The following is a 266974-nucleotide window of genomic DNA, read 5'->3' as shown; positions in this document are numbered from 1 at the left end:
TAATAACTAATGAGAATCTACTTCCATCAATTTAATGGATTAATAGTTTGCTAAATTACTATGTACCCAAATATATATATGCTTGAACTTAGAAGATATATCATATCATGGTAAATTCTAGGCTAATGCTACGGTGGACCACCTTCATAAGTGGTCCATTGTGGATAAGTGATCTATCGAATATGAATTTCTTGAAATTCACTATTGGATTGAAAGTTTATATCGTATAGATCATCCATAAATTTTTTAAAATTTTTTGAAAATAATTTAATATGTTATTGAGACCCATCAAGATTTACGTTATTTAATAAACCATTAATCTTAACGTGTCTCAATAACATATCAAATGATTTTCAATTTTTCTAAATTTTTCTATGAATGATCTTTATGATATAAACTTTCAATTCAACGGTGAATTTTGTAAAATTCGTATTCGTTATAATGTTATTCATGACTGGTCCACCATGAACCACTTGATGAAATTGTCTAATATGGACCAATTACACCAGTGTAATTTTAAAATAGTTACACTCATTAATATCCTTTGATTTTATTTTGATCCCATGACTATTTTTTTTAAGACAACAAGTTTATAGCATTTCATTAATCAATAAGTGTTCAATACAATTTGGTATTTCAACCAATATTTGGGGACTAGCTACACACGTGGCCTCCTTAGATAAACTATGAGCAACATCATTTGTTTGCCTCCTAATAAACTCAACACTAGAGTTAACATAAAAAGAGTTGTAAAGTCTTCTACAATGTGAGACGATTTCTCCAAACTCGGTAACATCATGATTATTGAATGGAAACCATCTATCACTAACTTTGAGTCAAGTTCAAAATCCACCGGTCCTAAATTTAATTCATGAACCCAAGATAGTGCTGACAAGAAGACAAGAGCTTCGCCGACACAAACATCACAAATTGGTGAGAATTGATCAAGCTTCGCTACCACAAAAGCACCTTTCTCATCTTGAATACAAACACCTATCCCAACTCTATTATTAAGCGATGAAAAAGATGCATCAATATTACATTTCACTCGCCCATTAGCCGGCTTCTTCCATTTAATCTCAGTAGTTGTATGTTGCCTCATCACATCAAGTCTAGCCTGCTGCACAGCACACCAATCATTAATCAAAGCAGCTGCTCGTGAAAAGACAAAGTTTTGTGTGTCAATCACATTGTTTCAAATACGGTTATTCCTTTGCTTCCAAATACTCCAAATAACACAAGCCATGAGTGAAGCATCCTCATTAGAGAGTCACTTATAGACTCACAAAATTCCATTAATAAATTAAAGAATCTCTTTCTTTTTTTGTTACCTTCCTTTTTTTTTTAGTTATTACACCTTACCTTCCTTATTCAGTAATTTACCACCTTCAAGGAATCAAAACTGGTGCATCCCACAAATCCCACAAATTTCTTCCAAGAAAACAAGCATCGTGCTGGAAAATCCAAAATTGGTGCATCCCAATCGTATTTCTAGTAAATAAAGAGCCATAGCCTTAATCACAAAATCGTGACTCTTCTTTCTTGAAAGAAATAAATACTTATTTACTAGAAATTAGTTTTAAAAATGGGTGAATGAAGGGAAGAAAAATGGGGTTTGCAAAGTGTTGTTTAACCTGTAAACTATGGGAACACAGTTGGAAGACGTCATTGGATGAATTTGGAGGAAAAAAAAAAAAATCTTCAATTTATTAATGGAATTAAAAGAAAGATTTTCTTTAATTTATTAATAGAATTTTGTGGGAGCCTATAAATGACTTAACAATATATATATATATATATATTGTGTGTATAAAAATGTGTAGTGGAACTGGAAGGTGAAATATGAAATCCTTCTCTATTTTTCTTGTTAAATTTATAGATGAGAGTGTTTATTTTTTTTTTAATAATAATATAGTATGAAATCCTTCTAGTTTAAACTTTAATTGGCTTCATCATTTACAGTAACATTCCCAATAAAGAAAGTAGAAACACGGTGTTCTCCGGGAAATTGTACTTTGTTCGAACCATGCATCGGTTGTTGCAACACCCATTGTTATTGTGTTGGAGTTCCCACCGGTATCTGCCTCCCTGATTCATATAAAGATGCTGTGAAGATAGTTGGGGAAAATCTTATATGTCAGAACGATGTTGAATGTAAGAACAAGGGAGCTGAGAACTTTTGTGTTCGTTCTCCTAAACCTGATCTGGAGTATGGTGTATGTGCTAATTTTACATCTGAGGCAGAAAATTTAATCTTCAAGACTTTCTCTAAATTTAAATTCACAAAAGATTTCGCTAAATTTAAATTAACCGCTTAATATTTATATGCTCACAAAAATATATCATCCGTCATATATGCATGCATCTACGTAACTTAAATAAAAATTCTTTGTTTCCAATCAATTAGTTGGATATCTTAGATATATGTTTGAATTTTATTGGAACAAAGAGTATGATTATGTGTCAATTAAAAATAAAACTTTTTGAGTCCCACATCCGATAATAGTAAAGCATGTTAGTATAGTATGTATATCATATTAATGTGTATTTTGAGAATAAAATTATAATTTATATATAGGATTTCAATCACTAAAAAATCCAAAGCATATCCAAAATATCCTCTTTTGTTTTACTAATTTTCTTTCTAATCCATATATATATATATATATATATATATATATATATATATATATATATATATATATATATATATATATATATATATATATTTATTATTTCACTTTATTTCTTCTTAGTTCTTATGGATCGATACTTTTTTAATTACCCCAATAATCTCGTGTATTTGTGAGATTATAAAAATTTTGGCACTTCTAATTTCTCAATTTTGCAATTTTAACCCCCTAAAATTTTTTGAACAATTTTATTTTGGCCACCTAATTAGCAAAAGGTGCTATTTTTTTTTTCTTTCTGTCAGCATGGTAATATATATGTGTTACCCAAAATTCATGTATAAAGGAATTATTGAACTTTTTCATGATAGAGAAGGAAAAAGAAACCCAATCATACTAAATTCCACCTTGGCCAGTGACAATGATTCCACATCAGTAAAAATTTCAATCTAAGCAAAAAATTGAGTGGATGTGGCTGTAAAATAAAAAAAGGGATATAAAAAATAAGATGGTCAAAAGTGCTATTAAGTTTTTCAATAAATACATCAATAATCGTTTCAACTTAATTATAAAGCAAACTACTACCATAATATAGTTTTGCACTTATAATAAACTATTATCAAACTAAGTAAATTATCCCATCTAATAAAAAAAAATTACGAATGACCGGTGAATATTGAAGAGTCAAAGAGACATCATTTTGTTTTGCTTACATTTGTTTCACTTGTGTTAGTTGCAAGGTTGTCAGAACCGGACCGGTCATCGAACCGGCAAGCAAACAAGAAAAAGATAAAATATCAAAGGTCAAAATAAAATAAAATTTATAATTCAAACCAAATTAGAAATTATATAATAAACTAAGTTCAATAAAACAAAATAGCACCATAACATCAATTGACAACATACTGCTTTAAAAAAAAATCAATTGGCAACATACTACCAAAACCAATAATATCAACATTAACCCTAGAAAAAGCAAGTAAATTAAATCTAGAAAAAAAAAAAAACTAATAATAATAACAACTAGATAGAAGCAAACAAGAACAACAACAAAGATCAAAACAAGAATAGAAAGAAGAAAAAAATAACGCAAAAAGAAAAAAGAATTTAATAAATAAACACTCACTTGAGGAATAGAAGACATTGATGGACTTGGAAGAAGAAACTGGCAGCAAAAGAGGTAGTAGTAGTACCGCCGGCGCCGGAGCAAGAGGAGGAAGGGGAAGGGTTTGTGGCAAGGTTGAAGAGGGTGGAGGAGATGTTAAGCGTTTTTACTTGATAACTGATGAGAGAAGAGAAAAAAGATGAAAAACAATTTTTCCTATTCCTACGTTGTTTCAGATTTTTTTTTTTTAAAAAAAAAAAAATTGCCTTGTTTTTAAAAAAAAAAATAAAAAAATTGCAAAACCGTTTGGACCGGCCGGCCGATTCGCCGGTTCGCCACTTTTTTTTTCCGATTGGTTTCCTGTCCGGTTTTTTATCATAACCGAGCCGGTTTCATGGCCGGTTCACGGTCCGACCGGTCGGTCCGGTCCGGTTCTGACAACCTTGGTCAGTTGTGTGTTAAAGACTGAATATTAAAAAAACGACGTTTTGTTTTCTCTAAGCGAGAAAAGGAAGGAAAAGTTTAAACACTGTTTTTTTGTTTGCAAATCGGTCCAAAATTTTAAATTAGGTTAAAAATGTAGATTCATACGAATGTATCCGAATTTAAAGTATATTCATGATCTCACATGAGTTGGGTTTGTTATATCGCCACATCTCGCACTCAATGTGAAATTTTTAATGTACTAGTTCACATTCAGTACTATTGATCGAGTTTGGTACGTATTTTGTTATATCACGTCATCTAATGTGGAATATCTTAACACACAACTCCACGCTTAGTATTATTAAACTTAATGTATGAATATAAATAATGTCTAATCCAAATCAAAAATTTCTATATTTCCAAGGAAATTACTATATCTTTATCTTTTTAAAAAAATAAAAACTTAACTTTTTGCAAGAGAGTTATACAATGTAGGGTTAAATATGTTTTTGGTCCCTGTAGTTTCACAAAATGTTCGTTTTAGTCCCTGAAATTTGTTTTCACACTTTTTAGTCCCTGAAGTTTCTTCACTCAAGGTTTTTAGTCACTACTTTTCATTCAACTCGTGCATATCATTCGAAATTTTAATTTTTTTTCTTCTGCGATCATGTTTAGTACATTATATGAATCTCTTTTACAAAAATTTAATTTTTTTTAACAAGAGATTAATTAAATATGAATTTTTTTAGTTTTTTGCACATAAAAATTAATAAATAATTCATCTTAAGTTAAAAAAATAAAAAATTTTATCGGAGATGTTCTTATAATATTATAAACATGAATATAAAAGATCATTCAAAAATGTGAAAGTATACAATAGTTTGATTAAAAATAGAGACTAAAAACTTTGAGTGAAGAAACTTCAGGGACGAAAAAGTGTGAAAACAAACTTCAGTGACTAAAATGAAAATTATGTGAAATTATAGGGACCAAAAACATATTTCACCCTACAATGTATTAAACACGAGTGCAAAAAAAACACTAGAAGAAAAACTGAATTCGTTAACAAAACTTATTGAGGGTCAAAAACCCTTAACAATTGGAGCTTTTGGCCGTCAATCAAGGCCGGCCCAATGTTTGTTGAGGCCTAAAGCGAAAATTTAATCGAGGCCTTTTAAAATAATAATTTTTTGGCTTAATTGTACATTTGGTTCATTTTCTTTATTTTAGGTTTCAAGTTGGTCCCTTATCTTTTAAAAGTTTCAAATTTGTCCCTTATCTTTTCTTCCGTTTAATAAGTTAGTCCCTCGCGTCAATTTTTTGACTAACGCCGTTAGATGTGGACACGTGGCAAACGGTGATGCACACTTGGACTAACACTTGAATTTTTTGCCATAAAATTTGCCACGTCATTTCCTTTTAAATTTTAAATAAAAAATAAAACAAAAACAAAACTGATTTTTTTTTATTTGGGATTAAAACTGAATCTTTTAATTAAAATAAAAAACAACAAAATCTTTTAAATTTTTTTTTTGGTGTGCGGCGGCGGAAGTAGTGTGCGGTTCCAGCCGGATTCAGCGGTGGCGGCAGCAAAACTTTCTTTCTCCTTTCTTGTTTCTCGTTCTGTTTGTGATTCTTCTTCCTCTTCTTTTCTGTTCTTGTTATTTATTTGTTGTTTTTGGCTATGGATATATGGTGATGATGGATTTTGGAAGGTTGTTGGGGATGAAAGGCGAATATGGTGATTTGGTATGGTTATTAGTCCTTTTATTTGATGATAAATGTCGCATTGTAAATATAAAAAAAATTAAAAAGTGGCACTTCTTGTTTCTAATATAATTTAAATTTATTTTTCTTAATCATGTCATATAATTTTGCGCTTTCTATCTATATCTATACTATATATAAAGATAATACATGAGTTTTGTTGTGGACTTTTCATAATACTAACAATACCCTTAATTTTTTTTAGTAACAACAAAAATATTTTATTAACAAACTCACCATAATTATCATACTTATTCATATATATTTTATTTTGTTATCTTAAAATAGCAAGGACTGAACAGAACAGTACAATACATAATACAAGACAGGACAAAATTGTACCGGAGAGATATGAGACGATAATATTTTTATACTACAAAATTAAATAAGTATTTTCGTATTTTTTATATTAGTATTGTGGACAAAAAATTGTCATGTGGTTCAGTGAGGAACAAAAAATCTTGTTTTTATCCTGTCCCTTGCTACCTAATTTGTTCAGTCTCATAACCAGTTTCAAATCAAGCAGGGTACAACAAAAGTTGTTCAATCCCCTGTTTTTTAGCAAATCAAATGCACGTCATAGACTATAATAGAGTTTGACAAATTTCTTTAAGGGATAAAAGAATTAAAATAAAGTGATGCGCTCATATCAAAGATATAAATAATTTTACAAAGAAATGGTTAAAATATATAAAAATACAAATTTAATGATGAAAAAATGGAGAAAATGCAAAACTGAATTTTAATTCCAGAACCACCCACAGGGTCCTTTAGCGGTTTAGCCACTAGGCTATACAGCACTTCATGTTAAATTGTTCAAACTAAACGTACATATTATTATATTTCGAGGCCTTTATTAATAAATTTTGAGGTCTTTATAAGAGCCCAAAGCTTTAGCGCTTAAAGCCCTAGCTTCACTTGCTTTGGGCTTGAACCGGCCTTGCCGCCAATAACTGTTAACGATGAAAAATTGTTTAGGGGTTTTGGCCCTCAAATAAAGCTTCCAATTAAGAAAAGTCGTCAATAAGTATATTACAAATAAAAATTAAATGAAAAAACACTTCTTGGCGTCCTTATATATGGAGAGTTTAGTTGAGGATGGTTCACATAGTGATAGAGAAGAATTGGGTAAACATGGTCATGAAAAGTACCCGAGTGAATGAATAAATTAATTAATTAGTGATTCTATTTTGTTTGTTGCCTTATTTTATGTAAAATAAAGTGATGTACTTAATGGCCTTACTAACTGAATTAGTGATTTTGATATTGGAGTGAATGAATTAGTGATTCTGAAACAAATCATACCAAATTTTTTTTTTTTTAAATAATAAACTTTACATGCGAGACAAAAATAATTTTGTCTCAGAATTAATTTTTGGATTTGAAAAATTTTGAGACAAAATTTTTATCCGATTTGAAACAATTTTGAGAATCACTAATAATTTTTTACCCAATTTGAAACAATTTTGAGACAAAAATTTTATCCGATTTAAAAAATCAATCCAAAAATTCGATCTGATCCAACAGTTTTTACAAAAGGATCATGCAAATACATCCAAAAGTATTAATTTGGATCGATTTGGATTTAAACACCTCTGAGTGAGAGAGAGTACATGAGAAAGAGAGAGAGAGAGAGAGAGAGAGAGAGAGAGAGAGAGAGAGAGAGAGAGAGAGAGAGAGAGAGAGAGAGAGAGTCAGGGGAGGGGGGTTGTGAGAATTTGGAAGTGAGAATTTGGAAGTGAGTGATTGAGGGTAAGGGTGGTCGCAGTTTGGTTTGGAATGATTTTGAGATAAAAAATTTATCCAATTTGAAAAATTAATCCAAAAATTCGATCTGATCCAGCAGTTTTTACAAATGGAAATGCAAATACATTCGAAAGTATTAATTTGGACTTAAACACCTGTGAATGAGGGAGAGTACATGAGAGAGAGAGAGAGTTGTGGAATTGAGAGAGACACTTATCCATTAGTCTTTCTCATGTGAAGTTTATTTGACAAATCTCAAATTATCAACAGCCCTAAAACCTCAAATCCAAATAAACTTAGATCTTGAATTTAATGTCCCAAATAAACTCAGAAACTATTAGATTTGAGTTTTGCCTGAACTACCATACAATGATTTTCTTCTTTCTCTTGGCATTGTAATGTGCTGAAATAGTAAAAGAAGCAAAGATTCAATGTTTTGTGATATTTCGAGTTATAATTCTCTCCATTTCGTATTTTTTTAATTTCCATTATTATTTAATCCTCTAATTAATCTTGGAACTCACAAAAACAATAATCTAACCAATGTTTTAAAAACCGGACCGGACATTGAACCGGTGAAGGTACTGGTTCACTGGTTCATTGGTCGAACCACCGGGTCACTGGTCGAACCGCATGATAAACCGAATTAAACCGGATTAAACCGGGAGAATGAACCGGTCTCTATAATAAAACCATATAGCTATTAAATCGGTCGAATCGGATAACTCGATCTTTAAAAAAAACATAAAAAATTTGAAAATTTCATATACTCTGTCACAAGTTCTTAAATTCAAATCCTAAACATTGTTAGAATTTGTCTTGCATTCGATAATTATTTTAAAATTTTTATCAATTAGAATGTGTCCCGTATGTAATAATTAATAACTTTATTTACTATCTGCTTCAAAAAAATATTATTTATTTAGTATCAATTTATTTTTTTTAAACAACTATCAATTTTTTAGGTATACTGTCAGTTTTTTTTTTACGCAGTTAGAATGACCAATTTTATGAGGTATGGTTAGAATGGCCAATTTTAAAAAAATATTTTACATACTTGTTTATTATATTTGTAAATTAAAAAATTATTGACATTTTATTTTCATATCCAATGTCATTTTTCTTGACCCAAGCCCAAATAGCTTGACCCACTCAAACCTCTTATAATTTGTCTATCTCAAACCCTAAAATTTTATTTTACTCTTTCCTCTTCCATTTTATGAGCAGCCGCTCCTTTCTTTCATTTTTCCAACTTCTTCTTTCAATATTTTATCATAAACTCACATCTACATCATCTCCTCTTATCAACCCACAACATGTTTTCATCTGTTCCTGCTTCACCTTTGCATAGACTTTGTAAAGATCTCTTTCGCTTTCTCGGCTAGATCTTGACCTTCAAAGACATGTTTTTAAAAAATCATCACCATATAAAGTATCTCCTTTATTGCCTCTACAAAACCCACAAAAAAAATATAGATAGGTGGCCACCGTACCGGCAGAAACAGCCGCCGCACCAGGAAAGTACTGCATTGGTTTTGAAACACGAACAACATAAAAATACACTCCTCCAACATAAAAATCTATTATTTGCTTCTTCTGTAATGCCTATGCGTGTGTGTTACTGTTAACTTTTTTAATTTTTAAAATTTTTAAAATTAATAATAATAACTAAACGACGTCGTTTTGGCCTTTTAGGTGAAAAAAAAGAACGTGTGTAATCAAACCGGCGGTTCGGTGAACCGGCCGGTTCACCGGTTTTTACGGTTTTTCCGTTTTTTTCCGGTTCTCACCGGTCTAACAGCTTATCCGATCCAACGTGTGAACCAGACCGGATCTCTTCCGGTTCCCGGTTCGACCGGTTCGACCGGTCGGTCCGGTCCGGTTTTTAAAACACTGAATCTAACTCTCATTCATTCTCCTCTTCGTCTCTCTCCATCCTCTTTATCTTTTTTAATGATCCAATCACACTTTTTAAACTTATTTCCATTGTCCAAGACAAATGCACAACAAAGGTCAAAGAGCTTCACCTTTTCTTCCATGAAAACATGTCTTCTCTAACCTTCAATCATCATTTGTTCCTGCCATTTTTTTTCTTACAATATTTTGTCTGTCTCTCATAACAACATGCAAGACACACAACATCTTTCTTCCTCACTTATCACCCTATACCATCTTCAACCCAGATCTGTTACTCCTCCACCGCACGTACGATCCCACCTCAAACCTTGTTGTTGATTTGATTTAGACCCGATTAAACTCAACCCCCTAACCCGTCCACAGCTCAACCCGTACCCGTTTGACTCGATCCGTTATCCGCTCGTGAAAGAGAAGAGAGGCTAATTTGGGAATTGTGTGATACTTAGCTGAAAATGTCTTCCACCCTTCCATTGCTGCCACAAGATCTCATAACGGAAATCCTTGCATGGCTTCCAGTGAAGATTCTCGTGAGATTCACTTCCGTTTCGAAACACTGGAAATCACTCATCTTCGATCCAAATTTTGCAAAACTTCATCATCAAAGATCACCCAAACATACACACGTCCTACTTACCTTATTTGACTACGAAGAGGTAAACAAAGATGATTTCCAAGACAACAGCAACGTCGATACATCTTGGGCTGTAGCTCCATTCTGGGTGCGTCGTTTGCTTGAACAACCGTCATCCACTGTCAATGAAGACGGTTGTTTCCGTACTGACGAGGGAACTTCTTATGCAATTGGTTCTACCAACGGCTTGGTGTGTTTGATGGAGGATATTTCACAACAGAAAGGAATTCAAGGAATTTGTATTCGGTTCTGGAACCCTAGTTTACGATTAAGATCCAAAGAGTCACCCACTTTGACCGTAATCCGGGCCTACGCTAACCTTGGATTTGGCTATGATGATTCAACTGACACATACAAGGTCAGTCAAATTCCTGTTACTAATTATTTCAGTGGTATATTGTTATGTTTGTTACTTTAGAAGTAATTGAATTGAAGTCAAACATTTTTTATGATCTTAGAGTTACGATAAATTAATAGTGCAATGCAGACATCTTTACACACCATGCATATGAATTATATCATTTGTTGCTTCTTATCCATGAAGCATGAACACAAACATTGCACAGACACTAAGACATTAACACCGATGATAATTTAAGAAAATGACATAACTCAGAAAATAGACATTGACATATGTTGGACACCAGTCACACCTTAGATAAGAAATGCTGGTGTTACAGAGGTTGTCATTGCTCAAAAAGTGAATGTGTGGTGTACACAAACAATATTAACAAATTATATAATGAATTACCAATCGTTAGTTGGTTCAGTGGTGATTGACGCTGAACTTGGTAGGGAGGACCACGGTTCGATCCCCGCAACTGCCAGAACTGACCCCCGGACCATATTAAACTGGTGGTGAAAGCCAAAAAAAAAAATATTATATAATGAATTAAGATAGTTCCTATGAGAATTGCAAGTATCTATAACCTTCACTACTTTCCTGTTAAAGCTCAAACTTTTGAGATTAAAAACACAAGTAACCTGTAGTTAAGTAACTGAGTTTTGGAACATACTTTAAGCCAATAATAATGTTCAATAGCTTCAGTATAAGAGGTTGTTCCTGTAGAAGAAAAAATTGATTGCAAACTATGAGGAACATACATGACCTTTTTGCACTCAAATCTAATATCAATGGGGCATGAGACTTAATACTAAGAGGGTATGAAGCGTGAATTGACGAAAATTACTTACAACTGATGTGTTTTGATCTTTGAATATAATGGTACTGATCAGATTAAATACATGTGGTGGTGTACTGTACATGGCTTTAAAGCTCCACTATACAGTTGTTGGAGTAAAGCCTACATACAGCTCTATCTTTGAAAATACTGATCATACATAATGCTATGAACTGCAGTCTCTTGATTTCCACAAGTGCTGATACGAATATGAAACTATGTAGTCAGTTATTTGTATCAGCTAATGCTTGCTGATTTCGAAGTGTTGTTGTCTTGTCTATTTTCATGTTAAAATATATGATGTCTTACTGTTATGCTAGCTTTTGATTGTGTTTTGGTTAAGGATGATCTGGTTGTCTTGTTTAGATTTCTCCTGTCCTGGTTGTTTTGGTTTTTCTATACCAAAAGCTTTTTCTTTCTGGCTGGTTCTGTCCTCTCTGGGGGTGTATAAGAGACTTGTATTATACACCAGCTTACCGTTGGACTTCGATAGAGATCTGAGTATGATAGAAGATAGATAATGGTAAAAGAGTTATTGTTATAGTAAAGAGTAGAGTGATTATATGTGGTAAATAAAGAGTATGTTAGGGTGCTTAGTTGGCAAGTTTGTTATGCCTTAGTATTATAAATAGTGTGGTAAGTGAATGGTAAGCGGTATGAAAGATTTTAGTTAGAAATTGTGCAATCACTCTTTGGGTGATTTGGGGGCACCGTGTGCTTTTGGGTTTGGTATTCACTACCATTTGTTAAGCTTTCTGTTATTTGCTTTCATTGTAATTGTGAACCTTATCTTAATACAATTGCAGTTATCTTCATATAATTTTCCTATTCAATCCATTTATTACTATTTTCTGAATACATTCCCATCAGACTTGTCCACCTCCCTTGTGCTTCAGATCTAGCTGCTGATCATTTTCAATGAATTGTTGGACTTGTAAAAAATGTGGGATACAGAATAGGACATAAATATTGTTTCACATTGGAGGTCTGAAAAAGGGACAGTTCTTTAGTTTAAACACATATTTTATCTCTTCGGATTAATTTTTCTATTTACTTCATGTAAGGTGGTGGCTGTGTTTTGGGATCGTACGACGCAGAAAATGGAGGGGAGAGTTCATTGTATGGGTGATAGCTGTTGGAGAAAGACTCTCGCTTGCCCTGATTTTCCAATTCTCCTAGGACCTGGCTTATTTGTGAATGATAGTGTTAACTGGTTAGCAGTTGACAACTTAAATGGTCATAAGTATAAATGGAAACATGTTACCATCAAACAGTTGGTGATTTTTTCGCTCGATATGCCAAAGGAGACATGTAAGTATATGTTGCTGCCTGAAGGTTTTTGTGAACTTCCTGAAGAAGAACCTGATCTTGCTGTTTTGAGGGGTCGCCTATGCCTTTATTATAACCACAAGGGAACCCATTTTGTTTTGTGGGAAATGAGTGAGTTTGGAGTTCAAAAGTCTTGGACTAAGTTGGTGAATGTTAGCTATGTGCATCTTCAATTTGATGGTTTTGTGAATGGTTGGCTACCGTTTCCAGTGTGTCTATCCGAAAATGGAGATATCTTGTTGTTAACTTGCAGACAAGTTGCTGAATATGTTGTTATGTATAGCCTACGAGATGATAGAGTTGAAAATATTGAACTTCCTAACAATGATATTTGGCATGCCAATGAACATATGCAGAGTTTAGTTTTGCCTCTTCCTCGTCCACATTAAGCTCCTATGCAGCAATTGTTTTTCTGAATTTATGTTTGATTGTGCAAGTGGTGGCATGGCTAATGATGTTTCCTTATTTGTGTTTTCCTTAGCTGGTTTGGCCATTTTGTTGGATGAATACTTTTATATTTATTATTAATATTATGAGTTAATTGCTCAGAAAGTAGCCAGAGTTAATTTTAATTTCTCCACTTACTATTTAGTTCATTTTCTCTAAATTTTTTTGTAGATATGAATTAAAAATATTGGAGGTTTTTCTTCTGCATTATGCATAATATATATATATATGCAATATGTATTGTATTCCTGATGGTAGGCAGGCAGTGCTTGGAGAGCAAAAGTTCATTTGGAAATTAATTATCAACAAGATTAAGCTCCACTAGAATGATGTTAAAATTTTCTTCCATTATAATATTTTTAGTTGGATCACTTCATTGACTCTACGAGTTATATATAATAGATACATTTATATTCGTCTACCTAAATATATAAAGTAATTCAAAGTTTTGATGCAATTAATTTTTAATGTGAATTTTATAGTTCGTTTAAACTATTTTATTTATATTTTTGTTCTTCGAAGTAAATGGATGAGAGGAGAGGTGAGAGAGTAATGTTGCCAAAAAAGATTTCTTATTATTAATTTTTTTTTTTTAAAAAAAAATGTTTTTTATTCTTGAAAAATAAAATTTAAAAACTAAAACAAAAAGTCTCAATTATTAGACAGATTTGATTGGTTAAAAAAACGTTTTAAATTGATAAAGATGGTATTTTAAATTCATAGAACATTTTAAATTATGAAAGAACATTTTAAAAAAAATTTGTTTTTAAAGTTTTTTTTTTTCAATAATAAAAAACGTTTTTTTTTAAATGAATTAATAAAAAGAATTATTTTTTTTTGTTAAGATTACCTCCTCACCTCCCCCTCCCCTCCATCTACAATTCGAACCAAACAGACTCAGGGTGTTTATGACAGCAGACACATCACTTACTCTGAATGGGATCGTGCAACCTTTTTTTTTTACCGGAGCCATTAGTATTGTGTCGTGGTGAGCCTTATTTTTGGTGGACTTGGAGAGCGATGGGAGAGCAGTGTTTTTTTTTTTTTTTACAATCGAGCTGAGGATCGAACCTACAACCTCTAGCATACTTCCCGAATCTCTCACCTCTAAATCGAACCTAGCAGCTTGGGAGAGCAATGAATTTGGAGCAGCCTTATTATTAACATAGTTAAATGGAAAATGGTATGGATGCAAATTCTTTATGACTCAAAGGACCCTTTTATTACAATTTTTTAAAGGATTAACTTATTACAAACATCTAAGTTAAAGGACCACCTTTTATTTTTATTTTCTCAAATGACCTCACACGAGTGATTAATATTGGATGATTAATATTATTTTTTGGTCAAGTAGCATAGTGAGTGTTCGTATTTTGAACTTTAATTTATTACAAACCGACCAGTTTTTTTCGATTATGGGCCGGTTTAGACGGTTTTCACCGGTTCACCTGCATAGTGATTTTGTGCCCTGACCGGATACAGGTCCGATTCTTGGTTAGACCGATTCGACCGGTCGGTCCGGTCCGATCCGGTTTTCACAACCTTGATATCATCCTCTAGGTTTGTTTGTTCCAAGGAAGATACAAAAGATACACGAGCATTGATTTGTCGCAAAATCCAAGCATTTCCCAGAAAATTTTCCTAGGAAACCAGTTGTCAGAAAAGCATATTTATTCTTTTATTGTGTGTGTGATGTTATTTGTTAAAATGTGATTCACATTTCTAGCATTCATATTAGTAACTTGTAGAATTTATAACTATTAGTTAATAAGTGACGATATAAACTTGTAGAACTTGCTATATTAGTTTAGTAGTTAATGTAATAAGTAAGTATTAGGACATATCATGAAAGATCTAGAATCAAGGATCTAGAATGTGTCATCCACACCTATAAATATGTAACTATGGATTATTTGTAATTGTATCCAAGTTGAGAGCAATACAATTTATTCTTGCTCCAAGTGATTCTCACATCACACTACTTGCTACTATCTTTCAACTATCAACTAAGTCTTATACACTAACAAACTATTTTTTAAACTATCACTACTACCTCAACTACTAACAGTGGTATCAGAGCTACGTTCGATCATACATTGGGCGTAGAAATTTCATTCATATATTTCCAACTAAACCCTCCTTATATCTACATCATTTCTAAATTTCCCCTAAGACATGACCAATATCTTTCAACCATCATCTATGACTATCCCTATCTTGGTGAAAACTATGATTTTTGGAGCACTAAAATGAAGACATTTTTTTGCTCTCAAGATTTATGGGACATTGTAGATGAAGAACTTACGATTCCAGAAGACATTACAACTCTCAATGCTAGTCAGAAAAAAGAATTGAAGGAAAATAAACAAAAAGATTCAAAGGTGTTATTCTTTCTACAGGTAGAAGATAGTATCTTTCCAAGAATAATGGGAGCTACAAGTGCCAAAGATGTGTGGGGTACATTGAAGGAGGAGTTTCAAGGAAGTGATAAGGTACGTGCCATTAAACTTCATATTCTAAGGTGTGAGTTTGAATTGATAAAAATGAAAGATTCTGAGACCGTAAAAGACTATTATACTAAAATAAAAGAATTAGTGAGTCAAATGAGATCATACGAGAATAATACTCTCGACAAAAAAATAGTTGAGAAAATTCTAATTTCCATTCCTCGTAAGTATGATGCAATTCTGACTACGATTGAACAAACCAAAGATCTATCGACTATGTCAGTGACAGAATTAATAAGCTCACTAGAAGCTTATGAACAAAGATTGAGTAGGCATGATGACAATACATTTGAAAATGCCTTTCAATCAAAGCTCAAATTACGGTCTCATGATAGATGATATGGAGGAAAGAAAAATCAAGATGAGTTTCCTTCATGTGGCATATGCAAGAGGACAAATCACGGCGAGAAATATTGTCGATGGCGCGGGAAAGAGCAATGTCAATGTCATAAGAAATTTGGACATGCAGAGAAAATTTGTTACAGCAAAAATAAGCATCAAGCAAATTTCGTTGAAGAGCACGAGTGTGAGAAGGATCAACATGACTATGAGAAACATCTTTTCTATGCTACACAAGGTTCTAATGATGAATTTAGCGAAAATTGGTACTTGACCAAAGATGAGAGCATCTTCAAGGATATTGATTACTCTGTCAAAGTAAAAAATCGACTGAGAAATGGCACTTTCGTTTAATCTAAAGGCAAAGGCATTGTGATAGTGGAGACTAAGAAAGGTACGAGATTCATCAAAGATGTTTTGCTAGTTCCCAATCTCAAAGAAAATCTTTTGAGTATTGGTCAAATGATGGAGAAAGGCTATATTCTTCACTTTAAAGGAGACACATGTTCAATATATGACAATAGTCACAAAAGACATGAGATAGCCAAAGTAAAAATGGACAAAAAAATATAGAAGTTTTCCAATAAACTTCAAATATACTCCAATACCACAATCAAACATAGAAGATATGAAAGAAGCAATAGAAGAACCATGTATGCCACCTTCACCTCCTCAACAAGAAAGTTCTTCAGCAGAATTTACTCCAAGAAGAGTAAAATCATTGGTGGATATATATATATATATATATATATATATATATATGAAACTTGCAATTTTTCCATGCTTGATTCTAAAAGCTATCAAGTGGCGTCAAAACAACAACTATGGACCAAAGGAAATCAAGAAAAACTTCCAAGACTAAGAAAACCTTTATATGGACTCAAGAAAGCTCATCGAGCATGGTACAATAGAATTTATCACTGTCTCTCATCAAACGATGATTCAGATAGAACAAAATTTGAGCAAATACGAACTATGCTTGGAGTTACCGAAATATGCATCAAGGAGAAGTGTTAAAATGTGATGCACATTTCTAGAATTCTCTAGAATATATTAGTAACTTGTAGAATTTATAACTATTAGTTAATAAGTGATGATGTAAACTTGTAGAACTTATTAGATTACTTGAGTAGTTAGTGGAATAAGTAAGTATTAGTACATATCATGAAAGATCTAGAATCAAGGACCTAGAATGTGTCATCCACACCTATAAATATGTAACCATATGGATCATTTGTAATTGAATCCAAGTTAAGAGCAATACAATTTATTCTTTCTCTAAGTGATTCTCACACTACTTGCTACTATCTTTCAACTATCAACCAAGTCTTCTACACTAACAAACTATTTTTAAACTATCACTACTACCTCAACTACTAAAACTGTTGAAGAACTTATTTCTGCTAATTATTCATGGCATAGCAGCATTGTCAAAGAAAGCAAGCAAAGTTTCAATATCATGTTTCAGCTCATTTCTTTTGCAGATAAGGCTTTTTATAGTTTTATGTTAATAATTTCTTGTCATGTAAATAACAAGCAAGGAAACCAATCAAAGTCTCGATAAAAGAATTTATTCTTTTTGGCATGAGATGTTAAAGTGGAAAAAATCTCAATGTATTAAGATGGCCAAAATGCATAATATTCAACAGGTCTAATGCATTATGTTGTTGAGAACTAACTCATAATAATTAATCTAAAATTAAAATATCATCAAACAATTCAAAGATTTTGATCCAACAACTATCAAAATAGTGAAACTATCCAAAGAAAACATAATTTAGTAACCATCAACAGTAAACACGCCAGTTACAAAATCTAACATCAATTCAGAAAAACAAACCTTTATGTGGACCAGGACTAGGCAAAACCAAGCTCTGCATATGCTCATCGGCATACCAAATTTGGTTGTTGGGAAGTTGAATATATTCAACTTTATCATCACTACTATTATACTTAATAACATCAACTTTTACTTTGTTAGCCATCAAAAGGAGGTCACCATTTTCGGACAAACACACTGGCAGCACATCATCAGGTGCAAAATTATTAAATTGAAGATGTACGTAACTAACATTTACCAACCGAATCCAAGACTCTTGAACTCCAAATTCTCTCATTTCCCACAAAACAAAATGGGTTTTCATGTGATCATAATAAAGACATAGGCAACCTCTCAAAACAACAAGAGTTGGTTCATCTTCAGGCACTTCAACAAAACCATCAGGCAGCGATATATACTTACATGTCTCCTTCCGCAGATCAAGCGAAAAAATAACTAATTGTTTGATAGTAACATTTTCCCATTTATACTGATGACAATTTAGATTGTTAAGTGCTAACCAGTTAAGACTACCATTAACGAATTGTCCAATAAGAGTTCCTAGTAGAGTTGGGATGTCAGGGCAAGCAAGGGTCTTTCTCCAACAATTATTGCCCATGCAATGAACTCTCCCATCCATTTTCTGGGTTGTACTATTCCAAAAAACAGCCACCACCTTGCATGGAGAAAATAGAAAAATTAATTTAAAGAGTTTAAATGTATGTGCTTAAACTGAAGAACTATATAACCTTTTTTAGAACACCAATGTGCAATATTTTTTTACTTTTATGTTCTATTCTCTATCCCACTTCCTTTTATAAGTCCAATAATTCATTGAAAATCATCAGCCAGAGCTCAAGCACAAGGGGTGTACAATACATAATACAAATGTCTTACACCCAAGAAGGTACAGCCAGCCAGAAATAGCAGGGGGGAAACAGCTGCTAGTGCAGAAAAATCTAAACCAACAAGAGTAAAAGAAAAAAATACAAACTCTAAACATAGATATTATAAAACTAAAAGGAGAATGCTAACAAGGTCACATCTTAAAACTCAATATAGAAAATTCATGTATTTAACTTTTTAAAAGTCAAAATATTCACCCTACTTTGTGGTGGAACTATAGTTTGTTAGGGTGTCATGTTGGGTTTTGATGGGCTAGGAGGATTGGAGGTCCTCTTGTTGCTTTGGCCTACTGTGGTTGATCCTTGTCTCTCTCTTCCTGAGGCGGGGTATTCTTGTCCTCGTGGTGGTGTATTTGAGAGGCTCTAGTTTGGTGGTGGTGTGTCTCTTTGTTTCTTTGTAATTTTATTTGCCTTTTTGTTTTCCTATTTTACCTTGGAGATTGTTATGTTCCGGTGGAGTGTATTTCTGGTATTTCTTTATTTTCATGAACTTTCTCTTGTCCCGTTTTGTTTCTATATTTATATATAATATATTTGCCATTCAAAAAAAATCAAAATATTCACTTATGAATTCCTTTTGGTTTTTTTTGGGTTATCATAAGGTACGAAGTTCTAATCTATGGCGGAGCACTTATAGGAACACAATGTAGGTTCTCCCCATCCCAACAAAAAAATTTCTATACACAAGAGCCATAAATTGAACCTATGACCGCTGTTTAAGGGCACTTTTAAGTTCCTGTCCTTAAAACAAGTTAGCAAAAAGCATACTAGAATAAGCGAAAATGCTCTAAATTCAAATTTGACTGACCTTGAATGTGTCACTAGATTTATCATAGCCGAATCCACAGTGCACATCGGCAGACAACCGAGCATTAGGCTTGACAATCAAAGTTGGTGACTTTTCGGAACTTAATCGTAATGTAGGGTTCCAGAACTGAAACCAAATTTCTCTACTTCCATCTTGTTGTGAATTATCATCCATCAAACACACCAAGCCTTTGGTAGAACCTACAACATAATAAGTGTTGTTGTTAAAACGGAGATACTCGTCTTCGCTCACAGTGGACGAGGGATGTTCGAGTAAATCACGCAGTGAGTAAGGAGCTACGACCCAAGTATCAACGTCATTGATGGATTCGTGTAAGGTAAATAGGACGTGAGTATTTTTTGGTGATCTTTGAAGGTGGAGTTTTGTGAATGATGGATCAAAGATGAGTGATTTCCATAGTTTGGAAACGGAAGTGAATCTCACGAGAAACTTCACTGGAAGCCATGATAGGATTTCTATTATGAGATCCGTCGGGAGAATCGTTGGAGAAGACATGGGCGACGACAGTCTGTTGCGTTTCATCAGCAGCTACGTAAACGTAACACACAACCCTACTTTCACCATCTCTCTCTCTCTCTCTCTCTCGTCATAAGTTCTAGAGTTGTTTGTTATAGCTTATTTTAAAAAAAAAAAAAAAAAATTTATAAAAATAATTATTTTTAATTGTTTTACATCTTTTGAATTTTATTTGTTTGTTTTTTTGTTTCTTCTAATTAACACCACTCATTATTATTGCTACAAAAGAATATTATATATTAAAATTAATAGACAAAAAAAGTTTATATTAAAAACCTATTTAAGAAAGTGGTAAATATTTTAAAAGAGAATTATTCGTCGTATAAAAAAATTATTCAGTAATATTATACTTTATAATTTATTGAAATATAAATTTTAATATTATGATTATAGTTAAAATAATACTGAATTATGTTCAATTGCCTATTTTATAAAAGGACAAATCTTAGAAATTAGAAATAGTGCCCTATGTACTGTTCCCAATGTTGTCCACTAATAACAAGACAATTGGATTAAAAATCCACATCAGATTCAAACCTTTTATTATTCTGTTAACCTTCGTTTAACTGTCGTTGGGTCATAAAGAGAGAAAAAAAAAATTTATTTGATGTTCATTGATATGTGCGTGAAGGTGATCTCTAGATTCACTAATTCTATCGCATATTCCTTCTTATTTGTAAACTTCCTGAGATTTACCCACTTTTTAATAGCCCTTTGTGTAAATATTTTATTTGGCTATTTTGTTCCGTGTTCTATCTGAAAATCGTCCCATAGAATATATATGTTCCACGAGGAAGGATTCATCTGCCACTACAAGCCTACAAAGGGTGAGAGATATTTCCAAAATATATATTTACTTGGAATTGGAAACATACAAAATAATATTGGTTATATTAATTACTGGTCCATAAATTGTAATGTTGATTAAAGTGGTTTAGCGTGTGTTTGGTTCTGCGGCGGAGAGAATTGATTTTGGCATAATTGATTCTGTAAAATTGATTCTGGCCAAAATTGATTTTAAGTTGAAGTGGTTTATGTTTGGATATATTCATGAAAAAGTGAGTTGAACAAAAAATTTGAGTGTAAAAATCAATTCTAGAATCAGAAGCTACGATTTCTAGCTTCAAGTAGAATCAATTCTGGAGGCAGAATCAATTCTACTTTTGAGAAACCAAACAAGTCAGAATCAATTCTACACGTCCAGAATCAATTCTGGATGCTCCAGAATTGAAACCAAACATACACTTAGTGGCTGAGCGTGTGAACTTCAATCAGGATGAACGTGGGTCGATTCCCATGTTTTGCAATTTTGTATTTTATTTGATATTTATCAAAATTCAAATTATCAAAATGTCGCAACTCATTAGGAGTCAAACTCTCACGACCTTCTGTTGTTGGATAGACACGCCTGCCAACTGAACAAACGTGGTGAATCTGTTAATTAGTGAACGCCAACGGTAATAAAGTTTCGGCTAAACCAATATAGTGTACAGACCTGTGTAAAATATAGTGTACAGACATGTGTAAGAGATGTTTCTCTTCACTTGAAGAGACTTGGCAATCAGCTATGTTGCCCAGGTACGGATACGATAGTATAAAATATTAGAAAAATTATTTATAAATAAATTATTATCATCATGCTTTGAAGATTTAATTTTTTTTGTCTACCGTCTTAACTATTTTCATAAAAAATGAGAGATAATTGAAATATAATAAAAAATTATAATATTTTAAGAGATTTTCAACAGCCAATATGTTTTTTCCTTATTCATCATCATAAATCAACCAGATAAAAATGGGTACGGAATCGATGCGTACCTTACGAGTACCATGGAGTATCTGGTACTGATACGTACCCGGTACGAGTACTTCACCATTTTAGGAGTACCCATGCTTCACCAATTTCGGATATTATTACTGATTCCAACTTTACCATTAAAATCTTGCACGATCTTTTAAAATCCACAAGACTTTTTTATGCAAAAATTGTCTTCCAAAATCCTAATTCAATACATCCCCCTTAATTTATGTACACTGTCACTATAAAGTTGTTTTGCACATGCATCAAATAATATATCAACACATCATGTATGATATTTAAAAACACATGATGTGGCAAGACATTATTGGATGCACGTGTAAAAAACTTTTACACTGACGGTGCATATAAATTAAACCCAAAAACAATACTCCAAGGAGTAGTTTTTTCTTAAATTGTTTCACTTTTTTAAATATTTTTTCGAAGACACTTTTTTAATATATTTTTTTTGAAAAACCATTATATGATATGATGACTTAAAAAAATACTAATCCAAGGAACTAATCACTATGACAAAGGAACTATTTTAATTATATTATTTTAAAATGCATTGTTTTAAGAAGTCCCTTATTTATTTTTGAAAAATATTAACAAGTGTTCGAGGGCACCGGTGGTTAAAGAAGCATATATAGTAATTTGACATTAAAGCTTATGCAGTCAACTCCTCAAAAGTATAAAAATATTATTTTTAATTTAAAACTTTTTTGTTTTAGTTTCCTTAACCTGTGTCTGAGGACACCTGTTAGTAGAGCTGGGTATACGGACCAATGTCCACGGGCCGACCCGTTTAACTTGCAACCCGCACGGACTTAAGACCAATTTTTTTGGTCCGTTTATATTTTTGTCTGTGTGGATTGGACCGTTAAAACCGCAGGTTATGCGGGTTAAATTCGCGGGTTCGCGGGTTATCCCGTGGCCCACCTTATTTTTTTATACTATAACTAATTACAAAATTTATCACTTATAAATAACTTGATTTATGTCCAAATCCAATATTTTTAACCAAAAAAAAAAAAACTTTATTTAAACATAATCTCTTATATACAGAAGATACATAAACTCAATGATATCACGAACTTTATTTATTTTTATTTGTTAGTTACAAGTTATAACATAAAATTATTAATAATATGGTTTTTTTTAGTTTTTATAATATCAATATTTTACTAATTTTGTTTATTTTTTGAAAAAAGTGATTTTTTTTAATAGTCTGTGTGTTAACCGTTTAACCTACGGGCTTACGCGGATCGAACTCGGACTTAATATTATAACTCGTTTAGATTTACTGACGGGCTTGTTCGCCCCGTTTAATATGCGGGTTTATGTGGGGCGGGTTAAACGGGACGGGCTAGCCCGCATACCCAACTCTACCTATTTGCATGACTTTTTTGTTTTACCATATGTCTCTCTCTTTTCTTTTTTTTTTTCAATTTAAAGTTTAAAATTAATGTATATCACCGACCATAAATTATTCTAAATATCATCAAAAATAAATTGTTTAAAAGTAAAAATTTGTGATCTTAAATGGTCAAAATTAATCTTTTAAGAAATGAAAATTTTGTAGTTTTTTCTACGATATGAAATTTTAGTAGGTGTAATTATAATATACTCAATAACATAAATGTGAAAATTTCTATTGTCGGACATCGTGATCGGGGCTCCATCCTCGGTCCCTTCACTTTGTGTATATGTAAATTCTTAATGGTTTACCATTTCGTCTATCTAAAAAAAAAATTATACTAGAAACAAATTGAATTTAGTCAATTTACACATTAATTATTTTCTATTCTTCTAAACAAAATTAACACGTCACTTAGGATCCGTTTGTTATGATGGAAATAAAGTGGAAGGAAAGAACATACGGAAATTAATAAATGAACTTGGACTATTTATAGTCCAAATCCATTCATTAATTTCCGTAATTTTCTCTCCTCTTATTTTCTTTTCATAGAACCAAACAGACCATTAAACTCTAAAATTAATTAATGAAATTCAAAAAAACCTAGCATTTTTTCATTTGAGATTTTCTAAACAACCAAACATTAACCAATCCAAACATTTTGCACACCCCAAAAGAAACAGAAACAGAAACATTTTGCAACTTTCTCTCTGAAATAAAGGGTTTCCTCCATACGCCACCATTATCGCCGCCGCTTCACGACCTAGCTTTCATCCACCACCTTCGGAGCGTCTCCTTCAACAACGGTTAATAATTTTTCTTCTGGAATTTTAATTTTCATTCTTTACCTTATTTATCGTCAATTCCACTTTTGAATTCAATTGTTTAGCGTAACTGATTTTAGGTTTTCAATATTTATTCAATTGGTACTGATTTTGTTCATTTCATGATATTACAGCTCTGATGAGTAGTCCTCCAGCTAAATTGCGTGTTCAGCCGGACGATGAGTCTCCGGCGATCCTCCCTGATGAACTGATCACTGAAGTTCTTTCCCATGCTGATGTGAAATCTCTTATGCAAATGAGGTGTGTATCCAAGACTTGGGATGCTATGATATCTGATCCTAAATTTGTGAAACTTCACCTTAAGCGAGCTTCGCGAAACCCTAGTTTGACACTGTTTTTGAGTAAATCCCGAATTGATGGAGATAATAATGTTGTGCCGTTTCCTGTGAGTTGTTTAATTGAGAATCCAATGATCACTCTTCCGAATGACCCTTATTTTCGATTAAGGGCTAAGGAGTGTCGCTATGTTATTGGTTCTTGTAATGGTTGGCTTTGTTTACTTGGTTATTCTTCCATTGGTGCTTATAGACAGATCTGGTTGCGTTTCTGGAACCCTGCAATGCACAAAATGACCGAAAAGTTAGGGTATATTTGGGATAATATTTTGGGTCTGTATACCCATTTCAAGTTTGCATTTGGTTATGATGAATTGTCGGAGACTTATAAGGTAGTGCTGTTAATTTTGGATGAAGCTAGAAATAGAACTAATGTGCAAATTTTAAGTTTGGGTGATGATATGTGGAGAAGTATTCAAAGTTTTCCTGCGGTTCCTCTTCCTTTCCGCTATTCTAATCCTGGTGTGAATGATGTTGTGTATTTGAATGGTAGTCTTAACTGGTTGGCCCTTCGCGATAGCTTTCGTTCTATTGGTGTTTATGGTTGGAAGAACGTTAATGTCAAAGAGTTTGTCATTATTTCACTTGATCTTGGAACTGAGACATATAGACAGTTGATGCCTCCTTGTGGTTTTGATGAAATGTCACCTGTTGAACCATCTATATGTGTTTTGAAGGATTGTCTCTGCTTTTCTAATGATTATAAGAGAACTGATTTTGTTATATGGAAGATGGAAGTATTTGGAGTTGAGGAATCTTGGACTCAACTGTTTAGAATTAGTTACCAGAATCTACAGAGTATGCATCTTGACTTTGTTGACTTGCAATATTCTCAATGGTTGCCATTGCACCTTTCTGATCATGGTGACACACTGATATTGGCTAACAAGCAAGAACGGCAAGCAATTCTATATAATTTGAGAGATAATAGAGCAGTGCGAACTAGAATTACCGATGACATACAGTGGTTCTCTGCCAAGGTTCATGTTGAAAGCTTGGTTTCTGACATTTTGAAAGTAAGTGCCTCCTAGACGATATACATATACTTTTTGAATTTGTGTCAATTCATGTACATTGTGTAATAGACAATGTCAATCTTTTCTATTTGATGGCTTTGGTTGAAAATTGAATTTGTTAAAGGTTTGACAATCTTTGAATCAAATGAATTTGTTTTAGTTTTTTATTTATTATAAGCTACAAGATGACATTTTTAAGTTCATTTGCTTGAAGGTGTTCCTTCCAAAAGGAAAATCAGTATTTGTATTATCTTCATTTACTTCAAAACTTTGTTACAGATAATATATTGAACTGACTGATTTGTTGCCTTGTTTTGAATTTGGTTATTGGTATGTTTTAGTAACTCATAAGTATAAATAAGATTGTTTTGTAAATTAATATACATTATTCTTCTTCGTCTGAATTTTTACCAACCAGATCATGCACTTCCACACTGATTTAAGTATTGGAAATTATTTTATTTCTTCACCTTATAATGATATTGCTATATTGTTTTTATTACACAACACCTGTTGCACTAATGATATACGCCTGCAGTCATGGCATCATGGTCAAGCACTCAAGCTAATCTCTTTATTTCTTAACAGAGAGACATGACTGCACTTCAGCGAATTATGCATTTGTTTTTTATCCTGTGTTTTTGTTTCTATTATCGTGTTTTGCTGCTTCACTCATGTCTAACAGTCATTTTTAAACTATGGATCTACAACCGCAGCCTCAGGTACATCAACCCTAATTAATGGTACATTGTCAGATGGTTGGAGAAAAGATAGACAGGAGCTTATTGGAGTACATTTGCCTCAGTAACAGTACTCATTTTGCACAAGACATTTATGGCCCTCTTGACGTCTTTCGTTTATGTTTCTTTGAAAACATTTGAAGCAACTCACTGTTTAATAATTGTTCTGTTTTACAACTCTGCTCCTGTTTGTTTAGAAGCAGGTGAATGACTCCAAATCTTTTTAGTAGTTTAAGTGCACTGTTTTCAAGATCATTTGAGTATATTAGAAATATTGTTGTAGTTGCTGAAGATCTAGTGATCTATGGTTGGATATTTCTGTCTTTTTTTTCTCGTTATTTGTTTATTTCTGATCATGTGTTTCATTTTTACCCATTTAAAGTGCAAATGTCAACTTCCATGTGATCCCAAAATGTCAGTTTAACGAAACTTCCTTTTAGGGGACACTATTTAGTGGCAACAAATTCATTGCTAGCATCTCACTCATTAAACAAAAAGATGAGTAACAAAAAGATATATTGTCGATTGTGGAATAGTGTAGCGGAGAAGGGTGGTGCTCTGCGACGCTTCGCTCCTGCAAACGTCTTCCATGTGAGATCTCTATGTATAATTAACTGATTTCATTGCACATGCGACACAGTCATACGAACTAAGCTCGCTATTGTGCAATCAGTGTAGAATTAGGGCTTTTACCCGTCACAGCTTATGCAACCCGATTTTGTGTAGAATTAGGGTTTGTCTAACTGGCCCAAGCAGGCCCAATTCGTCTCCTTTTTTTTTCCTGATGATGATTATTGGCCTCACAACCCACAGTCCCAAACTCTTGTTTTTAACTCCAAATTTAATTCTGTCCAAGTCTTTGTTATCCTTTAATTTTTTTAATTCTAATTTAATTGCATTTAGAGTACATTTAGAACTTGATTTTGATAGTAAATGACAAAGGTGATTATAATTATTAAGTATGTTTGTCTCTTTAATTTTGAGTATTTTTCTATTTGCGTATTTATGTATCTTTTTGGAATTTATGTTTACTTTGTACACTATTTTTTATTTTTAGTCTTCGTGATATCGGCTATGCCACTATAGCAATTTTGGGGTTTGGCGCTATCTTTGATTAACAATATAGACAAAATGTAGCCAAGCTGAAAACAATGAAAACACCAGTTGGTACAAGGAAAAGAAAAAATAATCTGCTTGCATCCGGCCTATATGCATAGGGAGGTGTCAAAGCCCTGAGTGATGAGAGTGGGCAAGTGTTTGAGAGATTCACACCCCTTCCCATTGTGCTCAGAAATTTCATAGATTGCTTCATTTTCCTCTATCAAACAATGAGTTGTATGAACAAAGTTTCATGATTTGTTCTTCAATTTATTTTTTTCCAATTTGATGACTTATTGATCCTCTTAGATTTGGATTCAATTTTAGTGATGTTAAAGAAAAACCTGTAAATTATTGCATTGCTGAAATGTTTTCATTTTTAACACAGTTTATTTTTGAAATTGAACCTACAGGACCACATTTTTTATTAGTTAATTATTTAAACCATTGCAAGTTTTAGGGATCTTGTTGTTGGCTATTTGGTAGTAATTTTTACTAAATTGAGTAATGTAGCAACTAGCTAATCAACTCTAAAACCATATTTATTCTTTCAATTATCCAGATTGTAATGGTGAGAAGCAACGAGCACTGACTTGATTTTACATGAGTGAATGGTAAAGCTTCCTTGGTCTTCTACCAAAGCTTCCGTATTGTATTGTTCCAGATCCCCAAGCTCTATATATAAAGACGTTCCTTTCTCAGGTCTAATTTAGATTTGTTTGTTCCAGCATTTATACATGCTTCTGTAATTGATCATATGATACTTCATTTATATTCTATTATATATTTTTCTTTTATGCATTATACATGTGGTTGATTAGTTACAAATTCTTGATAATATAAGTAACATTTGATATAGATAAACCAAGAGGTATGTTGGTGGTTATCTGTTGGTTCATGTGTAAGATGAAATCATAGGGGCAGTGCATCAAACGTAACAACATAAAACTTTCTTGAATGTATAGTACAAATATTGCTCTCTATTTATAAAACTCTAGCTAACTAAGGTAGTTACATAAGGGTGTGCAAGAGAATTCCAGCTAAGCAATATAACTAATTTTATCGATGATAGTATTCCACCTCTAAACCTTGTTAGTTTTGATCCAGTATATGCAATTGATCTCAACAGAAAATCAGCCACAACATATAAAAATTGCATGGAGTTTTATTCTAATTAGACTACTCTTATGCTTCGTAAAATATCTTTAAAACTCTAAATTTTTGTAATTCATTTTTCCAATAAGCAATGGATTATTTGAGTTTTAGAGATCTATGTACTCAATAGCGTGCTATAGCATCGGCCAATGGCTACTATTGTACATTGGTGAAGGAGAAGTTTGCTATAGCAGCTATCAGTGGCGGAGCTCGGCATAATTTTATAAGGGGGTAAATTTGCTTTGATATATAATTACAGCATTTTTAGCAATTATGATTAGAATTTAATGTTGGCATAGTAGTTATGAACCTTTGTTTTATCTTCAAGTAACAGAGTTCAAACCTTAGGATTTCCATTTTGATGGATTATTTTATTATTTTATTCTTGCAAAAGGAAAATAAAGTAAGATACAAAACCAAGATCACCAGGGTTCGATCTCGTGTCGTCATAGTTCAAAAGTGTCCTCAACCAGTATGCCAAATCATTTATTGTATCATATAACTTGCATAGTATAATATATATACAGAAATTTGTGAGGTGGAGAAATATTTTAGTAGTAGGGATCAAACCTGGGATCTCCTACATAATACACCTTTGGTAGTTAGTAGTTACTTTAACCCTTCGATGCTTAAACTCATTTGTGTTTTTTATTTTTTCATGTTATTTACATTTTTGTTTTGCACAAGACCTGTGAATTTAATTGTTATTTATGTATATTTCGCGAATTGATATTTTGGAGCTTGTAAATTTGATTTCGAATGCCATTTAAACAGTTCTAAAGGAAGATCACCATCATATATTTTAAAAAGGTTGAAATTTTTTATCTTCCTATTAACGAGTAACTTTGTAATCACGTAATTAATTATAAAATCTAAAAAGTTCGCATTTGGTAACAATTATTTATTTACTTTCTCGTCATTATGGCAGGCATCTACCTAGCTCTTTCAAGTTTACATTTGATTATGGTAATTCAACCAACACTAGTAATATGGTGGTCCGTGGCGTTAAACTTCAACAATTCCATTGAAGCTCAAGTGAGAGCAGCAGTAAGAGTGGTTTGGGTGGCAATGCTTCGATAAATATTTTGTTTTCTCTTGTTTCTCTTCAGTTCAGTAGTTACCGGGTGACTGGTGTTGTGTATTTGATGGAAGATCTTAACTGGATGGCCATTGGCAATAACTTCAGGTATGATTGTAATGTTATTATTGCCGAGCAATTCATGATTATTTTGTTGGTTTGGGAATGATGAAACTGTCTGGATATAGGATTTTGGATAATCTTATGAGGAGGCCAGAATATACATAGATATAATTACAGCATTTATTAGGCAAAAAAAAAATACAGTATTTATAGCAATTATGATTAGAATATTACTACCCTTATTCGAGTTCAGATCCACTCCATTTCTTTATCCTCCTTTTATTCCAGTCCAATTATTAGATTTGTGACATGTGGCAAAAACACATCTAAAGACTATTACGCATCCTTTTCTTCTTCCTTGCATCAATTCATCTCTCCGCCGCCGCCCCTCCTCTCACTGTCTCTCTTCTCTATCCATTACTTTGATCAAAGCGGCAAAGCTCCTCCCTAACCAATTCTCCCTTCACAAAGCAGAAGAACCACAGATCCACAACTTCACTTACACAATCCAATTCCAAGTTACAAAACAGAAAATGCTGGATATCACCGTCGTCTTGTTCTCGGTGGTGCAAAATTTCGTCTCATTTTCATCTCTCGCCGTCATCTCTAACACACCCTCTCTTCGTCGCCTCGTTCTTGGAGATCCAAAACGTCATCACAAATGGCCCAGATCTTTGCCGTGCTTTTCGACCCCGGCGGTGGCAGTGAATAATTTTCTACACTAGCGTAGTGGTTGTAACTCATGGTATTAATTGACAATTGCGCCCTAAATTCAAAAGGGAAGCTGTAGTGGACTTGATAAGCTAATTTAACCATGAAAACAAAACAGTGATACAGCGGCGGCAATAACAGGTAACGGGATGTGTTTTTTGTGGCGGCGGTAGCGAAACAAAATTGAAACACCATGGCGGCAACTTCGACACAGTGCGGCGGCGGCGGGGTGGTTCATGACGGTGGTGGCTAGAAGGCAAAGAGGCAAAGAGATATGGTGGAGCAAGAAGATAGAAACCAGGAAGTGTTTCTATGTGGCTTTCATAAGATGAAGTTTTTAATCACAGCCATTTAAACTCTTAACTGCCATGTACAAAAACTGGAATAAATGGAGGATAAGGAAATGGAGTGGATCTGGACCCCTTTTTTTCCCTTCAAGTAACGGAATTCAAATCTAAGGATTTCCGTTTTGATGGATTCTTTTATTATTCTTGCAATAGGAAAATAAAATAAGATGCAACCAAGAACACCGAGGTTCAATCCCATGTCATCATAGTTCAAAAGTGTCCTCAACCACTATGCTAAAGCATTTATTGTATCATATAACACACATAGTATAGTATATACAGAGGTTCGATCCCGTGTCATCATAGTTCAAAAGTGCCATGGCCATCGCCTGTCCCACCAAAACTCCACCACTGGCGGCTGTAGTGTTTACTATTGCGACTAAATTTGCAGATGTTTGCTGCTGCTAAATGCTTCCAAAAGAAGCACCTTGTTTTATTAGCCATTTTTTCAATTTGAAATATTTTTATAGCCAAATATCAGAGGTTAATTTGTCGGGGGGAGGGGAAATTTGTTAGTAGTAGGGATTGAACCTTGGATCTCGTACATAATATGTTTTGCATAGGTACTTTAAACCTTTGATGCTTAAACTTGTTTTTTTCTTTTTCTTTTTTTTTTATTTACGTTTATGTTTTGCATAATAATTATTTCATATTTATGAATATTTCGTGAATTAATGTTTTGGAGCTTGTAATTTGATTTTGCATGCCATCCAAACAGATCTATAAATGAAAATCACTTTAATATATCTTGATAAGGTTGGAATTTTTTACTTTCCTAATATAAAAATCTAAAAAATTCACTTTTGGTAACAAATATTTTATTGTTACTTTCCCGTCATTATGGCAGGGATCTACCTAGCTCTTTCAAGTTCAGTTTGATTACGATAATTCAACTGACAGTTGCAATGTGGTGGTCCGTGTCATTAAACTTTCGACGATCCCATTAAAGCTTAAGTGAGAACCGCAGTGAGAGTGGTTTGGGCGACAATGCTTTGATAAATATTTAGTTTTCTCTGGTTTCTTTTTAGTTCGGTTGTCCTAGAGGGTGACTGGTGGTGTGTATTTGATGGGAAGCTCTTAACTGGTTGGCCATTCGCAATAACTTCAGGTATGATTGCAATGTTATTATTGTTGAGCAATTGTCACCAAGAGTTAGTTACTAAGAGTTGTTAAGAGTTAGTTACTAAGTTTATTAGATTGTTAGTTGGAGTAGTTATTTGGGCTACTCTTAGAAAGTCTTTAAATTGCCCTCAATGGGTAGAGGGAACAGGACAGATATCTACTAATCTTCGAATAATTAAATTTTGTGACTAGAGAATTATCAAGTGTGAATGGAGAGTGCTCCTTTGGGGTAGCATTGTGTGCAAAGTTTCATTGTAAATCTTTTGTATCTTCTCTTTCAATCTCGCTACACAAATAAGAAATTTTTCAGCTGTTTACAATCTTTATCTTTATTCATTTGAGTTTGTTTTACTCATTTCTCTAATCTTGAAGATTAGCATTCTTGGGTTCCTAATCCTAACAGAAACTCAGGAAGTTACTGGCCCTTTGAGTTTGGTGAGGGCCACTTGTGCCAAATGTTGGTCTTTTGATGGACTGTCTTTGTTTTTCTCATTATTTGATGACAACCAATTTTGTCATGTGGCAGATGACGGAATCAAGAGTTGAGATTATCTTTGACTCAATGGTTGTCAATGGCTCAATGCACCTTTCTGAGAATGGAGATACATTGATATTTGGCTAATGATCTAGAAGATCAGGAACGAAGATAGAAACTGCCTGTAGTGATATTTGTGAAGAGATGTTTTTTCCTCTATGTTCACAATATTTTGATTTATAACAATTTCGATGCTTTGCTATTTGGCAGAACGAAGATACTCATTTAAGGTTGATGTAAAGATTGACATTTGTAATCATGGAATGGTTTTGTTGGAGCTATCTGAAGTTCTCTTTTTTTTCTTCTGTGATATCGATGTTCTATCACTGTTGCCCTTATCAGCACTCTTAGTAGAAGGATTTGTTCGTCTTTTTTATTTTGGAAATGCAAACTTGTTGAGAATTAGGAAACTGAAAACCAAGTCATTTTAATAACAGTAGAAAGAGCTAATATTCTCATCTATATTGTTCCTATTGATGAAAAAAGTAGTATAAAATGCCATCAAAATGGTCTTTGATTAATTGATCATGAGATGCATATTTCATGCTTTCATATCTTTTCACTTAATTTAATAGGTAATCAATCATTAGAAATTCCAACATAAAGCACTAAATTAGTATCGCTGAAATTGGAGTGCTGTATTATTCATTCTTCATCATAGGTACATATAACACAGAAAATATTTTGTAGAGAGCAAACTAATAAGACTTCACCAAATATTTTGTAGAGAGCATATAACACAGAAAATACAAAGTGATCCTTTCCTAATGTAATGTTTAGAAGTCTGATAACTATGTATATTTGAAGCATAAATTGTCTTTGCAAATTGATGTTTACTCTTTTTTTTGGTAGATAGATGACATTACAATAGTCATTGAAAACTCAAAACGCAAGTGAAGGACTTCTAATTACAGCATTCAATTTAACAATTTTGGCATTTTTACTTTAGTCATTTATTTTTGTTTACACCATTTGAATAAAAATCCAATCATTTTATTTCTACTCCTTTTTTTTAATAAATTTTTGTATTCATGTTTATAATATTATAAAAAATTTATAATATTTAGTGGAAAATAGTTGGTCATTTGACTATTTTTTGCAGTCAGTATAGACTTCTCCACAAATCTTTTACTATAAAAAGAATATTACATGAGTTCTGAAACAATAGCATTTCATAAACATTAAATTAGTTTTTACACCTTAGTTCTTTCAATAACTCTCAATAACTTTGGATTCATATATTCAGAGTTCAGAAGTTGAATAACCATAAAATGGAAAAGCAATTAAATCTAAGTCTAACCACGGATCGACGTATGTTTTTTTTGGTTGCAAGTGAACTACTATTCTTGTATCACACAATGAAACTCTACTTGCGAAGCAACAATTTGTAATTTTGATTCAAAAACGTGTCGTCATGGTTCACCGCAATATCAAACACAAGTTTAGTAAATAACTAACAAAGATGACAATTACATTGCTACAATAGAAACTATATCTGTGTGCTAACATATTCATACAAAATTCGTTGTTCTAAAACAAGGCAGGAGAAACAACAGACGCTGCCATAAAAAAATACAGTAACTCGTGACAATTATGTTGTAAAATTTCACCTAATGTATAAGTTATATGAATAAAAATTTATTCTTCCTCGTCCTCCTGGTTTTGCTTTCTCTTCTGCTTTTTACGCTGATCACGTAAACCTGAAAAAACATACAAGGAATTACCAACCGCTGGTAAAAATAAATAAATAAATAAATAGTAAGGAAGAAAAAGATATGCTATGACGACAAAATTACGTGTTTTCTCCACTTTTCTTTTTCTTTTTGAATTCACGGTATTTTTCTGTCGTGTTGAATCCTTGATATCCATGCGCACCTGCAAGTTACAAGGGCAAAGAAAGAACGAAACAAAACAAACATAAGCTCAATTGAAGTAAGATGAATAGCACTTCTACGATACAGATATTCCTAATATTTCTGGCACAAGAAGCTTAGATACTTCATTCTCAAGTAATGAGGAGCTTAACAAATACACAATCGTCGGTAATATGCAGCCACATTATTAACAAAGTTTGATGCACGAGATATTTTTTATAAGCGATCACTGATGTCATGCGACACTGAGTAGATGATAGTGTATAAAATTTACACCGACATGTCAGCCAAGAGCATTTTTCTAATCAAAGGCTATGAAATAATAGGCCGCATAAAAAAAGGTGAAATAGAAAGAGGGAGAAGAAGGGAGCAGCATATTTTGATTTGAATTTCCAACATTGGGATTTAAGGATCTGTTCGGGAGGGGGGGAGTGGGGTGGTTGGAGGGTTTTGGAGGGGAGGGCTAAGTCTATATTTTAAAATATATTTGATATTTAAAAAAAAATTGAAAGAACAATATGATATATGATCATATAATAACTTCAATCACAATTCATTTAAAAATAAAAAAAAAGTAAGCTGTCCGCTCCCCTAAAGAACCCACCATCCAAACATACAATACAGAACTAGACAAAATTAACTCGTCAAACTCATCAACCAAAGAAATCTAATCTCTTAAACTTTCCTCATCCTTGTAACATCACAAAATAACAATTTCCAGAATATGGAAGAAAAAAGAGTGTTAAACATATACATACCTCTTCCCCAGCACTCCGAAGTGCATGAAGTGCGTCTACACAATCTTGACCGATCACAACCAATTTTCCCTTTTTGCCGAATACTGCACCCTGGCGATCACTTAGTTTTTGCCTTGTTAATTGTTGCAATTGTTCCTGCAAGAGGGGTGTTACACCAGCCTGCAAAGAGAACATAGCATGCATCAGAGTTTGTCCTTACAAAAGTTGAGAGGAAAAAACAAAAATAGAAAAAAGCAAGGTTCAAATAATGATAATCTAAACAATTTTAAAACATATCATCATCAAGACATTTATCAGTAAGCATTACAATCTTAGGTATTATCAAACGAAGAATTTTAATAAATATTAAGCTAATCCAAGTTACAGAGCTAAAAGTGGGTTAGGAAAAAAATAGCCAGTCATTTTATTGTAGTGGCATGCATGTAGTCCATATTAAGGTGGCATGGAAAAAGAAATTTCTAGCACATAAAATAAAATAATAATATCAAGTACATTTCCAATCCAAAAAGGCAACTTCATCCTAACTACTGGAGTAGTAAACAGGCCAACCCAAGACCCCAATTTGGAATGAATGAAACATGGAATGACAACAAACGCACAATAATATGCATCAGCATTAAGAATATTAAAATCAATATCCCTGTGCTCTACATCCTGCTTTACCCTGCAATCACTATATGCTACATCTAAAGGACAACTTTAAAAAGTAGAATTCTACTACTGCAATAATTACTAGTCTTATTGGTCAACAAAGCAAGATAAATGGTGAAAGCAGCAAGTGCCAGAGTGAAAGAAAACCATAATAAGGACAATACCCCAGCTAAATATCGATGTGAAAATGTTTTTGATTGCAAAGGACGTGAAATCAGCATACTGAGCTCCTGCAACATGTAAAATTTGAGACATAAATAAATTGGAACAATGGAAGAAAAGTAGAAAACAGTGGCCAATTGACATTTCTAGTTGTTTTTGCCAAAAAAGTGAGTACAAACCATCTGCAATTTCTTCAATTGCTTAGAGCTGGCTTTCTTTTGCCTACATTTATTAACTTGTTCCTCCTCACTGTCATAATTTTCAGTGACTAAATCCACTGAGCAAGCATTCCGATCAAACCAGCTTTTTTCTGCCTTCTCCTAAAATAACGAAAATTGAATGCACAATATAAGTACACACCTGGTTTACACTAGTTGAAGCAGTTCCTTATAAGGAAAACAGACAAGGATACGAATTAAGATAATCAAGAAACTACAATCATGGATATATCCTAAAAACTAGATGAAGAAGTATAATAAAGACTGTTGTAACTTGTAAGGAAGCAATATAACAAAACAGAAATATAACAGTTTAACCGTGAAAAGGGACATGCAACAGGAAAACATTTCAAATCATGTATAATAACAACTCCGAAGCTCACTTTCATCTTTGCATGAATAAATTCCAAAATCATATCGGTAAGAGTTCAGGTGAATTTGTTTACCTGGGAATCCTTCCTAGTTATCTTGTCTATTTGACGTGCAAGAGACAATCGTTTTAGAACCTCTGGCATGTATGAGTTCTCTAAAGGAAACCGCTGAAAGCTATCCTGTATACATGATGAATACAATAAACAGAAATGTAAATTGACTATCTTGGTCTAGATAAAGTAACAAGAATTGCTGACTAATTTTAAGTAACAGCTATTTTTTAGTTCAATAGATTTCCTTTACTTAACGAAATCTTATTAACCAGTAAGAAGAGATAATTGAAATAAATTGGATAAATAGAAATTAGAAAATAAGAACCATCACATAAAAATACCTTTGAAAATGACTTGCACAATGAAGCAAACTTTGATGTATCCTTTGGGGAGATTAAAGCAATGCTACAACCTTCAGCAGAAGCTCTAGCTGTTCTTCCACTTCTATGAACATAAACCTAAGAAAAGAAAAAACTTTTATAAGTAATACACATACACATATGAACATGAGTATATAGAAAACTTTGATGTATTTGAAATTCTAGCAATTAAGAAAGATCTAGAGATCAATGAGTTGTATAGAAATACGGTATCTGATAGAACATTATGATGTCGTTTAATCCATGTAGCCAACCCCACTTAAGTGGTATAAGACTAGGTTGTTGTTGTTTATGTATGTATCAATAATGAATATATGGATGAAAGAAATAAAGATCTGGCTTACCTCTGCTGAATGTGGAAGCTGATAGTGGACAACAGTTCTGACGCCAGGAATATCAAGACCCCTTGCAGCAACATCTGTAGCAACAAGTATGCCGTTGTCATTTTCGCGAAAGCGGTCCATGGCCTGGCATTAAACAGGGCAGAAAATGATTGATGGGGGGAAATAAAATGCAATATTCAAAATTTCAAGAATCCAAGCCAATGCCCAATGAGAGGAGAGACAAAGTAGACCTACATGATGCTCATGTATGAACCATATACTTAAAGTTTTAGTGACTTTATTCACAATTCACATTAGCATTTATCATGATACACCTTTTTTAGGAAATAATTAGTATATGATGATTGGTTGTTGTCGTTTTTGTAATTAGTATCGGAGCACATTAGTTGAGCATAAGTCCCCTTCAGAAGAGATTGGACTTTGGCTTCTTCTAGTTTGTTTTCTTTCCTTATTCCTATGAATCAATATGGAAATACAAAGTACCCAGGGCAATGGATGTGGGCCTCAGTCACATTGCTCTTTCTCTTGATGCGTGGATTATGTACTGTTCTACTTCAGAATCTACTAGACACTTGTGCAAAGCAACTAATTTCTTGTAAAAATTGGTTGAGGATTGGATATATCCTAAATTGGAAGAGTTTCCAACAGTTAGTTTACAGGCCCCAACATTGTCTTTTTTTTTAAGTGAAACTCTTATATTAAACACAAGACAGAAAATTACCGCAACAAGGGTTTAAAACCATAAGAACAGGACAGGTCATTGAACTGGAGTGCTTATCAGTTCAAGGTGCACGCGTAGGACCTGGGTTCAACCAGGTCAGACCGTTTTTTATTAAACATATATTTTCGAATAATATAAAATAATAAAAATAATAGTAATAAACATTATCTGGTCGTTCTTGGCACGTCTTGTGCTGAGAAGACTTTTTGTTTATATATATCTCATTTTGGCTTGTTCAAACAAAAAAAATATATAATAGTAATAATAATAATAATAATAATAAACAAAAAATTACATAATATTCCTAGAGGTTTTGTTGTTCTATGTAAAATAATATTCCTCATAATATACATTATATTTTTGAATAAATAGCAACGAATGTGACCAAAGTTTGTGAACTTGTCTTTTACAGAGGGTTTTTTTTCTCAACTTCCTTCTTTTCTCCTATTTGTTTTGTTTCTCACCCTTGTTTCCAATCAAAACCATGGAAGTTTTGGTTCTCTATTATGGTAATCACACATTCAGCGTACTTGTTGTTGTGGATCTATTCAAATCATCCATTCAATTAGTCATTTTTTTTAAAAGACATTCAATCAGTCATTTACCTTTTGCAAAAAATACCAGTAATATGATCTTCCTCTTTTACATCTATGCTCCAATTTCATTTTGTAATAGATTAGCTCTTCAAAATATGACGCCTTTTCAAATTTAATGTGCCACGAGGAATCAAAACTAAATTTGGCCCATGCTTGCTGTGATTTATCATGTCTTTTCTTGTGCCATAGCATTCGGTTAAGCAATAGTATGCTTCTTGTGGGAGAACGGATTTCATTGCTATTTTAACTACTTTTAAAGTCCCACATCAGTTATTATGGGTAAAGTTGTGAGAGGATTTGGTTATAAAAAGAAGGCTGCAGTTTAAGTTGAATACAGTCAAAACCTGGACCAGCCCTGGTAACTATTTGAACCACCAGTTCTTAACAATTCTGCCGGTTTTTGTTCTGTTTCCCGGTTTGTTCACCGGTTTTAACACTGAGTGGTTTTAATGTCTATTTAGACCAGACAAAGGTCCGGTTCCCAGTCAGTCAAACCAGTTGAACCGGTCGGTCTGGTCCAGTTTTTGTTACCTTGTTTAAAAGAGAACAAAGACAGTGATTAAAAGGGTATTCCCCACCCAACGTTTGGAACCTAAGAATTTTGCTAAACTAGCTAAGTCGCGAACTGCGTGTTCCTCACAAAAACGTTTTTTTTCTTTCCTTATAGGCCCCAAAATCAAGGAGGCCAATGTTCTAGACATTGCATATATTTTGCATTCCTTTGAAACATTTCATTGGAGCAGATCCTCGCATATTTTCAGGTGTCTTCCTGACTCTCAATTTTCTAGGAGACATGACTGTGTTTATGCCCACTTTCTGGATGCTCACAAACTGTTTGACTAAGGGAGTTGCAATTTCTGATATGTATGGTAATTGACAAATGGATTATCATATTCATTTTATTCTCACAATGGTGCAGGTCCATGAATTCTAAAGTACAACTTATTAGCTAATGCTGATGCAAGATTCAACCAATGATAAAAAAATAATTTTCGTTACTACTCAAAAAGAAAATGATAAACAATGATTTAGAGGTCTATATTATACCTTATAGGACTGAGCATAGCAAATAAAGCAACACTTGAAAAAAGAAAGCCAAAGACTAGGACAAAGAAAGGACACAAACCTTTAAACGCGCTCTCTGTTGCATTTGAGCATGAAGAGTCCAAACATTGGTGCCAAGAATGCGCAATATGGAAGAAATATGGCGTAAAGCTGCAATCGACGTACAGAAAACTATTGTCCGGCCTTGACCGTGGACAGTAAGAATATAATACAAATGGGCATCTTTATTGTCTTCTGTGCATCTGCATTTCATAACAAATCATTAATGTTGTATCATCAAACAAAAATCACATTTCATATCGTAGTAAAAATTACTTAATGACTTTATCATGGGTAATAATCAGTTTGGGTAGATGTCATAAAAGGGGCCATAAGAGAAGCATCCAAGATAATTAGCAACAATGCTCAACCATAAACTACAACTCTATTTTAGCATGAAGGAATGAATAACAAGTGGCTGCCCAGGCTAGCATAACTCGAGTCAAAATGAATATATCACTTAAAATATAATTATTCTAAGAACTTGAGATACAAATTTACGTACTCAATAAAGGACTCTTCAATCTTAGCTGCTAATATTGATGGATTGGTAAGATCAATAATTGCAGCATTGGGTCTCATTCCTGCTCGCTCAGAAAGATTTTCAATAGAATCCAAACTATCTGTTGATGGTTGCTTTTTCTGCATTGAACCACGCTTTAACTTCTTGCGAAAATCAGCGGACAGTGCGACAGTTGCTGAGAAAACAAGAGTTTGCCTTTTCTTTCTTTGGAAGCTAGAAACTGTAACACAATTTTGTGCATCTTGAGAATTATCTTCACCAGGGATATTTGACATGGGAAGCATGTCAATTATAGATTGCAACTCCTTAAAATGACCATTTTGTACCATTCGATCAGCCTCGTCAAGCACAAAAAAAGACAGTGAATGTAACTGCAAAACAATATCATCAGTGTTAAAAAAATATTTCCAATGAAAATTGAAAACTACATGTCAAGCTTATGCTATGCATTGAACCAAACAATTATTTATTACCCTGTGTAAATTAATCCTAAAGCAGTTATGTTTTAAAAAAAATAAGAAAACAAAAACATAGGCAAAATGCATCAGACACTATAGTATGCATATTCTTAGAATTGGGAGTTGGGCCTAACTCCAACCCTACAAAATTGGCTTGTTAGGATTGCCTCTACTTATAAACTAAAGTTTGGGCCATCTAAAATCTGATGTGGGACTCTTAACACACTCCCTCATGCCCATTATTATTGGGCTTGGTGTGTGGATATAAATGGTGGGTGACCCAGTAGCGGAATATAACATTTAGCTAGGAATGAGCAATATATCATTCTTGTAATGAAATATGCTGCATAGGCATGATCGATAGTAGCTCACATCCATTACACAATTAGGGTCAAGAATTGATAAGAGCCCACAATTTAGGTGCTCTTTTTGTCTTCTTCGCTATTAATCGTTGTTAGGATATATAATGAAGGGAAACTGGAGTAGTTAAAGTAATTATGAATCGTTAGAGCAGTTAGATAGTTTGTTATTTGGGTTGTAGTTATGAGTTGTTAGAGAAATTAGTTAGTTTGTTATTTGGATTAGTTAGAGAGTATGGGTATAAATAGGGGAACACAAAGATTAGGGAGCATCTTTTGAAAATTGTAATTGTGAATAGAGTATTCTCTATTGTGAAGAGGAAACCCTTGAGGAGAAACTCACTCCTCTTCTATCCTATTATCTTTTATTATTTCTCGGTCTTTAAATAGAATTGTTGCTCTGTTTATTTAAATCTGCCCAGTTTAGGGATTTCTGTCTTTATATCAAGGGAAAGGTTCCTAACAATCGTCTTTTTTGTTTTCTATTTATTTGTTCATATAAGGGTTCTGTGCGTACTTATAAATTGTGGTCCTCAACCGCAATTGCAGCTGCAACCTAAAGGATTTTGAAGCCTTTTCAACCGCATCACAACAGCATTTTTCTGCAATATCAAGGATTACGTTGTGACCGCAGACAAAATTTAAAAACACTGTATGCATGCTAAACATTTCCAGTTTTTCACTACATTTCCAGTTTTTCAATATATCTCAAAAATATAAACTCAGTCATACTCAAACATAATAAAGTTTTGCATTAGCACTCACCTCAACCAGGTGTTTTTCTCCAGATGACATAAGTTCCCATAACCTCCCTGGAGTAGCGACCACAATCTCAGACCTTGCTTTTAAAAGTCTTTGCTGCTTTTCTGGTAAAATACCACCAACTATAGCGGTCACCTTAACATTAATATGCTTAGCTACTTTTTCCAGATGATCTTTGACCTGAAAAACCAATTCAGCATCAAATAATAAAATTGACAGCTTCTATCATCAATAATTTTTATTGGATCCAAGATATCACATTAACTGTAAAAAATATCAGATTATATTTTAGTTAATGGGATTGCGAAATAGGTCCAGCAAGATCATTGTTACGCCAAAAGAGAAACTAATTAAATGTAAATTATGATAAAGAAACTCAAAAGTAGCACACCTTATAAAAATAAAGATAACAAGAATAGTACCTAAATTTAAACATACGAGACTTGTAACTACAATAAAACTAAAAAATACTAAAACACACAAGCTCACACACTTCCCACTTTAGTAGTCTCAAACAATATAAAACCCAGAAAATGACATAATTTTAACTGGAAACAAGCAAGAAAGCAACAGGCAGTAATGCAAATGAACAAAAGCTTTGACAATTACCTGAAGTGCAAGTTCTCTGGTCGGAGCAATAATAAGACTCCTCAAAAGGCCCGTAGGAGCAACTTTTTCTGCTTCTTCACCCTTTTCTGAATCCATATTTGCAGCCTTGTCGCGCTCCTCCAAAAGACGTTGAAAAATGGGCAAACCAAATGCAAGTGTTTTACCAGATCCCGTCTCTGCAGCACCAATAACATCCTGCCAAATAAGGACACGAGAATTCCCATCAAAGTTAATCTTATTAAATATTTCAAACCATCAAAGCTTCCAGAAGAAGAACTTCAAATCAAACAACCTTCCCTTGATGAGCAGCAGCCGGAATACAGGCTTTCTGTATCGGTGTTGGTTCCTTGAATCCCAGTTTGTGTATTGCTTTCATTAAGAGAGGATGAAGCCTCAACTCGTTCCATGCATAATATTCATTTTCATCAATGTTCTCTTCCCCAGCAGTGTCCTTCACATCAGCCGCTGCACCTAAAAGCACATTCAGCAGTAAATCAAACATGTCTGTCTGCATTTTTTTTCTAATTTGTTATTAAAGCTTTCCAACTTTTACCTAATCACAAAAAATATATTTACTGCTTACGGACAGCCACGTTTACTAAAGCAGTTGTATATTCTAAAAGTAAAATTGGAAAAGAATTATGTACCAAAAAAAAATGGAAAAGAATTGTATTTATAAAATAATTAGTGGAAAGGCAAACGCTGCCATGTTTATCTGTCCATTTTATCTACTGCGCTATGTTGTGTAGATATTTTAAATTGTTAATTAGCAGTATTTCATTACACTTATGACCAACGGAATAATATTAACATATATTGATATGCATGTGCATATACTAACCAATCAAACATGCAGGTAATTAAAAAATAGTCAAAAATAATCAATCAAACATACATGTAATTACAAAATGCATTTGAGGAATCTATATTTAAGTATAAATTTTAAAATTAAACAAAAAATACCAGTATTTGAATGTTGAACTTTCTGGTTTTCTTTTGCATCCTTGCTTTTCTTCTTTTTCTTTTTCTTCACTTTAGACTTGGTGCTCTCATCCTTCACTGTTTCTCCATCACTACAAGCACCGTCCTGCTTCTGATTATTCAACTTCTTGTCCTGTTTAGAATTGTGCTTTCTGTCATGATTTTCAGGATCGGGAATATCTAAACCATACTCAGCTTCATCAATCTCCTCCAGTGAAAGAAAACCTGCAAGAAAAATATAATCAATAAAATAAGAAAGAAAATTATAATAACCTCCCCTGAGGTTTGATTGAATGCAAATGACACCCCCTCTATTTTTCCAAATATACAACATCCCCTTCTGTTGCAATCTGTCAACCTACCGTCAAAGAGAACAAAAAGAAGCATTAATTCTTTTATTTCTAAAATTGATGCACCGCTTCATGGTTCCATCAAAACCTCGAACAACATTACCACAGTGCTACTAAATGCCTCTTTAAATAGCTATTTTGCAGTCTCCTAGCAATTTTCCCTTTTTCACTATAATTATTTCATAGACTGTTCGCGTTCAATTTTTCAAGATAAGGAACAAGTTGAAATCACAGGTACCACCCAAGAGCTCGAACCCAAGTTTCTTCTAGCTTAACTAAGGTTCCAGGCTCAAACCCAAGTTTGTTCACTAAAACGGGAGAATTTGCCTCTCATTTTTCCAACAAGCTAAAGAGATTATTCTTCGCAGTTGTGCCCGAACGATACCATTACCGGCTTTACACCAAAAATTAAAAATCACAGTTACTGTCATGTCATGACCAAACTAAAAAGATACTTCAGGTTTTAGTTAAAGCTCCTTCAGGAGCTCAATGGGTGGGTGGGCATAAATAAACATAACCAATTACAAACACAGTAGACTCAAGCAATTCCACAAACACTTGGCGGGCAAAATACAACAACCAGAGAATATAAACTACCATTCTAATTTTCGCAACATAAAATAATAAAACGACATGTATTTGATAAGAGTGAAACGAACGAACCTCCTTCGAGTTCATTGGAGCCAGTAAAGAGTGAAAACGAGTTGTCATCGTTTTCAGTGGGTTGAGGAAGAGAAGAGTTCCATGGAAGTGAGTCGAAACGGTCGAGTTCAAGGTCCTGAGTTTTAAGGGTTCGGTTCTTTCTTTTCGCCTTTCTCGTCGAAGCTTCTGCCATGGTAATAGGTGGAAAGAAAATACACAGCACAGCACCAGCGCCGAAAGAAGAAGATGGTTTGTGTTTGTGCAATTTAAATCGGGTCAAGCCTGCTCCAGTTTCCTAGTTTATTTAACCGATGAGTGACACATGGCAAAATGAAATTTTAACGGCTGAGATTAAAAAACAAAATCAGTATATTTTATTTTTTTAATTAAAAAAATTTATTTGATAAAAAAAAAATTTATGGAAACACGACTTTGTGAACAAAGGTTACTCCATACATAATCAAGTCATTTGGCTCAAGTGGTTAATGAGCTTCACCAAAAATGATGAATTTCGGGAGAACCCGGGTTCGATTTCTGGGTGGAACAATTTTTTGGCCATGTTTTACTTACCTCGCGGCCGAACTCTGAACTACTAGACCTCTTTCCCCTAAGAACCAGAGAGTTATAAACCAAAAAAAGGTTACTCCATACTTACATTGACTCACCACTGACCAGTCAAACATTCTGTCGCTGCCGTCATCTCCACCACACCGAAATTTGATAACGTTTCAAACAAAAAGCGTCATGGGAAGATATTAGTACTAATTGGCAATTATCTAGGAATAAAAATTTGTCTATTTCAATTGCATCTCCGCTTAATAACTCAATATCAACGTTACATTTCCACAAATTTTTATAAGAATTCAAAAAATGTAGTTACATATTTAGACTATTGAAATTTGATTTTTTTTTTTAAGTTTGTCGTACGTTCAATTGAAGTTATCAGAAAAAGTATTAAATGGTTTGGAATTTTTATAAAATTTTGTGGAGTTGATCTACTCAATGAGATCTTTGAATTCAACGGTTGGATTGAAGAAATATAATGTGAATATCGAGTTATTAAGTGGAGTAAGTAAATGGAGACTTACTCCTTAAGTCGACGGATCCCTCCTATATATATATATATATATATATATATATATATATATATATATATATATATATATATATATATATATATATATATATATATATATATATATATATATATATATATATATATATATATATATATATATACCAAAAATCTCCTCAGCACAAGTTGTGCTGAAAAGATCCCAAAAGATTACAAATCGTCACAAACCTTATAGCTGGCGAGAAGGGATCGCTTATTAACGAACCTGACGAAATTCTAAAGAGGATCACAAATTGCCCTATTTGTGGGACATATGGGAATATACATATTTGTTTATTTTATTTATATTAAATAATAATAATAATAATAATAATAATAATAATAATAATAATAATAATAATAATAATAATAATAATAATAATAATAATAATAATAATAATAATAATAATAATAATAAGAAGAAGAAGAAGAAGAAGAAGAAGAAGGGATAAATATGTTAAAAAAAATACAACACTATTAAACTATTACACATTTTTAATAAACATGTTTATTTATAAGATAAGGAAAATATAATGTGAATACGTCATTAGATATATGAATTTTAGCATGAGGTTAGTACTAATTTGTTTATAATTTTCAATAGTCAATTTTTGAATTTTACTAAGATGATATGATATTTTATAATTGATCGATTTATTTTTAACAAAAGTGTGGGTAACGAGTAAGGGTATGAGTACAAAGGTTGTACTCGTGGGTATGAGCACGGGTTCAAAGGTTGTTACTCACGTAAATATGAGGATGGATACATGTATTTTTTCAAAGTGTGAGTATGAGGTTGGATGCTATAGTACTCTACTCATCCCCTACTCGTTATCATCCCTAGTTGTTACGAATGAAATGGAAACGTAGATATGATTTATCCAGATTCAAATAGAGTAGGGCCACAATGAAAACAAATAAATATATCTCATTATTCAAAAGACCAAAAAATTCGTATTAAATACATTTCCTAAACATTTTTTAAATGATTTCTCATTTCCTAAACATACAGAAAAGATGCATGTAAATTGATCTTTTTTCCTTAGTTCAGTGTATATCTCACCGTCATATTTTATCGTTGGCGGCTTCAATGGTTCGCAAAATCATTTTGGCTCATAGCTTTTTTGCATTTTAATCCCATATATCTAAATTGTAATTTCACCTTATTTGTCCATGACACTGGTTCTCTCATGTGCAATTTGTCGCTAACTATCCCAAACGTAGTAATGTAGTTTAGCCTCGCTATTTCTCAGACAAAGTTAATTTGGCTGCAATATCTCGGACTAAATTTGATCTTGGTTATTGCAAATGTAATTTGGCTCAACTATCTCACATGCAATTTGTTTCGGTTATGCTGCATCTTGTGGTTTATTAATGATGAATCAATTATGATTTCACTAGTCTACCATCGCCAGTCATACCATTAGTGATTACTTTTATATCTCACAATCATTTATACCGCAATGAGAGTTTATTCGTGGTTATTATGCACACTAACCTCAATTTCAATTTAATTATATATATATTGCTATCAATAAATTATAAATAAAAAATTGACCAATTGAGTTTTCATGTATAATTGTTGATGAAGTATAGTTTTTTTTTTTTTACAATATAAAATATAGTTTTAAAATCATGAAACTATGATAAGATTACAATAACAAAATGTAAATTAATTTTAGAATCCCTTACCTTCCTCTTTGAACTAAACATATATGTAGTCCAAATCTATTCTCTACTCTCCCTTCCTCTTCAACTCTCCCCTCCACTGGATTATTATTATTATTATTATTATTATTATTATTATTATTATTATTATTATTATTATTATTATTATTATTATAGATTTTGAAACATTTAATTTATTTTTTTTGTTTTACGGATGAAAACTCACAAAAATAATAACATTTATATATTAATATACATTAAAAATAATTATAAATTTATATGTAAATAATTCCCTCACTACTCAAAAGTTATAGCTTTGTCATTGCATGTAAAGGAATGAGAACCAAAATAAAAGAACAAAAGAAAGAATTTTCTTAACCGAATCAAGAGCATTAAAATATCAAAGGGATTATTAGACGTTTAAGTGACCCATATTATTAGCACTCATCAACTGGCTATATATATATATATGAGGCCATAATTATAAAAGAAACAAATCAAATGAAAAAAACAAAGAAAAATGTAAATAAAACTAAGAAAATCTATAATAATAAATAAATCAAACCCTAGTCCATCCTACCTAACAAACAAACAAACGCATTATCGCAAGACTTTTATATAAATAAATACATTGTCGTAAGACATGTATGAATTATGATTCTTAAATTCACATTTAATAGACGAATAATTAAGAAGATCAATAGATTCAAAATTTATTCATGTATTTTGTTTGTGTTGCTCTCATGATGATTGATATGCAAGTAGTTGGTCGGTGGTGTTTAAGGTGATTGACATGCATAACTCAAACACAATTTTTTACCTCTTTACTACTTTTAAGGAGAAGAAAATAAGTAGGGCCAAATAGACTCGTATATGTTTTACATAACTTTTGATTGAATTTCAGATTACAAGAAGCTATTTTTCTTGAAACTTTGAGGGCTAAAGTTATATTCTAAGTTTAAATGCAACTTTCAAAGTATTAGTAGCATAATACGCAAAATAATTTTCAGAAAACACAAATATAAATATGGTTTTGGAAAAAAAAAATAGTAAAAAACAATTTTCTTTTATTTGACAAAAAACAAAATTAAAATTATTCAAACAAAATAGCAAAAATTAATATCGATCATATGAAGGAATTGAAATTAAACTAGGTACATACCCGTGCGCGCCTTGTGACAAAGAAGAATCTGACTCTGCACTTCTCCAAGGGACAAAAATTCAAAGAGGAACATGCCCCTCTTTTATCTCTTGGAAGAATATTTATTTCACAGTCCCCATCATATTAAATTTGAAGTTTAAAGTTTAGACACTTAACAAAGTTTCTAAGTTGATGTATTTTGTTGTCTAATTTTTTAAAATTAATTTGTTGTAACGATAAAGAACTAAAAAATAGTAGTAAAAAAATGATAAAGAAGATTCAATTGGTCCCCTTAAGCATGTGGTTAGGGGTTTGATTACTCGTTCATGCGTATGGAGAAATTTCGGCTGGGAAGGGAGAACACACCTTGTGTGCCCCACAAATTTCCCGGCGAAGATTAGTCATCGCTAATGCCAGTGGAAACTTCGTACCAATATCATGTAACCCAAAAAAATGATAAAGAAATATCTGATAAAAAAACACATTACATTGTGATGAATATCATAAATTAAAAACATAAATTTAATACAAACAAACAAGACTAAAGATCGGATAAATTAACTAATTTGCCTTTGTCGTTCTTGTGTACAATCATCCAAGCCGAGATTTCATCAAAGATCCTTGGATTGATCAAGCTTGAACATATGTCATTAACGGATCTTATCAACGTTGTGTCTAGCTCAGTCAGTCCCTTTGTAATAAACAGAGAGAAAATAGAGAACATGATTTTCATATCGCCATCTTTGTGAAGTTTCATGTTGGTGAACACAATGTTTCAAGCGTAAATGACTACATAGTTCGTCGCTGCTCAGTCATAGCGATCTCATCCATATTCATTGATGATGGTGATTCAGATTGTTATGCTAACAGGCAAGTGACTTTTTGGGGTCTAGAAGGATCGTTATGACTTATGAGTATCTGAGAGGCATCCACCCCAATTTTGTTTTACCCCAAGATAGAGTATTTTATGTACTTTTTTTTTTAATGTAATTTTGCTTCTTTTGTTTTTTTGTAACGAAATCCATAAATATTCTTATTGAAATTTAAAGTTGCAACGTAAATCCTATTTTATTTTCTTTGTTTATATGTATAGAGTCGTTCGCTACTTAAGTATCGAATGACAAAAAGTTCAATTTTTTCTCAGGGAATTTTTGGGGGCGTGAAATTTTAAAACTTTGTTGAATTTGAATATGTTTGCCATTCGCTACATATCTAGCAGATTGAGTTCGTTGTCTAAGTAGCTATTAGAGCTATTTTGGTAATTTAGCAGGGGGCGCGAGAAAATTTAGAGGATGCTAAAAGAAATTCTCCAAATTCTTATGAGGTGGTACTTCCGAATCTCACATCCATACCTAATTCCTCTGTTGCAAGGAGACCCTCCGAGGCCATGTGAGATGTAGGCCCTCATTGAGGAGCATGCTGAGAGGGGACGATTGATTATTGCGGACTTGCTTGTTGCTAACAGTCGGATTTAAAATATTCTGTCTTCGCGATCGAGGGACAAAGAATTAGCGAATGACTCACGTGCCATTGGAGGTTGTGACTAAATTGTATTCAATTGAAATTATGCTTTTCGTTACCGGAGGAGGAGGGGCGGTGGTGGCTGAGCAGCTATGCATTAGATTATGATATATTAATATTTTGGTGTTAAATGTAGGATGAATTTTTGATAATGTTATGATGATTTTATGTTAATACCATCTAATTTTATACATCATACTTTTGGACAATTTTATCTTAATACGAGTTTATTTTATTATACTAATAATTACACCATTAATACAAGTCAAAAGATAAACGTTTTGGGCCGTCATTCTATTCTTGTGCAGTTTGCTAGTTAAGTAGCAAACAATTTCCATGGTGTAATTATAATTGATGATTTCTCTCCCGACCCCCCTCATTTCTTTTATACCCCCTGAATTTCCGTTTTTACCCTTGGGGGGTACTGCGGTTTATAAAAACCGAAGTCTTTTGACATCTTGGAACATTTCGGTAACTGCGAACCGAACGTGTTGTTGACATCGTTCGGTAACTGAGAACCGAATGTAGGGTTGCTTCGGTGGATATTAACCGAAGGGTTGCTTCGATTGATATTAACCGAAGTTGTCTTACATATGAACAATTTCAGTAAGTTCGTTTTATTTTGAAAAACAAACCACAAAACTCCTCTCTTCCTTTCTTCTACACATTTGCGGCCAACATCAACATCCAACTTCAAATCACATTTCATCAAGTAAGTTTCTTTCCTTTATTTGTCATTCTATGCATTCCTCATCACCATGACATTTCAAATTCATTTTTTGTTCTTCCCTATAAAAATTCCAAAATTTCAATATCTGATTATTGAGTTAAATTGTTGATTATGTTGTTTGAATCGTTGATTATTGGTTAGTTGTTAGATTGGTTACATACTAGCATGAATGAATGTTGCTAATTGAGTTAAATGTGAATATGAAGCTAATTGAGTTATAGTGTACTCTAAGTGTTTGTCAAAATGTACGAGTGAATATGAATGCATGTTTCCATTTGAATTATGTTTCCATTGTTGCAAGAATCATGTGTTCGATTGAATTATAAGTATGAATTTATCATAGATTAATTGTTTGTATTGATTGTGAATTTATTTATCTATGTATAGATATGGAAGAAAATCTACCTAGGGGTAGGCATGGAAAGGCAATCAATGCACATGCTTCCGCTCGTAGAGAGCTTGCTGCAAATCATCCGTCCAAACGAGGTCGTCGCAAAGGACCAACTCCGGGGCAAGGTACACATGATGCCGAGGCGGGTGGGTCGCATACACGTGGACGGACACGTCTAGGACAATCATTGGTGGTGCAAGATGAATTTGATGCCGACCAATTTTTAAATGCGTGTTTTGATTATGATGATCTTGGATCACCACAAGTCTCACCACAAGTCTCACCGCAACACTCACCGCAAGATGAACCGCAAGACCCACCGCAACAACCACCTCGACAACAACGGCGCAAACCAGTACGCCGACCACCACCAAAGTGTTCACGTAATGATGATGAAGTAGGTTTTGGAGGAGGACCGACGGATTTGTCCTTGTTAACAGAGTACGATAAGCATATGGCTCTTCCGATATGGTATGCAGACCCAAATGACAAAGAGGTAAACAAATTTAAAATACGACGATTATTTTATTAAAAATATTGTGATTACGTTAGCTCGATAATTTTTTGTGTTATTGGAATTTTTCAGATTTTAGCGGTAAATTTACGTTGCATCGCCAGCGGAAAAAAAGTTATTAATATACAAAAACCGTCCCGCCGCACGGACAGGTGGTTTTGGGATGTAGTTGAAGCATCGGGTTTGGAGCCGCTTACCCGGACTAATTTTAGCGTGCTTGACTACGGGCTCCTCTGGGCATTTGTTGAAAGATGGCATTCGGAGACGAGTTCATTCCACATTCCATTGGGTGAGCTGGCCATCACATTGGACGATGTCCAATGTCTACTGCATATTCCGATCGAGGGAAAGTTTTTGAACCATGGCAAAATGTCGAGGGATGAAGCGGCTGACATGGTTAATTCATTTCTAGGAGTTGATCGCGATGTTGTTATGGGTCATTTTGCCAAAATGAACGGGCTCCATCTGAAGCATTCTGACGTGGAGGATATTTATAGTGTTAACCATAGATTAGCTGATAAGGCTGTTGCTGACGGTAAGTCGGCGCATGAGATTAAGTTGTATAGGGACAGGTCCATACGGGCTTTCTTGCTATTTTTGGTCTGTTGTACCATATTTAGCAACAAAAGCAGTTACTACGTGGACGTAGTATACCTGCAGTATTTTCAGGATTTGTCGGCTGTCCGTGAATGGAATTGGGGTGCTGCTGCTCTGGTTCATTTGCAACATTATCTGGATGATGCGTGTTTGGTGACAGTGAATCAGATGGCTGGGTACATGTCTTTGCTTCAGGTAACATAAACGTGCGCTTACGAAAATTATTCAACATGTATGATATGTAATGTCTGTCAATATAATGAAACTTGTTTGTCATGCTTTCAGGGCTGGATAATTTCTCATTTTCCGGGACTTAGTGTGTGGGCGCAGGATCCTATCTATTCTGAGAGCATGCCTCGAAATGCAAAGTTTGTTCCCGGAGCTGGACATAGGGAACCAAGTAGCTATAGAAACAGTTTGGATAATATTCAGACGTACGACTGCGTATTCAGTCCATATGATGATCACCGACACGTCCGCCCTTTGATAAATTCATGCTGGTTTTCTGGATGGTTGAGATGTGGTAATTTGAAAGCAAAGCACTTGCCTGAACGCGTGCTTAGACAATTTAAACATGTCCAAGGCATTCCAAGAAAACCGGATTTGTCTGCGACTACGGGGATGAGCCTATGTGAGATTGATCGTGTTTTTATGGAGGAGTTGGATTTGAGGATGATTGCTGAAGAGATGAGGGGTCAGGCTGTGGTTAGCGCATGGGACCATGAACCTGGATACATGACATGGTTTTACAAAGTGTCGCATCCAGTTATGCGACCTGTACAAGCTCCGGCGTCACCACCAAGGCCACCTAACTTAGAGGTGTTGATAGAGGCCGCGGAAGCAAGGAATGACCCTAACATGCTTCAGGTATGCCGTGGTGTTAGGGATGAGGTGGAGAGGTCACTTGGCGAAGGTGAGGCGGTGGAAGGAACTCCTGTTCATGGTACTTTGCGGAGGATTTTGAATTTGCTTAACCCTGTTTTGACGTGTCGGCGACTTAAGCGGGGTAGAGGGAGACGGTACAACACTCGAGAGTAGGCTTAGCTAATATTGTAACTCAGTTGTTTAATGTAATTTTATTATTTGAATTTGTCGAATTTGGATGTAGTTTGATTCAAACAATTTGTTGTATTTGACTACGTTTAATTACCCGTTACCTTTTTTAAATTTCCGTTAAATTGATGTGTCTAATACTCAGCTATGTTATGATGTTACATAAACGTGCAAGACCCAAAACGACCTAATTCCACATTTCGGTAGATTTCTGCCGAATAGATCGTATTTCAGTGAACCAAACAAAATTTCGGTATCCACGTACCGATATCTGGGTAAATTTCGGTACCTAGTAACCGAAATAACTTTCGGTATATTTCTGCCGAATATGTCCTATCCAGTGAACCAATGAAAATTCCGGGGACTATTTACCGAAATCTGGGTGAGATTCGGTACACAACTGCCGAAAACGCTATAGTTCGGTTCTCATGTACCGAAATTAACTAATATATTAGGAAAAACTTTAAACGTTCACCATTTGCGCGAAAACGGTTTGTAACAGAGGCTAGGGCGATTTTGGAGGTTTCAATCGCAAATTTAAGGTTTCACCAGTAGAACGACAATTTCTCTCTTCTAAACATTCAATTTCTCTCTGATAATCACCAAACTCATCTCTACAAGTAAGTTTTCAAACTCAACTCTCTCATTTTCTTGTTTTTTTTTTTTTTTTTTTTTTTAATTTTGATTTGTTAATGCTCGTGATTATTGTTTTGATTCCACTAAATTTGGGGTTGTATTTTAATTTAGGGTATATGATTGGACTTGTATAGGGTAATTTATTTTAGGGCATATGAATTGGATTTGTATTCTTGTTTATGTGCACCAAGTGTTTGACAAAATGCTTGTATGAGTAGTGTTTGACAAAATGCTTGTATGAGTATTGATTTATGTATAAAAATTGTTTGAATGAGTAACCGATGAGTATTGATTTCGTAGATACTTATGGTGACTGTTTTCTTGTAGGAATCATGACGGACGACAAAGTTGGCCGAACAAGACGTGGCGGTGCAAGCAAAGCACATAGCTCTGCACGTAGACAGGCTGCGGTCAATGTAGATAAAATTCCAAGTCGAGCTAAAGGGAAAGCAGTTTCAACCACGACGGATGAGCCTCGACCGGAGGATGCAGAATCGCAAGAGGAGAATGAAGACGTGGAAGAAAATTTTTCTGAAGAAGGGGAAGAGGAAGGGGAGGAAGAAGTGGATGAGGAAGCGGAGGAAGCGGACGAGGAAGCGGATGAAGAGGGGGATGATGATGGGGAAGAAGAAGTTGACGAGGAAGCGGACGAGGAAGCGGATGAAGAGGGGGAGGAGGAAGGGGTAGAAGAAGTGGATGACGAAACGGAAGAGGAAATGGAGGAGGAAGAGGAGTCTGAACAACCACCACCAGAACCTAAAAAACCACGGAAAAAGGTTACGCGAGTAACACAAGGAAGGAACCCACCACGAGTAAAACCACCACCAGTTACATGTTATGATGGTGGTCCGTCTGACTTGTCTTTGTTGCCGGGATTTGGAAAACATGTTGCTGTCCCGTTGTGGAAAGGAGAGGTAAGTTACAATTCAGATAACACTATTTATTTTCGATGTCGATTGTTATGAAGTGTAATGAAGTGTAATGTTTTGCAGCTCCAATCCCGGTATTTGAGGGTAATGAACAACGGGAAAAAAATCAATAAATTCAAGATATGTCCGAAAGAGTACTCGTGGTTTTGGAATGTCGTTAATGCGTCCGGACTCGAAACCTTGCGGCGGACAAGTTACAATCACACCGATTGGGGGCTGTTGACAGCATTTGCAGAGCGATGGCATCCCGAGACCGGTACTTTCCATCTTCCTATTGGTGAGATGACTATAACCTTGGACGACGTGTCCTCATTGCTTCATATTCCGATTACCGGAAAAATGCTCGACCACAACGGAACGTCATGTACAAAGGAAGATGGTGAAGAGATGTGCGTAGAGTATCTGAACTTCCCTATCAATAAGTGCAAGAAGGAGTTTAAAAAAATGAAAGGAGCACATATAGGGTTTAAGACGTTGAAGGATTTGTATATCGATAATTTGAAGGATGCCTTGAAAGCTGAAAGGTTAAAGAAGCCTGCTGAAGATGTTGAATTCCTCAGGGAATGCACCATTAGATGCTATCTGCTATACTTGATCGGTGCAACCATTTTCACCAACAAAAGTATGCAGTACGTGGACGTCATTTTTCTTACCTACTTGCGAGACCTCAGTTTAGTTAACACATGGAATTGGGGTGCTTCTGGGCTGACATATCTGTACAACTACTTGGATGCTGCAAGCCGCCCGAGATGTGGAAATCATGGTGGTTATAATTGTCTATTTCAGGTATACATACAAACTCAAAATGCGTTTTGCCTTTTAACTGAATATCGGTTGTTATAATTAAATATTTTACTTACCCATATCATGTGTTTTCAATAGGCCTGGATTATGGCGCATTTCAAAACTTTTGGTGGACGTTTTGTTGATCCAAAATACATCCACGACAATCCCTATGCGGCAAGATTTTTGCCTTTAAAAGGACCAAAATTTCCAGGGGAGCATAGGTCCGCATTGGATACAATGCGCATGGATGAAGTGGTGTTTTGCCCATATGAGGAGCACCGGCAAACCATACCCTTTCAAGATATCAGTTGGTACACTGGTTGGATTATGTGTGGAAGTGCTATTATCAATCCACACTTGCCAGAGCGTGTCCTCCGACAATTCGGACATGTCCAGTCTATCCCTAGGCACCCTGATGTATCTGCAAAGGCTGGTATGAATCGGTTTACGATTGCTGATGCATTTGCTTCCTACTTGACTGCCAACTATGTGACAGAGGAGATGCGAGGACCAAAAGTTGTGCGTGCATTTGATACCGTACCCGGATACATTCCATGGTTATACCGTGTTTCTCATCCGAAGATATTGCCACCGGTTGAAGCGGATCCACCAACACATGCTAACCTTGAGGAGGACAACGTGAGCGGTGAATGCGACGTGTCTGAAGTGACTAAGAAGGTTCGAGCGGATTTGAGGAAAGCGCTCGATGGTCAACTCAATTTGGCCGATGCTTTGGTGGTTATTGAAAAAGCCTACACTGATTTGGACCCTGTAGATGCATATTTGGTGCGACGGAAGAGGAAAAGAGACTCGGGTGAAGGAACAAAGAAGAGGAAGAAGAAGAAGAAGACAACAACGGAAGATGCCGGAACAAGCAGCTTGTAGTTTTTTATTTTTTGTTTTCGCTATGTTTTATTATTTGTTTTAACCTACCGTGTACAATGGAACAATTTGTCCGTATAATTTCGTTTTGCCTGGGATGTATGAACATGGATTTATATTGAATGCGGTTTCCATTTTAATTTGTTTTTTAATTGGATTTGTATTGGAATGTATGAATTTCATTTGAAATACGATTATATCCGAACAGGTGATTTCGCGTGGATATGATCCCACGGATGATACATAGTTTAAAGTCATTCGTTGGGAAAAGATATATTTCGGTAAAACTCTGCCGAAACAAACTAAAACAGTGAGCCAGAGAAAAGTTCGGTAGGATATTACCGAAATCTGGGTAATATTCGGGTTTCAGTTACCGAAATTACGAGTTCGGTAAAGTTTTGCCGAAATTACCTATTTCCAGTGAGCGAGTCAAAATTCCGGTACCTAAATACCGAAATCTGGGAAAAATTTGGTATGCTTTTACCGAAATAAAATTTGGTATTCAATCTCACCGAAATCTTTGAAATTACACCGACTAGTATTAATTATAACTTCAAGAAAATGAAACACACTTAGGCAAACTAAAAATCACAACAAAGATGAAAAGGAAAACACACTTAGGCAAATTAAAAAACAAAACGATAACAACACGGTCGCATCACTTAGTTTGCCTATTTGGGTCTTCCGGCCCAACAAGACAAGCAAGGATGGCTTCAACTGATCTTGTCAGTGTCGCATCTAGCTCGATAGGCCCCGTGGAGGAGTACTGCTCGAAGATTGAAAACATAGTTTCAACATCATCATTGTTTTCAACAGCCATACGAGTGAAAGCAACGCGTCCGTCAGAACCAATTGATGGCTTTCGATACAGGAGATTTGATACCGTTCTATTGTCGTTCGGGTTGTTGACGGTGCGATTCAGTTGGTACAGCTGCTGTTTCAGACCTTCGAACGTTTCACCGTCATTGATTCGAAACAAATGCGGTTTTCCATCGCCGAAGTAAACTGCCGCAAGAGTAGATCTCATTCGTTGTGTGAGTGAGACATCCATTTTCCCGTTATTTTTTTTCTGTCGAGTGTTGAATTCAACAAAACACGTGAATTTAAAGATGGGTTTGGTGCACATTATGGCGGTAGGTGAGCGTTAATGAGGTGGATTGGTAGTTAGCGGAGTTAGGTGGGCTTAAATGCGGTAGGTGGGTGTTGATTCGTTTGGCGAGCGTTTAGAAAATTTAGATGGAGCATAAAAAACGTGCAACATAAAAGCATTCATTAATTAAAAGGTCAACATCAACATAACTGAAAAATCAGCGATAACGTAAACGAAAATGCAACGACAACATAACTGAGAATTCAACAACATGAGTAACCAAATTTCAGTTTGTAACTACTAAGGTAGCATACAAACGTGGATACTTCGGATCAACTTCTACCCCATTGAACATGTCGTTCACATCGTCATCATTTTTCAACTCCTTCCACTCGTATTTTCGCGGTTGCTCATCATATCCACCGACATTATCACTGGCCAGATCGATTGTCGATTCGTAATACGCAATTTTTTCTATTTTGATTTGTCTGCCGTATTTGAAGCGATACATGACTTCGATCTGGCGTTTAAGAGCTTGAATAGTCGTCAAATTGTTCGACAGGTCAACGCAGAACAACTCGTCGTTACCGCGAAACTTAACTGAAAATGCATGAGATGTCGCCCTATTGTTATTAACAGACCGATTTGAAGCACTCATGTTGCGAAATTGTTCAAACGTGTTTTTCACAACTATACACATACCGCGGTTTTATACTACATTCAATCTAATTACGGCCACATAATTTCGTCGGTGTAATTTTAACCACAACTAAATGTCGGTGTAATCTTGACCACAAAAAAAAAATAAAAATAAAAATAAAAATTGTCGGTCCAATCTCAACCACAAAAAGTGTCGGTGTAATCTCAAATATAAATTATTTGACGGGTTCGTATCGATTAAGTTATTTATATGATTTTTAACAAGTTTTTAGGCATATGCTTACATCTTTTCTACCCCCCAGTTTTCTTTTATACCCCCAGTAAACAGTTGAAAATTTAAACACATTTCGGTTCGCATTCCCCGAAGTTTATGTGTTCGGTTAATATTCACCGAAGGTTACTGTCATACCCCCTTATTTCGGTACCAATGTACCGAAAATTTCAGTGGTTCACTGGAATTTGTACGATTCGGCAGATGTTTACCGAAATGTTAGTTCGGTAACTATTTGCCGGAATGACAACATACTTCGGTACCAATCTACCGAAAATTTCGTTTGTTCACTGGAAATAGGCTGGTTCGGCAGATATTTACCGAAATCTGGGTAACTTCCGGTACCTAGTTACCGAAATATATTTTCATGACAACCAATGATATTGTAACTCACGACCTTCCATGGAATGACATCCACGCGAAATCCATTGTTAATGCTGTTCATCCAGACACATTTATATTGGAAAAATTATTCATACAATTACACAACATCAAAATTACTTCAACCAATATCATTATATTGACACAAACAATTACACAACACCAAATCACTTCAATATATTTCATTACAAAATGGATGTCATTACATCTCGATTCATATCATTACAAAATGGATGTTCTTTACATCAAAATATATAACAACGTAAAATACATTAAAATAGGCCAAATGATCAGTCAATCACCAATGGAGTTTCTCTACTGCCTGCACCAACTAGTTGGATGGGGACAACGTTCTCGGTGCTCATCATCTCCTCGAACCTATGTTGCGCAGCTATGAATGAATCTTCCCAACCCAAACTTTGTTTAGCACAATATTGCTTCCACGACTTGTTTGATTTGGGTATCGGACACCCAACTTTAAGCTTTACCAAAACATAGTGATCCGGTAACGCGCCAAGGCAAATAACCCTTGAAGACGGGTTTGGTGACGGAATGGAACGCAATGGGAAAAAAGTTTCACAAGGCCCGTTTTGAAGTATGGAGAGCTGAACAACTACTCTATCCAATATGGTGGCCACGATATGTCCCATATCCGGCAACGTGAACCATTTATCCATCGGTGCAACACTATTCCTAATACTAGTACGTTGCCTCGTCCTCGGGGGTGGGAGTAGTGCATCATAGATATATTGGTAACGCTCCTCGCAACCAAATATAGCAACATACATATCCTTATTCAATCGCAACTCCCTGCTCATGTTGCACCGTATCAGTTCAAAATCATCTTCGTTGCCTCTCTGAGCCAATGCAACGGCACGGTAACCACAATAGCCGTCGCCGTCCACGTTGATGATATCTTCAATGAAGGGATGCATGAATTTTGGCATGTGGTTAATTCCAAAAATTTGAGATGATGATGTTAGTGGCAATGGGTTGGACACAGTGAGCGGAGCTTCAGACACCGTAGGCATAGGGTTTGATGCGGTAGGTTGTGATGATGATGGCCTTGAGTGGGACGGAATTGACGGAGACGGCTTTGATGATTGCGACGCTTGTGTCTCTGTGAAATATTCTTCAACATGCTCCCATCGAGACTTATCTCTGCTGGTGGATCTTGTTCCACGGACCACCTTTTTCTTTTTAGCCCCTTTTGATTTTACATTTGTGGTCGGAGGCTCCACATCGGTGGTTGTAGGATACGCAATCTTGCGGAGTTGATCTCGGATCTCATTTTTCATGCTTACATCAGCTGTCCTCAATCGTTCCTAAAACAAAAAAAAAAAAAATATGCCATTAAAAATTAAAAACCAACGCATAATGATCGTAAAATCGTAAAATAAGTGTATTATGCCTTTAATAAACACGCACCTGAATTGCTTGCCACTCTGCCGTGCACGCATAATCGTCCTCGACGTCGCCACCAACTTCTTCATCTTGGAAACAAATTATCTTCCAATGTTTGTAAACCTCATCGAGTCTAATAGGCCTATTGTGGTGCAGTTTCTTGGCAATCAAACACGCACATGGCAGCCCGTAATTAGTCCTCATCAGACAACCACACTTCATGCTATCCATACCAGTAAACTCGACTCTTTTTGATTCAGTGTGGATGTATCTCATTGCACGTCTAGAGACTTTAAACATCAAAGTCGAGTAAAGTGTTTTCTTCCGGTATGTGTGTCCATACACAGACATGTTCTGGCCAAATTCAGTTTGCACTTGGGTGAATTGATTGCCTAACATTCTGTGAATCGATTCCCAACCCTTCACCAAATCACCGAGACCGTCGGTCAAGTAACTTTTCAAAACACCGTGTGCGCTTTCGGCTCTATTTGTCGTATGGTTGCCCATGTGCATATACTTGTCCACCCATGCACTCACGAGCTTCTCTTTGTCAGTGTCCAAAATTGTCTCTTCAACGTACCGAACAAATTTTGGCCACCTCTCACATAACTTCCTAAAAGCCATAACATTTTCAGTATACTCAGCCTCAGTAGACGAATCTAACACATCCTCGAACGCCAAACAGACTCTTTCCCTCATGTCCGCCGCCTTGACCTTTTCCCCATCCCTCACCTTGACCAGCTCGGCTGCCTTGGTCCTCACATTCTTCTTAACATGGAACCGACAAACCAACGCCGCCGCTTCTGGAAACACAGCCGGAATAGCATTCATCAAAGCTAAATCTCGATCCGTCAAGATAACCTTCGGCAAATTTGTCTCACGCCTTAACAAACAACGTAGTTGTTGCAGAGCCCATATAAAGTTGTCTTCCTTTTCGTTACTGAGCCAGGCAAAAGCAACGTTGAATGTCTTCTCGGTCGAAGTGTATCCGACTATCTCAAACAGCGGCATTTTGTACTTGCTGGTTTTGTATGTGGAGTCCATCATCAGCACAGTATGAAAAGAGTTCAATAAAGTTATGGACCTCGGATGTGCAAAGAATATATCTTGAAGATGTTCTACTCCATCTTCAACAACCGTCCGATACTTGTAGTAGTACTTGTTATCATCAAGCTTCTTACATAAGTGTTGCATCTCAGTCATGGACGCCCTCATTTTAACTCTGTACCTATGACGAGCGTTGTACACTTGCTTTGCAGAGGTCTTGTTTTCCGGATCTCTCTCCTTTAATGTGGACAATATGTTTTTTGGAGCGACCGCATTCCTTGTCATCTCGTCCATAAATTCCTTCTCTTGCGGTTTCAAACGCCCCGCCACGAGATGCCCTTTAAGCCCTTTGTCCAACTCGTGGTTATGCATACCGTTGACAACAGTCAAACGCCATAGTTTTGTTGCCTTGTTGTAATACCCACGGAGTCGGAAAGGACATTCGCATTTTCTTGTTCCGGAGGTATCGGATTTCAACTTCTTCTTGGCTGGAACATACTTCCCACTACGTTCACACTCTAACACCAATTGAGCCTTTCTCTTCTCGCCCGAATCGGATCGCCTAACTATAATTGCGAACCTTAAACTTTGCGACACGCTTCGAGCCCATTTGATCAACTCATCTCTGTCGTTCTCTTCCCTATCAGTCGCAAAATGAGACGACGTGTCAATTTCTATCGGCTGCGGCACATTAGGAGGACTTCTTGGTTGACCAGATGGAACAATGGCCGTTGCAAAAAGGCCAAGCACAACAGGTCGCCTAACTTCGACAACTTCGTTAATTTCGCCTTCCGTAACTACAGCATACGCAAATGAAAAAACAATCAATCAACCACACATAATATTTACAATCCTATTACAACACTAATTAAACACATAGGACACACTATGAAGTCAATATGAAGCCAAAATAAAGCCAAGTCAATATGAAGTACAGTTTATAAGTCAATATGAAGTCAAGTCAAGCCAAGCCTAAGCCTAACGCAGAGGATCAACATTTCGGTTCGTATAAACCGAAGGTCACATAACTTGACTTCGGTTTATATTACCCGAAGGGTTACTGTCAGAACACCTGCGAAAACAGAGCCTATGAACGCAAGAAAAAACGAATTTAAATCGGTGGTTACCTGAGTTTTGTGCTTTGGTGCGTCTTGAATCCATTAGATGATGCTTCAATCTTGATTTCAAGCCTCAAATGCGTCAAAAATCGATCTTCTTTCCGTAAGCTTTTTAAATTCTCGTTTTGTGAATAATAAGAAGTGACAGCAGAGTATTTATATACAGAAACACTTCGGTTAACGTTCACCGAAGTCTTTCAGCGATCGGGTTATATTAACCGAAGTCCTACTCCTGCGGTTTCTAAAAACCGAAGTCGTTTGGCAAAAATTTTTTATACCGCAAGGGGCAAAATGGAATTTTCGGGGGGTATAAAAGAATTGGGGGGGGTCGGGAGAGAAAACATCATTATAATTAGCTTATATATGGGATGGAGGTAGTAGTAAATAAAATGTAAACATTTATTTACCTTATAAGATTACTAGCAGATAGAAGGTGAATTTGATTAAATGCAGTCATTAATGGGTACAGTCAACCCAGAACAATCAAGATCAGACGGTTCAAATCTTTAGATAGTTTTTTATTCTTATTAAATATATTAAATTCTGATGTTAAAATCTAGATTATTTAATCTCAATCGAAACTCGAAAGGTTATAGATTGCTGACTGCACGACTGACTGCACTCAATCCATATTCGATTGAAGGTCATGGTAGTGCTAGTGCCTGTTTGACCACTGTTCTATATTGTATATGTATGTTATCGTACAAGAACATAATTATGTGATAGGGAGAAGAATGCTTATGTATTTATAGCTTAACTTGAGGTACACAAATCCTAATTTTTAAAATTTTCCAATAACCAAATAATAATTTGACTTTCTCAACACTCTGTTTTGAAAATCTCAGTAAGAAATGAGAAAAATCAGAGCAAGAAAGAACATAGTACATTTTTTTGAGGAAACAAAGAACATTCATTTTCTTCTAAACTTCTTCGACGATTTTCTGTCTTTCAGGCCAAAGTATTTGTCAATATCCTCATCATCTCCCGAATCTCCTTCACCCCTCCGTTTCTTCTTCCCTCCACTTTCCTTCATTTTCTACACAATAAAAAATACAAATAGTTAAATATTTAGAAACTAATTGAATTGAAGCACATAAGAATTGACTATTTTCATATTCTTCATGTTGATAACCAGTAGTTGAAAAGTTATATGGCTTGAATGGTGGTAGGAGACAACCCTCGCGCAATGAGCTACTTTTAGAGTTGAATTAAGCTCAAACCCAAATTCTAAGACGATATTAGAGTTCATCCTAAATTCATTGGACCATCTGATATCGGCCCACCCGTGTGAAGCCCAAGATGTCTAATCTTGAGTGAAATGTTGTCAATTTTCTGCCACAGTGGGCGTTAAAGCCTTTTGGCACGGGAGATAGCAGCCATAGGCGGCAACACCTTTTATATCGGCCATGTTTTTGCCATAGGTTGCAACACCATGTTTATATGGCAGAATTTTTGGCATGGCCTCTATCTGCCATTGGACAGTAATATGGCCTAAGTAATGGTTATAAGTGATGGGCCTCCCTCGATTTATAAGTTAGTTTTGTGGTTGAGTTAGGTCCAACTCAAATTCTAAAACTCCATAATTTACTAAACCCAATAATATAATCATAACCAAGTTGAGACCATCTCCATTTCTAAAAAGAAATAGAAGCCTTCATTTGGAGAATGAAAAATATAGTGCATAATGTATTAAACTTTTTTTTTTTTATTTTTTATTTTTATCATTTATACCTTTTTTTTAAAAATTAATATCTGTGTCATTCTCTCTCTAAATAAAAACCTCATACGGAGATGATTTTAACCCATCATAATCTATGCATCTTTTCTTAAATCCCTTTCTATCATTGTACTGCTAGTGGCTATTGGAAACATTACTAATACACAATGAAGATAAAACTCAACTGGGGAGGGAAAACAAAAGGGCACTGAATTTCAATTCCCACAAAACCCCCCAACATAATTAGTCTATGTAGAAACAGAAATGGATAGAAAGACTAAAGTAGCCTAAAACATAGCTAAGCTCAATGTAACTTTTTACCGTTGCAGCTAATCTTTTGGCCTCACTAACACGCTCTTCTAAAAGCAAAACTTCCTCTTCTTGTGCAGGATACTCTGGTAGCTTCTTGCCTGAAAAACATTTGCATTTGTTATTTATTAAGAATAAGAATGTTTTGATCATTAAGTAGTCACAGCAGAGAGAGACAGAGATTTTGCTCCACACCTATAAGCTTCTCTATCTGAATGTACCACTCTAGCTCATATTGGTTTACAAGGGAAATGGCAACCCCGGAACGCCCTGCCCGAGCAGTCCTTCCCACACGATGTATATAATCCTGCAGTTCACAAGGTCACGAATCCAATGAATACAAAAATTCTCTTTCCATGATTTTTGGTTTTCTTTTAATTAAGATGTATCATTCAGTTACTAACAAATTCCTATCATCACATTAAGCCAACTGTTAACTTTTGATTAATTATTACTGCAATGAAACGGGTAAAAAAATAGTATTACATAGCACATCTTACTTTGGAGTTTGTGGGAATGTCATAGTTAATCACCATATCTACTGCTGGAATATCCAGTCCCCTACTAGCTACGTCGGTACAAAGGAGAATATTGCAATCCCCAGATTTGAACTTATTCAAGGCTCCAAGTCGCTTTGGCTGTCAAAAGAAAGACATAATATAAATTAGAGATATTTTGATGGCATTGGCACACCTACAAACAAACACAAATAATGGGGGGAGATGACAGAGAATAACTCCATCTACAACAGCATTCCCTCCAATAACAAGGAAAAAAAATTCAGAACAAATTACCATTATAATGAAGGATATCTAGTACAATTACCTGACTCATATGACCGTTAATTGGGATGGCTTTCAAACCGAGATTCCTAAGAATCAAAGCAAGAAGCCGAGTTGCATCACATGTCCGGGTGAACACCATTGATGTACTTCCAGCCATTTCAGTGAGAATGTATACGAGGTAGCAATCCTAGGAAAGAAATAATTGATGAAACAATCATCAAAGGCATTAATAAATAGATACTAGTTGTGATTCATGAAACCCAAATTGAATGAAATTTTGTAAGTTTCACTCTAAGTAGGCAATTTGTAAAAAATGTTCAATATAAACATGTCGCTTATCACCCAAGTGCTCTCTCTTCTGCATCTGACAACCATAATCATAATCTTATTTGGTGTTAGAATAAATACAATACTTCTACTTTGCTAATTCTATGGTATTTGTCCTGTGATACTTGACAATATGTCTCCAGTTTAAAACGATGGAAAGCAGCAGATAATTTCCAAAAGGAAATAATGCCACCTTATTAGATTCCTACTTCGATAGCATTTGGCACACCGAAAATGGAACTAGATAGCCTAAACCAAAGGGTACTATTTAAGTCCTGTTCTGATCTACTTTTAATATATACACCAAATATCAAATAAAACTCATTTGCTATGCCCTCGTATGAACCAGGGCACTGATACAGGTTTTAAAAAAACATAAATGTAAGTGGCTTGACATTTCAAACAATTTTTCCCTCAACACGAGTAGACAGTAGTATGAAATAGCCTTTCTAAAACCTATTAGTAAGAAATTCATCGAAAAATTGATAGCCCAAATAACTGAATTCCAACATTTTTTTAAAAGGGAGAACAAATACCTTACGTTTTGCTGGCAAGAAGCGATACTGTTGCTTCAGTGTATCCACGGTAGAATACTTGGTTGATGCTTCAATCTAAATTGAATATAAAATTGTGAAAATAACTGTGTAAATATACAAGTAAACCACATTTCCTTCCCAAGGAAGATTATTAAATTACATTGTCTAAATTTAATAATTACATTTCCCTACCATAAGAGATAATATGTTACACTATAGTCCCATTTAATGTAAATGAACGACTTAATGGTGGTACTGGTGAGTAAACCACCAAAGGACACTTTTCTATGAAATCTTCAATGTCCTAGAGAGCTCACTTTGAACGTTCTATTATTGATTTTAAGGCAGACAAAATGAATTTTAGAAAACCCTAATTTTGGAGTTTGACCCAAAACCTTCATTTTATTTTCCACCGGTCTACATCACCAAAGTCAATAATTGAGGTGCAAAGCTGCAATTTCCATTTACAATAAAATCTGGAACAAAAATTGTCCCTAAGAAGGCAATAAAATCTACTATACTGCAAAAGATATTAATCTTTCAATGGAGAGGAGTATAATTATGGTTTTACCTTCACAGGATTCCTTAAACAAACCCTTTGGAGCTTCTCGACCTGAAATAGCAAGAGTGCAACTTCTATTAAAACAGAAACATTAAAAATGAATAAATTACACAATCAACCATCTGTAGCAGGTAAGCAATGCATAAATTCAATATCATTTGCACCATAAGATCCTTAATGGAGCAATTGTGTGTTATTATAACAAAATATAAGAGCTTTGATCTAAAATAATGTGAGTAATTACTTTTTAAATCAATTCAAGAGTTTAAAAATATATAAACCAACAACTAGAATTTATGTTCATTAGAGTTTGAATAATGTGTTAAATTTATGCTAAACTAGAATTTAAACTTACAAATAAACTACTATATGGCTACACAAAAGCTGTTACTTTTATAATGTTAAATGCAAAAAAGGTTTTCTCGAATAGCATATATCTAATGATCTTGGTAAGTGTAAAGCAAAAAAGGCTTTATTTAAATATTAAGATATGATGTCTGGCTAATGTCAATGGAAAAAAGGGATAATGGCAAATACTAACATGTGCCCGAAGGGAACATGATAAACAAGTTAATATAGAATTTTTTTTTTCAAAAGTTGTGCAATCAACTTTTTAAAAGTCAAATTGTTGTATTTTTTTCAATGTAATAATTCTATTTTGGGGTTCCATAACATGTGCTCTTAAGGCACACGTTAGCAAGACCCAAATAAATAATATATTCACAGAAGTTAATAAACCTACATATTTACCTTCTTCGTCATCGTAGCAGAAAAAAGGAAAGTCCTCCGCTCACGAGGGATCATTCCTAAAATCTCATTAAGTGATTCCTCAAAATCCTCATTCAACAGCCTGTCTGCCTCATCTAAGACCTGCCCAAAAGGAAGAGAAATCAAACAAATCCAACTACACATAGGAATATACTTGAAGAATAGTAAATCTGGCAATATGCTCTCATTTCACAGAAAAATAAAATCTAATTGGTTAAGGAAAATCAGGCTCATGATAAATTTCTAGGTTTGCATGCAAAAGCATTTATAAATTATCACATTAATAAATCAGAGAGAAAAATAAGTAAGAATAAAGCATTTTAGTGGACAGTCACATGAATACCGAAACCCCCTTATGATGCGGAAATTAAGGTAATTGTCAATAAACGTATAAAAACATTATATTTGGTTCACACTACACATGTATTCACTACTTAACCTTTGGATATAAAAAATAATACTCATGCTTAAATCAAAATAATGAAGAATCATACCAAGTATTTTAGTTTACTGAGAGAAAATCCTTTGGTGTTTTTTAGGTGATCCAAGACACGTCCAGGAGTCCCAACCTTCAAAAGCAAGAAATCAATATAAATAAATGATAAACAAAATACAGGACTGATGAAGTTGGCAGACTAAAAGAAGTACTGAATCAACATACAATCGCAATAATCAATTTATTACATGCAGTGGTAACACTTACAATAATATGAGGATGCTTTGCTATCTTGATGGATTGTTGTACCATGTCAATCCCTCCAACAAGCTATAGAAAAAGGAAAAGATACCAATCAGATAAATTGTTTAGTATGCATGTAAATAACCACCATATGATAAGACCAAGAGTAAACAATACAAACTTAAGCTATATAGCAAACAAGAAGAAAAAAAAAGTTTAAGCACAGTGTATTATGGTAGAAAATATATTAGAACTCACCACAGCACTCTTGACACCAATTCCAGAACCTAAAGCTTCAAACTGTTCAGAAATTTGAATAGCAAGCTCCCTAGATTTAAAAAAAGTTTCAAGCAGAAGAAATTTACTACATTAAAAATCAGTGAGACTGAGAATCTGAATTATATTATATGAGTATTAAATCCATGATCAGTTACCAACATATCTAACCTTGTGGGAGACAACACACAAGCAAAGAAATGGTTTGGGCGTGGTGCTTGTAAGAGTGCATGCAATATAGGAAGAGCAAAAGCTCCAGTCTTACCAGAACCCGTTTGGGCAAGTCCAATTACATCTTTTCCTGGGAAACATAATATATAAAGACGCAATTTAATAAAGTTTAACTTTAACCAGAACTGAAGAAGTAAATACGGGGATGAAATTTTGTGGTTGAAATAGAATACTATTGAAAACAATAATGCAATAACTTTGAAAATATAAAAACCATAATATTGATATGTAAATTGTAAAGTTTTAGGTTCAAAATCGGATTGCATTGGGATAACAAGGATTATCATTTTACAATGTTGCTTCCCGTCCAATTCTATTCTATTTTACAAAAAAAAAAAAAACGGTATATTTGAAGCATAGATCACATCCAAACCTTGTAGTGCAAGGGGAATTGCTTCTATTTGAATCTTTAGCGGAGTCTTCCAGCCCAAATTGTCACAAGCTTCCACCAATTCCTCAGGTAAGCCCAGATCCTTAAATGATTTCATTTCATTATTTTCTTCCTCCATACTCAGTTTCTAACCTACAAATACATTTCAATATCAGATTCAAAATGACTTAGCATGTGTTTGGTTCTGCGTTTTTTTTACTCAAACGCGAGTCTGGATGTCGAAACGCGATTTGAACAGATTCCTTGATGTTTGGGTGGTTGCAGAATCGATTCTCTAAAACGCAGTTTGGTTGAGCGTTTATAATCTCCAAACGCACGTTTCTTTCTCCAGACGTGAGTTTTTACTTTTCATATGATGTTTGGCCAAACCTAAACGTGAGTCTGTATATCGTACGTCAAGTGCCGAACGTGCTTTTGACTGAAGCCACAAATCCAAGCTTCTGCATTAGATCAAACGCGAGTACAATCTTTAACTTTCCAGTGACATGTTTACTTACCAAAATACCCATAACTTCTTCAATTTCTCAGATTTGTAGATGAAACAAAGAGAAGAGGGAAAAAAACATAATAAATTAAACTTAAACTTAACAAACATTAGTGCAGCAGCAACACTTAGTATATAAACTTACCAGATTTACAGATAAACATCTCTCAGATTTACACTGAGTGCAGCAGCGGTGCTTCTCAGTTGCACGGCGGCTACAACTAATTTACAGCACTCTCTCGTTCTCTAGTTATAGAAGATGGAATTGGGCTCTAAAAGCAACAAATCGGAACTTTCACCTTCAGTAAAATCGATTTTTGAGATTTAAATGATGTGGGGCATGTATAATTTTTCTTAATCTTCCTCTGGTACCCTCAACCCCTAGACTTATTTTTCAATTCCTGAGTGCTGCGATGACGGTGGTTTTGGGGCTACCATTGCTTAGGTTGAAGAAGACAGATTTTTGGGCTCGTTACTTTTGCCTCTGGCCCATTTAAGTTGGGTTTTTTTATTTTTTTTATTGTTTGTTGATAGTTGTGTATTTTTTAATGAAAATACTAGTCTTTTAATAACTTAAAATAATCAAGTTGTTTGTACCCAAAAAAAAAAATAATAATAATCAAGTTGTTCTATATTTTAGGTTTTTTTTTTTTAAAAATGTTCTATTTCTTTATACAATATTTTATTGAAATATATAGTTTTTTTTAAGGATGAAATATATAGTTTTTTTTTTTTTAGAATGAGCTGGAGATCGAACCCAGAACATATGACATACTACCTAAATCTCTTACCACTAGACCAAACCTAGTGGCTTTGAAATATATAGTTTTAAATACAAGTAAAACCTATTTTCTAAAAAAAAATACAATTAAAACATATTTTGGTACAACTAAAACCTATTTTGGTAATTGTACACCCAAAAGCAATTTTAATTCAAACTATCCAAACAACATGAATTGATGAAAATCACTTTTCCGTGAATGTATCCAAACATAACCCAATTTAATTAAACTCACTTTTAACCAAAATCAATTCTGTCAAACTCAATTCTACCAAACTCAATTCTCCTCAGTGCATAACCAAACACACACTTATAGGTAGTAAAATGTCAAAACCATCAAAATCAATTAAACAAAGGACTAATACATATCAACCTATAGTTTAAAACAATCAAAATATCAAATATGTTTGTCAGACAGTGCGACGACACTTTCTAATAAGTTTATAATATATTACAGCAAGCTTAAAAAATGCTTGACATTCCATGTATCTAAATCGATGTTATGAAACTACCTGACATCGACTCGGTTATGGCACTAGGTCAATGGATCACAAGTCGAACTAGTGAACCACAAGTTGAACCATATGACCCGGTCTCTCTCTCTCTCTCTCTCTCTCTCTCTCTCTCTATCTCACATAAAAAATTTCAAAAAAAAAAAAACATAACATGTATGTTTCATACTTCTAAAAATCCATACCACGTCTTCAAAAATCTCAAGAAAAAATAACAACACAATTTTACAATGCAATAAGATACAATCAGAAAACAGAATAAATCACCTTTATATTCTTTCTTTTTTGGTACAAGCCCCCTGGCCCTGGTTCCCAGGGGAAGGGGATCCCGGTAATCCAGAGTTCGACCGCGAGGTAAGTAAAGTTGGCTCGTAGACCACAATGTAAACACTTAAGACTTTAAATAAGAAGTACCACTAAAGTAATGAAGGTATAAACCAAGGTTGTTAAACTAAGATTCTAAGTAAGCTCATTTTGCTTGAATATGTTTGTCCCCCACACACACACACAATCTCTTATATAATACCATCAAAACAAAGTAATTCAAAATTTCAACTTCATAATACGTCTCTGGAGCTAGAAGGTTCTGTTCGTTGGCGTGTCTTGCCGAAAATATTGGGGGAGCTGCGGCAAGTACTAACTAAAATATTATTATTAAAATTTATAAAAGTCATATATAATTAGTTTTTCGGTTAAACTGTTGCTTTTGACATGTCAATGTTGAAGCTATATAATTTTCATTTTTGTCGGAAGCTATCTTCTTATAAAACGCATAAATTTTTCTCATGTTTAACCATTGTATCACTCCAAAAAAAAAAAATGCACAAATTAATTACTAATAACATAAAGCACTTAAAGTTTAAGCAACATTGAGAAAAGAAATGCACAAACAAATTACTCTGTGCTATAATTTGAAAAGTAAATTAAAACTAAAAATCAATTAAAACCAGAAGAAGAAACAATTGAAAGCAGAAAAGTAAATGGCGGTAAGTGACAAGTTATGTGCGCAGAGAATAATATGGAACAGACCTGAACAGAAAATTGAGACAGACAGAGGGAGAAGCACCACCACGCCGGAGACAGACGGTGAGAGCGAGAATGATGCGAGAGAGGCAGGGAATGCGTCGTGAGAGAGAGTGAGAGGGTTTAACCCTATAATTTTGGGGTATTTAAGTAATATCCTACAATTATTTCCAAAGTCTCTTTTAAGTTATTTTCGTCGGAAAGAAAAAGAAAAGAAAAACCATTTTTTCTTTCAAGTAGTGGCTGAGGGTTAGAAATGTTTAATTTTTAAGGAGAATAAATAGAGTATTGGATTTTGTCCCAAATTTAATGGCTTAAAGTCAATTTTAACAAAACAAATATGAAGATTTTGTGAGAGTGTATTAATTTTGTGGAACTCTGAAAGATTTTTTTAAATGATTCTTTAGTATTAGGATTTTTTTTTTTTTTTTACTATCAGATTCTAAACACAAAATTTAATAGAATTCTAATACAAATCATAGGATTTCAAAATACTTTATGAATTTAAAAATTTTGGAAGATTCAATAAATTATAAGCAAAAAGAAAAGATGAAATATAATGTTTGAACAACAAAAAAAACTGCCGAAAAATAATAGATTTAGGCTCTGTTTGACCCTACTTATTTTCTACTTTTCCAATTCTCCTTAAAAGAAATAGAGAAGTAGAATATTGTATTTGTCCCTATTTCTCCTTAAAAGAACTAAAGAAATAAACTAAAGAAGTAAAAAATAAGAAGAAGTTGAGTCAAACATTTTTTTTTACCTCTTTACTACTTTTAAGGAGAAGAAAAAATTTAGAAAATAAGTAGGGAGGACCCTTAAAACTTGAAAAATTATATTAAAACATGGATTGAAAAGACTAAAAAAAACAAAAATGACTAAAATATGATAGTAATAAAATTAATGGTTCGTACGTTTGGATCCTCTCTAGATTCATTGTAACCAAAAAAAGAATTAATGGTTACTCTAAAAGAATAAATAGTTACTCTAAATGGTGGAAGTTATTATTAGGACCAAACTTATGTCCAGTACCTTATACAAAATTCTTACTGTGCTAGATACATGGAGGTAGTTATTATTACTATTTAAAAACAATTTTCTTTTTTTCTTTTTAATTAAACAAATATTAAAAACTACATTTTTGTGAGAGGAACGAGAAAAACTGCACCTAAAGCAATGCATATAAGATTTGCCCTTATTCTTATTCAGACTTTAGTTATTTCCTGTCAAATTCTAAATTATCGGGACCTCGTTTCCTTGGTTTTTTTTTTTGGAAAGACAAAAGCTAATATATTAATAAACCCAAGCATAAGGAATGCTAAGGTAAAGAACTAATAGTACAGGAATTCATTGTCTAATACATGGTATACACCTCTCATAACACTACAGGAAAATATGAACATCACCACTACATAGAATTAAGCTGAATCACCGATACTGAGATTAGAAAACAGAGATTTACTCATCCAGGCATAGAATCAAATTAAGGATAGAACATAAAATCTAAATAAGGATCGAGAAATTTGGATCTCTTGGGATCTCGCTCCAAGTCACTAGTGAGCATCCAGACGGTTGAAGAACATGCGATGATGCAAGAACTTCAAATCTAGAGCCAAATCCGGACAAGGATTTTGAGATTCAACCAAAAAGATACCAAAAACTCAATCACCTTTCCTTTATAAGATTCTACGCCACAGATTAAAAGTATGAGCAAAATCCACTTCCGGTACCAATTTAATTATCTTAAAGATCGCAGCCGCAGTAGATTTAATAGTCCACACAGCCAAGATATGACTAAACTTTGGTCGGATAGTACATGTCTCAAAATAGAGTCAAAGCAGGTGGTGCTATCTATCTATGACTAAACTTTGACCAAAGATGATCCTTTATTATCCCAACCAACCAGACTCACCACCACATATACAACGAGGCATATTCATTTCTTCATTCTCTAAACTGATAAACTCACATCTAACCAACCAACCACATGGACCAACAATTCACCTTACATCATTATCATACATACATCACCTTATTCCAACTTAATTCATCATCATCAATGTCACTGATTGTAGCTGCTGTTTGAGCTTCAACAATGTCTTTAACACCTGTTTTCTCATGTGGGTCTTTGTTAAATGTTCCCACAATTAATCTCAGATGTTATAGTACAAAACCTGTTAGACTTTATAGCTGCTTAAGTTCCTCTCACAGGTTGTTTGCAAATGGGAATACAAATGCTCATGTTTCTCATCTCTTCAGGTAGCTAACTGCTAAGTTCATGCTTATTTGTAGTTATTATGATTGTTGTTGAGTTTCATATGGAAAAATGTTTTTAAGTGTGAGTTTTCTCTTATCTTACGAGTCAGTTTTGTGAGTTTGAGTCGGAGAAACTTTAAGTTGATATAATTAATAGTTTATTGCATTGTATTCGGCATAATAAAGTAACCTTTGCATTACAGAAACAGAATTAGATGCATTAAAAAGGAGGGTGAGGAAATTAATTATGAGGCTTCAAAATCTAAGGATATACCAGATATACAAGATAGAATCAGTAATGAGGTGAAAACAAATGTTAACAAGACGGAGATCCCGTTTCTGGCTATGATTGCTATTGCATTAGGCATAGCCGCAATAGCTACATTAGTATCCATTCGCCAGCAGCCGATTCTAGGATCACCATCCGGTCTGCAGATTCTGTCGGAAGGTTCTTCCTCTGCAGCAGTTGCTCCAGTTGCTGCTGGTTTCACTTTCAAAGTTTTCGGATTCAGCTTTATAGTTCCACAATATGCACCAGGGTATAACTTCTTTCTCTTCTATTTCTTTCGTTGTCATTTGTTCCGACAATTTGGCCGTTATACTTTAATTGTTCTTGAAGTTTCATAATTTTTATTGGTGGTTGAGCTACTGCTTCATTGTATTGCCACATATTTGTGTGTTCTTGTAGATTAAGATTTTGCTTTGTTGTTTGCCATGTCTGTCACTACTCACTTGTAATTCATCCATGCATCGAGAACTACCAGTCGAACTAAACACACCAAAGTTTAAAGTGCTGCCATGTATCTGAATTCCCTGCAGATGGATCTACTTCTGGTTGCTTATGGCTGCAGGTTTTGGACTTTTCATCAGTGAAGAAGCTTTAAATATTTGGGTCTGTGCTTTTCTCCGGTACTTCGTTTTACATCCTTAAATGCTTGCTTCTTGGTTTTCCCGTCGTAATTCTTTCTGGAATGAAAACACCTTTGGCTTCAATATTATTATAATCGTTTAATTATCTTCTAAGATATTTATTAGGTTGGCACATCTTTAGCAAGGCTTTTGTCTCTCGACGGAACTTGGCAGTCATTTGCTGAATCTTTCTCAAGGAATGCTCCATACATCATATCAACGGTTCTATGGGTTTATTGGTAATTAGAATCTCTATCCAAACCGTTATTTACTTCTTTTATACACATTGTTTTACATCATCGAAAAACTACTGATGATTTCAGGGGAGTTTGCATTAGTGACCTTATACCCTTTTACTTGGGGAAGCTTTTCAGACAGTCTGGTGCATCTGCTGATGTTACTTCAAGGGTAAGTTGTACATTTTTTAAGCAACCAGTATGCAAAAGTATCACTATAGTTGTTACAACACCTGTAGGGGCCAAAAGTATCACTATACTTTTATCATAGAGTTCGGCCAATTGTGCCTATGTCTCAGCTGCAGAGTTGTTGCAGTACCTTTCTGTTAATCAAGCTTAGGGTTTATACAGTACAACTTGTGTTTACAAGATTACTTTTGAACCGTACTGTAGGGGCTTTTCACTCCGCATCCCCCGGCTGCAGCCCAACAAACATTTGGGCTCGAGCAATCTGTCCACTTATTAGTAAGCTATGAACCATACCTAACAACAGCGACAATGATCCCAACTAGCTTGACCATGCTGCCACCACCAATCATCTGCGGCACGCCAAATTGGCAAATATTGTTTAAAAGAGAAATTAAAAGGAGAACAAGAAAACAAGCACGGGGGATGAACCAAACCCATGAAAAAATCACCAAGAGGAAATTGTACATACATCTGTCTGAACCTGAATCATATTGTTCAGTTATACATCTAGAAATCGAAACTGCACGTTAAGGCTAAAACTCCTGTGATTTTCAATTAATTGTCTCAATGTTTTCCTTTTATTCATAGTTATTATTTTTGGTGGTCTCAACTCAACAGTTAGGAATTGGCAAAGAAAAGGCTACAGAAATCACAGATGTTGTACAAAAGTATGGCAATCTTATTGGTTTTGGTAAGCTCCAAGAGTCTTTTATTTGTGTGCTAAAGCTGCCTATGCCATCATGTATTGTAGAAGTATTTAATTTTCTATGTCAAAGTGCACTTGATCATTTTGTTGATTTTATGATTTTCTTGTGACTTAATTTGGCAGTTGAACGATTCTCTCTTGGAGTGAGAAACCCTACAGCTTTCCTTGCAGGAGCCTTGGTTAGTGATTAAAATTGTTTGGTTTGCTAGCAATAGTCGATATGGTTTTACAATTTGCTGTTTTTAACATTAAAGCAATTTCCTTGAGTTGAGTGTTACGATTTGAATTACTTATAAATAATAAACGGTTCTCAATGTTCTTATATTCTTCAAAGTCCCACAGTTCTTTACTCATTTGATAGTTAGATTCCGCTTTTATATTTGTCAAAGTTAGGAGAAAAGAAAAATTATAAGAATTCCTTGTTAGCAGCCAACACTCGGTGGGATTTAGTCCCACATCGGATAGATAGGACTCTTGAGAAGAGTTTATAAAGAGGAGGCAATCCTCACCTTACAAGCCGGTTTTGTAAGGATGAGTTAGGACTCGATATTCGTGACATGGTATCAGAGCCTATCGGGTCTATCGTTGGGCTTCCGCCTTCCTCCGTCGTCCACGCTTCAGGCCCATTCCGCTGGGCTGAAGCGTGAGGGAGGGTGTTAGCAGCCAACACTCGGTGGGATTTAGTCCCACATCGGATAGATAGGACTCTTGAGAAGAGTTTATAAAGAGGAGGCAATCCTCACCTTACAAGCCGGTTTTGTAAGGATGAGTTAGGCCTCGATATTCGTGACATTCCTATGAGATGATTAACAATTTTTTTCTTGTTTTCGTACTTCTTTTCGATAAAGATAATCCGCATCTTTTTCATTTGGCCCTTTTATAAGGATAAGAATAACTGTTTTTCTTCAAGTGCAGGGTATTTCTCCGAAGTTGTTTTTTGCAGGGGTCTGTTTTGGTGGTTTGTTCACACTTCCCATTCAGGTGAATATGAAGCATGGAAACAATGTTTTAATCTTAATCAGTTAATCTTAATTTGTTTATATACAAGGAGTAAGTCATTTTCTAATGTGGTGACTAACATAACTTTACATTTTCTTATGTGATCAGCTTGGAATAGGATTCCTTTTGAGGGAGCGTCCAATATTTGCTCTTGCCACTGTCGCAACCGTTGTGGTAATAATAATGTTATTTTGAATGATAAAGTTCTTGTCTTTAGTTAAATATGTTATGACAATTTTCCGTTTTGATTTTATACAGGGAATTTGGACAATTTTCCCATATGCCGTGGCTGCTTCAACTGCTTTATTCTTTTATGTCAGGCAGAAGTACTTCTCTTAAATGTATATGCAGATAAGTTACATGTTAAAAGTTGATTCATCCGTTTATTGAACTTTTCCATGCTTATAAGTCAGAGAAAATCTCCTTGGTTTTAGGGTTCTTGAACCAATTTGTGTTATAGGTAATGATCAATCACCATGGCTGATTAGCCATATATACTAGGCTAGGGTTCGGCATTTAAGATTCTTTTGTAAATGCAGAATAATTTATTAATAAATCCCTTGGTAGTACTTGAATCTTGATAGTATTTCATAAAAAACATGGCTTGTTTAGTGTCATAAATTTTTTTGAGCTTGTTAACGGAAAGTCCTTGTTTATGATGACTGCTGCTGCACACAGCATGTATGTCGAACATGATTTGTCTTTTATTCGTGTAGCCGCAATGTTCTTATTGCATTGGACATGTTACTAAAGAGAAATGATTTTTGACATCAAAATTTTGACGTTGAATACACGTCCTTTGATTTGTGTTTATTTTTGAATACATGTAAGTTGCGGAAGATAAAAAGAGAAATATAGAGATAAATACATCCAGTGTCACATATGGTGTTTCTCTTTTGGTGTTCAAATAACACAACTGGTTACTAAAACCGATATTAAAACATATTATGTAATTTTTCCTGTTCAGAATAAATACTCATCTATAGACTATAACCAAATTGAGAAGCTATGTAATATAATTTACTAAATTTCTTTCTTTGCCTGTCGAAGAATCAAACTTCTTTCGTATTGTAAATCAGTTACCATTTTGACATGACTCAAGAAACCTGAGCTGAATACCATAAGCTTCCTTTAGCTCTGCTAATACTTCAGAAATAGGTGGTCTCTGTGATGCATCTCTTTCCAATGACTTCACAGCAATGAACGCCGCCTTCTTCATGCTCTCTAGATCAAAAGTTCCATGTATGCTTTCATCTACAACTTCAAATGCACCTGCCTGCAAATAGGGTTTGGCCTGCAGTAGGAAAGTTCGGAAGAGCGACAAACAACATCGGTTATATGTAAACATGCATGAACTATAAGCAAACAAATTGAGGGAAACACGCTTTCATTTGAGCGTAAAATTGAAATAAATGTAATTAATATCATATTGAAAAAATTAAACAACACTTATTATGGAACAAAAGTAATTGTCGAAAAATTTCAAGCTATTGCATTGTAAATTTTTTTGAAGGAACTTCGAGTTACCCATAAAACCAAGTTGAATGAATCAGGAGTCCCGGAGTGAATCAATGGCTCTCTTCCACAAATGAGTTCCAAAAGAACAACTCCAAAGCTATACACATCACTTTTCTCAGTAAGCTGTTGGGTGGAGTAATACCTGGTTAACGGAAATTGTCTTTAATATTTTTTAGCACGAAAATGAAGGGCATGCAGAGGCTCACAAATAGAGACTGCGATCCTAACTAGGTCAGTACCACAGCCCCTAACAATCATTTACAGTGCGCCCGTAATATTTTATAAATAAAAGGAAAATAATATAAGCTTTAAAGGAAACTAGAATTTGATTAATTTGAATAACATACTCTGGATCTAGATAACCAGCAGTTCCCTTGACAACAGTTGTGACATGAGTTGCATCTTCTTTGGTTACCTGCTTAGAGAGGCCAAAGTCACAAACCTTAGCATTCAAATCCATGTCCAAGAGAATGTTACTACACTTGACATCGCGGTGTATGATTCTTGGTTCACTTCCATTATGCAAATAATCCAATCCTTGACAAAATAGAGAGTGAGTTTCAGACATAGTTTATATCAGTAGATAAGTTCAAATAAGCCGGTCAAAATAGACCCTTAATGCAATACCTTTTGCTGCATCGACAGCAATTTTCAACCTTCGAATCCAGCTTAAGGGAGCTTTAAGGCTGTTTGTACCTATTCAAAAGAGATTAAATGCTCATTGTTAAACAGAGAACACTACAACACTACTACTGAAGCAAAAGGGTATGATTATCAACATTGTAGGTACCATAGAGGTGATCAGCCAGGGATCCACCAGGTAAGTATTCATAAACCAATATCTGATGCTTTGATTCATGACAAAATCCTTCCAAAGTCACAAGATTTTGATGGCGGATTTTCGACAAGAGATGAATCTAGGTGCAAAAGAAGATAGGAAAGGAAAAATTAAGGAAAACCAAATGAAAAGTGAAAAGATAATTTTTATGACAGTGCCATTGTTCTTACATCTAGAGACACAACTTAAATGATTCAAGATAATGTATTAGAAGGATCTATTCATTCATAAATATGTATAATAGTGAGAAAATTCATGTATTACCGTTAACTGTCCAAGAATCATTATATTTTGACACTACTTTTAACTGTTAAAATATGATTATGACATGAGAATACCAATGTACTTGGTTTCTCTCTTGCCCCTACATTCCCTCTAGTCAAATTTCAGTCGTTGGATTAATATAACGACAGTAAGTGTTGATCTTTCAACAGATGATATTTCACTCGAGAGACTGGAGGGGTGTAGAGGATCCAACTCAGACGCGGATACATATCAGTATTATTTTACTTATTCAGATATACTTCCACAAGCATTAGTATATGCAAGAGAAATTTAGTTAATGAACCTCATTGATAAAAGAATCAACCCCGAGTTGGGATTTATCGAACCGAACTTTGACAGCAACTGATTTTCCATTTGGAAGTCTTCCAAGGTAAACAGATCCAAAACCTCCTCTTCCTATGATTTCCTTAAAATTGTTAGTAGCTACTTTGATTTCTTTGTAGGTAAAAACTTTTTCTGCACCCCAGTTCCTCATATCAGTTTCTTCCCCTGATCGAAAAATAACATCGGATTAATGCATGAAAGAAGTGCTAACTATATAAGCATGATGTCGAAGTATACATACTAGTTTTGTGCGAGGCTCCATATCTTATTTTAGCATTGTATAGAAATACTGATAGACATATCAGGAAAATGGCAAGTGTAGATCCTCCAACTGTGCCTAGTATTACTGCTAGATGATTTTGTCCATGGTGCTTCCTTTTGGGAACTGTAATCAGTTGTGGTGCCACAATTGGAGGATCGGATGATGCATCGCCGCATCCGGTTGTGGAAAAAGTAAGGCACAAATTTCCAGATGTTCTAAAAAAGATCAAGATGTTAATATGCATACTTTTTAGGGTGTGGATCCTCTCCCTCGTTACTGGATGGTTTCGGTAGTAGCATAGATTAAGGCACAATAAATAAAATAAATAATATTTTTTTTACTTATTTTATTTGTTGTGTCTTTCTATCTCCTTCCGGAACCATCTACTAAGGGAAAGGAATCAAACTCTACTTTTTAAGGATACCTAAAAACCAATACCTTACCTGATCTCTATAGTGTCTTTGTTCAAAGACTGTGGAAGTGGACCCTGTAGATTGTTGTTTTCTAGATTCCTGCATAATCAAAGACATTTTTATAAATTACATGAAAAATATAGAAAAAGAAAAATAAAATTAAATGAAAATTGAAATTGAAATTTTTATATGAAAAGAAAAAAGGATTTTCATCTTTGAACTAATTTTTGTGTAGGTCACTTACAGTAAGTGGAGGTTTTCTATCTCTCCCAAGCTATCAGGCACTACTCCCTGGAGATTATTATTTTCCAAGTCTCTTCATATAAGGAAAAATTAGAAGGGAAATAAAATTAATATTACTTTAGGAATCCATATTCTGGCTATAAGACAATACTAAAAAAATCTAAAAGCAAAAGGACTAAATAAAAGTATTATTTAAAGTTCTAGTTGTTTTGTCGCATAACCCTAGTTCAAATTAAGGACGAAATGTTTGGGAGAAGTCAAGTTCGAATCCTGACTGAAATAATCCTTGGTCAGACTTTACTTATCGTCCGATCGAACTCCAAATTACTAGGTCTCCTTCCTCTGGAAACCGGAGGATTAAGACAAAAACACCCTAAGCGTTGAAAAGCGGAAACTCACAAAATTTGCAGGTTAATCAAGTTTTCCAGCTCTTCACCAAAGGATGTCAGCTGATTGAAACTAAGGTTCCTGCAAATTTGGGCAGTCATTATCAATCTTTGCTTAGATATTAAAACCTGAGTTTAAAGTGTTATGTTTTTTCGGAGCATTACAGTTTTGCAAGACTTTGCAAGCTACCCAAATTCTGGATTTCACCAGCAAGTGATGTGTTGTGCAAATCCCTGATAAATTATTTTAACGAATATTATCAATGTAAGCAATAATATGAGCAAGATATATATAGATTATATCCAAGTAGTAGAAAGAAAATTACAATGTTTTAAGGTCCAATAAGTCACCAAATGTAGGACTAATTGATCTCAAATTTATGTCTGAGAGAGCCCTGCAATTTTTTTTCATTACTATTAGAAGATCTTTGGTGTGATAAAGATTAGGGTTTAAATAAAAGTACATAACTCTACTTTGTCCTATAAAGATTAGGGTTTCTCCACATTAGTGCTCAAATAATGTCACCAGTCACCACATTAGTCCTATCTTTTGAGAACTAATATGGTGATATGTTACTCTTTTAAGGGATTGATTTTGGTAACCAAAAGTTTTGGATAAATAATGTGATGAAAATTTAATCTATGAAGGACTATGTAAGAGGGTTTAGTCATAGAAGAATGTAATTAGTTCACACACAATGATGTAACTAAGTTTCCTTCACAAAGTATATGATCCCATGGGAAAGGCGAGCACGGATCATCTTGCCATTCTAGATCCAATCCGGTGGATTGCTGAATAACCTGCATTGCTGAAACTGGAATACAAATTGAGAAAAACAGTAAGTATAAAACAAACAATAGTTAGTAGTAGAAAAGAAAACAAATGATGAGACACTTGAATTGGTTCTTGAAAATATAGGACAATATGAATCTAGTCCCTCACATTATCGATATCCTAAAATGATTACTGAAATTGCAAAATCTTAATCAAATCCGTCTCTGCTGATAAGGTCGGTGATGAGTTTGAAACTAAGTTATTAATGTCATTGTTAGGGATGCATTTGATAAGACGTCTAGATCGAGGGACGAACTTGATTAACATTTTGAAATTGAAGGGATCATTTTTTCAAGGACTGACTTGAATATTTACTCGAAAACAAAGTGCATACTCAGAAGATAAGGTGGTAAATTGCACCTGTGGTTGAGGAGGCTTCTGGTGGAATATCAACCATATTATATACTTCAAATGCATTGATATGAGGGTAGAATTTGATACTTCTTAGTGTTATATTCAATGTGCTTATACCCTTTCGCGTGACATATAAAACACTGGTTTCTGACTTTTTTATCGTATAGTTTGACTTTACAAGATCTCCATTTATGAATACATCAAATGAGGGAAAAACAGGAAGAATTCCAGCAAAATAGAGGATAATGTAGTAGTCCCCTAATCCCTCAAGAGGGAGGTTATATGCCAACATGTTTCGTCGCGCCAAGACTCTTCCAGTTTGAAGAACAGCAGCCGGTGGTTTCTCCACAATATTGGATTGATTGAAGCTATTCTGAATCTTAAATCCAGTTGTAGCATGAAAAGGTATGAAACTTCTATCACCATTCCATATTCTATCATATGGATCCATGGGGAACCTGTTTTTTTTATAAGATTCAAATTGTGAACTGAAAGACTTATTTAAGTCATATATCAAGTAATAAAAAAAAGTTTATAAAAAGTTGGAAAAAAGTGCCCGACTACACTATGTTTAGGTAGTGATTCATTAGAGTGAATCGGAATTCATCATAGTAAATCGGAATTGATCATAATGAATCATGATTCAATATGAGATTTATGCATATTAGATACACACTACTCTAGCAATCCACATAAAACCGAGATATGACTTACTTGCTTGCATAGTAAGATACTGATAACCATGAGCAATACGTCGACTATTTACAACCTTAAGTATTCACAAAAAATTGTGTATAATTAGAAAGCAATGCTATGGATTCATACCTTATAGACTCATTGATGTGTCCACAATCAATTCTATAACTCATCCTAAGTAATTTATTTGGGAAATCTTCTTTTCCCTTTATGTAAGATCCTTTAGGAAGAGGTCTAATTTCAAGCAAAGAAATTATAGGAGAACCACCATTTGGAATTGAATTCAAACAAAACACAATTGTATCCTTGTTAACTTCCCAAAGAAACTCTTCTATCAATGGATCATTTTTAGCTAGATTTATCTTAGAAGCAATAGCTGTTCCAAGAGAAACATAGAAAGTAGGTGGTTTTCCAAGTCCATCATAGTTTTTGTATACAAATTTTGCTCTCACAAGAATCAAACTAGTTGCATTGTTCACCGGTATGCGATAGCATGCACGACGTCTTGAATGGGGGAAGAACCGAGCCGAGACATTTGTTGACAATGAACCATCATTGTAATTGATGGTGGTTGTCTTTCCAGTTGTTATGTAAGGAGTGTCTTGGAACCATGAAATGTTAGATGAATCATTGAAGCTGGTTTTTCCACCACATGATAGACTCAAGAAACCTGATTCATGAAATTCTATAAGAAATCTACTAAAAACCACTATTACTACCTTCGGTCATAAATATAAGAGACAGTTTTGTCAACAAAAGTTACACCAACTTTTGTTGACAAAACTGTCTCTTATATTTAGCACCAGAGGAAGTATATAGAAATTAGAAATAGCTAATACATAAACACTTATATGATAAGCGCTTATACGCGTAATTAAGTTGTATAAGGACATACCATCTTGTCCACAAAAAGCAACAACCAAGAAGCTAAAAAACATAAAGAAGACAATCCATAAATCTCTTAAATCCATGAATTGAGGTGCATACTATATATAAATCCCAAATGAAATGTTTCTATTTTACATAACCAAGGAAGAAGACATGTAAATAAATAAAAGTAGTAGTGTGACTAGCTATAGTGTTAGTTGTGTGTAATAATGAGAAAAAACAATGGATACAACAATATATGAAAAAGACATGATAAAGCTTGAAGGAAGGGAAAAGAACACTAAGTGTAAATTCAGGAAAATGATATGGTTTGGTAGAGTGACCAAATTGTTGATGATAGAAATATATAAGAAATGGAGAAAGCAAAAGTGCATTGTTGAGGTTATGATTAAAGGATTGTAGAGTCATTCAAGATTGAAAAGTGATTATATTATTTTAATTTTTTATTTATGTAGCATCAACTAGCTAGTTTTTCCTCTCCTTCCATCCTTCTCCCTCCTTCAAAAAATTAAGTGTAATATGAGAGAAAAATTAATAAAATATAATTAAAAGAAGAAGAGTGAGAGAGTGGGAGAGAAATAATTGAATGAGATGATCCAAGCCCAAAAAAAAAAATCTTCCATATCTATTTTGTATAAAATGTTGAAAGAGCTGGACATTTTTTCCAAATTTTGTAAACATTGTACAAATTCTCATTTTTTATTAATGCAGAGTATTCATTCATTATAAACAATTTAATGATATAATTGGAAACAAATATTAATTATATTTTTGTCTCTAAAACACTCATTATTTAAAAAATAAAATAAGATATTAGAACCATATAAGTTTTGGAATTGAGGTATAGTTGGAGATACGATAAAGTGTCTGTTTGTTTGTCCTAAAGGATATACTTCATTCGGTCTTTAATATAAGAGAAAATTAACATTTTAGATTTATTGAAAATTTAATGTATTTAGTCAATAATATAAATTAGATACATTAAATTCTCAATAAATCTAAAAAGTAAATTTTCTCGGCAATAGTTAATATGCATAAACCTTTTCTTATGTATGGTGCATAAGTCATTCAAAGCCATCAGATGATTTTACACATGTAATAATCATAACTAAAGAACTTTATATTTTTGCTTGCTCAATTTCGGCCACATTTTACATGCGATTCGATCACCGATTTCGAAAATTAATACCGGAAACATTCATAAAATCGAACGATGATCAAAACGGTATAAAGAACGTCGAGTTTCGTTGATTATTGAGGGAGAACGAACCGGGTCGACGAACCGGGTCGTCGTGACCCGTTTCTGCAGAAAATGGGTGAGGAAGATGATGAACAGTGACGCGCGTCCACGCCAACTCTCACTGGAGGCGCGTGGGGGCGCGTGCGGTGCCAAGGAGACTCCAATTTTTTTTATTATTTTTACATAAAAATAGTAAATAATTTTCTGTGAATTTTGGGACCAGTTTGGTATTTTTCTGAGACCTGAAACTATTTTTAGTTAATTAAATGAGGTAAATATGCTTTTATAAATATAAGATATTAATAAAATTTTCCCAAAATTTTATTTAGGGTATTTTGAATTATTTGGAACGGTTGGGGATACCTCACTCTCTTCGGTTTTATATCATCTTAAAAATTTAAATTTATTTCACAATTTTTATTAAGGGTTAAATATGTTTTTGGAGAACAACTCTTTGAAACCATTCCACAACAAAAATGGTTTCATACCGTTATACACTGAAACCATTAGTCTAGTTAAATGGTTTCATGGCGTTATACACCGAAACCATTATTATAGTTAAATGGTTTTATATGAGCATTAGTGTCAAGATGTTATACACTGAAACCATTAGTCTTGTTAATTGGTTTCAAGATGTTATACACTGAAATCATTTGTCTAGTTAAATGGTTTGATACTGTTATACACTGAAACCATTATTATAGTTAAATGGTTTTATATGAGCATTAGTGCCAAGATGTTATACATTGAAACCATTAGTCCTTTTAATTGGTTTCAAGATGTTATACACTGAAACCATTTGTCTAGTTAAATGGTTTCATACTGTTATACACTGAAACCATTATTCTAGTTAAATGGTTTCATAGCGTTATACACTGAAACCATTAGTCTTGTTATTTGGTTTCAAAATGTTATACACTGAAACTATTAGTCTAGTTAAATGGTTTCATAGCGTTATACACTGAAACCATTATTTTAGTTAAATGGTTTCATATGGGCATTAGTGCCAAGATGTTATACATTGAAACCATTGTTATTAAGTAAAACATCACATAACCATTTTACAAAATCATGCTACATAAAGCAAAAAATCATATAAAGCAATTAGGGTTAGTTTAGTTGAAAAAAATTTGGATAGTATGCATGAGATATTGGATTCGATCATTTCTTTATTGTAAAGAAAAATCGATATATATATATAATTAATGTATGAAATTTTATTTATATTGTGATTATGATTGATAAAACTTAAAATTAAATTGTATGTTTGACAAGTATGCTTTATATATACATGAACCATTCGTTATTATGTTGGGCTTCGAGGGGGTGTATGACGAAAATTAATTAAAAATGGATTTTTATAATATATACTTCAAAGGAACAAAAGTTATTATTTAATTGGAAACGGGGGGCGCGCTAGAAATTGGTGGGGGGGTGCGCTAGAAGTTTGGAGGAGGGAAAAAATTTGGGGGCGCGCTAGAAATCTAGGGGAGGAAAAAAAATTGGGGGCTCACAAGAAATCTAGGAGAAAAAGAAAAAAAAAATTGGGGGGTGCGCTAAGCAAAAGGGGGCGCAAGTAATGAGGTAGTATATGGGGGGCGCGCTGACCTTTGGTTTGCCTAATTTTGGGCTTGGGCTGACCTTTGGTTGACTTTTGGTGTAGGAAGCAAATATGGTGGGTGTAGGAAGCAAGTTTATGCATGGTACATAAGTTTGGGCTTATGCACCATAACCACACCCAATTTTCTCTTATATTAAGAATCGGAGGGAGTAATAACTTATGAATTTTGCCTAATCTTCAAATTGAATTCTTAGAGTGCAAGTCTTGACTAAAATCCTAGGTACTTTTTTTTTTTTGGTCTTTTCACCGGTTTAATCTGGTTTAGGGGTCAGTTCTGGCATCAAGTGGTTCCAGCTGATGATTGACAAATGCGAGGTACTTGATTGTGTTAATTAGGCATGCATATAGGATGCTTACTATATGCGCATACAATAAATCGTGATTAATCATTACTAGTGATCCATTGAACCTTAAAAAAATACAAAGGTTACACACTAGTGATCGATGTTTTTTCTTAAACATTACTAATCATTACTTAATCAATGAATTACCAATCCATTCCAAAAAAAAAAAAACTTAATGAAAGTACCAACTATTAAATTGACAATATATAAACAAGTTTTACACAAAAATCCATCATATTTTGATTTAGTTTTGATGTATTGGTAATAATTTCTTATTTTTAATGTAGTAATTTAAAATTTGTTGCCGTAGGAAAAAAATTATTTACACTTGACGAAGCAGATAAATAAAACCCATCATGTTTTACTACCTTAGTTTTTTTAATTTTTTTTTTACTCACTACCTTAATTAGCATGTTAGATTATTTGTTTTTAAATCTATTTGATCTATGGTAAGATTGGTGTGAAATATGATAAAGTGTAAAAATTCTTTACGGTATATAATTATTAATCTAGTTAATTATTATGTATAGTTGCTAAGTTAATTTTCTTATAATTTTGAAACATTGTAGTCTAAATGAGGGGAAGTGATTATAAATTAGACTTTAAGTTAGTGAAATCATTAATATCATAATTAAGCATGATCGAAGTTATTTAATTCTTGAAAATGATTTTTTTAGTAAGGTAAGAAACGACTTTTTTTGGCATAACGTTTACTAAAAAAAAAGTAATTCATATATACTACGATTATTCAGGGGAAACATAATCCTATAAGTGTTTCTTTTCGTGTCCCCTAAAATATCTAAAATACTCGCAAATTAACTAGCGAGTATTAAAAGGGGCGGAAATCTGAAATACAGTTTGCTACTTAATTATGTAGTGAACACCAATTTTTTTGGGGAAAATTCGCTACTAGCTTATGCAAAAAATTGAGTTTGCACTTTAAGTAGCATACCTTATAGTTATAAAATCTAATATTTTTGTCTCCTTCACCCTTTCTTCACCTCCTATAAAAAAAATTTTATATGATTTGCTAGTTAAAATACGAACTATGTTTTTCTCATTTCTTCAGATTTTCACCATTCAACATTGGCTAATGGCTGATTATGTAGGGCCTATTATTCGAATATCAAGGGTGCGCTAGAAAGCTAGAGGACACAAAAATAAACACTCATATTGTAACATCAGCTAATAACAAAGAGTTCAATCTAGAAGGACAATGCTCGTACAATCAAAACTCATGATCATGCTCACAACCCATATGTTGGCAATATAAATTCGCTTCACGATAGGAATGAATTAGAAAATAGGTAAAATGCATCAAGAGATTCTTTAAGTAACAAATAAGTCTTGCAATTTGGACGCATTTTGCCGAGAAAATATTATTGAGTAGATACTATACTCTACAAAATTTTATAAAATTTCAAAATTATTTAATACTTCATTTAATAACTTCAATTAGATGTATAAAATAAAAATAAATATCAACAAAAGCTTTAAGTAAAAAATGCTATTCTTTTTCAAAATTTTAAGATATTGAATCCATTACTTTTAAAATTTCTTAATAATTGCTCCGAAGCACAGTTTAATATTTTCCATTAAACAATTGTGAATAATTACCTAGATTTGTTCCTATAAAATAAAATTCATTACAAATATAATGATTTGATAAAAAGTGGCATCAACATTAATGACCTCAAAAATAAATTCATTGAAATCACATGCAATAGTTGGTGAGTTTATTGGATGATGAATTTGAACGAGGTGGAGGTGAAATCACATTCAAAACCGGTCTAAACAGAACCAAACCACATACATAATTTTTAATAGTTATTTAACTTTTTATTAGTATCATTGCATTAACATATTAATTGTCAGTTTATAATTTTCTCAACAATACTAATCAATTCAATTTCATCTATTTCTTTTTACTTTTTCATAGGTTTCAAATATATTTGATAATTGTCATTGCAAAATATTAATTTTTAACATATTATGTATTATATTTTACATTAAATATATTATTTTACCATGTATATATAGTATTAATATTTAATTAAATAAAATTTAATTTGTAATTTGAATATCCAAAAACCGATCCAAATTAAACAGCACAAAATTGGATCGGATTGGATCAGATTTTTTTTAATAGCCATCCAAAACCGAACCGAACCGCGAATAATTTTAGCTTTGGGTCGGATGGATTTTTGCCACAAAACCGATCCAAACCGAACCGCGAGCACCCCAACTTGGGATGTCTCAAAGTTATCATGTGTTGCCTATGCACACCAATGTTTTATAAAAATAAAATAAAATAGGGTGTCCGAGATTCATAACCCAACCCTAAATATAAAATATCATATCGCTACCAACTGAATCAAACTCATAGGAACATTGACAAAAGACATCTCACTTCAACACATCTCTTATATTATAAGCTTGTATACACAAGCGAACCATAAACCTAATTTGTTTTCCCTCCACTTTTATATTGCAGCTTTTTATTAAAAAAAAAAAATAATTTTGTCTTGACTAGGATTCGAACTCGCAATCCTTCATTGCAATAAAACATTTCAACCACTATGACAAGTAGACCAATTGTGATTAAAATTATGTCCATAAAGTGTTAAGCACCATCAATTTTCATAGGAAAGATTTCATACGACAATTAAGCACCATCAATTTTCATTGCACAGTTTAAACAATTAAAAATCGATCGATAATTTAAAATCTAGCAAATCATCAAATCTCTTATATTATAAGTTTGTTAACATAAGCTAACCGTAAACCTAATTTTTTTTCCTCTAATTTTCCAAATTCAGGGATCGCTGCATTGCTTATACCTGGTGGTAGAACAACACATTCAAGGTTTTGTATTCCTCCAAATGTTGACGAGTTTTCAACATATTCCATAGTTCTCAAAAGCCCTTTGGCACTCTTAATACAAAAAACAAAGCTCATTATATGGGATCAAACACTAATGATGCACCAACACTGCTTCGAAGCTATTGATTGAACTTTAAAAGATATTCTCAAGTTTGTTTATATGAAAAATAAACACATTCTCTTCGGTGGAAAATTTGTTATTTTTTGCAGAAATTTTAGACAAATTCTACCAATAATACCCAAAGGTACAAGACCGGAAATTGTTCATGCTACTATTAATTCTTCGGTTCTTTGGAATTTTTGTTAAGATTTAACATCGAGTAAAAACACGAGACTTCTTAGTGGTGCTTCGAGTACAGACGTTGAATAAAAGAGATTGTTTTCTAAATGGGTTTTGGGTGTTGGCGATGGAGAAATCATAGATAACATTGATGGTTTTGGGTTTTGGGTCATGACATTCCATCAAATTTACTGATTTCAAATTCTGGTGATCCTCTTGCTTCTATCGTTGAAAGCACATATCCACATCTTTTACAAAACATGAAAGATATAACATATTTTCAAAATAGAGGTATATTAGCTCCTAAAAATTCCATAGTCAACACAATAAATGATTATATGTTGGATTTAATTCATGGTGAAGAAAAAAACATATTTGAGTTATGATACTCCACTGACACACAATATAGATGATCATGCATATAGCGGATGATGTCCACACTCCCAAATTTTTGAACATGATTTCTACGTCAGAGCTTCCAAATCACAAGTTGAGACTTAAAGTTAGAGGTCCAGTTATGATATTGATGAATTCGAATAAAAAATTTGGATTATGCAATGAATAAGACTTACAAGAATGGGAAAACATGTTCTTGAAGGAAAAGTTATTTCTGGAAGTAATATTGATGATCGGGTTTTCATACCTAGATTGTCTTTGACACTACCTGACGTAAGAATTCCTTTTAAATTTTAACGGAGATAATTTCCTTTAATATTGTTTCTTTTGCGATGACTACAATAAGAGTTAGGGACAATCTATTAAGCACGTTGAGATATATCTTTCATCTCCAGTGTTTTCACATGGTCAGTTGTATGTTGCGATTAGAGAATGATTGAAAATATTAATTATCGACGATGACGGTGAAGATACGAATAAGACTTCCAATGTATTCTATAAAGAAGTACTTCGTAATATACCATAATTTCTATTGTATGAACATTTTTCTAAATTTATTGTTGAACTAATTTTTAATGTTACTCATCTTTTTTTAAAATACCTTTCAATATTACAATTATTTTTTTGTTACATATTAAGCTAATTAGATGACGTTCTAGTTTCGAATATAATTTTAGTCTCTCAAAAGGTGGCCATAATTTTAGAGGTTTAATAGTTGAAGCTTAATTAAGAGTTTAAGGCTTTTTATGATGTTTATATTTATATTTAATGTCCGGCACACTTCAAATAAAAATAAACTTTAGGCTTAATTAGTAAGATGTACTTTTAAAGATATTTTTGGATTCACGTTAGTCCCTTAAAGAAAAAAGGACCAAACTGATTAACGAAAATGTCTTTAAGGGACACATTCAGACATTTTTTTTTCTTTTTTCTATTCAGACATTTTTTTCTTCGAGGGAAAGTGAGAGAGAGAAAGATGTGAGAGAGCAGAGAAAGAGTAGTATTGGAAAAATAGTAAAAATAGAAAATGAAGCTGTAGTATAATAGTACTAGAGGCAGGGTACAAAAAACAGAAGAAAGAAAGTTTTGGCTACGTGCACATCAACGTGTTCATTTGTGAACCAAATCTCTTTGGCCCCATCATTCTTTCAAAGTACTACTACTAATGTTCTTAGGACAATAAAATTTCAAAAAACTAAAATACATACACACACACACACATTTTTCTTTAATTTGTTTTTGCTTAGTTGAGATTCTTCCTCTGAGTCAGAAAAACCATAGAATATAATCAGAAAATTTAAAGAAATGTCTCTTTCGAAAAACAACAGTACTACTCAGATGAATGAAGGTGGAGCAACAACAACAGGAGCACCTTCTTCCTCCTCATCTTCATGGAATAGGCTCCCTCCTATGCCTCCACATAGATTTGGTAAGTCTCACTGTATAAATGTTTCAATTCTTTTTATTATTTTTATTTATTTATAATAAAGTTAACGTCTTGTATTATTTTAATTTTTTGGCATAATCCAAAGTCAAGAATTAATGTGTCAATATTTTATTAAACAAATATGATAGACTAATCCAAAGTCCAAACTTTTTCTACAATATACGCTGGCTGGAGTGGAGGATCTGGTCATTTAAAAAACAATGTTTCATGAAAAGTTGGGATATGATATAGGGGCCCTATATAAAGAATAAAGAACTACCTATGAACATGAATTGGTCTCTTTAAAGAGGTGGTTAAATATTCGATTTCCAGTTCATGCATATAATATAAAAAATTCGGTTGAAAGAAGAGAATACACCATTTTGAGTGTCTATGAGTTTTTTATTGAAAATTAATCATCACTAATAACGATAAAAATTTTGAACTAGTAACAAAATAACAAAGTATCTTGGTCAATATATATGTTCCATAAACTTTAGTGTAAGTACTAATTAAGCAGTAGTCTATGGTGGATCATATTTAGTTGTCATTAGATATTGAATTTCCATCCGATCTAACTTAGATCTAACTATATATATATCATCAACATCAAATAAACAAAAAATTATAAAAAATACACAATATTAGAATCGGGATTCCAGTCTGACTCATCTCTACAAGACCGACCGACGAGTTAGGTGAAATAAAATTGTCACGTTGGAAGCTTTTTATAGCGATTTTAGTGTGGAGGGATGGAGAGAAAGTAGATATGATTAGGTACAGCAACCACATTTAAGATATTGTGCACCCACCTCATCCAACGTTTGTCCACTATGAATCATTTGTTCTTCTACTATATATTATATATCATCGCATATGATGATGGTTTGATAATTTGAAACTATATATATATATATATATATATATATATATATATATATATATCAATTCAATATCAGTGCATATTAAACATGCATGTCATGTTAATAAGTTATGATTTTTTTTACATATATAATTCCAGAAGATAGCGATGAAGATCTATTCGAAGTTCCAGATGTGGAAGGTACACAATGTCAAAGTAGTGTCCATTCAGAAGGAACAAATCAAAACAGTAGTAACCATAATCAAACCAATGCAACAGATACTCAACTTCAACCTGGCTTCCCCGGAAAACGTCGTCGTGGAAGAAACCCAGTAGATAAAGAATATAGACGACTCAAAAGGTAAGCAGGGAAACTCCCATTTGATTATTGTTGCACTTAAAATGTTCTTCCTCCAGTGATATTAAATCTAACGAAATTGGCTAAACTCATAAGTAATAAAAACTAGTTTGAATATTACTTGAGAGAAATACTATCAGTATCAATCAAACGGTAAATTTTATAAAATTCGTATTCGGTAGATCACTAGGTGGTCGACTACTGTAGCATTATAACCCTCAAACTAGTAGATGACTTATGTTATAAACAGGTTGCTAAGGAATAGGGTCTCTGCCCAACAAGCTCGTGAAAGAAAAAAAGTGTATGTGAATGACTTAGAATCAAGAGCTAAAGAGATGGAAGATAAGAACTCCAATTTAGAAGAGCGTATCTCAACTTTGATCAATGAAAACACCATGCTCCGAAAGGTAACATAACTTAAAATCAATCTATTTTAATCTAAGATATGAGAAATTGTTAGGTATGAAACATGGACACAAATACGAATACCAGACACGATATAAACATTTAATATGTCGATACTGATAATAATTTGAAAAAATATCACAATTCAATGTAATTATAAGTGTTTGTGTCGTGTCAGTATCGAACATCAACGTGTATTCGATACTGTGACACGTCTAATTTGAAAAGTGTCGGTATGTGATAAATTTTTAGTGACTTGCAATAGAACTATACAACATAATCTCAAATGAATGTTAATTTATTCTATGTCATTCACTTGTACAGGTTCTTATGAACACTAGACCCAAAGTTGATGAGAGCAATGAACCTTAGACAGATAAAAGGTTCTTCTAAAATTAGGACATTGTTTGTGTACCACATGTGTACCACAATTGCATATTGAAATTTGTAACATTAATTCCTAAAATGATAGTTTTGATTTTTACTTTTGAATTGTGTAATTCATTATATTTGAAAATGTGCAATTGTTTGATAAAATTATTATGTGTAACCAAGAATGTGAAATAGGGGAATTATGAACAATTTAAATTATTGACAAACAATGGAATAAACTTTGCTACCGTAGTTCCTTTTGTTTGATGAATGCTTTTGGATTTTGTTTAGAAGGAAGGTAATTTTGTTGGTAGGCAATGCCTCTTGTGCTCTATGTTTTGTAAGCTTATTGTTGGATTTTTTGGATTCTTGCAACTTAATTAGTTGAAAATTTAAACACAAGTTTTAAAAGTTACAACACCCGAAGAAGTTACACTGTAACAAAATAAAATAAAAAATGAAGCAACTGCAGAAAATAAAGTATTCAAGCCTCAATTTGATTTTCAAAAATATTCAAAAATTACAAAAAATTAGATAAGTAATGTCTATTCAAAAATTATTCCCACCAAAAATGGAATTCAGGTTCTTTCGAACGATTCATTCTGAGAACTTATTAACCACTTGACCGTTGGAAAATATGATTAAATAAGAGGAATGCAATAATTTCTAAATATACATTACTAACATTAGTGCTTATATATGTTGATAAATCCACACTTTTTTTTTAATTAAAACAGAACAATAAAAATCTGAATTGAACAAGTGCAGTATATTACAAGTACTTGTTGGTATGATAAAACAAGTTGAATAAAAAATATTACAAGCCACATTGATGGTTTAAGAAAAACTGCTTTATCTCTTTTTGTTGCTTTGCATCTTCAGCACCTTCTTATGAATATTCTTGTTGACTCTTCTTCTATCCTCAAATCCCCATTCAATCTTCAAAGTTTTCCACTTGTTCTCAAATATATCACTAAATCTCTTTGCAATTTTGTTAACATCATCCCCTAGAGGGTAAAGCTTTCCATGAGAAAACACCAACCTCATATCTTCAGCAAATTCATTAGGAGTTGAATATGATTTCAACTTTGCCTCAATATTCTTCAAACCAATTGGCTTCACCTTTGACTCAATATTCTTCTCTAAACCATTCAAATACTTGGGATCAAGAGGGTGTTTTAGAGCCCAACCATCTTTTCCTTCTATCATCCTTTTCAGAATCACCCAACATTGCATCCTCTTGTATTGCTCCATTGGTTCTTTCTTCTCTTTCTTCATTAACTCTCCTTCATTAACGTTCTTTATCATGTTCTTGCAGCCAACATGATTCTTTGTGTCTTTTGACAAAACCTTTGAGTTTTCATTACCAACAAATTTTTTTGAGTATCGATGATCAACGGTCGAAACCTTGTTGTTTTTATCGGTTGTATGATCAGCAACAATATTCATAATGTTGGTATTCTTCTTATGTTGAGACAAGCTTATTGTGGAATCAAGCCAATAGCATGAAACGATTGGTTTTTCATAATGTTCCATCTTCCTCCTTTTGATATCTCCTTGAGATTGATCATCGATGGAATCATGAATGAGTGAATTATCACACTTTTTAGGATAAGAAATCCTTATAATGAGACGTTTACGAGGTTCACTAGAACTCATTGTTAGGGTTACAAACAAGATAGTAGAATGGAAGAGAAAAAAAATTAGTTAAGAATAGTAAGTATTTAATTGCTCAGTACTTTTATTTATAGATAGTAAAAGATCATGTTTTGGTTCATAATTAGTGGAGTAAATCTTTTTTATGATCCAAAATATGATTTTTTGAATCTAAACCGTCTTGATATTAATTAGATAAGATTTAAAGTTTAATAACTAACAAAATCTTTTTTTTTATCGTCTTCATTTAATATGATATTTTTGAATCTATACCGGATAAGTATTAAATTGACAACATATTTTTATGGTAAATTCTATACCGGATACCTATGTAAAGTGTATATAAAATTAATATAAAAATGAAATAGTATTATTTTTTCAATGAATTAATATAAATTAATATAAAAATATATCATTATATTTTTTGTATCATAATTTTTTTTGTCTACCTTTTGAAAAGGGTTGGAGCACCCCTTAGTTAAAAATGTTACAATGTAGTTAAAAATGTCATAAGTTTTCTCTCATTTCACGGGACCTTTTTATTTTCAAAACATAACTAAATTCAAATAATTGGAAATTGCATAATGGTAAGGGCACACATATTATTTATTTAAAGAAATATGTATTTCAATATATATTGGTAGACCATTGAAAAAGATAATTCTTTTCTTTTGCCGCTAACCTCTCTCTGGTTTTCAGGAAGGGGCTCCGATATTTCAGAGTTCGGTCGTAAGATACAGAAAGTCTGGTCAAAAATTGTTCCCACGAAGAATGAAACTCGGGTTTTTTCAAACGATTCATCCCGATGACTTATTAACCACTTGACCGTTGGGATATATATTAAATAAGAGGAATGCAATAATTTCTAAATAGTAAATATACATCGGTGCTTATACATGTTAATAAATCCACATAATTTTTTCTTAATTAAAACAGAACATATAATCACCTCTAATCTCCATTCAATCCTTCTTATGATTATTCTTGTTGAGTCTTCTTCTATCCTCAAATCTCCATTCAATCTTCAAAGGTTTCCACTTGTTCTCAAATATATCACTAAATCTCTTTGAAATTTTGTCAAAATCATCCCCTAGAGGGTAAATATTTAGTAGTAGTTGTTGAAACCGTAAAAGAATTAATATATATTTAGAAAAATTTACAATTTTTTTTGTAAATTTTTTTTGGTACATCATATATTAAAATTTTGTTTTTTTATATAATATATTAAATTTATTTGAAAGAGAAAGTGTGTGAAAAAAAATATTGGTGAATTAAAATAAGGGTATAATGGGTTTAGTGGTTATTGACGCTGAACTTGGTAGTGGTTCAATTCCCCGCAACTACGATCGCGATCGGGAGGGGGCTAGAACCACTTGACTCCAGAACTGACCTCCAAACCAGATTAAACTAGTGTGAAAATAAAAATAAAAAACAAGGATATAATAGGAATAAGGTGCAAAAATACAGTTTATTAATTTGTTGTTACTATTCTAAAACGACAAGTAAAAATGAACGGAAGAAATATAAATTAATTAATATAAAAATGTGATAATAAATAAATAAAAATATTAATATAAAATAAATAACGCGCCACCCCTTTCTCTTTTCCCTCATTTTTTTGTTTCCACACACAAATCGTCTTATTGAAGGAAATGTGAACAAACAACAACAACAATCGTCTCATTTTTCTCTGAGAATCGTTCAACACTAAGTTTCGTTTGATTCTGAGAATCGTTCAACTTCAGTTCAACTTCGATTCAGAATCGTTCATCATCCCTCAAGGTTCAGAATCTTTCAATTGAATTTCAGTTCTCTCAAGCTTCGATTCAGCAAATTCTTCTCAGCTTCGATTCAGTTTCTCAGCAAAGCTTCAATTCATAACCTCTCAAGCTTCAATTTAGTTTTGTTCATCGTTCAACTTCAGCTTCAGTTTATAATTTTGTTAATTTTTTTAGTTATTTTTCCAATGTTTCCCTATAAATTGGTAATTAGGTAATTGGAAATTTGTCCTATGAAACATTGATTTGTTGATTGGTTTATATGGTTCATATGAAGCATTATAAGTATGGTTTATGTGAAGCATTATAATGAGCATATGAAATGCTTCATGTTTGGGTAGCATTAATACTCTTGACTTAATCAATCCTGAATCCTGTACCAATTGTATGGAATGATTCAAGAATCATAATCTGATACGATTTATCGATATTACTGCAACAATGTCTTGAACTCTTGATTATGATTCATGCTTATAGTCATGTATTTAGCCAATTGTTTCCCAAGTACTTTCTAAAGCTGTCCAAAAGATTGAATTTATGTGAATAGCAGTTTGAATTTATGGTGTTGTTTATATTAGCTTTTAAGTTATATAAGTGTATGTTTGGTTACACTTTTGGATGATTTAAAATTGATTCTATAGGTGTTGAATTGATTTTAGTGCAATGAAAGTGTATGTTTGGATTAGCTTTTAAGTTATATAAGTGCTTTCAATTCATTCTTATTCCCGTGTTTTGTTTCCCTTATGTTTGTTTTCTCTTTGTACCTGAGTTGTTTTCTTTTGTATGACATCTTAAATCCAGAGAGGAATTTGATGAAGAGAAAGAACCTGATGGGATGGTTCTCTCAGGATGCAGTCAACCGGTGTCAGCAGCAGAGATGAAATCCAGAGAGGAATTTGATGAAGAGAAATAATGCAGACACCAAAAGCAAGGTAATTTAATTTTAACATTTTTCCTGCATGCCATATGTTTGTGCCATCTTATGAATAAAATAAAGATGAATGCCTCTCTTTTTCTGTATCTGATTTTGATTTGGACGTATCAGATTTGAGTACTAGTTTTGCTGCTTTTTTGTTTTCAGATAAGTAGTCACATGGTTTGGGAGAAAGCCCCTAATCCGAAGAAATATTTTGTTCAACATTGCAAATATGCTTTTGTTTTTACTAAAAAAGTGTTATGATGAATATCTCTTTTATGCATGTTTGGTTTTTCTTTTCTGGTTTTTGTACTTTCTCATTGTTGTTCATGAATTGGATCAAACCAGTAATGCTGACTAACTTTTCTTCCTACTTCATAAGCACATTTATAGACTTGTCTTTTCTCAATTTTCAATGCATTTAAAGTGGAAAATTTTATCGTATTATAATTGATAGTTAAATTATGGACTATTCCCTACATGTGGTTTGATTATAGAAAATAATCCTAGGTGTCATTGTCAGGTTCAATCTGTACAGCTGTTACTTGGCGGCCGTGAAATACCTCCAACAGTACCTTCCATGCCACTGACGAAAATAACCGGGTAATACTACATTATTTCGTTGGAGTGTGATTGATAGTCTTTTGTAGTCGAATATCTGGCTCATGGAGCATTCTACTAGGGATTTATCGGTACTCCTCAAAAATTCAGTGTCCCTCAAAGATTAGCTTCATTGATTAGAAGTAGCATTAAGGTATGATGCTTACTATCATTATTTCTTTGATTGAGCTTACATAGAATATTTGTTTTGTGTTGAAATCATAAGTTCACTGTTTTAAATCATATTTGTAAATGGTTTTGTTTACCGATACCAATGAAAGGGTGGAAAACAAGACATAGTGGCGAGTTCCTTGATTAGTCTGCAATAATATATATTTGGTTTTTAAAGAAGCCTCAAATAGTGTTCAAATTATTTCAAAATCCATGATCCATTACAGTTGTTTTCGGTTCATATTTCTCAAGGACATGGATCTATAACTGATATATTGCATCTACAAAGTCCCTTATGCCATAATGTACAGTATAACTTAGGCAAATTTAACATGGTTATGTCATGTTCCTTTTAAATTGCTAACAAGGAGATAACAGACTTATGTCATGAGCAATTGTGATAGAAGGCAAGTTAGGAAGAATGTATTTACATAAACAATGAAATTAGTGTTTTGACATTTTCGTACTTTCTGAAAAATGCTAGATCTGTTTCCGAAAACTCTAAAAGAAAATGGTGAGGGAAATATTGAATCTACATCCTATGATGTCTGCTTACTTTATATGCCTAAATCGACTTCCTACCCGTGAGCCACAACGTTAATTTGTTATATTTGCACCACATGCTAACAAATACAAGTGACTTCTGTAGGATGCTAACAAATACTCTCACTAGCGGATAATTAATTTGGTGGCACGATATCTTGAAGATTGGGGGAGAAGACAACGATGATGGATGGTTTATTGATAATGTGTGTAATGTTCTTGGCATTGGCACCATAGATGGCTGGGTCCAGTTTGCTTCAAGAATCTTGATCCTAGTTTGTTTAGCAAAGCTGCAAACCCAGGGGCCTCTCAGAGGCTGATGAGAATTGGAATTGGCAGACGTCTTGCTGCCAGCAGAGAGGGAAACTGCCACCGAAATGTTGAGCATTCTGTCAGAGTTTAAACTGCAGCAGCACCGCCCAGAAATTAAGTGAAAAGTGTAGAGTTCAAACCTAGTTTCTAAATTGATAAGTTAGTTAATATATGTATATTCATGATATCCACATACATAATGTCATTGTCCAAAGATATCATTTTATTATAGACCTTCAACTCTAGTTAGTACTATACATTTTTATCAATTTGGTACTATACTAACAGAGTCTTTTTCTCTAGATATTATGCTTTGTCAACCATAATCAAGAATTTAATGGAGGACAAAACTAGTTAACAACCTGTTGGCAATTTGTTTTGAAAAATTTAATTAATCCATTGTCTTAATTTAAGCAGGTAGCCAGATTACCAAGAAAAAATTTACTCTAATTAAGAATGTTAAATTATGAGACAACCTTTAGAGAAAGAAAAAAAAAAAGAAATAATGCTAGTAAATGTGTGAGATAATAAAAGCTAAACTACAAATTTATTATTGAAGTGGTAATAATTGGAAACAATATATATATATATAATATGAACAGTGCATGACAAAATCTAATTTGACATAATTGAAATTATCAGTATCATGACATCATGCTAGTAGAAACTTCAGTATGTTGCACAAAGTTGTGATCTTTTCTGTTGGAAACTGAGACATTTCCTCTCATTATCATAAACAGCTTGTTCCCTCTTCCTCTTATGAATCCTTTTCACTTTCCTTTCTTCAATTGTCCATTCTTCATTCAAACTTTTCCATTTATTCTCAAAAGTTTCACTAAATTTCGTAGCAATTCTGTGAACAATATGCCTTGGATGGTAAAGCAATCCTTGAGAGAAAACAAATCTCATATCCTTTGCAAATTCATCTGGAGTGGAATATGATTTCAACTTGGCTTCAATATCTTTCAAACCAATTGCTTTCTGTACCTTTGATTTGTTCTTCTCCAAACCCTTCAAAAATTTGAGATCAAGAGATTCTTTCAATGCCCAGCCGTCTCTCCCTTCAATCATTCTCTTCACAATAACCCAACATTGCATCCTTTTGTAATGTTCCATTGGTTTATTTTTCTTGATCATCAACAAATCTGTTTCAGCATAATCCTTCTTCAACTTTCCATCAAACCCATTTTTTGAATCAACCCTAGGATCAAGAAAGTACCTTTCTTTATGATCAGCAGCAGCAAGAACAGTGTTGTTGATAATCTTGGTAGAAGTAGAAGAAACCTTATGATGAGTAGGAGTAGCAGCAGCAGAAGTAGAATCAACAACAACTTCTTGAGACTTTATTGTTGTTGAGACTTTATTGGTAGTAGAAGTAGAATCAACCCAATAAGAAGTTACAATGGGTTTTTTCTTCTCGTGATCATCTTTCTCATAAGAAAATTTGATGATCAATCGTCGCTTTGTGGGTGGTTCCATTGTAATGTCTGTCTTTGTGGAATGAATGAATGAATGAATCAACAAAACCTAAGATGAGTGAGTGATGAGTCGGCGCTCTGTTTCAACAATGACCAATTGACAGTTGTTGTTGTGATTTATCCTATTTGATGAGTGAGTGTGTCTATATATATACATCATACACATCTAAACCTAACGTAACGGTTATAATTGTTTTTGCTTTCTTATCACGCTATATATCTTTTAGACAACTGTATGTATCTTTTTTATTATACAAATCGACAACTGTATATTATACAAACCGACTTATAATATTAACGGTAAAATAGTTGGTCACATGTTAAATATGTTTTTAATCTTACAAAAATAGTGACTTTCTAAGTTTAGTCCTAATTTAATTTTTATTAAAATTTTAGTCCTAAATACACTAAATTTTGACCTCTACTATTTTTTTTTTAAAAACTTGATATACATCCTTATAACCGACTAATTTAAGGGGACTAATCACACCGCCCACTTGCGGGGATTTCATTTAGGGAAATGCTAAATAGTGCCCCAGGGGCACTTGTTAAGGATTCAAATTTAGAAAGTTTTACTTGGAAATTGTGTAGTCAATACAACAAAAGCCTATATTTTGATGTTTTCTATGCACAACTTTTATTTTATTTCTTCTTTTGGTTCCTTAACTAGTGCCCCGGGGGCACTGGTTAGCAATACCCTTTCATTTAAAGCCAGAGTTTTTTATTCTGTATGGACTAAAAAATAGTAGAGGTTGAGAGAAGCATACTCCAAGAACCCTAGTCAACACCACTAGACCAACCCATGGGTTTGACCAACTACTATTAAGACTACTTGTATTTTTGAATGATTTTTTTCTTATGTGTGTTTAGAACATTATAAAAAGTTTATAATAAAAAAAAAAGCTCAAATTCTAAATTTTAATAAATAAACTTTATATGATATTTTAAACATCAATATAAAAAACCATTAAAAAATTTAACAATAATAATTAAACAAATTAAGTTTTAGTATGGACTAAAAGCTCGTTTGGATTGACTTATTTTTAAGATTATCCCAAACAACTTATACAAATAACTAAGCTTTTATGTATGAAATAATTCAAAATATGGTTCACTTATTTATGATTTTAGAATTATACTTTCAAATCATAGCGATTTTATAGTTGCTTTAATTAGGCATCAAGCAAATGAAAGCGTTCATGCTCTTGCACGAGTAACTCTTTCTCATGTGGTCACACAACTTTTGATGTTATTCCAAGTTGTATTACCACTATTATTAATGTCTTGAGTTTGTTAATGTAAAAAAAATAGTTTATGAAAAAACATCTTATAAAATACAATTTTTGTTGGTGAAAACTCATGAATTAACACAAAAATTTACTTATTTACATAAATTGGTCGAAGCAATAAAGGATTTTGATCCCCTTAAACATGTGGTCAGCGGCACAACATGGAAAAACTCACCTTAATTGTATACTCTATAATAGCTCGATGGGAGATTAATCATCGTTACCATGAAAATTTCATCCTAATATCATGGTAAAAACTAATCAACATAATGGGACGATGATATACTTACTATAAAACATTGATACTCCATCTATCACCGGCACATTTATGATAAAAAAATCTAATCTTTTAGATCAATTTTCTATGATTCCAACAAATAAAAAAAATCAACTCTCAAACAAAACAGAACATATTACTAGTACTTCAAATCTTAAATCCATATATTTTTTCTTAAAAAATAAAACAGAACATATTATCAAAATAAAAGAAAGCAGAACAATGATAATCTGAATTGAATGGTGCAAATATAATATACTACAAGTACTTGGTGTGGTATGATGAAAACAAAGTGAATATATAAAAAATAGTATTCCAAAAGACATTGATGCTTTATCTATTTCTTTTGGTTTGCACCTTCAGCCTCTTATGAATATTCTTGTTGAGTCTTCTTCTATCCTCAAATACCCATTCCATCTTCAAAGTTTTCCACTTGTTCTCAAAAATATCACTAAATCTCTTTGCAATTTTGTAAACATCATCACTTGGAGGGTAAAGCATTCCATGAGAAAACACATACCTCATATCTTCAGCAAATTCATTCGGCGTTGAATATGATTTCAACTTTGCCTCAATATCCTTCAAACAACTTGGCTTCACTTTTGAATCATTAATCTTCTCTAAACAATTCAAATACTTTGGATCAAGAGGGTGTTTTAGAGCCCAACCATCTCTTCCTTCTATCATCCTTTTTAAAATCACCCAACATTGCATTCTCTTGTAATCCTCCATTGGTTTCTTCTTCTCTTTCTTCATCAACTGTGCAATGCCACCGTTCTTCTTCTTTAAGCCATAATTTTCAGTTCCAGAAGGGTGATCTTTGGAAGAAACCTTTGAGTTTTCTTCACCAAACGACTTTTGGTCGGTTGTATGAGCAACAAGGTTGTTATTCTTCTTATGTTCAGACAAACTTATGGTTGAATCAAGCCAATAACATGAAACAATTGGCTTTCCATAATGTTCATTAATCCTTCTCCTCTTTTGAGAGTGATCATCGTTGAAAGAATCATCGTTAACACGCTTTTGAGGATACGAAATTTTTATGATAAGACGCTTACGAGGTTCACTTGTAATTGGTAACAATGAAGAACTCATTGTATTTGTATGCAATGGCTAAGATGAAGATTTTGGGGTTTGATTAGTTTGAAGGTTTATGTGTGCGTCTCTTCTTATATAGGTATAAAACAGTAAGATTAAATCTTTTCACAACTAAATCTTTTCATAATCATTTATAAAATCTTTATTAACTGTTTATGCCTATTAATTGGATATGAAATTATGATGCATTTATTAGATAAGATTTATTTATTAGATATCATTAAATTTTTCAAAACTAAATCTTTTTTTTTTGGTGATATAAATCTTTTTTTATGGGCCCAAAACTAAATCTTTCTTATCGCATCATGAATTTCTTTTGAATCCATTTGATAAAAAAAAAAACTGTTAATATCTTTTTTATTGTATCATTTAATATCTTTTTTTTTTACTAAATTTAATATCTTTTTTATTGTACCATTTAATATCTTGGTTATGAAGCGGCGAAGGAGGACTTGGAGAGATTAAAGAAGTCCTACGTCGGGGAAGTAACACATCCGGGAATGTCTTACAACATTCAAAATGCATTCCATAGACAAGGCTATTTCGGAGTAAAGGTAACTCCTCTAGGTTCAAATTTGACCCTTTTAGAAGGACAAGAGGATGGCGAAGTGCAAGCGTTGATGGATGAAGCTAAGGGATGGTTAGACCAATGGTTCAATGAGATTCGGCCTTGGAGTTCCAAAGAAATTGACATAGAAAGAACAATTTGGCTAAGGATTTACGGTATACCGTCTCATGCTTGGAATGATCTCTTTTTTGCCCAAGTGGTTAAACCGTGGGGTGTATTCATTAACGCTAATGATGGTACGATGAAAAAAAATACAATGGATGTAGCTCGAATTTTGATTCGCTCTTCTTGTCAGATTGTGGTAGACGAGTTTATTGACGTTAAAGTGAATGGAGAAATATTTCATCTTCGAGTTCTTGAAGATTCTTATGGACCTATGAAGATCTTGGTACCTCAGCAACATGAACCAGAATTAATTGATTCCGACGATGAATCGGAGGAGGAGGAGCGAGGGTTGATGGTGGCGGAGGAGGAGGAGGAGAGAGAATTGGAGGGTGATGAGAACTCTTTATTAGCATTAACTCCCTGTGTTAATACTAATAAAATTCATGATGACATTTCCGTTACTAATATGGCAAGTAGTAATGTCAGGAAAAACAATTTGGACAATTCAAATTCTTTGGAGTCAATTCTTAATGAGCCAATGAATGGAGGTGTGGGGGCTACGGTGGGAGGTGCTGATAAGGTGAATAGTAAGATGATAGATGCTAGTTTTTTGTTGGGCCAGGAGGAAGGATCAGGTGGGCCACAAAACTCTACCAACATTCATCAAACTAATGCAGGGGGGGTGCAAAGAAGACTTATTCAATCAGAAGATTTGGGCCTGGTGGTAAAGCCCACTAGTTCAAATAATAGTATTTGTGGAGGTAAGGGGGAGCAGAAGAGAGGTGTGTATAGTGATGGTCCTAGAAGTGTCTATCAGAAATTGAACAAAAGCCCAATTAGCAAAGGAAAGGTTTTATTGTCAAAACAATCAATTATTCCAAACAAGAATTCAATCCTTCGTATCAATCCTCTTCCAGCAAACATGAGAAAACAAAATCAAATTGTCAAAGACCTCAATTTGCGTGTTCCTTTACCTTCTCCTTCTTGCTCGGTCGCCGTTTCTTCTTCCTCCATTAAAGGAAGCTCTCGCCGCTCTGTTCCTCGAGAAGAAGGGGTGACTCGAAACTCTCCGTCCCGTCATCGAACAGGATTGAAATCGACCACATCGATTTCTTCGGCTGGGTCTGTGTTGTGCTGTAGCTCTCTTAATTCCTCGGACATCCGAAATTGTAACAATCGATTTCTCGAAGTTTATGATCGTGAAGCAGCTAGTATGGTTTGGCAGGGTGCTGTTGAATTGGGCGTGGTTGGTGACGAAGAGGGGGAAAGGTATGTAGAAAGGATTCTCATCAATGAGAAAAAAGAAAATGAAGCTAGACTTCTGAGGGAGCAACATCAACAAGGTATTCCATGAAGATTATGTCATTTAACATGCGTGGGTGGGGCAATGCGGCGAAAAGACGTCGTTTGAGCTCATTACTTATATCAGGTGCGTTCGATATGTGTCTTTTGCAAGAGACTAAAAAAGCTGTTTTCGATGAATTTACGATTCATAACTTGTGGGGACATAAAGATATTGAATGGGTGGTTAAGGAGTGTCGTGGATTATCTGGTGGTTTATTGTCGATTTGGAATAAAGACTTATTTTCGTTTCGGTACAGTTTTAATGGAGATGGTTATTTAGGCGTGTGTGTTGAATGGAAAGATGGTGTGCTATATATTGTTAACATTTATTCTCCCTGTAACTTGGCTGGCAAGCGAAAATTATGGTCTGATTTGATTGATTTTAAAATGAACAATGAACCTGGCGAGTGGTGTTTAGGGGGTGATTTTAATTCTATCACTAAGGTTGGCGAGCGTAGAGGCAGCAATGGTGCAGGGTGTCAGTCGGAAAGAGTAGAATTTGCTCAATTCATTGATGCTTTTGAGGTAGTTGACATTCCTTTGATGGGTAAGAAATTTACTTGGTTTAACTCTGATGGAACTGTTATGAGCCGTTTGGATCGTTTCTTATTGTCGGAAGGCTTTATGGAGAAAGGAAACATTTCTAATCAGTGGGTAGGTGATCGCGACATCTCAGATCATTGTCCTATTTGGCTTGTTTGCTCAAATCTTAACTGGGGGCCTAAACCATTCAAGTTTATTAATTGCTGGATCAAACATCCAGACTTTTTTGCTTTTGTGAAAGAAAAATGGGACAATATGGATATCAGAGGAAGGAAGGCTTTTGTTATAAAAGAAAAGTTGAAAAAATTGAAGGAATATTTGAAGGAGTGGAACCGAGAGGTTTTTGGTTTTTTGGACCTCAAAATAGATAATACAGTGAAAGAGTTGAATGAGGTAGAAGAGTTGTTAGCAAATGGGACTAATGTGCCAAATTCAATCAATCCAAATGAGTTGGTAAAGCAATTTTGGGATCAGATTCAGTTCAAAGAAAGTATTTTGCACCAAAAATCACGAACGAAATGGATTCAAGAAGGTGATTCCAATACCCGCTTCTTCCATGCTAGTATCAAAAGTCGTCATCGAAGAAATCAAATTGCTAATTTAAAGAAAGGAGATGTTTTGATCCAAGGGGTGGCTGAAATTAAAGAGGAGGTTAAAGATCACTTTTTTAGGCACTTCACAGAAGAATGGCATAGTAGACCTTTTTTGCAAGGTATTGACTTCAACACTCTTTCATCCGAAGATAATTCGTTCCTTTTAGAACCTTTTGGTGAAGAAGAGGTTAGAGATACTGTATGGAGTTGTGATGGTAATAAGAGTCCGGGACCGGATGGGTTTAATCTTAATTTCTTAAAAGCTTGTTGGCCGATTGTGAAAGAAGATGTGATGGCTTTTGTTTTAGAATTTCAAGAAAATGCTTGTCTTCCCAAAGCTGTAACAGCCTCTTTTTTGACCCTAATTCCCAAGAAGGATCACCCTCAAAATCTCTTCGACTATCGTCCCATTTGTTTGATAGGGTGTCTTTACAAAATTTTATCAAAACTTTTGGCTAATAGATTGAAAAAAGTTTTGGGGAAATTGATTTCCAAATGTCAGTCGGCTTTTCTCCCTCACAGGCAGATTTTAGATGGGGTTGTTGTCCTAAATGAAATTATTGATCTTGCTAAACGAAGAAAAGATGGTTGTCTGCTGTTTAAAGTTGATTTTGAACGGGCGTATGATACGGTGAGTTGGTCTTATCTGGAACGCATGATGTTCAAGATGGGTTTTTCAGACGGTTGGATTACATGGTTGAGAACATGTATTTTTCAAAGTTCGATGTCTATTTTGGTTAACGGAAGCCCCACCGCTGATTTCAATGTCGGTAGAGGGCTTCGACAAGGAGACCCTTTATCTCCTTTTTTGTTCTTGATTGTTGCTGAAGGTTTAGCAGGGTTAATGAGGAAAGCTGTTGAGCTTGGTAAATTCAAGGGGTATAGTATCAATGACGACATCCAGTTTCAAATTCTTCAATTTGCAGATGATACTATTTTGATGGGAGAAGGCACGTGGGACAATATTAGGACCATTAAAATTCTACTCAGAAGTTTTGAGTTGGTGTCAGGTCTTAAAATAAATTTTGTGAAGAGTAAACTATATGGGTTGAATGTTGACACCAGATTGTTGGAAGCGGGTTCATCGTTTCTTTCCTGCCGGTCGGAAGTTATTCCTTTTAAATTCTTGGGAATACCGGTCGGGGCAAATCCTAGAAGAAGAGAGACTTGGAAACCAGTGGTGGATGCTATGAATAAAAGATTAAACACATGGAGTTGTCGACTTTTATCTTATGGCGGACGGATCACTCTAATTAATTTGGTATTGGCTAGCCTCCTCTTTATTATTTCTCTTTCTTTAAAGCTCCTTGTTGTATTTTAAAACAATTAGTGAGGATTCAAAGAAATTTTTTGTGGGGAGGTGGTGAAATGGATAAGAAACTTTGTTGGGTTAAATGGGAGCAGATATGTCTATCTAAGGAGAAAGGAGGGCTAGGGGTGAAGAACTTGGATTTGTTTAATCAGGCCTTATTAAGCAAATGGAAGTGGAGGTTTCTTTCGGATGATAATGCATTGTGGACTGATCTTCTTCGAATTAGATATGGTCATTTACCCACTCAGATTTTGGGAAGGGATATGTCGTTGGGCGATAATAAGTCATCGATTTGGTGGAGGGATATTATTGGTCTGGGAAAAGGGAGGGAACCTTACTGTTTTAATTCAAATATACGCAGCTGTGTTGGAAATGGTTTTAATATTGGTTTTTGGAATTTTAAATGGTTCGGGAACCATACTTTTAGAGACTTATTCCCTGTTCTTTTTGCAAAAGAAGCTACACAAGAAGCTATGGTAGCAGAGAGGTTATTTGGAAATGGCAGGGAGAGAATTTGGTCGTGGCAGTGGACTACACCTTTATCAGTTTGTGAGACGCGGATGCTGGATGATCTTAAGGTTTTGTTGGCTGATTTTTCTTTACAAGCGAATGTGCAGGATACTTGGCGATGGGTCCCTGGAAACACAGGATTTTTTTCGGTAAAGTCTTGTTATAATTGGTTATTAGAACAAGGTCAGATAGAGGAACTAAGTTCTAATGTGTTGATTGCTATTAAAAAGCTATGGAGGAATGATGTACCTTCCAAGGTGAATTTTTTCGGTTGGAGGTTGTTATTAGAAAGATTACCGACGCGAATGGCACTACATCACAGAGGTATTCTTAATAACGTGCATGAGTTATCTTGTGTATTTTGTTTTCTTGATAATGAGGATTGCAACCATCTCTTTTTCCTCTGCCCGTTTAGTAAACGAATCTGGGAAGCGATTTTTAAGTGGATAGGAAAGAGATTTCCACCGAATAATAAAGGCTGGAACCATTTTGTGCTATTTGGTGATATGGTAAAATCAAAGAAGGGTGAACGGGTTAGACATTTGATTTGGCTGGCAACTTCTTGGAACATATGGAAGCTTAGAAATAGTGTTATTTTCAAGGGAGCTCTACCAAATGCTCTTCTTCTTTTGGATGACATTAAATTCAGTTCTTGGGTTTGGTTTAGTAGTCGGTATGGCCGAAACTCTAGTTTATCTTTTCAAGAATGGTGTCACGACCCTTTGGGTTGTATTCAAAGCTTTTAATTTCTGACTTTGAATTGTAAGGGTTCGAGTACCCCTTGTACTCCTTTATAATATATATTGCTTATCAAAAAAAAAAAAAATATCTTTTTTTTACTCATTTAGGTTTTGTTTTAGAAAGACTCATTTAATTTAGGGAAGGACATTAGTTAACAAAATTTTAAAAAAAAAAAAATTTAGGTCCATAAAAACAAAGATTTTGGTACATACATAAAAAGATTAATTGATATTTTACCCCATCACAAAATAATTGACCTTTCCGATTTTTAATACAATAATTGATATTTTTACACTTTCTTCGTTCCTTTAATTAGCTTGTATGTTATCTCGGATCCAGTTTGTATTAAACACTTTATTGTATTCTTTTTTTAGGCATAGTGCTTTTTTAAATGTTATTTTTTTACTTCTTAAAATAAATTAGTTTCACCCGCTGATTAATATTGTTTAGAATTTTTATTTATTGTATTAAAAATTTTATGATCTTACTATTTAACCGGAGAACAAGACAGTAAAGATAACTTTTTTCTGGGTGCGCACCATTTGGTTTTTGAAAGGAAAAATAAACTTTTTTCCAAAAAAAAAAAAATTAACCAAATTAATTTATTGGTACCATTTAAAAAAAAATGAATAAGCCAATTTAATTATATTTAAAAAAATATTAAGCATAAAGTGTGTCTAACTTAACAAGAAGATAGTAAAGATAACATATTTGGTGCCCGTGATAACTTTTTTTATTTGGACAATATGTATGGAGAAGTATTAGTTGAAAATGGATCTCATTCACATCGAAAGATTTAGTCTTTGTAGTTGCGCGCAGTGAATTTTTTTTTTTTTTTTTTTGACAACGCATTTTACAAAGTACTTAAATCCATATAGTATTATCAAAACAGAAAATATTATAACCAAGAAATTAGACTAAAGTAATTATTGAGCTCTCCTTAAAACATACTTCCTTCAAGAAAACCAAGTTCCATTTTTTGTGGGAACAATTATTAGCTAGATTTTCTTAGCCCCAGGGTCAAAATTTGGATTACAGATACCCCTTTTCTCTAATAATTTATACTATATGAAGCAAGCAAAGTTCCCCATATTAAAGCATCAGGCTCAACAGGACAGGCATGTTGTTAATGAAACTTTGAGCTTTTCTTAGTCTACCTGATCGACCAAGAAGATCAACAATACAAGCATAATGACAAAGACTCGGTGTGATGTTGTAGTCTTGAAACATTGAATCAAGATAGAAGAAAGCTTCTTCAACCAGTCCACTATGGCTACAAGCTGATAGAATCCCAACAAAAGTTACTGCATCAGGTTGGATTCCTTCTCTTTTTTCATAAGTTCATATGCAGCTAAGGCATCTGCGACTTTACCGTGTTGATCATAGCTCACTATGATGGATGTCCAACCAATAAGGTCAGGCTTCTCAACATCGTCAACAAAAAGCATAACCATGAATTTCTCTACCTCTATGCAAGAAACGGAGATCAGCACATGCAGTTAGAATGGAGACTAATGTAATGTGATCCGGGACAATTTCTTGATATAGCATTTCTTTAAATAGTCGAAGAGCTTGATCTGGATGTCCACATTTCGAGTACATTGTAAAAAGTGAACAACCTACCGAAGCATTGGTGACTAACCCGGATTTCACAATGTAACCATGCAAATACAATACTCATCAGGTTTCACTCCTTTTCTGGTTCTGAACCAAAGTATGATCATTGTCCACATACATAATGAGCATAAGTACACATACATAGGATATCATTTTATTATAGACCTTCAACTCTAGTGAGTACCATAAAGAATTATATTTAGTACTATACATTTTTATCAATTTGGTACTATACTAACAGAGCGTTCTGTTTTCCCCCCTCAATCAATAGTCTTTTTCTTTAGATATTAAGCTTTGTCAACAATAATCAAGAATTTGAGCAGGTAGCAAGATTACCAAGAAAAAAATTACTCTAATTAAGACAATTTGTGAGATAGTAAAAGCTAAATTACAACTTTATTGAAGTAGTAATAATTGGAAAAAATACATATAATATGAACAGTTTATGACAATAACTAATTGACATAATTGATACTTCAGTATCTTGCACAAAGTTGTGAGCTTTTGGGTTGAAAGCTGAGACCTTTCCTTTCATTATCATAAACAACTTGTTCCCTCTTCCTCTTATGAATCCTTTTCAGTTTCCTTTCTTCAATTGTCCATTCTTCATTCAAAGATTTCCACTTGTTCTCAAAAGTTTCACTAAATTTTTCTGCAATTCTGTGAACAATATGCCTTGGATGGTAAAGCAATCCTTGAGAGAAAACAAACCTCATATCCTTTGCAAATTCATCTGGAGTTGAATATGATTTCAACTTGGCTTCAATATCTTTCAAACCAATTGCTTTCTGTACCTTTGATTTGTTCTTCTCCAAACCCTTCAAAAATTTGAGATCAAGAGATTCTTTCAATGCCCAGCCATCTCTCCCTTCAATCATTCTCTTCACAATAACCCAACATTGCATCCTTTTGTAATGTTCCATTGGTTTATTTTTCTTGATCATCAACAAAACTGTTTCAGCATAATCCTTCTTCAACTTTCCATCAAACCCATTTTTTGAATCAACCCTAGGATCAAGAAAGTACCTTTCTTTATGATCAGCAGCAGCAAGAACAGTGTTGTTGATAATCTTGGTAGAAGTAGAACCAACAACAACATCATTGTCTTTGATTGGAACAACAACATTTTCTTGAGACTTTGTAACCAAATAACAAGTCTTCTTATGATAATCACTTTCTTGATCATTGTTTTGAGATGGGTATGAAAGTTTAATGATGAGACGGCGCTTCTTTGTGGGTGGTTCAAAAGTAGTAGTGGTTAAGGAAACCATGATGTGATTATGATTAGTGTGTTTGTGGAATGAACAAAACAATTAGGAAAGATGATAGAAATTAGAAACACACTTTGTTTCGATTGTTGTGATTTGTGATGGCTTAAGGAGTGTACGAGTCTATCTATATATAACACACCTAAACCTATAACGGTTATATTTTTTTTGCTTTCTTATCACGCTATATCTATTTAATTTAATCATCATAATTTTCTTTTTTAAATAATAATTTTATTAATGACAGTATGTATATTTTCTAAACCGACTATTTTTTAGATAAACCGATTTTTTTTTTTATATATAAACGGAAAAATACTTGGTCACAGCCCAAATAAAATTTAGGGTTGAATATGTTTTTTATCCTAAAAAATAGTTAATTTAGGGTTGAATAAGTTTAGTCTTTACTTAATTTTTACAAAATATTTAGTCCTAGATAATTAAACTCCACTCAATTTTAATCTCTACTATTAAGACAACTTATATTTTTGAGCGATTTTTTTTTTTCTAGGTATGTTTAGAACATCGTAAAAAGTTCATTCAGAAAAAGAGCTCAAATTCTAAATTTTAGTAAATAAACATTATATGACATTTTAAACATTCCTAAAAAAAATCATTAAAAAATTTAACAGATTAATGATAATTAAAAAAATTTAGTTTTAGTAGGTACTGAAACTGTGTGTAAAAAAAATTTTATAGGGACTAAAAATTTAATAAAAATTAAACGTAAAAACAAAACTTAAAAATTATCATTTTATAGGGATAAAAAACATATTTAACCTTAATATTTTTTTCGGATATAGACATAAAAGTTATTTGGATATAGACCAAAAACATTACTATTATTTTTTTTTTTTGACAACGCATATTATAAGTACTTAAATCCATATGTCATCAAAACAGAAAATATTATAATCAGGACATTAGACTAAAGTAATTATTGAGCTCTCCTTAAAACATATCCTTCAAGAATACCAAGTTCCATGACACTTCATTCTATTTTAAAAATATTTTATAATCTACGTAATCTATAACAATATAGGTAAGTCCTTGGACGAGGTAAAGGCTGCGGTGTGGGACTGTGACAGTTATAAAAGTCCGGGCCCAGATGGGATCAATTTTGGCTTTATAAAGGATTTTTGGGCTGAGATGCAAGGGGACATTATGCGCTTTATCTCGGAGTTTCATCGTAATGGTAGATTGACTAAGGGTTTAAATGCCACTTTTATTGCATTGATACCCAAAGTTGATAGCCCCCAAAGATTGAATGACTTTCGGCCTATATCGCTTGTGGGCAGCCTTTATAAGATTTTGGCCAAGGTATTAGCGAATCGGTTGCGTCTTGTGATGGGAAGTGTGATTGCTGCATCTCAGACGGCTTTTGTGCAGGGTCGTCAGATCCTTGATGGCATTCTGGTTGCGAACGAGGTTGTGGATGAGGCCCGTAAGACCAAGAAGGAGCTACTTCTCTTTAAGGTTGATTTTGAGAAGGCTTATGATTCGGTTGACTGGGGTTACTTGGATGCTGTTATGGGGAGAATGGGTTTTCCGACCCTTTGGAGGAAGTGGATTAAAGAATGTGTGTGTACGGCAACAACCTCCGTTTTAGTCAATGGTAGTCCGACTGATGAGTTTCCTCTCGAAAGGGGACTAAGGCAGGGGGATCCGTTATCCCCTTTTCTTTTCCTGTTGGCAGCAGAGGGTCTTAATGTGTTGATGGAGGCCATGGTGGTGAGCAACCTGTTCACGGGGTACAGTGTTGGTGAGCTATCACCGATGACGGTGTCGCACCTTCAGTTCGCAGATGATACGTTGTTGATGGGGACAAAAAGCTGGGCGAATGTTCGTGCTTTGCGGGCTGTCCTTGTGCTGTTCGAGTCTATGTCGGGTTTGCGGGTTAACTTTCACAAAAGCTTGCTGGTTGGGGTTAACATCCCTGATTCTTGGTTAGGTGAGGCGGCGTCTGCTTTGTGTTGTAAAGTGGGAAAGATTCCTTTCCTTTATTTGGGCCTTCCTATAGGGGGTGATCCGAGGCGCTTGGGTTTTTGGGAACCGGTTTTGGCTCGTTTAAAGAATCGTCTATCAGGATGGAGGAGTCGCTTTCTTTCTTTTGGTGGTCGTCTAGTTCTGCTTAAATCCGTATTGATCTCTCTGCCTGTCTATGCTCTTTCCTTCTTTAAAGCTCCCTCAGGTACCATCTCTTCTATAGAATCTATTTTGATTAATTTTTTTTGGGGGGGAAGTGAGGATTTTAGGAAAATATCTTGGATTAACTGGAAATCTATTTGCTTACGTAAGGAGTATGGGGGTTTGGGGGTTAGGCAGTTGAGGGAGTTTAACTTAGCCCTGTTAGGTAAGTGGTGTTGGAGGATGCTAGTGGATAGGGAGGGTTTGTGGTTTCGAGTGTTGGCAGGTCGTTATGGGGTTGAGAGAGGCAGACTGTGTGAGGGTGGAGCGCGTGGGTCTACGTGGTGGAGGGAGTTGGCGCGTATTCGGGGTGGAGGTGGTGAGGTAGGGGGAGGGTGGTTCAGAGAGCATGTTTCAAGAAAGGTGGGGGATGGGTCTGACACTTTTTTCTGGACTGATCCCTGGGTGGATGGGACCTCTTTGCGGGAGCGGTTTGGGCGGTTGTTTGACCTGGCAGAAAACAAATCGGCGTCTGTGGCCGAGATGTTTAGGCAGGGTTGGGAGGCTGGAGGGGAGGCGTGGGTGTGGCGGCGTCGGTTGTGGGCTTGGGAGGAGGAGATGTTGGGCGAGTGTCAGTCTTTACTTCTTACTGTCTCCTTGCAGGATCATGTTTTAGATAGGTGGCAGTGGCAGTCTGATTTGGACGATGTTTATACTGTTCGTGGTGCATATCAGTTTTTGACGTCACAGGATGAGGTTACTTTGGATGCTGCGTCAGGTCTCATTTGGCACCGACAGGTTCCTTTGAAGGTTTCCATTTGTGCTTGGCGTCTCTTGCGGGATAGGTTACCTACCAAAGCAAACCTGGTTATTAGAGGGATTTTATCTGCGGAGGATCATCAGTGTGTCTCTGGTTGCGGAGAGGTTGAGTCGGCTCAACACTTGTTCCTCTCTTGCAACACTTTTAGTGCTCTTTGGTCTCTTGTTAGCTCCTGGATTGGCACTTCTTTGGTGACTGCTCATACTCTTTCCGATCATTTTGCTCTGTTCACTGATTCAGCAGGTGGATCTCGTGCACGACGTTCTTTCATGCAGCTCATATGGCTTGCTGTTGTGTGGGTTGTGTGGACCGAAAGAAACTACAGATTGTTTAGAGGTTCATCAAACTCAGTGCATCACATGTTGGATAAGATCAAGACTTTTTCATATAGGTGGTTGAAAGCGACGAGTAGTACTTTAGCTTTGAACTGCCATAGTTGGTGGTCTAGTCCTATGCTTTGTTTGGGCCTTGTTTAGCCTCTTTTGGTTCATGTATCTTGACTCTTTGTAACCTCACTCAATCTTTTCTGGCACGTCTTGTGCTGGGAGGATGATTGGTTCATGTTTATATATATATATATATATATATATATATCTCATTTTGGTTTGTTCAAAAAAAAAAACAATATAGGTAAGTTTGGGCTGAATTTTTTATATTGTCTAAATTACCCTTCATTTTAAATTTAAATTTTAAATTTAAATAACATAATAGATCTAATAAGGCGTCTAATAATGTAACATATTATAACTGCACAATGGTTCTTATAACTGCACAATGATTAACACAATAGATCTAATAAGGCGTCTAATAATGTAACATATTATAACTGCACAATGGTTCTTATAACTACACAATGGTTATTTCTTATTAAGGTCTTCCAACGATCACAATTCTTGCAGAAATTTAAATAAGGTACATTTTTTAATTGCAAAATTTTATTAATCTCTGACTTTTAATTTCATAACATAAGATTTATTTTTTTTTGTCATAAGTTAGACACAGACAGGTGCGGAACGCGCTTGTCTGACCCGCTAGTTTTAGTTAAAGAAAACAAGTACTCCCCTTTCTTTTCCTCCAAGAAAAATAATACTAGTATAACACCATATAATTTTATTTTTTTGGTTTAACACCATATAAATCTTTGATTGTATTGCATTTTAAATATAAAAGTTAGAGTTCGAACTTTGAACACTATTGACTAATACCGTTGTGTCGTGAAAAAAGTCCGAGAAATCATTCACGTTGGGCCAAAAGCAACCACATAAATGTTTTTATCATTATATCTTTACCCAAATCCTTGAAACATTGAATTTAAGAATTCTTTTACTTCCTTCTTCAAAAAGAATTCTTTTACTTCTTTCCTTTTGATCAAATGGATCATTATATCAAAAAAATTCATCTTTTTTAGTATTCTAGAACTACCACTCACACAAATGATAACCTCAATTCAATTCGTACGTTAAACCTTTTATGCTCGTGACTAGAATCTTTCAATTGAATTTCAGTTCTCTGAAGCTTCGATTAAGCAAATTCTTCTCAGCTTCTCAAGCTTCGATTCAGTTTCTCAGCAAAGCTTCAATTCATAACCTCTCAAGCTTCAATTTAGTTTTGTTCATCGTTCAACTTCAGCTTCAGTTTATAATTTTGTTAATTTTTTCTAGTTATTTTTCCAATGTTCCCTATAAATTGGTAATTAGGTAATTGGAAATTTGTCCTATGAAGCATTGATTTGTTGATTGGTTTATATGGTTCACATGTTTGGGTAGCATTAAAACTCTCGACTTAATCAATTGTTGTGAAATCCTGAAGAGAAATAATGCAGACACCAAAAGCAAGGTAATTTAATTTTAACATTTTTCCTGCATGCCATATGTTTGTGCCAATCACCACTCACATGGTGTCTCCGATGGTATCCACACCATCGATGGATGAATTGGGACGCATTTACCAGTGTATTTCTTTGGCAGTTTAAGCCTGATTGGCGAGTCATTTTACGGTTACCGGATGATGAAGAGGAGCCAATTTCAGAATCGCCGCCGCCGTCGGAGTTGTATATTTTGACAGCATTGTTGTGTTTTGGATGTCAACTTTAGTTGTATAATTTTACTACAAGATCTTGTGTATGAATTTCAATATTAAATCAGAAACTGTGTTCATTTTTCTTCCAAGCCCGGTAAGGCGCAAATCGCGCCTATCACCGTGTGTGTGTGTGTACATTGTGTGTGTGTGTATAATAATAGTGTCTAAATATAAAGGTCTACAATTTCTTGTCTTAGCCAAAGCTGGTGTTATAGATAAGCGCTTATGCTATAAGTGCTTAATTAAGTTACTTATACAAACATGGGCTTGGAAAATATATTGCTATAGTGAGTTGGGCAAGTACAGTTATAAACATTGCAAATATGCTTTTGTTTTTACTAAAAAAGTGTTTTGATGAATATCTCTTTTATGCATGTTTGGTTGTTCATGAATTGGATCAAACCAGTAATGCTGACTAACTTTTCTTCCTACTTCATAAGCACATTTATATACTTGTCTTTTCTCAATTTTCAATGCATTTAAAGTGGAAAATTTTATCGTATTCGTTAAATTATGGACTATTCCCTACATGTGGTTTGATTATAGAAAATAATCCTAGGTGTCATTGTCAGGTTCAATCTGTACTGCTGTTACTTGGCGGCCGTGAAATACCTCCAACAGTACCTTCCATGCCACTGACGAAAATAACCGGGTAATACTACATTATTCGTTGGAGTGTGATTGATAGTCTTTTGTAGTCGAATATCTGGCTCATGGAGCATTCTACTAGGGATTTATCAGTACTCCTCAAAAATTCAGTGTCCCTCAAAGATTAGCTTCATTGATTAGAAGTAGTATTAAGGTATGATGCTTACTATCATTATTTCTTTGATTGAGCTTACATAGAATATTTGTTTTGTGTTGAAATCATAAGTTCACTGTTTTAAATCATATTTGTAAATGGTTTTGTTTACCGATACCAATGAAAGGGTGGAAAACAAGACATAGTGGCGAGTTCCTTGATAAGTCTGCAATAATATATATTTGGTTTTTAAAGAAGCCTCAAATAGTGTTCAAATTATTTCAAAATCCATGATCCATTACAGTTGTTTTCGGTTCATATTTCTCAAGGACATGGATCTATAACTGATATATTGCATCTACAAAGTCCGTTATGCCATAATGTACAATATAACTTAGGCAAATTTAACATGGTTATGTCATGTTCCTTTTAATTGCTAACAAGGAGATAACAGACTTATGTCATGAACAATTGTGATAGAAGGCAAGTTAGGAAGAATGTATTTACAGAAACAATGAAATTAGTGTTTTGACATTTTCGTAATTTCTGAAAAATGCTAGATCTGTTTCCGAAAACTATAAAAGAAAATGGTGAGGGAAATATTGAATCTACATCCTATGATGTCTGCTTACTTTATATGCCAAAATCCACTTCCTACCCGTGATCCACAACGTTAATTTGTTATATTTGCACCACATGCTAACAAATACAAGTCACTTCTGTAGGATGCTAACAAATACTCTCACTAGCGGACAATTAATTTGGTGGCGCGATATCTTGAAGATTGGGGGAGAAGACAACGATGATGGATGGTTTATTGATAATGTGTGTAATGTTCTTGGCGTTGGCACCATAGATGGTTGGGTCCAGTTTGCTTCAAGAATCTTGATCCTAGTTTGTTTAGCAAAGCTGCAAACCCAGGGGCCTCTCAGAGGCTGATGAGAATTGGAATTGGCAGACGTCTTGCTGCCAGGAGAGAGGGAAACTGCCACCGAAAAGTTGAGCATTCTGTCAGAGTTTAAACCTAGTTTAAATTTATAAATTAGTTAATATAAGTATAGTCATGATATCCACATACATAATGTCATTGTCCAAAGATATCATTTTATTATAGACCTTCAACTCTAGTTAGTACTATAAAGAAAGATATTTAGTCAATATGTGTTAGTACTATACATTTTTATAAATTTGGTACTATGCTAACAGAGTGTTCTGTTTTTCCCACTCAATCAATAGTCTTTTTCTCTAGATATTATGCTTTGTCAACCATAATCAAGAATTTAATGGAGGACAAAACTAGTTAACAACCTGTTGCCAATTTGTTTTGAAAAATTTAATTAATCCATTGTCTTAATTTAAGCAGGTAGCCAGATTACCAAGAAAAAATTTACTCTAATTAAGAATGTTAAATTATGAGACAACCTTTAGAGAAAGAAAAAAAAAAAACAGAAATAATGCTAGTAAATGTGTGAGATAATAAAAGCTAAACTACAAATTTATTATTGAAGTGGTAATAATTGGAAACAATATATATATAATATGAACAGTGCATGACAATATCTAATTTGACATAATTGAAATTATCAGTATCATGACATCATGCTAGTAGAAACTTCAGTATGTTGCACAAAGTTGTGATCTTTTCTGTTGGAAACTGAGACATTTCCTCTCATTATCATAAACAGCTTGTTCCCTCTTCCTCTTATGAATCCTTTCACTTTCCTTTCTTCAAGTGTCCATTCTTCATTCAAACTTTTCCATTTATTCTCAAAAGTTTCACTAAATTTCGTAGCAATTCTGTGAACAATATGCCTTGGATGGTAAAGCAATCCTTGAGAGAAAACAAACCTCATATCCTTTGCAAATTCATCTGGAGTTGAATATGATTTCAACTTGGCTTCAATATCTTTCAAACCAATTGCTTTCTGTACCTTTGATTTGTTCTTCTCCAAACCCTTCAAAAATTTGAGATCAAGAGATTCTTTCAATGCCCAACCGTCTCTCCCTTCAATCATTCTCTTCACAATAACCCAACATTGCATCCTTTTGTAATGTTCCATTGGTTTATTTTTCTTGATCATCAACAAATCTGTTTCAGCACAATCCTTCTTCAACTTTCCATCAAACCCATTTTTTGAATCAACCCTAGGATCAAGAAAGTACCTTTCTTTATGATCAGCAACAACATGAATTTTCAGTTCTCTTGTAATGCCACTGTTCTTCTTCTTTAAGCCATAATTTTCAGTTCCCGGAGGGTGATCTTTGGAAGAAACCTTTGAGTTTTCTTCACCAAACGACTTTTGGTCGGTTGTATGAGCAACAAGGTTGTTATTCTTCTTATGTTCAGACAAACTTATGGTTGAATCAAGCCAATAACATGAAACAATTGGCTTTCCATAATGTTCATTAATCCTTCTCCTCTTTTGAGAGTGATCATCGTTGAAAGAATCATCGTTAACACGCTTTTGAGGATACGAAATTTTTATAATAAGACGCTTACGAGGTTCACTTGTAATTGGTAACAATGAAGAACTCATTGTATTTGTATGCAATGGCTAAGATGAAGATTTTGGGGTTTGAATAGTTTGAAGGTTTATGTGTGTGTCTCTTCTTATATAGGTATAAAACAGTAAGATTAAATCTTTTCATAATCATTTATAAAATCTTTATTAACTGTTTATGCCTATTAATTGGATAAGAAATTATGATGCATTTATTAGATAAGATTTATTTATTAGATATCATTAAATTTTTCAAAACTAAATCTTTTTTTTTTCCAAAACTTAATCTTTCTTATCGCATCATGAATTTCTTTTGAATCCATTTTTTTAAAAAAAAAAACTTTTTGAATATAAACCATAAAAAACTGTTAATATATTTTTTTATTGTATCATTTAATATTTTTTTTTTTACTAAATTTAATATCTTTTTTATTGTACCATTTAATTTTTTTTTTACTCATTTAGGTTTTGTTTTCATCACCTATTTTAAAAACCAATTTTTGATCCCCTATTTCAATTTTTTTTACTTTAAGTCTCCAATCCTATTGGGATTTCAAATCCACATTGCATACATGAGTGTAATTTTTTGCCTTCCACATGTATACAGGCCAGCGATAACAAAATTCTATTTAATCAAATCGAATAAATACTCCTGTCTGTTTCTACTTAAAGTAACTATTTAAGCCAAAAAAAAAATAGTTACTTTAAGTTTCTAATTTATTGTTTTCAACATCCTTTTTTAAAACGCTAACATAAGTGTTAACTTGCACTAAAAGATACTTCTTGTGATTTGGAAGTAAAAATATAGTGTTCACTACTGCTTCCCTAAGTTACTTCAGCATTTTTGTAACGGAGAATAACTTAAAATATAACGTTGCAATAAATTAAAAATGTAAATAACTTATTTATTACCTAAAAAACTTAAAGATCTATCTATTATTACAAACGCAAACCTTAAAAAACATACCATTTTTATAAAAAAAATTACGATGTTGTGATTAATTTACACTGCGAATCTGCAATCTTAACAAAAATGACCTTGCATGACGGTGTCTTTTTCAAACCTAGTCAGTTCAGTACCATAATTTTTATCAATGGGATGGGATACACCTTTTGCCATATTGCCATGCAATACAAAGGAGATGGATAGACTATGCAAGCAATATGAAATTCTGTTTAAGTATGGCAAGCCTTATAGACTATAGTGTTCAGTTTTTTCCTTTTATATAAAGATTACTGATATTCATACTTCATTTCTCTCCAGTAAAATTATGTGTCTTTGGAGGAACTTAGCTCAATTGATACGAACATCGTATTATATATATGGAAGTTGAAGTTCGAATTTCAGACACTTCATTCACCTTTAAGATGAATTTTCTAACTACTAAAATACTTGATAAAAAATTACTCATCTTTGCTACTATTGTTAAGAGTCCCACATCGGTTGAGAGATGGTCTGACTAAGTGTTTATATACTAGAGGCAATCCTCACCTTACAAGCCGGTTTTGTAAGGATGAGTTAGGCCCAATACCCATTTCTAAGATGGTATCAGAGCCTCTCCCCGATCCGTTGGGCCACCTGTTATCAGGCTTCCGCTATCGGGCCACCCACCGTTTATATCCACGCACCCAGCCCAAAAGTGCTGGGCATGAGGGGGTGTGTTAAGAGTCCCACATCGGTTGAGAGATGGTCTGACTAAGTGTTTATATACTGGAGGCAATCCTCACCTTACAAGCCGGTTTTGTAAGGATGAGTTAGGCCCAATACCCATTTCTAAGAACTATGTTAGAAATGATAAAAAAAAATTACGTGTCTTTCCTCCTATGTTCGAAAATAATTAAATATTTTACATGCCTTTGCTCTATTAGCTTTGTTTCCAAATTAAGAATTAGATATGTAATGTAAAATTAGTAAGATGTTGCTAATTTCTTAATATGTGTACAATGGAGTTAATTGATTATACTTATTGTGGAACTGAGGGAGTAACTTTTATAAGTAACTGAATATAGTTCCAATATTAGGTTCATATAGTTAATTCTCAAATAACCTTAAAAAAAAGCTTAGAGAAAAAAAAGAAATAAAAAACAAACTACACATGATTTCTTGAATTGGTAATTGGGAGCCACAAACTATAAGTGATCTAGAACAATGCAAGACAATTATAATTATAATTAACTGGACTGGTCAATTGATTTATTTATTTTTTAAAATTTAAACATTAATAATAATAATGATAATTAAATTTTAAATGGAAATCTCCATGTGACTGATCAATTGATTAGGTAAATAATTAGATAAATTACACGGTTGATTTTTCCTTATTAATCCTTGAGCATTGCTATTTAGTAAAAAAGATTTACACTAGAAAGAAAAGAATCCATAAAAATATATATTTTGAATTGTAAGGGTTGAGTACCCCTTGTACTCTCTATAATTCATCTTTTGCTTATAAAAAAAATTAGGGAATTTGATCAATCAAAGAATGACTAACCATACATGGGATACTCATCTCGTCATAGGTAATTATAGACTGTTGCCCAATGCGGAAGGATGCCGCCGAAAAGAAGGGAACGCTGCTTTGCTCTACTGGATGTACCGGATCCCGTATAACAAGCGAGCTTTTTACCGATGGTTATGATTTGTAAGTGTTAAATGATGCCGCATATGATTCTTACTAAATACTTCTCTAGTCTTGAATGTAAGCAAAAAAAAAAAAAAACACATCCTTTAAGAAAGTGAAGTAAATGTTTAAATAAAGTATGTCATTTTCAATTTTAACTTTACTTTTTGTTTTAAATTAAATACTATTTATTATGGGTAAAAGTGAAACTAAGGGTAAAATTGGAACATTGATAATAAATATAATGATTATAGTAGCTTTTGCTTATATTTGAGACTTCTAAATTTTTTGTTTTGTTGCTTATATATGAGACCGGAGGAAGTAACATTTTCCTTAATTTTTATATGTCAAATATGATTTACAAAGTCATACATATCAATCACTAAGAACAACAACAATCAACTACATGCAGTAGCGGAGCTAGGGGTGGCATGGCTGGCCATGGCCCACCCCAAAAATAGGAAATTACTATAGTACCCATAATATTTTAATAAAATTACAAGTATATAGTATTTATATTTGTGTGCTCTTAAAATTAACGATTGAAACACTTGGCTTACTTGGTTGTAAAGTGCTTCTTGTGTGGAGAGGTTGTGGGTTCATTGTCTATAGCTTGCATTTTTTTTTTTCCCATTTTTTAAAAAAGATTGCTTTTCATATCTATGCTTTTAAATTACCTTTAAAAACCATTGTTTTTTTTTTGAAGGATTTAAAAAACATTGTTTGTCTATATGCTTTTAAAATATTACATTATAAATTTTTATAACAAGATGAAATTTTATTTTCTTGATAATTTTTAAATTAATAGTTTGTTATTGTAATTTTTTAAATGATAGAAAAAGAAATAAATTCAAAACTTCTTTTTGTGTGAATAAAACACAACTTTTTTATCAATAAAAAATTCACAATAACCATCTTTTTTAAAAAAAAAGTTTACAACTAATTTTATTTAAGAACAATCATTCTCCTTTTAATATACATTAATATACATGTAATATAATAAAACATATAATTTTTTTATCATCAATTTTGTGCATGAAATATAACTTAAATTTTTTATATGCAATATAATTTTTGAGTGGCCCATCCGAATATTTTTTCCTGGCTCCGCCACTAACTACATGCATGATACAACCAATATATTATGAAGTTTAAATGAAAAAAATTTAAATTTGAATATTAAAAAATGACTTAAATATGAAAACGGTCCCTGCAATTACGCCTTGTTTTGATATTAGTCCTTGTAAAAAAAAATTTGATTTTAGTCCCTGCAAAATCTCAAAAATTTTAAAAAGGTCCTTGAGTTGGATTTTTTGTTGACATGTCAATTTATTGCTGATGTGGCAGATGTTGAGTAGGATGAAGGGACCGTTTTATTGATTCATCAGAACAAAACACAAGAAAAGTAATCACTGAGAATAGAATAAATCGGATGAAGGTAAAACTCGTGATATGAAATCGGTTTTGAAGAATATGAAGCTCTGAATCCGTCGCACAGATTTCTTCTTGCAAATAACCCTAATTTTCAATTAACCCAATAAAAAAAATTTACCCAATAACCCCTCTCTATTTCCCTTTTAACACTCTGTTTTTTAATTAAATTTGTCTTTTTCTGAAAGAATAAAAAAGTTATTTACAATTTAAAATTTACATGAAAAATAAATTAAATATCCATGTCATCAAAAATCCTACTCAGCATCTGCCACGTCAACAGTAAATTGACATGTCAGCAAAAAATTTAGTTCAAGGACCTTTTTAAAATTTTTGAGATTTTGCAGGGACTAAAATCAAACTTGTTTTTTATAGGGACTAATATCAAAACAAGACGTAATTGCAGGGACCGTTTTCATATTTAAGCCTTAAAAAATCATACATAATTGAGTTTCCTTCGTTCTCATGTATTAGATATGAATTTTTGATTCATGCATACAAATTACTGAAAACACCTAAACCAATTATTACATGCATAACACCACTAATATATAATTTTTTAAAGAATCATTTCTCCGTATAATTCATGTAATATATGATTTTAAGTCATGCATATCATGTAAATAATATTATATATATATATATATATATATATATATATATATATATATATATATATATATATATATATATATATTAAAAAATAGAAAACAATTGTAAATACTAATTTAATGTATCTAGCACTAAGTTGTGAGCTTTTATGGTGGAAATTGAGACCTTTCATTTTCATTATCATAAACTTGTTCCCTTCCTCTTTCGAATCCTTTCCAATTTTCTTTCTTCAAGTGTCCATTCTTCGTTTAAAATTTTTCATTTGGTCTCAAAAGTTTCACTAAATTTCATTGCAATTTTATGAACAATATCATTTGGATGGTAAATCAATCCACGTGAGAAAACCAACCTCATATCCTTGAAAAATCATCTCATGTTGAATATGATGATTTCAACGTGATTCAATATCTTTCAAACCAATTGCCATGTTTCACTAAATTTTACTGCAATTCTGTGAACAATATGCCTTGGATGGTAAAGCAATCCTTGAGAGAAAACAAACCTCATATCCTTTGCAAATTCATCTGGAGTTGAATATGATTTCAACTTTGCTTCAATATCTTTCAATCCAATTGTCTTTTGTACCTTTGATTTGTTCTTCTCCAAACCCTTCAAATATTTGAGATCAAGAGATTCTTTCAATGCCCAACCATCTTTCCCTTCAACCATTCTCTTCACAATAAGTTCCCGAAGGGTGATCTTTGGAAGAAACCTTTGAGTTTTCTTCACCAAACGACTTTTGGTCGTTGGTATGAGAAAGAATGTTTTTGTTCTTGTTATGTTCAGACAAACTTATGGTTGAATCAAGCCAATAACATGAAACAATTGGCTTTCCATAATGTTCATTAATCCTTCTCCTCTTTTGAGAGTGATCATCGTTGAAAGAATCATCGTTAACACGCTTTTGAGGATACGAAATTTTTATGATCAGACGCTTACGAGGTTCACTTGTAATTGGTAACAATGAAGAACTCATTGTATCTGTATGCAATGGCTAAGATGAAGATTTTGGGGTTTGATTAGTTTGAAGGTTTATGTGTGCGTCTCTTCTTAATTATATAGGTATAAAACAGTAAGATTAAATCTTTTTCACAACTAAATCTTTTCATAATCATTTATAAAATCTTTATTAACTGTTTATGCCTATTAATTGGATATGAAATTATGATGCATTTATTAGATAAGATTTATTTATTAGATATCATTAAATTTTTCAAAACTAAATCTTTTTTTTTTTGTGATATAAATCTTTTTTTATGGGCCCAAAACTAAATCTTTCTTATCGCATCATGAATTTCTTTTGAATCCATTTGATAAAAAAAAAAAAAAACTGTTAATATCTTTTTTATTGTATCATTTAATATCTTTTTTTTTTACTAAATTTAATATCTTTTTTATTGTACCATTTAATATCTTTTTTTTACTCATTTAGGTTTTGTTTTAGAAAGACTCATTTAATTTAGGGAAGGACATTAGTTAACAAAATTTTTAAAAAAAAAAATTTAGGTCCATAAAAACAAAGATTTTGGTACATACATAAAAAGATTAATTGATATTTTACCCCATCACAAAATAATTGACCTTTCCGATTTTTAATACAATAATTGATATTTTTACACTTTCTTCGTTCCTTTAATTAGCTTGTATGTTATCTCGGATCCAGTTTGTATTAAACACTTTATTGTATTCTTTTTTTAGGCATAGTGCTTTTTTAAATGTTATTTTTTTACTTCTTAAAATAAATTAGTTTCACCCGCTGATTAATATTGTTTAGAATTTTTATTTATTGTATTAAAAATTTTATGATCTTACTATTTAACCGGAGAACAAGACAGTAAAGATAACTTTTTTCTGGGTGCGCACCATTTGGTTTTTGAAAGGAAAAATAAACTTTTTTCCAAAAAAAAAATTAACCAAATTAATTTATTGGTTCCATTTAAAAAAATGAATAAGCCAATTTAATTATATTTAAAAAAATATTAAGCATAAAGTGTGTCTAACTTAACAAGAAGATAGTAAAGATAACATATTTGGTGCCCGTGACTCGGTGTGATGTTGTAGTCTTGAAACATTGAATCAAGATAGAAGAAAGCTTCTTCAACAAGTTCACTATGGCTACAAGCTGATAGAATCCCAACAAAAGTTACTGTATCAGGTTGGATTCCTTCTCTTTTTTCATAAGTTCATATGCAGCTAAGGCATCTGCGACTTTAACGTGTTGATCATAGCTCACTATGATGGATGTCCAACCAATAAGGTCAGGCTTCTCACCATCGTCAACAAAAAGCATAACCATGAATTTCTCTACCTCTATGCAAGAAACGGAGATCAGCACATGCAGTTAGAATTGAGACTAATGTAATGTGATCCTGTGACCCTACACATAAGCAACTCATAATACTTAACAAACTACAAATACAATACTCATCAGGTTTCACTCCTTCTCTTAACATTACAGTGAATAACTCAAGCGCCTTTCCAGAATTCTGGTTCTGGTTCTGAACCAAAGTATATTCATTGTCCACATACATAATAAGCATAAGTACACATACATAGGATATCATTTTATTATAGACCTTCAACTCTAGTGAGTACCATAAAGAATTATATTTAGTACTATACATTTTTATCAATTTAGTACTATACTAACAGAGTGTTCTGTTTTTCCCCCTCAATCAATAGTCTTTTTCTTTAGATATTAAGCTTTGTCAACAATAATCAAGAATTTGAGCAGGTAGCAAGATTACCAAGAAAAAAATTACTCTAATTAAGACAATTTGTGAGATAGTAAAAGCTAAATTACAACTTTATTGAAGTAGTAATAATTGGAAAAAATACATATAATATGAACAGTTTATGACAATAACTAATTGACATAATTGAAACTTCAGTATCTTGCACAAAGTTGTGAGCTTTTGGGTTGAAAGCTGAGACCTTTCCTTTCATTATCATAAACAACTTGTTCCCTCTTCCTCTTATGAATCCTTTTCAGTTTCCTTTCTTCAGTTGTCCATTCTTCATTCAAAGATTTCCACTTGTTCTCAAAAGTTTCACTAAATTTTTCTGCAATTCTGTGAACAATATGCCTTGGATGGTAAAGCAATCCTTGAGAGAAAACAAACCTCATATCCTTTGCAAATTCATCTGGAGTTGAATATGATTTCAACTTCGCTTCAATATCTTTCAAACCAATTGCTTTCTGTACCTTTGATTTGTTCTTCTCCACACCCTTCAAAAATTTGAGATCAAGAGATTCTTTCAATGCCCAGCCGTCTCTCCCTTCAATCATTCTCTTCACAATAACCCAACATTGCATCCTTTTGTAATGTTCCATTGGTTTATTTTTCTTGATCATCAACAAATCTGTTTCTGCACAATCCTTCTTCAACTTTCCATCAAACCCATTTTTTGAATCAACCCTAGGATCAAGAAAGTACCTTTCTTTATGATCAGCAGCAGCAAGAACAGTGTTGTTGATAATCTTGGTAGAAGTAGAACCAACAACAACATCATTGTCTTTGATTGGAACAACAACATTTTCTTGAGGCTTTGTAACCAAATAACAAGTCTTCTTATGATAATCACTTTCTTGATCACTGTTTTGAGATGGGTATGAAAGTTTAATGATGAGACGGCGCTTCTTTGTGGGTGGTTCAAAAGTAGTAGTGGTTAAGGAAACCATAATGTGATTATGATTAGTGTGTTTGTGGAATGAACAAAACAATTAGGAAAGATGATAGAAATTAGAAACACACTTTGTTTCGATTGTTGTGATTTGTGATGGCTTAAGGAGTGTACGACTCTATCTATATATAACACACCTAAACCTATAACGGTTATATTTTTTTTGCTTTCTTATCACGCTATATCTATTTAATTTAATCATCATAATTTTCTTTTTTAAATAATAATTTTTTAATGACAGTATGTATATTTTGAGCTGTCAAAATGGGTCGGGCTATTGGGCCGGCCTATTAGGCCTATCGGGCCAGACCTTATTGGGCCAGACTTTAGCGGGCCGGGCCTTATCGGGCCAGACCTTATCGGGCCAGGCTTTTTCATGGGCCGTCATGGGCCGGCCCACGGGCTTCTGGGCCGGCCCCTTAAAAAATTTAAAAAATATTTTAAAAAATTCTATAATTTTTTTATTGTTATATTTTGATCCTATTTTTACGCATAAATTATATATAATCTTTTTTATTAGTTTTGTCGTTTTATTATTTTTTTTAAAACAAATTATCGTTTTATTGTTATTATTTGTGTTTTGTTCCTATCTATAATCTGTTTTATTCATATTTCTAAGCATATCATGTTTTTATTGTATTTATCTTATATTCTTTCTATATTTTTTTGTTGTGAAATTACAATGAAGGATATAAAACTTGGAATATAGTTAAAACTACTAAGAATAAATTAGTAACTTTGGTAGTAATTAATTTGATTATATTAGAAGTAGATATAAAATACTGAGATACGAGGTGGAAATCAATACCTATGTATAAAGAGGATACAAAAAAATTTGGTGTGAACTTTTCATAATAACAACAATACCCTTAATTTTTTTTTTGGGCAGCAGAAAACTTTTATTAACAAACTCACCATAACATAAGACGCGTCTTTTTTTTTAGCTGTAAAAATCTTTTATTAACAAACTCACCAAAACATAAGGCAAAATAGAAAATGTGGATCACACAAACTGACACTGGCCGCTAATAATAATAATAATAATAATAATAATAATATGACAAAAAACTTTTTGGATTATGATGAGATTATTTGTTAGAGATTTGTTTGTTTGTTTGATGAGGATAAAGAGGATGATATTATTGTTTGGGAGATTATGTGAGAAAATATAGGGATATTTAGATATAAAATAAATTTAGTACTAGAATCTGTTTTTTTTTTTCAAAAAAAAAAACTGAAAATTAGTGGGCCGGTCCATCGGGCCATATAGGCTTTTACTTATTGGGCCGGGCTAGGCGGGCTGGGCCACGAAGTTAACGGGCCAGGCCGGGCCAGGCCCTTTATATGAACGGGCCCCCTCGGGCCGGGTCGGGCTGGACCGGGCCGACCCCTTTGACAGCTCTATGTATATTCTCTAAACCGACTATTTTTTAGATAAACCATTTTTTTTTATATATAAACGGAAAAATACTTGGTCACAGCCCAAATAAAATTTAGGGTTGAATATGTTTTTTATCCTACAAAATAGTTAATTTAGGGTTGAATAAGTACTTAATTTTTACAAAAAATTTAGTCCTAGATATTAAACTCCACTCAATTTTAATCTCTACTGTTAAGACAACTTATATAAGTTATATTTTTGAGCTATTTTTTTTTTCTAGGTATATTTAGAACATCGTAAAAAGTTCATTCAAAAAAAAATAGCTAAAATTCAAAATTTTAGTAAATAAACATTATATGATATTTTAAACATTCCTAAAAAAAATCATTAAAAAATTTAACAGATTAATGATAATTAAAAAAATTTAGTTTTAGTAGGTACTAAAACCGTGCGTAAGAAAAAATTTATAAGGACTAAAAATTTAGTAAAAATTAAAAGTAAGAACAAAACTAAAAAAATTATCATTTTATAGGGACCAAAAACATATTTAACCTATATTTTATTTTGATATAAACATAAAAGTTATTTGGATATAGACCAAAAACATTCCCATTATTTTTTTTTTTTGACAACGCATATTACAAGTACTTAAATCCATATATTATCAAAACAGAAAATATTATAATCAGGACATTAGACTAAAGTAATTATTGAGCTCCTTAAAACATATCCTTCAAGAAAACCAAGTTCCATGACACTTTATTTTATTTTAAAAATATTTTATTATTTTATAATCTATGTAATCTATAGCAATATTTATAACAATATAGGTAAGTTTGGGCTGAATTTTTTATATTGTTCAAATTACCCTTCATTTTAAATTTAAATTTTAAATTCAAATAACACATTAGATCTAATAAGACGTCTAATAATGTAACATATTATAACTGCACAGTGGTTCTTATAACTGCACAATGGTTAACACAATAGATCTAATAAGGCGTCTAATAATATAACATATTATAACAGCACAATGGTTCTTATAACTACACAGTGATTATTTCTTATTAAGATCTTCCAACGATCACAATTCTTGCAGAAATTTAAATAAGGTACATTTTTTAATTGCAAAATTTTATTAATCTCTGACTTTTAATTTCATAACATAAGATTTATTTTTTTTGTCATAAGTTAGACACAGGCAGGTGCGGAACGCGCTTGTCTGACCCGCTAATTTTAGTTAAAGAAAACAAGTTCTCCCCTTTCTTTTTCTCCAAGAAAAATAATACTAGTATAACACCATATAATTTTTTTTTTTTTGGTTTAACACCATATAAATCTTTGATTGTAGTGCTTCCGTAAATATAATTCAGTTAATAGGACTATTGCATTTTAAATATAAAAGTTAGAGTTCGAACTTTGAACACTCTACTAAATCACTTTAAAAAGTTCATCCTAAGAAGAATCGTTCGGGAGAATCTGAATTTGATTCCTGATGCAAATAAGAGGATTAATGAATAAAAATTGAAATTGTAGCTTTGCTTGTACTACCCCTACTTCTACGTTTTCAATATTTAGCCCATTTTATTTGGACCCAAGAAACATGATCCTGCATTGATAGGTTCACTACATTTTCATCTTACCATAAAATAAAATAAAACAAAAACAAAAACAAAAAAAAACCAACACTGCATCATCATCTGTTTATTATTCTCCATTTTCTACCATAAATTAAAAACCGTTTATTTTATATTTCCAATTTTTCTTCCGTGTCTTGTATTGTTTCTTCTCTACATCCTTGGGATCTTTTGCAGAGACAAACCCAGAAGAAAGAAGGCCAAAAAAATTAATATTTTATTAAATTAAATTCAACCCCTTTGTAAATCCCTTCCTTCAATTTTGATTTTATTTATTTTTTGTGCAATTTATGATTTTTGTTTCTAATTAGGGTTTGATCTTGATCTTTCAATTGTGGTGTTTTCTGTTCGTAATTTTATTTTTTTAATGAAAATATATGATTTTTTTGTTCAGATGATTGGATTTTGTATAGGGTTTGGTTTTTGGGGTTAAGTTTAGGGTTTGTTTTTGAGTTTGTGTGATGATTGGATAGAAGACATTCATGTTATCCCATCTAAACATTCTTGGGTTACTTCTTCTTTTTTAAAAAAATAAAAAAATCCAAGAGAAATTCTTGGGTTACTATAAAATTAATTTCTATGCACTTTATAAATTAGTACTCCCTCCGTTCCTATTTACTTATCATTTTGAAAAAAACACAATAAATTTTTTTGGTACATTGGCTAAAAAGAAAAAAGACAAAAAGAAAAAACACAATAAATTAAGAAAGCGTATTTTTACACCTTATCTTCTTATTATATCTTTATTTTAATTCACCAATAACTTTTTTTTTGCACACACTTTCTTTTTCCAATAAATATAATATACTGTATTATGTACCAAAAAAAAAAAATTAATCTGTTATGTACCAAAAAAAATAAAAATAAAAATAAAAACTTTAGTTTTTCAAATATATATTAAATCTTCTACGATTTCAACAATTACTCCTAAATATTGAATTTACATGAGGGTATAATAGATAAAATATAATCTTAAATTATCGAAACGACAAATAATTTGAAACAAATATTATTTTCTAAAACGATAAGTAAAAAGGAACGGAGGGATTAATAGTTTACATGTTTATCCATTGGTCCATCTGCAATCATCACTTTACAAACGGTTTTGTAAGGTTGGGTTAGCTCATTTCTAACGGTGATAAAGGGTCTGTTTGGTAAAAATAAGCTATAAGCTAGCTGATAGCTGATAAGCTAGCTGATAGCTGAAAAGCTAGCTTATAGCTGATAGCTGAAAAGCTAGCTTATTGAAATTAAAGTGTTTGGTAAAATTAGCTTTTAAAGTGGTTATTAAATATAAAATTACATAATTGATAGTGGGTAGTTTATTTTTTAGAGTGGGTAGTTATTAAATTAAAGGGTAAAAATGGAATAAAGTGTAAAAAGCTATAAGCTATAAGCTCAAATGCTACTTGAAATAGCATCTGAAAAAAAGCTATAAGCTAGTACAAAAAGCTTGTTACCAAACACCTCTAATTTTTTTAAACAAGCTTATAAGCTCATATAATAAGCTATAAGCTAGCTTATTTGTGTTACCAAACAGAGCCAAAGTGCAAGTTAATCAGAACCGGTGACGAAAAAATATTCCAAAAGTGAAATTAAGTCAATAATATAATATAATATGATACCATATAGTAGTATAAAAAAAATATTCAAAAATATTCAAAAAAAATTCATCTTTTTTAGTAGGACAAAACTTAGATACAGTACCTATGGTACTGTTCCTACTGTTCTCCAATAAAATAATTACAGGTGTTTATATTTCACAAAACCACATTGTCTCTAACCTATTACCGTAACTATGCGTAACAGAACCATCACTGATTGAATTCATAGTATGCCACCTGCAAGTGTGCAACCACTTCTATCCACATTTACCTTATCAAACACAATCAACATGTAACCACTGGTTTCAATTCCGGCTCAAACAAAAAGAAAAAAAAATAAAAATCCCTAAACGGTGAAACTAAGAGGGATAAATGGTGCTAGTACTTTGAATCTATCAAGAGTTTCTCGGTGGCATATGTTTCAAACTCAACACCACAACAATGGAGATGAGATCCATTAATGGTTATTGGAGGTTGGTGGCATGATATTCACAGAGGTGGTTTGTGGAGAACAGCGGAACCCCGACGCTTCCAACAACAGGGGTTAACATAGGAAGCTCCAAAACATTAGATGGAAAGTAAATGAAATACACGTGTAATTATTTTATTGGAGAACAGTTGGAACAGTACATATGGTACTGTATCTAAGTTTTGTCCTTTTTAGTATTCCATAACTTCCACTCACACAAATGATAACCTCAATTCAATTCGTACGTTAAACCTTTTATGCTCGTGACTAGAATATAAAAGATTATAATCTCATTCATAGGGTGGGATTTTTAATATTTTTTGTATCATAATTTTTTTGTCTACCTTTTGAAAAGGGTTGGAGCACCCCTTAGTTAAAAATGTTACAATGTAGTTAAAAATGTCATAAGTTTTCTCTCTTTTCACGAGACCTTTTTATTTTCAAAACATAACTAAATTCAAATAATCGGAAATTGCATAATGGTAAGGGCACAGATATTATTTATTTAAAGAAATATGTATTTCATGTTATAATAAATTGGAAAATCAACAAAATTATCTTGAAAGACATTGGTTACTATTAATGTTGAAATATCTATCTATAATGTCAACTTAAAATAGTAATGTAAAATTATCAATGTAAATGTCAACTTGCAATAGTAAATCTAAGTTAATGTATTCATAATTTTAGTAGTATAAATACCACCCTTTGGATCATGTAAATGACACCCCTTGAGAGCAACAAGTAATCTCATAAAACTTCTCCATTCTCTCCATTCTCTTCATAAGTATAATATATATTTATAGTATTATAACTACATTAGTAATTTATATCATTATATTAGTCCTTAAAGGATACTTAAATATTTGATTTTCTCAACACGTTATCAGCACGATCGTTTCTATCGGAAGTGATTTACCACCACTAGGTATATATCATCTATCCTTATTACTTTAATCTTATGATAATTATAATTATTATTCGCCCCGTTATAGAGAACTGGCAATTTGTCAAGTGATTTATAACCAGAGTGGCTATTATTATTATTATTTTTATTACTACTACTTTACCCACTTATTATAGAAAACTCACAACTTGTCAAGAACTTTATAATAAGTGTGAATATTATTTAAGTTTTGTGTGGAGGTCTAAAAACCCCATCTATATTACTAACTTTCATACTTAATGGAGGATTAAAACCCCATATCTATGACTAACTTTTATACTTAATGGAGGTATTCAAAACCCCATCTATATTACTAACTTTCATGCTTAATGGAGGATTAAAACCCCATATCTATGACTAACTTTTATACTTAATGGAGGTATTCAAAACCCCATCTATATTACTAACTTTCATACTTAATGGAGGTATTCAAAACCCCATCTATATTACTAACTTTCATACTTAATGGAGGATTAAAACCCCATATCTATGACTAACCTTTATACTTAATGGAGGTATTCAAAACCCTATCTATATTACTAACTTTCATACTTAATGGAGGATTAAAACCCCATATGTATGACTAACTTTTATACTTAATGGAGGTGTCCAAAACCTCATCTATAATACTAATCTTCATATTAAATGGAAGACTAAAATCCACATCTATAATATTGTTAACTTTAATTCTTAATGGAAGACTAAAATCTCAGTCAATAATATTATTTCACGAGAGACTCATAATTAAGATTTTGAAATTTGATATTATTTAAAGTTATTATCATATAACTTTACATGTTGTTCTCTCCATTTGTGCATCTTAAGAGCTAGATGATTTTTAACACACTTAGAATATTTTTACTCATTCCCAACGGTAACAAACAATAAAATTTAACACTTTTCCCATATCCCCTAACGGCCACATAACGGCCATGAACAGTAAAAGCTTACATTTTTCCACTATCTCCCAACGGCCACAAACCCAACGGTAACGTAACGGACACTTCATAAAATTCACCTATAAATATTTCACCTTCACTCATAAGTTTTCATACCATTCTCAAACTTTTACTCATATTTCCAAAATGTTTAAATTTTTTCTTATGCTTATCACTCTACTTGTCTTTATGTTTTTCATCTTCTGGATCACCAAATATGAAGAATTAGGAGAACCTTTTATAATAGTAACAATATTTGTTGTTTTACCATTACTAGTATTAGCCTGGTTTATTAGCTGATAGAATCATGGTTTTTGTAATCGTAGCTATTGAATAAAATAATTTATTTTTTTGTCATTGTTTATACATTAAAAATTGATTCTGTTCTTTTGTATTTTAGATATAAACATGTCAAACGTTAAGCATCATTTCAAAATTCTAAACATAACCGGAGATAATTATATAACATGGAACAACAACTTAACTGAGTACCTTGCATGTGAGGGGCTCGATAAAATTCTAGAAGGAGATAATGCAGAGGTGCAAACAGCTGACTCACAGGAATTAGCAATGAAAAAATCGAAAGTAAATCGGATAATTAAACACCACCTTGATGATGGATTACAAACAGAATATTCAAATGCCAAGGATCCCAAAATACTATGGGACAAACTTAAGGCAAGATTTGGACATCAGAGGAAAGTCCTGTTACCTTCATTAATGGATCAGTGGAACAAATTAAGGTTCCAAGATTATAAAAGTGTTGTTGCATATAACTCTGCCATGCACCAAATTATTGCACAATTAGAATTTTGTGGTGTGGCTATAACTGAAGAACATAAATTGGAAAAAACATTTTCAACTTTCCATGCATCCCAAGTATTGTTGCAACAACAATATAGAATGAGGGGATTTACTGAGTACTCTGATTTGGTCGCAGCTCTTTTGGTGGCAGAACAAAACAATGAGCTCTTGATAAAAAACCACCAGACACGTCCCACAGGAACAATAGCATACCCCGAAATAAATGCAACAACATTTAATCGTGGGCGTGGTGGCCATAATCGTCATAAAGGACGAGGGGGTAAAGCTCATTTTGATGGTCGAGGCAGAAATCACGGTCGAAACCACTTTCGTGGTAGAGGTCGTGGACGAGGATATGTGAATAATTATAGGCCTCCTAAATATGACCAAAATAATAAGAATCATCAAGGTGAAGGTAAATATATCCAAGAAGGTCCCTCAAGGAACCGTGATGATATCTGTTTTAGATGCGGAAAAAATGGACATTGGTCTAAGACGTGTAGGACACCAGAACACCTGTGTAAAAAATACAGGGCATCTGTTGAAGAAAAGGGAAAGGAAGTAAATTTTAATGAAGTTGAACCCAATAATGATACTACCTACCTTGAGGCTGCTGATTTTGTTGAAGAAGAAAATGAAATGAATATGAATTAAGTAACTAATTAAATAAGTATTTGAATAATGTGTGGTGTGCTTGTATTACTTAATAATATGTGTGACTTGTGTGGTGTGCTTGTATTACTTAATAATATGTGTGACTTGTGTGGTGTGCTTGAATTACTTAATAATATGTATGACTTATGTGGTGGGCATTGTGTAATATTTGGTTATTGAATAATAATGTTGAATGTATTATATTGATTTATTGTTTTCCTATCTTTAATCTTGATTTTATTTTAAGAAGGTCAGACATGGAACATGTCAAAGACATTTGCATCCCGGACAGTGGAACTACCCACACGATCCTCAAAAGTAAGAAATATTTCAATGATTTAAATTCTACTAAAGGTGTGATAAATACTATCTCAGGACCTGCTGATTTAATAGAAGGGACAGGTAATGTTATGTTCATGTTACCAAATGGAACAAAATTTGTCATTAATGATGCTTTATATTCTCCTAAATCAAAGAGAAATTTGTTGAGTTTTAATGACATATATCGTCAAGGGTTTGACACTGAAACTGTAACTGAAGGCAATATGAAATATATTAATATTACTACTAATGTTTCTGGAAAGAAGAAAACCTTAGAAAAGCTACCAAAATTGCCTTCGGGATTACATTATACATATATACATAAAATTGAATGTAATTTGGTAGTAAAAGAAGACCCCAAAACTATGATTTTATGGCATGACCGTTTAGGTCACCCTGGCTCAACAATGATGCGAAAAATAATTGAAAGTACTCATGGTCATCCTTTGAAAGGTTTAAAGTTTACAAAAGAGGATAAACCATGTGAAGCCTGTTCTCTTGGAAAACTAATAACAAAACATTCACCAGGCAAAATTCATACAGAATCACCTGCATTTCTTGAAAGGATTCAAGGAGATATATGTGGACCTATCCATCCACCGTCTGGACCATTCAGATATTTTATGGTATTAATTGATGCATCTAGTAGATGGTCGTATGTTTGTTTATTGTCAAGTCGTGATATGGCATTTGCAAAATTTCTTGCACAAATAATTAAATTAAGAGCACAATTTCCTGATTATACTATAAAGAAAATTAGACTTGACAATGCTGGTGAATTTACATCAGAATCATTCAATAATTATTGCATGTCAGTTGGAATCACTGTTGAACACCCTGTTCCTCATGTGCATACACAAAATGGCTTAGCTGAGTCGTTAATAAAACGTCTTCAATATATAGCTAGACCATTAATAATGAGAACTAAGCTACCAGTTACTGTTTGGGGTCATGCAATTTTACATGCTGCAGCACTCATCCGTCTAAGGCCGAGTGCTGATCATAAACACACCCCTTATCAGCTTGCAATTGGTAAGGAACCAAATATTTCCCATTTAAAAATTTTTGGTTGTGCAGTATATGTCCCAATAGCTCCACCACAAAGAACAAAAATGGGACCTCAAAGGAGATTGGGAATATATGTAGGGTATGAATCACCGTCTATTATTAGATACCTTGAACCTTTAACAGTTGATGTTTTTCAGGCAAGATTTGCTGATTGTCATTTTGATGAAACAAAATTTCCAACACTAGGGGGAGAAAATAAACACATAGAAAATGAAATAACATGGTATGTACCATCTTTATTACATTTGGACCCATATAATAAATCATGGGAAGAAAATGTAAAGAAAATAGTACACTTACAAGATTTAGCAAACCAACTGCCAGATTCATTCACTGATTTGAAAAGAGTGACAAAGTCACATGTACCAGCTATAAATGTCCCAGCTAGAATTGATATTTCAAAAACAAATGATGTAGCAAGTACATCCAAGGCACGCTTGAAGCGTGGCCGACCTATGGGATCCAAAGACAAAAATCCCCGAAAAAGAAAAGAAACAGAAAAAGTGAATATGATTGAAAGTGGTCCTAAAAAGACACTAGATAACAACAAATCCATGATTGAAAATTGTGCTCTCGAAGAAGCACAAAATGATGACAATGAGATCATTAATAATGAAGCCGATAACAAGAATGATCTCGAGATTTCAATAAATTATGTTAATACAGGAAATCTGTGGAGCCGAAAAGGTATGAACATTGATGAAATATTTTCGTTCTCCATTGCATGTGAAATCATAAATGAAAATGATGATCCTGAACCCAAAACTGTGAATGAATGTCAAAATAGACATGATTGGAAAAATTGGAAAGATGCGATAAATACTGAGTTAAACTCTCTTAAAAATCGAAAAGTATTTGGACCCATTGTGGATATACCTGAAGGTGTGAAACCTGTTGGGTATAAGTGGGTCTTTGTAAGAAAACGAAATGAGAAAAATGAGATTGTAAGATACAAGGCTCGTCTTGTTGCACAAGGTTTTTCCCAAAGACCAGGAATTGATTATGAGGTAACATATTCTCCTGTTATGGATGCCACTACTTTTCGTTATTTAATTGGTTTATCAGTGTTTAACAAATTGGACATGTATCTCATGGATGTTGTTACTGCTTACTTGTATGGATCACTTGATAGTGACATATATATGAAAATCCCGGAAGGATTTAAGATGCCTGAAAACTCAAAACCTAGAGAGACGTATGCAATAAAGTTGCAGAGGTCATTATACGGGTTAAAGCAGTCAGGACGCATGTGGTATAATAGACTGAGTGAATATTTATTTAAAGAAGGCTATGTAAATAATCCTATTTGCCCTTGTGTTTTTATAAGAAAAACAATATCTGGTTTTGTAATAATCGCTGTCTATGTTGATGATTTAAATATCATTGGTACCAATAAAGAAATTAAAGAAGCAAGAGATTACTTAAAGAAAGAATTTGAAATGAAAGATTTGGGGAAAACCAAATTCTGCCTTGGTTTGCAAATTGAATATACTAAAAATGGTATATTGGTACATCAATCAAACTATACAGAAAGGGTATTGAAAAGATTCAACATGGACAAAGCCAACCCTTTGAGTACCCCAATGATGGGCAGAACATTAAATGTTGAAAAGGATCCGTTTAGACCTAAGGAAGAAAATGAAACAGATCTTGGCTCTGAAGTACCATACCTCAGTGCCATTGGGGCACTCATGTACCTTGCCAACTGTACAAGGCCTGATATAGCCTTTGCAGTGAATTTACTAGCAAGATTCAGTTCATGTCCTACAAAGAGACATTGGAAAGGAATAAAACATATTTTTCGATATCTCCGAGGTACTTCTGATTTTGGTTTGTTTTATTCTAACAATACAAAACCAGTTTTACTTGGTTATGCAGATGCAGGATATTTGTCAGATCCACATAATGCTAAATCACAGACTGGATATGTGTTTACATATGGTGACACCGCAATATCATGGAGATCTCAAAAGCAAACACTTGTAGCAACTTCTTCAAATCATGCTGAAGTAATTGCCCTCCATGAAGCTAGCAAAGAATGTAGATGGTTGAGATCAGTAACTCAACATATCCAAGGAACGTCTGGTTTACCAACTGATAAGAATCCAACAATTTTGTATGAAGACAATGCTGCATGTGTTACTCAGATGAAAGAAGGTTACGTCAAAAGTGATAGAACCAAACACATCCCTCCAAAATTCTTCTCATTCACACAAGAGCTAGAAAGAAACAAAGAGGTTGATATTCAATACATTCGTTCGAGTGAAAATGTGGCCGATCTCTTTACAAAGGCACTTTCTACATCAGTCTTCAAGAAACACGTACGAAGTATTGGAATGCGTCACCTTCGAGACCTTTGAAGAAGAATTACCTAGGCTTGGTTAAGGGGGAGCATAATGTTGTACTCTTTTTCCCTTATTGAGGTTTTTATCCCAATGGGTTTTTCCTAATAAGGTTTTTAACGAGGCAGCACATGTTCCCATCATAATCTCCTCGACCAAGCTTCAATAAAGCACCATGATAGATATTTCAAAGGGGGAGTGTTATAATAAATTGGAAAATCAACAAAATTATCTTGAAAGACATTGGTTACTATTAATGTTGAAATATCTATCTATAATGTCAACTTAAAATAGTAATGTAAAATTATCAATGTAAATGTCAACTTGCAATAGTAAATCTAAGTTAATGTATTCATAATTTTAGTAGTATAAATACCACCCTTTGGATCATGTAAATGACACCCCTTGAGAGCAACAAGTAATCTCATAAAACTTCTCCATTCTCTCCATTCTCTTCATAAGTATAATATATATTTATAGTATTATAACTACATTAGTAATTTATATCATTATATTAGTCCTTAAAGGATACTTAAATATTTGATTTTCTCAACATTTCAATATATATTGGTAGACCATTGAAAAAGATTATTTATTTAAAGATTTAGTAGTAGTTGTTGAAACCGTAAAAGTAGAGCTGTCAAAGGGGTCGGCCCGGTCCAGCCCGACCCGGCCCGAGGGGGCCCGTTCATATAAAGGGGCTGGCCCGGCCTGGCCCGTTAACTTCGTGGCCCAGCCCGCCTAGCCCGGCCCAATAAGTAAAAGCCTATATGGCCCGATGGACCGGCCCACTAATTTTCAGTTTTTTTTTTGAAAAAAAAAACAGATTCTACTACTAAATTTATTTTATATCTAAATATCCCTATATTTTCTCACATAATCTCCCAAACAATAATATCATCCTCTTTATCCTCATCAAACAAACAAACAAATCTCTAACAAATAATCTCATCATAATCCAAAAAATTTTTTGTCATATTATTATTATGGGAGCCCCTAATATGCACCCTTTTTTTTAGGTGCATCGGTGCACCTCTTGTATTTTACCTGCTATAGCAAGTTGCCCCCTTTCATTGATGAGTGGCCCGCACAAAATCTGTAAATAAAGGAAAAACAAATTTTAATTGTTGATTACAATTTTGCCCCTTTATTACTAGTCATAGATCCAAAATAACTTCATCTTCTTCATCGCATAACAGTTTTCCTCTTCTAGATTCAACCCTTTTTCATCTTCCTCACAAAAACAATACTCATCCAAACAACAAAAACAACAACTCATTCAAAAAACCCATTAAAAAAAAGCATATCCATATGAGAGAGAGATATCGAGATCGAGAGAGATTCGAAATTGTGATAGAGAGAGAGAGGCTGTTACGGTGGTGATATTGAAATCAACGCTGCCGACAGTGAGTTTGATGGTAACGACGACGTTCTCGAGAGACAGTGGTGATCGAGTTGATGATAGTTTCTGAATTTTCCTTTTCCTGGGTTTTTGTTAGATGATGGTGGTGGTTGTTGTTTTTGGCTCTCTTTGGTAACACAAATAAGCTAGCTTATAGCTTATTATATGAGCTTATAAGCTTGTTTCAAAAAATTAGAGGTGTTTGGTAACAAGCTTTTTGTACTAGCTTATAGCTTTTTTTCAGATGCTATTTCAAGTAACATTTGAGCTTATAGCTTATAGCTTTTTACACTTTATTCCATTTTTACCCTTTAATTTAATAACTACCCACTCTAAAAAATAAACTACCCACTATCAATTATGTAATTTTATATTTAATAACCACTCTAAAAGCTAATTTTACCAAACACTTTAGGGTGTGTTTGGTAAGTCCAATAAGCTAGCTTATTGGACTAGCTTATAAGCTTGTTTGAAAAAAATAAAAGTGTTTGGTAAAAAGCTTTTTTCACGAGCTTATAGCTTTTTTTGAGATGCTATTTCAAGTAGCGTTTGAGCTTATATCTTATAGCTTTTTACAGTTTTTTCCATTTTTAACCTTTAATTTAATTTTATTATTTTTTATAAAATAAAAAACTACCCACTAAAAAAAACTACCCACTACATATAAATGTCCTTTCATGTCTTTTTATATTTTTCAATCATTTAAAAAGCTAATTTTACCAAACACTTTAATTTCAATCAGCTAGCTTTTCAGCTATCAGCTATAAGCTAGCTTTTCAGCTATCAGCTAGCTTATCAGCTATAAACTAGCTTATAGCTTAACTTTACCAAACAGAGCCTTAATTTCAATAAGCTAGCTTTTCAGCTATCAGTTATAAGCTAGCTTTTCAGCTATCAGCTAGCTTATCAGCTATCAGCTAGCTTATAGCTTATTTTTACCAAACAGACCCTTTGTGGTTTTTGTTTTTTACTTGGGTTTCTAAAATTTTGTTTTAGTGATTTTTGTTGTTAGATGGAGAAATTTTTGTTGTTATTAGATAAAGAAATGCCGTTGTTAGATGAAGGGGTAAGTTTATTTCTGGATTTCACGTGCCAGTAAGAACTAAGAAGATGAAAATTTTAGTGATTTTTTGTTTTAAAAAAATAATAATTACACACTATTTAATGACATGGATTTTAAAAATATATAAAAAATAATTTAATTCCACATGTCCTACCAGGTCACGCTAATGATCTAGTCAGACGCCAGCCGGCTAAAATCAAAGAATCTTCATATTGCAAGGTTGGAATAAAAAAAAAATTACATGGGTAATATAAAACTCGTATACTTTGCAGTGGGTAAAAAGCTATTTAACCACTAAATAAACAAATACTTTAAACAATCAGATAACAACAAATGAGAAAAATGATGTACACGTGCGTGTTATGAAAGTCACAAACAAATTAGAATAATAATTTTGATGATCGGATTATGAATGAATAAAATTGGAACAAATTCGATCATCAAAATTATTATTCTAATTTGTTTGTGACTTTTATAACAAATTAGAATAATAATTTTCATAATGAACTCCTTCGTTGAAATAAAATTGGAACAAATTCTACAACTCTTTCGTTATAATTAGATTGAGATTAGGGATTTTTTTTTTTTTGGTTTGTTGGCTATTTTCTTAATCTCAATCAAGACTATGTTTTTTTTAATTTAATTTTGTTTTAAATATAAATAGAAAATAATAATTAATTGAGTAATTAAAATATTTAATATATTATAAATCCCACGCCAGCTTAAATTATAAGAATGAAATTAGAAGTGAATATCTATTAGGTGGTATCTATTTTGGTTTTCTTCATCCGTGTTTCATTTATATACAACACCTTTATTTTGTAGTTCCGTTTCTTCCGGCATCTGTTGGTCTTGTGCAGAGACTGATTATTAATAATATATTTTTCGTTAAAAAAAGAACTTAAATTATACAGTCAGCCACCTAAGCAAAAATTGACCAAATTAGCACAAAATTCAAATTAAGGGCCTTTTTAAATTTTTTGTAATTTTATAAGGGTATAAATCAAACTTTTTTTTACATGAATCAAAATAAAAAGGGTAAATGATCATTTACCCCCCTGCAAAATAAGTAAATTTTCGTTTACCCCCCTGCACAGATTTTTTTTCTGTTTACCCCCTTGCAAAAAATAGATTCCCTCATTTCGCCCCCTGGGTGTACAGCAGGACAAGTGACTGTGCAAATTTGCTGACGTGGCTTGTACACATGGAAAAAAATCATTTATATTTATTTTTAAATTCCACGTCAGATAATTTTTTTTTTCAAAAAAAAAAATAATTTTTTTTTTTCATACAAAATTTAAAAAACGAATTTTGTTTTTTTTTTCTTTCAAAATTTTAAAAAAAATTTCCTAGAAATAACTTTCTTTTTTTTCGTACAAAATTATTGAGTTTTTTTTTTCCTAAAATAAAATAAAAAACGAATTTTCTTATTTTACTCCAAAAATAAATATTTATTTTCAAATCTTTTTGAATTAAAAAAAAACAGAATCTTCGCCGTAATCGTTTGCTTCCACCGTCATGATTGTATTTGTCGTCGTCTTCTTCAATCGCCGAAATCATCTTCTACTTCATTATTGTCTTCTGCTTCTTTATATTTTTCTAGTTTTAGGGCAAATGGTTTTGATAGAAGGGAAAACACCAATAAAACTTGTTTTTCTATTTTATATTTTTTTTTAAAATCTTTTTCTATTTTTTTTAATTCAAAAAGAATAACAAAAAATAAAGTTTTGTTTTTAAAAAATAAAGATTATGTTTTTTTTAATTCAAAAAGTTTGAAAATAAATCTTTAAAATTTTTATTTCGGAAATAAACTTTATTTCGGAGTAAATCTTTATTTTGGGAGAAAAATAAGAAAATTCATTTTTTTTTATTTTGGGAGGAAATTTTTTTTTTGTTGGAAATTTTTTTAAAATCATTTGTATGAAAAAAAAATTTAATTTTTTTTGTAGGGATTTTTTTAAAAAATTTTGGGGAAAAAAAACAGATTTTTTTTTATTTTGTAGGAAAAAAATTATTATTTTTTTTTAAAAAAAATATTATCTGACGTGGAATTTAAAAAATAAATATAAATGATTTTTTCCACATGTACAAGCCACGTCAACAAGTTTGCATAGTCACTTGTCCTGCTGTACACCCAGGGGGCGAAATGAGGGAATCTATTTTTTGCAAGGGGGTAAACAGAAAAAAAATCTGTGCAGGGGGGTAAACGAAAATTTACTTATTTTGCAGGGGGGTAAATGATCATTTACTCAAATAAAAATGAGACATTTTTGCATGGGCCAAAGTCATATTTAAGCCCTAAAATTAAGTATCCATACATTCCAAAAGGTGAATCAATTCGGTATTTTTAGTCAAAACTTCATGACCTTTCATAGAAACTATATATCCTATTATTACAATTTGTCTATGCATTCGGAGTCCGATCGTAAAAATTCTGATTCTCAATCATTCTTCAATCCAATTAGGTTATATTGAATGGTCGGATTGATAAAATTCGAAATATGCAGTCAATGTTGGTAGTTTTGGTCAAACTCCACTGCTCTTTCAAAAAACTAGGTTTTTGTGTAACTCTTATTACAATTTATCTATGCATTCGAAGTCCGATCGTAAAAATTTTGCTTCTCAATCGTTTGTCATTCCAATTATATGATATTGAACGACCGGATTGGTAAAATTTGAAATATGTAGTCGATGTCGGTAGTTTTAGTCAAACTTAACGACCCTTTCATATAAACTAGGTTTCCCGTGACACTCCTAATACAATTTGTCTATGCATTCGGAGTCCGAACTTATAAATTATGATTCTCAATCGTTTTTCATTCCAATTAGGTGATATTGAACGAACGGATTGATAAAATTTGAAATTTGTAGTCAATGTCGGTAGTTTTAGTCAAACTTAACGGCCCATTAATATAAACTAGGTTTCCTGTGACGCTCTTATTACAATCTATCTATGCATTCGAAGCCCGATCGTAAAAATTATGATTCTCAAACGTTTTTCATTTCAATTAGGTGATATTGAACGATCGGATTGATAAAATTCCAAATATGTAGTCAATGTCGGTAGTTTTAGTCAAACTTAACGGTCCTTTCATAGAAACTAGGTTTCCCATGACGTGACAATGACACGTGTAATTAAATTATTTATATATTTATTTTTAAAATCCATTTCATTAAATAGTGTGCAATTATTTTTTTTTTTAAAACAAAAAATCAGAAAATCACTAAAACTTCATCTTCTTAGTTCTTGAATGGTTTTTTGAATGAGTTGTTGTTTTTGTTGTTTGAATCAATTATTGTTTTCGTGAGGAAGATGAAAAAGGGTTGAATCTAGAAGATGAAAACGTTTTTTTTTTTTTTTTTGACAACACGTTTTTGTTGTTTGAATGAGTTATTGTTATTGTGAGGAAGATGAAAAAGGGTTGAATTTAGAAGAGGAAACTGTTTTACGGTGAAGAAAAGATGAAGTTGTTGGGGATCTATGACTATTAATAAGGGGTAAAAATGTAATCGACCATTAAAATTTGTTTTTCCTTTATTTACTGATTTTGTGGGGCCCACTCATCAATGGAAGGGGGTAACCTGCTATAGCATGTAAAATACAAGGTGCACCGGTGCACCTAAAATAAAAGGGTGCATATTAGGGGCTCCCTATTATTATTATTATTATTAGCGGCCAGTGTCAGTTTGTGTGATCCACATTTTCTATTTTGCCTTATGTTTTGGTGAGTTTGTTAATAAAAGATTTTTACAGCTAAAAAAAAAGACGCGTCTTATGTTATGGTGAGTTTGTTAATAAAAGTTTTTTGCTGCCCAAAAAAAAAAGTAAGGGTATTGTTGTTATTATGAAAAGTTCACACCAAATTTTTTTGTATCCTCTTTATTAATAGGTATAGATTTCCACCTCGTATCTCAGTATTTTATATCTACTTCTAATATAATCAAATTAATTACTACCAAAGTTACTAATTTATCCTTAGTAGTTTTAACTATATTCCAAGTTTTATATCCTTCATTGTAATTTCACAACAAAAAAATATAGAAAGAATATAAGATAAATACAATAAAAACATGATATGCTTAGAAATATGAATAAAACAGATTATAGATAGGAACAAAACACAAATAATAACAATAAAACGATAATTTGTTTTAAAAAAAATAATAAAACGACAAAACTAATAAAAAAGATTATATATAATTTATGCGTAAAAATAGGATCAAAATATAACAATAAAAAAATTATAGAATTTTTTAAAATATTTTTTAAATTTTTTAAGGGGCCGGCCCAGAAGCCCGTGGGCCGGCCCATGACGGCCCATGAAAAAGCCTGGCCCGATAAGATCTGGCCCGATAAGGCCCGGCCCGCTAAAGTCTGGCCCGATAAGGTCTGGCCCGATAGGCCTAATAGGCCGGCCCAATAGCCCGACCCATTTTGACAGCTCTACGTAAAAGAATTAATATATATTTAGAAAACTTTACAAATTTTTTTGTAAATTTTTTTTTGGTGCATCATATATTAAATTTTTGTTTTTTATATAATATATTAAATTTTTTTTTTTTATATCAATGAGGGCCTTAGCCCGAAAGAAGAAACTACACAGGAATAGTACGCGGGGTCGCTATCCCCATAACATCAGCTAACATCACATTACGACACTCTGTAGGGCAAGTTTCATAATACACCATATGTGTATCAATAGCACATCCAATATTGGCAAGCACGTCGGCACACTTATTAGCTTCCCGATACGAGTGATTAATCACCACTTCCCAATCAAGATCCAACATTCTCTGGATACGCATAACTAAGGCTCCACCAAGCGGTCTCCCATAACCAGGTCGACGAAGCACGTGTATCACAACACTGGAATCTACATTCAACTCAACTCTATTAAATCCCAAACTGTTGGCATACCTCAACCCCTCAAAGACTCCCCATAGCTCTGCAACGTATGCGCTACAAATACCCAAATTCTTAGCAAACCCACCTCTCCAAATACCATTCCTGTCACGTATCACACCGCCGCACCCATATATTAAATTTATTTGAAAGAGAAAGTGTGTGAAAAAAAATATTGGTGAATTAAAATAAGGGTATAATGAGTTTAGTGGTTATTGACGCTGAATTTGGTAGGGAGGACCGCGGTTCAATTCCCCGCAACTACGATCGCGATCAGGAGGGGGCTGGAACCACTTGACTCTAGAACTGACCTCCAAACCAGATTAAACTGGTGTGAAAATAAAAATAAAAAACAAGGGTATAATAGGAATAAGGTGCAAAAATACAGTTTATTAATTTGTTTTTTTTTTGACTAAAAATAAAGGATATTCATTCATTCAAACTGATAGAGTACATCGATGTAATACAAATTCAAATTTGCTAAAAACAAAAAGGATGAATCTGCAAACAAACTCACAGCATCCATGTTAATAGCATAAAACGGCAAATTACATAAGCCTACATATATGACTATATTGAAGTGTCTGGAATGTCCATGCCCCCAGATCTGCAGCGTTGATGACACAAAAGTCGACATTGGATAGATTTGTACTTGATCGGATCTAATCCTTCAACCTGAAACAAATGAACACCGCACAAAGACGGGAAAACAAAATACACCGCACAGAGACGACACAACAGAATACACCGCACAAGGACGGGATAACAAATAACATAAAACCAAACAAATATGTGAAAAATCACACTTATTTAACAACGAGAAAGAAAAAACAATTTGGAGGGGTGATTTTAGGTCAAGATTTGACCTGAAATCACCCATCTTTGATAAATTAAGAAGAAGAAAAAAGGTGACGACTAGGGTTAGAACTTAGGAGATGAGAGAATAGAAAAAAGGTGACGGCTACTAAAACGATAAGTAAAAATGAACGGTAAAAATATAAATTAATATAAAAATGTGATAATAAATAAAAAAAAAAATTAATATAAAATAAATAACGCCCCACCCCTTTCTCTTTTCCCTCATTTTATTGAAGGAAATGTGAACAAACAGCAACAACAATCGTCTCATTTTTTCTCTGAGAATCGTTCAACACTAAGTTTCGTTTGATTCTGAGAATCGTTCAACTTCGATTCAGAATCGTTCATCATCCCTCAAGGTTCAGAATCTTTCAATTGAATTTCAGTTCTCTCAAGCTTCGATTGAGCAAATTCTTCTCAGCTTCTCAAGCTTCGATTCAGTTTCTCAGCAAAGCTTCAATTCATAACCTCTCAAGCTTCAATTTAGTTTTGTTCATCGTTCAACTTCAGCTTCGGTTTATAATTTTGTTATTTTTTTTGTAGTTATTTTTCCAATGTTCCCTATAAATTGGTAATTAGGTAATTGGAAATTTGTCCTATGAAGCATTGATTTGTTGATTGGTTTATATGGTTCATATGAAGCATTATAAGTATGGTTTATGTGAAGCATTACAATGAGCATATGATGAAATGCTTCATGTTTGGGTAGCATTAAAACTCTTGACTTAATCAATTGTTGTGAAATCCTGAACAAATTTTTGTGAAATTGTTGTTATGATAGGTTGAAGAAGTTGTGAAGATGATGGAAATTGAGTTGGGAAGTGGATGGATAGCTCATCAGCACTGTAAGGACAGGAAGGTGGATGGATAATTTTCTAGCTCTCCTTCACCTCAAAAAACTTACATGGAATTTATATTTTGATTGTGGTGTTGTTTATATTAGCTTTTAAGTTATATAAGTGTATGTTTGGCTACACTTTTGGATGACTTAAAATTGATTCTATAGCTGTTGAATTGATTTTAGTGCAATAAAACTCTATGTTTGGATTAGCTTTTAAGTTATATAAGTGCCATCTTATGAATAAAATAAAGATGAATGCCTCTCTTTTTCTGTATCTGATTTTGATTTGGACGTATCAGATTTGAGTACTGGTTTTGCTGCTTTTTTGTTTTCAGATAAGTAGTCACATGGTTTGGGAGAAAGCCCCTAATCCGAAGAAATATTTTGTTCAACATTGCAAATATGCTTTTGTTTTAACTAAAAAAGTGTTTTGATGAATATCTCTTTTATGCATGTTTGGTTTTTCTTTTCTGGTTTTTGTACTTTCTCATTGTTGTTCATGAATTGGATCAAACCAGTAATGCTGACTAACTTTTCTTCCTACTTCATAAGCACATTTATAGACTTGTCTTTTCTCAATTTTCAATGCATTTAAAGTGGAAAATTTTATCGTATTATAATTGATCGTTAAATTATGGACTATTCCCTACATGTGGTTTGATTATAGAAAATAATCCTAGGTGTCATTGTCAGGTTCAATCTGTACTGCTGTTACTTGGCGGCCGTGAAATACCTCCAACAGTACCTTCCATGCCACTGACGAAAATAACCGGGTAATACTACATTATTCGTTGGAGTGTGATTGATAGTCTTTTGTAGTCGAATATCTGGCTCATGGAGCATTCTACTAGGGATTTATCAGTACTCCTCAAAAATTCAGTGTCCCTCAAAGATTAGCTTCATTGATTAGAAGTAGTATTAAGGTATGATGCTTACTATCATTATTTCTTTGATTGAGCTTACATAGAATATTTGTTTTGTGTTGAAATCATAAGTTCACTGTTTTAAATCATATTTGTAAATGGTTTTGTTTACCGATACCAATGAAAGGGTGGAAAACAAGACATAGTGGCGAGTTCCTTGATAAGTCTGCAATAATATATATTTGGTTTTTAAAGAAGCCTCAAATAGTGTTCAAATTATTTCAAAATCCATGATCCATTACAGTTGTTTTCGGTTCATATTTCTCAAGGACATGGATCTATAACTGATATATTGCATCTACAAAGTCCGTTATGCCATAATGTACAATATAACTTAGGCAAATTTAACATGGTTATGTCATGTTCCTTTTAATTGCTAACAAGGAGATAACAGACTTATGTCATGAACAATTGTGATAGAAGGCAAGTTAGGAAGAATGTATTTACAGAAACAATGAAATTAGTGTTTTGACATTTTCGTAATTTCTGAAAAATGCTAGATCTGTTTCCGAAAACTATAAAAGAAAATGGTGAGGGAAATATTGAATCTACAACCTATGATGTCTGCTTACTTTATATGCCAAAATCCACTTCCTACCCGTGATCCACAACGTTAATTTGTTATATTTGCACCACATGCTAACAAATACAAGTCACTTCTGTAGGATGCTAACAAATACTCTCACTAGCAGACAATTAATTTGGTGGCGCGATATCTTGAAGATTGGGGGAGAAGACAACGATGATGGATGGTTTATTGATAATGTGTGTAATGTTCTTGGCGTTGGCACCATAGATGGTTGGGTCCAGTTTGCTTCAAGAATCTTGATCCTAGTTTGTTTAGCAAAGCTGCAAACCCAGGGGCCTCTCAGAGGCTGATGAGAATTGGAATTGGCAGACGTCTTGCTGCCAGGAGAGAGGGAAACTGCCACCGAAAAGTTGAGCATTCTGTCAGAGTTCAAAAACCAATTTTTGATCCCCTATTTCAATTTTTTTTTACTTTAAGTCTCCAATCCTATTGGGATTTCAAATCCACATTGCATACATGAGTGTAATTTTTTGCCTTCCACATGTATACAGGCCAGCGATAACAAAATTCTATTTAATCAAATCGAATAAATACTCCGGTCTGTTTCTACTTAAAGTAACTATTTAAGCCAAAAAAAAATAGTTACTTTAAGTTTCTAATTTATTGTTTTCAACATCCTTTTTTAAAACGCTAACATAAGTGTTAACTTGCACTAAAAGATATTTCTTGTGATTTGGAAGTAAAAATATAGTGTTCACTACTTCTTCCCTAAGTTACTTCAGCATTTTTGTAAGGGAGAATAACTTAAAATATAACGTTGCAATAAATTAAAAATGTAAATAACTTATTTATTACCTAAAAAGCTTAAAGATCTATCTATTATTACAAACGCAAACCTTAAAAAACATACCATTTTTATAAAAAAAATTACGATGTTGTGATTAATTTACATTGCGAATCTGCAATCTTAACAAAAATGACCTTGCATGACGGTGTCTTTTTCAAACCTAGTCAGTTCAGTACCATAATTTTTATCAATGGGATGGGATACACCTTTTGCCATATTGCCATGCAATACAAAGGAGATGGATAGACTATGCAAGCAATATGAAATTCTGTTTAAGTATGGCAAGCCTTATAGACTATAGTGTTCAGTTTTTTCCTTTTATATAAAGATTACTGATATTCATACTTCATTTCTCTCCAGTAAAATTATGTGTCTTTGGAGGAACTTAGCTCAATTGATACGAACATCGTATTATATATATGGAAGTTGAAGTTCGAATTTCAAACACTTCATTCACCTTTAAGATGAATTTTCTAACTACTAAAATACTTGATAAAAAATTACTCATCTTTGCTACTATTGTTAAGAGTCCCACATCGGTTGAGAGATGGTCTGACTAAGTGTTTATATACTAGAGGCAATCCTCACCTTACAAGCCGGTTTTGTAAGGATGAGTTAGGCCCAATACCCATTTCTAAGATGGTATCAGAGCCTCTCCCCGATCCGTTGGGCCACCTGTTATCAGGCTTCCGCTATCGGGCCACCCACCGTTTATATACTGGAGGCAATCCTCACCTTACAAGCCGGTTTTGTAAGGATGAGTTAGGCCCAATACCCATTTCTAAGAACTATGTTAGAAATGATAAAAAAAAATTACGTGTCTTTCCTCCTATGTTCGAAAATAATTAAATATTTTACATGCTTTTGCTCTATTAGCTTTGTTTCCAAATTAAGAATTAGATATGTAATGTAAAATTAGTAAGATGTTGCTAATTTCTTAATATGTGTACAATGGAGTTAATTGATTATACTTATTGTGGAACTGAGGGAGTAACTTTTATAAGTAACTGAATATAGTTCCAATATTAGGTTCATATAGTTAATTCTCAAATAACCTTAAAAAAAAGCTTAGAGAAAAAAAGAAATAAAAAACAAACTACACATGATTTCTTGAATTGGTAATTGGGAGCCACAAACTATAAGTGATCTAGAACAATGCAAGACAATTATAATTATAATTAACTGGACTGGTCAATTGATTTATTTATTTTTTAAAATTTAAACATTAATAATAATAATGATAATTAAATTTTAAATGGAAATCTCCATGTGACTGATCAATTGATTAGGTAAATAATTAGATAAATTACACGGTTGATTTTTCCTTATTAATCCTTGAGCATTGCTATTTAGTAAAAAAGATTTACACTAGAAAGAAAAGAATCCATAAAAATATATATTTTGAATTGTAAGGGTTGAGTACCCCTTGTACTCTCTATAATTCATCTTTTGCTTATAAAAAAAATTAGGGAATTTGATCAATCAAAGAATGACTAACCATACATGGGATACTCATCTCGTCATAGGTAATTATAGACTGTTGCCCAATGCGGAAGGATGCCGCCGAAAAGAAGGGAACGCTGCTTTGCTCTACTGGATGTACCGGATCCCGTATAACAAGCGAGCTTTTTACCGATGGTTATGATTTGTAAGTGTTAAATGATGCCGCATATGATTCTTACTAAATACTTCTCTAGTCTTGAATGTAAGCAAAAAAAAAAAAAAAAACACATCCTTTAAGAAAGTGAAGTAAATGTTTAAATAAAGTATGTCATTTTCAATTTTAACTTTACTTTTTGTTTTAAATTAAATACTATTTATTATGGGTAAAAGTGAAACTAAGGGTAAAATTGGAACATTGATAATAAATATAATGATTATAGTAGCTTTTGCTTATATTTGAGACTTCTAAATTTTTTGTTTTGTTGCTTATATATGAGACCGGAGGAAGTAACATTTTCCTTAATTTTTATATGTCAAATATGATTTACAAAGTCATACATATCAATCACTAAGAACAACAACAATCAACTACATGCAGTAGCGGAGCTAGGGGTGGCATGGCTGGCCATGGCCCACCCCAAAAATAGGAAATTACTATAGTACCCATAATATTTTAATAAAATTACAAGTATATAGTATTTATATTTGTGTGCTCTTAAAATTAACGATTGAAACACTTGGCTTACTTGGTTGTAAAGTGCTTCTTGTGTGGAGAGGTTGTGGGTTCATTGTCTATAGCTTGCATTTTTTTTTTTCCCATTTTTTAAAAAAGATTGCTTTTCATATCTATGCTTTTAAATTACCTTTAAAAACCATTGTTTTTTTTTTGAAGGATTTAAAAAACATTGTTTGTCTATATGCTTTTAAAATATTACATTATAAATTTTTATAACAAGATGAAATTTTATTTTCTTGATAATTTTTAAATTAATAGTTTGTTATTGTAATTTTTTAAATGATAGAAAAAGAAATAAATTCAAAACTTCTTTTTGTGTGAATAAAACACAACTTTTTTATCAATAAAAAATTCACAATAACCATCTTTTTTAAAAAAAAAGTTTACAACTAATTTTATTTAAGAACAATCATTCTCCTTTTAATATACATTAATATACATGTAATATAATAAAACATATAATTTTTTTATCATCAATTTTGTGCATGAAATATAACTTAAATTTTTTATATGCAATATAATTTTTGAGTGGCCCATCCGAATATTTTTTCCTGGCTCCGCCACTGACTACATGCATGATACAACCAATATATTACGAAGTTTAAATGAAAAATATTTAAATTTGAATATTAAAAAATGACTTAAATATGAAAACGGTCCCTGCAATTACGCCTTGTTTTGATATTAGTCCCTGTAAAAAAAAATTTGATTTTAGTCCCTGCAAAATCTCAAAAATTTTTAAAAGGTCCTTGAGTTGGATTTTTTGTTGACATGTCAATTTATTGCTGATGTGGCAGATGTTGAGTAGGATGAAGGGACCGTTTTATTGATTCATCAGAACAAAACACAAGAAAAGTAATCACTGAGAATAGAATAAATCGGATGAAGGTAAAACTCGTGATATGAAATCGGTTTTGAAGAATATGAAGCTCTGAATCCGTCGCACAGATTTCTTCTTGCAAATAACCCTAATTTTCAATTAACCCAATAAAAAAAATTTACCCAATAACCCCTCTCTATTTCCCTTTTAACACTCTGTTTTTTAATTAATTTTGTCTTTTTCTGAAAGAATAAAAAAGTTATTTACAATTTAAAATTTACATGAAAAATAAATTAAATATCCATGTCATCAAAAATCCTACTCAGCATCTGCCACGTCAACAGTAAATTGACATGTCAGCAAAAAATTTAGTTCAAGGACCTTTTTAAAATTTTTGAGATTTTGCAGGGACTAAAATCAAACTTGTTTTTTATAGGGACTAATATCAAAACAAGACGTAATTGCAGGGACCGTTTTCATATTTAAGCCTTAAAAAATCATACATAATTGAGTTTCCTTCGTTCTCATGTATTAGATATGAATTTTTGATTCATGCATACAAATTACTGAAAACACCTAAACCAATTATTACATGCATAACACCACTAATATATAATTTTTTAAAGAATCATTTCTCCGTATAATTCATGTAATATATGATTTTAAGTCATGCATATCATGTAAATAATATTATATATATATATATATATATATATATATATATATATATATATATATATATATATATATATATATATATATTAAAAAATAGAAAACAATTGTAAATACTAATTTAATGTATCTAGCACTAAGTTGTGAGCTTTTATGGTGGAAATTGAGACCTTTCATTTTCATTATCATAAACTTGTTCCCTTCCTCTTTCGAATCCTTTCCAATTTTCTTTCTTCAAGTGTCCATTCTTCGTTTAAAATTTTTCATTTGGTCTCAAAAGTTTCACTAAATTTCATTGCAATTTTATGAACAATATCATTTGGATGGTAAATCAATCCACGTGAGAAAACCAACCTCATATCCTTGAAAAATCATCTCATGTTGAATATGATGATTTCAACGTGATTCAATATCTTTCAAACCAATTGCCATGTTTCACTAAATTTTACTGCAATTCTGTGAACAATATGCCTTGGATGGTAAAGCAATCCTTGAGAGAAAACAAACCTCATATCCTTTGCAAATTCATCTGGAGTTGAATATGATTTCAACTTTGCTTCAATATCTTTCAATCCAATTGTCTTTTGTACCTTTGATTTGTTCTTCTCCAAACCCTTCAAATATTTGAGATCAAGAGATTCTTTCAATGCCCAACCATCTTTCCCTTCAACCATTCTCTTCACAATAACCCAACATTGCATCCTTTTGTAATGTTCCATTGGTTTTGTGGTTGTAGAAGAAACCTTATGATGATGAGGAGGAGCAGCAGCAGAAGTAGAATCAACAACAACATCTTTCACACTTTCTTCTTGAGACTTTATTGTTGTTGAGACTTTATTGGTAGTAGAAGTAGAATCAACCCAATAAGAAGTTACAATGGGTTTCTTCTTCTCGTTATCATCTCTCTCATAAGAAAATTTGATGATGAATCGGCGCTTTGTGGGTGGTTCCATTGTAATGTCTGTCTTTGTGGAATGAATGAATGAATCAACAAAACCTAAAATGAGTGAGTGATGAGTCGGCGCTCTGTTTCAACAATGACCAATTGACGGTTGTTGTTGTGATTTATCCTATTTGATGAGTGAGTGTGTCTATATATATACATACACACCTAAACCTAACGCAACGGTTATAATTCTCTTTTGCTTTCTTATCACGCTATATCTTTTAGACAACTGTATGTATGTATCTTTTTTATTATACAAACCGACTTATAATATTAGAGTTTAATTGTTGTGCACTGTCGGTGTAAAGATTCTTTACACATACATCCAATGATGTGTTGCCACATCATTTAAGGAATGAGACACATCATGTGTTTTTAAATACCGTACATGATGTGTCAGTATATTATTGGATGTATGTGTAAAATAACTTTACACTGACGGTGCATATAAATTAAATTCATAATATTAACGGTAAAATAGTTGGTCACATGCCCAAATAAAAATTTAGGGTTAAATATGTTTTTAATCTTATAAAAATAGTAACTTTCTAAGTTTAGTCCTAATTTAATTTTTATTAAAATTTTAGTCCTAAATACACTAAATTTTGACCTCTACTGTTTTTTTTTTAAAAACTTGATATCCATCCTTATAACCGACTAATTCAAGGGGACTAATCACACCGCCCACTTGCGGGGATCCCATTTAAAGCAAGAGTTTTTTATTCTCTATGGACTAAAAAATAGTAGAGGTTGAGAGAAACATACTCCAAGAACCCTAGTCAACACCACTAGACCAACCCATGGGTTTGACCAACTACTATTAAGACTACTTATATTTTTGAATGATTTTTTGCTTATGTGTGTTTAGAACATTATAAAAAGTTTATAATAAAAAAAAAAGCTCAAATTCTAAATTTTAATAAATAAACTTTATATGATATTTTAAACATTCATATAAAAAACCATTAAAAAATTTAACAATAATAATTAAACAAATTAAGTTTTAGTATGACTAAAAGCTCGTTTGGATTGACTTATTTTTAAGTTTATCCCAAACAACTTATACAAATAATTAAGCTTTTATGTATGAAATAATTCAAAATATGGTTCACTTATTTATGATTTTAGAATTATACTTTCAAATCATAGCGATTTTATAGTTGCTTTAATTAGGCATCAAGCAGATGAAAGCGTTCATGCTCTTGCACGAGTAACTCTTTCTCATGTGGTCGCACAACTTTCGATGTTATTCCAAGTTGTATTACCACTATTATTAATGTCTTGAGTTTGTTAATGTAAAAAAAAAAATAGTTTATGAAAAAACATCTTATAAAATACAATTTTTGTTGGTGAAAACTCATGAATTAACACAAAAATATACTTATTTACATAAGTTGGTCGAAGTAATAAAAGATTTTGATCCCCTTAAACATGTGGTCAGCGGTACAACATGCAAGAACTCACCTTAATTGTATACTCTATAATAGCTCGATGGGAGATTACTCATCGTTACCATGAAAATTTCATCCTAATATCATGCTAAAAACTAATCAACATAATGGGACGATGATATACTTACTATAACAAAGATAAAACATTAATTAAGAATATAAAACATTGATACTCCATCTATCATCGGCACCGGCACATTTATGATAAAAAAATCTAATCTTTTAGATCAATTTTCTATGATTCCAACAAATAAAAAAAATCAACTCTGAAACAAAACAGAACATATTACTAGTACTTAAAATCTTAAATCCATATATTTTTTCTTAAAAAATAAAACAGAACATATTATCAAAATAAAGAAAGCAGAACAATGATAATCTGAATTGAATGGTGCAAATATAATATACTACAAGTACTTGGTGTGGTATGATGAAAACAAAGTGAATATATAAAAAATAGTATTCCAAAAGACATTGATGCTTTATCTATTTCTTTTGGTTTGCACCTTCAGCCTCTTATGAATATTCTTGTTGAGTCTTCTTCTATCCTCAAATACCCATTCCATCTTCAAAGTTTTCCACTTGTTCTCAAAAATATCACTAAATCTCTTTGCAATTTTGTAAACATCATCACTTGGAGGGTAAAGCATTCCATGAGAAAACACATACCTCATATCATCAGCAAATTCATTAGGTGTTGAATATGATTTCAACTTTGCCTCAATATCCTTCAAACAACTTGGCTTCACTTTTGAATCATTAATCTTCTCTAAACAATTCAAATACTTTGGATCAAGAGGGTGTTTTAGAGCCCAACCATCTCTTCCTTCTATCATCCTTTTTAAAATCACCCAACATTGCATTCTCTTGTAATCCTCCATTGGTTTCTTCTTCTCTTTCTTCATCAACTGTGCAATGCCACTGTTCTTCTTCTTTAAGCCATTATTTTCAGTTCCCGAAGGGTGATCTTTGGAAGAAACCTTTGAGTTTTCTTCACCAAACGACTTTTGGTGGTCGGTGGTATGAGAAAGAATGTTTTTGTTCTTGTTATGTTCAGACAAACTTATGGTTGAATCAAGCCAATAACATGAAACAATTGGCTTTCCATAATGTTCATTAATCCTTCTCCTCTTTTGAGAGTGATCATCGTTGAAAGAATCATCGTTAACACGCTTTTGAGGATACGAAATTTTTATGATAAGACGCTTACGAGGTTCACTTGTAATTGGTAACAATGAAGAACTCATTGTATTTGTATGCAATGGCTAAGATGAAGATTTTGGGGTTTGATTAGTTTGAAGGTTTATGTGTGCGTCTCTTCTTATATAGGTATAAAACAGTAAGATTAAATCTTTTCACAACTAAATCTTTTCATAATCATTTATAAAATCTTTATTAACTGTTTATGCCTATTAATTGGATAAGAAATTATGATGCATTTATTAGATAAGATTTATTTATTAGATATCATTAAACTTTTCAAAATTAAATCTTTTGTTTTTTTGGTGATATAAATCTTTTTTTATGGGCCCAAAACTAAATCTTTCTTATCGCATCATGAATTTCTTTTGAATCCATTTGATAAAAAAAAAAACTGTTAATATCTTTTTTTTTTACTAAATTTAATTTTTTTTTATTAAAATAAGGGTATAATGGGTTTAGTGGTTATTGACGTTGAACTTGGTAGGGAGGACCGCGGTTCAATTCCAGCAACTGCGATTGCGATCGGGAGGGGGCTGGAACCACTTGACTCTAGAACTGACCTCCAAACCAGATTAAACTGATGTGAAAATAAAAATAAAAAACAAGGTATAATAGGAATAAGGTGCAAAAATACACTTTGTTAACTTGTTGTTACTATTCTAAAACGACAAGTAAAAAGGAACGGAAAATGTATAAATTAATTAATATAAAAATGGGATAATAAATAAAATAAATATTAATATAAAATAAATAACGCGCCCCTCATTTTTTTGTTTCCACACACAAATCGTCTTATTGAAGGAAATATGAACAAACAACAACAACAACAATCGTCTCATTTTTCTCTGAGAATCGTTCAACCCTAACTTTCGTTTGATTCTGAGATCAGAATTGTTCAATTGAGTTTAAGTTCAACACTAAGTTTCGTTTGATTCTGAGAGAATCGTTCAACTTCAGTTCAACTTCGATTCAGAATCGTTAATCATCCCTCAAGGTTCAGAATCTTTCAATTGAATTTCAGTTCTCTCAAGCTTCGATTCAGCAAATTCTTCTCAGCTTCTCAAGCTTCGATTCAGTTTCTCAGCAAAGCTTCAATTCATAACCTCTCAAGCTTCAATTTAGTTATGTTCATCGTTCAACTTCAGCTTCAATTTATAATTTTGTTAATTTTTTTCTAGTTATTTTTCCAATGTTCCCTATAAATTGGTAATTAGGTAATTGGAAATTTGTCCTATGAAGCATTGATTTGTTGATTGGTTTATATGGTTCATATGAAGCATTATAAGTATGGTTCATATGAAGCATTATAAGTATGGTTTATGTGAAGCATTATAATGAGCATATGAAATGCTTCATGTTTGGATAGCATTAAAACTCTTGACTTAATCAATTGTTGCGAAATCCTGAACAAATTTTTGTGAAATTGTTGTTATGATAGGTTGAAGAAGTTGTGAAGATGATGGAAATTGAGTTGGGAAGTGGATGGATAGCTCATCAGCACTGTAAGGGCAGGAAGGTGGATGGATAATTTTCTAGCTCTCCTTCACCTCAAAAAACTTACATGGAATTTATATTTTGATTGTGGTGTTGTTTATATTAGCTTTTAAGTTATATAAGTGTGTGTTTGGCTACACTTTTGGATGACTTAAAATTGATTCTATAGCTGTTGAATTGATTTTAGTGCAATAAAACTCTATGTTTGGATTAGCTTTTAAGTTATATAAGTGCCATCTTATGAATAAAATAAAGATGAATGCCTCTCTTTTTCTGTATCTGATTTTGATTTGGACGTATCAGATTTGAGTACTGGTTTTGCTGCTTTTTTGTTTTCAGATAAGTAGTCACATGGTTTGGGAGAAAGCCCCTAATCCGAAGAAATATTTTGTTCAACATTGCAAATATGCTTTTGTTTTTACTAAAAAAGTGTTTTGATGAGTATCTCTTTTATGCATGTTTGGTTTTTCTTTTCTGGTTTTTGTACTTTCTCATTGTTGTTCATGAATTGGATCAAACCAGTAATGCTGACTAACTTTTCTTCCTACTTCATAAGCACATTTATAGACTTGTCTTTTCTCAATTTTCAATGCATTTAAAGTGGAAAATTTTATCGTATTATAATTGATAGTTAAATTATGGACTATTCCCTACTTGTGGTTTGATTATAGAAAATAATCCTAGGTGTCATTGTCAGGTTCAATCGGTACTGCTGTTACTTGGCGGCCGTGAAATACCTCCAACAGTACCTTCCATGCCACTGACGAAAATAACCGGGTAATACTACATTATTTCGTTGGAGTGTGTTTGATAGTCTTTTTTAGTCGAATATCTGGCTCATGGAGCATTTTACTAGGGATTTATTGGTACTCCCCAAAAATTCAGTGTCCCTCAAATATTAGCTTCATTGATTAGAAGTAGTATTAAGGTATGATGCTTACTATCATTATTTCTTTGATTGAGCTTACATAGAATATTTGTTTTGTGTTGAAATCATAAGTTCACTGTTTTAAATCATATTTGTAAATGGTTTTGTTTACCGATACCATTGAAAGGGTGGAAAACAAGACATTGTGGTGAGTTCCTTGATAAGTCTGCAATAATATATATTTGGTTTTTAAAGAAGCCTCAAATAGTGTTCAAATTATTTCAAAATCCATGATCCATTACAGTTGTTTTCGGTTCATATTTCTCAAGGACATGGATCTATTGTTGGAACATGATGAAGGAATTTGGAGGGAACTTGGTATTGAAATAAACACAAGTGCAAGAACCATGTGTAGTGTGAATTGAAAAAAGACTCTTTGAGTCCCACATTGGAAAAATCACACCACTTGGTAGTGTTTATATATCACAAGTTGGCAAACAAGGGTGTGCCCTTGGGGTACCCACTTTTGTAAGAAAGGGAGACCACACACAATGTTGAATATCACACATGCGCGCCGCCGCCGTCCGCCCGGCCGGGCTTGGGCTTGGGTGATATATTAATTTTTTATAACCAAGTCTTGAACGGAATTCTTTTCTGTTAAACGGTCAAAATACGTGTCCTTTAAATCCCTGATTTTTTGCCACGTTTTTGCCTTTGACTGAGCAACTTCAGCTCCTGAAATCTCTCTGATTCCAGCTCCCTACTTGCCTATAAATACACTTCACTTTCTTCAGTTTTGAATCACTTCCTTTTCTCTGCATTCTGAGAAAACTGCTTCTTTCCTTCTCTCATTTTCTTCTTCGAAATTAATTTTTGTTGTTTCAAAATTTGAACGGTTGTTGCCGTAGAATTGATATTCGTATATCAATTGGAGTGGTTCGAAATTTTCGACCATATTTGGTGTTATTCTGGCCGATACTACAGTGCAGTAGTTTATCGGTATTTTCATTGAAAACGGCTGTTTTATCCTGGGGACTTCGCGGTTGATATACTACAGTGCACTTCTTCGAGTAGTTCCGCGAAACGTCTTAAAGAAAGCGACCTAGTACGCGACTCAGCCAATAATTTGTTTCGTTGCCAATTTTGAAAATTCATTTTTCTGTTTTTTTAAAGTCAGTAAACCGTTTTACAACAATAACTTAAGAAAGGTTGTGTGCTGGTTTGAGGAAAATCTGAGATAGAGTTCCAAGACTAAACGTCACTCTTGCTTAATCAGGCTCTTACTGGCTACGTGAAGGTTCCAAGACTTAGCTCACCTTCGCTTATGCACAATCTTACTGAAACGTTTAACGTTATGACTGAAACAACTTTTTTAAATTCAAGTGGGGGATTGTTGGAACATGATGAAGGAATTTGGAGGGAACTTGGTATTGAAATAAACACAAGTGCAAGAACCATGTGTAGTGTGAATTGAAAAAAGACTCTTTGAGTCCCACATTGGAAAAATCACACCACTTGGTAGTGTTTATATATCACAAGTTGGCAAACAAGGGTGTGCCCTTGGGGTACCCACTTTTGTAAGAAAGGGAGACCACACACAATGTCGAATATCACACGCGCGCGCCGCCGCCGCCGCCGTCCGTCCGACCGGTCGGCCGGCTCGGCTCGGGTCGGTTCGGGCCGGGCTTGGGCTTGGGTGATATATTAATTTTTTAATACTAAGAAAAAGAAATTTTTGAAATTTAAATTTCTTTTAGTGTGTCCCTTAATTCGCACATGTTAAATGTGCTTAGACCAAGTCTTGAACGGAATTCTTTTCTGTTAAACGGTCAAAATACGTGTCCTTTAAATCCCTGATTTTTTGCCACGTTTTTGCCTTTGACTGAGCAACTTCAGCTCCTGAAATCTCTCTGATTCCAGCTCCCTACTTGCCTATAAATACACTTCACTTTCTTCAGTTTTGAATCACTTCCTTTTCTCTGCATTCTGAGAAAACTGCTTCTTTCCTTCTCTCATTTTCTTCTTCGAAATTAATTTTTGTTGTTTCAAAATTTGAATGGTTGTTGCCGTAGAATTTATATTCGTATATCAATTAGAGTGGTTCGAAATTTTCGACCATATTTGGTGTTATTCTGGCCGATACTACAGTGCAGTAGTTTATCGGTATTTTCATTGAAAACGGCTGTTTTATCCTGGGGACTTCGCGGTTGATATACTACAGTGCACTTCTTCGAGTAGTTCCGCGAAACGTCTTAAAGAAAGCGACCTAGTACGCGACTCAGCCAATAATTTGTTTCGTTGCCAATTTTGAAAATTCGTTTTTCTGTTTTTTTAAAGTCAGTAAACCGTTTTACAACAATTTTAAGACGTTTCGAAAATATCATGGCAAACGAAGAGATTATTGGTAATTCTTCTGTCGGTGCTACCGAAAGGCCGTTTAAGTTTGAGGGCAATCATTTCAAACGTTGGCAACAAAAAATGTTTTTCTTCCTAACTCTTAAAAAGTGTGCCTACGTTTTGAAACAGCCTATTCCTGTGGTTCCTGCTGAAGCTTCGGCTTCTGCTTCTGGAACTAATGAACAGACCGTTAACACCAACGGTGATGCTGTCTCTGCCGAGAAAGACAAAGGCAAGGCCACGGCAGAACAGCTGAAAGAGAAAGCGCTGCAGCTAGAAATAGATAGGCAGCTCTGGATTGATAATGATTATGTTTGCAAAAACTATATCATTAATGGATTGGAGGATGATCTGTATGATTATTACAGAACTTATAACACAGCCAGTGATGTGTGGGAGGCTCTGAGTAAGAAGTATGATACTGAGGAAGCTGGAGTGAAGAAGTATGCTGTGAGTAGGTATTTGAAATACCAGATGGTTGATGAGAGGTCGGTGGAAGTGCAGTCACATGAACTGCAAAAGATTGCTCATGAGATAATAACTGAAGGTATGCCTTTACATGAGCAGTTTCAAATTTCTGTTATAATTGATAAGCTGCCCCCTAGTTGGAAGGACTTTAAGAATCAGCTCCGTCATAAGACAAAGGAGTTTTCCATTGAGGGTCTGATTACCCGTCTTCGTATAGAAGAATAATCTCGGAAACAAGATATGAAAGAGGAAGAAAAGATATTGGTTGTTTCTAACACCAATAAAAAGAAATTCGGTGCAGCTCTGAAGCCTACGGGCAAACCTTTGAAAAATCAGAATCAGAGCCGCGTTCAAAACCGAGTTAAGAATGGTAACCCGGTTAGGGGCCATATTGCTAAGCAACATCAGCAACAACCACCTCCTAGAAATGACGCTGTTGAACCATTTTACTGCTTCAATTGCTGGAAAACAGGTCATATATCAAAGAAGTGCAGAAATCCAAAGAGGCCTAAACCGGCTAATCTTGCACATATTAATGTGAATGTGGCTGATGAGCCATATGCTGCTATGATCACCGAAATTAATATGGTCGGTGGTACTGATGGATGGTGGATAGATACTGGCGCTACCCGCCATGTCTGTTATGATCGTGCTATGTTTAAAACATACACGAATGCTGAAAATAAGAAGGTGCAGATGGGTAATGCTCACACCTCTGATGTTGCTGGTATTGGAGATGTTGTTCTGAACTTCACCTCTGGAAAGACTCTTATTTTGAAGGAAGTCCTTCATGTTCCTGAGATGAAGAAGAATCTTGTTTCTGGTTTCCTCTTAAATAAGGCTGGGTTTAATCAAACTATTGGGGCTGATATGTACACCATCACTAAGAATGGTATTTTTATTGGGAAAGGGTACGCCTCTGATGGCATGTTTAAACTCAATGTTGATTTTAATGTTATGAATAAAATTTCTCCTTCGGTTTACTCTTTGTGTGATTTTAATATCTGGCATTCTAGACTTTGTCATGTTAATAAACGATCTATTTTGAATATTAGTAACTTAGGATTAATTCCTAAACTTAGTTTTAATGACATAGAAAAATGTGAATTTTGTAGTCAAGCTAAAATAACAAAGAGCAAACATAAATCAGTAATACGAGAATCTGAACCAATGGACCTTATACATTCTGATATATGTGAACTAGATGGAACCATGACTAGGAATAACAAACGTTATTTTATCACTTTTATTGATGATTGTTCAGATTATACTTTTGTTTATTTAATGAAAAATAAAAGTGATGCTTTTGATATGTTCAAAATTTTTGTGAAAGAAATAGAAAATCAATTTAATACGAAAATCAAGAGACTTCGTAGTGATAGGGGAACCGAATATAATTCTAGTTTATTTAATGATTTTTATAAACAACACGGAATTATACATGAAACGACTGCACCATATTCCCCTGAAATGAATGGTAAAGCAGAAAGAAAGAATAAAACTTTTACTGAATTAGTAGTTGCTATTATGTTAAATTCTGGTGCCGCTAAACATTGGTGGGGGGAAATAATTTTGACTGTCTGCTTTGTTTTGAATAGAATTCCCAAATCTAAAAGAAGCGAATCCGCTTATGAAATATTAAAGAAAAGACAACCAAACTTGTCTTATTTAAGAACTTGGGGATGTCTAGCCTATGTCCGTAAACCGGACCCGAAGCGAGTTAAACTCGCTAGTAGAGCCTATGAATGTGTATTCATTGGTTACGCAGCAAACAGTAAAGCATATAGGTTCTTCGACCTAAATGAAAAAGTGATCATAGAATCTAATGATGCAGATTTCTATGAAAATAAATTTCCCTTTAAATCAAGAAATAGTGGGGGCACTGAACAGGATAATATTCCTGAGTCGAGTCACTTACCAGTGATACCAAATACGGATAGCAATGACGAAGTAGAAAATGAACTTCGTAGAAGCAAACGAGTAAGAGTTGCTAAAGACTATGGTCCGGATTATGCGACCTTTACATTGAATGAAGATCCAGCAAATCTTCAAGAAGCCTTGTCATCGATGGATGCAGATCTTTGGCAAGAAGCTATTAATGATGAGATGGATTCTCTAGAATCTAACAAAACATGGCACTTAGTAGACTTACCTCCCGGTTGCAAACCAATTGGTTGCAAATGGATTTTGAAAAAGAAACTAAAACCCGACAGCACGGTTGAAAAATACAAGGCTCGCCTTGTAGCCAAAGGTTTTAGACAAAGAGAAAATATAGATTTCTTCGACACATTTTCACCTGTCACTAGAATAACGTCCATTCGAGTACTTATTTCAATAGCAGCTATTTATAACTTAATTGTACACCAAATGGACGTTAAAACTGCTTTTTTAAATGGTGACTTAGAAGAAGAAATCTATATGGAACAACCCGAAGGGTTTGTTATACATGGACAAGAAACTAAGGTCTGCAAGTTAGATAAATCTCTGTATGGTCTTAAACAAGCTCCGAAACAATGGCATGAAAAGTTTGATAATTTAATGATATTGAATGGGTTCAGACTCAATGAGAGTGACAAATGCATTTACTATAAAAGTGATGACAACATTTGCACTATAATATGTCTCTATGTAGATGACATGTTGATACTTGGCTCAAACCTTTCTGCCATAAATGATGTGAAATCACTGTTGAGTAACAACTTTGATATGAAAGACCTCGGAGAAGCAAGTGTGATTCTTGGAATAAAAATCACTAGGTCTGAGAAGGGGATATCCCTAGATCAATCACATTATGTGGAAAAGATCCTAAAGAAATACGGTTACTTTAACTGTAAACCTGCCTGCACACCTTATGATCCCAGTGTAAAACTGTTTAAGAACACTGGTGATAGCGTAAGACAAACAGAATACGCGAGCATCATTGGTAGTCTTAGGTATGCCACTGATTGTACTAGACCCGACATCGCCTATGTCGTGGGACTCTTGTGTAGGTTTACCAGCAGACCTAGTGATGAGCATTGGCACGCTATTGAGAGAGTCATGAGATACCTGAAAAGGACCATGAATCTCGGATTACACTATCAGAGATTTCCAGCTGTACTTGAAGGGTACAGTGATGCTGATTGGAACACCTTGTCAGATGATTCCAAAGCAACTAGTGGCTTTATATTTAGTATAGCCGGTGGAGCTGTATCATGGAAGTCTAAGAAACAGACCATTTTGGCACAGTCCACTATGGAATCTGAAATGATAGCACTAGCAACTGCTAGTGAAGAAGCAAGCTGGTTGAGATGCTTGTTATCTGAGATTCCCTTATGGGAAAAACCTATGCCTGCTGTCTTGATCCATTGTGATAGTACTGCAGCTATCGCTAAAATTGAGAATCGTTTTTATAACGGTAAAAGACGTCAAATTAGAAGAAAGCACAGCACAGTGAGAGAGCTCATCACTACAGGTGCTGTGAGAGTGGATCATGTACGCACTAATGATAACCTAGCAGATCCTTTGACGAAAGGACTGGCTAGAGAGAAAGTCCATAATACATCTGTCAAGATGGGACTAATGCCTATGAAGTGAATTACTTATGATGGTAACCCAACCTAAAAGACTGGAGATCCCAAGAATTAGGTTCCAATGGGTAAACAACAAGTTGTGAGTAATATGAGATGAACATGCAAATTAAGAAGCATGAATCCTGAAATGAGAAAGGTTGAGTTAGCTAAACTCTTAATGAAATCTATACTCTATAGGAGTGGAGTACATCAGGAGTACTCTTGATAGAATCACCTATATGAATGTGGAACTGAGGCCGGTTCCTCTGGAGTTTCGGGGCGAATTCCTAGAGCATTCATGAAACTGGGATAGACGTGCAGGGCCATTAATGCACGGGCCTTAGAAAACACCTTAAGAAAGGTTGTGTGCTGGTTTGAGGAAAATCTGAGATAGAGTTCCAAGACTAAACGTCACTCTTGCTTAATCAGGCTCTTACTGGCTACGTGAAGGTTCCAAGACTTAGCTCACCTTCGCTTATGCACAATCTTACTGAAACGTTTAACGTTATGACTGAAACAACTTTTTTAAATTCAAGTGGGGGATTGTTGGAACATGATGAAGGAATTTGGAGGGAACTTGGTATTGAAATAAACACAAGTGCAAGAACCATGTGTAGTGTGAATTGAAAAAAGACTCTTTGAGTCCCACATTGGAAAAATCACACCACTTGGTAGTGTTTATATATCACAAGTTGGCAAACAAGGGTGTGCCCTTGGGGTACCCACTTTTGTAAGAAAGGGAGACCACACACAATGTCGAATATCACACACTTATGAGTCAGTAAACCGTTTTACAACAATAACTGATATATTGCATCTACAAAGTCCGTTATGCCATAATGTACAATATAACTTAGGCAAATTTAACATGGTTATGTCATGTTCCTTTTAATTGCTAACAAGGAGATAACAGACTTATGTCATGAACAATTGTGATAGAAGGCAAGTTAGGAAGAATGTATCTACATAAACAATGAAATTAGTGTTTTGACATTTTCGTAATTTCTGAAAAATGCTAGATCTGTTTCCGAAAACTATAAAAGAAAATGGTGAGGGAAATATTGAATCTACATGCTATGATGTCTGCTTACTTTATATGCCAAAATCCACTTCCTACCCGTGATCCACAACGTTAATTTGTTATATTTGCACCACATGCTAACAAATACAAGTCACTTCTGTAGGATGCTAACAAATACTCTAACTAGCGGACAATTAATTTTGTGGCACGATATCTTGAAGATTGGGGGAGAAGACAACGATGATGGATGGTTTATTGATAATGTGTGTAATGTTCTTGGCGTTGGCACCATAGATGGTTGGGTCCAGTTTGGTTATAGAATCTTGATCCTAGTTTGTTTAGCAAAGCTGCAAACCCAGGGGCCTCTCAGAGGCTGATGAGAATTGGAATTGGCAGACGTCTTGCTGCCAGGAGAGAGGGAAACTGCCACCGAAAAGTTGAGCATTCTGTCAGAGTTCAAACCTAGTTTATATAAGTATAGTCATGATATCCACATACATAATGTCATTGTCCAAAGATACCATTTTATTATAGACCTTCAACTCTAGTTAGTACTATAAAGAAAGATATTTAGTCAATATGTGTTATTAGTATACATTTTTATAAATTTGGTACTATGCTATCAGAGTGTTCTGTTTTTCCCACTCAATCAATAGTTTTTTTCTCTAGATATTATGCTTTGTCAACCATAATCAAGAATTTAATGGAGGACAAAACTAGTTAACAACCTGTTGCCAATTTGTTTTGAAAAATTTAATTAATCCATTGTCTTAATTTAAGCAGGTAGCCAGATTACCAAGAAAAAATTTACTCTAATTAAGAATGTTAAATTATGAGACAACCTTTAGAGAAAGAAAAAAAAAACAGAAATAATGCTAGTAAATGTGTGAGATAATAAAAGCTAAACTACAAATTTATTATTGAAGTGGTAATAATTGGAAACAATATATATATAATATGAACAGTGCATGACAATATCTAATTTGACATAATTGAAATTATCAGTATCATGACATCATGCTAGTAGAAACTTCAGTATGTTGCACAAAGTTGTGAGCTTTTGGGTTGCAAACTGAGACATTTCCTCTCATTATCATAAACAGCTTGTTCCCTCTTCCTCTTATGAATCCTTTTCACTTTCCTTTCTTCAATTGTCCATTCTTCATTCAAACTTTTCCATTTATTCTCAAAAGTTTCACTAAATTTCGTAGCAATTCTGTGAACAATATGCCTTGGATGGTAAAGCAATCCTTGAGAGAAAACAAATCTCATATCCTTTGCAAATTCATCTGGAGTTGAATATGATTTCAACTTGGCTTCAATATCTTTCAAACCAATTGCTTTCTGTACCTTTGATTTGTTCTTCTCCAAACCCTTCAAAAATTTGAGATCAAGAGATTCTTTCAATGCCCAACCGTCTCTCCCTTCAATCATTCTCTTCACAATAACCCAACATTGCATCCTTTTGTAATGTTCCATTGGTTTATTTTTCTTGATCATCAACAAATCTGTTTCAGCATAATCCTTCTTCAACTTTCCATCAAACCCATTTTTTGAATCAACCCTAGGATCAAGAAAGTACCTTTCTTTATGATCAGCAGCAGCAAGAACAGTGTTGTTGATAATCTTGGTAGAAGTAGAAGAAACCTTATGATGAGTAGGAGTAGCAGCAGCAGAAGTAGAATCAACAACAACATCTTTCACACTTTCTTCTTGAGACTTTATTGTTGTTGAGACTTTATTGGTAGTAGAAGTAAAATCAACCCAATAAGAAGTTACAATGGGTTTCTTCTTCTCGTGATCATCTCTCTCATAAGAAAATTTGATGATGAATCGGTGCTTTGTGGGTGGTTCCATTGTAATGTCTGTCTTTGTGGAATGAATGAATGAATCAACAAAACCTAAGATGAGTGAGTGATGAGTCGGCGCTCTGTTTCAAACTTTCAACAATGACCAATTGACAGTTATTGTTGTGATTTATCCTATTTGATGAGTGAGTGTGTCTATATATATACATACACACCTAAACCTATCGTAACGGTTATAATTGTTTTTGCTCTCTTATCACGCTATATATCTTTTAGACAACTGTATGTATCTTTTTTATTATACAAACCGACAACTGTATATTATACAAACCGACTTATAATATTAACGGTAAAATAGTTGGTCACATGTTAAATATGTTTTTAATCTTACAAAAATAGTGATTTTCTAAGTTTAGTCCTAATTTAATTTTTATTAAAATTTTAGTCCTAAATACACTAAATTTTGACCTCTACTATTTTTTTTTTTAAAACTTTGTATTCATCCTTATAACCGACTAATTCAAGGAGACTAATCACACCGTCCACTTGCGGGGATCCCATTTAAAGCCAGAGTTTTTTATTCTGTATGGACTAAAAAATAGTAGAGGTTGAGAGAAACATACTCCAAGAATCCTAGTCAACACCACTAGACCAACTCATGGGTTTGACCAACTACTATTAAGACTACTTGTATTTTTGAATGATTTTTTTCTTATGTGTGTTTAGAACATTATAAAAAGTTTAAAAAAAAAAGCTCAAATTCTAAATTTTAATAAATATACTTTATATGATAATTTAAACATTCATATAAAAAACCATTAAAAAATTTAACAATGATAATCAAACAAATTAAGTTTTAGTATGACTAAAAGCTCGTTTGGATTGACTTATTTTTAAGTTTATCCAAACAATTTATGCAAATATAACTAAGCTTTTATGTATGAAATAATTTAAAATATGGTTCACTTATTTATGATTTTAGAATTATACTTTCAAATCATAGCGACTTTATAGTTGCTTTAATTAGGCGTCAAGCAAATGAAAGCGCTCTTGTTCTTGCACGAGTAACTCTTTCCGATGTGGTCGCACAACTTTCGATGTTATTTCAAGTTGTATTACCACTATTATTATGAATATGTCTTGAGTTTGTTTGCGTAAAAAAAAACAGTTTATGAAAAAACATCTTATAAAGATATAATTTTTGTTGGTGAAAACTCATGAATTAACACAAAAGTTTATTTATTTACATAAATTGGTTCAAGTGATAAGTATCTTGATCCCTTAAACATGTGATCAGCAGTTCAACATGGAAGAACCAACCTTAATTATGTACTCTATAATAACTCGATGGAGATTAATTATCATTACCGTGATCCTAATATCATGGTAAAAACAAATCAACATAATGGGACGATGATATATTTACTATAACAAAGATAAAACATTAATTAAGAATATAAATCATTGATACTCCATCTATCACCGGCACCGGCACATTTATGATAAAAAAATATAATCTTTTAGATCAATTTTCTATGATTCTAACAAATAAAAAAAACCAACTCTGAAACAAAACAGAACAAATTACTAGTACTTCAAATCTTAAATCCACATATTATTAAAACGGAAAATATTACAACCAACATATTGGACTAAAGTAATTATTAAGCTCCCTTTAAGATAGATTGTTCGGAAAAAATCAAGTTCGACTTTTGATAAGAACAATTATTAGCTAGATTTTCTTAACCTAATGGCTGAATTATGAATTACAGAGACGTTTTTCCTTTAAGAACTAGAGGGCGAATAAAAAAAATCCACACATTACATTGCTGCATAATTATATATATGCTAATAAATAAAACAGAACATATTATCAAAATAAAGAAAGCAGAACAATGATAATCTGAATTGAATGGTGCAAATATAATATACTACAAGTACTTGGTGTGGTATGATGAAAACAAAGTGAATATATAAAAAATAGTATTCCAAAAGACATTGATGCTTTATCTATTTCTTTTGGTTTGCACCTTCAGCCTCTTATGAATATTCTTGTTGAGTCTTCTTCTATCCTCAAATACCCATTCCATCTTCAAAGTTTTCCACTTGTTCTCAAAAATATCACTAAATCTCTTTGCAATTTTGTAAACATCATCACTTGGAGGGTAAAGCATTCCATGAGAAAACACATACCTCATATCATCAGCAAATTCATTAGGTGTTGAATATGATTTCAACTTTGCCTCAATATCCTTCAAACAACTTGGCTTCACTTTTGAATCATTAATCTTCTCTAAACAATTCAAATACTTTGGATCAAGAGGGTGTTTTAGAGCCCAACCATCTCTTCCTTCTATCATCCTTTTTAAAATCACCCAACATTGCATTCTCTTGTAATCCTCCATTGGTTTCTTCTTCTCTTTCTTCATCAACTGTGCAATGCCACTGTTCTTCTTCTTTAAGCCATTATTTTCAGTTCCCGAAGGGTGATCTTTGGAAGAAACCTTTGAGTTTTCTTCACCAAACGACTTTTGGTGGTCGGTGGTATGAGAAAGAATGTTTTTGTTCTTGTTATGTTCAGACAAACTTATGGTTGAATCAAGCCAATAACATGAAACAATTGGCTTTCCATAATGTTCATTAATCCTTCTCCTCTTTTGAGAGTGATCATCGTTGAAAGAATCATCGTTAACACGCTTTTGAGGATACGAAATTTTTATGATAAGACGCTTACGAGGTTCACTTGTAATTGGTAACAATGAAGAACTCATTGTATTTGTATGCAATGGCTAAGATGAAGATTTTGGGGTTTGATTAGTTTGAAGGTTTATGTGTGCGTCTCTTCTTATATAGGTATAAAACAGTAAGATTAAATCTTTTCACAACTAAATCTTTTCATAATCATTTATAAAATCTTTATTAACTGTTTATGCCTATTAATTGGATAAGAAATTATGATGCATTTATTAGATAAGATTTATTTATTAGATATCATTAAACTTTTCAAAATTAAATCTTTTGTTTTTTTTGGTGATATAAATCTTTTTTTATGGGCCCAAAACTAAATCTTTTTTTTTTTTTTTGGTCAAGCAAAACTAAATCTTTCTTATAGCATCATGAATTTCTTTTGAATCCATTTGATAAAAAAAAAAAAAAAACTGTTAATATCTTTTTTATTGTATCATTTAATATCTTTTTTTTTTACTAAATTTAATATCTTTTTTATTGTACCATTTAATATCTTTTTTTTACTCATTTAGGTTTTGTTTTAGAAAGACTCATTTAATTTAGGGAAGGACATTAGTTAACAAAATTTTAAAAAAAAAAAAAATTTAGGTCCATAAAAACAAAGATTTTGGTACATACATAAAAAGATTAATTGATATTTTACCCCATCACAAAATAATTGACCTTTCCGATTTTTAATACAATAATTGATATTTTTACACTTTCTTCGTTCCTTTAATTAGCTTGTATGTTATCTCGGATCCAGTTTGTATTAAACACTTTATTGTATTCTTTTTTTAGGCATAGTGCTTTTTTAAATGTTATTTTTTTACTTCTTAAAATAAATTAGTTTCACCCGCTGATTAATATTGTTTAGAATTTTTATTTATTGTATTAAAAATTTTATGATCTTACTATTTAACCGGAGAACAAGACAGTAAAGATAACTTTTTTCTGGGTGCGCACCATTTGGTTTTTGAAAGGAAAAATAAACTTTTTTCTAAAAAAAAAAAATTAACCAAATTAATTTATTGGTACCATTGAAAAAAAAATGAATAAGCCAATTTAATTATATTTAAAAAAATATTAAGCATAAAGTGTGTCTAACTTAACAAGAAGATAGTAAAGATAACATATTTGGTGCCCGTGATAACTTTTTTTATTCGGACGATATGTATGGAGAAGTATTAGTTGAAAATGAATCTCATTCACATCGAAAGATTTAATCTTTGTAGTTGCATGTAGTGGATTTTTTTTTTTTGACAACGCATTTTACAAAGTACTTAAATCCATATAGTATTCAAAACAGAAAATATTATAACCACTAAAGTAATTATTGAGCTCTCGTTAAAACATATCCTTCAAGAAAACCAAGTTCCATTTTTTGTGGGAACAATTATTAGCTAGATTTTCTTAACACCAGGGTCAAAATTTGGATTACAGATACCCCTTTTCTCTAATAATCAGAGGGATAATGCAAAAAAAAAAAATCTGAATTGAATGGAGCAAATATAATATATTACAAATTACTTGGTGGTATGATCAAAGTGAACAAATTACTTGGGGTGCAAGATTTACTGACAATGGAGAGACATCAAGGCTACTTGACGAGTAGAGACATTAAATGAACTCAGTAAGTTCCCAAAGAACAACTCCAAAGCTATATACATCAATTTTCTCATGGAAAATTGATTTTAACAATGGCATTCAGAGGCCTCGCAATAGAGACCGCGATCCTAACTAGGTCAGTACCACAGCACGTCCAAAATATAAGCTTTAAAGGAAACTAGGATTTGATTAATTTGAATAACATACTCTGGATCTAGATAACCAGCAGTTCCCTTGACAACAGTTGTGACATGAGTGCTTCTGCTTTGGTTTCCTGCTTAGAGAGGCCAAAGTCACAAACCTTAGCATTCAAATCCATGTCCAAGAGAATGTTACTACACTTGACATCGTGGTGTATGATTCTTGGTTCACTTTCAAATCCTAGCCCTTGAAATAATTTATACTATATGAAGCAAGCAAAGTTCCCCATATTAAAGCATCAGGCTCAACAGGACAGGCATGTTGTTAATGAAACTTTGAGCTTTTCTTAGTCTACCTGATCGACCAAGAAGATCAACAATACAAGCATAATGACAAAGACTCGGTGTGATGTTGTAGTCTTGAAACATTGAATCAAGATAGAAGAAAGCTTCTTCAACCAGTCCACTATGGCTACAAGCTGATAGAATCCCAACAAAAGTTACTGCATCAGGTTGGATTCCTTCTCTTTTTTCATAAGTTCATATGCAGCTAAGGCATCTGCGACTTTACCGTGTTGATCATAGCTCACTATGATGGATGTCCAACCAATAAGGTCAGGCTTCTCAACATCGTCAACAAAAAGCATAACCATGAATTTCTCTACCTCTATGCAAGAAACGGAGATCAGCACATGCAGTTAGAATAGAGACTAATGTAATGTGATCCTGTGACCCTACACATAAGCAACTCATAATACTTAACAAACTACAAATACAATACTCATCAGGTTTCACTCCTTCTCTTAACATTAAAGTGAATAACTCAAGCACCTTTCCAGAATTCTGGTTCTGGTTCTGAACCAAAGTATATTCATTGTCCACATACATAATGAGCATAAGTACACATACATAGGATATCATTTTATTATAGACCTTCAACTCTAGTGAGTACCATAAAGAATTATATTTAGTACTATACATTTTTATCAATTTAGTACTATACTAACAGAGTGTTCTGTTTTTCCCCCTCAATCAATAGTCTTTTTCTTTAGATATTAAGCTTTGTCAACAATAATCAAGAATTTGAGCAGGTAGCAAGATTACCAAGAAAAAAATTACTCTAATTAAGACAATTTGTGAGATAGTAAAAGCTAAATTACAACTTTATTGAAGTAGTAATAATTGGAAAAAATACATATAATATGAACAGTTTATGACAATAACTAATTGACATAATTGAAACTTCAGTATCTTGCACAAAGTTGTGAGCTTTTGGGTTGAAAGCTGAGACCTTTCCTTTCATTATCATAAACAACTTGTTCCCTCTTCCTCTTATGAATCCTTTTCAGTTTCCTTTCTTCAATTGTCCATTCTTCATTCAAAGATTTCCACTTGTTCTCAAAAGTTTCACTAAATTTTAATGCAATTCTGTGAACAATATGCCTTGGATGGTAAAGCAATCCTTGAGAGAAAACAAATCTCATATCCTTTGCAAATTCATCTGGAGTGGAATATGATTTCAACTTGGCTTCAATATCTTTCAAACCAATTGCTTTCTGTACCTTTGATTTGTTCTTCTCCAAACCCTTCAAAAATTTGAGATCAAGAGATTCTTTCAATGCCCAGCCGTCTCTCCCTTCAATCATTCTCTTCACAATAACCCAACATTGCATCCTTTTGTAATGTTCCATTGGTTTATTTTTCAAATATATATCAAATCTTCTACGGTTTCAACAATTACTCCTAAATATTGAATTTACATGAGGGTATAATAGATAAAATATAATCTTAAATTATCGAAACGACAAGTAATTTGAAACAAATATTATTTTCTAAATCGATAAGTAAAAAGGAACGGAGGGATTAATAGTTTACATGTTTATCCATTGGCCTATCTGCAATCATCACTTTACAAATGGTTTTGTAAGGTTGAGTTAGCTCATTTCTAACGGTGATAAAGTGCAAGTTAATCAGAACCGGTGACGAAAAAATATTCCAAAAGTGAAATTAAGTCAATAATATAATATAATATGATACCATAGTAGTATAAAAAAAATATTAAAAAATATTTAGGAGGGACCGTGGCCTCTACTAGTTCCCCTTCTAGCTCCGTCCCTGCTAGCCTCTATCAGAGAGAATAATAACAACATATGCCGAGCGAGTATCAACAAATCAATTCATGTGCGGCAAAGGAAATCACAACATGAAAAAAGTCATAAGATCACAAAATTCAGGCCCGATACTAACTATTTGGAAGTCAGGATCGGTTGAACTATTGACTAATACCGTTGTGTCGTGAGAAAAGTCTGAGAAATCATTCACATTGGGCCAAGAGTAACCACATAAATGTGTTTATCATTATATCTTTACCCAAATCCTTGAAACATTGAATTTATGAATTCTTTTACTTCTTTCCTTTTGATCAAATGGATCATTATATCAAAAAAATTCATCTTTTTTAGTATTCTAGAACTTCCACTCACACAAATGATAACCTCAATTCAATTCGTACGTTAAACCTTTTATGCTCGTGACTAGAATATAAAAGATTATAATCTCATTCATAGGGTGGGATTTTTAATATTTTTTGTATCATAATTTTTTTTGTCTACCTTTTGAAAAGGGTTGGAGCACCCCTTAGTTAAAAATGTTACAATGTAGTTAAAATGTCATAAGTTTTCTCTCTTTTCACGGGACCTTTTTATTTTCAAAACATAACTAAATTCAAATAATTGGAAATTGCATAATGGTAAGGGCACAGATATTATTTATTTAAAGAAATATGTATTTCAATATATATTGGTAGACCATTGAAAAAGATAATTCTTTTCTTTTGCCGCTAACCTCTCTGGTTTTCAGGAAGGGGCTCCGATATTTCAGAGTTCGGTCATAAGATACGAAAGGTCTGGTCAAAAATTGTTCCCACGAAGAATGAAACTCGGATTCTTTCAAACGATTCATCCCGGTGGCTTATTAACCACTTGACCGTTGGGATATATATTAAATAAGAGGAATGCAATAATTTCTAAATAGTAAATATACATCGGTGCTTATACATGTTAATAAATCCACATATTTTTTCTGAATTAAAACAGAACATATAATCACCTCTAATCTCCATTCAATCCTTCTTATGAATATTCTTGTTGAGTCTTCTTCTATCCTCAAATCTCCATTCAATCTTCAAAGGTTTCCACTTGTTCTCAAATATATCACTAAATCTCTTTGAAATTTTGTCAAAATCATCCCCTAAAGGGTAAAGATTTAGTAGTAGTTGTTGAAACCGTAAAAGAATTAATATATATTTAGAAAACTTTACAATTTTTTTTGTAAATTTTTTTTTGGTGCATCATATATTAAATTTTTGTTTTTTTATATAAATATATTAAATTCTATGGTGAGAGCTCTATCAAATTCCTCATCGGTGTACCACTTAATTTCACCGTTAGATTAAATTAACCTACTTGATCTAATATTTCATCACCACATCAGATCCAGTTTCTTCCTCATAGTGTTTGACAGTTCTCTCACCAGAAGTTTTTGTGTTTTCTCTCTGTCAGCCGCCCCATATAATCTACTATAGGTTTAGAATTGAAATTTATTTTATCATCGAAACATAGTCCAGAAAAATTGATCAGCAAAAAAGACATCAACCACCCATTTTGAAAATTAATTAAATCTTGCATTAAAGAAACGAAGAACAAAAAAATTGATAGAACAATAACGGTGGCAAGCTTCAGAAAGGTATACAATGAAATATGGATAACATTATTGATTATGCTTCACACTTAAAGCAATTGTAGTAAGTTGAGAAGCATCATTATTAAGAATATAAACTAGGAACTTCTTTTGTTTGACAGTTCTTTTAATTAACTACAGACAATGGAAGGAAAAAGAACAAAGAGAGGAAAAAAAGTGCAGGCCATGGAAAGAGATTGATCAGATCTATAAGTAGGGATGGCAAAAAAACCCAAACCCGAGAGACCCACCCGAACCCAAACCCAAGTCAACGGGCGAAACCCGATTTGACTGGGTTTGGGTTTGGGTTTGGGTGACACCCGATAATATGGGTGTGGGTTTGGTATCAGTCAAACCCACACCCGAAACCCATACACCCACCCGAAATATTTTATAATTACCTAATTACCCCCATAGTCTCTCTCAATTTCCTTGGAAGACCTTAAATTTTAGTTGTAATTTAATTTCTTGAAAGTCTATGATGTAATTTCTTGAAAGTCTATGTTTGAATTTCCTTGGAAGACCTTAATTTTAGTTGTAATTTAATTCAAAGTCTATGTTGGAATTTTAATTTCTTAAATTTGCAAATTATTTTCAAATGTGCTGTGGGTTTGGGTTTGGGTGGAAAAAACCCGAACCCAATGGGTGTGGGCGTGGGTGTAGTTTTGCCACCCGAATAGCCTTTGGGTTTGGGTTTGGGTGATGATTTCGGGTGTGGGTTTGGTAAGTGTCAAACCCGCACCCATGGGTGCCCGTTGCCATCCCTATCTACAAGGAACAGAGAAAGAAATTAGATCTGGTGTGGTAACGAAATATTAGATCAAGTAGATTAATTTAATCCAACGGTGATGTTAAGTGGTACACCGGTGAGAGACTTGATAGAGCCCTCACCTTAGAATCCACCCAAATTTATTTGAAAGAGAAAGTGTGTGAAAAAATAAATAATGGTGAATTAAAATAAGGGTATATTGGGTTTATTGGTTATTGACGCTGAACTTGGTAGGGAGGATCGCGGTTCAATTCCCCGCAACTACGATCGCGATCGGGAGGGGGTTGGAACTACTTGACTCCAGAACTGACCTCCAAACCAGATTAAACTGGTGTAAAAATAAAAATAAAAAACAAGGGTATAATAGGAATAAGGTGCAAAAATACACTTTGTTAACTTGTTATTAGTATTCTAAAACGACAAGTAAAAACGAACGGAAAAAGTATAAATTAATATAAAAATGTGATAATAAATAAAAAAAAGGAAAATGCTAAACAGTGCTCCCGGGGCACTGTTTAAGTAACCTAATATAGTAATATCATATTGAAGTTTGTGCAATCAACGCCTCAAAAATTTAAAAAGTGTTATTTTCAATTTTAAAATTTCATTTTTTGATTTCCTTAACCAGTGCCCCGGGGCACCGGTTAGCATGACCCATAAAAAAAATAACGCACTACCCCTTTCTCTTTTCCCTCTTTTTTTTTTTGTTTCCACACACAAATCGTCTTATTGAAGGAAATGTGAACAAACAACGACAACAATCGTCTCATTTTTCTCTGAGAATCGTTCAACACTAAGTTTCGTTTGATTCTGAGAGAATCGTTCAACTTCAGTTCAACTTCGATTCAGAATCGTTCATCATCCCTCAAGGTTCAGAATCTTTCAATTGAATTTCAGTTCTCTGAAGCTTCGATTAAGCAAATTCTTCTCAGCTTCTCAAGCTTCGATTCAGTTTCTCAGCAAAGCTTCAATTCATAACCTCTCAAGCTTCAATTTAGTTTTGTTCATCGTTCAACTTCAGCTTCAGTTTATAATTTTGTTAATTTTTTTTCTAGTTACTTTTCCAATGTTCCCTATAAATTGGTAATTAGGTAATTGGAAATTTGTCCTATGAAGCATTGATTTGTTGATTGGTTTACTGTAATTTAATTTTAACATTTTTCCTGCATGTGCCATATGTTTGTGCCAACACCACTCACATCGTGGCTCCGGTGGTATCCACACCATCGATGGATGAATTGGGACGCATTTACCAGTGTATTTCTTTGGCAGTTTAAGCCTGATTGGCGAGTCATTTTACCGTTACCGGATGATGAAGAGGAGCCAATTTCAGAATCGCCACCGCCGTCAGAGTCGTATTTTGACAGCATTGTTGTGTTTTGGATGTTTAGGTATATTTGGCTATCTTTATTTTATCTCAATGACAACTTTAGTTGTATAATTTTACTACAAGATCTTGTGTATGAATTTCAATATTAAATCAGAAACTGTGTTCATTTTTCTTCCATGCTCGGTAAGGCGCAAATCGCGCCTATCACCGTGTGTGTGTGTGTACATTGTGTGTGTGTAAAATAATAGTGTCTAAATATAAAGGTCTATAATTTCTTGTCTTAGCCAAAGCTGGTGTTATAGATAAGCGCTTATGCTATAAGGGCTTAATTAAGTTATTTATACAAACATGGGCTTGGAAAATATATTGCTATAGTGAGTTGGGCAAGTACAGTTATAAACATTGCAAATATGCTTTTGTTTTTACTAAAAGAGTGTTTTGATGAATATCTCTTTTATGCATGTTTGGTTTTTCTTTTCTGGTTTTTGTACTTTCTCATTGTTGTTCATGAATTGGATCAAACCAGTAATGCTGACTAACTTTTCTTCCTACTTCATAAGCACATTTATAGACTTGTCTTTTCTCAATTTTCAATGCATTTAAAGTGGAAAATTTTATCGTATTGTAATTGATAGTTAAATTATGGACTATTCCCTACATGTGGTTTGATTATAGAAAATAATCCTAGGTGTCATTGTCAGGTTCAATCTGTACTGCTGTTACTTGGCGGCCGTGAAATACCTCCAACAGTACCTTCCATGCCACTGACGAAAATAACCGGGTAATACTACATTATTTCGTTGGAGTGTGATTGATAGTCTTTTGTAGTCGAATATCTGGCTCATGGAGCATTTTACTAGGGATTTATTGGTACTCCCCAAAAATTCAGTGTCCCTCAAATATTAGCTTCATTGATTAGAAGTAGTATTAAGGTATGATGCTTACTATCATTATTTCTTTGATTGAGCTTACATAGAATATTTGTTTTGTGTTGAAATCATAAGTTCACTGTTTTAAATCATATTTGTAAATGGTTTTGTTTACCGATACCATTGAAAGGGTGGAAAACAAGACATTGTGGTGAGTTCCTTGATAAGTCTGCAATAATATATATTTGGATTTTAAAGAAGCCTCAAATAGTGTTCAAATTATTTCAAAATCCATGATCCATTACAGTTGTTTTCGGTTCATATTTCTCAAGGACATGGATCTATAACTGATATATTGCATCTACAAAGTCCCTTATGCCATAATGTACAGTATAACTTAGGCAAATTTAACATGGTTATGTCATGTTCCTTTTAAATTGCTAACAAGGAGATAGCAGACTTATGTCATGAACAATTGTGATAGAAGGCTAGTTAGGAAGAATGTATTTACATAAACTATGAAATTAGTGTTTTGACATTTTCGTAATTTCTGAAAAATGCTAGATCTGTTTCCGAAAACTATAAAAGGAAATGGTGAGGGAAATATTGAATCTACATCCTATGATGTCTGCTTACTTTATATGCCAAAATCCACTTCCTACCCGTGATCCACAACGTTAATTTGTTATATTTGCACCACATGCTAACAAATACAAGTCACTTCTGTAGGATGCTAACAAATACTCTCACTAGCGGACAATTAATTTGGTGGCGCGATATCTTGAAGATTGGGGGAGAAGACAACGATGATGGATGGTTTATTGATAATGTGTGTAATGTTCTTGGCGTTGGCACCATAGATGGTTGGGTCCAGTTTGCTTCAAGAATCTTGATCCTAGTTTGTTTAGCAAAGCTGCAAACCCAGGGGCCTCTCAGAGGCTGATGAGAATTGGAATTGGCAGACGTCTTGCTGCCAGGAGAGAGGGAAACTGCCACCGAAAAGTTGAGCATTCTGTCAGAGTTCAAACCTAGTTTAAATTTATAAATTAGTTAATATAAGTATAGTCATGATATCCACATACATAATGTCATTGTCCAAAGATATCATTTTATTATAGACCTTCAACTCTAGTTAGTACTATAAAGAAAGATATTTAGTCAATATGTGTTAGTACTATACATTTTTATAAATTTGGTACTATGCTAACAGAGTGTTCTGTTTTTCCCACTCAATCAATAGTCTTTTTCTCTAGATATTATGCTTTGTCAACCATAATCAAGAATTTAATGGAGGACAAAACTAGTTAACAACCTGTTGCCAATTTGTTTTGAAAAATTTAATTAATCCATTGTCTTAATTTAAGCAGGTAGCCAGATTACCAAGAAAAAATTTACTCTAATTAAGAATGTTAAATTATGAGACAACCTTTAGAGAAAGAAAAAAAAAAACAGAAATAATGCTAGTAAATGTGTGAGATAATAAAAGCTAAACTACAAATTTATTATTGAAGTGGTAATAATTGGAAACAATATATATATAATATGAACAGTGCATGACAATATCTAATTTGACATAATTGAAATTATCAGTATCATGACATGATGCTAGTAGAAACTTCAGTATGTTGCACAAAGTTGTGATCTTTTCTGTTGGAAACTGAGACATTTCCTCTCATTATCATAAACAGCTTGTTCCCTCTTCCTCTTATGAATCCTTTTCACTTTCCTTTCTTCAATTGTCCATTCTTCATTCAAACTTTTCCATTTATTCTCAAAAGTTTCACTAAATTTCGTAGCAATTCTGTGAACAATATGCCTTGGATGGTAAAGCAATCCTTGAGAGAAAACAAACCTCATATCCTTTGCAAATTCATCTGGTGTTGAATATGATTTCAACTTGGATTCAATATCTTTCAAACCAATTGCCTTTTGTACCTTTGATTTGTTCTTCTCCAAACCCTTCAAAAATTTGAGATCAAGAGATTCTTTCAATGCCCAACCGTCTCTCCCTTCAATCATTCTCTTCACAATAACCCAACATTGCATCCTTTTGTAATGTTCCATTGGTTTATTTTTCTTGATCATCAACAAATCTGTTTCAGCACAATCCTTCTTCAACTTTCCATCAAACCCATTTTTTGAATCAACCCTAGGATCAAGAAAGTACCTTTCTTTATGATCAGCAGCAGCAACAACAGTGTTATTGATAATCTTGGTAGAAGTAGAACCAATAACAACATCATTGTCTTTGATTGGAACAACAACACTTTCTTGAGACTTTGTAACCAAATAACAAGTCTTCTTATGATAATCACTTTCTTGATCATTGTTTTGAGATGGGTATGAAAGTTTAATGATGAGACGGCGCTTCTTTGTGGGTGGTTCAAAAGTAGTAGTGGTTAAGGAAACCATGATGTGATTATGATTAGTGTGTTTGTGGAATGAACAAAACAATTAGGAAAGATGATAGAAATTAGAAACACACTTTGTTTCGATTGTTGTGATTTGTGATGGCTTAAGGAGTGTACGAGTCTATCTATATATAACACACCTAAACCTATAACGGTTATATTTTTTTTGCTTTCTTATCACGCTATATCTATTTAATTTAATCATCATAATTTTCTTTTTTAAATAATAATTTTTTAATGACAGTATGTATATTCTCTAAACCGACTATTTTTTAGATAAACCATTTTTTTTTAATATATAAACGGAAAAATACTTGGTCACAGCCCAAATAAAATTTAGGGTTGAATATGTTTTTTATCCTACAAAATAGTTAATATAGGGTTGAATAAGTACTTAATTTTTACAAAAATTTTAGTCTAGATAATTAAACTCCACTCAATTTTAAGACAACTTATATTTTTGAGTGATTTTTTTTTTTCTAGGTATGTTTAGAACATCGTAAAAAGTTCATTCAGAAAAAATAGCTCAAATTCTAAATTTTAGTAAATAAACATTATATGATATTTTAAACATTCCTAAAAAAAATCATTAAAAAATTTAACAGATTAATGATAATTAAAAAAATTTAGTTTTAGTAGGTACTAAAACCGTGCGTAAGAAAAAATTTATAAGGAATAAAAATTTAATAAAAATTAAAAGTAAGAACAAAACTTAAAAGATTATCATTTTATAGGGTCCAAAAACATATTTAACCTAAATTGTTTTTGGATATAGACATAAAAGGCGTCTAATAATGTACGGTGGTTCTTATAACTGCACAATGGTTAACACAATAGATTTAATAAGACGTCTAATAATGTAACATATTATAACTGCACAATGGTTCTTATAACTACACAATGATTATTTCTTATTAAAGTCTTCCAACGATCACAATTCTTGCAGAAATTTAAATAAGGTACATTTTTTAATTGCAAAATTTTATTAATCTCTGACTTTTAACTTCATAACATAAGATTTATTTTACCATAAGTTAGACACAGGCAGATGCGGAACACGCTTGTCTGACCTGCTAGTTTTAGTTAAAGAAAACAAGTTCTCCCCTTTCTTTTCCTCCAAGAAAAATAATAGTATAACACCATATATATTTTTTTTTGTTTAACACCATATAAATCTTTGATTGTAGTGCTTCCGTAAATATAATTTAGTTAATAGGACTATTGCATTTTAAATATAAAAGTTAGAGTTCGAACTTTGAACACTCTATTAAATCACTTTAAAAAGTTCATCCTAAGAAGAATCGTTCGAGAGAATCCGAATTTGATTCCCGATGCGAATAAGAGGATTAATAAATAAAAATTGAAATTGTAGCTTTGCTTGTACTACCCCCTACTTCTACGTTTTCAATATTTAGCCCATTTTATTTGGACCCAAGAAACATGATCCTGCATTGATAGGTTCACTACATTTTCATCTTACCATAAAATAAAACAAAAACAAAAACAAAAAAAACCAACACTGCATCATCATCTGTTTATTATTCTCCATTTTCTACCATAAATTAAAATCCGTTTATTTTATATTTCCAATTTTTCTTCCGTGTCTTGTATTGTTTCTTCTCTACATCCTTGGGATCTTTTGCAGAGACAAACCCAGAAGAAAGAAGGCCAAAAAAATTAATATTTTATTAAATTAAATTCAACCCCTTTGTAAATTCCTTCCTTCAATTTTGATTTTATTTATTTTTTGTGCAATTTATGATTTTTGTTTCTAATTAGGGTTTGATCTTGATCTTTCAATTGTGGTGTTTTCTGTTCTTAATTTTATTTTTTAATGAAAATATATGATTTTTTTGTTCAGATGATTGGATTTTGTATAGGGTTTGGTTTTTGGGGTTAAGTTTAGGGTTTGTTTTTGAGTTTGTGTGATGATTGGATGTTGATCTTGTGTTTGGTGAAATTGATGATGATATTTCCTTGTGATTTAATTGAATTTTTGAAATTGAAACTCAGTTTTTCGCTGACCCTGTTTTGGGATTTTTTTCATTTCTTGATGATTTGATAAGATGAAATTAGAATGTTTTACAATTGAAAAATTGGTATTTTCTTAGAATTCATACATAGTTTGCTTTATTATCTATACATAGATGTCTTCTTAGACAAATTCGAGACATGTTCAATGTGTAAAGTTTTATTGATCCTTTGTGATGGTGTTGGACAGGAAGAAGTCCTGTCCACTTTGCTGCTTTGCTGCTAACCGTACATTTTTGCGGCAATTATCATTGCCGTAAGTTTATCTTTAGTGTTATTGGTGGTAGAAAGGAAAAACTCTGCCACAGAACGCCATGGCGCCACAATCCTTCACAAATTGGCTGTTGTGATTGTCAAAATATCCCCCACTGCAATCTGCCATGGCTCTGCCATGACTAATATTTGACAACATCGCAAATATATAAATCCGTCCTGATAAATTCCACTTTCCTATCCTAAACCAACAAAGTGGAGATGCTTGATTCGACATATGTCTAACTAGCCATAGGAACCTTGTCCAAGATTGTCTGATGTTCTTAGGGATTCTTTACTAACAGAAACCGTCTGTGTTGTGATCTTGTATAATTAGCTGATTCACCGATGATGAACATCTTAGAATAGAAAACTCACAATATTGTCTTACTGAAAAAACAGTGTTGAGTTTAAGTCAGATTGATTGAAGTTTCATTATTTCTGCCTTTCTATGGTTTTATATATCTAACTGCTATTTTAAATGAAATTAATCATGAATTTTTTTAAAATATTATTTTATTGACAAACATTTTTTTCTTCCTTTTGGTGGTATACCTGCAGACTTTGTGGCTTGTTGGTGATTCTGTTGTACAGAAGTGTTCGATAAAAATAAATTTGTCCAAGATTGTAGTGTAGATCGATTCATTATTTATAACGTTCTGTGGAGCATTGCATGAGTGATTTCCCTGTGATTCTTTTGTGAAGTCAAGTAAAGGTTCTATAATTACAAATTGACATTCAGAATCTTCTTGTAGGGAATATAGCTAGAGATTATAGTCTTGGTAAGTTTATTAGCAAACAATGCAACATATTGCTATCTTCTGTCCTTTATTTCCTTGCTACGATTTTCCTTTTCCATTGCTAGCACTGAATTTCTGTTTGAGTTATTCAAGTTCTATTTTTTACATGATATATTATTGTTTTAAATATTTTCCTTTTATATATTTTAAATAGTCATATTTTATGGTTAGAGGGCGAGTCTTGGCGCAACAGTGAGGTTGCTGCCTTGTGAGTTGGAGGTCGCAGGTTCAAATCCATGAAATGACCTCATCGCTTGTGGGGTGGGGTGGGGGGGGGGGGGGGTAACACTGCGTACGTCTACCCTCCCTAATCCCCAGCTAGTAGAAGCCTTGTGCATTGGGCAGCCCTCTTGGTCATATTTTTGGATACGGTATGTTTGGATGGAAAGTTTAGGAGGGGAAGGGAGGTGATAGATTATTTTTCTTTTCAAAACTAAGGAAGCTATAAAATGTTTCTAAATATAAATTAAAGCTGATTGAAATGTTATACAATCATTTATAATGTTATTCTTTCATTTTTTAAATATTTCTATAAAATGTTAAGTCATGACACTGTTGTAGTATAGTGGATTAGTTTAGAAAATCTGTTCGTGCCAGTATACTTGAATTATGACATAATCCTAATCATGTGCTGGTTGTGAATCCAAGATGATCTTATTTGTTGGTAAATAAGTATGAAGAAATAAGAGTCGCTTTATTTTAAAAATTTAGTTGGTGGTTAATTTTCTGTTGTCAATAGTTTGTTCAGATGGTCAGCAATTTTTTTGTCCTTTTTAGAATGTACTATTGATTTTCTTGTAGTCAAGTAAATGAAAATTCTTGTGTGAGTGAAGTTTGAGCACCGAAGGAGAGGATAAAGCGCGTTATACTTTGTTTTACCTTAATCAAAATTATGTTGAAATAGCGTACACATTGGTGATCAATAATGCCATTGTTTATATTTATGATGTTCTATTCTGCGATGAATCATGATGTCGCTTAAATCTTAAAATGACATCTTGGAACCAAACTCTATTCTTGTTTTATCAAGTTATGGGGTAGGGTAAGGATGGTTTGTGGACTTCACTGTTTATGGAGAAAAGGGAAAGCATTGTTGACGATTGAGTCAAAGTCTAATTTTCCCGTCATACCTTTTATTCCCTTTTAATTGGAAGGTATAGAAAAGATTGGTAAATAGAATTATATTTAGAGAAATACATGGGAAACAGAGGAAGGAAAGTAACTAGAAATTTTCAGAGTTGTCAATTAAATTAATCTCATGACCTTTCCTTCTATGCTTTTTCCTCGACATATATAGAAGAAATAATTGTTCTTCTACTGTTGACCATGTGTTTTGTTTATATGTCAGAATTCTATGTGCATGTTGTCTTCATATGAAAAAATAGTTTTCTAATGAGTTTAATATGTTGAGTAGTTAACACGGTGCGAGGAAGATGGCTGGTTTTAAACGAAGATTATGTAGTGATTCAGATATCCATGCTCTTCACAAAGAATTGGATGAAGTTTCATGTCCTATCTGCATGGACCATCCACATAATGCTGTTCTCCTACTTTGCAGCTCTCATGATAAGGGCTGCAGATCTTACATTTGTGATACAAGTTATAGGCATTCAAATTGTCTGGACCGATTTAAAAAAATGAGGGACAACTCTAAGGAGAACCCAAATTTACCAAGTTCTTTAATAAACACTAACAACTCTTCTGGTAATAGTTTTGATATTAACTTTAATGTGCAATCTGACATGCATAGTGTTAATGAATTATTACTGTACCAAAATGAAATTAATACTCTATTGTCTGTTGGAATTCCACAAGGATCGAGACAGGGTGATGTCCAAGATCCAACTGGACATTTAGACCAACATGATGAAGGCATTTTAGAAACTGCTGATTCTGAGAACTTGCAGGACAGGGCTGTTCTTGAGGAGGAATTAGATGTAGATAATTCATCTGAGGACTCGAAATCGAGTTTGCATTGTCCTCTATGTAGGGGCACAGTATTAGGCTGGGAGGTTGTTGAAGAGGCTAGAAATTATTTGAATAATAAGAAGAGAAGTTGCTCTAGAGATTCATGCTCATTTGCTGGAGATTATCTCGAACTGCGTAGACATGCTAGGAGAGTTCATCCTACTTCTCGTCCCTCTGACGTTGATCCGACAAGAGAACAAGCATGGCAACAATTTGAGCGCCAGAGAGAATATGGTGATATTGTGAGTGCTATTCAGTCTGCCATACCAGGAGCTGTGGTCGTTGGGGATTATGTTCTCGAAAACGGAGATGGTATTGGTAGGTTACCAGGTGGTAATAGGGATGGGAACAATGGCAATGGTAATGGACCTTGGTTAACCACCACCACCACCATCTTGTTCCAAATGATGGATAGCACCATTGAAATTGTTGGGGAACCAAGAGCTCGTTCTTCAAGTGCATGGTCAAGGCATCGTCGTTCATCTGACCGTCGTCGCTATCTTTGGGGTGAAAATTTATTGGGCCTTCAAGAGAATGAAGTTGAAGAAGATCTAAGAATATTTAATGAACTTGTTGAAGATGCATCACATGTCCCAAGGAGGCGTCGTCGTCTGAACAGGACAAGGTCCAACGAAGATCAATCGTGATGATTCTAATCATTTATTTATCTGGTAAATATTCATACTTCTGTTTTTATTGACAGAAATTTTTGAATTGTATCTGATTTGTCATCAGTTAACCCCACTTGGTTTCTTCAATAGAATTGTTTGAGCAAGCATGCTGAACATGGTCAAGTTGTATCTGGCAAACACGATTTCGGGCCTATGCATGGACCCTTAGAGTGTGCTGAAACAGAAAAGTTCAGAATAAATCATGAGCCAACCCTTATCCTTTATACACAAGTTTCAACGAAAAAGAATTTCTGGAATTGTTTTCCCTAAAGCTTGCTTTTGTGTAACAGCATTTAGTCTTGGAAACACTAAACTTCTGAGTGATTTGGCAGGTTGTTGCATAGTATATGTAAATTATATTGTTCAGTCTTTATATCTATTAAATTGTATGTTTTCAGCTTGTAAATATTGTGTGATCCTTATGAAGCAATTGTATAATTGTTTATGTCATCACAGAATCTAGATTAGTTTCATCAACTGAATATTGTGTGAATGCTTACGAGGCACGTTGCATAAGTGCATGTTTGGTACTAAGACGAGTTTGTCGAAATCACGGTGGCTCACTGTAATTTCTGCAAATCTACCATGATATTAAACACTCACTAATTCTAAAGAGCACATATTTTTGGAATCCATTGAAAGAGAATAAAAATTGTGAAAAGAAGTAGGTAATGTAGAAAAGTAATTGAACTTGTCTGTGTTGCTGGGAACAGGTGAAATAATTTGAATATTTAATATTTGGAAAATTTGATACAACATTTAATTTATGATTGGATATATTTTAAGGAAATGTCGCAACTTGTCCGTGGGTGCCTCGTCTTCTCAAAGCTACCTTGTCTGCCAAGCTATAAAGTACATACACATGATACGGCATTGATACGTTGACATGGATAATAATTTGAGAAAATGATTTAATCCAATGTGATAATAAGTGTCGTGTCGTTGTCAGACACTGACGCGTGTCCGACACTTGGACACGCTTAATCTTGGAGTGTCCGTGTTTCATAGCTCCCAAATTAGTATATTATCTGACAATGGTAGAATATGTGGAATTGGATGATTCTATTGATGAACTTGATGGTAGAAGTTTTTGTCCTTCCATAGAATGACTTTGACAAAGAATCACTTCAACTATAGAAGGTAAAATAAGTAGCATCATAACTTGTCCATGGATGGTCGCCTTTATGGTTCATATCGTCTATATTGCCTTTATGTCGAGTGTGTGAAAGGAAAAAGTGCGGTTTTATTTTTTGTTGATACAGCCGCGCACGCACCCATTGTGAATAGCTTTATAACCGTTGTAGATAGCAAATCAATTGACACACTTGTCGCAAGTAGCTCTACAATCCTTCTTCAAAAAAAAAAGTAGCTCTACAATCGTTGCAGTTAAATCCTTCTTCAATATACTACACAAGTTTTTTTAGTGAATTTAAACACTTTCACTTCACTTTCATGATATCTTCCCCTCTTAATTAGTTTATTTCCTTCAACATTCTTTTTTCTAGGCCATGAAAACAGTCTATCCAGTCCGTTTAGGGCTAACATTAACGAGTATTGGAATTTATTAGATCAGACTAAAAAGTCCTATCTAAATATGAACTCTACAAAAAGCTATACCTAAACCTGACTAAGTACATGGTTCATGAAGTAGAGCCATATTTCAAAACTCAATTTTAGATTATACAAGTTAACGTTTTAGAATTCGAATATCCCTTATACATTTGAAATTTTAAGATTTTACACGTTTAAGGTTTGGAACTGAAAATTTGTTTTGGATTCTAGAACTTACAAATATATTTTTAGACAATTTTATTTTCTTAAGTTGTTTATGTTGTTTCATATATTGACACTCCTCACAATTCTTCAAATCATGTGAAGTTAGACAATGTCTAAAATTAAAAATTACGTTGTTTCTAAAATATTGTGGATCATTCCAATAATAGAACTAGAAAAAATAGATTTCAAGTTCTAAAACTCAAACATGGTCTTTTTAAAATGTAGGGCAGGCACAAGACGTTTAAGAGATAAGAAAATAAACTCTAAAATTTAAAACTCAAACCCTAAATTTTATTAGACTTGACGGACTGATTCATATAAGCTTGTCCATTTCGACAACTTTATTAGATTCTAGAATGAAATATATTATGTGGTTAATCTCAAGTACAAGTTTTAAATTTTTGTGTCAAGCTCACCAATGTGACATTGATAGTTACGTTCCCCAATTTGCACCCACATAAATTCACACTACTTACTAAAATATCTCATGCAAGCCCCACATGCTCTCAACTCATACATACGTTTACGTATATTCAAGTATATTTTGAGTTCTCATTCACACACATTACACATACACGATGCTGAAATGGTGCACCTACCCACGAAGCATCATGTACCGACAAATTTTATTTCATAACCTTAATGCAATAATAACACTTAGATGAGATAATACAAAGTATTTTCAATTTAGTAAGTCATCTCAAATTTAAATTTGGAGGGGTAAAACTTTAAAAAAAGTCAAATTATAAAAGTCAAATTAAAATCAAACAAATTATAAAACTTTAAAAAAAGTTAAAAGTGTATTTAAATATTTTGTCAAATAGCTTAGTGTTCAAAGTTTAACATCTTAAGATAAATAAATAAATACTCCTATATATTCTAATATACTTACAAACTGAACTATGTTTACAGACTTATATATGAATATCTTATCCACTTTTATTGTTTATCCATGTTATGGAACATGTTATTTGTTGAGACAAATTTCTGTGACAGCATATAATTATTTTCCATGATTGAGCTTCCTATGTTTTTCTTTGTGCTACAAATATTCCTACGCCTTAAAAGCTCAAACTTCAATGCCATTTTGATACTTGTACATACATACATCATGGGCATACTATTACTAGTAGCTCAAAAACAACAACATGATTAAATTATTTAATTGATATCATCGATATACTTGAGATTATTTTTATTGTTTAGACCAAATCGATACGTGGGATTGGTTTACCAATTTAAGTATAATTTGCTTGAGATAAGCTCAACCTCAAATAATTGTATCAAACCTAAATTGAATCTCATTTTACCATATTGTACCTTAGCGGCTTAGCATTTCTTTTTACGAAAATGTTAACGTTCTCGGAGTACCTGTTAAACATATTAAATTGTAAATTTTTGGGAAATTTTTATGAAAATTTATGAAGTAATTAGGACTTGAAATGTTTCACTTTTTAAATATATTATTCCGTTAAATGAAATGTTTAAAAAATTTCCTCAAAACACTCGTTAGTAAGACCCATTTTATTATAAGCTAGTTTGTTAGAGGCTCCTTCATAAGACTCTTTAACAACATAATTCATACCACTGAATTACACATTCGTAAAACAGATTAATGCTTCCATTATATTTGGCAATATTGTAAGCCACTCTTCAATTAGCCTATCTTAAAATTTAATTTTAGCTTAATTACTCACTTAATTGAAAATTGTTATTACAAGTAGTATAACTGGAAACACTAACGTTCTCACTGCTCACTTAATGACTCACTTAATTTAATTTTAGCTTTTTTTTTTGACAAAAATATAATTTTAGCTTAATGACTCACTTAATTGAAAATTGTTATTATAAATGAAAATACAAATTTGTAACATACTCATCTTGGCAGTAAGAAACACTACCATGCCGCTTGAAATAACTGGAATATCTAGAGTTCAAATACTACTTCTCCATATAAAATATGATGTCTCTAATAACTAAGTTAAGCTCACAAAAAATCGACATTTGACTCTATCATATACAAATCTCCAAAATTGGTGTCACATTAAACTGGGGTCCATACATATATCGTATAGACTTAATTTTTCAATCAAACCCGACTCCTACATATAAAATATAATATTCCTATCAACTGAATTTATTTCGCGAAAATTTTTCATCTAAACTCTATCATATGCAAATCTATAAAATTGGTGTCACATTAAGGTATGGCCCATACAAATATCGTATAGGCATATATAAACACATACAAGTGTATGGCTAAAACGGTGCCAAAGAGGCTAAAACACTAATCAAATTTTTAAGTAATAATTATGTTAACATATACTACACCACTTGATCATGTTATATATAACAAGTCCCATGTTACTAAGAATAATAAGCCAACTATTCCTTTAACACCGCCTAGTTGTCTCTTCAACTTCCTTAGATTCACTACAATTTCCTTTGTCTTCATCTCACCATAAGCCTAAAAAACTAGACACGAATCTTTTGGATTCAAGACAGAACAGATAGATCTGCAGTGCTGTTCATTTGACTAACACAGTCATCAAAGTTCAAACACACACAAAAATATTTTAATAATATTATATAATATATATAAAGTGTGAACAAAAGTTTTCACTGTATAAGCATGCAGGTAATGCTTTTTTATGTGATTAAATTATATATATAGTTGAATGTGTAACATGCATTATTCACAATTTCACATCAAAGTTAATAGCCCTTTTGGTTTTTAATATAGATTCTTCATTGGCTCTTTAAAAGGGCACAAGAACAAGAAAGAAAGAGAACCACCTTCAATCTCTTTCACCAAAAGGAAGATATCAATGGTAAGATGGATTTCTATTTGTCAATAAACATGTTTCTCAACTCTTGTAAATTAACTTCTTTTCTGACTTTTGGTATGCAAAATGAAGATTTTTTTTTATAGACAAATGTTAGTTTTAAGTGTTTGAACTTTGGACTTCGTGCTTAAAAATTATTCAGTGTCTCTTAACTCGCCAATCGAGCTACTTGAGACGCAAAATGAAGAATTTTTTTATAGAAAAATGTTAGTAAGTCAATATTTTGTGTTAGTTTTCGGTATTTGAACTTTGGACTTTGTTTAAAAGTTATTCGGCGTCTCTTAACTCGTCAACCGAACTACCTGATGCAAAATGAAGAATAATATAGAAATTAATCTAAATGTTGTTTCATTTTTCAGAACAAAATGTTAAAGGGATAGAGATTAGAGTACTAAACCATGATGGAACATGTAAAAGGACAAAGAGATTTTTATGGAGCAAACATGGTTACAAGAATTTGAAGATATTCTCTTATTTATATAGAAAAGATATTCCAAAAGCTTGTTTTTACAGAACCCTAAAACTAAAGAGAATAGTCTCTATGAAAATGAAGAAAGAAGAATCATCCCGCGAGGAAGCGATCGTTAACAAGACAGATTCGACGAGTCATGGAGGAAATAAGGTTTTGCCTATAAATCATGAGGCATCATTGTCATCTTCAGTTGAAAGAAAGGACCACCAATGTGATAAAAAGAAGCCTATTTCTAGAATGAAAGAGTTACTTAGATGGGCTGCCTCTGCTAAAACAGAGAAAGGAGCAAAATTCTATGGAAAAAAGGTGATTCTTTTTTAATCTCTTTATTTGTTTAGCTTGAGTGTTAGTTGTCCTTCCATATTTTTGTTTTCTCTTTTTCTTCAATAAGAAAAAAACAAAAGGTCCTGGCTCCGCCACTGATTCACCGGCGCAAAAGATCAAAAAACTCAAAAGTTTGAACTTTGTGATCTATGGTTGTGGTTGTGGCTTCACTACTGATTGAGTGGCATAAACATCAAAAACCTTGTTGTCGCAGTTCAAATCGCAAACTTATATTTAAAACTTTTAACTGGTTAACCCATATTGATTGGTCTGATAGTGATGAAGAATAATTTAAAACCTTCGAGTGTACTTTTCTTAAGATCTCACGTTCGAATTTTTCGAGTATCACTTCTTGTATTGGGTCATTTCATACAGAAAGAATCTCTAACTTTAAATGGATCCCTTGCTAGTGGACAGTGAGATTAGTATCATTGGACTAATTGATCCTTGAGTCGGATATCAAGTAAAAAAACCACCCACACACACACATGAATTGGCATGAGAGTGAAGGTTTGGTAACTTGAATCGTACTCTTCTCAAAGTCTCAGTCTTTCAGGTTGAAATCTTAATCCTTTCGGTGTCATTTTCAGTGTTAACTATTGAGAGTTGAAATAGTCCATACAGAATGAATATTTAACTTTAAAACTTTAAATAGGCTCTCGCTAATAAACAGTGTGATTTAATATTCCTCTGACTATTCGGTCCTTGGCCTAATACCGAGTCTTAAAAAAAAAAAAAAAACCTTAACTAGTTTCTCATTTGAGTTTTATCATTGAAAATTTATATCAGGTTTTAATGTTCCGGAGGCGTGGAAACCTGAAAGCATTTAAAGATGATGATGAAGTTATGAGTGAGTCACCAAAGATCAGTTTCAGATGGGATGTAGAAAGCTGCTCCACCACTTCCTCTGCCTATTCAGCTTTCTCAATGGCATCTTCAACAAAAAATGGAAAAAACAAAATTGCAACTTCCACCATATCAATCCCTCATTCAGAAAGTGGACACACCACTTGTAGGAAAGCAAACTGGATCACAACTGACTCTGAATGTATGTAACTTTTTGCATGTCAACCTCCTTTTATTTAATTTACAGCATCTATTTCATTTCTATAGTAGTTTATAAGGTGTTTTATACATATTAACAAATGATGGTTGGACATGAACTTCACTAAAAAGATCAATCATTGGGTGGGACATGCGATTGCGGCCGCCGCAGATGCAGTTGTGATCGTTGCAATTGATGACATTCCAATTGCTACGACGGGCATTGCAATTGTTGTAGCGTGAAATAATTTTAAATTTTTAAAAGTGACACCGTTAATTAAGAAGTCTCACATCGGATGTGAGTTACCTTGGACAATGGTTTATTAAATAAGAGACAATTTTTACCTTAAGCTGGTTTTGTAAGATGAGTTATATTCAATATACAAATTTAAGATGGTATTAGAGTATCTCCAAGAACCATTAGGCCACCCGCTATCGGGTCATCCACTATTTATATTCACGCTTTTATAAATGCGGATCAGGAGGTGTGTGAAGTAGATTGAGACATTGTTAAAAGTAGATCTCTTCTTTTCTCTCAATTTTTCTCAATTTTCATATCTTAACTATTATTGTAATTATCTTTTCTCCATTTTTTTAAAATTTAAATATTGTTCTATATTTATAATCCAATGGTCTAAATGCCATATTATTTCCTAATTTTTTTTTCACTTGAGAGAATCCTTTCTCGATTTGAACAAATATGACCGTAATTGTCTTATACATTTTTTGATGCGGCTACGATGCAGTTGTACACGTGATTGAAGGTCGAAAAGCTAATAGCTAGCTAACTTTTTTTCAGACATTTTGACTAATTTCTAAACCATATTTTTGTTTGTACAGTTGTGGTGCTGGAACTATGAAATAAATGTGACTACAGCAGATGTATCCCATGTGTGGTGAAGGGGTAGCAGGCAATCTATGTCTCAAGTTAATGCTCTAGTATAGTATTTTGAGTGTTGTTCATGGCTAATTTCTATCCAGATATTTTGTAAAAAAATTATGTAACTTAACTAAAGATAGAGATGTCAAGAGGCACAAGAGAAAGAGATGTAATATCTGTAGTTAATGATCTGAATGTATTAGATGTGAATGAGAATGTTTGCCATCTACATTATTAGAGGTGTAAATTAATTGCTTCTTGACTTTATTAATGTAGGAGATGAGTTTACAAGTCAGTGGAACTACTTTTATTTTTTATAAAAAAATATATTAAACACTCATTTTGGTCTTTTACAAATTTTAGACGGGACAATTCAGTCTCTGGTAAACATAAAACTCAAATTAGTCTCTAACATTTTTATATTAGAGACAAATTAGTTCTTCTGTTATAACGAATCGAAAAACTAGTTTATCCTCAATATGAAAAATTGAAAATGTCAGAGACTAATTTGAATTTTATTTTTTTCAAAAGCTAAATTGTTTTATCAAAAATTTATTAGATCAAAATGTATCTTCTCACTCAAAAAAATATTTAGAGTGAGTGAATGATGTACTCCCTCCGGTCCTTTTTATAAGGAACAATTTGGGAAAAAAATTTGGTCCTTTTTATAAGAAACAATCATTAAATTTATTGTTACAATTCCATTTATACCCTTATTAAATTGTATCAAATTAATCCATTCCAAAGTTATGCATTAATTAGAGTGACATATTCCCTAATATTACAATAGATACAATAGACAAGGATAAATTAATACACCAAGGTTAGTTTTGGAATAGATTGTAAAATTTTAGAATTTTTAATAAGAAAGAGAATGTTCCTTGGTCTGTGTGTTTTTTCCAAATTATTCCTTATAAAAAGGACCGGAGGGAGTCTTAGTCTAGAGTAGAGACAACTTTAAGGTCAAAAAACCACTTACCAAAGTATTTAATTTCCATGTATAAGTGTTAGCGGGGATTATTAAAATAAGAGAAATGTTATTGTAACAACTTGATAGGCAATTTATTAGACAACTTTAACTACTATTCATTTATATACTAGTTTATACTTTATACTATACAATATTCAAAGAATAGTAGCTAAAGTTGTCTAAAAAGTTGTTTACCAAGTTGTTACAATAACATTTCTCTTAAAATAAAATGCATTAGGAACAAATGAACAACAATTAAAATAAAATTTCAACTTATATACTTCTTTTTTAACTCCAAAGATTATATAGATAAAAACGAGTGGAGTATAAGAGAGAGGGACCAAACCAAACCCTCAAAAAACTAACAAAATTTATAAGAAGGGAGCCTATTCCTAGCAAAATTTATAAGAAGTACATCAAACTTGTGAATTTTTAAATCCAACTTAAATAAAATTATTTAAATCTAGTTGCATATTATATCAGTAATGTTGATTATCTCCTCTCAGGCAAGTTCTACCATGCACAAGTGCATCATATGGTGCATGGTGCACAAGTCATCGATTTCATTATAACGAATATGAATTTTACAAAATTCACTGTTGGATTAAAAGTTTATATGATATAGATCATCCATAATTTTTTTTGAAAAAATTGAAAATCATTTGATATGTTATTGAGACCCGTCAAAATTAACGGTTTATGAATTTTTATTAAATACTGTTAATCTTTATGAGTCTCAATAACATATCAAATGATTTTCAATTTTTTCAAAAAAAATTATGGATGATCTATATATGATATAAACTTTCAATCAAACGGTGGATTTTGTAAAATTCGTATTCGTTATAATGGAATTGATGACTTGTACACCATGCATCATATGGTGCACTTGTGCATGTTAGCCAAAGGAACTACCTTATTATCACTAGCTTATACTATTTTTTTCAAATGTTACTTCACGTATGATTTTGAGTTTATAACTTATACGGTCTAATTGTTTATCTCGAATTTACCACAAGCAAAATTTATACCAATCATACATTCCATAATGCCTTGAAGCAGTGACACAATAGGATTAAAGTACCATTTGTTTTAGATTCACTATTTTTTTTTCCCACCACCAATATATGATCCAATGGACCGTCTAATCTGGTTCAGAGGTCAGTTCTAGCATCAAGTAATTTCAGCTCTCATTAAAAAAAATAATAAGTAAATGAAATTGCGTAACAGCTTTACGAAATGGTTTTATTCATGCCTAGAAGACAGTTCTAGGGTTTGACCCCAACTAGAGGTTGCTATATATTTCCTCCCGTCTTTAATATAAGAAAAAATTTATTTTTTAGATACGTTGAAAATTGATGTATCTAGACTATATCATAAATAAAATATATCAATTTCTCAATGTATCTAAAAAATAATCTCTTTCTTATATTAAGGACTAGAGGGAGTATATAGTATCAACTTTTTAGTTCTCATTGGAAAGAAACTCTGCTAATTTATTAAATTTTATAGTTTTATTTGGTTTAATTTAAAATAATTTAATTGATATTATTTGGATACATACACAATATACATGTACATATTATTAAATTTTGAACGAAGAACAATAAAATAGTACACACAAAATACATCTACATTTCGTTATTTGGGCCATGTATTGTATAGCTTGGGCAACTTGGGCTTTGCCGAAAGCGATAGATCCAAAAAATGTTTCCTTACAACCCCTTTCTTCTGGAAGAATCATTCACCTTGACTATAAAGATAATTTCTCATTCGAGCCCGTCATTCTTTTCTATCCCTTGAAATTCCAATTTTGCATTTACAAAAAAATTTGGTTCGCATAAACCGAATTTTTTATACAATGGTAAAAATGGAAATCCAAGGGGTCGTATAAAAGAATCATGGAATCGGATGAAAAATTATCGACCAGAAATATACCTCTAAACTTCAATGGATGGATATATTGTTCATTGACTATAGCTTAGTTTGCAGGTATGTTTTTGTAGTCTGTCCAAAAGCATGATTCCAAACGTAGGAAATTTATTTATTTTCAGTCAATACTTGAATATTTCAATTGCAGCACACTTTGTGGATCTATAGTCTCCAAATTATGAAGACTAACACTTCATATTGTTTCAAAAAATAGTTACGACACAATATAAAAGTCAAATAGTCAACCCACTTGGGTTGGTCGAGTGGTATTGGCTTGAACCCTTGGAGTGTGTTCCTCTCAAGGTCTCAGATTCGATTCTCACTGGTGCCAATTTCGGTGGGCTGAGTCCATACAGAGCAAAAAAAACTCTGGCTTTAAATGGGGTCCCCGCAAGTAGGCGGTGAGATTGGTCCCCTTGAATTAGTCGTCCTAAGGCCGGATACCAAGTTTTCAAAAAATAAATAAAAGTCAAATAGTCAAAACTTTCAATATGCATCACTGATTCCTTTAGTAATAACCATTAAACCACTTTTCATCTGCGTCTTTTACATGTAGAGTCAAGATTCAAACCCGAAATCTCTTACTTTTCATCTTAAATAATGGTGAATTCATAACCATTATGTTGAATATGTAGTTTGTGTTGTTGGAGTTTGTTTGAAGTCCCACATTGCTTAGGTTCCCGGGATGTGAAGTGTATAAATATGTGAGGGCAACCTCACCCTTTGAGCTAGCTTTTGGGGTTGAGATCCAAGCATATTTAACACATTAAACCACTTGAAAAAACTACATGCAGTCATGCAATCAAAATAGATCTGACTGTCCGATTAAAATTTGACAGTCTATATTTAAAACAGTTATACAGATCAATTAAATCTTCTTTTTAATCTGAAACGTCCCATCATAATTAAACGACAATACCACATCTATCTTAATTACATCATTGACGGTAGGCAATCAAAATTCATTCTTAAATAGACTCCTAAATCTCTCATGTTACAAGTCCATTGTGGTCCTCATTTTTCATTATGAAGGAGATAGAATTTTTTTTTTTTTACAATTAATGAGATTTAAAAGTGAGATTTGAAGAATAACAAAAACATGAGAAAATAAATACAATTAGAGAGAATTCACTTCCCCTAAAACCATACTTCTAGAAGGGAACTACTGCATGAAAAAAGGTCAACAACCGACACATATGATCCACACACCCCTTTCAATAATGGAACAAACAACCAAACCAATCTACTCCAACCATCCACTACGTGTGACTTTTCTGAGTATTCTAAGTGTCTTGTTCTCCTATGTTATGTTCTATTCCTCTATCCATATAATATCCAAATACTCCACTTTCAGATTCACAAATTAACATGACAACAGAAATCACAGATCTTAGCTTAGACCTCATAGAATTCATCTTATCACATCTTCCAATTCCAACTTTAATTCAAGCTTCAACAGTTTGCAAATTATGGCACACAATAATCTCATCATCTTCCTTTTCATCAAACCACAAACACAAACACAAACCTTGGTTTTTCCTTCATGGTATTCACAACATCTCTTCCAAAAATAATCAATCTTTTGCATTTGATCCTTCTTCTAACTCTTGGTTCCTTCTTCCAACACCTCAACAACCACTTCACTATCCTAACAACACTTCATTCATTGGTACTTCTTCATTTTTCTTCATCACTGCTCCTAACTTTCTCTACACTCCTATTATCAACCCTCTTGTTTGGTATTCTACTCCACCTCTAAATTTTCCTAGAATCAATCCTCTTTTGGGTGTTTTCAATGATGATTGTTCTTTCAAGTTTATTGTTGTTGGTGGTGTTAGGTTTATTGGTAATCTTGTTGATATAGAAGATCGTTTAGATGTTGAAATCTATGACCCTCTTTTGGGTTCTTGGGATTTAGCACCTCCTCTTCCTGCTGATTTTAGATCTGGAAACTCTTCTTCATCACTTTCATCTGCTTTATTCAAAGGGAAATTTTATGTTTTTGGGATTTATTCATGTTTTGTTTCTTCTTTTGATTTGAAACTTTGTGTTTGGAGTGATGTTAAGATTGTTAGGCCAATTGGGGTTGTGTTTTCTTTCATGATTGCTTGTAGGGAAAGACTTATTTTAGCTGGTGTTTGTAATTCACCAAGTGGGTCTAGTTTCAATTTATGGGAGGTTGATGAAAAAAGTATGGATTTTTATGAGATTGGTGTTATGCCTCATGATTTGCTTTGTAGTCTTTTTGATGGTGATGAAGATGATAAATTTGCTAGCTTGAAGTGTGTTGGATTGGGTGATCTTATATATGTTTTTAATGAGGATTATCATAGGATGTATCCGGCTTGTGTTTGCGAAATTCGGAATGGGAAATGTTATTGGAGGAGGGTGCCTCAATTGCCATCACTTATGAATAAGTTTCATAAAGTTGTTAGCTTTTGTTCAAATGTTTCATTGCATAGTATTTTGGGTGAAGGTCAACACCATGGACTTCATTAAGCTCTTCGCGGATTGTTTTCGACTACTAGGTATTCACTTGACACTGAATTTGGTTGTGTTCTGTTTTGAATATGATTTCATTGTGTGTGTGTGTGTGTGGATCCTTTGATCATAAGAAATTATTTGCTCTCTGTGGTCAATTATTATGTATGAATTTCATGTTAGTTATAACACAACACTTTTTTGGGTGTCTATGATTGCTTGATGTAATTAAACTTACCAAATATGTTTAGTGCATTGACCCTTAATCAATTTAGTTGTACATGTTTACTTTGTTAGCATGGTAATAGCAAGATATGAGATTTGTTGCCGGACTTTTCAATAATGTTTTTTTTGGTATTAACCATCCAGTTCCCAGAGGTCCGGTAATCAAAGTTCGGTACGATGTAATTAAAGTCTGGCCAATAATTGGTCCTACCAGGAATCGAACTCGAGTTCTCTTGAACGATTCCTCCTAGGGAGAGCTCATTAACCTGAACACTTGAACCTGATGTCTTGGTTAACTTTCCAATACCTTTGTCTTAGTTGGTTAGTTGACTTTAGTAGTATTTAATAATGATTGTATATTAGTTCAAATGAGAGTGTGTGAAAAGTAGTTTTGAGATAAGTCAGGCTTAATACGCTAGGCTTACGGATAACTATAGTTGGCTATGATACATCATTGCCAAGTTGGCTCTTGTACATGAGACATCTAGTATGTCTGACCAGCATCGACTCTAATTCGGTAATTCCACTATTGGGTCATGATGGGAGCCTAAGGATGGTTAAAGTAACCACTGAATGGATCAAAGTACCAGCGGGCAAGAACGCACTGATCTGTAGTACGCCTCAGGAGTCGGTTTGGACACTGCATTTTCATTTAAACTTTAAGAAATTTGATACATAGCGGTCTCCTCCATTTATACGTTGTTCAACACTCACTTTTATTCAATTGCGAAACTTCTTACTCAGCTTCATATTCAAATAGGTTGGGGAGTCAGCTATTTTGTCTACAAATTATCTACCATTATTGTACTTTTACACTACTTTCATTTTCCAGTATTTCATTATCCAACACTGCTATTTTGTGATTCAACAGAAAAAAGGAGGAAATACTCATTGCTGAAAGAAGAGAAAAGAAGGTTTGCTCAAGACATTAGTATATAGATGTTGCTTGATAAATGTACCTAAGACATGTGCAGCATTCACATAAGATAAGAGCAGCTGTGATAAATATGTAATTAATAACTTATATAAGTTTATGTAAATTTTTTTTTTTTTTTATCAATCCTTGACCTTTCCTTCACTTTTTTCCTTCTTAGTGATATTGGCAACTGTGTGGTATTTAGTAATTTCAAATATAAATATAGTCGGTGTTTAATATCAGACCTGACAACACTTAATCTGAGGAGTGCTCGTGCTTCACAACCTAAGATACATAATTTTTTTTTTTTACTGTGAACTTTGAGTTTCTTTGATTAATTTCTCGATTGCTTTAGAATTTGGTATGTAGTGAGATTTTCAATCAATGTAGAAAATTATATTTGTTGAGAATGACCATTTAACATCTTTTGTTTGATAAAGATTATAGGCATTACTTTTTCAAGATTAAATGAAAACTTGCTTATGTCAACATTACTTTTTCAAGACTAAATGAAAACTTGCTTATGTTGACATAAATAACTTTGATTTGAGGCTTAAATACTTCATCAGAGGCAAATAATTTACATGTCTTTGCTTCTGTTGATAAGACTAATTGAGATATTTATACTTATAATTTCAATTTTCACACTTGAAGGAATTTGTCAAATGATAAATTGCTTAATTTGATCATTAAAATCAATTATGGGCTAAAATTCCAAGCTATTTTTAACTCTCTTTGATTTCAATAATCTCCTCACAATCTTTCTCATTTTTTTTTATCATGATAAACAAAATTTATGAACAATTTTTCTTTAGATACAAGATTATTTCAAAAATATACTTCAAAATCTCTCCCTAAATCCAAGGCATGCATTTTTATTTTTTTTGTTTTGGGTACATTTGCCATGCATTTTATTATGGACTAATAATGCGTGTGAATCTACAAGATGTACCTAATTAAGAAAAAAATCAAAAACTAATTTAATGATTTACTCAACCATAAATTTTAACTTCTATGGTAACCTAAGCAAACCCCAAACTCTAGACTAAACAACAATACTCTCTCCGTCCCAAAACTTCAGTTTTTTTAGAGTTTTGCACGGAGGTTAAGAAAGGATAAAAATTAATAAGTTAAGTCATTTTTATCTTTACTTTATTAAGAAAGAGAAAATATATTTAATTAATGTTTTAACTTTTAGTAAGGGTACAAATGGTAAAGTATCACTAATTGTGCATTGCTTTCTTAAAAGGACTAAAGATTTGGGACAAAACTAAAAAGGTAAAAGGACCAAATTACACAAATTAAGAAATGTAATTAATGTTGTATGGAAAAGAGAAATTATGAGTTAGTTTACAAAATTGTCCTTCATTAATGGTATATGAAAGATAAATTGAATAATTAAAAGAAGAGAGAGTAATAAATTTAAGATGGTTCATAATTTTATCTCACCCCACATTCCGGTGACTTTAATTTTATCATATTATCTGTAGTCATTTTGTCGTTGTATGATATTAATTTGGATGTCGTAAATTTGTCCTTTATTGATTATTAAAATGAATGAATATTGTTATTTTCAGTAAAAAAAAAAAAAAAACATGATGCGTCAATATATTATTACATGTGTAAATAATATTACACCAAAGGTATATATAAATTGTTTGTTTCTTGAGATGTCACTTGGTTGATGACTTGTGTTACAACTGAGAGGTACTCAATTCGAGACGCGACACCAAGAAAAGATACATATAAATTAAATTTGGTAGGGATATCGCGCTGTATGTGCAGGAGCCGTGATTCGAACCTCAAACAATCGACTTATTCACATTTAAGATGAATTTTTTAACCGATAGACTACTTCACAAAAAATAAATAACATAAGTACAAAAAATGATATAAACAAGCAAACAAAACAAACGGAGGAAGAGGTTTTAGGAAAAACTTTACCCCTTCCCATTTGTACTCTCTCTCATTCCTTTTCTAGGGTTTTAAGGTTAGGGTTTCATTCATTCACCCCTTTCTCTCTCTCTACCTCTTTCTCTCTCTTCCTTTCGATTCTCCATCCATGGATAGGTATCAGAAGGTCGAAAAACCCAAACCAGACTCTCCAATCAACGAAAATGAGATCCGTATCACCACTCAAGGCGCCATTCGTAACTACATCACTTACGCCACTTCACTTCTTCAGGTCCTTCATTCTCTTCAATCACTCTTTGCATGTTTTCATTCGATTATTCATCTTTCATTTTTGGTTCTGTTCCGATTGATGTTGTTATTCATGTTGATTAATGTAATGCTGTGTTTGTTGGCTTTTGATTAATTGATTTTGTTTTGTTCGTTGGAGTGATTTTTGTTATTATGAAGAACTTGATAGTGGATACTTTTTGTGGAAAATGTTTGAATGGAAGAATGAATAATCAATTATGATGCATTTTATGATTTTTGTTTTTTGTAGATTCTATTGGAAGCTTGTTGTTGTTTGTATCTGTTATGATAACATTTTGGAATCTCATTTTAAGCCGGTTTCGTTTATTTTGTTACTTTTCGGGTATTTGTTTTGTTCGTTTCGGTGCTTTAATTGGATATACTATTCAACCGATACTAAACGTAATGATGCTGATGATTACTAGGATTTTGTAATTGCCGTTATCCGAAACATTATAGCTGTACTAAGAACTTTCTGTATACGCAAGGTGTGCGTAGGAGACTGTTTTTGAAATATTGGTGTATTCTTACGACATAAAAGGAAGTTGGGATGTTAACATTTTGACCTTGTCTCGTAGAAAAAGCAGAAATTGAAATAAATAACCGTCTTATGAAATAGATTGGTGTTGGTTTATATATCTTTATTAGTTTTGATTCAAATTAGCTGATTCAATTAAGCACCTAATGTAATGGATTGTTGATTCGGATTCGGAAGCAGCATTGCAGAAAGTCTATGCTTAAGAGGGGTATATGAGACAGTAAGAGAAGTAAATCTATCTCTTGAAACATTTGTTAGAATGTAAAACGCAAAATTAATTCGATGTCTGCAAAACCTTGAAGCTTTTCACTTCCTCTGCTTTTGTATTGTAGTATACGTGTTGGTTCGTTTACTTTAGTTATGGTGTTTGTTATAACAAAATTTGGATTGATAACAACTACTAACTACTAAGCCACTTGGAGGGGCTGCTATGCTTATTATGAAACGACACCCTTGACCTCTATTAGAACCTAATTTGCTAAAAGATTAAATATCAGTAATGTACTTTGTAATTGTTTCTGCCATCATTTTACTTTGATATTTCTATGCATTTATTGTTTTATAAGTGTCTCATAATGGTCTAGAATATCGTAATAGAAATCATATATTTCTGATTCAAATCATTCAATGCTAACCAATAAACGAATGTATCAATTCCAATTGGCAAGTTTAACAGGAACCTATTAGAATCATATAGGTGTTTATACATACTGAGGATTGCACATTGTGCAATAAGAGAAATGTTTTTTACTTTTGCATTGGATTAAGCAGATTCTGTTACCTGACTGATGAAGAAAACTATGATATTAGTGTGCTTTTCTTTTTCATTTTTCAAATAGACTCCCATATTTGTTTGGTAATTCGGTAGGCTCGAAATGAATGTGTTTCCTTGCCATTCTTCTGTCGCCCTTCAGATTGAGACTATACCCCTCTTCCTCTGACTATAATTCTGTTCTCCATGCTTTATAATTTTAATATTTTTCTTCTATAATTTTCAAATATTTATGACGTTATTCTATGGTTTATGAATATAACTTTTTTGACTCTTGTGAGTAAACTCAGGTTTCTAAATATTTTGTCACGTGTCATAGGTGATCTTATTCTCATTAAACATGAATCAATGTTTTTTGTCGCTTTTACATGTATATGCATCTTTTATATTTTTTTAAATTACATTATGCATCACTTTGTTAACAAAATATATCAATCATCATTCACCATTCTAAAAACATTTTTATTCCTATTGTGTATCGTAATTTGACTGCAATGTTTCAGACCACTTGAGTTTGTCATTCTTTAAAATCATTTTGTCCCTCCCAACAACTTATTTACCCAAAATTACTGTCCAATTTGGATTGCTTATTTGAATGGCTTACTCTAATTAATTTGAAACCCGGTATTGTCGTATTATTTTGCAGTAAAATCATATAAAATCCTGTAAGTGGCACATGTGTAGGAAACTGTTTTTCTGGTCTATGCCATCTTATATTTGTTATTTTGTATTTCGTCCAGGAAAAGCATGCCAAAGAAATTGTCTTGAAGGCAATGGGACAAGCAATCAGCAAGACAGTTGCCATTGCAGAGATTCTGAAGGTCATTTCTTTGCAAGATGTTTTTCTCTTTCTCCATATATGTTCTTTAAAATTTATGCAAATATCAGTCTAGTATATGTTTTTGGTAGAAAATAACTTCAAAATAATTGACCCTAGTGATAGAACAATTGAAAAGTTCCCTGGTTAATAAATCTAAAATAAGGCTTTCAATCTAAAATGAGGTTGCCACTGTACTTTAGCATTTGTATTGATTTTCCGTGATTGGCTTTCAATTTCTTTAAACAGAAGAGGATTGCCCTTTTGCACCAAGATACTGCCATCAGCTCAGTAAGCATAACAGATGTCTGGGAGCCTATTGAAGAGGGTCTTGTACCGTGAGTTTTGTTTGAATTTTTCATGTTCTACATGTATTTTTTTTCCTATTTGGATGGTGAAGTTGCTGAACATCCGGATTTAATGCAGTGTGGAAATGACTCGGCATGTCTCTATGATTTCAATCACCTTGTCAACTGGAGAATTAAACCAAAACTCTCCTGGGTGAGTTCCTTAACTAGTTTCATTTATATGCTGTTTTTTGCCATTAAAAAGAAAGCCTTTTTGTGAATCCGTTCCTGGATTGTTTGACTTAACTTATTTAGAACGTCTTTATGATTTTGTATTTAGGTATCAAGCTCCGTCTAATGTGGAACAACCAAAGCAGCACTCCAATTATCAGCAGCAGCCTATGAAACCAGCACAGGATTCTTATAATGCTGTAAATGAAGGTAACAAACTATAACTATATTAACCATTCATTAAAATAATAGACTGTTGAATATACACATTCTAACTTTTAGCACTTACTATTATTATGTCTTCTAGACTCATATGGCCGAGGTCGTGGTCGAGGTAGGGGCAGAGGGAGAGGAAGGAGTTGGGGTAGGGGTGGTTATGGCGGCTATCAAGGTGGTTATGGAAATTACCAAGGTGGATATGGATATTACCAAGGTGGATTTTCAAATTATCAAGGTATGGATTTTAAATGCTGGAGTTTAACGTTATGGTACTTTGCTAGTATTGTCTACTTTTTGCAAACTTTTATATAGTACTTAGGTTGTGCTTGGTTCGTGACAGATAATGGTGGGTATTCTAATCGTGGCCGAGGCGGAGGCCGAGGCAGAGGTTGGGGATTTCGTGGTGAGTTTGATTTATTATGTTGTCCCTGTTTTTATACGATGCCGATGAATGTCTTTTCTTTATCTCTTACAAACTACAATATTATGGAGGACTAAAATTTAATAGGAACCAAACTTGAAAGAATGTGATTTTGTAGGAACTAAAAACATATTTAACCCATTTTTTAATTAGAAAAAGGAGTTGAGCTTTTTTGCTATTAGCCTAGTATATTTCTACAATTTTTTTCTTCTTCTGGCAGTATGCATGGTGTGAGTGTTGCTTAGTTACCAGTTCCTCTTAGTGTATGCATCCATCAATGAGTATGGAAAACTGATAGTTGTATTTATGACGTAGATGTGGGTTTAGTCTGATCAAAACCTGATCTTCTAATGTTGTATATTGTAATAGGTACTGGTTATGGTGGTGGCAGAGGTGGAGGATACGAAGGTGGTCGAGGCGGAGGATACGAAGGTGGAAGAGGTGGAGGTTATGATGGTGGTCGAGGTGGAGGTTATGACGGTGGTCGAGGTGGAGGATACGAAGGTGGAAGAGGTGGAGGTTACGAAGGAGGCAGAGGTGGAGGTTATGAAGGAGGCAGAGGTGGAGGTTATGATGGAGGTAGAGGTGGAGGTTATGAAAGAAACAGAGGTCTGGGTTATGAAGGTGGCCGAGGTGGAGGAATGGGTTATGTAGGAGGCAGAGGTGGAGGTACGGGTTATGATGGAGGAAGAGGTGGAGGAATGGGTTTTGAAAGAGGCAGGGGAGGAGGCAGGGGTTATAACCGTGGGAGGGGAAGAATCGGCGGTGGACGTGGTAGGAATGGAGAAAACCAGGCATGATAGCAATAGGTGTTAATTTCATTCTTGCTAAATGCTTTTGCCTTAATAGTGCAGTTTGTTTATTAGAATACTTTGTTGATAGTATGATCTGGCTCATGATACAGCATTTATGTTTTTTTCTTGATGAAACTGATTTGAGCAAGGTTTTGTTCATCTTTAGATTTAGCTGGAAAAAGCATCTTTGGTTTTATGATTGCTGTAATTGATTACACCTTTTATGGTTTTGCCAACACCATATTTTTATCTGTATCTGGTTTTTTTTTTATGGTTTTCAATTTAATCAAAGTAGCTCCTTTTTTTTTTAATTGCTGATAACCGTGCACGATTCAATTAAATCTCTTTGTAGATTAGTAGATACACCCTGTTTTAGTATTTTACAGTCTCAGTTTCATGTATATACTAGAAAGTGGAAATTGTGAATACCATTAGGATGAAATGCCTAAAATTCATAATGCAGGCCATTTCCCACCTATATCACCTGCCTAAAATTCACATTCTTAGTGATGAAAATAAGGGTTTTGCAGGTTCATACGTGTGCCCGATCCTATCTAATGTCCTTGTAGTTTTTTTATTGAGTTGCATATTTTTTTTTTTTCACCACCGATATCTGGTCTACTGAACTGCTTAATATGGTTTGAGGATTAGTTTTGGCATCAAGTGGTTCCGGCCCCTCTTGATCACATGTTAATGATAAACTAGAACAATTAATATCCACCGTGGTATACTAATCAATGGCTTGGATTAAATGTACACATCTCATTATTCGGAGAACCCAATTATTTTATTTATTTCCTATTCATTTTTTCACAAACTATTTCTTTTTTTAGTCTTCTCTTCCCATAATAATTTTCTCTCAATTATGCTAGAATCAGATAATCATGGATCCCTCTCTAGTGAACGAAATCATTCTTGGACAATTAGCAGTTTGTGATTATTAATTTTCTTCATATTCAAACAAAAATTATGTTAACAAATAGCTACACTCACAAACTCTTGCGACGACATTAGCTGATTAGCATGTCCAATGGCAATCTCATAGCCTTGAGGGATGCTGGATGCATCATCTCCATATTCTTCCATCTGTGTATTTTCTGTTTACCTCCGGCTTTCGTAACCTCCCCAAAGAGGGGTTAGAAGGTGGTGTCGCCAAAAAGCTCTCACGCGCACCACCAGCCTTATTGTGGTTGTGGCTACATCTCAACCGGCGAGATTTGGATGTAAAAGGGGAAGGAGGAGGTTATGTAGAGAGAGGCCAGTAGTTTTTAGGTTAGAGAAATAAATAAAATTTTATTGACCAAAATAAAATAAAATAGTGAATATGCAATGTAAATAAAATATTAAATTGTGCCTAAATATTTTTTCTTTGGTTGGATGCCTAAACAATTTTAATTCCTAAAACAATATTACCAATAGTTTCTAGGTCAAAAAAAAAATACCAATAGCTTCTATAAGGTTTGGTAGAAAAAAATATAAGGTTTTTGCCAAACAAAAATCAAATATCTATAAGGTTTACATGGGAAAAATATTATTATTTCTTCATTATATTTTTTTCAAGCACAAAATGAAAACCAAGAATACACACTTAAAATTAATTGTTCTTTTCCTTATAAAAAATATTTACGATTCTTAGATTAATTAATTAATCTAAAAGTATTTTTGGGTGTACAATTTTGTTTTCAAAAAAATAATGATTCCTAATTTTATTTTGACTGTGATTATTCTGAAATTCCATAGTAAAAAATTTATATATTGATTTTGATATTGTAAAAAAAATAATTTGAAAAAGCATCAAATATTCCTTTTATCAGAAAACATCAATATTCCCTCACCCAAAAACATGTAGAGATAATCCAATACAAAATATATATCTTTAATGGATAATGTAAGAAATATTTCATAATAAAAAATTGGAAGCTGGTTGCATTGTTTTAAATTTTATTTTTTTTAAGCAGGTTGCATTGTTTTGATCTAACAGATATAATATTGTAGTTTTTTTTTTGACAGAACATATATTGTATTTAATAACCACAGCAATATACTAAGGGATTAATTGTACTTGTGCCTTGTGGTACATCACGTTCTTCAGTGGTCCAAAATCATAAAATATGTGCAGTTCTTTTTATTAAAAATAAATAAATTACAACTTGTAAAAGAAATTCTCGAAAGGACCATATGAATAAACGTGTTCATTACTAACTTTAAAAAACACTGTAACAACAAAAGACCTTCGATTTGTCGAAAGAAAAAAAAAATAAAAAATAAAAAGACCTTCTACAACAATGTTAAATATTGAACGATAGTTGCATTAATTCTCCTTCGTACTAAAATACAAAAATGTTTTATTGATATCTATTTTTTTTCTATACCTATATTGCATGATTAATTACATATAAAATTATGGTTAATTCAATTGAATATTAATTTTTATTTTTCTTGGTTATCATGTTATAAATACAAAGTTTCTACTGACATTTAGTGGTGAATAATTTTCATCGGAAAATCGCTTAAAAAAAAAATTCATCGGAAAATCTATCAAGCACAATAGGTGAGTCTCCTCTCCCAATTAAATTTTTTCTAGATACAAGAATTAGAGATCAAAGCTATGACCATTTGCTTAAAGTGCTCAAATCCTATTAAGAGTTTGTGGTTCTTAAAATGTCGGGCTTATGATAAATGAAGCATTTGTAGTTGGATTCATCTGACCCCTTTGATTTGAACTTACACCTAGATTTCTTTCCAATTTCCTCTACACTCACACCCACCTTCAAGTCTTTAATGTTAATAAGTTTCTTGGTTCTAATCGATGATTAAACCTCCACCAAGGTAATAGTGTTTTCCTTACCATAAAGAAGGTCATCCTTGAAATGCTTAAAGGATATAGGTAAGGAACTTAACAAGAGTATGGTTTTGTCCTATCATCAAGTTTCACTTCAATGTTCACAAAATCATCAATGATTATATTGAATATTCGTTATCTGCTCCAATGTGAATTTTGACCCTACCATCTGAAATGCGTAAAGTTGTTGCTTCAAGCATAAATTATGAGTCAATGACTTATTCATATACAATTCATAGGTTATGCTTGAAACAACAACTCCGTCAGTGTTGTGAGATAATGCTAACTCAAAATCCACCAAGAACAAATTAATGTGTGTGGGACAAGGTCAAGGGTAACCAAAACTAAACAACCCAAGAAATAATAATATCAAAAAACTTAAGTGCAAGCAAACTCAATCAAGCTAAAACAAGTAAGAGTAAAGAGGAACAAAATACAAAATTATTGGACAAAAATATAAAGTGTTACGGAGGAAGTAGCTAATAATCATTTCTACGTCAGAAATTGCAAATTAAAATTAGAGGAAAACCATAAGAAATACTATTGCCTTTTAAAATAGAGAAACCTAATTTTTTTTTTTAAAAGGATTAAAAATTTAAAAATATCAAAATAGAAAGAACAAAAATACATTTTTAAAAAATAATTAAACCACAAATTAATCCTAAATATATACTCTCTCCGGCGTTATTTGTAAGCAAATGTTACATTTTAGATTAATTGAAAAAGTAACATTTGCTTACGAATAATAATTACTAAAATTGTCCATGAAGGTGTGGATATTTATTGGTGAAATAGACAAAAATTAGACGTGAAAAGATAGAAAAAAATCTGCAATGCGCTGTCGTAGGTTAGCTCACATTTCAATGTTGCATCTAACTGAATCTAACCAGATTCCTGTCTAGGTTCCCTTGACTGACGTCAACGTGAGGCCAAATGATTACTCCTACTTTGTCTTTATCTGTTTTCATTTTGCCAAGTTTTAATTTTACTTATTCCCTCCGGTCTTATATATAAAAAAAAATTGATTTTTTAGATTTATTGTAAAGTTGATGTATCTAGACAATATTATAGTCTAGATACATCAACTTTATAATTAATCTAGAAATTAAACTTTTTCTTATATATAAGACCGAATAGAGTATTTTTTAGTTAGTTGAACTTTAGATTATCAAATCCTCTTTTTTCTGCAAATCGAAGTGTAAACATAAAAATAAATAATCGTCCTTTAATTTTTTTACACACATATTCCGTACTAAATGCAATGATAATTTAAACCTAAATGAGGTAGTTCTTTAAACCAAAAAGTAGAAGTGGTTGTTAATGTGGAAGAAGCCGAGGATGTTTCAGCCGATTGTTGACGGGAAGTGGCTTGGTGGTGTTTCAAGAAACTTGAAGTGTTTTTCAAAAGTAAATCAGTTGCATGTTGATTCTAGTGTGGTGGTGCATACTCTTCGTTCTGATAGTGTTTTTCAAGAATAAACTGTTAGATCTTACTTGTGCAATTTCAGACTTACCTACCGCGTGACTTCTGTACACATTTCGGATGCTTATCAATGTATAGTGTTTGTGATTTAAGGTGTTAGTAGAATTTATTGAAAAGAACAATTTTTTTAAAAGTCATGTTAATATGTACCCTAAAATACATGTTAAAATATCTTAATATAAAAATTATGTATTTAATAATATAAAAAAATTAATGCATAAAATCTTTAAAAAAATAAATTAAATTTCCTTTCTTTAACATATGCTCTTTGCATCTACCTAAAAGTACATGTGATAATTCTCATTTTCTTTACAATAGTTATAGGGGGTATCTACAATAAATATATTGGCTGCCCAAAATTACGTGCTCATTCCTCCATTGAGTTTGAGATTAAGCAGATTGAATGATGAACAATGATGCATGATGAATACATCCATAAGATGAGCTTGACCTCTTTATTTGTGGACTTGGAAGGAGCGATAAGAGTTGGTAAACCTTTTAAATTTAATACGATGTTACTTAATTTTATAATATTTTTAGTTTTTATAAAATTTGAAAAATATTAAACGGCGTTTCCAGAATACTAGTTAAACATATTTAAAAGAAAATGTTATCTTAGAACTTATGTATTTAATATGTTAAAAATATAAAAAATAATTTTTCTAATATTAATTGTCTTTTATTTTTTCTTTTGATATGTCTAACAAGTGCCCCGGAGATACTATATTTAGCATGACCTATAAAATATTTCTTACACATAATTTTAATCCTTACTAAAACTAAATTTGTTTAATTCTCATTAGACTCTTAAATTTTTAAATATTTTTTATAGGCGTGTTTAAAATGTCGTATAAAGTTAATTTACTAAATTTTAGAATATTTTAACATGATATGAATTAAATATAAATTTTTTAAATGACAAAAGTTCAAAAGTAACGAAAATCATAACCTTGAAATCAGATTTTTTAGCTCATTATTCAAAAAACACGTTGACTTAGTAGTAAGGACAAAAACTAAGTGAATGAACATTTTGCAACACAAAAAAATTAATAAAAAATAAGTAAGAACTAAAATTAAAAAGCAATAAAAAATATATTTAGGTACCGTTTGACCTAACTTTTTTCCCTCTTCTTTTTCCTTAGAAGTAAGAAGCTAGGCCAAGCAATAATTTTTAAAATTTCTAGTAACAAAAAAAAAACAGCTTCTATATCTATACTATATATAAAGAGAATCTATGTTGCCCGGGTGCGGGTACGGTACCGGTATCCGATACCGGTACCGGTACGGGGTACGTCATTTTTATAAAAACTAAGGTACGGGTACATCCCTATAATTTTTTAAAAAAATATAATTATATATATATCAAATAATATAGTTATATTGTTAAAACAAATAATTAAACATAAAAAAATATCACAACACACTTTAAATGTAATTTAAATTGTTCGAAACATCAAAATATGAAATTAAAACCAATTAGCTCAAAAAGAGTCAATTATTTCCCTCTTTATCATCACTAAAAAGAGTGACCTCTAGTTAGGTTCACCGCGAGAAAGACTAGCAATTTCAAGAATATCAACTATATATTAAATAAATCTCATTCATCTCTACGAATATCCCACATTTTTGTTGCACTTTCATTATAAATATTAATATTTATCTTTCTTGAGAGAAGACGAAGATTGGTATGAATAAAAACTAGATCTTCATCTCTCTTTGAATTTAGTCTATTCCTTTTCAACGAATGAGTGAATAATTCCGGCGGCTACTTTGTTATTGTTTTTTAGCAATAATTGCTACTTTATATTATAAACAAGTAAAAAATGTAAATCTTCCTATAAAAAAACTAATAATAAAAGAAAAAGGAGAAAAAAAATCGTGTTTTTTTGAATTGGTGTACCACGCGAGTACCACAGGTGTACCACGCGTGTACCCGTTGCAAAAAACAAAAAAAAAAATTAGGTACGGCGTCGGTGCGTACCGGGGGAGTACCATACGCGTACCGGTACCCGGTACGTATCCGGTACCGGTACTCGGTCTAAAATGGAGTACCCATGCAACATAGAAGAGAATACATGAGTTTTGGTGTGAACTTTTTATAATACCAATAATACTAAGACATGATTAATTGTTTGTGTGCCATTTTTTTTTACCAATTTTGTGTAATTTTTTTTTAAAACGTCAATGTATACTAATTAAATTATTCAAAAAATTATTTACATTTACAAAAATTATACTCATTTCAATATAAATATAAGCGTTGTAAATATTTAATTTGGTTCAAATTTAGACTAAATACATAAAAATAAAAGAAATTTTTTATTTGTGACAGCATAATTATGTTTCATTTTCAACTATAAGATGAGAAAAATGTTCGTTCCAAGCTATATCTAAACCTAAATACAAACCTCGCATCTCAGCATGTGATGTATCACAAGTTTCCAATCTTTTTGGTGTAGTCCTTAATCCTCTAGCATTTGAATCTTGAAAAAGACCACCATAATCTATCCCCTATTCTTGCACGCAACATCGCTATTGAGTTTGACTCATCCTTCGATTGCTTGCTTCTATCTTTTGTAGATATTGTCCTTCACTTTAGGCTCCTTGTGAAACGACTTCAATTTGTAGTCCTCAATATCTTTAATGAATTTTTGGATCAATAAAGTTGGATTATTCTGCCTTTTGAAGTTAGTTTTAAAGATAGTTGTATTTCTCCACTTTCATAAATACCAGCATGTCATCATGAAGGTGACTCAAAGATATTGATCGACATGATCTTAGACAATTTCAAGTTTAATGAGAATATCCTTACCTTAGTTCAACGTATCATGAAGCCGCTAAAAATAAATTGGCATGTGCGAATCAACCATAATTGGCGCGACGGAAATAAGAGTGTTGATTGGCTTGCTAAGACACTGTTTGGTAAGTCCAATAAGGTAGCTTATAGCTTATTGGACTAGTTTATAAGCTTGTTTGATAAAAATGTGAAGTGTTTGGTAACGAATTTCTATAACCAGTTTATAGCGTTTTTTGAGATGTTATTTCAAGTAGCGTGTGAGCATATAACTTTTTCCATTTTTACCCTTATTATTTTTATTTATTATTTCTTTATTTTATTTTTAAAATATAATAACTACTCACTAACCATACCCACTAATCATGTACTTTTATGTCATTTTGTACTTACAACAGTTAAATTTGTCAAACACTTTAATTTTATTCTACTAACTTTTCAGCTATCAGCTAGCTTATTTTTACTAAACAGAATCTAACTCTAGCACTACGGTAGATCGTTTGAATTTGATTGTTTTGTAATTTTTTTTTCTTTCTTGGGCTTTGCCCTCTGCTGTACCAATTATGTTTCATTAAATTAGGTAATACTACTTTAGTAATTGAATAAATGGTAAACGTTAAGTAAAAAATGCACCAGCTTGAATTATATATTTTCAACTACAGAGGATTTTGGAATTTGGATGCAAAATGAACAAAAGACCAAAAAATGTATGCAGACACAATATGAATTCAATTCATAGTGCTTGCTCTTTATTTTGGTAAATACAAGATATCGTCACCAATTAATCATGTATTGAAATCTATTTATGGGAGTGACACTTTTTTGATATTACTTTATCTGTGATTTATTTGACCATTTTATACTCCTTTAGTTTTATATATTGTTTAAAATTTTCACAAACTCGTTACCAAAAACAATAGTAAAAAAAAAAAACAACACACACAAAAAAGAGTAATTTTATTAAATTATCATTATTGTACTTGGTAAAATTCTAATTAATATCGTTACTCCTTTAGTGCATCATATTCGCAACTTTTTAGCTTCGAATTGGTATGTCCAATTTCGTCGTACCTAGAGTGAAGACAATCGTTGTTCTAATTGATTAGCTAACATTAATTTGTTTCTAGATTCTTTTAATTGTATACTACGGAGACTCCGCCTAGTTAACTCTATAAGTTGATTTTTAATGATAATTTTGATACTTGGATGCCTAAAAATGTACATTTAATTGTTTAATTCTTGTTTGGACCTTTGGCCGCCTTTTATACGGAAAAAAATGATGACGTACTATGTCATAAGAATTCAAAAATTTCATATTTGCAAGTTTTTACATTTACAAAATCAACTACATCAATAAATATTAGATTAAAATTAGACAATACAAATTTTAAATTAATTTTTCGAAATTTAAAAATGATTTTAAAATTATTGTAAAAAAAAAAAAGAATTTAAAATCTACACCGGTTAATTTCGATTAATTAGCCACCGAAGTGGAGGAACAAAACAAAAAAAAGGGTTATGTTAACTTGTGCCCTAAGGGCACATGTTAAGCTACCTAAAAATAGAAATATAGCATTTAATGATAGAAAACATTTAATGTTTAGAGAATTGAATACACCACAAGTTTAATAAATTTTTTCCACATTTATCTTCTTAACATGTGCCCTTAAGGGCACAAGTTAACATTATCCCAAAAAAAAACCACTGAAGTGACTGCCCAATGGAAAAACATGCAATAGTAGATAATCCAATTTCTAACTACTAAGACAAGGGATCCAATAGAATGGTAGAACACTTATCCTTTACCATATAAAAAGAAAATAATAAAGAGTGTACTCATGACACTCGATAAGGAAGTAAATATAGAAATTTTAACTTGAAAATAGTTTTTTTTGTTAAGTAGTATTCAACTTTTTTAATTTAAAAATTATCATCCTCAAATACAAAATGTTATATATTTTTCATGCTTAACCGGTGCTCTCAAAGTACTTGTTAACATAACCTATTATTTTCTTTTCTTTTTACATATTTCACATTATTAAATTATATAATTTCGGCGCTTTTTATAAGAAAAATTTTAGTCAATATAAATTATTGAATTTAGTTAATATTATAAACCAAATACATCAAAATAGCAGTAAAATAAGAGAAATTTTAGTTAATGAAAATTAATGAATATAGTCTATATTACAAATCAAATACATCAAAGTAGTAGTAAAATAGAACAGATGCAGATATATTTATAATAACTACTATACTAAAAAAACTCAAATAATAGAACCAACAAAAAAAACCTCAAACAATGTTTAATAAAAAATGACACGTGTCAAAAATCAATTAGCATAGAGAAACATGATGTAAAAAGGAATGTGGACACACCCCATATCCAGATTCATAGATGTAATTATCCTAAGTTTCTTGTATATATTATCTTCCTATGTCCTTAGTTTTTCTTTATGAGAGAGTAGACCCCTCTTTTCACTGAATCTCTCCTCTCCCATCTTCTTCATCATAAAGTGCATGTGCCACCACAAATTTTCTAAGAAAAATGGAAGGAATTAGTTTCTTGAAGAAAAGTTCTAAGGGAAAGAAAGATGACCTTTATCATGTTATTCATAAGGTTCCTTATGGTGATAGTCCTTATGTTAAAGCCAAACATGCTCAGGTAAATATACATATATACCCTTAATTTTTTCAATTTCACCTTTACTTTTTGATTAATTATGTTGTGATTTGTTTCTTCATAATTGTATATGAAAATTGCACCATCTTATAATTTTGTTTTATGTTTTACAGATTTAACAAAAAGTATAGTGTAGTATAGTATAATTCATTATATTTTAATTCATTGACTTTAAGTTTTTTTTTAACGTGACTTTAAGTTGAAGTGTTAATTATTTGCAATTTTTTCAGTTTTACTTTACCTTTTTTCATTTTACTGTGATACTGACAGTAAATTTAATTAATTCCTAAATCTTATAACTGTTTATATATGACCTTTTGTAAGATTCAGAAAGAGAATCATACAGATTCAAGGATTCTAATCTTAACTTTAAGATTCCTTTTATTCTTAATTTATTCATATGTCATATATTCAATTTTTTTACATTAATTCTTTGGTTCATTACATAATCAAACTTTGAAGTTTAGTACTAACACACTCTTTTTGAACTACTTCTAAATTAAAGTATATATTATTAATCTTTCATATTGAATAATGAGAAACATATAATAATAATTAATCTTGGCTTATGCATCACATCTACTTTAATTTTTCTCTTGTGAGTAGTGTATAGTATATATAATTATATGCAATAACAAAATGAAGAATTTTTTTTAAACATTATTTTTATCGAAATTCCGTCTCAGATCAATTTTTTTCTAGTAGTGATCAATGAATAATGAGAAATTATTATTATTATTATAAGTATTTAATTGGATATAAATGTGTATGAATAATCAGTTGGTGGATAAAGATCCAGAAGTTGCAATAGTGTATTTTTGGAAAGCAATTAATGTTGGAGACAAAGTGGATAGTGCTTTGAAGGATATGGCTGTTGTCATGAAACAATTAGATAGAGCTGAAGAAGCTATTGAAGCAATCAAATCTTTTAGAGGTCTTTGCTCTAAACATTCTCAAGAATCACTTGATAATGTGCTTCTTGATCTTTACAAGGTATATTCATATTATGTTTTATCATATTAATCATATGCATATTTTTCGTTTGATCTTAAATATAAAAGAAAATTAGGTCAAAAAAAGTTGATGTATCTGGTTCAAAATTTGGACTAGATACATCAATTTTTGTTAATCCAATTTTCTATTTTGTATATTTAGGAATGATGTGGTATAATGTTCATTTATCATATTTATAATATATTTAATTTATGGTATTATAGAGTCAAATAAATTATCACTCTGTTATTGTTATTTCAGACGGCAGTTTTAACCACTTCTGCACGACATAAAATTATCACTCTGTTATTTTGTATTGGCATGTAAATAATATTTGATTTTCAAAATTAACACCTACATATATATTGACACGACACCAACACGGCAACATCAATAACAATTAATAGAATTGATGTGTCAAAAACTTAGATATTTCTATCTGATGTGTCGGTTGCTTGTAAGGATTTGATTAATTAGTTAAAACTAATAAAGTTTTTATGGAAAACAGAAATGTGGAAGAATAGAAGAGCAAATTGAATTATTGAAAAGAAAGCTAAGACTTATCTACCAAGGTGAGGCCTTTAATGGAAGGACGACAAAGACTGCTCGTTCTCATGGCAAAAAGTTCCAAGTTTCAATCAAGCAAGAAACTGCAAGATTATTGGTATTTAAATTATTCACTTTTTTAATCTATCTTTTACACTTTTTTCCTTTTTGCTGAAATTTATTTAGAAATCTATTAGACAGGGGCTATAACTAAATCACAATAATTTTTTTACAAGAACATAAAATTAAATTATTTATTTACGAGAAAATAGAATATAGTTTGTAAATATATTATAAACCCTAAGTTTTTTTTAAAAAATTTTGGAATTCAATTTTTCTTCTTTGATAGATTAATATCATATCACATCATTATACATTTTTTTGAGGGAGGTACATTTTCAACCCTAAAATTACTTAAAAAGTATACATCAATAAAAAATAAAGTTTTTATGTCGTGCGAAAGTGGTTAAAACTGCCGTCTGAAAGTACACTTCCGTGGTATTCTAGAATTGTGGTGGGTGGAAAAATTTATTTTTTTAAGAAATTATTTTTTGGGCCCAATCCACAATTATTTAACACATTGATTGATGATTGATATTTTAGGGAAACTTGGGCTGGGCCTACATGCAAAAAACAAACTACATGATGGCTGAAGTGGTTTTCAAAAAAGCCCAAATGATAGATGCTGATGCCAATAAAGCTTTGAACTTAGCCTTATGCTTAATGAGACAATCTCGTTATGAAGAAGCTTATTTAATTCTTGAACAAGTTTTACAAGGAAAGTTACCAGGTTCTGATGAAATAAAATCCAAAAATAGAGCTGAGGAATTAGTTGTGGAATTAAGTGCTAATTTGCCACAACCTTTGTTTATGGATGATTTGGGCCTTGATGATGATCTTGTGAAAGGAATTGATGGATTATTAAATATTTGGAGTCCAACTAGATCAAGAAGACTTCCAATCTTTGAGGAAATTTCTTCTTTTAGAGATCAATTAGCATGTTAATAAGTTAATTGTTTTTATTGTATTTTGTATATTGTCTTAGGTTTAAGTTTGGGTAAAATGGTCCATTAATTGTTTTCCAACTTCCTATTCTTCCTTTGCCCTTTTTCTCCTTAAAATGGTGAGGAAAAAAATTAGAATAAGGTTTGCTTGTAATAATAATAATGTTCTAATAATGTGATCATAAAATTTGTAGTTTGATTTGACTCTTAAGTTATGGTGCACGTACCATTCAAAACTTTTGTGGCATATATATTATCTTGTTAGTGTGAGAAATGGTAATCACATCTCTCAGATTTCATATCATGGACCAATTCAAATATTACTGTGATTAAACATGAAAAAAATTATGAACCAAATTATACTGAAATAAGAAATAATTTTGTTTAATATGTAATTCATTTACAATGAAATGAAAATCGCATACCATTCATTTCTTGAAAATGAGCTAAAATTGTTAATTGTTTTAAGAACTTCTCTTTTTGAAAATGAGCTAAAATTGTTAATTGTTTTAAGAACTAGCAGATGTGATGACTAAAGCCTTGAAGCTTGGTGTGTTTGAGAAGCTCAGAGAAAAGCTTGGATTATGTAGCAGTTCCAATTTGAAGTAATCTGGTGTATGTAAACCTTGTTGTCTGCACAATCGGGTTTAAGGGAGGGATTGTTGGAGTTAGTGTATTTTGAGTGTTGTCTAGTTACCTTATCAGTCAAGTTAGTTAGTTACAGTTTTATGTTTTAGTTTGTTAATTACAACTTTCAATGTTGGTTGTAATATGTAATTAAGGTCTTGGGGTCATGTAACAAGTTAGTTGATTGAATGCAAAGCTTGATTCCTAACATACCAAAGTAGTGTAGTTTTTAAAGTAAAAAATAAATAAATAATAATAAAAATGGTGTAATTAAATCGTACCCCCACAATAGCTAGAAGATTAGTAATTTTCTATTTTCTATTTTAAACTTTCTTCTTCTCCAAAAATTGGGTATAATTATAAACTTTTACGTTAAAAGTTGACTAAGTAAAGTATTTAGAACACATTTTTATTTGATTTGAGTCATTTATTTAGAATTGGAGGGAGTAAGGAATATAATAGGAACATAAGCATTGGCCAAACAACAAACTAATTAATGACTCAAATATGAAATAAAAGGACCTTTAGCTGAAAGTATGACACATGAAAAGTTGGACTAATTGAAATGTATAATGAACCTTTACATTGCAATGCAAAACCAAACTTGTTGATTCAATTTTCAAAAGGTAAGTAATTAATATATATATATATATATATTAGTGAACCATATATTACTATATTAGTGTCACATCGATCATTCGGAGCATTTTGTGCAAGACAAGTATATATATATATAGTTGGAGAAGAACTTAGTTTCAACAAGTTGAAACCAAGCTTTCGACATAACCCTTCATAGAGAACCAATGTATCCTATTGTTAATGGGGTAGGGTACAAATCTGTAAGCATTCATGACCCCGTGTAGATTTCTTGTTGGAAATTAGCAAGATATGTTGATTTTGTGAAGATCGGTGAGGTGAATTTGGATAAATATAGGATCAGATGTTAATGACAAAGCAAATAAATGAATCCTATCTTACTTGCCTTACAAGCTAACTGCATTTTGAGTAAGTTAGGCAGTTACAAACAACCGTTGAAGTTTGTTGTAAATAGTTTGTTAGATAGATAGTTAGTTTCATCCTTCACTATATAATTAAGATAGAACATAAACCCACTTGGGTTGGTGCGTTGATATTGGCTTGGGACCTGGGAGTGTGCTCCTCTCAAGGTCTGAAGTTCGATTTTCTCTGGCGCCAATTTGGGTGGACTAATTTAGCTTCTTCATAAAAAAAATTAAGATAGAACATAGTGCTTGTAATCAATCAAGTTTTTCATGAATAGGAATTTTCTCTTTTTGCTCAATCCTTTCTCTGCATAATTCTCTGCTTCCTCTGCAATTGCTTCACATATGATATTTTGCAATAATTTTTTTTTTTTTTTGCTCTCTTCTCCCCTCCCCTCACTTTCTTATCTTTTTCTTTCTTCAAAAACAAACACATTGTTAGCCATCAATTTACTCAGCAGATGCTTGTCACAAGGTTCACCCCTACTATACTTTAGTGAAAAAGGATTAAAAGGGAAGAAGGTTGAATATTAGTTTTTTGTTTTTTTAAATGGATCTTACCAACCATGTTTTATAAAATATCTAGTTTTTTATGGGAATTTACCCTATACCCTTCACCCAAAAAAACTTATTTCCCACTAAGGGTCCACTATGGCCAGCTAGCTGATCTTTGGCATCAACAAAGTTGTCCCAAAACCACCACCCCCTAAGTACAAAGATCATGTACCATATATTGAGATATATTATATTATACAAAAGTTTTTTGGTTAGCTTAAAATCCAATAGCTTGATTTCTTTATTAATTTAATTATTTGTTAATAATATGCATATCTATCCGTATCTTGGCTTTCTTCAAGGTTCAAGAAAGGAATATAGATAGGTAGATAACCATGAAAAAGTCTTATTTAGTGGAAAAAAATGGTACTAATCTATGCCACCACATAAGTCTCAATCACATATTGGTATCGGTATTGATTCCCCAACATAGATTAAATTTGTGGGGAATCTATACAACTTTGCATCAACACTAATAATTTGTTACCATTCAAACACATGCAATGTCTACATAAAGAAAAAAAATCATGGGATGGTAATTGATTATTCTCTTTTGAAACTTACTCATCCAAATGATTGATTAGAATTTAGAATTACCACAAAGCTTGACCTTTTTTTGTGGCATATATATTACCACAAAGGCTATAATATCTCACATTTTTGTCATTTAGCTTCAGTTGAATAAGACCCTTTAATTTGTACCATAAAATGAATAGAACTATAGTAACCTCAAAAAGCTTGACCTTTTTTTTAGGTAAATAGTAAATTGGTATGTATATAGCAAATCTAATATGTAAAGTTTTAAACCCAAAGTTTGGAAAATAATCAAGACTATAGTTTTGTACTATTTGGTTGGTTTGTCGGCATGTTGGGCTTGAATAGACCCTACATATAATTATCAATGAATAAAAAAAATATGCTAGTGATAGTTGGTTGGCTCTTTAAACTAAAAGATACCCATAAAAACTTTTGTTGATAAACACAAGCACTAGTAACACCACCACTTAATACCATTATCAATTAAACCTCATAAATAGAGGTTGGTTGACCCTTTCAATCCATATACTAAATTTCTTCTTCAAAGTTCATCATATCATATCTTTATATATTTCAAAAATATCCTTCTAATTTAATCAAGCTTTAGAAAGTTTGGAGTTAGTAAGTAGTACTAATAAGTGTATCTTCTAATTTTTTATTTTTTTTTCTTTAGTGAGAAGATTTAATTTTGATAAGATGAAGAAGAGTTCTAAGGTGGCAGATGAGAACATGTTTGAAGGAGGGGAAAGGGGGGTTGAAGTAGCAATATTTGGAGGTGAAAGAGGAAGAAGACAACATGGACATGTTTGGAGTGGTTTTTCAGTTATTTTTGCTATTCTTCAAGCTCCAATTTCAATACTATCATGTGTTTCTAATCCTCGTGTTAATGGGTCTGATGGGGTTTGGACCTCTGGTGAATTTACACAAATTTCTGAGATCAATCATATTATGGTAAATGATAGTATGAGATATGCAATTTTAATGTAGAAAAAATGTGAACAATTATTAATTATTACTAATGTTTTTGATCTAGATTACCTTCTTTTATTTTTATTTTTATAAATATTATGAATTACAGTAGGTAATTAAACAGTTTAGCCAATTAACTTTGTCTTCTTTTTTCACAATATTCTTTTTCTTTTCTCTCTTTTTCTTTGTATCCTTTTGACATGTGTTTTATTAATATTAAAGATATTCATATTGAAAAACTAGATAGTCCAATTGTGTTTTATTAATATTAAAGATATTCATGCATATGATGTATTTGTTTCTGACATGGATGGCTTGAATAACAACTTGGACTACAATCTCCTCCTTCATATCACACCTAACACACGTTCTCGATGATTTTTGGATTATTCTTCCAATCACTTAATTTGGATTTTTTGTTTTGTGACTTTTGTCATGTTTATCACAATTAATAATTTTGGGAAGTGTTTTTTTATCATGTGTAAATTTACACATCTTAAGAAGTTTAAAATAGAAATTAATTATATTGAAACTTGTCCATTTTATTTTAAACATATAATTTTTTAATAAATAATTATTATTTTTTAATAAAAAATTACTGCTTTTAGTTACTCCACTAAAAATAACTTTTTGTTATTTTAACCAAAGCTTACAATTAAATTGATCCTCTAAAAGTAACTTTTTGCTGGTTAATTTGACATATTACAATTAATTAATCTCAATGCTTAGTCAAAAAAAATTAATTAATCTCAATGTTATGAAATAATTTAATGCATTTGACAATTCACAACATGCGTGAATAAGATATATGAACCAATTATTTTGTGTAGATGCAACTTATGAAAAGAAAAAAAAATTACTCAATCTTTGAGATCATTTTAAACTTTACTATAGCTATAGACTAATTAGACCGAATTATATAATTTCAATGATCTATGAGTCTATTTTATAAAAACGTGTTTAAGAATTTTTAAATAGATTTCTAAACTTAACTAAAGACACATGTTAAAGTTCTAAATATAAAAAATTGTATTTAATGTTAGACAAAAAATTTAATATTTAAGAAATTAAATATACAAATTTTAATATATTATTTCTACTTTTGCTTCATAAAAGTAATTTTTTGCTGGTTAATTTGACATGTAAACATTTTCCATAAGTCTTTATGTTAATTTTCAGTTAGTCAACTGCTAGTCAATAATGGCTTGAATAGTGACATGTCAACCATTATACACTTGTAAAACTTGATTAATGTCCACCTTATCATATTCTCCTCAAAAAACTAAATAACTGAAGCATCGTTGCGACCTTGCAGCACTTGCAAGTTGCAAACACCGTTGCGACCCCTCAACCTGCTAGTTGTTCTCTTCCAACGACGATTGCCACACCTTGAACAAATTAAACACCCTTAGTTTTGGGTTAAATTTTGCATTTTAAGACAATTTTTAAGTTGAATCTGTTGGGTCACGGGGTAGTCGGGATCATCCACATTGGTTTTAAGAACATAATACAAGTAAGTTGAACACTACACTTTTATCCAAAATCTTAAAGTATTAGGTTTTTGGGTCATCCCACTTCTAAAGCGTTCAACCTCCACTTTTCTTAGTAATGTGAGATTTAATTCATCTCATACTTTCCAAAACAATCTCTCCCTAAGTGTCGGTCATTCAATTCATTATACTCTCCCTCAAGCGGAAGGTTTTTTCATCCAAACACTTGCACCGCTGTTGCCGCTGCTCAACGGGAAACGTCGTCTGACCATCATTGTCAGGAAGACTTTCGATATAAGGAGCCGGTCAAATGCTTCGTCGAACCATTGACTAATACCACTGTTGGATTACAATGGGACATCCAGAGCATCATTCACATTGGGCTTAAGAATAATACAAGTAAGTTGGACGCCACATTTTTATTCAAAATCTTAAGGCATCATTGTTGGGTCATGAGGGAATTAACACGTACAATAACAGCAATACGCAGCGAAATAAAATTCTACAAACTTGTAATAACATACGAGGATCAACAACAAATAAAAAGCAGCCAATAGAGCAAAATAAAGACACCAAAATTTTAACATGGAAAACCCTCAATGTGAGAATAAAAATAATCTTGGGTCATCCAGACCAAAGAAATAGTTCTACTATAATCAAATAAGGATACAAAAAAGTCTCCAAGTGATGAACAAACAAGTGTTAACAACCAATCAAACAACAAAGCAAACTAGTTTACAAAACAAGAACAATTGAAAAATTCCCCAAAAAATCAAGTGTAATGCGAACATATTTTCTCTCAAACCAAACCTTGTTTTCAAGATCCCAACGGTCAAAAGTTGGCCACAGGTGTTGCGAAACTGCCCTTCAAATTTGAGTCAAATCCAAGGGTTAACAAATTGAGGATAGACTGTTGTGTGGAATACAGATTTTTCTTTCACTTTTCTTTTCTCTCCTTTTGAAGGTTGTTCTCTCACAAAATTTACTCACATAACAATCTTAGTATGATCACTCTCCACTTATATAATTGAGACATAATTGACTAACAAACTTAGACATTGCTCCACATAGAAAGGAGCTCAAACCCAACATTATTCCAATTTTGTTGTAATTACCCACAGCCAATTGAATAACAATAATCATCTTCGTTATTATCGTCATGGTCGTGGTCGTCGTCATCATCAAGTTTTTGAAATTGTACCAAACAAAGTGAGTCTTCAGTTTCCCTATCATCAACAACCCCCTTGATTAATTTCAGTTCAAAAAATCTCTCGCATGGCACAACTTTCACTGTTCTTCACACTTTTATTTGTAGAAACCACAAATTATAAAACACGAACACAAATATAGACAATAAACGCGATACGGACATTAACACATCAACATTAATAATAATTTTAAAAAATAACATAATTCAATATAATTATATTTATCGGGGGCGGAAACCGACCTTATACATAAGTTAAACTCTGACTTAATATTTTATATGCCACTACATTAATTTTAAACGGTTGATTTTTCTCTAATACATTTCTTGCTGGGTCGGTGTTTCATGTGTCGTTAAAGATAAACATATCTAACATATGTATATAATATGGGTTACAGTTAAGCAGAAGAAGATAGTGTTCTTTTGATACAATGAATCATGTTATAAGTTGGTGCTTTTTGGAAAAGCCTTGTAGAAAGCTCTCTAAGATAAGAGAATGAGAAAGTAGTCAAAAGTAATTAACAATTTAAAACAATAATCAAGCACCCAATATGAAGTGGGTACAGTTGGAATCAACTTGATTTTCTCTAATTGCTGTCATTTATAAGGATTTTTAGTCATGCTATGCAACAGTAGCTTTTTCATCACTTACTTTTATGGCCAGTTTAATAAAAGAACTTATGATGAGTAAAAGCGAAGTCCAAAAAATATATGTGTGAGATATAAGATATTGTTCCGTGAATTTAGTTCAGTTGATAAGGATATTGTATTATATACGAAGTTTGCGTTACAGATATTCTACTTATTCACTTTTAAGGTGAAATTTCTAGCCACTAATCACTATACTACTTAGCGAAAAACAAATGTGTGAGATGTTATTAGATAGTTTTTTTTTACGTTGTTTATTACATAGTTTTTTTTTTGTTGGGTAAAACAAAGGTATCCTTTGCGCACGACTGCAGAGACTAATTCTCTCAAGATAACTGAGATCCATTTAAGGGGTTGACCTCTCTCAACAAATGCTTCTTCATACGCACCGACCAAAAATAGAACCTAGGACCAAATGATTAAGGGATCCAAGTATCTATTACTTGTGCCACACAATTTTTAAATATACTAAAATTGTAAATAAGTCTCTATATTCATTTTTGTTAATAACTTTATGAATTAAATGTTGAGAAATTGATTGCTTATTTTTAGGGATCTATTCTATGTTAATAAGGAATCATATATTTGAGATATTTCATGCTTATTTGTAGGCAATAATTATGTATAGACTAATTGCCTAAACTGCTATCATAAGCAATATATATACGTTGTACTAATTCATTGAATATATGAATGAGAAAATTTTCTTCTCTAAAATTTAACTTGGTACCAGAGCAGGTTTAGATCTAAACCTAGCCCTAACCTAAACCTAGAGCCATGAGCAAATCAGATTCTGAATCAACAAAAAAGGCTACTGAAGCCAATGGAAATAGGTTTGCTCCTGCGCCAATTATTATTCATTCAGAGAGTTCATCCTTCAATGCGGGGATTATACTCGACGAAACAAATTATGATATGTGGTCTCAGATTATGGAGATGCATCTTGCTGAAAAGGAGAAGCTCTCATTTATTCGTGGTAATAAACAACCACCTACCGAAGATGATGATGGGTACGAGAAGTGGTATGGTGATAATCAGAAAGTTAAGCGATGGTTATTGATGGCTATGACACCAGATATTATGAAGCGTTATATTCGTCTAAAATCTGCTCGGGATATCTGGAAAGCTCTATCAAAAGCTTTTTATGATGGAGCAGATGAATTGCAAGTTTTTACATTGAACCAGAGGGCCTTCTCTGCAAAACAGAATGGTAAATCACTTTCTGTTTACTACGGAGAATTAACTGAAATTTTCAGTGAGTTGGATCATCGAGACAAAGTGATTATGGAATGTGAGAAGGATGTTGCTGCTTATCACAAGTCAGTTCAACGACAAAGGGTGCATATTTTCCTGGCTGGTTTGGATGGCGAGTTCGAACAAGTCCGTGGTGAAATTTTGAGAAAAGATCCCATTCCTGAATTAGAAGAATGTTACTCAATGGTTCGCCGTGAGTTCGTTCGACAAACAACAATGAATGGAGAACTGGAAAAGCCTGAAGCTTCAGCCATGTTTAGCAGGAATAGATCGAGCCAGAATGGACCATCTCAAAAACAGCAAGATCGAAGCAGGAATAATCACCCTAAGGTTCCTATGGGTTCCACCAAATCTAACCAAAAGTGTACTCATTGTGATCAATCTGGTCATATAAGAGAGCGCTGCTTTGAACTTATTGGATACCCAGAATGGTGGGATCATAACCGTGATCCACGAAAGAAATATTCAAATACAACTTCCGTTGCATCAGTTGCAGAAACAAAGACTGACATGGAAAATGTTGCTGAAACAACCTCGGCTTTGGTAGCAAGAAGAGGTAATGGTGGTAAGGCTTTAAACTCTCTTGCACTTATTTCTAATAGTACATGGATAATTGATTCTGGAGCCACAGATCATATGACATTTGATTCTAGACAAGTCTCATCTCTTATACCCTCATCACAAAAATTTATTTCAACTGCTAATGGTTCCTCTGCACCTATCATAGGTGAAGGGTCATTATCTCTTTCTAATACTTTGAACTTAAATTCTGTATTAGTTGTTCCATCCTTAGATTATAACCTTTTGTCAGTTTCTCAAATTACTACTGCTCTATCTTGTGTTGTAATTTTTTGGCCTGAATATTGTGTTTTTAAGGACATTCAAACGAAGCGGACGATTGGTTATGGTACTAGAGAAGGGAGGCTTTATTATCTGAATTTAGAGTCAAGTAGCTCAACTCAATTACAGCATGCATTGACATCAAAAGATTTTGAAGAAAAGGGAAGAAAATATGAGATTTGGAGATGGCATCGGCGTTTGGGACATGCTTCCTTTGGATATCTTAAAAAACTGTTTCCTAGATTGTTTACAAAGTTTGATGTATCAAGTTTTAAGTGTGATGTTTGTGAACTTGCAAAGAGTCATCGTGTATCATTTCCTTTAAGTATGAATAAAAGTTCAATTCCTTTTATGGTTATACACTCTGATGTTTGGGGTCCATCTAAGGTATCTACCTTAGGTGGATCACGTTGGTTCGTAACGTTCATTGATGATTGCACACGAATGACTTGGATATGTTTGATGAAATCAAAAAGCGAAGTAAACATGTTGTTTCGGAAATTCAATAAAATGATATGTACCCAATATAATGTAAAAGTACGGGTTCTACGTAGTGACAATGGGGGGGAATATTTAAGTTCTGAATTCCGACAATACTTGGAAGCGCAAGGAATTGTTCACCAAACTACTTGTCCCGACACACCCCAACAAAACGGAGTAGCTGAACGAAAAAACCGCCATTTGTTGGAAGTCGTTCGTGCTTTATTGATAGAATCACACACGCCATTGTCCTATTGGGGAGAAGCACTTACTTCTGCAGTATATTTGATTAATCGGGTCCCCTCTAGCACTATTGACTTTCAAACACCATTGCAAGTCTTTACCGAAGCAATTATTGCACCGGCTGTCCCAAACTTGACCCCTCGTGTGTTTGGTTGTGTAGCATATGTGCACCTACATAAGCATCAACGAAGCAAGCTAGCTCCCCGTGCATTGAGATGTATTTTTGTAGGATATGCTACCCATCAAAAAGGATATCGGTGCTATCATCCTCCAACTAAACGAATGTATATTACATTGGATGTTGTTTTCCATGAAGATACCATGTTTTTTTCCTCCAAGTCAGACCTTCAGGAGGAGAAGCAAAATGAAGTTCTGACTCTAGGCCATGATACTGATGTACATGAGGAATTAAAAATATTTGAAGTGGGAGGAAGTAGTTTTGATGATGATCAAGAAATGGAAGTAATTGAACCCTTGTCCTTTGACGAAGATGTAGAACCTCAAGAATTTTCAGTACCAAACCAATCGTCGGCTGAGGATGCTCCTAACTCAATGTTTGAACCACCCATAAAAAAACTCCCACCGCGGCAAAATAGAGGTATTCCGAAATCTACTTATGAACCTGAAATTTCCAGTAGAGCTAGATATCCAATGAATAATTATGTGTCTAACCATCGTTTGTCAGAATCAAATCAGGCACTTGTAAATCAATTATCTATTGTATCTATTCCTAATAGTGTGCAGGAGGCCTTAATGGACCCGAGGTGGAGAGAAGCTATGAATGATGAGATGAAGTCCTTAAAGAAAAATGATACATGGGAACTCGTTGACTGTCCACCAGGAAAGAAAATAGTGGGATGCCGATGGGTTTATACAGTTAAGTACAAAGCTGATGGTACGATAGAGCGCTTTAAAGCAAGATTAGTAGCTAAAGGATATACCCAAACCTATGGAGTTGACTATACTGAGACATTTGCACCGGTGGCTAAAGTCAATACTATCCGAGTTTTGCTATCTCTAGCGGCAAATTTTGATTGGCCTTTACAGCAATTTGATGTGAAGAATGCCTTTCTTCATGGCGAATTGACTGAAGAAGTATACATGGAGCTTCCGTCAGGATGCAATATACCTGAAGCATGTGAGAAAAAAGTGTGTAGATTAAAAAAGTCATTATATGGGCTGAAACAATCTCCGCGAGCATGGTTTGGAAGGTTCACAAAATCTATGAAAGCATTTGGCTATAGTCAAAGTAATGCAGACCACACTTTATTCTTAAAGAGGCAGCAAGGTAAAATCACTGCACTAATTGTATATGTTGATGATATGGTTGTTACTGGGAATGATGTTGAAGAAAGAAAAGCCCTTCAAAGCTACTTGTCTAAGGAATTTGAAATGAAAGATCTCGGTCCCTTAAAATTTTTCCTTGGTATTGAAGTGTCAAGATCAACTAAAGGAATTTTCTTGTCTCAAAGAAAATATACTTTAGATTTATTGGAAGAAACTGGTATGTCAGCTTGTCAACCAACTGATACACCTATAGAGGCGGGGTCAAAATTGTTTGTTGAACCTGATCAAGTTCCGGCTGATAAAGGGAGGTATCAAAGACTTGTAGGAAGATTAATGTATCTGGCACACACAAGGCCAGACCTTGCATATGCCTTGAGTGTTGTGAGCCAGTTCATGCATAATCCTGGAGAACAGCATATGAATGCAGTTATGCGGATTTTGAGATATTTGAAATCTGCTCCCGGGAAAGGAATTTTATTCAAAAGATATGATAATAATAACAATGTGAGTGTGTATACTGATGCTGATTGGGCTGGATCTATAGATGATAGACGATCTACTTCAGGTTACTTCACCTTTGTAGGAGGCAACCTTGTTACATGGAGAAGCAAAAAACAGAATGTCGTTGCACGTTCAAGCGCAGAAGCTGAATTTAGAGGAATGGCACTTGGGTTATGTGAAGCATTATGGCTAAGACATCTCCTATCAGATTTGGGCTATCCACCCGATGAACCAATTCGACTATATTGTGACAATAAGGCAGCATGTGACATAGCTCATAACCCGGTTCAACATGATCGTACCAAGCATGTGGAAGTAGACAGATTCTTCATCAAGGAGAAATTGGATGAGAATATGTTGGAATTACCTAGGATCCGATCAGAGGACCAATTGGCTGATATTCTAACTAAAGCAGTCTCAAGTCGAGTGTTCTCAAATGTTGTTAGCAAGTTGGGCATGTGGGATATCTATGCACCAACTTGAGGGGACGTGTTGAGAAATTGATTGCTTATTTTTAGGGATCTATTCTATGTTAATAAGGAATCATATATTTGAGATATTTCATGCTTATTTGTAGGCAATAATTATGTATAGACTAATTGCCTAAACTGCTATCATAAGCAATATATATACATTGTACTAATTCATTGAATATATGAATGAGAAAATTTTCTTCTCTAAAATTTAACTTTAAATTGACAGTGAAAAATATACTTAGAAGATTAAAGTGACTATAATTTCCATACATGGATAAAATGTCACCTAAAAAACGTGAATTGAGTATACTAATTAGAATTTTGTCACAAGTAAGTAATATGCTATTTACTCTATGGATCAATTCAATTTCCATATCATAATCCATAGTGACACTTAAAATTTGTCAATAAAACGCAGAACCAAACAGTCACATAGCTAAAAGTTAGCATGGATATATGTATACATATTTTTGTTAACTAGTATATATACATATTACTGATACTTTTAATCAAAAGGTTTCATGTGCTCCAATGGCAATGTGGTTTCGCTCTTATTGAAGAAACTTGGGTTTGAATCTAGTATGCTGCAATTTTCACTTTTAATTGTTGTTTTTTTTTAAAAAAAGTTGCTATGTTGCCACAACAACAATAATTAAAATAGACCCAGACACCTTACATGAAAGAGTTTACAAGTCAAAATCCCTTTTTTCATTCCTCCATTTTTTTTTCATTCATTAAAGTTTTCAAAAAACACTTGTTTTTTTTTTTTTTTTTACTATTACAATATTTATATTTTCTTTGCAATTTTGGGTTCATGTTTCTACGTGTATCATCACAAGGCATTACAAGAAATCATTTTGGGTTGATGCTAGGAATGTATATTAAGCCACCTTTAATTCATTGTTTCTTTAAGATTTTAGTTACACCAGACTTTTATGTCTGAATCCATCCCTGGGTCCAGTCCAGCCAATCAACCAACAAATCAAACAATTAATTAGACCATGCATGGAAGATTAAATCATTTCCTCACTCAATATCATACCCAAATCATGAAAACCTAAATTGTAACCAAAATCTCCAAATTTAACTAAACCCCACACATGCATGATGGGGAGATGGAAGGCAACCCGCCTCTAAACTTGATGATATATAGATTTTATTGGAGATGGAGATGATGGTGGTGGAAGTTGATGATGAAAATAGTGATGTTTGAACTAAATTTTCTCCTTTCACCTCAAGTGTTTCTTTCTACCCTTTTTTTTTTGTCCTTGTATAAAAATTTTGGAACGCGTTTTTCAAAGTTTTCTATTTAAAATTTGGGAAAAATTCGGAAAACACATTTCGAAGTTTTTTTCCAAGGCAATTTTTTTTTTTACAAAAAATACATTCCAAAATATTTATTGAAGGGCAAAAATAAAAAAATGGGGGTAGAGAAAAAAAACACAGGCGGTGGGAAGAGAAATCATCATTTGAACCCTTGCTCTCTTCCTTTTTTTTTGTCCTTTGTAACAATGGTTAAATAGAGGTTTGGGTCTAATGGGCTTAGTTACTAAGTGCACTCCATGTTCACTCATACACCCTTTTTAATTCAATTAAAATCTCAAGTCTAAAAATTTATCTATGTTTACTAAATTTTTATAAAGAAATTAAAAATCATTTGATATGTTATTGAGACTCGTAAATTTTTAATCTTGATGAGTCTCAATAACATATCAAATTATTTTTAATTTCTTTAATAAAAAGAAATATTTTGTATGATATAAACTTTCAATCCAACGTAAACTTTGTAAAATTCGTATTAATTATAGTGTTATGCATTACTTGTGCACCTACACCACTTAAATTACTTTTTTATGTTAGACAAAGTCCATAATAAATACTTTTGACCGCGCCTAACTACTCACAACTTTTGTCTTAAGAAGAAATAATACTTCATTGGTATTAAAATTTGTATTAGTACCACATTTTGATCATTTCATATAAATTAAGAAAATATATATAAATTAAAGACATATATTCTCTAATTTTTTTGTGTGTTAAAGTACCCCCGATTTTCAGAAGAAGGACCTTGTAATCCATAATTCATATGAGATAATCCTTAATATAAGATAAATTTTACTTTTTAGATTAATTGAAAATTTAATATATTTAGTCAATAATATTGATCAAATACATTAGATTCTCAAAGAATTCAAAAAATAAAATTTCTCTTATATTAAGACCAGACGGAGTATTCTACCCAAAATTAACTCAAGTAATGATTTGTCTTTTAATAAAACTCATTAACCATTTGAATTCAAATACTTAATTTTTTTTTAAATTGCATATTCAATTACTTAACTCTTTTAATAAAGGGTTTGCTAATTTAGACCAACCTAAAAACATGAAGGTCTAAATTAGCAAGGTGCACCTTTTTACTTTGGACAAAAAACCCCCTGACATTTAGTTATTGTATACTAGAAAATTGAGGTTAGTTAGGTAAATTTTATTAAATGTTGTGCACCTATTTGCTAATTTACACCCACTTAATTATTAATAAAATATTGTATGTCTTAGTTTCTTAAAAAAAAAATTAAACATGGTTCTCAACATTGTTTAAGGATAAAACAGTTTTGTTATTTTTTATCAAACTTACCAATTGCCCTTCAATTTTAACTAACTTAAAATAGTAGAAAGAGTTTTTTGTCCAAGGTGAAAAAGTATACCTTATTAATTTAGACTTTTCATATTTTTTGGTGGATTTAAATTAGCACACCCTTTTAATAAACTCATTTATTTAGGTTTGAAGTTGGTTTTCAGAGTTTCAGGACGGTCCTTATTTTAAACGTAAGGATAAATAAATAAATAAAAATTAAAAAAAATTGTAACAGTTGGCATCTAGTTCTCTCTGAAATTGAATCTCAAACCGACACGTGTCTGAAGTTTGGTTCCACCGTCGTATAACAGTCGTTGATTAACTCATTACTCGCAAACAGTAAATTCAAACGAACAAAGACGCAAATCCATCCAGGTTCATCATCTCTCTCTTTTTTTCTTTTCCCTTTTTCCTATTCCTCTAGTTGAAACTCCTCGAAAGCGTGTAATGCAATTACAACTGAACAAAACAAACATCACCAACGAGTTTTCTTCTTCTTCATTCTCTCTCTCTGAATCTCATAAAATGGATGAAGAAAGAAAGAACAATAAAATTAGTTTCATCTCAAAAAGTAGTAAAAAAGAAGATGTTTACCATGTTCTTTACAAGCTTCCTTATGGTGATTCTCCTTATGTCAGAGCCAAACATGCTCAGGTAGATTCACCACTATATATAGTTTTTCTTTTAGTATTAATAAAAAGTAAAGTCATTGAACTCAGAGAGGAGTTTTAGCTTTCAAGTTTAGGATTCTATTTTTATTTATTTATTTTTATTTCAATTATTCTTACTTTTTAATGATATAGAGATTAATTCATGAACTAGTTTCATTGTTGGATTGTTTTGCATGAATGAATCCAATGGTTCTAATTTTATTTTTATTTTTAAATGCATATGGTGAAGTTAGCTACAGATGTATTTTATTTTGATCAATATGTTATTGTTGACTTTACTTTATCTTTATTTGTTTTTTTTAATATTTTTGGAAAAGAAAAAGGAGAAATTAACTCATACTCTATCCAGTATTAGTATATGGTTACATTCTGGATTTTTTATGTAATAATCTAAGTTTAAATATGTTTTCATCGCTGCAAATATATCATCCTTTGAGTTCAAGTTTTATGTCGGATCAATAACTAATTAAAAATTATCAGAGAGATTTTATCGACTTTGATTACCGTTCAAAAGTAATAACTCGTGACCTCCTCGTCTTTATGGATAAATTGGTAACTTGATTGATATAGATTTTATCTTGGACAATGTTCATTTCCTTGTCCAAGATAGTGAATTAATATACACCGATTTCATAAAAATGAGAAAAAAACAAATATGTATCTCGTTTTGAATCGATATCAATCAAGCCACCATCTTAAATTTTATAAACATTTTTTAAATACAAGTGCAATATAGACATTGTCCATGTTAGATTCCTTTCACTCAATTGTCATTTTTCTTCCCTTTAATTCGGGTGTGAGAGTGTGACATAATTTTTTTGTTTTTTTAGTTTTTTTGAGAAAGTGTGACATAATGTTTTTACCCTATGAATTATGTAGCTGGTAGAGAAGGATCCGGAAGCTGCAATTGTATTATTTTGGAAAGCAATAAATGCAGGGGACAAAGTAGATAGTGCTTTGAAGGATATGGCAGTTGTGATGAAGCAATTAGACAGATCAGAAGAAGCCATTGAAGCCATCTCTTCTTTTAGAGGCCTTTGTTCCAAACAATCTCAAGAGTCCCTTGATAATGTACTCATTGATCTTTACAAGGTACAAATCATATATATCTTCATTTAAAAAAAATGTACTTTGTGATAATAATTTTGATTCAATTAGTGTGCGCGATTAGTGTAAATATTTGTTACGGTGTCAATAAGTTATAAGCACAGAAGGAATACAAATATTTGACAATGAGTTGTGTTATAATTGGATCGTAATTGATTCGTTGAAATGTCCTGTTAATCAACTAGGAATGTACATTATAATTTTGAGTACATTAATTAACTCTACAGACCACATTACTAATTTAAATTTGTTGTGAATGATAGAAATGTGGGAACATAGATGAGCAAATAGATTTGTTGAAGCAAAAGCTGAAATTGATCTACCAAGGTGAGGCCTTCAATGGGAAACTCACAAAGACGGCTCGGTCTCATGGCAAGAAGTTCCAAGTTTCTATTAAACAAGAAACTTCCAGATTACTGGTAATTTATCTAAATTAAACCTCTATTTTGATGACAATGCATGCTTTCTTGCAGAGTATTAATTTAAGGATTTGGCCTTTATTTTTTTCGATATAATTTCATTTATATAATTTAGTTCTTATACTCATTGACAATGTAATGTAAAAAGTTGTATACTTTCAAATAATGTGAAAGTTGTATACTTTCAAATAATTCACTTCTAAAAAATGTTGCAAAAAATCAACCATTATTGAATAACTGTTACATTTGATTTATAGACTAAATACATCCGTCATTCAATAAATCTAAATATAAATTTTTTGCTTATAATAATGACTAGAGGGTGTAGAGTTTAAGTGTGACAAAGTACTTATTTCAAAACAAAATAGAGAGAAAAGAGACTTAAGGGTAAAGCAGGTTTACACCAAAATAATTAGAGTAGAGATTTGATGGTGAAATTTGGAAAGATGAGATTTTTTGAGAGATTTGTAGTTTAAGTCAGGCCAATTACAGTTAGGTGGGTAGTCAAATTCATAATTGTCGACATCATATCAGATTCGACATCATATCAGATTGAATAAAAAAGATCTTTAGTGATTTTGTTATGATTTTGTCCCTAAAAAAGAGTATGACAAATACTTATTTCAAAACTAAGCAAAATAGTGTGCCAAACATAGTTTTTTTTTTTTACCAAGTGTGCCAAATATAGTTAAAATCATGTAGTTTTAGAAATGTGACATATATCTTGTATTATTAGACTTTTATACACTAAAAACCTTAGTAATAGAGCTCTCCATAAGAAATGAAAACTTCGTCGTGTGGTATATGGACAATTAATATTAATTATAAATATAGTGGGTAGTTTACTTTGAGAAATGTTGCTTTTAGTTTTTAATTTTATAATTATAAAATTGTTATTTATTTTTTATTTGTTTCCTACTAATAAATCTTGTGAATATTTGTATATAAAATACTTATTTTCTTAAAAAAAATTATGATTTTCAATATTTTGGTATATATAAATATATGAAAATAGAAATGAAATTAAAAACAATGTGCACTCTTGTAATTTACAGTGAAAACATAAAATTAGTCCAAAAAAAAGTGTATACATAAAATATTTTATGTATAGTATATTTTTTTCTTTTCTCTTTTTCTAGGTTCTGTTTTGTTTCCGCCTTTAAAGTTTCTATTTTGGTTTTTGTCTAATACACACAAGTGAGACAAGTCTTTATAATGCACAAGTTTGTTTTCGTCATTAGATCAATAAGTTTCACCATCGGATCAAATGATTGATCCAATGATGAAACTTATTAATCCAATAGTAAAAATATGTACATGGTGCAAGATTGATCTCACTTGTGTTGTGTAATGTGTACCATAAACTTGGTAATTATTTTGTACTTGGTTCCAAGATATTTATTTTATAAATATGTCCCTAAATATTATTGCATAATAGGGAAACTTGGGCTGGGCCTACATGCAAAAGATGAACTATGTGATGGCCGAGGTGGTGTATCGGAAAGCCCAAATGATCGATCCAGATTGTAACAAAGCATGTAATTTGGGCCTATGTCTCATTCGACAAGCCCGATATGAAGAGGCACAATTGATTATTGATGATATACTAAAAGGAGAACTTCCAGGCTCAAATGATATCAAGTCTAGGCAAAGAGCCAAAGATCTCCTAGAAGAGTTGAAATCCTTGCTACCTCAATCTCATCCGTTGGATCTTTTGATTCTTGATGATGATTTCATCAAAGGCTTGGAACAGTTGATGAATGAATGGGTTCCGGTTAGAACAAAGAGACTTCCAATTTTTGAAGAGATTTCTTCTTGTAGAGATCAATTAGCTTGTTGATTTTTAACTTGTAGATAGCAAATTTTTTGGATATGGTTATTCTCATAGGTGTTTGAAGCACTTCTTTTCTTTATTTTCCATAGAGTGGTGGGTGTGTTGTTTATTGGGAATAGGGGTAGATGTTTTTTCTCCCGACCCCGTGATTCTTTTATACCCCCAATTCCAATTTTGTCCTTGCAAAAAACTTCGGTCTGCAGAAACCGAATTTTTTCTAGTACAAATTTAGAGTAAATTTTGGTTTTTATAAACCGAAATTTATTTTCAAGGCAAAAAAAAAACTTCGGTTTCTATAAACCGAAGTTTTTTGCAAGGGTAAAATTGGAAATTCAGGGGCATAAAAAAAACACGGGGTCGTGAGAGGGAGAGAAAACATCATAGGGGTATATATATGATAGGGTGAGAAGTGAGAAATAAATGCTTGTTTGAAAGTGTAGTAGACCTCAAAAACGTATGTTGAAGACAATCATTCTATCTTGATTGTCTCAAATGTATCACTACACCATGAAATCATGTTAATTATCATATTAGTATGATGAGAATAAATGTGTGTTTGGATCGTAAAACTACACCACCGTGGTAAAATATGTCAAAATTGATAGGTTGGATGCCGTGACCGGGGTTCGAACCGTGGCTCCCTCATTCGTGTCATTGTGTGTGTGAGTTTATGAGGACTTTGACATTTCGTCAATGTACACAAAAACACATAAAGATCGGTAATGAGAAGCTTCAACTCCAATTTCAAAGGATGAACAACAAATTCTCAAATTCTAGCACAGGGTTTCTCTCAATCTTAGTGTAAAAAATCTCAAAACCCTTGCAAAATATGACATTTTGGCTTAAATAATCACAAAATTCGTAAATGTAGTGCCTAGGCATGTGAATCTGGCCCCTGTGCATGAATGAACAGAACTAAAAATGTGAATCGGATTTGTTGACCTTTTTTTAATTTAAAACATTTATTAAAAATGAAAATGTATTTAGAAATAAAAAAGTTAAATAAAAATAATAATTTTAAATTAAAATTAAATTGGTTAAAGCCAAAACATCACCGTACATTGTTTTGTTTCATACCAACCAACATCTCTCGTTGTTCGTTCTGATTCTCTGTTCCCTTTTGATTCCAATGGCAACAAAAGAACCATTGATAATCAGAGACAAAACCCAGATGACAAAATGGTCAAGAACAATGAGATCTCAATCCAAACTCATTGCTCTTGTTCCTACCATGGGTTACCTTCATCAAGGTCATCTTTCTCTCATCACAGAAGCTCACAAACATGCCAATGTTGTTGCAGTTTCAATCTATGTAAACCCAGGTCAGTTTTCACCAAATGAAGATCTTTCAACTTACCCTTCTGATTTTCAAGGTGATATTCAAAAGCTTATGTCTGTTCCTGGTGGTGTTGATGTTGTTTTCAATCCAAAGAATTTGTATGATTATGGTGATAGTGATAGTGGTGAGGGTGGTGATGGTGATGGTGGTGTTGGGGTGGTGTCTTGTATTGAGAAAAGTGGTTTGGGACATGAGAGTTGGGTTAGAGTTGAGAAACTTGAAAAGGGTCTTTGTGGGAAGAGTAGGCCTATTTTCTTTAGAGGGGTTGCTACTATTGTTACTAAGTTGTTTAATATTGTTGAACCTGATTTTGCTTTCTTTGGGAAAAAGGATTATCAGCAGTGGAGACTTATTCAGAGAATGGTAATTATTTTTCATACTTTTTTCTTTCTTTAGTTTTGTTCCATCATATGATTACACGACACGACACTGAGATATATAATTACATTGAATTATGTCATTTTGTCAAATTATTAGCGTCGATGTCGTGCTCGTGTATGTACTTCATAGTTTAGAATGCATTTACAAGATCTTATGTCCCACCTATATTTGGGTTTGTCTTCTGTGTTGAGTATGATTCATATTCATTGATAAGTGGGCAGACGCTAGAGCCAAGCTAAAGCCCTTGGGGCTTGGTCAATTCGTATGCTGGGTATGGTTTAGGGGTAAACCTGTAATATGAATTGTAGTATTTGTAGCTTGGTTGTTATTTCCGTGAGTTTAGCAAAATAACGGTGAGCCACTGTGATTTTACAAAAGCTACACTTTGTAGCTTCAATGAAATCACCCGTGCTTTTGTCCAATCCACCATGAATACAAAAGTTACAATTAAACAAATTTTGTACTCATAACCCTAAGCATTGCATGATAGAAAACTACAGTTGTCACTCTGTTGTCGGAGATGTAGGCACAATTGACCAAACTTTGTTTTCTTGTGCGTTTATTTATCTGTTTGCTTTAGAGCAGGGTTTGCTATTCTGACATAACCAGTTGTGTAAGTGTTTGTGAGCGGTTATGAAAATAACTTATCATGTTTTCAACTGGTTTCAATATGGTTTTTGGGATAGCTTATGAAAACTGCTTACAACTTGTTAAAATACAATTTAACCTTCAGATGAGAGTACCTAAGCTATATGTCAATATGTCTTGTTTGTTCGCATTCTTAGAAGAACTTCGGTAGGTTGTAGCCTTAGCCCCAAGCTTCTGCAAGTGAACTTCGGGAGGTTGTAGCATAAAACATGAAATAAACGTTGAATGCAGCTGTATTGTGGGTGTTTCTACATTAAATGGGTTATGGAATCTCAAGCTCAACTTCTCAGTCACCTTCTTTCCTGAAGATGTAGATTAGTAAGGTTTTATCTTTACATAGTATGTTGCATTATTCATATCTTTTGAGCCACTACAAAATTGCCTATAACGCCATCTAGCACCAAGTAGCTTTTTGTCATTAACTATTATCTTCTTTCACTGTTGATGAATCAACTGAACACCTAAAAAATGTTGGACTCAACACAACCAGCCACCTTGGCTATTGCTTTGAATTCAAGATATCAATTGGCAACTTATATTTCTGCATCCCACTTTGAACAACAATTCAACATGTTACATTTGTTGTGTGATAGTGCAACCATCAAAACTAGTTTAGTGCTTTTGCTTACAATTGTTGCTTGCACCTGCTCATCACCTTCCATTGTGCGAATGTGAAAATTAGTATCCTACATGTTTGACCCACCTGTAGCCATTGTCATTTGAGAATAAGGGTAGGTCCTTCTTCTTTGGTTGTTCTATTCTGACTTTATGACTGGTTCGGCTTTCTGTTTGTTCTTTCGTCTCCGCCTCAGGTACCTGTTGCATATTGTCTCCACATTCATTACGTGTTTCTACTGCTGAAAATCCTCAGCGACTGTTGATTTTCCTTTGCTTTCCTGAATCCTGAAACAAGACTTGTGTTTCTCCCTTGCTTCTTGTTTCTCTGTTCTAAATCTTAGAAACTCCATCATGAAGTCAGGAAATTTCTCTCTAGAGCCTCTACTCATGCTCCCATCCATATTAATCCACCAATCAAAGATCCAGGATCAAGGGTCTTGGTAGCAGTTAATAGGTTACTGGAATAAAAGTGATGTATTATCGATATACTAAAACTACTGTAAAAAAAACAAAAAAAAAACTACTGTAAATCCCTCGAGTTTATTATTTGTTTTTATATGATTATCTTTAATAAATAGAGATCCATAACAAATTGTCCTCTTATGTTTCTCTCTTGTTCAGTAGCTAGCACCTATAAATAGAACTAAAGAAGAAAACTGAGAGACAGGAAAGAAGAACAAACAGATAGTACAGACTCTATGAGGAACCTGATGCTTCATTTCCAATCTTTACATTCAACCTTTTATCTATTCATGCCATGCCACGGAAGTACTCAAATATCATTGGACATAATTCTTACTATCTCCAATTCTTTTGATTCTGCTACGAATGGAAAATATTATTTCCAACATCTCCATCGGTGCACAGTACCTTAAGCCTCTATGATTGGCTGGGAAATTAAAATGGACCTAGAGAGTGAAATGAATAATAGGACCTTGGAGTGTGCTCCTCACAAGGTCTCAGGTTCGAATCCTCCTGGTGCCACGTCCTATGTTGGGCCAGTCCATACAGAGTGAAGTTCTGGCTTTAAATGGTCCCCTTGCTAGTGGACGGTGGGATTGGTGTCCCTCGGATTAGTCGGTCCTTGGGCTGGATACAAGTCTTAAAAAAAAATAACAATTATAGTAATAATAGAATTAACCGGTAGCAAATTGGGAGAGGGAGAGATGATTCTAGAACCAGGAAATTATTGGGAAAGTGGTGAATATAAAGGGAACGGGTAAGAGAAGATTTTCCGTTAATGCTAGGCTATACTTATTATTGTTGTGGGATGTTGGTTTTAATGTACTGAATGATTCTTTTTTTGCAGGTTAGAGATCTTGATTTTTCCATAAAAGTGATAGGCTGTGAAATTACAAGGGAAAATGATGGCCTGGCAATGAGTTCACGCAATGTTCATCTTTCACCTGAAGAGAGGGAAAAGGTTTCATTTTATTCATTCATAGTTTTTTATTACTCAAAGCATGCCATGATATTCAATATCAACCATCTGTGCCAATAATAATAATGATGATGATGATGATGATAATGTACTTTTGACATTATAAAGCTTTCTGACGTGTTATCATCTTCATTCGCAGACCCTTAATCGACTTTTTCATATTATTTATGTTCTATCTGCGACTAGGTAACACCTGTCAATCCTTTTGCAGGCACTATCAATAAACAAATCCTTATCAAAAGCCAAGTCAGCAGTAGAAGATGGTCAGGTGCAATGTGAGAAATTGAGGAACTTAGTCATCCAATGTATTACTGAAGCTGGAGGAACAATCGACTATGCAGAGGTGAGACGTTAATTTACTTTTTCTAAATTTGGAATGTAATGAAATCTACACTTAAAGATCATTCAACCTTAGTTGAAAGATGATTAAATATTTGCAAGTGATGTTAGATGTGACGATTCCTATGGCGAGGTACTATTGGCAAACGTCTATATGCTTCTTTGTTAGTGTTTCTGATTGTGACTTCATGCTAGCTGATGATCATGACAGTTGTTTAAGTGCTTCAATAATAATCTAAGTCAAACAGAAATATTCCGTAGCTTCCATTCTATACACAACTTTATAATTGACAAAATGTAAACTAATTTGTATAGGTTAATTAGCTAATTAGTTAGTTAGTGACCCTGTATCACAAGTTAGTTAGTTATACTACAAGTTACTAGGCAGTTAGAGTTTGTTAGACGAGTTTGTTATCAAGCTAACATCTATATAAACTCATTACACATTGAATCAATAACAAACTTTTCCTTTACATCACATTTTGTTATCTTCTTCCTTTAAGCTTTTCCTCCTCCATCAATGGAGTTTTTCCCTATTATGTTCTCTGTTATGGTATCAGCTTATTACTTTGTTATGGTATCAGAGCGTCTCAATTGAGAGCTCTGCTGCGCCATACTCGATTCTTTCTTCTTCCGCATCTTCCGTTCTTTCTTTTCTTTTCCTCCTTTCTTCTATTCACTATGGTGCGTCGTTCCAACACCTCTGTGGATAAAATTCCCGCCATTCCAGCTCTTACTGATCCTTCTCAGAATCCATGCTATGTTCACCCTAATGAAAGTGCTACTGCTGCACTTGTTTCGCCGCTTCTTGACGGAAAAAACTACCATGATTGGTCGCAATCCATGATGAAGGCTGTGATTATGAAGAATAAGCTTCGCTTCTTAGATGGATCTTGTCCAATGCCGGATCAATTTGATCCAACGTATGAACCATGGATTCGTTGTAATAACTTGGTTTTATCATGGCTGATGAATTCTGTGATTCCTACCATTTCTCAGAGTTTAGTGTACACAGACACTGCATCACAAGCATGGAGTGATCTCAAGGCTCGTTTCTCGCGTGCTGATCGGGGGTTCGAGCTTCTACTTTGCAACGAGAGATTTATGCGCTGAGGCAGGAATCTCTATCTGTTACTGAGTATTTCACAAAATTGAAGGGATTATGGGAAGAATTAGAGCTGTATCGACCCGTCCCTAATTGTACTTGCACGTTTCGCTGTGTTTGTGAAGCAATGATCAATGCCAAGAAATTCAAGGAAGAGGGTTTGGTGCTACTCTTTCTTACTGGTCTCAATGATCATTATGCTATGGTAAGATCCCAAATCTTGCTCATGGAACCCTTTCCACAATTAAATTCTGCATTTGGCATGGTTATACAGCATGAAAGCCTTAACCGTTTGGACAGTTTAGATGATTCCGTTTCTGCAGCTGTAAATCTTGCTAAGCAATCTTATGGTAAGAATAATTTTCCCAAAACTGATAAGAAGTGCACATACTGTCATAAGACCAATCACATTGTGGACAATTGCTTTAGAAAGCATGGATTTTCACCTGGTTATATTCTGGAGCTTCCATTCCATACACAACTTTATAATCCTCTTAATTTATGTACAAATAATGAAAGGTATTGTTCAATGCCAACTGCTAACCTGATACTTTTTCTACTGTAGATTGTTGATCAACATAGTTTAGAGAAAGTGGAACTTATCAAAGGACCTGTTGTGTTCTGTGTTGCTGCATTGTTCGGGAAAGTACGGCTTATAGACAACATGGAAATAAACTTGTAAATGCATGTCTTATTCTAATCTAATCCATGCATGAGATGCATTTTACTGCCACACGAAATTCTAAGAGTGCTGCTACCTATATACACACTGGTAGGAATCAGTGAACTGTTTTTTTTTAATTTACTTGACAAAAAACTCTTACATAGATTATTTATAAGAGTTCAACTATATGCTGAATAACAACTCCATGAAGGATTGAAGTTTGGTGACTGCAAAATGTGGAATGGAATAATTAGGACTGATCTTTGTTGCTATGGCTTTTGTTCTAGCACAAGCTACTAGGAATGTGGTCTCTTGTACAATTGAAGGCATGGATGATAGAAACATCATTTTTGTATGCCGATTTGTTACTGCAAATTTTTACAATTTCGATCCGAAGATCAAGTTGGGATTCAAAATTTTCAAATATAGTTCTGCTTGAAACTTTTGAGCCTATTGGATATTAGTTTATATGATCAAAAGATTTGTTTGATTAGTTCTAATAAAAAAAATTGTTTGATGAAAATTATTTCTCACAAGTTTATAGCATTTTTTATAGTATTTTAATTAGCTTATAATGTTGCTTCAAAACAAATTAGCTTATAGCACTTTTAGATAAGCTACTTCATTTAACGTTTCGACTTATAATTTATCATTTTCATTTTCAATTTTACCTTTGATATCTTATTAAAAAAATAAAATATTAATTGAAAATAATTTTCTGTCATTACATATTTATAACTTAATTCAACTAGTAATTTTACTAAACACTTTTAATCTATTATAGCTTATTTGCTATCAGATATAAATTTGCCATTAGATATTTTTTAACAATATAAAATTATATATTTTTTCAAATATGCACATCCCAAATCATACCTAGGAGAGAAAAGTTCCTCCAAGAGAACAAATTATGTGACGGTCTAACTCAAATTACACTGTCCAAACTACTTATTATGGAAAAGTAGATCTTGTTTGATTTGTTTTGATGAGTATTTTCAAATATCAAGTTTTTATAATTTTTACTAATAGAGAATTAAAGATATTAGTGACCAAAATTGTGCGTTGGCATACATGCAGTAGTCAAAGTAGTTCTTATATTTTGGGACGGAGGGAGTATAATTAATTAACGATTATAGTAATTCTTATGGTCACAAATACAATACTCCGTTTTCAGACACTTGCATGGATGACGTTTACATTCAACTTCTGATTAGAGTACTATTTTGAGTGTCAAACTCACATTCAAGTGAGCTTAAAAACTGTTGATACTTGAGGGTACAAAATAGACTACTTTACTGATGACCACCCTCTTTAATATGATTATATCACGTGAAACTACAGCTGTTCATTCTTTATGTTTCTTGAGATGAGATTCACTGACCCACTTAAGAATCTTCTTAAGTGCAAGTCTCTCGGACTAACTCATTTTTTTTATGTTGTGAGAAATTTATTCAAAGCTTATTGTCATTCAAGAAGGTTGAACATACGTATAGAAGTGTTTTAAAACTATTTTCAAACACAAGGATTAGTAGATAAACTATCAAGTCTTAAACATCCTAGCCTGAGAATGTGATTCAACTACCAAATTTCTCACAGAAGATTTGCTTATCAGCTGCATGTTTGATGAAATCTGCTTTTATAGCTTAACTGATGGGTTTTTTTTTTTTTAATCGGAGAAGGATTAAAATGGCGAGGGATGGTTTGAGAATGAAAGTTTCAATTGATAAGGTAGGTACGGGCAAGGAATATCGTTTTAGAAGTAAAGAGGAGAGGAGTTTCGGATATTTTTGTCTACCGTTACTTCATTTTTTCAAAAACAAGTTAAAATCGAAACTACCTGTGTTTAGAATATCACAATGCAGGGTTTGCCGAAGATAGACAGTGTAAACACCAAATTCACATATGCCATATGTCTTGTAAAGAAAAATAGGCAATATGAAATTTAACTAAGCAATGGCTGGTTTCTAATAGAGAAAACATCATAATCCTCACAAGAAATGCTGAAAACTCCCGCCTAAACTACATAGAGAAAGACAAATTAGCACTACCACTATGGGAGACAAAATGGTGAAGTCGAGACTAAACCATTGCACACTATACAAACAATGTCATAATACTGATCTAATCGTAGATGTAGGAAGAATGTAAATCCCAAAATATCAAAAGCACTACGAAGATAGTAGAGGCAATGGCAATCAGCTACCGAAAATCTTATCGAGTGAGGGGACACCGACACAATTAAAGCTAACAATGGAAAGATTCATTTAGAACAGTTGAAGCCACCACAGACAGAAAGAACAATGATGAGAATTATGGCAATTATGATACCCAGAACTATTAGCTTTATCTTCATATTCTGGAACCACATCTTTCTCCTAATCTTGGTTCCCTGTTGCTTGAAATCTTGTGCCTGTAAAATCATATATGAATAGAGTCGCAAAAAAGATAACTAACAGTTTTGTTTTTTTCACTACAATTACAATGTGAACCAAACTTGGTGTTTGAAGGTGAAAAAAAATACCATGTCTGAAATATACTAGTGTTTACACCATGTCACAAAATTTACTGATACTACATTAGTGTAATCTAGATATAGACAGGTTTGCCTTACTGATGAATTGTATTTAAAAACATATGCAAATCAAAGGACATTTCAGTAAATTTGTTTTAGCAATGTTTTACTAGCACTCAACAATATTCTGTACCACATACCAGATTTACCTAAGTCTTATAGTGCTAACGTAAGACTAAAAAGTGACAAAGTACATATACATAGCCACATGAATTGCATACCTATTACAGCATTCGATTAAATCTAATGACATTTATCATTAGATTTAATGTTTGCTTATGAAAGTCTTATTGCCTATTAACTATATATGTATATCTGGAACTTTGTTGCATCTGTCCAAAACAATCTATTATGAATCTATGATTGAAGATTAGTCAGAATATAGATTGGATATTAGCAATTTAGTATTGAAATCTCAGATTTTAGATTCCTGTGTCTATAATAATAATTACTTCAATACTTTTTTACAACTAAAACACTAAAAAATTGGTTTGTGTGGGAGGGGGGCAGGATGATTTTGGACCATCTATTACCTTGCATTATTATAATATTCTTATGCCAAAAGTTTATTAATATACAAAATGCAACTATAGCAACCAACAGACCTGAGAGCGAAGGTCCTCTGTCTTGTCTACTAAAAGCTCAATTTTCTCCCCACGGTCCAGAACCTGCCAAAATGGATAAGATAAAATGTTGGAGTATATTGAATTCCATATGCCACACTCAATAGATAAAGTATTAAACAACTTTAAATATGGCCAGTTGATAAAAAATAATAGAAACAACAACAAATATAATCATGAGAAAGCTTAGTTTCTAGAAGCATTTTCAACCCACCCACAGAAAAAAAAGACAATATATTTGCAGTGTCCTGGCAACACAGGAGGGAAAATGATAAGGATGCAAGTGTTTTACCTTCTCAATATTTTCCATCATAACTCCTTTGACCTCTGTAACCTGAGCTTTCACTTTGGTAAGCTTGTTAATCTCCTCCGGGTGATCAACACAGTACTGCATCTGCTCCTTCAACTTAGATCTACACCATGAAAAACAAATATTTCACAGTAAATGGATGTCATTATAACAAATTAAACAATATCAAATTGCAGGATATGAATGAATACCCAAACTCTTTATTCAGACTCTTGGCAGCTGCATTTTCAGCTTTTCCTCCAGCATATTTCTTGGAAAATTCATCCTTGACACGTTCAAGGAAAACAATGGGAGTCTGCCGTCCGGCAGACTCAGCAGCAACAACACAGTAAGCTACAACATTCAACATATTTCAAATCAGTTCCAAACTCAACGATCTATACTTCGATATAAAAAGGAAAACATTAAACAACCATCACCAAGAGAAGACAAAAATTTCTAAAAACAATCAAGTTATTATTAACAATAAAACCATATTTAATTCAGCATTTACATTTGGCATAGTACATCTTCTGAACAACCAAATGATATATTTCTCCCTCAATTCTAAATAGCTATCTATAAAAAGAAACTCTCTCTTAATCTTACATTTTACTAACAATTAATTTTATTACCAAAATTTGAAATGTTGCTCTCTAAGTTAACAAGTAACGGAACAGCTACACCAAATACAACTTATGTAGCACCGACACTTTAAATTTGAAGACGTGACTAATGTTCAATCACGTAACAACATCGACAAATGGTAGTTAAGTTCAATATTCAATTCAATCACTTTCACTTCTATTTTCTTAAATTAGTATCGGTGTCTACGTGTCAGTATCGTGTCCAATTGAGATATTCTTGTTAGATCAACAATGTAACCATTTCCATTCTCTTCTCATTCACACAGATTTGTTACTTCCTATTATGCAATCCGAAGATTTTAACAATGTGAATAAAATCAAATCGATCAAAAATCAAATCAATCAACACAAGCCAAATCCAAATCAACGAGTAAATTCATAACACATTTTACTGTTAACAGATCAAAAAGTAAAATCTAACGTAAATTCAAATCGCAAAATAGAAACATGAATCAAAATCATAAAACAAATGCAGATCAATGAAACGAAAGAGTTTAACGAATTACTGAATCCACTATCAACGAGGTAGTTGAAAGTATGGCCATCGCAGTTGTAAGTAAACTTGTTATTAGAAGAAGGAAGTTTCTGGAGACACTGCGCCGCCACACCGGTAAAGTTACCGGTAAACTCAGTGTATTCAGCGAGAATGACGGTACCGCGAGCGACGAAGCTGTAGATCAACGATTGTTGTCCCATCGTTGGAACTACAATCGCAGAAGAAAAAAAAGAGATGAGATCGATTGAGAGAAGAGGAGGAAGATGGAAATGGAGGTTGTAGAGAGAGAAAGGAGTGATGATTTTAGAGAGAGAAAGTTGGTGAAGAAGAAGTAATGAGAGAGTTTGTTTGAAAGTGTAACAGAAAAGTGTGATTAAGAAAAAGAGAAATGAGAAATAGTAAATGGGAATGAAATGAAGTGTTTGTGTTTTGTGCTTGGCTTAGATGCGAAGCAAGCGTGAAATGGAAGAAAAGGTGAATGCTATTAAATTACCCTTGACTGCCTTGAGTTTCGTTGTTATTACGTAAATGCCATGCCGTATACGCTGTATTCTTTTTGTGTATCCAAGTTCAAATTTTGTTTCTCCCCTTCAATTTCTAGAACTAGAAAGTTTTCTCTTAACTTAACATGTCATAATTTGAAGTAAATATGTTTTTTTAGATTTATTTAATATATTTTTTTAACAGTAAATATATTATTAATCAGGTCTCTGCACAAGACGAATAAAGACTGGTGTAAAAGTAACTATATAACAGGACGCCGTATATATACGGAATGCCAAAATAAAACACCAAAACTCATATATTAATCAGGTCAGTGTAAATTAATTTTACATTAACAACCAATAAGAATGAAGCATTCTATGGGTCCGATGTTACTTCTATGGGTCTTTGCTTTCGTGATACTGATGGACATTTTGTGGCTGACTTGACTCAATGACAGCAGCCTTTTTATTTCTTAGTGGAAGGCGAATCATTGACACTATTACATGCTATGAAAGAGGTTATCCATCGTGGATTTGAGCGAGTTCAATTTGAAAGTGACTCAAAGTTGTCGGTTGACGTTATCCATTTGAGAAGACGGGACAATTCGGAATTTAGTTTAATTGTTAACGACATTATTCTTCTTATGTCATCTTTTTATGGAAACTTTGAGGTTAAGTTTGTTAGGAGACAAACGAATTTGGTTGCTCATACTCTTGCTAGGGCGACCAATGTTTGGGCTAGTTTCCATAGATTTGAGATTATTCCTTTATGTATTGAACATTTATTAGTTAATGATATGAATTAAATTTGTTTTTTTGGTTCAAAAAAAAGACTACGCACCGTCAGTGTAAATTAATTTTACACTAACAACCAATAAGAATGAAGCATTCTTCCACATAATATTAAGAAAGTGGGGTTTAGTGGGATGATGTGGTGAAAAACATGGTTGATATTGGTTGGCGGTGTAAAATTATTTTATACTGTCAGTGCATATTCATTTTTCTCAAATTTTTATTATATATGTGATAATTTGTTGCATCGTCAGTGTAAAGTTTTTTTACACAAATATTCAATGATGTGTTGTCACGTCATTTAATGAGTGTGAAACATATGTATTTTTAAACATCATACATGATATGTTGATATATTGTTGGACGCATAACTGACTATGTATATAAATTAAATTTTTAATATATTAGTTATTTAATAAATCCAGTTTTGTTTATAATTTGGTTCTAGTAAAATATAGGAGTATTATTTAGAAATAAAATTAACAATGTACTATTTCCATATTTTATAAAAACGAAACATATATACGGTCAGTATAAAACAATTTTACATAAATATTTAATGAAATCCACCAATTTATCACATCACACCACTCTTTTGTATGATGACACGAAAGAATTATGATTTCTTATTAGATGTAAGCGTAAAATTATTTTACACCGATGATATATGTCTATTATAAACTCTTATAAAAAATGTTTTCTTTAGGTTGGGTGTGATTTTTATGAAAATTATTGTTTTAGTTTTAAAGATAAAATTAGTGTAAATTATTAAAACATGTTTGTTGATTGTATTGTAGTTAGGGAATAAAATTCACTACATATATAAGAATATATTATTGAAAGGAAAAAAATTCAATTGCATTGATATTCTAAAATTATACTAATATAAGTGAGACAATTTTACAAAATTAGTGTTGTTTAAGGTTGTTTCAGATAAATTAATTATGAGTAAAGTTTGAATAAATTAATTAATATTACACTGAAATAGTAACATAATGGAGTAATTATTTTGAGATAATATTTTACTAAGGACTCTTATTTTGAAAGAGAGAGTATATAATGCACCGAACCTTTAAATTGATTTATTTTTAAATTTATGAAAAAATCTTTTTACATTAAATTATAAATTTTTGTTGGTAAAAATTGTATCTTCATTAACGGTTTTTTATAAACTACTTTGACAAATTTATGAATAATCCATAAAAACATATTTATTTACATAAACTGTTTTATGTGAGCTAAAAAATAAGTCAACCTAAAAAATCGTAAATAGTTTTGATAATGCACTCAAATAAGAAAGAAAAGATTACATATAAAAAACAAAAGTTGTTTAAAAATACATTATTGATGTCAAATTGTGTGTCCAATTTTATTTTATAATTCACCTTTAAATTTTTATAATTATCTAATTAGTAAATATTTTTGCTTTTTATCACTTATTTTATCTATTTACAAAAATGGTCTCATTTTAAAATTTCTCAATTTTTTGTCATTCCCTCAAAATTTTGAAATTATAAATAATGATGTCACATGCTTAGCTCATTAATAGTTTCCATATCATTAATTTGAAAAATTAAATTATGTTTGAAACAAAAACAAAAACAAAAACAAAAACAAAAACAAAACTAATTTAATTTTTTTTCTAATAAGGTTCCAAATCCAAGACCAAGAGTTGCCTGTCAGATGGGGATCTTTACTTACTAATAAGCCACTGTTAATAGTCTATTGTTATCAGCTATCCTCAATCTGTGTATTTTTTACTTTTAACCATTAGTACATCTCAATACAGTGAAAATTGAGTGTTTGACTATTTATGCAAACAAACATATACTCGGAAGATCAGAGAATGTAATAAATGATATAGAAGGGGCAAAAATAGAAGACAATGGATTCTGCATCTCAGTTCATTTCAGGCAAGTTCATGAAAAGGAGGCTTAAAACTCTTAGTTTCCAGTGCTGGCTTCCCAAAATTTTGTCATCTCAGGCAAATGATCTCTGCCAACAATACCCAGGATAAATGAGCTATCCTTAGAGAGTTTGAGTAGCTTATCCATCATATACTTCTCTATTTCATCAAACACAATCTCCTGAACTGCTTGGTGACGACTTTCCTCTGACGATTTATAGGGTTGGGATTTACCCAACTCCATAAGCCGATTTTTCAATTTACGAGGACAAACTAAAAAAAGAAAATCAGAAACCTATTCTATTACTATCATCAACCTCTTACCTTATAAAACTTTGGGTCTTGCTAAACGGTGCCCCCGTGACATTCTTTTATAAGCATTCAATTTAAAGAAATAATTTATTCAAAAAAATTAAATATTTCAATTTCCAATGCGTTGACTTCACACATTTCCATAAAATTTTAACAAAATGTTAGTACTATTTAAGGTGCTTAAAGAGTGACGCGAGACATTGTTTAACATTTTCCTAAATCTTTTTAATACATATATTATGAAAATTAAACTCAAAATCTTATTTACTTTGGACATATATGTTTCCCGAAGACTTATTATAGTAGTTATACAATAACCCATATAGCTGCCTAAACAAAATCCCATATAGCCTATTAACAGTTTAACACACACACTTCACATTACAAAATAACAAACCTATGTAACATAACTCTACCATTTCAATTATGTAACAACAAGAACAATTATAAGAATGATGACAATTATGATGGCAAGAATTATTAATTTTATCTTCATGTTTTGAAACCACATCTTTCTTCTTAGTTGGCCTCCATTCTGCCTGAAAACTTGTGCCTGCAAAGTCATATTCAAACATATCAATTAACTTAGTTTCTAACTTAGTAGTCTTTAAACTATATAAATATAATACATAATCTTTAAACAATATATAATCAGTTAATTTAGTCTCTAAAGTATATGAAAAAATTTCAATTTAGTTTAAACATAAATTTTGGTTACACACTGCTCATAAATCAGTTTAAATATATTTGTTTACATTAATAGTTGTATTTGTTTACGTACTTACAATTGTACTTAGGACCATATATATTTTCAATAAAAAAATATAATTTTTTTTTGAACAAGCCAAAATGATATATATATATATATATATATATATATATATATATAAATAAAATAGTCTTCTCAGCACAAGACGTGCCAAAAGAGACTAAGAAAGATTACAAACGAGTCATAGTACAAGAACCAAAAGAAACTACACTAAACAAGGCCCAAGCAAAACATAGGACTAGACCACCAACTATGACAGTTCACAGCTAGAGTACTACTCGTCGTTTTTAACCACCTGTATGAAAAAATCTTGATTTTGTCCAACATATGATGCACTGTATATTTTACTAAAAAATATAAATTATTAAAAAAAACTAATATTTTACTAAACTCGTGTGCCTTACTACTCAATTTATCGTAGCTAATAATGAAACTCAAATATATGGTCACAACATTTAACAATGTAATTCAATTTATCATAGTTAATAGTATCACTCAAATTATTATTATTTAAATATTACCACAGTAGCTACAACTCAATTTACTATTTTAATATTAAGTACCACACTATCTAATAATGCATAAAGGAAGCATTATTCTCTTAAATTAATATTATACTGAAACTCATGTATTTTGTTTCTTAATTTAATAAAGGAAGCATTATCTATATAGCCACATTAATTTATCATCATATATATAAACACTATAAAAAATGTACACTTATTTAAGTATTTGATGTAAACACTGTCTAGGACAAGATATTTGTTGCAAATGAAAACAAAGTTTATGTATGATATGAACAAATAAAAGTACCTCACTGCGAAGGTTGTCAGATTTGTCCATCAAAACATCAATCTTGACTTGACGATTAAGGACCTGCATTCAAAACATAGTACAATGATTCACCACATATCATCACACAAAACTCCAAAAACTTAAAATCAATTAGGAAATGGACAATATTGCGGAAATTTTCTCCTCTTAATCTAACTGTCTACATCAGGTCTGTTGAGGAGTTTGAGAAAACTTGAAAGAAACATCGAGTCAAATGTTTCAGTCTTACAAGAGAGTGAGACATCATATCTCCACCAAAAACTTTATAAGACATTAGGTTAATGGGTAACATTCTTCGCATTCATAGTAGACGTGAAACTTAACCGATCATACTTAAAACTCATCACGGTCATAGATAATTTATTTTGGACATATATACCTGATCAATATTTTGCATCATAACATCTTGGACTTCAGAAACTTGAGCTTTCACTTTGGCAAGTTGGCTAATCTCTTCTGGATGTTCCACACAATATTGCATATGCTCCTTCAATTTCAGTCTAAACCATATATTATACAACAAAAGAAACATCATATTAATTACTACCATTAAACTTTGGTGACACATTTTCTATACACTGAATTACTATAAACTAATTAAGCACCCAAATTCTTTGTTTAAGCTTTTAGATGTTGCAGTTGCAGCTTTTCCTCCACCATATCTTTTGGTAAAGTCCTCCTTGATGCGTTCAAGAAAGGCCATTGCAATATGGCCATCAAAAGACTCCACTGCAACAATGCAATAAGCTGAAAACAATAGATCATGTGAGTGTAGTTATTTAGTGGAATTTTAGAAAGAAAAGGAAAGCACCATATAAATTAACAGCATAAATTTCATAAAGGTTAGGTATCTATATTCTATAAATTAACAATTAGCCACATTACGGTCTGTTTGGATAATTAACTTATTTGCAGCTTATAGTATAATCATTTATCATGATAAGTCCTTATGTATAAGGTAAAACAAAGTAAAATTTTGTATATGCTATAAAATGTTTTCATAAATTATCTTAGAGAACTTACGAAAATACGCCATTTTTTTTTTTGGTACATAAATACGCCAAATTTTATTTATGAAAAATGTCATAAGTTGTTTTTATAATTCTCCCAGACAATCTTACAAAATTTATGTTAGTAGATTAACTCAAATAATCGGACCCTAACTCATTTGAGTAAGTACATATATCATTACACAATATTTTTCATAAACCACCAAAGACTTTCTTATCAAATTCCATTTATAACTCAATTATGTGATTTCAAGGTTAACACCGACACTTCAGATTAAAGGCGTATTAGATTGTTATTCTCTGACACAAATTTGCATGATACATCATGTCATTGTATTTGATCACTTCTATTTTCTTATTATCAATGTTTTATGTGCTAGTGTCGGTGCTTCATAGATCACAATGCGTTGATATTTTATTCCACAGTTTTGATTATTAAAAAAAAAAAAGATAAAGAGAGAGGGGAAAGTACTGAATCCATCATGGGCAAGGTAGTTGAAGGTATGGCCGTTTGTGTTGTAAGTAAACTTCGTGTTGGTTGCCGGGAGTCTCTGCAGGCATTGCAATGCTATTTCAGGGAAGTTTCCGATGAAATCAGTATGCTCAGCCAGGACCACCGTGCCGCGCGCCACGAAGCTGTATATCAATGATTGTTGCACCATATTGGAAAATCAAAACAACTGAAACTGATCTATAAAGACAGAGAGAAGAAGGAGGAGGAGGAACAGTTATGATATTTTGAGTTCGATTGGATTGAAAGAAGAATTAATTGTTGTGAAGAGTTGAAGTGGTGGAAAGGGAAATTAAAGAAACAAAAACCGTGTGTTTAATTCATTTGTTGACATGTTCATTCATTAATTTCTATGTTATGGATTTCTTCAAACTTTGAAACATCAAAAGTTAGGGGACTTACTTGGTCATACAAGAGGAACTCTGTTTTAGAATTAAAATACCATGTAAGCAGCAATAACAAGCATACCTTAATGAAAAGATTAAAATTAAATAATACTAGGATATTGTTATTCTAGGAAATATGACTAAGATCAAGATTGGCTGCAATAATTATTACACACAGTTTGACACTGTTTTTAATTTAAACCAAAAATTAGGGATCGGACGGTTTAAATTAAAACTTGTGTTTTTCATCTAAAACAATCTGGATTGTTAGTTTATAATTGGATAGTTAAAATCAATTACATGGTCCTGCTATAATTGCATATAATCCTAACCCATATGACTGACCTATTCATGATAAAAGAAAGGGGTAAATGATCATTTACCCCCGCAAAATAAGCAAATTTTCGTTTACCCCCCCTATGCAGATTTTTTTTCTGTTTACCCCCCTGCAAAAAATAGATTCACTCATTTTGCCCCCTGTGTGTACAACAGGACATGTGATTGTGCAAATTTACTGACGTGGCTTGTACACGTGGAAAAAAACATATATATTTATTTTTAAATTCCACGTCAGATAATATTTTTTTCAAAAAAAAAAATTTCCTACAAAATTAATAAAACGATTTTTTTTTTCCAAAATTAAAAGAAAATCCTACAAATAAAATTTTTTTCCTTACAAAATTTTAAAAAATTCCTACAAATAGTTTTTTTTCATACAAAATTATTATTTTTTTCCTAAAATAAAATTTTCATATTTTTCTCCCAAATAAAGTTTATTTTCAAAATAAAGATTTTAAAAATTTATTTTCAAATCTTTTTGATTTAAAAAAAACAGAATCTTCGTCGGTTTGCTTCCACCGTCGTGATCATATTCGTCGTCGTCTTCTTCAATCACCGGAATCGTCTTCTACTTCGTTATTGTCTTCTGCTTCCTTCAATTTTTATAGTTCTAGGGCAAATGATTTTGGTATAAGAGGAAAACACGAATAAAACTTCTTTTTCTATTTTTTTTAATTCAAAGAGATTAACAAAAAAATAATGTTTTGTTTATAAAAAATAAAGATCATGTATTTTTTTAATTCAAAAGGATTTGAAAATAAATCTTTAAAATTTTTATTTTGAAAATAAACTTTATTTTGGGAGCAAAATAAGAAAATTCATTTTTTTTTTGTTGGAAATTTTTTTAAATTCTTTGTAGGAAAAAAAAATTTATTTTTTTTGCAGGAAATTTTTTAAAAAATTTTGTAGGAAAAAAAATTTATTTGTAGGATTTTTTTGGGAAAAAAAAATCCGTTTTTTTTTAAAAAAAATATATTATCTGACGTGGAATTTAAAAAATAAATATTAATTATTTTTTCCACGTGTACAAGCCATGTCAGCAGATTTGCACATTCACATATCCTGCTGTACACACGGGGGGCAAAATGAGTGAATCTATTTTTTGCAGGGGGTAAACAGAAAAAAAATCTGCATAGGGGGGTAAACGAAAATTTGCTTATTTTGCAGGGGGGTAAATGATCATTTACCCTAAAAGAAAGTGTAGATTTCTTCAATAAATTTAAAAACGCCCAAAAAGGTTACATTTCTATATATTTCTTATATTTTTATATTATTTTAGAGTTTGAGATCATAATATACTGTGAACTTAGCTAAATAGTTAGTTTTTGTGAAATTTTTATGAAAATATGTAAAGTTAACGTATTAAAAATTAAAATGTTCAATTTTTAAAATTTTATTTCTTTAGTAAAAAAATAATATTATTTCCTTAAATTGAAATATTTTTTTATAATAATCTTTTCTTTTTCCTGAGACTATTGTTTTTGTAAATTATTTATTTATTTTTACCTTTTTTATTTATAAGCCAATAGATTAATCTGATGACAAAGAATGTAACATGAGATATTTGATACACATTTCCAAATTTCAACTTACTTAGGTTCTGTGTTCGATCTGAATTTAGATGAATTTTTAGCAGGGCCGGCCCAAGCCTAAAGCAAATGATACCAGGGCTTTAGGTCCCAAGTATTTGGGCTCTTCGAAAGGCCTCGAAGTCATACTCATAAAGGCCCCAAGTTTGATAATATATATAATTGGTTCCAACATTAAACAATTTATGCTATCTCAGACTTAGAAATGATTTCGGCTTCTAGACTTCATCCAAGTGTCAACTAATATTATGCTTTATGAACTTTATCCCATCTATTAAGGTCTCTTATTAGCTAAAGACATGAAAATTGACGAGTTTGTCTGCTACTAAGGGTGTGTTTGTTTCGGGGATTAAAATTATAATCCTAGGATTATTTTTCCTTGGAACATTATTGCTGGGAGTATTATTCCTATCAATGTGTTTGGTAAATAAATAAAGTTCCTTGGAACATTTTTAAAATAAATTCAATTAACATTTTAAAATATTAAAATAAAAAAATAAATGAGTTAAAAACAATGAGAGAGTGGGGAGTTATGGGTGGTTACCTCTTATTCCCATGGGAATATAAGATTCCCACCATTTAACATGAGAATGAAAAGTGGGAAAGTCATGTGTAATTTATATTCAAAGGAATAAAAAATTCCTAGGCATAATTTTTTAAAACTTGAAACAAACATATGAATTAAAGATTCCCAAAGTCACATTCCTGAGAATAAATTTATAATCCATGAAACAAACACCCCCTAAGATTTCTTACATTGTACTCATTCGGATCATTATTATAAAAAAAAAAAATTACTTTTTGGTTGATTGAAAAATGAACGTATATCTGATCAATAAAGAAATGAATGTATAGAGGAAGAAATAAAATCAGTGTTCGCTACCAAAACCAAAACAAAAAACAACCGTCATCGCTGACAACACTATCTATTACTCATACTCATACAGTCCTGATCACTAGTCACGACATCTATAAAAGAGAAGCCTAATTCGCACTTACAAGTACTTGTTTCCATTACTACGAGTACAGCATCAATGGCTACTATGTATGAATCAAAACTCTTTGTATTTTTTCAATTCTCTACTTTACCATCTTGTTTCAACACTCAATAACACTTTTCTTTATCTCTAACTAACAGTTTTTCTTTTCTCTTTATAATTTGACATGAATTAATCAATTAGCGGCGTGCCACCACAAGTTCTTCCTCCCCCGTTAACTTCAACTTCTGAACCACCTCCTCTTTTTGATGGAACCACCAGGTTACTTCTCCTTTTTCTAATTTCAATTTTTAATTATTATTATTGTTATTGTTATTCCAATTTCACATCTCAATCTTCTTATTTTTATTTTATTTTATTTTAGGTTGTACGTTAATTACAGTTGCCCCTATGCACAACGTACATGGATCGCTAGGAACTACAAGGTTCTTTCTTCCTTCTACTTTTATCATACTCCATCCCATCTCATATATAAGTACAAAATTAATTTTCAGATTCATTGAATAAGTCATGCATTTGGTTCATAATATGGACCAAATACATCCATTTTTTTATGAATTTGAAAATATGAATCTAGTTCATAGTATGGACCAAATACATCAATTATTCAATCAATCTGAAAACATGAATCTGGTTCATAATATATACCAAATACATTGATTATTCAATGAATCTGCAAATGAATCGGTCTTATATATAAGACCGGATGAAGTACTATTTTAATTCAATTCATATGTTTTTTTAAATTGTTTATGTAAATACTCCCTCCAGTCCTAGTCCTAATCATAAGGAAAAAAATTCATTTTAGATACATTGAATGTTCGATGTAAAATTAATCTTTTCTTATAATTAGGATCGGATGGAGTAGTATACAGAGTGACTATTTGTTTTGATTTTATTATTTTGCGTCTTTGTCACTGTTTATATTTTTTAATAATGTTTGTTGCAATTGAACTACAGGGTCTACAAGACAAGATCCATTTGGTTCCTATTGACCTTCAAAACAGGCCTGCTTGGTATAAGGAAAAAGTATATCCTGAAAATAAGGTTTGTTGTTATAACTTATAAATTAGTATTAATTATAGGATATTCAATTGGATGCTTGGTTGAAATGGTAGTTACTTGACTGAGATAATCTTTAGGTGCCATCTTTGGAGCACAATGGCAAGGTATTGGGAGAAAGTCTTGATTTGATCAAATATATTGATGCTAACTTTGAAGGAACACCTCTCTTTCCTAATGTAAGTAAAAAATGCACATTAATTCTCGTTTTGTCTGTCATTTTACGAGCCAAAAATGAGGCACAGTTTTCACTTTACAAATTGATTTTGTACATGCTCAACCTAAATTCTAAGGTATCAAAGTGTTGGTATATCAAGCGTGGGTAAGAGTTTCACAGAGAAACATAAAAGTTTGAGGACATATTTACCCAATGCTTTAAGTTTTGGGTCAAGATGTGGTGTCCAATTCACTTGTGTGGTTGTTCTAAGCTCAATGTGACGATCCTCGGGGTTCTCTCATGACCCAACACAAAGTTAGGTTCAAGATCCATTGGGCCATCAATTGTAAGTCTTCCGCTATTTGGCCACTCGGGTCATGCTCGAGATGTTCAGTTTTGGATGTGAGGGTATGTGTTTAGTGTATCGCATTAGATAAGATGAGTCCTCAAAATGTATTGAAAATATGACGTTATAAGACGGGACAATCCTCACCTCACAAGCAATGAGCTAATGATGTCAAGCAAGGTTTTAAATTCGAGTCAAATTGTGATCAATTGATATAGTGAGGTCAATTAAGCCTGATGAGACCACAGTCAATTGTGATTGTGTTGCAGTTGCAATCTTAGAAACATCAGAAACCTTAACCTTTATGTGGTACCCTAGCTCATCATTGAAGCTTTTTTTTATTAATAAAACTAATTTTTAGCATAAATGTTCGTAGGATCCTGCCAAGAAAGAGTTCGGTGAGCAGTTGTTATCCCATGTTGATACATTCACCAAAGAGCTGTACGCTTCATTGAAAGGAGATACTGTGCAACAAGCCAGTAAGATGTTTTAAGTTTAAAAATGGAGGAATTATTATTATTTTTTTAAAAAAATATAAAATAACCTTTAACTTGGTTAATTTGAATCAGGTCCTACTTTTGAATTCTTGGAGAATGCTCTTGGCAAATTTGATGATGGGCCATTCCTTCTTGGTCAATTCAGTTTGGTGAGTTCAAATCTTTGAAATTTTCATTTTCCTTTTAAATTTAATGCTTTTCATTTTGGTCGATTTCTAATGCTCTGCATGATGCCTTTAATAATATCAATGACTTAAGGTGGATGTTGCCTATATTCCATTTGTTGAAAGATTCCATATCGTCCTTGCTGAGGTTTTCAAGCATGACATTACCGAAGGAAGGCCTAAACTCGCAACATGGATCGAGGTACACTAGAAGAACCACCTGTGTAGCATTTCTTGATTATGAGAATTGTACTAGTTTACTTTCATTTGTATGTATTCACCATAATCTTCAACCTAAACTAGAAGATAAATAACAGATTGTTCCATTTAAATTTGGCTCTTAATCTCATGCATTTGAAAAGAAGCAGAGTTATTAAATCTTCTGACATATGAAATGTTTGCTTTGTAGGAGTTGAACAAGATTGATGCTTATACACAGACAAGAGTGAATCCTCAAGAAATTGTTGAACTTTTCAAGAATCGTTTTCTGGTACTAAATTCGTTATTATAAATATCTCACTGTTGTTTTTGAAGAATTGTGATTGGATTTTGAATGTTTTCTTTGCTACTGTGCAGCCTCAACAGTGAAAGTTGGATTGCAGCAGTCTTCCTTTGAGATATTCCAATAAAGCATCTTTTGATTTAGTGGGATGCATCTTCAGTCAAATATTGGTGTGTTATAGGTTGATGATGGCATAATTATGTTTCACTTTCTAGCTTGTTTGTTTGGTGTTGTAATAAAGTTTATGTATCAGCTTGTGATCAATGTTCAGAATAATATGATATTATCAACTTTAAGACGCATTTAAAATCTATACACAGAATTTTTGTTTAAGCATTTGGATGCTGCTGTTGCAGCTTTTCCTCCACTATATCTTTTGGTAAAATCCTCCTTGACGCGTTCAAGAAAGGTCATAACAATATCGCAATCAAAAGACTCAACTGCAAGTGCAACAACGCAGTAAGCTAAAAATAACAGATCATGTGATCAGTCTAACTGATCATATATTGTGGAATTTCAGATAAAAAAGGAAATTAAGCAACATATCTAATCAAAAGCATAAATTTCGTAAGAGCCTTGTTAGCTAGATATATATTCCATAAACAATCAGCCACAATTAGGGATGTCAACGGACAGGGAATGTGCGGGGGAAGCTTCCCTGTTCCTCGCCCCAAAGTGCATGCGGGGAGATTTTGCCTTCATCCCCGTCC

General features: G+C 32.7%; 34 protein-coding genes, 3 long non-coding RNA genes and 1 pseudogene across 69 annotated transcripts; 18 read left to right on the top strand and 20 right to left on the bottom strand.

Annotated features, from left to right (window-relative positions):
- The first annotated feature begins 8868 nt into the window (after window positions 1-8868).
- Window positions 8869-13298, top strand: LOC123891563 (F-box/kelch-repeat protein At3g23880-like). The gene is made up of 2 exons (XM_045941440.1): window positions 8869-10580; window positions 12468-13298. The coding sequence occupies exons 1-2, from the start codon at window positions 10044-10046 to the stop codon at window positions 13119-13121; spliced, it is 1191 nt and encodes a 396-aa protein (XP_045797396.1). The 5' UTR covers window positions 8869-10043; the 3' UTR covers window positions 13122-13298.
- A 4463-nt stretch (window positions 13299-17761) lies between these two features.
- Window positions 17762-20134, bottom strand: LOC123892669 (F-box/kelch-repeat protein At3g23880-like). The gene is made up of 2 exons (XM_045942517.1): window positions 19558-20134; window positions 17762-18520 (listed from the first exon to the last, which is right to left on the bottom strand). Exons 1-2 carry the CDS (start codon window positions 20098-20100, stop codon window positions 17852-17854), a joined length of 1212 nt encoding a protein of 403 aa, XP_045798473.1. The 5' UTR covers window positions 20101-20134; the 3' UTR covers window positions 17762-17851.
- A 3683-nt stretch (window positions 20135-23817) lies between these two features.
- On the top strand, window positions 23818-32667 carry LOC123889080 (F-box/kelch-repeat protein At3g23880-like). 13 transcript variants are annotated; one of them, XM_045938274.1, is made up of 7 exons: window positions 23818-24118; window positions 24271-25508; window positions 26225-26451; window positions 27909-28048; window positions 29430-29687; window positions 31548-31808; window positions 32568-32667. In XM_045938274.1, exons 2-3 carry the CDS (start codon window positions 24276-24278, stop codon window positions 26243-26245), a joined length of 1254 nt encoding a protein of 417 aa, XP_045794230.1. In that variant the 5' UTR covers window positions 23818-24118; window positions 24271-24275; the 3' UTR covers window positions 26246-26451; window positions 27909-28048; window positions 29430-29687; window positions 31548-31808; window positions 32568-32667. The 13 variants fall into 13 exon arrangements, with proteins under 13 accessions (XP_045794230.1, XP_045794224.1, XP_045794222.1 ...); XM_045938268.1 differs by having other exon boundaries at window positions 32349-32667; XM_045938266.1 differs by having other exon boundaries at window positions 23956-24118; window positions 27909-29311; window positions 32349-32667.
- A 1102-nt stretch (window positions 32668-33769) lies between these two features.
- Window positions 33770-44554, bottom strand: LOC123889177 (DEAD-box ATP-dependent RNA helicase 13). Its single transcript, XM_045938399.1, has 15 exons — window positions 44296-44554; window positions 43265-43507; window positions 42594-42772; window positions 42302-42496; window positions 41696-41872; window positions 40096-40484; window positions 39613-39793; window positions 37170-37292; window positions 36787-36903; window positions 36467-36571; window positions 35982-36122; window positions 35805-35870; window positions 34990-35148; window positions 34154-34232; window positions 33770-34057 (listed from the first exon to the last, which is right to left on the bottom strand). Exons 1-15 carry the CDS (start codon window positions 44465-44467, stop codon window positions 33996-33998), a joined length of 2388 nt encoding a protein of 795 aa, XP_045794355.1. The 5' UTR covers window positions 44468-44554; the 3' UTR covers window positions 33770-33995.
- A 12340-nt stretch (window positions 44555-56894) lies between these two features.
- On the bottom strand, window positions 56895-57287 carry LOC123892361. Its single transcript, XM_045942149.1, has one exon. The coding sequence runs from the start codon at window positions 57285-57287 to the stop codon at window positions 56895-56897; it is 393 nt and encodes a 130-aa protein (XP_045798105.1).
- Window positions 57288-58928: 1641 nt separating this feature from the next.
- On the bottom strand, window positions 58929-62306 carry LOC123892360 (PKS-NRPS hybrid synthetase cheA-like). The gene is made up of 3 exons (XM_045942148.1): window positions 62217-62306; window positions 60067-61886; window positions 58929-59963 (listed from the first exon to the last, which is right to left on the bottom strand). The coding sequence occupies exons 1-3, from the start codon at window positions 62248-62250 to the stop codon at window positions 58929-58931; spliced, it is 2889 nt and encodes a 962-aa protein (XP_045798104.1). The 5' UTR covers window positions 62251-62306.
- Window positions 62307-62922: 616 nt separating this feature from the next.
- Window positions 62923-71821, bottom strand: LOC123889494 (DEAD-box ATP-dependent RNA helicase 10). 3 transcript variants are annotated; one of them, XM_045938845.1, is made up of 15 exons: window positions 71595-71817; window positions 69158-69228; window positions 68771-68920; window positions 68338-68467; window positions 68149-68218; window positions 67915-67977; window positions 67706-67780; window positions 67194-67313; window positions 66453-66494; window positions 65882-65956; window positions 65059-65205; window positions 64734-64871; window positions 64429-64540; window positions 64246-64334; window positions 62923-63243 (listed from the first exon to the last, which is right to left on the bottom strand). In XM_045938845.1, the coding sequence occupies exons 3-15, from the start codon at window positions 68904-68906 to the stop codon at window positions 63118-63120; spliced, it is 1323 nt and encodes a 440-aa protein (XP_045794801.1). In that variant the 5' UTR covers window positions 68907-68920; window positions 69158-69228; window positions 71595-71817; the 3' UTR covers window positions 62923-63117. The 3 variants fall into 3 exon arrangements, with proteins under 3 accessions (XP_045794801.1, XP_045794800.1, XP_045794802.1); XM_045938844.1 differs by lacking the exon at window positions 69158-69228 and having other exon boundaries at window positions 71595-71821; XM_045938846.1 differs by lacking the exons at window positions 69158-69228; window positions 71595-71817 and adding an exon at window positions 69418-69748.
- Window positions 71822-73494: 1673 nt separating this feature from the next.
- LOC123889722 lies at window positions 73495-77458 on the top strand. Its single transcript, XM_045939183.1, has 10 exons — window positions 73495-73847; window positions 74048-74383; window positions 74664-74736; window positions 74880-74992; window positions 75077-75161; window positions 75797-75869; window positions 76008-76063; window positions 76800-76865; window positions 76992-77057; window positions 77142-77458. Exons 1-10 carry the CDS (start codon window positions 73684-73686, stop codon window positions 77220-77222), a joined length of 1113 nt encoding a protein of 370 aa, XP_045795139.1. The 5' UTR covers window positions 73495-73683; the 3' UTR covers window positions 77223-77458.
- A 294-nt stretch (window positions 77459-77752) lies between these two features.
- On the bottom strand, window positions 77753-84242 carry LOC123889721 (probable LRR receptor-like serine/threonine-protein kinase At5g48740). Its single transcript, XM_045939182.1, has 16 exons — window positions 83933-84242; window positions 83167-83707; window positions 82348-82799; window positions 81850-81967; window positions 81479-81547; window positions 81318-81386; window positions 81166-81234; window positions 80768-80839; window positions 80554-80622; window positions 80090-80325; window positions 79808-80013; window positions 79192-79318; window positions 79029-79097; window positions 78749-78938; window positions 78411-78543; window positions 77753-78177 (listed from the first exon to the last, which is right to left on the bottom strand). The coding sequence occupies exons 1-16, from the start codon at window positions 84006-84008 to the stop codon at window positions 77959-77961; spliced, it is 2715 nt and encodes a 904-aa protein (XP_045795138.1). The 5' UTR covers window positions 84009-84242; the 3' UTR covers window positions 77753-77958.
- Window positions 84243-91847: 7605 nt separating this feature from the next.
- On the top strand, window positions 91848-94383 carry LOC123889799 (transcription factor HY5-like). Of its 2 annotated transcripts, none has more exons than XM_045939296.1 (4): window positions 91848-92118; window positions 93140-93338; window positions 93586-93742; window positions 94065-94383. In XM_045939296.1, exons 1-4 carry the CDS (start codon window positions 91995-91997, stop codon window positions 94110-94112), a joined length of 528 nt encoding a protein of 175 aa, XP_045795252.1. In that variant the 5' UTR covers window positions 91848-91994; the 3' UTR covers window positions 94113-94383. The 2 variants fall into 2 exon arrangements, with proteins under 2 accessions (XP_045795252.1, XP_045795251.1); XM_045939295.1 differs by having other exon boundaries at window positions 91856-92118; window positions 93137-93338.
- A 581-nt stretch (window positions 94384-94964) lies between these two features.
- Window positions 94965-95771, bottom strand: LOC123892359. The gene has a single exon (XM_045942147.1). The coding sequence runs from the start codon at window positions 95769-95771 to the stop codon at window positions 94965-94967; it is 807 nt and encodes a 268-aa protein (XP_045798103.1).
- Window positions 95772-97887: 2116 nt separating this feature from the next.
- LOC123893259 lies at window positions 97888-100321 on the top strand. Its single transcript, XR_006803394.1, has 3 exons — window positions 97888-98478; window positions 98986-99216; window positions 99883-100321. It is a non-coding gene; the product is annotated as an uncharacterized LOC123893259 (long non-coding RNA).
- Window positions 100322-100757: 436 nt separating this feature from the next.
- Window positions 100758-101567, bottom strand: LOC123892358. The gene has a single exon (XM_045942146.1). The coding sequence runs from the start codon at window positions 101565-101567 to the stop codon at window positions 100758-100760; it is 810 nt and encodes a 269-aa protein (XP_045798102.1).
- Window positions 101568-103465: 1898 nt separating this feature from the next.
- LOC123892357 (transcription factor GTE11-like) lies at window positions 103466-104227 on the bottom strand. The gene has a single exon (XM_045942145.1). It carries the CDS (start codon window positions 104225-104227, stop codon window positions 103466-103468), a length of 762 nt encoding a protein of 253 aa, XP_045798101.1.
- A 7812-nt stretch (window positions 104228-112039) lies between these two features.
- Window positions 112040-112486, bottom strand: LOC123892356 (transcription factor GTE5, chloroplastic-like). The gene has a single exon (XM_045942144.1). It carries the CDS (start codon window positions 112484-112486, stop codon window positions 112040-112042), a length of 447 nt encoding a protein of 148 aa, XP_045798100.1.
- A 4552-nt stretch (window positions 112487-117038) lies between these two features.
- LOC123893258 lies at window positions 117039-119846 on the top strand. Of its 2 annotated transcripts, none has more exons than XR_006803392.1 (3): window positions 117039-117614; window positions 117746-118659; window positions 119325-119839. It is a non-coding gene; the product is annotated as an uncharacterized LOC123893258 (long non-coding RNA). The 2 variants fall into 2 exon arrangements; XR_006803393.1 differs by having other exon boundaries at window positions 117051-117614; window positions 118430-118659; window positions 119325-119846.
- A 367-nt stretch (window positions 119847-120213) lies between these two features.
- On the bottom strand, window positions 120214-121136 carry LOC123892355 (annotated as a pseudogene).
- A 5039-nt stretch (window positions 121137-126175) lies between these two features.
- Window positions 126176-126740, bottom strand: LOC123892354. Its single transcript, XM_045942143.1, has 2 exons — window positions 126477-126740; window positions 126176-126373 (listed from the first exon to the last, which is right to left on the bottom strand). The coding sequence occupies exons 1-2, from the start codon at window positions 126738-126740 to the stop codon at window positions 126176-126178; spliced, it is 462 nt and encodes a 153-aa protein (XP_045798099.1).
- Window positions 126741-128651: 1911 nt separating this feature from the next.
- Window positions 128652-129098, bottom strand: LOC123892353 (transcription factor GTE5, chloroplastic-like). Its single transcript, XM_045942142.1, has one exon. The coding sequence runs from the start codon at window positions 129096-129098 to the stop codon at window positions 128652-128654; it is 447 nt and encodes a 148-aa protein (XP_045798098.1).
- A 7733-nt stretch (window positions 129099-136831) lies between these two features.
- Window positions 136832-137792, top strand: LOC123892352. The gene is made up of 2 exons (XM_045942141.1): window positions 136832-137642; window positions 137761-137792. Exons 1-2 carry the CDS (start codon window positions 136832-136834, stop codon window positions 137790-137792), a joined length of 843 nt encoding a protein of 280 aa, XP_045798097.1.
- A 12270-nt stretch (window positions 137793-150062) lies between these two features.
- LOC123893256 lies at window positions 150063-152790 on the top strand. 6 transcript variants are annotated; one of them, XR_006803389.1, is made up of 4 exons: window positions 150085-150324; window positions 150620-150697; window positions 151373-151602; window positions 152268-152790. XR_006803389.1 is itself a non-coding variant. In XM_045943189.1 (3 exons), exons 1-3 carry the CDS (start codon window positions 150638-150640, stop codon window positions 152479-152481), a joined length of 354 nt encoding a protein of 117 aa, XP_045799145.1. In that variant the 5' UTR covers window positions 150085-150637; the 3' UTR covers window positions 152482-152790. The 6 variants fall into 6 exon arrangements, 1 of the variants encoding a protein (XP_045799145.1); XR_006803391.1 differs by having other exon boundaries at window positions 150063-150697; window positions 151360-151602; XR_006803387.1 differs by having other exon boundaries at window positions 150064-150697.
- Window positions 152791-156791: 4001 nt separating this feature from the next.
- On the bottom strand, window positions 156792-157631 carry LOC123893254 (transcription factor GTE4-like). Its single transcript, XM_045943187.1, has one exon. It carries the CDS (start codon window positions 157600-157602, stop codon window positions 157066-157068), a length of 537 nt encoding a protein of 178 aa, XP_045799143.1. The 5' UTR covers window positions 157603-157631; the 3' UTR covers window positions 156792-157065.
- Window positions 157632-159528: 1897 nt separating this feature from the next.
- Window positions 159529-160293, bottom strand: LOC123892351 (transcription factor GTE11-like). The gene has a single exon (XM_045942140.1). The coding sequence runs from the start codon at window positions 160291-160293 to the stop codon at window positions 159529-159531; it is 765 nt and encodes a 254-aa protein (XP_045798096.1).
- A 728-nt stretch (window positions 160294-161021) lies between these two features.
- On the top strand, window positions 161022-170826 carry LOC123893260. 2 transcript variants are annotated; one of them, XR_006803396.1, is made up of 3 exons: window positions 161022-161765; window positions 162441-162520; window positions 170212-170826. It is a non-coding gene; the product is annotated as an uncharacterized LOC123893260 (long non-coding RNA). The 2 variants fall into 2 exon arrangements; XR_006803395.1 differs by having other exon boundaries at window positions 161045-161765; window positions 162441-162671; window positions 170212-170697.
- A 254-nt stretch (window positions 170827-171080) lies between these two features.
- Window positions 171081-171527, bottom strand: LOC123892350 (transcription factor GTE5, chloroplastic-like). Its single transcript, XM_045942139.1, has one exon. It carries the CDS (start codon window positions 171525-171527, stop codon window positions 171081-171083), a length of 447 nt encoding a protein of 148 aa, XP_045798095.1.
- Window positions 171528-173862: 2335 nt separating this feature from the next.
- On the bottom strand, window positions 173863-174627 carry LOC123892349 (transcription factor GTE11-like). The gene has a single exon (XM_045942137.1). It carries the CDS (start codon window positions 174625-174627, stop codon window positions 173863-173865), a length of 765 nt encoding a protein of 254 aa, XP_045798093.1.
- Window positions 174628-181550: 6923 nt separating this feature from the next.
- On the top strand, window positions 181551-184346 carry LOC123893255. Of its 7 annotated transcripts, XR_006803385.1 has the most exons (4): window positions 182026-182229; window positions 182870-182949; window positions 183029-183100; window positions 183767-184281. XR_006803385.1 is itself a non-coding variant. In XM_045943188.1 (3 exons), the coding sequence occupies exons 1-3, from the start codon at window positions 182006-182008 to the stop codon at window positions 183978-183980; spliced, it is 531 nt and encodes a 176-aa protein (XP_045799144.1). In that variant the 5' UTR covers window positions 181555-182005; the 3' UTR covers window positions 183981-184346. The 7 variants fall into 7 exon arrangements, 1 of the variants encoding a protein (XP_045799144.1); XR_006803386.1 differs by lacking the exon at window positions 183029-183100 and having other exon boundaries at window positions 181551-182229; window positions 183767-184289; XM_045943188.1 differs by lacking the exon at window positions 183029-183100 and having other exon boundaries at window positions 181555-182229; window positions 182857-182949; window positions 183767-184346.
- Window positions 184347-184654: 308 nt separating this feature from the next.
- LOC123892348 (transcription factor GTE5, chloroplastic-like) lies at window positions 184655-185228 on the bottom strand. The gene has a single exon (XM_045942136.1). The coding sequence runs from the start codon at window positions 185120-185122 to the stop codon at window positions 184655-184657; it is 468 nt and encodes a 155-aa protein (XP_045798092.1). The 5' UTR covers window positions 185123-185228.
- A 1647-nt stretch (window positions 185229-186875) lies between these two features.
- Window positions 186876-191620, top strand: LOC123893253. Of its 3 annotated transcripts, XM_045943186.1 has the most exons (5): window positions 186876-187158; window positions 188293-188513; window positions 189946-190235; window positions 190347-191170; window positions 191261-191620. In XM_045943186.1, exons 3-4 carry the CDS (start codon window positions 189965-189967, stop codon window positions 191144-191146), a joined length of 1071 nt encoding a protein of 356 aa, XP_045799142.1. In that variant the 5' UTR covers window positions 186876-187158; window positions 188293-188513; window positions 189946-189964; the 3' UTR covers window positions 191147-191170; window positions 191261-191620. The 3 variants fall into 3 exon arrangements, with proteins under 3 accessions (XP_045799142.1, XP_045799141.1, XP_045799139.1); XM_045943183.1 differs by having other exon boundaries at window positions 186926-187158; window positions 189946-191170; XM_045943185.1 differs by having other exon boundaries at window positions 186904-187158; window positions 189946-191620.
- Window positions 191621-195315: 3695 nt separating this feature from the next.
- Window positions 195316-198803, top strand: LOC123893130. Its single transcript, XM_045943053.1, has 5 exons — window positions 195316-195584; window positions 195690-195777; window positions 196152-196570; window positions 197378-197636; window positions 198473-198803. The coding sequence occupies exons 1-5, from the start codon at window positions 195579-195581 to the stop codon at window positions 198490-198492; spliced, it is 792 nt and encodes a 263-aa protein (XP_045799009.1). The 5' UTR covers window positions 195316-195578; the 3' UTR covers window positions 198493-198803.
- A 3720-nt stretch (window positions 198804-202523) lies between these two features.
- Window positions 202524-205025, top strand: LOC123890213 (F-box/kelch-repeat protein At3g24760). 3 transcript variants are annotated; one of them, XM_045939780.1, is made up of 3 exons: window positions 202585-203942; window positions 204881-204894; window positions 204926-205025. In XM_045939780.1, exon 1 carries the CDS (start codon window positions 202783-202785, stop codon window positions 203911-203913), a length of 1131 nt encoding a protein of 376 aa, XP_045795736.1. In that variant the 5' UTR covers window positions 202585-202782; the 3' UTR covers window positions 203914-203942; window positions 204881-204894; window positions 204926-205025. The 3 variants fall into 3 exon arrangements, with proteins under 3 accessions (XP_045795734.1, XP_045795736.1, XP_045795735.1); XM_045939778.1 differs by lacking the exon at window positions 204881-204894 and having other exon boundaries at window positions 202524-203942; window positions 204992-205025; XM_045939779.1 differs by having other exon boundaries at window positions 204881-205025.
- A 1905-nt stretch (window positions 205026-206930) lies between these two features.
- LOC123892486 (glycine-rich protein DOT1) lies at window positions 206931-211572 on the top strand. Its single transcript, XM_045942275.1, has 8 exons — window positions 206931-207221; window positions 209289-209369; window positions 209615-209703; window positions 209792-209866; window positions 209993-210093; window positions 210191-210337; window positions 210443-210505; window positions 210893-211572. Exons 1-8 carry the CDS (start codon window positions 207099-207101, stop codon window positions 211321-211323), a joined length of 1110 nt encoding a protein of 369 aa, XP_045798231.1. The 5' UTR covers window positions 206931-207098; the 3' UTR covers window positions 211324-211572.
- Window positions 211573-220829: 9257 nt separating this feature from the next.
- On the top strand, window positions 220830-223858 carry LOC123893111 (protein SULFUR DEFICIENCY-INDUCED 1-like). Its single transcript, XM_045943033.1, has 4 exons — window positions 220830-221101; window positions 221900-222112; window positions 222621-222776; window positions 223262-223858. Exons 1-4 carry the CDS (start codon window positions 220985-220987, stop codon window positions 223661-223663), a joined length of 888 nt encoding a protein of 295 aa, XP_045798989.1. The 5' UTR covers window positions 220830-220984; the 3' UTR covers window positions 223664-223858.
- Window positions 223859-238752: 14894 nt separating this feature from the next.
- On the top strand, window positions 238753-243012 carry LOC123889040 (protein SULFUR DEFICIENCY-INDUCED 1-like). Its single transcript, XM_045938214.1, has 4 exons — window positions 238753-239066; window positions 239963-240175; window positions 240454-240609; window positions 242048-243012. The coding sequence occupies exons 1-4, from the start codon at window positions 238860-238862 to the stop codon at window positions 242447-242449; spliced, it is 978 nt and encodes a 325-aa protein (XP_045794170.1). The 5' UTR covers window positions 238753-238859; the 3' UTR covers window positions 242450-243012.
- A 488-nt stretch (window positions 243013-243500) lies between these two features.
- On the top strand, window positions 243501-249419 carry LOC123889041 (pantoate--beta-alanine ligase). Its single transcript, XM_045938215.1, has 4 exons — window positions 243501-244145; window positions 246739-246852; window positions 247082-247213; window positions 248880-249419. Exons 1-4 carry the CDS (start codon window positions 243573-243575, stop codon window positions 248994-248996), a joined length of 936 nt encoding a protein of 311 aa, XP_045794171.1. The 5' UTR covers window positions 243501-243572; the 3' UTR covers window positions 248997-249419.
- A 1473-nt stretch (window positions 249420-250892) lies between these two features.
- On the bottom strand, window positions 250893-254038 carry LOC123889039 (putative vesicle-associated membrane protein 726). The gene is made up of 5 exons (XM_045938213.1): window positions 253616-254038; window positions 252675-252816; window positions 252466-252586; window positions 252156-252218; window positions 250893-251388 (listed from the first exon to the last, which is right to left on the bottom strand). The coding sequence occupies exons 1-5, from the start codon at window positions 253803-253805 to the stop codon at window positions 251239-251241; spliced, it is 666 nt and encodes a 221-aa protein (XP_045794169.1). The 5' UTR covers window positions 253806-254038; the 3' UTR covers window positions 250893-251238.
- A 3272-nt stretch (window positions 254039-257310) lies between these two features.
- On the bottom strand, window positions 257311-260646 carry LOC123889890 (vesicle-associated membrane protein 722-like). The gene is made up of 5 exons (XM_045939399.1): window positions 260186-260646; window positions 259309-259450; window positions 259083-259203; window positions 258683-258745; window positions 257311-257653 (listed from the first exon to the last, which is right to left on the bottom strand). The coding sequence occupies exons 1-5, from the start codon at window positions 260373-260375 to the stop codon at window positions 257525-257527; spliced, it is 645 nt and encodes a 214-aa protein (XP_045795355.1). The 5' UTR covers window positions 260376-260646; the 3' UTR covers window positions 257311-257524.
- A 2699-nt stretch (window positions 260647-263345) lies between these two features.
- On the top strand, window positions 263346-266603 carry LOC123890468 (glutathione S-transferase L3-like). The gene is made up of 10 exons (XM_045940075.1): window positions 263346-263583; window positions 263720-263797; window positions 263901-263961; window positions 264497-264583; window positions 264679-264777; window positions 265478-265580; window positions 265671-265747; window positions 265857-265964; window positions 266172-266252; window positions 266339-266603. The coding sequence occupies exons 1-10, from the start codon at window positions 263573-263575 to the stop codon at window positions 266348-266350; spliced, it is 717 nt and encodes a 238-aa protein (XP_045796031.1). The 5' UTR covers window positions 263346-263572; the 3' UTR covers window positions 266351-266603.
- The last annotated feature ends 371 nt before the right edge of the window (window positions 266604-266974 follow it).

This window comes from Trifolium pratense, linkage group LG6 (assembly GCF_020283565.1).
Source record: "Trifolium pratense cultivar HEN17-A07 linkage group LG6, ARS_RC_1.1, whole genome shotgun sequence".
NCBI lineage: Eukaryota > Viridiplantae > Streptophyta > Magnoliopsida > Fabales > Fabaceae > Trifolium > Trifolium pratense.
This window is presented reverse-complemented; position numbering and strand designations above follow the sequence as displayed.

What these genes read in the sequence shown, in the direction of transcription:
- LOC123889494 (XM_045938844.1), bottom strand. Translation starts at nt 68,906, where the DNA reads ATGGAGGAAGAAAATAATGAAATGAAATCATTTAAGGATCTGGGCTTA. An exon ending in TGTGTGTTGTCTCCCACAAG is followed by an intron (nt 68,219 to 68,337) that starts GTTAGATATGTT and finishes TTTTAAATCTAG; the next exon opens with GGAGCTTGCTATTCAAATTT. An exon ending in CAAAGCATCCTCATATTATT is followed by an intron (nt 67,781 to 67,914) that starts GTAAGTGTTACC and finishes TTGCTTTTGAAG; the next exon opens with GTTGGGACTCCTGGACGTGT.
- LOC123893130 (XM_045943053.1), top strand. An exon ending in CAAAATTCTATGGAAAAAAG is followed by an intron (nt 196,571 to 197,377) that starts GTGATTCTTTTT and finishes AATTTATATCAG; the next exon opens with GTTTTAATGTTCCGGAGGCG. An exon ending in GATCACAACTGACTCTGAAT is followed by an intron (nt 197,637 to 198,472) that starts GTATGTAACTTT and finishes TTGTTTGTACAG; the next exon opens with TTGTGGTGCTGGAACTATGA.
- LOC123893256 (XM_045943189.1), top strand. Translation starts at nt 150,638, where the DNA reads ATGATGGAAATTGAGTTGGGAAGTGGATGGATAGCTCATCAGCACTGT. An exon ending in AGCACTGTAAGGACAGGAAG is followed by an intron (nt 150,698 to 151,372) that starts GTGGATGGATAA and finishes TGTCATTGTCAG; the next exon opens with GTTCAATCTGTACTGCTGTT. An exon ending in CCACTGACGAAAATAACCGG is followed by an intron (nt 151,453 to 152,267) that starts GTAATACTACAT and finishes TCACTTCTGTAG; the next exon opens with GATGCTAACAAATACTCTCA.
- LOC123889041 (XM_045938215.1), top strand. Translation starts at nt 243,573, where the DNA reads ATGGCAACAAAAGAACCATTGATAATCAGAGACAAAACCCAGATGACA. An exon ending in GGAGACTTATTCAGAGAATG is followed by an intron (nt 244,146 to 246,738) that starts GTAATTATTTTT and finishes CTTTTTTTGCAG; the next exon opens with GTTAGAGATCTTGATTTTTC. An exon ending in GAACAATCGACTATGCAGAG is followed by an intron (nt 247,214 to 248,879) that starts GTGAGACGTTAA and finishes TTTCTACTGTAG; the next exon opens with ATTGTTGATCAACATAGTTT.
- LOC123892353 (XM_045942142.1), bottom strand. Translation starts at nt 129,098, where the DNA reads ATGGAACATTACAAAAGGATGCAATGTTGGGTTATTGTGAAGAGAATG.
- LOC123892351 (XM_045942140.1), bottom strand. Translation starts at nt 160,293, where the DNA reads ATGAGTTCTTCATTGTTACCAATTACAAGTGAACCTCGTAAGCGTCTT.
- LOC123893254 (XM_045943187.1), bottom strand. Translation starts at nt 157,602, where the DNA reads ATGGAACCACCCACAAAGCGCCGATTCATCATCAAATTTTCTTATGAG.
- LOC123893253 (XM_045943185.1), top strand. Translation starts at nt 189,965, where the DNA reads ATGGCTGGTTTTAAACGAAGATTATGTAGTGATTCAGATATCCATGCT.
- LOC123889177 (XM_045938399.1), bottom strand. Translation starts at nt 44,467, where the DNA reads ATGGCAGAAGCTTCGACGAGAAAGGCGAAAAGAAAGAACCGAACCCTT. An exon ending in AGTTCAACATTCAAATACTG is followed by an intron (nt 42,773 to 43,264) that starts GTATTTTTTGTT and finishes ATGTGCTTTTAG; the next exon opens with GTGCAGCGGCTGATGTGAAG. An exon ending in CCAGAGAACTTGCACTTCAG is followed by an intron (nt 41,873 to 42,301) that starts GTAATTGTCAAA and finishes TTGGTTTTTCAG; the next exon opens with GTCAAAGATCATCTGGAAAA.
- LOC123890468 (XM_045940075.1), top strand. An exon ending in CTTTTTGATGGAACCACCAG is followed by an intron (nt 263,798 to 263,900) that starts GTTACTTCTCCT and finishes ATTTTATTTTAG; the next exon opens with GTTGTACGTTAATTACAGTT. An exon ending in AGATACTGTGCAACAAGCCA is followed by an intron (nt 265,581 to 265,670) that starts GTAAGATGTTTT and finishes AATTTGAATCAG; the next exon opens with GTCCTACTTTTGAATTCTTG.
- LOC123890213 (XM_045939778.1), top strand. Translation starts at nt 202,783, where the DNA reads ATGACAACAGAAATCACAGATCTTAGCTTAGACCTCATAGAATTCATC.
- LOC123889039 (XM_045938213.1), bottom strand. Translation starts at nt 253,805, where the DNA reads ATGGGACAACAATCGTTGATCTACAGCTTCGTCGCTCGCGGTACCGTC. An exon ending in AGTCTGAATAAAGAGTTTGG is followed by an intron (nt 252,587 to 252,674) that starts GTATTCATTCAT and finishes TTCATGGTGTAG; the next exon opens with ATCTAAGTTGAAGGAGCAGA. An exon ending in CAGAGGACCTTCGCTCTCAG is followed by an intron (nt 251,389 to 252,155) that starts GTCTGTTGGTTG and finishes ATGATTTTACAG; the next exon opens with GCACAAGATTTCAAGCAACA.
- LOC123892352 (XM_045942141.1), top strand. Translation starts at nt 136,832, where the DNA reads ATGTCAAACGTTAAGCATCATTTCAAAATTCTAAACATAACCGGAGAT. An exon ending in TAAGAATCATCAAGGTGAAG is followed by an intron (nt 137,643 to 137,760) that starts GTAAATATATCC and finishes TAAAAAATACAG; the next exon opens with GGCATCTGTTGAAGAAAAGG.
- LOC123893255 (XM_045943188.1), top strand. Translation starts at nt 182,006, where the DNA reads ATGTGCCATATGTTTGTGCCAACACCACTCACATCGTGGCTCCGGTGG. An exon ending in GTTGTGTTTTGGATGTTTAG is followed by an intron (nt 182,230 to 182,856) that starts GTATATTTGGCT and finishes AAATAATCCTAG; the next exon opens with GTGTCATTGTCAGGTTCAAT. An exon ending in CCACTGACGAAAATAACCGG is followed by an intron (nt 182,950 to 183,766) that starts GTAATACTACAT and finishes TCACTTCTGTAG; the next exon opens with GATGCTAACAAATACTCTCA.
- LOC123889799 (XM_045939295.1), top strand. Translation starts at nt 91,995, where the DNA reads ATGTCTCTTTCGAAAAACAACAGTACTACTCAGATGAATGAAGGTGGA. An exon ending in TATGCCTCCACATAGATTTG is followed by an intron (nt 92,119 to 93,136) that starts GTAAGTCTCACT and finishes ATATAATTCCAG; the next exon opens with AAGATAGCGATGAAGATCTA. An exon ending in AAAACACCATGCTCCGAAAG is followed by an intron (nt 93,743 to 94,064) that starts GTAACATAACTT and finishes TCACTTGTACAG; the next exon opens with GTTCTTATGAACACTAGACC.
- LOC123892354 (XM_045942143.1), bottom strand. Translation starts at nt 126,740, where the DNA reads ATGAGTTCTTCATTGTTACCAATTACAAGTGAACCTCGTAAGCGTCTG. An exon ending in TTGGTGAAGAAAACTCAAAG is followed by an intron (nt 126,374 to 126,476) that starts GTTTCTTCCAAA and finishes AAATATTTGAAG; the next exon opens with GGTTTGGAGAAGAACAAATC.
- LOC123892348 (XM_045942136.1), bottom strand. Translation starts at nt 185,122, where the DNA reads ATGATCAAGAAAAATAAACCAATGGAACATTACAAAAGGATGCAATGT.
- LOC123892359 (XM_045942147.1), bottom strand. Translation starts at nt 95,771, where the DNA reads ATGAGTTCTAGTGAACCTCGTAAACGTCTCATTATAAGGATTTCTTAT.
- LOC123891563 (XM_045941440.1), top strand. Translation starts at nt 10,044, where the DNA reads ATGTCTTCCACCCTTCCATTGCTGCCACAAGATCTCATAACGGAAATC. An exon ending in ATTCAACTGACACATACAAG is followed by an intron (nt 10,581 to 12,467) that starts GTCAGTCAAATT and finishes ACTTCATGTAAG; the next exon opens with GTGGTGGCTGTGTTTTGGGA.
- LOC123893111 (XM_045943033.1), top strand. Translation starts at nt 220,985, where the DNA reads ATGGAAGGAATTAGTTTCTTGAAGAAAAGTTCTAAGGGAAAGAAAGAT. An exon ending in TGCTTCTTGATCTTTACAAG is followed by an intron (nt 222,113 to 222,620) that starts GTATATTCATAT and finishes TATGGAAAACAG; the next exon opens with AAATGTGGAAGAATAGAAGA. An exon ending in AAGAAACTGCAAGATTATTG is followed by an intron (nt 222,777 to 223,261) that starts GTATTTAAATTA and finishes TTGATATTTTAG; the next exon opens with GGAAACTTGGGCTGGGCCTA.
- LOC123892669 (XM_045942517.1), bottom strand. Translation starts at nt 20,100, where the DNA reads ATGAAACGCAACAGACTGTCGTCGCCCATGTCTTCTCCAACGATTCTC. An exon ending in AATCTAGTGACACATTCAAG is followed by an intron (nt 18,521 to 19,557) that starts GTCAGTCAAATT and finishes TCTCCATGCAAG; the next exon opens with GTGGTGGCTGTTTTTTGGAA.
- LOC123892350 (XM_045942139.1), bottom strand. Translation starts at nt 171,527, where the DNA reads ATGGAACATTACAAAAGGATGCAATGTTGGGTTATTGTGAAGAGAATG.
- LOC123892356 (XM_045942144.1), bottom strand. Translation starts at nt 112,486, where the DNA reads ATGGAACATTACAAAAGGATGCAATGTTGGGTTATTGTGAAGAGAATG.
- LOC123892357 (XM_045942145.1), bottom strand. Translation starts at nt 104,227, where the DNA reads ATGAGTTCTTCATTGTTACCAATTACAAGTGAACCTCGTAAGCGTCTT.
- LOC123892361 (XM_045942149.1), bottom strand. Translation starts at nt 57,287, where the DNA reads ATGGATGTCTCACTCACACAACGAATGAGATCTACTCTTGCGGCAGTT.
- LOC123892358 (XM_045942146.1), bottom strand. Translation starts at nt 101,567, where the DNA reads ATGGAACCACCCACAAAGCGACGATTGATCATCAAATTTTCTTATGAG.
- LOC123889040 (XM_045938214.1), top strand. Translation starts at nt 238,860, where the DNA reads ATGCAATTACAACTGAACAAAACAAACATCACCAACGAGTTTTCTTCT. An exon ending in TACTCATTGATCTTTACAAG is followed by an intron (nt 240,176 to 240,453) that starts GTACAAATCATA and finishes TGTGAATGATAG; the next exon opens with AAATGTGGGAACATAGATGA. An exon ending in AAGAAACTTCCAGATTACTG is followed by an intron (nt 240,610 to 242,047) that starts GTAATTTATCTA and finishes ATTGCATAATAG; the next exon opens with GGAAACTTGGGCTGGGCCTA.
- LOC123889721 (XM_045939182.1), bottom strand. Translation starts at nt 84,008, where the DNA reads ATGGATTTAAGAGATTTATGGATTGTCTTCTTTATGTTTTTTAGCTTC. An exon ending in AGAAGCCTCCTCAACCACAG is followed by an intron (nt 81,968 to 82,347) that starts GTGCAATTTACC and finishes TTTGTATTCCAG; the next exon opens with TTTCAGCAATGCAGGTTATT. An exon ending in AAAGACACTATAGAGATCAG is followed by an intron (nt 80,326 to 80,553) that starts GTAAGGTATTGG and finishes GATCTTTTTTAG; the next exon opens with AACATCTGGAAATTTGTGCC.
- LOC123892349 (XM_045942137.1), bottom strand. Translation starts at nt 174,627, where the DNA reads ATGAGTTCTTCATTGTTACCAATTACAAGTGAACCTCGTAAGCGTCTT.
- LOC123889080 (XM_045938274.1), top strand. Translation starts at nt 24,276, where the DNA reads ATGAGTAGTCCTCCAGCTAAATTGCGTGTTCAGCCGGACGATGAGTCT. An exon ending in TGGTTTCTGACATTTTGAAA is followed by an intron (nt 25,509 to 26,224) that starts GTAAGTGCCTCC and finishes CTACAACCGCAG; the next exon opens with CCTCAGGTACATCAACCCTA.
- LOC123889890 (XM_045939399.1), bottom strand. Translation starts at nt 260,375, where the DNA reads ATGGTGCAACAATCATTGATATACAGCTTCGTGGCGCGCGGCACGGTG. An exon ending in AGCTTAAACAAAGAATTTGG is followed by an intron (nt 259,204 to 259,308) that starts GTGCTTAATTAG and finishes TATATGGTTTAG; the next exon opens with ACTGAAATTGAAGGAGCATA. An exon ending in TGATGCAAAATATTGATCAG is followed by an intron (nt 258,746 to 259,082) that starts GTATATATGTCC and finishes TTTTGAATGCAG; the next exon opens with GTCCTTAATCGTCAAGTCAA.
- LOC123892486 (XM_045942275.1), top strand. Translation starts at nt 207,099, where the DNA reads ATGGATAGGTATCAGAAGGTCGAAAAACCCAAACCAGACTCTCCAATC. An exon ending in TTAAACCAAAACTCTCCTGG is followed by an intron (nt 209,867 to 209,992) that starts GTGAGTTCCTTA and finishes TTTTGTATTTAG; the next exon opens with GTATCAAGCTCCGTCTAATG. An exon ending in TGGATTTTCAAATTATCAAG is followed by an intron (nt 210,338 to 210,442) that starts GTATGGATTTTA and finishes GGTTCGTGACAG; the next exon opens with ATAATGGTGGGTATTCTAAT.
- LOC123889722 (XM_045939183.1), top strand. Translation starts at nt 73,684, where the DNA reads ATGTCTTTAACACCTGTTTTCTCATGTGGGTCTTTGTTAAATGTTCCC. An exon ending in AAGAAGCTTTAAATATTTGG is followed by an intron (nt 74,737 to 74,879) that starts GTCTGTGCTTTT and finishes GATATTTATTAG; the next exon opens with GTTGGCACATCTTTAGCAAG. An exon ending in TGTTCACACTTCCCATTCAG is followed by an intron (nt 76,866 to 76,991) that starts GTGAATATGAAG and finishes TTATGTGATCAG; the next exon opens with CTTGGAATAGGATTCCTTTT.
- LOC123892360 (XM_045942148.1), bottom strand. Translation starts at nt 62,250, where the DNA reads ATGGATTCAAGACGCACCAAAGCACAAAACTCAG. An exon ending in CACCAAAGCACAAAACTCAG is followed by an intron (nt 61,887 to 62,216) that starts GTAACCACCGAT and finishes CGTATGCTGTAG; the next exon opens with TTACGGAAGGCGAAATTAAC. An exon ending in CAGAGTGGCAAGCAATTCAG is followed by an intron (nt 59,964 to 60,066) that starts GTGCGTGTTTAT and finishes TTTTTGTTTTAG; the next exon opens with GAACGATTGAGGACAGCTGA.